The 288,358-nt window shown below is 41.2% G+C and overlaps 3 protein-coding genes and 1 non-coding gene across 11 annotated transcripts; 3 read left to right on the plus strand and 1 right to left on the minus strand.

Moving 5' to 3' along the window:
* The first annotated feature begins 8,913 nt into the window (after positions 1-8,913).
* On the plus strand, positions 8,914-209,938 carry cep295 (centrosomal protein 295). 8 transcript variants are annotated; one of them, XR_011961542.1, is made up of 31 exons: positions 8,914-9,044; positions 9,616-9,734; positions 10,193-10,393; positions 17,603-17,727; positions 24,531-24,624; positions 27,100-27,213; positions 31,630-31,770; positions 34,576-34,759; positions 42,239-42,415; positions 59,206-59,463; positions 60,207-60,313; positions 62,467-62,769; positions 66,567-66,667; positions 91,086-92,157; positions 94,321-94,408; positions 94,742-94,936; positions 105,024-105,251; positions 106,958-107,022; positions 112,150-112,279; positions 112,850-113,074; positions 117,192-117,343; positions 117,942-118,113; positions 140,212-140,870; positions 153,993-154,139; positions 157,785-157,902; positions 170,315-170,500; positions 170,591-170,699; positions 178,333-178,432; positions 183,812-183,953; positions 184,767-184,927; positions 209,858-209,938. XR_011961542.1 is itself a non-coding variant. In XM_072577814.1 (29 exons), the coding sequence occupies exons 2-29, from the start codon at positions 9,627-9,629 to the stop codon at positions 183,851-183,853; spliced, it is 5,349 nt and encodes a 1,782-aa protein (XP_072433915.1). In that variant the 5' UTR covers positions 8,914-9,044; positions 9,616-9,626; the 3' UTR covers positions 183,854-184,724. The 8 variants fall into 8 exon arrangements, 6 of the variants coding, with proteins under 6 accessions (XP_072433915.1, XP_072433913.1, XP_072433916.1 ...); XM_072577814.1 differs by lacking the exons at positions 184,767-184,927; positions 209,858-209,938 and having other exon boundaries at positions 140,212-140,618; positions 183,812-184,724; XM_072577812.1 differs by lacking the exons at positions 184,767-184,927; positions 209,858-209,938 and having other exon boundaries at positions 105,180-105,251; positions 183,812-184,724.
* LOC140481721 (small nucleolar RNA U2-19) lies at positions 107,469-107,542 on the plus strand. Its single transcript, XR_011961595.1, has one exon. It is a non-coding gene; the product is annotated as a small nucleolar RNA U2-19 (small nucleolar RNA).
* Positions 209,939-210,685: 747 nt separating the features above from the next.
* med17 (mediator complex subunit 17) lies at positions 210,686-229,507 on the plus strand. The gene is made up of 12 exons (XM_072577818.1): positions 210,686-211,054; positions 211,558-211,724; positions 212,687-212,897; positions 214,047-214,183; positions 215,740-215,824; positions 220,990-221,142; positions 222,621-222,751; positions 223,724-223,908; positions 226,464-226,601; positions 226,915-227,032; positions 227,616-227,775; positions 229,007-229,507. The coding sequence occupies exons 1-12, from the start codon at positions 210,820-210,822 to the stop codon at positions 229,213-229,215; spliced, it is 1,929 nt and encodes a 642-aa protein (XP_072433919.1). The 5' UTR covers positions 210,686-210,819; the 3' UTR covers positions 229,216-229,507.
* An 11,205-nt stretch (positions 229,508-240,712) lies between these two features.
* Positions 240,713-277,302, minus strand: vstm5 (V-set and transmembrane domain containing 5). Its single transcript, XM_072577819.1, has 4 exons — positions 277,178-277,302; positions 250,971-251,297; positions 246,529-246,672; positions 240,713-241,315 (listed from the first exon to the last, which is right to left on the minus strand). Exons 1-4 carry the CDS (start codon positions 277,251-277,253, stop codon positions 241,293-241,295), a joined length of 570 nt encoding a protein of 189 aa, XP_072433920.1. The 5' UTR covers positions 277,254-277,302; the 3' UTR covers positions 240,713-241,292.
* Positions 277,303-288,358: the final 11,056 nt, after the last annotated feature.

Genomic DNA, 288,358 nt, shown 5'->3' on the forward strand with positions numbered 1-288,358 from the left:
GCCTTACTCCAATTTAGAACTTTAACTTTTGGATCCAGTATATCCTTTTCCATCACTATTTTAAAACTAATTGAATTAGTCACTGACTCCAAAGTGGTCCTCACTGACATCTCAGTCACCTGCCCTGCCTTATTTACCTTGAGTAGGTAAAGTTTTGCACCTTCTGTAGTAAGTACATCCACATATTGAATCAGAAACTTTTCTTGTACATACTTCACAAATTCATCTCTGTCTCAGCCTTTGTCAGTACAGCAGTCCCAGTCTATGTTTGGAAATAAAATCCCCGACCATACCACCCTATTATTCTTACAGATAACTGAGATCTCCCTACAAATTTGTTTCTCAATTTCCCCATGGCTACTAGGGAGTCTATAGCACAATCACAAAATGGTGATTTTTTTTTTATTTCTCAGCTCCATCCAAATAGCTACCCTGGATGTATTCCCAGGAATATCCCCTTTAAGTACAGCTGTAATGTTATCCCTAATCAAAAACACCTTTCCCCCTCTTCTCATGATCCCCTTTTCTATCCTTTCCATAGCTTTGGTATCCTGGAACATTAAGCTGCCAGTCCTTTCCATCCCTGAACCATGTCTCTGTAATTGTTATGATATTCCAATCCCATGTTTCTAACCATGCCCTGAGTTCATTTGCCTTACCTGTTAGGTCTCTTGTATTGAAATAAATGCATTTTAATTAATCAGTTCTACCTCATTCTCTGCTTTGTTCCTGCCTGTCCTGACTGTTTGACTTGCTCCTTTTCCCAACTGTACCAGTCTTAGATTGATCTCTCTCCTCAGTATCACCCTTGGTCTCAGCCTCCCACTGTACTAGTTTAAATCCTCCTGGTCAACTTTAGCAAATTACGCTGCTACTGTATTAGCCCCTTACCAATTCAGGTGCAATCTGTCCTTCTTACACATGTCACTTCTACCGCAGAAGAGATTCTAATAATCCGAAAATGTGAACCCTTTGCCGCTGCACCAGCTCTTCAGCCATGCATTCATCTGCTCTATCCTTCTATTCCTACCCTCACTAGCTCATGGTACTGGGAATAATCCAAATATTATTACCCTTGAAGACTTCCTTCTTAAATTGCTGCCTAACTTTCTACATTCCCTCCTCAGAATCTCATCCTTTTCTCTTTCTCTGTCATTAGTTCCAATGCGTATGTCAACCTTCTGCTGGTCCCTCTCCCCTTTGAGAATACTCTGCACCGTCTCTGAGATATCCATCCTGACACCAGCGAGGCAACACACTATTCTGATTTCTTGCTGTTGGTCACAGAAACATCTGTCTGTGCCTCTGACTAGAGATTCTCCTATCATAATCGATTGGTTGGAACCTTATGCACAGTCTTGGTACCAAAACCCTGGCTGTCTATGCTACATTCCCCTGAGCATCCATAATCCACAAATTTTCCAAAACAACATACATGTTTCAGATATAGCCACTGGATATTCCTGCATGACCTACCTTCTTCTCCTATCTTTCCTGGATGTAACCCATCTACCTGACTGTATCTGCAATTTTTCTCCCTTCCTATAATTGCCATCTATCATACCCCTGAACTTCTGTAAATTCCTTGTTGCCTCTACCTGCTGCTCCAACTGATCTATGTGATCCGAAAGGACTTGCAACCAAACACACTTCTTGGTGACATAATCATCAGTAACATGGAAACTCTCCCATATCGAAACAAAAGAGCACATCACTCTATGAAAGGCCATTTTTGTACATTAACAATCTGCAGACCCAGAAAATAGCACACTTACTGCTCTAAAAAACACTCCTCCAGGCTAACTTAGTATCTATGTTTTATATTTTTAAAATTTAATGAAGAGACACGTCTAAAAAAAAATCAAGAAGAACCCACACTACTCACTATTGTAGATTTACGAAAAAAGAATGGTAAGATTACCATTAAAAACTATCTACTTAGATGCGCCCCAGGTCTGAACTCTCCCACACAGGTTTCTCCAAAGTCAGCTGTGAATTTCGCTGTCTTTTCCTTTTTCTGAGATAATGTCCAGAGAAACTTGAACTCAAACAACAGATTCACTGCTAAGTCAGCCAACAGTGTGGATTTCTTCCTTGTTTGAATCATTTCCCATGTGGTCTCTGGCTTTGTCTCTCTTCCTCCTTTTTAAAGTACCATTTCTTTTATCCTTTATTTTCCGAAGTTCCAAAACAATGCAACAGCTTATAAAACAGTAATTACTGCTCCCAGATTTTGAGGAAATCAGTTGCAATACTCGAAATACCTCACAATTGTGGCTCTTACTGCCACAATTTTTTCCCATCCTCCATCTTGGATTAAAAATGCTCTATGATTTGCCTGAAACATGCTGTAATTCCAGTGTAAAGAGGTGTCCTCAACGGAACATTGCAGAATGGCACATTCTTTCATTGATTCGTTGGGGAGAAAAGAAATTAGGTGTAGTGTAAATCGAATAAAGACTTTAATATTGTCTGTTGAGTTTTGAATTTAAGCAGTTTATTGAATGTGCATGGGCGAGTCAAGTCTTCATTCTGGATTAGTGGTGCTGGAAGAGCACAGCAGTTCAGGCACCATCCAAGGACAAGCATCCAAGGTAGGTAGGACAAGTCCGGACAAGTCATGGGGACACTGCTGAGCTGGAAGTTTGGAACTAGGATGAGGTGGGGGAAGGGGAAATGAGGAAACTGTTGAAGTCCACATTGATGCCCTGGGGTTGAAGTGTTCCGAGGTGGAAGATGAGGCGTTCTTCCTGCAGGCGTCTGGTGGTGAGAGAGCGGCGGTGAAGGAGGCCCAGGACCTCCATGTCCTCGGCAGAGTGGGAGGGGGAGTTGAAATGTTGGGCCATGGGGCAGAGTGGTTGATTGGTGCGGGTGTCATCTTCCACCTTGGAACACTTCAACCCCAGGGCATCAATGTGGACTTCAACAGTTTCCTCATTTCCCCTTCCCCCACCTCACCCTAGTTCCAAACTTCCAGCTCAGCACTGTCCCCGTGACTTGTCCTACCTGCCTATCTCCTTTTCCACCTATCCACTCCACCCTCTCCTCCCTGACCTATCACCTTCATCCCCTCCCCCACTCACCTATTGTACTCTATGCTACTTTCTCCCCACCCCCACCCTCCTCTAGCTTATCTCTCCATGCTTCAGGCGCTCTGCCTTTATTCCTGATGAAGGGCTTTTGCCCGAAACGTCGATTTTGCTGCTCCTTGGATGCTGCCTGAACTGCTGTGCTCTTCCAGCACCACTAATCCAGAATCTGGTTTCCAGCATCTGCAGTCATTGTTTTTACTGAGTCAAGTCTTCAGTCAGGCCCTACCAAGCTCTCAATACTTGGTCTCTTTGAACAGTTAGATACAAGGTTTATATACATTTACTGAATCCAGGTGGCTAATTAGTTGCTGCAACTCAGCCTGTCACAGCAAGATATGTAGAGTTCATGTGGACCTCAGATGTAACCAAACCCTGTTTCCTCAATTTTACTATACTGACACAGACAGTTCTAGACATCAAGTGATTTGTTTAATTTAACTGAAATGGTTTAATCTCAAAGTATTTATCAAAGAAAATATCAGAAACAGACCTTCAGTATTGACCAACTTTGTTTCATTGGGAAGCAGCCAGACCATAAAATTACAATTGGGATTTACATCGGATTTTCAGTTGATACTTTACTTTAACTGGACACAAGTACTACAAAGTAGCCACTAGATGGCCTACTTGCACTTGCATTGGATTAAGTGGAGGCCTTGCCAAAAATGTATATTAAAAGGTCCATTGTTTTAGGTTTGTGTCAATACTTTGTATTTACATTGCTGATTTAACGGCATTCCACAGATAAAGCATTTCATGAGTTATGCAGGAAGTATGGCTAGGGTTTTCAGGAGCGGAACTTTAAATCAAGAAAAGGCAGCACCATAAGTAAAGGAAAAACGAGGGGCTACTCAGGAATGGACCCAAATTCTCTTATCCTAGGAGCCACAGATTAACAGGTGTTTATGTGAGTTTTACTGAATGCAGGGTGACAATTAATTGCAGACAGTTAATTTGCTTGTTCACTGTTGCAGGAGCACAGAACAGAGATAATCACTGTTAATTTCTGATAATGTTTTCTTTCTTAGGGATAAACTTAATCTTGTCCATATGAGGTCAGGTCAGACTGTGACACAGAATCTTGTTACACAGTTTGTTACAAATTTCTCCTAGTAATGATTTTGAAGGTAGCTAAGTTAAGGCACAAAGAAAATGGCTTCCAGAGCCACAAAATCTCTTCCACAATATTGTTTTCCCATCATTGCACAAACTTCAGTGCAATGTGTGCATGACTTCATTCAGTTGCTTGTCATGAAATTAAAGCTTTGTGTAGGTGAATTGGTCCTGATAAGTTATTATCTCTGGTGGTGTTGCTGTATGTTTTTAGGCTCATATTGATCCTCTACTGCCCTGCTACTTGAATCTTTAGTGTGATCTATCTGTTCCACTTCACCAGGTATCCACAAAAACTCAAGCTCAAGTTTACAAAAATTATTACATATGAAACCACTGTGCCTCTAAAATAAAAAAGCTGGTGTGTGTAAAATGACCATGATTAGAATAAAAACCTAATTGGTTCTCTAATGCCCTTTATGTTCTTACCTGATTGAACTGTGTCCCACTCCCACTGTTGGAATATTGCGTGCAATTCTGGTCTCCTTCCTATCGGAAAGATGTTGTGAAACTTGAGAGGGTTCAGAAAAGATTTACAAGGATGTTGCCAGGGTTGGAGGATTTGAGCTATAGGGAGAGGCTGAACAGGCTAGGGCTGTTTTTCCTGGAGTGTCGGAGGTTGATGGGTGACCTTATAGAGGTTTACAAAATTCTGAGGGGCATGGATAGGGGAAATAGGCAAGGTCTTTTCTTAATTGTCAGAACTAGAGGACATAGGTTTAGGGTGAGAGGGGAAAGATATAAAAGAGACCTAAGATGCAACGTTTTCACACAGAGGGTAGTACGTGTATGGAATGATCTGCCAGAGGAAGTGGTGGAGGCTGGTACAATTGCAACATTTAAGGGGCATTTGAATGGATATATGAATAGGAAGGGTTTGGAGGGATATGGGCCGGGTGCTAGCAGGTGGGACTAGATTGGGTTGGGATATCTGGTCAGCATGGACGTGTTGGACTGAAGGGTCTGTTTCCATGCTGTACATCACCATGACTCTATGACTGATACCAGCTCTCTGAAGTAGCTCAGAATACAACATAAAGAAGTCAATGTCAAAATAGATTTATTGGCTGCAAATTAAGCAACAAATCAGTACATAACAATTGTATACTCAGTCTTTTGTAGTTTGTAAAGTCATTCATACTAACACTCGGAGATTAGTACTGAATTTAGGAAAGCTACTTCATAGGCTTGTGAAGCAACAAAAATAAAAGAAAGAATTTCAGATGCTGTAGATCTGAAATAAAGACAGAGAGTGATGGGCAGCCTCCATGGAGAAGAAAACAGAGTTAACGTTTCAAGTCCAATAACCCTTCATCAGAGCTGAAAGCAACTGGGAAATGCTGATATATTATACTGATGGTGGTGATGGAATTGGGAGGTGCAGGGGAGGCAGAATGTAAGTGGAACAACTAGATGGAGATAATCCTAAAGAGAGAGAGTGAGGGAGAGAGAAAGAGGGGAAGCAGACAAAGGGATTGCTGATAGCAGTAACTGCTGATTAAGTGACATTAGGAACTGTGAATAGTTGAAAATGGGCTGGCTGTGCTGGCAGCAACCCACACAGAACAGGACATGCGGTGTGGGGATGAGTAATGAACATGGAGGAAGGTGTTCACATTCTAAATTCTTAATGTTGAGTACTTATAGCTGTAAAGTACATAGGCAGAAGATGAGGTGTTGTCCCTCCAGCTTGCATTGAGCTTTGCTGGAGCACTGCAGTAGACCTGAGACAGAAATATTGGCATGGGAACACGGTGGCAGGCGTCTTGAAGCTCTGAGCCATTTTTACTGGTACAGCACATGTGTTCCACAAAGCAGTCATCCACTCTGCATTACTCTCCCCAATGAAAAGGAGACCATATTATGAGCAGTAAACACAGTAGTCTAGATTGAATGAAGTGATTACTGCTTCACCTGGAAGATATGTTTGGGCCTTGGATATTGAGGTAAATGGGAAGGTGCCGTGAGGGTGTTAGGAGTGGACAGGACCAAGGTGTCCTGGAAGGAATAGTCCTTTGGAATCACTGACAAGGGAAGGGAATATGGCAGCTTATGATCCTTTGGGTGCTGGGCTGTTGGGTAGAAACGGAGGACAAGTGGGACTCTATCGTGTTGTAGTATGAAAGGAAAGGATGAGAGTAGAAGTGTGTGAAGTACAAAGAACAAAGGAAATTACAACACAGCAACAGGACCTTTGGCTCTACAAGCCTGTGCCGATCTAGATCCTCTATCTAAATCTGTCACCTATTTTCTAAGGGTCTGTACCCGTCTGCTCCCTGTCCATTCATGTATCTGTTTAGATACATCTTAAGTTACGCTATTGTGCCTGCCTCTACCACTTCCACCATCCTCTGCATAAAGAACCTCCCATGTATATCTCCCCTAAACATTTCCCCTCTCACTTTGAACACATGCCCCGAATAATTGAATCCCCCACTCTGGGAAAAGATTCTTGGTATCCACCCTGTCTATACCTCTTATGATTTTGTAGATGATGATCAGGATCCCCCCATAACCTCCATCTTTCTAATGAAAATATTCCTAAGCTACTCATAGCTAGTGCCCCACATACCAGGCAACATCTTAGTGAACCTCTTCTGCACCCTCTCCAAAGCATCCACATCCTTTATGTAACCAGAATTGTGTGCAGTATTCCAAAAGTGGCCGAACAAAGTCTTATACAAACTGTTACATGACCTGCCAACTCTTATACTCAATATCCCGTCCAATGAAGGAAAGCATGCCTTATACCTTCTTGATCACTTTATTGACGTGCGTTGCCACCTTCAGGGTACAATGGACCTGAACACCTAGATCTCTCTGTACATCAACTTTTCCCAGGACTTTTCCATTTACTGTACAGTTCGCTCTTGAATGGGATCTTCCAAAGTGCATCACCTCGCATTTGCCTGGATTGAACTCCATCTGCCATTTCTCCACCCAACTCTTCAACCTATCTATATTTTGCTGCATGCTCTGACAGTCTCTTTCACTATCTGTTACTCCACCAATCTTAGTGTTATCTGCAAAATTGCTAATCAGATCTCCAGAGCATGAAGGTATATCACAAACAACAGTGGTCCCACCACTGGTCACAGTTCTTCATTTTGAGAAACTCCATTCTGCTACTACTCTCTGTCGCCTTTTGCCCAGCTTTATCCATCTAGCAAGTAAACCTGAACCCCCCGCGACTTCACTTACTCCATTCATAACCGCAACATCCATCTCCATGGGGAACCTTATCAAATACCTTACTGAAGTCCATGTATATGACATCTACAGCCCTTTCCTCATCAATCAACTTTATCACTTCCTCAAAGAATTCTATTAAGTTGGTAAGACATGACCTTCCCTGCACAAAACCATGTTGCCTGTCACTGATATGCCCATTTTCTTGCAAATGGGAATAGATCCCATCCTTCAGTATCTTCTCCAGCAAATTTCCTACCACTGATGTCAGGCTTACCTGATGTATAATTATGTGGATTATCCTTGTTTCTTAAACAAAGCGACAACATTAGCAATTCTCCAGTGCTCCGGGACCTCACCCATGTTCAAGGATGCTGCAAAGATATCTGTTAAAGCCCCAGGTATTTCCTCTCTCACTTCCTCAGATTTTGGGTGGCTTGGATTTGGCAGTGGAGGAGCCCCAGGTCTTGCATGTTCTTGGTGAAGTGGGAGGGGGAGTTGAAGTGGTCAGCCACAAGGCAGTGGGGTTGTTGAGTGTGTGTCTGGATTAGTGGTGCTGGAAGAGCACAGCAGTTCAGGCAGCATCCAAGTAGCTTCGAAATCGACGTTTCTGGGCTTTTGCCCGAAACGTCGATTTCGAAGCTACTTGGATGCTGCCTGATCTGCTGTGCTCTTCCAGCACCACTAATCCAGAATCTGGTTTCCAGCATCTGCAGTCATTGTTTTTACCTTGTTGAGTGTGTGTGTCTTGGAGATGTTCTCTGAACTTTCTGGAACTCAGCACCACCCTCTTGAACTGTCCTAATTGTTCTTCTTCCTTCCCACCTGTCCACTTCTCCCTCTGGTCTAACCTATCACCATCACCCTACACCTTCATTTACCACCTTCCAAGCTACCCTCCCCCAGCCCAACTCTCCACCTCCCCCCCCCCCCCCCCATTTATCTCTCAGCCCCCTTTGACACCTCCACCCCCCCCCCCCCCCCATCACCCCCATTCCTGCTCTCTCCGGTCCTTGGATGTTGCCTGACCTGCGGTGCTTTTCCAGCACCACACTTTTTGACTCTGTTTTTCTCTGTGGTTAATGATGTGGATGCTCCCTGTGAGCCATTTGTGTTCTCTCTGTCCCCATTTCTCTGTGTGTAGTCAGTGACCGGGGTCTTCCCTCTAGTTCTCGCGCTCTCTCGATGTAGTCAACGATCTGCGTCCTCCCTCTGACTCTTTCTCCTCTCTCTATTGTCGGTGAAGTCAGTCCTCCCTTTGACCCTCTCTTCTCCGTAGTCAATGATTTAGGTCCTGATCGCACTCTGAACCAGGTCCTCTGTGACCTTCTCTGCCATAGCCAGTGAGCTGAGCCCTCCCCCTGGCCCTCTATCGAGTCAATGACCTTCTATGACCCTGTCTCTCGACCGTTAGTGATCTGGGTCCCTCCCCCCGACGCTCTCTTGTTGTTTCGTTGCTCGCGCCGACTCCGGTTGGTTGACGCTCAGTTTGAATCGCGGAAGTGATGTCAGAGAATGTAGTTCGTTGTTAAATGTCCGTCTCAGGCGGTTGGTGGAACCGTTGCTTGGTCTGAGTAACGTGGCCTTTCGTGCTTTTGCCGCGCTACCTGAGTCGTGAAGGGCACGTTAGCAGCCCTGACCGAAGTTTAGGTAAATTGGAGGACTGGAAACACTTCGTTGCCGATTGCTTGTTTGTGAAATTGCTTGGTTCGGTTGTTTTTAAAGTACAGCGAGGAGAAGTGTCTCCCAAACAGCAATAGCATTTTGTTTTTATCCCGTTAACAAATATACTATTCCTTGAAATGTGTACGTGCGCAGTTCCTGGTTAACTCTGCCTTCGTTCCGTTTTGGATTTCTAACAAAACTTTGATATTATTGGTGAGGGTTCGGAAAACTTGATGAAATTGTGGGATGGGGGTGGGACAGAGGGTGGTGTGCAGGAGAGGAAATGCGGCCGGCGGTAGATTAGAGCAAAGGGCATTGCGATGGGAGGTGGGATAGAGGAGGATTCTGATGGGTGGCTGGAGTTTGGGCAGAGAGAGAGAGGGGGAGGGTTGGTGTCGAGGTGGGGTACAGACTCAGCAGAACTGTATTTTCTTGATCGAAGATGTTATTACATTTTTGTGGAATAGTTGGCGCTTGAACTTAAAATTCCTGGTTTGCTGTTATTGTGCAACTTGGGAGATATTTGATTTATTTTCGAAATCGGTCCTTCTTACAGATCCAGGAAGGATGAAACGAAAGGTGGTTAAATTGAGTGGTCTTCGTCTTAGTCCAAATGAAGAGGCATTTTTGATAAAAGAAGAGCATGAGAGAAGACGAAGGTTAAGAATAAAGCAGGTATGGTCAGACATGTACTTTTGTAACAACCCAATCAAAGTTTTTTTTTTAAAGATCCATGTCCATCACAGGCTTTACAGAATTGAAATGCAGTGTAAAAAATCTTGACAAAAAACTCAATAGGTTCTGTCTGCCCCTGGAAGGGTAACAGGCACACTGGGAGTGTGACCTGCAAGCTTCCCTCTAATTGAATAACCATGATTTGGAAATTGGACAGTGGTAACTCTGCTTCAAAAATATTTTGGTTAATTTTCAAAAAGTCAAAGGTGACAGGTAAGTTTATAACTTCCTATTGGTAGTCAGTATATTAAATTCAAATACTACCATTATTTTCTAATTTTCTGCAAACTAGAATAATGTGAAACAATAAGGGTGTTTAAAAACTGTACAAAAAGCACATACAGTAGCCAAGGTTGAGACTATTTCTGTTCTTTAGACATTTTCTTGTTACTTTGCAGGTCAGAGAGCAGGAGCGTTCTATTGCTGTGCAGATTCGAGAGGAGATAAAACATCGTCGTAATCAACAGCTTGAGCAACTAGCAAATGAGTTGAAGGCTGAATGGCAGATGGCACAAATGGAAAAAGCTCAGTCCCTAGAAAAGCTTTACCTCTCTGGTTTGAAGGCAGTGGGTGAAGGACACAGACAAGCTAAAGAAAATGTGAGTAAATACTTTCGTTCAGTTATTTCATTAATGAGTATGTGACCAAAATAGTTTAAACACTCTGTCCCTCAGTAGTATAGGGTCCTCCTTGTCTTCACTGTCCATGTGGTTGCAGGATCCCAATGTGGAAGATGAGGCATTCTTCCTCCAAGCGTTAGGTGGTAAGGGTTAGGTGATGGTGGAGGCCTGCATGTCCTTGGTGGAGTGGGAGGTGAAGTTAAAATGTTTAACCATGGGTTGGTTGGTGTGGATGTCCCAGAGATGTTCTCTGAAACGATCCTCAAGTTGGTGTCCTTTCTCCCTGATGTAGAGGAGGCCTCATCGGGTGCAACGGATGTGTGGAAGTAAAAGTAAATTTGTCAGCTGTGGAAAGATTCTTTGGGGCCTTGGATGGAGGTGAGTTGGGGAGGTGTGGGCATAGGCTTTACACTTCCTGTGGTGATAAGGGAAGGTGCTGGGATTGGGGGTGTGTGGACTTGGTTGTGGGTGTGGTTCTGACGCAGGAGTTGCAGAGGGAATGGTCTCTCTGGAACGCAGATGGGGTGGGGAAGGAAATATATCCTCAATGCTGGAGTCTGCTTGCATGTGGTAGAGGATGATGCAATGTATGCTGAGGTTAGTGGGGTGGGAGGTGAGGATTGGGGTGTTTGTTTGGGGGGGTGGTGGAGAGAGGGGGAGAGGATGGGGGTTCTGTCCCTGTTGTGACTGGAATTGAGGCTGACCTGCTGTCCTTTTCCAGCACCCCACACACTTTCAATCTCCAGTATCTGCAGTCCTGACTTTTGTCCCCTTGAGAGGTTATCAGCCATGATTGAATAGCAGAGCAGACTCTGAGCTGAATGGCCTAATTTCTGTTCCAGTGTCTTATGGTCTTTATGGAAATGATTCACCCCATAAATTTGTGTGTGTGCGCTTTTGAGAGAGTACACATGTGAGAAATTGTAGTGTTAGTGAGGATGAAATATTGTCCCCAGTTTTCACCGATTTGTGGCCTGTGGGTCAGGAAACTGAGAATCCAGTTGCAGAGAGTGGGGCTTAATCTGAAATCATGAAGTTTAGTAATCACTCTCAAGGGAATAATCGTGTTGAAGGCTGAACTGCAGTTAGAGTAGGATTCTTATGTAGCTGTTGTTGGTATCAAGATGTTCTAGGGAGGAGTGAAGGGCAAATAATATGGCACAACATCAGCCCACTTGTGGGTGGTTTTGGTCAGGGATTTTAACTTTCCGAACATAGACTTGGACTGCTGTAGTGTTAAGTGTGTACAAAAAAATTCTGTTTTCAGTATGTGGATGTACTTATTAGAGAAGATGCAAAACTTGAACAGCTCTTGGGAAATAAAGCAGGACAAGTGACTAAATTATCAGTGGGGGAGCACTTTGGGGCCAGTGACCATAATTCTCTTCTTTTTAAAATCGTGATGGCAAAGGATAGATAATATCTAAAAGTCCAAGTTCTAAATTAGAGGAAGGCTAATTTTGACAATATTAGGCAAAACCTTCAAAAGTTGTTTGGGGACGGATGTTCACAAATAAACAGACTAATTTGATTGTTACGTCTTCAAAAAAACTCAGAATTTATTTAGGGCAGCGCAGTTGATGTGGACTTCAGTAAGGCATTTGACATGGTAGACTCATGGTTAACAAAGTTGGATCACATGGAATACAGGAAGAATGAGCTTGTATTCAGAACTGGCTAGAAGGTGAGAGACAGGAGGGTGGTGGTGGAGGGATGCTTTTCAGACTGGAGACCTGTGTCCAGTGTGCCGCAAGGCTCCTTGCTTTATGACAAGGGTCCACTGCTTTTCATAATTTTAATAAATTATTTGGTGTGAATTTGGGTACAGTTGGTAAGTTTGCAGATGATGTCAAAATTGGAGGTGTAGTGGACAGTCAAGAAGGTTGCCTTTGGGTACAATGGGATTTGGATCAGATGAGACAATGGGCTGAGGAGTGGCAGATGGAGTTTAATTTAGATAAATATGAGGGCTGCATTTTGGAAAGGCAAATCAGAGGAGAGCCTATGCATTTAATGGTAATGTCCTGGGTAGTGTTGCTGAACCTTGGCGTGCAGGTTTATAGTTCCTTGAAAGTGCAGTCGCGTGTAGGTAGGATAGTTGGTTTGCTTTCCTTTTTATTGGTCAGTGCATTGAGTATAGGAGTGGTACGGTACTGTTGTGGCTGTACAGGATGTTGTGTCAGCCACTTTTGGAATACTGTGTGCAATTCTAGTCTCCCTCCTATCGGAAAAATGTTATGAAACTTTGAAGGGTTCAGAAAAGATTTACAAGAATGCTGTCTGAGTTTGATGGTTTGAGCAATAGGGAGATGGTTTTTAGGTTGGGGCTGTTTTCCCTAGAGCATTGGAGGCAGAGGGGTGACCTTTTATAAAGATTTATAAAATCATGAGAGGCATGGATAGGGACTTTTCCCTGTGATGTGGGTGTTTAAAACTAGAGGGCCTAGGTTTTGTGTGAGAGGGAGGATAATTTAAAAGTGACCCAAGGGTCATGTGTTTGTGAAATGAGCTGCCAGAGGAACTGGTGGAGGCTGGTACAACTGCAATATTTAAAAAGGCACCTCGATGGGTATATGAATAGGAAGGGTTTAGAGGCATATCGGCCAATTGTGGCAAATGGGATTAGATTTAATTTAGGATATGTGCTTGACATGGATGATTTGGACTGACGGGTCTGTTTCCATGTTGTACGTCCCTACAGCTGAATCAGATCCCTCTGATGCCCTAGGCTTGACATGTATGATTAAGTTGTCGAGAGATGTGTTGATGCCAGATTCATCAGCTGCACTCACAAGGTTTCGCAGAACATCATCCATGCACAATGCAGCACCATCCATGCTCTCAAGACTGATTACAACATTATAATCATGGCTCCTCCTTTAGATTAGATTACTCAGTGTGGAAACAGGCCCTTCGGCCCAACAAGTCCACACCGCCCTGCCGAAGTGCAACCCACCCATACCCTTACATCTACCCCTTACCTAATACTACGGGCAATTTAGTATGGCCAATTCACCTGACCTGCACATCTTTGGACTGTGGGAGGAAACTGGAGCACCCGGAGGAAATCCACACAGACATGGGGAGAATGTGCAAACTCCACACAGAGTCGCCCGAGGTGGGAATTGAACCCTGGTCTCTGGCGCTGTGAGGCAGCAGTGCTAACCACTGTGCCACCGTGCCGCTTGATGACACAAAATAGAACGGACTACAGCCAAGTAGTATACCAACAACTGATCAACCAGTAATGATACAACTACCTGCCGATCCAACCAAAGAATGCACCCATCAGCTAAAAAGGTTGATCAGGACATTTGATTCAGTCCTTCAGAGTATCTTTATGCACTCTCATCCACGTACTTTGCTTGTAGCAGACTTTGATAGCCTTCTGAAGAAACACTAAGCCAACACACCTGAACATCCTATGAGAACATCTCTGGCTATGTCTTGGGCATCTTGAAACCCATTGTACAAGGAACCCCCAGCTTCTGTCACAATATAACAGATTTCTTATAGAAACTTGGCTCCCATGGACCTGTCGAACCAGGAGCATTCCTCATCACAATGGACATTTTGGCACTCAATGATGACTACATTGCTGCAAAAACTTCAATACTCAATACCAACAGCTGCCAGTTTCCAGACACCATCCTCCAACTCCTGCTTCATACTCAACCACAATGTCTTCACCTTCGACCACCAGCTCTTCGTCTAGACACAAGAGCCATGGAGACCAAGTTTTCACCCCAGTATGCCAGCACTTGAATGGCACAAGTTCGGGCAAGACGTCTTTGCTCAGGCCCTCTCACCAATGCTATGCACTAGATATGTTGACTACAGTTTCTTCTTTTGGATCATAGTGATGAATCACTGAAATGATTACATAGCAATGTCAACCGGTTTCATCCCACCGTCAGACTTCGCTAGCATAATGCTTCAATCAAGGATGGGCACCTCCTTGATCTTGGGCTGTTGTGGTTGTGGTCATTGTCGTTGTCGCCCCACCTCACAGTTTAGCCTCTGTGAAAGTTTCCTTTCTTCCCTGTTTTTGACAGCATAATCTTACCCTGAATTGGTTCTCTCACCCCCCCCCCCCCCCCCCCCCCCCGCCCCGGCATGTGCGCTCTGTTGTATCCTTTGGTCTCTGCCTATAAACTCTGCGTCTATGATTTTTGAAAAGAATTGTAGCTCAGGTTGTAAGTTTGCTTGTTGAGTTGGTAGGTTTGGTCTCGGACATTTTGTCACCATGCTAGGTAACATCATCAGTGAGCCTCTAGTAAGCGCTGGTGTTCTGTCCCACTTGCTATTTTGTGTCTTGGTCTGTTTAGTGATATCATTTCCGGCTCTCTTTCTCAGAGGTTGGTAAATGGAGTTCAAAATTGATGTTTATTGAAGGAGTTCTGGTTTGAATGTCAGGCCTCTATGAATTCTGGTGCATGTCTCTGTTTAGTCTGTCCTAGGATGGATGTGCTGTCACAGTTGAAGTGGTGTCCTTCTTCATCCTAGTGTAAGGATACTAGTGATAGTTGGTCATTTTTCCTTTTGTGGTTCGTTGGTGCTAGTGTTTCCTGCCCATCTGTCCAATGTAGTGTTTGTTGCAGTCTTCACAGGGTATTTTGTATATGACATTTGTTCTGCTGGTTGTTGGTACAGGGTCCTTTAGGTTCATCAGTTGCTTTTACAGTGTTGGTAGACTTGTGGGCTACCATGATGCCAAGAGGGCAGAGGGGTCTAGTCATTATCTCCTTTGTCTTTTGTCTTTGTCTTTGTATGGTAGTGTGGCTAAAGTCTCTGGGGATGTTATGTCTTCTTGTTTGGGTTTGTTGCTTAAGAATTGGTGGGCTGTGCTTATTGGGTACCCGTTCTTAGATATGCTGCATAGATATTTTTCTTCTGCTTGTAGTTCCTGGGTGCTGCAGTGTGTTGTGGCCTGTTTTAAATGCCCTGATGCAGCTCAGTTTGTGGGTGTTTGGATGATTTGCTCCTGTAGTTGAGTATCTGGTCTGTATGTGTGTTGGTTTCCTGCAGATGTTGGTCTGCATGGTGATGAAACTTGAGAACATGCCTACTAGTTCAGTGAGCAAACCTTAAAACTCTGGGTCTGTGTGTGCTGCTCTGTTGCTGTCTCTGATGAAGGGCTTGCACTCCAAATCAACCTGTGTGACATCTTTCTTTTGTCCACCACCAACGCCAGCACCTCCATGGCAAAATTTGACTTTTTTTTTCTACGTATAAAGAATCTGAGATATTATCCGTGCCAAGTCTGTATCCATTGATTGACCTTCTCTATAATATTACTATTTGCATTTTGATTTAATGCTGTTAATATAGTTGCATCAGATCTACCACTCCTAAATTGGCACTATAAAGGTCCATGGATCTCTTCTCTCCCCATCACCATAATCTCTGTACCTTTTTGTTTGCTCCCTTGCAATCACACAACTTCCTGTTGTATGCATCCATGCTAATTGTCTCATCTACTTGTGATAAATAGTTTCACTTTCTAGCAACTGTGGACACAGAAGTTTCTTCTGAATTCCCCATTGAATTTAGCGGTAACTATCTGTATCTGATACTTGGTTATAGTCCAACAGGTTTAATTGGAAGTAAAATAGCTTTCAGAGCGACGCTCCTTCATCAGATGATTGTGGAGGGCTCGATCGTAACACAGAATTTATAGCAAAAATTTGCAGTGTGATGTAACTGAAATTATACATTGAAAAATTGATTGATTGTCTGTTAAGCCTTTCATCTGTTAGAATACAGTGATAGTTTTTGCTATAAATTCTGTTACGATTGAGCCCTCCAAAATCACCTGATGAAGGAGCGTCGCTCCGAAAGCTAGTGTACTTCCAATTAAACCTGTTGGACTATAACCTGGTGTTGTGATTTTTAACTTTACACCGGCCTCTCCAAATCATATCTGATACTTGTTTCCCTAGTTCCATTCTTCCCTCCAGCCTCTCCTTTTATAATTGTAAAGTTGTTTGTTAATTTGCTTCTCCAGACTTTTCCAGAACAGACAAGTCTAGCCTGTTAATATTCTTGAGTGAACTGTTATATTCTTGAATCCATCTCATGTTTTTAGCAACTATATTTTGTAATCTTTGTTACTATTTTAGGCATTGGTTCCAAAATGGTTCGTGATTCTTCTTGTAACTAAAAATTTGTCTACTTGCTCCATTTAGACCCCAGTTCCTATCTATTATAAGAATTCTGTCTGTCTGTCGTCTCTAATTATAATCTCATTTCTGGGCTGTTGCAATTCTGTCCACTCCTAGGATATTTTTATCACCTAATGTCCTTTCTTTCTCACCTACTGTACCTATGAAATTAAAAACCTTTGTGCATTTCTGCAATTTTTTTACCCACTTTTCCAATGTGACCAGAATTACAAGGTACTGTTAAGTCATCGTAACTAAATGTTTAGGAAGTAAACTTGTAGTACTATGTTTGTGTGCTAAAAATGAAATCTTAAACATGAAATTCAAAACTAGCTGTTTAATGTGAAGTTAACTATTATATATCCACAATAAAAGAGTGAAGTGATGATTGCAGATGCTGGAGATCCGGGTCGAAAAGTGATTCCTGATGAAGGGGTTTATGCCCGAAATGTTGACTTTCCTGCTCTCGGATGCTGCCTGACCTGTGGTGCTTTTCCAGCGCTAACACACTTCATAGTAAATGATCAGGATTACAGACTATGCTTTGCAAAATAAAAGTACATTACAGTTTATTGAATGCAACCCCACAGAAATATTTCTCCTTCATCTCATTATCTTAGATTACTAAAATCTTGTTCTTAAGCATCACATCCTTGATCTTCACTGTTTCGCTTTGGATGTTATTTGAACATAACAAGAACTCCAACATTCCATAGCATGGTTTTAGGCCATTGGCACAAACCACTCTTTCTTTTTTTTTAAATCATAAAAGCTTCTAATCTTCTCAGATACAGATTATCTGGCTACTTCAGGTGTGACTAGTTCTAACACCTTACAATTTTGTTGACTTTGCCTGTTAGCTGTATTTGCAGACTTATAAAAATTCTAGTTACAACTATAGGTCTAAAAATGCACTGTGATTCCTTAACATACAGTCAGTTTGAAAATGAGGAACCTATGTCCAACTAATGATAGCGAAATAATCTTTTCACTTTTTAATATGCATTTGTCCTTTTGATTTCAGGAACCAGATTTGAAAGCTCCCTCAAAACAGGCAGCTGTAAACAGAGAAAAAGCAGAGAAAAGGCACAGAGAAGCATTAAGGGAGTTGAAGCAGCAAAAGGATAAAGAGCATGAAGTCCAAAATAGGTTTGCTATTGTTCTCATATTTATTTGACTTGTGGATCTTGTATAATGAAGCTTATTTATTTAGTTACGAACCTCTTCAGTAATCGCAACTTTTATTTCTAGTTTCTAACTTGTAACAAATCTGTAAATATTCAACTACTTGTCCTTCCGCAAGCAACATGATGCAACTAGTGGGCCTTCAAGCATTCTAGATTTTGGGATTTTTGACTCATTCTTTAAATGTCCTGTTTAGAAGACAGCACAAAACAACAGCTGTAAATGTCTACAGGTAATCATATTGATATATAAATTTTCTACACAGTTCAATGGGTAAGCTTGGGTTTTCCATTGCACTGTATTTACAGTTAATTTGTCAGGCTTGAGAAGACAATCCGCCACCCGTGCCCTGAGATTGATCACCTGTTTTTTTTTAACATTCTAAATTTTGCTTATGTAAAACTAAATGGAAATTTGCCTCCTGAATCTGGCTGATTCTTCTATCGGTTGCAGTAGATTTATTTACTGCCTGCACATATGGTTAAAACTCTTGCATTTTTTTTGTAGTTTTCTAATTACCTATCATCTTCATAAAGAAAAGCTCAGAAGTGTGCACAGAAAGCCAAAGGGGCAACAAAGATGCTAAATGTATTAAATTATGTGTTGCTGCCATGGGGGGTATTAGGTTGAATGCAATTCATCAGCCTTTTTATTTTTAAAAGTGGGGACAGCAATAGATGTTCAAAGATTTAACTTACAGTTAACTTGCATTTTGAGTAGTGCATTTTTTCCAACAAGGTTGTGCTTTCTCTGTGAAATATTTTCCTTGAGGCACTTCAGGTCTCTACCACACATTCATGGGCAAGCTTGTTACATGTCCTACCTAGCAATTGGGTTAAGGGTATTTATTTGTACTGGTTGATTAAATTCCTAACTTATACCCAGTCTATATTGTAGAATAATGAAGCTAGATGCTACTTGGGAACGCGTTTGTCTTTGTGACCACTGCTGTTCCCTCATTGAAGCATGCTGGACAGTGGTTTTGATGGAAAAATTGCTTGCCAGTACAGTACTTTACAAAATTACCAAAAGACACCAAGGTCAAAGCTCTTTGTTGTACCCATCATGGCAAACATGTAAGAAAACAACATTGGAAAGGAAATAAAAACTGAAAGAACTGCAGATGCTGTAAATCAGAAGTTGCTGGAAAAGCTCAGCTGGTCTGGCAGCATCTGTTAAGAGAAATCAAAGTTGATATTTTGGGTCTGGTGATCCTTCCCCCTGAACTGATGGTAGCTAGGAAAATGTTGGTTTATATACAGATGATGGGGAGGAGGTAAGGAGTAAACTATAGGTAGGGATAGAGCCCAAAGAGAGGAGATTAGTTGAACAGACAAAGAAATCCATAACACATCTGGCTGGGAGGATGAATAGCTGTTGATGGGCGCTGATGGTGGTTAATAATAGGTATTTTGAAATGGCAGATTGATAACAAGGCCTGGTGGTTGGGTTGCGGGCGAAGAAATGGGCAAGGACATTTTGAGTTCAATGATGACTCCATATCAAGTACAAAAATTGAGTTTAGAGGGCTGCAGGGCTCCAAAGTGAAAAATGAGATGTTATTTTTCCAGCTTGCATTAAGCTTTGCTGGAGCACTGCAACAAATCTGAGACATATGTTGGCCTGGGAACAGCGTGCTATGATAAAGTGACAGGCAACTGTAAGCTCCATGTCATTTTTGTGGGTAGAACGTAGGTGTCAGTTTATACATAAGGTGCTGATTAGTTGGCATGGTAATGCAGCAGAATCTGTTAACTGTCAATCTTACCTGGTTTTTAAACTCTTCCACCAGGTAGGTGGACTGGCTAAGGTGTTGCTATGGAGAATGCAACATGGATCGGTAAACTCAACATTTTTCTTCCTTTTGTTTTTAAATAAAGGATGAAAAGAATTGAGAAGTTCCTTGTCTACAAAGGCTTCAGTATGAATCAATGTAATTTCCCGTTTGTACAAATTAACCTTCCCATGAACCTGACTGTCAGACAAGCAAATGCAAAGTATTTTAGATGGTGGAAATCTGCAATTAATAAAAGCACTAGGGAAACTGAGCAAGTCTGCCAGCATTGTTGTGGAGAAAATCACCCAGCCTCTGAGTCAGAGTCAGGGTTCAATGACAGTTGATTATGTACAAGGAAATACTGGAGTTCTGGTGAGAGAGAGACACACACCAACAGCACAGTGGTCAGCTACGAGTCTTCTCTTCACCTGGAGCACATGTCAAGATACATTGTGTTATATAATAGGTCAGTGATGGGGTTATTGCCTTTCTAATTTTTGTTTATTTTTGTTGTAAACCATTGCAGAATCGTTGATAGTTTTGGTGTGGTCATTGTCTGTGCTGAAAATGACATTGTCAATTTCAACGTCTGAGCTTCCTAAGAAGGAAGATTACTACAGCCGTGGCCAATAGCTCTTTGTATTGAGTCCATATCAGACAGTTAGCATTTCTATCAAAGGTGTTAGCTGCACCCAGACACTTCGGTGGGCAGTGTATGCTATTCCATGTGTATTCTGTCCTCCATCCACCTTAAACTAATCAACTAGGTTGTGAGTGCATTATGCTGGCATCTAGGTGGCCCCAGGCAGTATCTGTTTGCTTTGCCATCGCTCTCCGTATTGTGTTCTCGTGGCCATTTTGTGTGTCAAGTGGCCAACTTTATGTCCGTGTGCCTAGTGTCACCCTGCCCTGTGCCATCTCCCACTTCAATATCCACGGAGAAGGAAACTCTGTTCATGTTCTGAGTCTGATATATTTTCTTCTGAAGAGATGCTCCATGAAAAACAGCCCCAGTATTCAGCTCAAATCCTCCGACCCTGGTAACATCCTTGTAAATCTTTCTGAACCTTTTTCAAGTTTTACAACCTCCTTCCGACAGGAAGGGGACCAGAATTCATGCAATATTCCAAAAATGGCTTAATCCATGTCCTGTACAACCGCAACGTGACCTCCCAACTCCTATACTCTGATCAATAATGGAAAGCATACCAAACACTGTTTTTACCTAGTTAAGACAATGACTGCAGATGCTGGAAACCAGATTCTGGATTAGTGGTGCTGGAAGAGCACAGCAGTTCAGGCAGCATCCAGGTAGCTTCGAAATCAACGTTTCGGGCAAAAGCCCTTCATCAGGAATAAAGGCAGAGAGCCTGAAGCATGGAGAGATAAGCTAGAGGAGGGTGGGGGTGGGGAGAAAGTAGCATAGAGTACAATGTGTGAGTGGGGGAGGGGATGAAGGTGATAGGTCAAGGAGGAGAGGGTGGAGTGGATAGGTGGAAAAGGAGATAGGCAGGTAGGACAAGTCCAGACAAGTCATGGAGACAGTGCTGAGCTGGAAATTTGGAACTAGGGTGAGGTGGGGGAAGGGGAAATGAGGAAACGGTTGAAGTCCACATTGATGCCCTGGGGTTGAAGTGTTCCAAGGCGGAAGATGAGGCGTTCTTCCTCTAGGCGTCTGGTGGTGAGGGAGTGGCGGTGAAGGAGGCCCAGGACCTCCATATCCTCGGCAGAGTGGGAGGGGGAGTTGAAATGTTGTGCCATGGGACGGTGTGGTTGATTGGTGTGGGTGTCCCGGAGATGTTCCCTAAAGCGCTCTGCTAGGAGGCGCCCAGTCTCCCCAAGGTAGAGGAGAGCAACGGATACAATAAATGATATTAGTGGATGTGCAAGTAAAACTTTGGATGTGGAAGGCTCCTTTCGGGCCTTGGATAGAGGTGAGGGAGGAGGTGTGGGCGCAGATTTTACAGTTTCTGCAGTGGCATGGGAAAGTGCCTGGATTGGAGGGTGGGTTATAGGGGGGGCGTGGACCTGACCAGGTAGTCACGGAGGGAACGGTCTTTGCGGAAAGGAGTGGGGAGGGAACTATCCTATCTACGTGTAACTTTCTTTTCAAAGAATTATGAACCTGTTCTCCAAGGTCTCTGTTCAACAACACTCCCCAGGACCTTAACATTAAATGTATAAGTCTTGCTCTGATTTGCTTTTCCAAAATGCAGATCTTCGCATTTATCTAAATTAAACTCCATCTGCCACTCCTCAGCCCATTGGTCCATCTGATCAAAATTCCATTGTACTGAGGTAACCTTCTTCGCTGTCCACTACACCTCCAATTTTGGTGTAATCTGCAAACTTACTAAGTATACATACTATGTTCACATCCACAACATTTATATAAACAACAAAAAGTACTGTTGCTAAGTTTGTGGATGACACACAACTGGGTGTTAAGGTACATAGTGAGGGTGAGAATAAAGACTTTACAGAGGGCTATAGACAAGCTGGGTGAGTGGAGAAAAACTTGGAAGGTGGAATATACTGTGACACTTACTTTCATGTGATGTGGGCATCACTGGCTAGGCCAGCATTTGTTTCCAGGTAAGGGTCAACCACATTTACTGTGGGTCTGGTGTCACACATAATAAACCAGATTAAAAACAAGAGATTTCTTATCCAGTGATAATGCCACTACACCTCTGCCTTTGTGCATGTCAGAAGAAAGGATAGTGGAGCACAATATTATCTAAATAGGTGAACATTGCAGAAAGCTACACAAGAGGAATTTGGGCGTACATGTCCTTGAATCTCAACTAGAACCAAAATTCAATGGTTAATCTGGAATAAAGATAGGAAGTCTTGTTCGAACTATACAAGACACAAGGCAGGCCACAATCAAGAACCGAGTACTTTTGTCTGTTTCTCGAAGCTGGGTCGTTTAAGTATATTCGAGGGCTGAGAGAGACTACGCTCCTAATCAGTAAAGATATGTATGGTCATGGGGTTGAAGTTAGGGATCACTGGACAGTAGAAAATGAAATTGATCAGCTATGATCTCATTTGGCTAGACTTGATGAGGTGAAAGGTTGAGAATGAAGTCTTGTGGTCTTACCCCTATGCTGCCTCCTATCCCATATGCTTTAATTTTATTAACCAACCTTTTTTAGAGAGAGAATCTCCATAGAGTCATAGAGATGTACAGTATGGAATCAGGCCCTTCAGTCCAACCCGTCCATGCTGACCAGATATCCCAATGCAATCTAGTCTTACCTACCAGTACTCGGCCCATATCCCTCCAAACCCTTCCTATTCATATACCCATCCAAATGCCCCTTAAATGTTGCAGTTGTACCAGCCACCACCACTTCCTCTGGCAGATCATTCCATGCACGTACCACCCTCTGTGTGGAAAAACGTTGCCCTGTAACTTTTATATCTTTCCCCTCTTTCCCCCTAAACCTATGCCATCTAGTTCTGGACTCCCTGACCCCAAGGAAAAGACTCTGCCTATTTACCCTATCCATGCCCCTCAGAATTTTGTAAACCTCTAAGGTCACCGCTCCAGGGAAAACCGCCCCAGCCTGTTCAGCCTCTCCCTAATAGCTCAAATCCTCCAACCCTGGCGACATCCTTGTGAATCTTTTCTGAACCCTTTCAAGTTTCACAACATCTTTCCGATAGGAAGGAGACCAGAATTGCACGCAATATTCCAATGGTGGCCTAACCAGTGTCCTGTACAACTGCAACATGACCTCCCAACTCCTGTACTCAATACTCTGGCCAATAAAGGAAAGCATACTAAATGCCGCCTTCACTATCTTATCTACCTGCGACTCCACTTTCAAGAAGCTATGAACCCGCAGGTCTTTGTTCAGCAACACTCCCTAGGACCTTACCATTAAGTGTATAAGACCTGCTAAGGTTTGCTTTCCTAAAATGCATGAAAAGCTTCTGAAAATTCAAGAATACTGCAAGCACTAACACACTTATATTAGCAACATTTTAAATTCCAGCTTTGTTATATGCTATATTTGCCATTCTCCAGATCATTACCCAAATGCCAATTTCATCTCTACATTTTATTATCAATTCTAAATTCTGTTACTATGGTGGGGGAGGTGTCAGTTAAGTTTGCTGGAAGGCTGACTTGTAATGCAGAGTGTCTCCAGCAGTGTAGGTTGCATTCCTCTACTGGATTAGTGTGGCTGGAAGAGCACAGCAGTTCAGGCAGCATCCAATGAGCAGCGAAATCAACGTTTCGGGCAAAAGCCATTCATCAGGAATAAAGGCAGTGAGCCTGAAACATGGAGAGATAAGCTAGAGGAGGGTGGGTACTGGATTAGTGGTGCTAGAAGAGCACAGCAGTTCAGGCAGCATGATTTTCAGCATCTGCAGTCATTGTTTTTACCTTGTTGATTTTAACCCTACTGCGAATCCTCTTGCAAGGATGCCTGCCTTGAAGAAGTTTTCCTCCTCTCTCTACAAGAATCTCAGTGAGTCCCTACTCTATGCGACTCTCTCCCCACCCCCACCCTCCTCTAGCTTATCTCTCCATGCTTCAGGCTCACTGCCTTTATTCCTGATGAAGGGCTTTTGCCCGAAACGTTGATTTCGCTGCTCATTGGATGCTGCCTGAACTGCTGTGCTCTTCCAGCACCACTAATCCAGTATTTGGTTTTCAGCATCTGCAGTCATTGTTTTTACCTTGCATTCCTCTACTGGCTGAGGTCATTTTGAAGGTCCCACCTTCTTGACCTTGTTCTTGCCAAGACATGGTGACCCTCAGTTAAACCGCAATTAGTAATGTATTTCAGACAGCAGCTCAATAAGAATTTACCTTTCCCAGTGATAAATAATTTTTTTTAGGTCCATCTTTTTAGGTTTAAAAAAACTTATGACTTGGCAGCAAATTTTAAACATTAAGCATTATTTTGTTGCCATCACATCTTTCTAAATGCATATTTTGCAAGATTTAATATTTTTCCATACCATGCAGGTATATCAAAACACGCAAAAAGGCCCTACTCATTGAGAAGAAAAGAGCATTAAAAATTGCACAACTTCCACCACCTCCACCAAATCCACTTGCTGTAAGTACTTTGTTTTTTTTTAAAATGTCACCTTGTTTTAGTTTGGATTTGCATTCTTATTTGATGTTACTTCTCCTGTCCATTGGATGCACAAAATTCAGGGAATTATAATGATCAGAGGAATAAAAACTAATCTAACAGAGAGGCAATCTAGAATAAAAGATCGATTTTTAGGATAAGGAATAGCTGATCAGAGACGAAGACCGATTACTTCTCTCCAGAGGATCATGAATCTGTGGAATTTACTGCCCGGAGTCCAGTGGATGATGGGACATTAAGTAAATTTAAGGAGTTGCTAGATTGATTTTTAAGTTAGTAATGGGTTGAAAGGTTATGGGGAGCATGCAGGAAAGTTGAGTTTGCGACCTCAGTCAAGATTGTGTCAAATGGTGGTGGCAGCTCCTGCCATTGTCTGTTCCTGCTCCTTAAGTTCTTTTTGAAGAAAGCTCTCTAGGTACTTCCTGTATGCCAGGCCAATTATTTTCCCTTTGTATATACTTAGATGCTTTTGCAATCTACTTTTTATATTTAACACCAGTTTTATTTCATGATTTGGCCTTTTTAGTAAATTTTTGATCTTTTGAAAGTTTTCCCAATCTTCCAGTTTGTCACTGGCTGTTGCAATGTGGTATGCCTTAATTTCTGTATTTCTACTATCTTCGCTTAGCCAGGGACCTTTGTTCTCTCTCCCCACCCCGGGCAGCTAAGCCATCTGCAGTGTCATGGGCTTGGCTCTTGTTGCACTTAGTAATTAGAGTCATAAAGATGTATAACATGGGAACAGACCCTTTGTCCAACTCATCCATGCTGACCAGATTAGCCTAAATTAATTTAGTCCCATTTGCCAGCATTTGGCCCATATGTCTCTCAATCCTTCCTATTCATATACCCATCCAGATGTCTTTTAAATGTTGTAATTGTATTAATGTCTATCGCGTCCTCTCGTAACTCACTCCTTACATGCTCCTTGCTCTGTGTGGAAAATGTTGCCCTTTAGGACCCTTTTAAATGTTTCCCCTCTTACCTTTAAACCTATGTATGCTAGTTTTGGAGTCTGCTGTCATAGGGAAAAAATCATGTCTATTTACCCTATCCATGCCAAGTCATGAGGACTTTTTTAAACCTGTGTAAATTCACCCCTCAGTCTTTGATGCTCCTGGGAAAATAACCCCGGGAAAATAACCCCACTCTATTCAGCCTCTCCCTATAGCTCAAACTCTTCAACCCTGCTAACATCCTTTTAATCTTTACAACTTGAGCTCTGAGATTCAGCTGAGCTTGTCTATTTGCACGAAGTGTCCCTTACCCTCCATGGTGCAAAATGGGCATTCTGCTTAGTCAAGCCTCCCTGCTATACCTTTAGGTAATCTTTTGGACTATTTACTGCAAATTGGAAAATACAGCAGAGAAAGTAGAATTACTTCCTCTGACTCATTCATTATCTCCACCTACCAAAGGGTGAGTGTATGACTCTATTCTGAAAGTGGAAAAGTGTTTTTTTTTTAAGTAAAGCAAAGAGACACCTGTTTCTCTTGCCAAACTGCCAGCAGTCTTTGCTCAGTCATACTGCGATTTATATGATTTTAAAACTTGAGTTAGCCGATCTTCATTTATAGAAGAGTTAAAATCAGTTTCCTTCATGAACTAACATGCCTATTTTGTTTATGTTCCTCTGAAGATGGTCAAATAAATAACTAACTTCTTTAGATGCTGATGTCAACCTGTCATGCAATAATGTTTTAAGATTTAACTAATTCTTGACCCTCTTCCTTTTTACCCTCAATGTCACGTGATTATAGTTTTGCACTCTTTCCACTCAAATTACCCAAAATTCTGCCAGTTGCTGAAATGCTTTGATTGTTGCCCCAAAAGTTAGGGTAGGCATAGTTTGCTCTCTTTTGTAAAGCAAGGCAATAATTTATTCAACTAGGAAACTGAGGAGTTAGTTCATGTTAGAGTTGTTTATTTGTCCTTGGAATTCGCCCAAATGAAATGAGAATGAACTATGAAGTTGCATGGAACGCTGCTATCTTCATACAGACTTGATTTATGCATAACAACAGAATCAAATCATAAGTATTTAATTTTTAAAAATGTGAGGACTGAGTGGGAGAACTAGGAAGATTTGTGATAAGGAAGATGACCAACCAAAGCAGATAAGTTGTTCAGTTTGAGGATTAAGATTGCACTGTATTTTAAAAATATCTTTGGTTTTATTACTGTTGCATTTTGTCCCAAACTTTGGCTTGTTTGAACTGAACCTAAAAAAGTATTTGCACTCGAAATATGGATGTTTCTTTGAACTTGGTCAGAAGATTATTTGTTAATGGTATCTAATATTGCTGTTATTAAAAGTGGTGCAAAGCAACTTTTTTTATGTAAAATCAATTTTCATAATATGCATGTTTCTGAAGAAATCTAATTTCAATAATGTCATTAATTTTTCTGGAAACAACTTTTTCTTTTAAATGATAGGATCTTGAAGTCCAAAAATATCCAGCAGTGAAGATGTATGACATTGACAGCTTCTCTGAGACACGCTACCATCTGCCTGAACCTTTTGTGGACAGAGAAAGTGACACACCACAGGTATTTGAAAACAAATAGATAAATAAATAAGAGATCAACCCAAGCTGGTGTTTCTTTACTTGAGCATTCTCTCATCATTCCTCATTTAAATCTATAAATATATCTCTATATCCTCTTCTCTTTGAAATGCTTACTCCACCTCCTCTTAAAAGTTACTTATAGAATCTCCCAAACCACTCCATGGTAAGTTATCACTGCAGTTTCTTATTGGAGTTTCTTCTGGATTTCTTCTTTGATTCCTAGATAACAACTAGCTTAGATTTAATGATTTCCTTGTTTTGCTTTACCCATCTTGAAAACATTTCCTGTGTCCATGCTATCAAAATCTTGCCAGAATTTACAATTTGTGTTCGGTCATCCCTAAGTTTTCTTGTTGCATGAGAAGAAATATTGCATGCTGCTCCTTTCCAGATGAATGCAACTGCTCTATTTCTGATGTCATCCTTTTGAAACTTTTTTGTATCATTTTCAATGTTTTTATTCCTTATTAATACAGTAAACATTTATTAACTGGCATCCTATGGAAGTAAGTGTGTGTCAGTTAATCACACATTCTGGTTAATCAAGAGGTCAATGTAATCAGTGTAAAAATGCCCATAAAGTAATAGAAGTGTAATGCAGGAGGTATACACAACACTGGTTTACAGCAAACGTAACTTTAAAATAATAACTTAAAACCTACTGGCAGAGACCCTTCTCACTCCCACCCTCAATTGACTACTCAGAGGCTATGCCTAGTGGCATTTATTGTGAGGCTATTAATCCAGAGATTTGGGTATTGTTCCAAGGACCTGGATTCAAAATCTGCAAAAACAGGTGGTGGAAGTTAGATTCAGTGAAAATCATCTGGTATTAAAAAATTAATGATAACCTCCACCACTTCCTCTGGCAGCTCATTCCATACACTCTCTATCCTCTGCATGAAAACGTTGCCCCTTGGGTCCCTTCTAAATCTTTTCCCCTCTATCTTAAACCTATACCCTCTAGTTTTGGATTCTGCTATCATGGAGAGAATACTTGGGGTGAATAGACAATCATGATTTTATAAGCTCACCCCTCAGCCTCTAAAGCTCTAGGGAAACAGCTGCAGCACACTGTATTGCTCAAACCCTCCAACCCTGGTAATATCCTTTTAAATCTCATTTGAACCCTGTAGTTTGACGATATCCTTCCTATAGCAGGGAGACCAGAATTGTACGCAGTATTCCAGAAGTGGCCTAACCAATGTTCTGTGCAGCTGCAACATGACTTACCAACTCCTATACTGAATGCACTGACCAATGAAGGCAAGAATGCCAAACACTACTTTCAGTATCCTGTCTACCTGCGACTCTAAATTCAAGGAACCGTAAACCTGCACTCCGAGGTCTCTTTGTTCAGCAACACTTCCCAGGACCTTGCCATTAAGTGTATAGGTCCTGCTCTGATTTGCATTTCCAAAATGTTGTACTTCACATTTATCTAAATTAAACTCCATCTGCCACTCCTTGCCCATTGGCCCATCTGATCAAGATTCTGTTGTACTCTGAGGTAACCTTCATCATAGAATCCCTTCAGTGTGGAAACAGCCAATTGGCCCTACATTACAAACATTACATTACCGACATTATAAAGAGTATCTCACCCAGACCATTTTCCCTTATCCTATTACTCTACATTTCCCCTGACGAATGCACCTAACCTAAACATTCCTGAACACTATGGGCACTCTAGCATGGCTAATTCACCTAACCTGCACATCTTGGGATTGTGGGAGGAGACCAGAGCTCCCAGAGGAAACCCACGCATACAGAGGGAGAATGTGCAAACTTCACACAGACAGTCACCTGAGGCTGGAATTGAGCCCAGATCCCTTCTTTGCTATTTTTGTTTTGGTGTTTGGTCTTCTGTGTATTGAGCCACCAAGAATTACTGCTTATTGACAATGATCCCCAATGCACGACTGTCCTGAACAGCCTAAACTCTCTCAATGTGTGAAAAGCCCATGATCAATCTAAGATCACCCAGGTGTTGTGGATCGATGTTTTTAATTTTTTTTTTGTTTGTTTTTTAAAATTTTTTTTCTTTTAAAAATTCTTTGCCCGTATGACTTCCAACTATGTTTTGTTTGTTGCCTTGTCAATGCCATAAAAGCAACCACAACTGTGACTTCATTTTTTTTTTAATCATTCCTTGCTGAAAGTATTTAGTAAATAGATGCATTCAAATAAGTTGTATGTAAGCATATAACTTTAATTCCTCACATTGTGTTTTTCATGGAGTTGGACCCAATGCTACAATTTTGCATCCATGTCAAACATTGTTCATTTTGCTTCCCTGAATTTTATTCTTTTTTTTTCCCCACTCATTTGCTGAGTTTTCTTTTCCCTTGAATATAGACAACCCACCTTCCTCCTTTTCCTTTTTTATTTCTAAGTAGATGTTGTGTTCTACAATGTCTGTTTGATCTGATTGTCTGTCTATAGCCATACTTTAGTGAACCTTATTCTGAGCAGCTAGATCACATGTAGTAATACCTGCAGATTGCTTTTCATTTTGGACATTGTTTCTCCAGCCATGTTAACTCTTTTAATTGCAGTTTATCTCTACATTTAGTTCTATCATTTTTTTCCACTCGTTTTAGAAACGTTTATTCTTTGGATATTTGAGGCATCTTTTAGTTTTAATCTTGTTTAGACTTAAGTCACCTTGAAGATCCCTTCACCCTGGTTATCCCACCCAGTCTCTTTCTCCTCCTCTGCATCCCCATCCTAAAAAAAGGCATGAGTTGTAGTTAAGTCAGTAACTACCACTTCTTTATATAAATCTTTTTCTGCTGGTTGATAGGTCTGACAAAAACAATTGATTTGATTTGTTTTGGACTAGTGATAGTCGTCATTGACAAACCTACGCCTGCTCCTGTTTTCTATATTTCTATCTGGCCTTTTGACCCTGCTACGCTGGTATTACATCATGGCTGATCATCAAACTGAATAACCTGTTTCTGCTTTTCATATGTCCTTTTGATCCTTTTTAGCCCCAAATGATCTATCCAATTCCTTCCTGAAATCGTACAATGTAGTAGCCTTGACTGCTTTTTGTGGTGGTGAATTCCACAAGCTCACCACCCTCTGGAAAAATTTCTCTTCCTCTCAGTCCATGTGATTTACCCTGTTTCCCTAGGCTGTTACCCAGTGGTTCTGGACTTCCCTCATCATTGAGAACATCTTCCTGCATCTGCTCTGACTAGACCAATTAGAAATTATATGAAATCCACTGCATAAATGAACGCAATATTCCTCTGAAATCCAGCAAATATAATCCTAACTGATTCCATATCTCCTTGATGCCATCCTGACATCACAGCAATCTCTGTACTCCCTCTGCAGCAATACCATCCTTCCTCAGATAAAGGGACCAAAACTGCATACTGTATTTCAGATGTGGCCTTAAGGCCCTCTATCATTGCAGCAAGGCATTCCTACGCCTGTCATCAAAAATTCTCACAATGAAGGCCAACATACCATCAAAGACTTGTTGCTTTCAAGCTACTGTGGTTCTTGGATGACTGAGCAGTTTGGAGCTGGAAAATAAATTATCGGGGAAAAAGCCTGTGACATCCTCTTTCCAACCCAAGAAGCTGCCTGTTCTTGAAGTCAAAACTGTCTAAACCTGAAGAAAACCAATTTTTTTTTTTGTGCAGTGATGGCTGTGAGCTGTGACTTTTTTCAATTGGTAAATCGGTGACATTTTCCAAGTGAATCACTTTTTTTTTATAAACCAATGGAAGCATTCAGGAAAAGACCTCAGAACATCAAGGGGTCTGGTAGACAAAAAATATCACCCCGACGTTGGAATTGGGAAGCAGAGATGACTGAACTATTCTTCAGTTTTTCTAAATCTGACAGTAACCTTTTTTTGTGTACAGACTTGAGGGGGTTACATGTTTTGTTACATGCCAATCATTTATATGTTTACTTGTAGCTTTTGTCTCATTATTAGTAATATATAATAGTTCTTGGCTAGTACAGAAACCTGGTCCATTCTATCTCTTAACCTTGGATTGAAGACCAGGTAAATTAGCTAACTTTTTTTAAATAAAAACCTTGACATTTGGTATGACCGTGGGAATAGTTCTTGCTTTACTGCCTTCTACAACAGTTGGTTGTAGCAATTCTAAGTCTTCTGTAGAAGCTATTTTATTTGGCAGTAATCAAAGCAAACTTTTGGGATTTCTAAGTGTCTCTTTCTATTGAACTATAATGGGTGATATTTCTAAGTTTCTGACCCACCTGTTTAATATATACTGTATTAGACTATCTGAATAGGTTAGGTGAAGTAGCTTATTACTAGATATTCTGACATCTGGTTGGTCTTGGAATATATTCACAAGTTTACTTTGCACTTTTTACTTTTGTTTAAATTCCCTTTCAACAGATTAGTGCCCAACAGACTGCTCAAGAGGAAGCAAAGCGCTTGGAGGATTTGCAACAAGAAGCTGAGATGGAAAGGCTGGAGCAGTTGGAGAAAGCTAGATTGCGAGGCAGCTACGCTCTCCAGTTAGTTCATTTAATACAGGTACTCCAACCACTATCCATGAATTCAGTAAGTGTTCAAAGAATGGATAATACAACCCAGTACTGATCTTTAGAAAACTTTGAATCCGATTGGAATTGCTATTTCGGCATGGACGGGTTGGACCGAAGGGTCTGTTTCCATGCTGTACATCTCTATGACTCTCTCTGCTATCTAATCTGTGTTTGCTTGATTGAAAGAGGAGAAACAAATGGCAGGAAAGCAGGTGAAAGAGCATAGTAAGGTTTGTTAGTTTGGCCATATATTTTGCCGTTTAGCGTTGGTTAATGTGTGATCTGTTATTAGGGTAAACTTCATGATGGGTACAGTTCTGTTTGGGTGTTGATTTGTCTGATTATGGCACTAACACACACATCCATTAGAAATAAGTCATTCACAAGACTCTACAGTTGGGGACTAGTTGGAGGGGGTGTTACGCTTAATTGACTGTTGTGATGGTGTGTGAAGGAGGCTGTTTGGAGGCACATGTGTGGGGATCAAGTTGTGTCGTTCTTGGGAGGAAGTTGGGGTGACCACGGTGCAGATGATCATTGTATAATGGTCTGAGGGAATTTTGTTTGTGTTGACAGGTATGCAGGCTGAGTGTTGGTTAAGCATTTGAGAGATTGGTATCTGACCCCCTGTCATTGTAGGCTGGGATTTGCTGAGCAGAGTGGATTGAGTAGGTTGCTCAAGGTGGGAGAAGACCTTTTTTTAATACAGCTTTGGAGAGGGGGGTGGGGGTGGTGGTGGTGGGCAAGAGTCATGGAGGTTGGTTGAGATGTCTGGAGGAATCTTGAGGGTGGCAGTATAGTGGCATGCAAGTTGTTAGAGCAGCATATTGATGGGGTTTTGATTTGAGGGGAAACTAAGGGTGATAGGTGTGTGGAAGGAAACACAGGAGGGTGGCTGGCTCAAGGTGAGTGAAGCATGGGTTGGTTTTATTTTTACTGGGGCAGAGGTCATGAGTGCCAATTTGGTGAGGGCACTACAAGCAAGCGAAGAAGTCAATTGGGCAGAGGTTAGTAGTTGATGATGAGAATAATAGAAATATGTTTCAGTAAAGTTTGGTATGGCCAAGTTTGCTCATTGAATAATAAGGGGTAGGGTCAGGTGCTGTGTCTCTAAGTGGCGTGTGTTGTTGGAAGATCTTTAGTGAGTGGAGTATTTGAGGAGTCTGTCCTTTAGTTAGCCAAGAGCTGAATCTTATTTAATTCCATTTTCTTTCCTGGCAAGCTATAAGACTTGCTTCCCAATCACTTATCTTTTTAACTTGTGACTCAAAATCTGAGTTGGGGTTTGCAGATGCAGGGTAATTGCCTGGTGGAAGTTAAATGACTCTAAAACATCTGTAGAGACCCATTGGCATTTTCATTTTGTCCAGCACCTGTTTCATCAAGATGTACTGAAGTCTTCATTAAATAGCTTTTAGATTTGCAGTCAGCACACTTTTTTTTGTTTTGGTGTGGCCTGTTGAGATTTACAATCTGAGAGTTGTCCACCTCTTGTGAAATTGATATATATTCTGTACTAGTCATCCTGTCTGCTTATCAGATCTATACTATCAAAAATATAGTCCCACTTTTTCACAATATGCCCATGACATGAATGTTATGACACTTCAACTGCTTGTCCAAGTACTCTATTTTAGAAAGATTGTGGCTTCCTGCCTCCACTACAACACGACTGTTAATGAAAAGGTTTTTCCTCCAATCCCCTCTAAATCTCTTGTCTTTCACTTTAAAACTAAAATTATGCTCCCTTGTTATTGACCTCTCAACTAAGGGGAACGGCTGTTTTCCATGCCCCTCATAATCTTGCATCACTCTTCTAGGATCATCCTCTACCTTCTCCACTCCAAATAAAACCAAGCTTATCCAGCCTCTCTCTTCTTAGCTGAAATACTCCATTTCAGTGAATATCCTCTGCACCCCCTCCAGTTCAATCAGTGTTCCTGCTATGGCCTAGCCAAAGTCTTGTACAGCTCAAACGTGACCTCCCTGCTCTTATATCAGTGCTACATTTGTTGTTACTTGCTGTATAGTCTATTTCTGTCAAGAACTATATTTCACAACTTCTACATTTTTGTTTTTTTTTAAAGTGAGATCTCCAATTTGTAACCTCCCTTCCTCCTTTGACTTATCATTTGAATTTGTTGGAGTGAAACTTGACAAACGACCAAGTAACTGGGTACAAATAATGATGATGATTACTGTACTCTGGGAGAGCCAATCTTGAGTACTAAAGCAGCACTCTCAAAAGCCACAAATGTTCATCCTTTACACACTCCTTAAGCCAGATTCAAATACTGTTTAACCTAGTTCTATTCTTGACTGTTTAAAATTGCATGTCAAACTGATGTCCTGCATGAGCCAAGTAAACTAATACAGGACATGTAACAGACATTGTTCTTTAGCCATTGACCTCTTGCACCTTAATGATTTGTACAGTTTGGACTACCTCTTGCTCCCTTCAAACATTTCCCACATTTTTCTGGCCTTGTGCTGTTGAGGTTTTTGTTCCAATCCTTCTGTCTCTTTATATCTGCTGTTCTTTGGCTGTGCTTGCATTTTATTCTAGTTCAAAAAAATACATCTTGTGGAAATGATTTAATCCTTTCCAGTTCTTTTCACAAATGAAACAAAATAGTATGTTGATTTGTAGAAAAAGGCAACTGCATAGTTTGAGAAAGATTTCCCTCAATAGAAACAGAGATCCCTGTGCTATAAGTGAATTTCTGGTGTCAGTTTTCTTTGTGCTATAGAAGCCTTTGATACATGTTAGATATTTTACTACCTTCACCTCCAGGACAAAGAGAAACTGGTGAAAGAACTTGGAGAAATGCAACAAGCTGATCTGGCACGTCGAAGGCAGATTGTGCCCCGGATGCCACCCCAATTGTTTGAGCAACCATATAGACTCGTGCAAGTAAAAGAGGATCGGCAGAGGGAGATGGAATTTGCTTTTGAGGATATGTACGCTGGTGATCAAAGTAAGACCAAGATTATAATGTATATTCTTTTGGTTAAAAACTTCTTTAATGTGAAAATTTTCAGAAACACTCTTTGCTGGAATCTGACTTGCAAGATGTTGTGAAATATAGTTGTGTAGATGTTGAAATATTTCTCATTGCCCCATGTTTACAGCCAGATAGAGACCATTGGGCCCTTGGAGGTCAACAAAGATTGACTACGCTAATCCCATTTTCTAGCTCTTGGCTCAAAGTCTTTGGGTGTTATGACAATATAAACTAATATTTAAATATCGCCTAAATTTAAAAGTTTCTGACTCAACTACCTCTTTTTTTTTTTTCTCAGACAGTGATCTCCTGTCTTAACCCTCTCAACGGAAAAAATGCCTTCTCAGCTCTCTCTTCTTTGTCTTCTATCTCTTAGCTTAAATCTATAGCCCTGGGCATTAACTCCTCAACTAATGCAAAAAAAAATCCTCAACCATCATCATCTTTCTCTATCAGGTACAATCTCAATCATCATTGCTCTAAGGAAAACAATATCACCTATCCTATATTTAATCATTCTTTAGATCAACATTCCCACTATTTTTCCCTTCTGTTCAGAGGTCAGTGTGCAGCAGCAACCTATTGAACAAAAGTGTAATGTTGCAAATGGTGTCTGTGCACTGATAGTCTGGCACAGCTTATTGGGAAAATAAAATGAAGAATGGTGGAGATCTGAAAAACAAATTGCTGAAGGGCTTCCCTTAACCACTACGCTCTTCAGGCACCAATGGATATGCTTGCTAAAGTCACTCTGATCTTCAGTAATTTCCAGGGTCTGACCATAGCAAGGATACACTATGTTAGTCCTCTGCAGCTCATTACCTCATGTTTTTCAGAGTGGAATTTCATTTGCCACCGCTCTGCCCACCTGACCAGTCTGTTGTTATCTTCCTTGCAGCTTTATGGCTATCCTTTTCACTATTTACCATCCTACTGATTTTCATGTCATTCATGAGGATCTTGATTTTGGCCTCTTAACAATTCAGACTTAAATATAATGTGTACCACAAACGACAAAGGCCTGGACATTGGATCCTGCAGAACTCTAACTTTCAGTCACAAAAATATTGTTCTATCATCACACTCTACATTTTGTTTCTTATAACCAATTTTGGATCCAATGAGCCACTTTGCCTTGGATCCCATGGTCTCTTTATTTTCTTGACCAGTCTGCCACAACAGACCTTATCAAAATTCTTGCAAAGTCCATGTGGGTCGCATCAAATTCGTTCCTCATCAACACTGCTGGTTACCTTAGCAAATATCAAGACTTGTCAATCACTACCTTTCCTTAATAAATCTATGCTGATATAGATTGTGTCCCTTTAATTATTTCTGATAACTCTTCCACCACCAAGGTTAGACTGTGACTGGTGTGTAATTTCCTGGTATTATGACTGACCCCACTGGGGACAGGGTGCTAATTCTCAAGCCCCACAATTCCTGGAGTTGCCATGAGTGGATGAGTCAAATCAAAGCATGCAGAGTCCTCGGCAGATTAGATGTTTGTTTTGCTTCCAACGGTTTTTTTGTCCTCCAGTCATCTCCAAGTTCTTTCACTTCTTAGGAGGTATAGGTGATTGGTGCACTAATTTGTGAAGTCTTTTGTTACTGCTTAAAGGCAACAGCTTGTAAGCTGGTGGGAGAAAAAAGCTAATTTTTTTCAGACTTTAGTTATATTTACAGCAGAAATGGAATCTGTTTCTGCAGTGGTCTGGAGGCTTTGCACTCTCCATCATAAACATTCCAGCTTATCATCTGTCCAGGAGTCAGTTGTCGGCAGGCTGATGATTTCTGGCATCCATAACTGGTCTCCATTGTACAAATGAATGCTGATCTTTTGCTGACGGAATCTCATTCTGCACATGTACCCCATGTTGTCTTTTCTCTCTTGTTCCCAGCTGCCTACTCCAATAGTTCATTTTGAGTGCAGCAATTTCTTCAACCATTCTTGGTATTAAATCAAGTTTTCCCATTTCAATCCAAAATCAAAGAATGTAGTCAGTAGTTTGGTCTAACCTTTGTTAATTTTTAAAAAGGGAAAACATCAGTCCTCTGGCATCTCTTTTGAGGCTAGAAAAGATATGGCTGCCATGCACACAGTATCCCCTCTTTAGCTTCCCTTGACTGTGTGGGATGTAGCCCATCCTGATTAAGGACTTATGCCCAAAATGTTGACTCTCATGGTCCTCAGATGCTGTCTAACCTGCTGCGCTTTTACAGCGCCACACCTTTTCAATATTGATCTCCAGTGTCTGCAGTTTCTCCTTGTGGCTGTACCCACTTCTATTCTCTCATTTTCTTGTTAATTTCCTAATGTTTCACACACTCCCATCCTGATGTCAATATCTGCATTGCCCTTTGCCATTCTGAAGATTAATGTGAAGTATTCATTGGCATATTCCTCAATCTCTTTCAGGTCCATGTGCAGTTAATGGACCCTACTCTAACCCCTAGTAAGTCTCTTGCTCTTAATATACTTCAAAATAAATCCTTTTGGGTTTTCCTTTTTGTTCATGCATTCTTGGCTTTCGTAATTTCCTTTTCAGCTTCCCATTCCCTTATGTTCTCCTAGGGACTCTGCCATATTGAACGCCTATTATTGACCATTATCCTTTTTTTCTAAATTCTAACCAACTTGTCTGTTGAGAACCAGGGTTCTCTGGTCTGTGTCTCAACCTTTGCTTTATGGGAAGATATTTTGCCTTGTGCTGTTGCTATTTCCCACTTGAATGACTTCCTTTGCTCTAACATAATTTTATCTGCAAGAAGCAGCTTCAAGTACACATTGGTTAAAATGTATCTTAGCAAATTGTCATTGTCCCAGTTTAAATTATGGTGGCTATCTCATGTTCTCCCACTGTTTGCTTCCCCCAGACCTTGTACACCCAAAATATCTCCGTTAATATTTGGGTAGTTAAAATACGCTACTATTACTGCCTTTTTATCCTTGCACTTCTTTGAAATTTGACTGCACATCTCATCCTTTTATCTCTCCCTGACTGTTTTGTGTTTTTGTGGAACCTTGTACACACTTAACTGCATGTTTGCCCCTTTTGACTTTTTTTGCTTCTACCCACTTGGCCTCATTCAATATATCAATTGACCTCTTCCAAGATATCATCCCTCCTCACTGCCATAGATAATTTATGGTGTCATAGAGTTGCACAGCATGGAAACAAACCCTCTGGTTCAACTTGTCAATGCTGACCAGATATTCTAAATAAATCCTTTTAATATTGTAGAATCGCGATAGAGCCTGTTCCCACACTTCGGCCCAAAAGGTTCACACCTTCCCTCCGAAGAGCATCCTGCCCAAACCCATTTGCTACATTTACCCCCGAATAATGCACCTAACCAACACATCCCTGAAATGGGCAATTTAATGCAGACAGTTTTAGCATGGCTAATTCATCTTACCTGCACATATATGGACTTTCCTAAATCCTAATCCCATTTGCCCCATATCCATCTAAACGCTTCCTGGTCAAATACCCAGCCAAAAATCCTTTAATTTTACCAGCTTCTGCCACTTCCTCACAGCTCATTCCATACAGTCATTACCATCTACATGAAAAGGTTGCCCCTTGGGTCCCTTTGTTTTTAAAAAATCTTACACCCTCTCGCTTTAAACTTCTATCCTCTAGCGTCATAGAGATGTACAGCATGGAAACAGACTGCTGCCCAGATATCCCAACCCAATCTAGTCCCACCTGCCAGCACCTGGCCAATATTCCTCCAAACCCATCCAGATGCCTCTTAAATGTTGAATTGTACTCTCCTCCACTACTTCCTCTGGCAGCGATTCCACACATACACCACCCTCTGACTGAAAATGTTGCCACTTGGTTCTCTTATCTTTCTCTCCTTGCCCTGAACCTATGCCCTCTAGTTCTAGACTCTCCCACGCCAAGGGGACAGACCTTGCCTATTTACCCTATCCATGCCCCTCATGATTTTATAAACCTCTATAAGGTCACCCCCTCAGCCTCTGATGCTCCAGGGAAAACATCCCAGCCTATTCAACCTCTCCCTATAGCTCAAATCCTCCAAACCTGTAAATCCTTTCTGAATCCTTTTAAATTTCACAACATACTTCCGATTGGAAGGCAACCAGAATTGCACGCAATATATTCCAACAGTAGCCTAACCAATGTCCTGTCCAGCCACAACATGACCTCCCAACTCCTGCACTCCATACTCTGACCAATAAAGGAAAGCATACTATCCTATCTACCTACCCTATCCTATCCCATCCTATCACTATCCTATCTACCTGCAACTCCACTTTCAAGGAGCTATGAACCTGCACTCCAAGGTCTCTTTGTTCAGCAACACTTCTGAGGACTTTAGCATTAAGTGTATAAGTCCTGCTAAGATTTGCTTTCCATCTCTTAAGCTCACATCCAAATCATTTATATAAAACTATGAAAAGTAGTCGACCCAGCAGTGACCCTTGTGGCACTCCACTGGTCACAGGCCTCCAGTCTGAAAAACAACCCTCCATCACTACCCTCTGTCTTCTACCTTTTGAGACAGTTCTGTATCCAAATGGCTAGTTCTCCCTGTATTCCGCGGTCTAACCTGGCTAACCAGTCTCCCATCGGAAACCTTGTCGAACGCCTTACTGAAGTCCATGTAGATCACGTCCACTGCTTTGCCTTCATCAATCCACTTTGTTACTTCAAAAAACTCCAAGTTTGTGAGACATGATTTCCCACGCACAAGCCATGTTTACTATCCTTAATTAGTCATTGTTTTTCCAAATACGCGTACATCCTGTCCCACCGCATTGTCACAGCCTGCTCCTGCCCCACCGAACTCATCTCTGCATACCTCGACACGGTCCTGTCCCCCTTAGTCCAAGAACTCCCCACCTACGTTCAGGACACCACCCACGCCCTCCACCTCCTCCCATGATTTTCGCTTCCCCGGTCCCCGACGCCTTTTCTTCACTATGGACATCCAGTCTCTGTACACTTCCATCCCCCATCACGAAGGATTCAAAACCCTCCGCTGCTTTGTTTCCCGCCGTACCAACCAGTACCCTTCCACTGACACCCTTCTTTGACTGACTGAACTGGTCCTTACTCTGAACAACTTCTCCTCCTTCCAATCCTTCCACTTCCTCCAGACCAAAGGAGTAGCCATGGGCACCCGCATGGGCCCCAGCTATGCCTGCCTCTTAAGATATGTGGAACAGTCCATCTTCCACAGCTACACTGGCACCATCCCCCACCTTTTTCCTCCGCTACATCGATGACTGTATCGGCGCTGCCTTGTGCTCCCACGAGGAGATTGAACAGTTCATCCACTTTACCAACACCTTCCACCCCGACGGTCTCAGACTCCTCCCTCCCCATTTCTATCTCCGGGCGACCGAATCAACATGGACATTTACTATAAACTGACTGACTCCCACAGCTACCTAGACTCCACCTCCTCCCACCCTGCCCCTGTAAAAACGCCATCCCATATTCCCAATTCCTTCCTTTCCGCCGCATCTGCTTCCAGCAGGAACAGCTCCAATACCGAACAAAGCAGATGGCCTCCTTCTTCAAAGACCACAATTTCCCCCCAGACATGATCGACGATGCTCTCCACCATCCCTCCTCAACTTCCCGCTCCTCTGCCCTTGAGCCCCACCCCTCCAATCGCCACCAGGACAGAACCCCACTGGTCCTCACCTACCACCCTACCACCCCACCAACCTCCATATACATCATATCATTCGTCGTCATTTCCACCACCTCCAAACGGACCCCACCACCAGGGATATATTTCCCTCCCCTCCCCATCAGCATTCCGAAAAGACCACTCCCTCCGTGACTCCCTTGTCAGGTCCACACCCCCCCCCCACCAACCCAACCTCCACTCCCGGCACCTTCCCCTGCAACCGCAAGAAATGCAAAACTTGCGCCCTTACCTCCCTCCAAGGCCCCAAGGGATCTTTCCATATCCGCCAGAAATTCACCTGCACTTCCACTCACACCACTTACTGCATCCGCTGCACCCGATGTGGCCTCCTCTATATTGGGGAGACAGGCTGCCTACTTGCGGAAGGTTTCAGAGAACACCTCTGGGACACCCGGACCAACCAACCCAACCACCCCGTGGCTCAACACTTCAACTCCCCCTCCCAATCTACCAAGGACATGCAGGTCCTTGGACTCCTCCATCGTCAGACCATAGCAACACGACGGCTGGAGGAAGAGCGCCTCGTCTTCCGCATAGGAACCTTTCAATCACAAGGGATGAACTCAGATTTCTCCAGTTTCCTCATTTCCCCCCCCCGCCCCCCCACCTTTTCTCAGTCCCAACCGTCAAACTCAGCACCACCTTCCTAACCTGCAATCCTGACCTCTCCGCCCCCATCCCCATTCCGGCCTATCACCCTCACCTCAACCTCCTTCCACTTATCGCTTTTCCTACGTCCCTCCCCCAAGTCCCTCCTCCCTACCTTTTATCTTAGCCTGCTTGGCACACACTCCTCGTTCCTGAAGAAGGGCTCATGCCTGAAATGTCAATTCTCCTGCTCCTTGAATGCTGCCTGACCTGCTGCACTTTTCCAGCAAAACACTTTCAGCTCTGATCTCCAGCATCTGCCGTCCTCGCTTTCTCCTCCAACAACTTGCCCACCACTGATGTCAGGCTCACCTATCTATAGTTCCCTGGCTTGTCCTTACAATCTTTCTTAAAGAGTGGCACCATGTTAGCCAACCTCCAGTCTTCCGGCACCTCACTGTGACTATCAATGATACGAATATCTCAGCAAGAGGCCCAGGAATTACTTCCCAAGCTTCTCACAGAGTTCAAAGGTACATGTGATCAGGTCCTGGAGCAGAACGACCTCGGCTATTCACCCCTTCCATGCCTTTCATGATTTTAAACCTGAGGTGAGCCCTCAGCCTCTAATGCTGTCTACCCCAGACCAAAAACAAATAGTCCCAATACGCCAGCAATCTAATACTCTTACGTGTGCACCAGTCATCCAGCCATTTTGCAAGGCTGAGATGCTGGGATTCCCTCACTATTTCGACTCTACATTGCAATGGAAAGGGCAGAAATTTCATCTGAAATAGTTAACTCTGCTCCATGTATTAAATTGAGGGCAGTTCTTTGGATCATGCATGGGTACCTCTTCAATGTTTTAGTTAGGTGGCGCAGCAGAGACCATGCTTCCAGTGAGGTCCAGCCTTCTAACTGTCCCCATCTTTTGTTATGCTGTCTGCTGGTCAAAGGTTATGGGAAAAGGTTGGTGCTAACTGCACAACTGTTTTATTTTTACAGTTAAAATCCTTTGTTCCTTTTGAAACAGACAGCATGCCCATGTATCCGTTGAATGCTGACTGCAAGTTTTAAGTGCTGATTTTGGTGTCATGTTATTAATATTCTTTGTAATCCAGGCATGATTTCTTTTTATTAACTAACTATTATTGTCACTGTCACCAGAAGTCAGAGGTGACTTAATATTGCGACTCGAGCATGAACCTTTACCTGCCCCAGCTATTGGAGTACAAGATGAAGATTTGGACCTTTCTGTTGAGCCAGATGGATTTCAAAAGGAAGAGCAAGATGGAAGTACTACCCAGAATGATCTACCAACACTCCACTCTGGTAAAATCCGAGGTAACTGAAATGTGGGGGAAAAAAAGTTCCCTCGCCACTACCCCAGTAAAAACACAAATCTCTTCCGAACTAACCCTACCCACCCCCACTCCACCTGAGGTGACTTTGGATGGCGAGAACGCGGCACTCAAGCTCCAGCGGCAAGGCCAGGTCCTGGGGCCCAGTGAGGGGCACAGGCTTGACCTAGGGCTCAATCTGTCGTACCTGGTTGTGGGGCCCGGGAGCTCGGCTGGACACTGCTTCCAACCACATGGGATGAATGTAGATTTCTCCAACTTCCTCTTTCCCCCCACCTTATCTCCGTCCCAACCCCCGGATTTAGCACCGCCCTCTTGACCTGCAATCCCCTTCCCAACCCCTCCGCGCAACTCCCTCTCCTGCCTATCACCCTCACCTTCCACCTATCGTATTCCCAGCTCTCCTTCTTCCCCCCCCCCCACCCCCCCACCCCACTACCTCTTATTTCAGCCCGCCTGGCACACCAGCCTCATTCCTGAAGAAGGGCTTATGCCCGAAACGTAGATTCTTCTGCACCTCGGATGTTATATTTTTCCAGCACCACATTTTTCAACTCTGGTCTCCAGCATCTGCAGTCCTCACTCCCTCCCATACACTATACTCCATCCTCTGACCGATAAAGGAAAGCATACCAAACACCACCTTCATTATCCTATCTACCTGCGACTCCACTTTCAAGGAGTTATGAACCTGCACCTGCAGTTCAGCAACAGGACTGTACCATTAAGTGAGTATGTCCTGCTCTGGTTTGCCTTTCCAAAATGTGATCTGTCCAAATTAAAATCCATCTGTTACTGCTGAGCAATTGGTCCATCGGTCCATCTGATCACGATCCTGTTGTACTCTGAGACTACCTGCTTTGCTGTCGACTACACCTCCAATTTTGGTGCCATCAGCAAACTTGCCTAACATACGTCCTATGTTTGCATTCAAAGCCCTTGTATAAGTGACAAAAAGCAGTGGATTCAGTACCGATCCTTGTGGCACACGACTGGTCACGGGCCTCCAGCCTGAAAAGCAACCCTCCACCTCCTCCTCCTCCACCACTACCACTCTCTGCTGACCTTTTGAGCCAGTTCTGTTTCCAAATTGCAAGTTCTCCCTGTATTCCATGTGATCTAACCTTGCTAACTAGTCCATCTTGTCGAACGCCTTGCTGAAGACAATATAGATCACGGCCACCACTCTGCCCTCATCAGTCGTTGTCACTGCTACTTCAAAAAGATTTAATCTTAAATTCAAGAGATATGATTTCCCACACACAGCCATGCTGACTATCCCTAATCTGTTCTTGCCTTTCCAAATACATGCAAATTCTGTCCCTCAGGATTCCCTCCCACCAACTTGCCCACTACCGATGTCAGGCTCAATGGTTCTCTTGCTTTTCCTTACCAACTTTATTTAAATAGTGGCACTTCACCTTTGACTATCAATGATACAAATATCTCAGCAACAGGCCCAGCAGTCACTTCCCTAGCTTTCCAGAGTTCTAAGGTACATCTGATCAGGTAGAACGTAGAACAATACAGCGCAGAACAGACCTGTTGGCCTTCGATTTTGCACTGACCTTGAACTGTTCTCAGCTTGTTCCCCTACACTATCCCAAAATCATCCATGTGCTTATCTAAGGATTGTTTAAATCTCCCTAATGTGGCTGAGTTGACTACATTAGCAGACCTTCCCTCCAGACCAGGCAACATCCTGGTAAATCTACTGTGCACCTTTTCCAATCCTTCCACATTCTCCCTGAAATATGGGGACCAGAACTGTACACAATATTCCAAGTGTGGCCGCACTAGCGTTTTGTATGGTTGCAGCATGACATTGCGGTTCCGGAACTCAATCCCTCTACGAATGAAACCTAACATATTGTATGATTAAGATTAGATTACTTAGTATGGAAACAGGCCCTTCGGCCCAACAAGTTCACATCGACCCTCCGAAGAGCAACCCATCCAGACCTATTTCCCTACATTTACCCCTTCACCTAACACTACGGGCAATTTAGCATGGCCAATACACCTAACCTGCACGTTTTTGGACTGTGGGAGGAAACTGGAGAACCCGGAGGAAACCCACGCAGACACGGGGAGAATGTGCAAACTTCACACAGACAGTTGCCTGAGGCAGGAATTGAACCTGGGTCTCTGGCGCTGTGAGGCAGCAATGCTAACCACTGTCACTGTACCACCTTCACAGCACTATCCACCTGGGTGGCAACTTTCAGGGATCTATGTACATGGACTCCAAGATCCCTCTGCACATCTACACTACCAAGAATCTTTCCATCGACCCAGTACTCTGCCTTCCTGTTATTCTTCCCAAAGTGCATCACCTCACATCTTAGCTGCATTGAACTCCATTTGCCACCTCTCAGCCCAATTCTGCAGTTTATCCAAGTCCCCCTGTAACCTGTAACATTCTTTCACACTGTCCACTACTCCACCAACTTTAGTGTCATCTGCAAATTTACTAATCCATCCACTATACTTGCGTCTTTGTCATTTATGAAAATGACCAACAACACTGGTCCCAAAACAGATCCTTGTGGCACACCACTAGTAACTGTACTCCCGGCTGAAAATTTTCCATCGACCACCACTCGCTGCCTTCTTTAAGAAAGCCAGTCTCAAATCCAAACTGCTAAAACTCCCTCAATCCCATGCCACTGCATTTTCCTCCAACAGCCTATCATGTGGAACCTTAAAAGGCTTTACTGAAGTCCATGTATACCACATCAACTGCTCTACCCTCATTTACATGCTTGGTCAACTTCTCAAAAAACTGAGGTTTGTGAGACACGACCAGCCCTTGACGAAACCATGTTGACTATCTGAAATAAAATTTTTGCTTGCTAAATGATTTATAAATCTTATCTCTTATAATCCTTTCCTACAGCAGAAGTAAGGCTCACTGGTTTATAATTACATGGGTCACCTCTACTGTCCTTCTTGAACAAGGGCACAACATTTGCCATCCTCCAGTCCTCTGGTATCAAACCTGTAGACAATGATGACTCCAATATCAAAGCCAAAAGCTCTCCTATCTCCTCCCTAGCTTCCTAGAGAATCCTCTGATAAATCCCATCCAGTCCAGAGGACTTGTCTACTTTCACTCCTTCTCGAATTGATCACACCTGTTTGTAACTAACCCCGATCCTTTCTCGTCTAATATCTCTTACTTCATTCTTCTCAACAATAATCTCCTTTTCCTGAGTGAAAACCGATGAGAAATGTTTGTTTAGCACCTCTCCAATCTCCACAGGGTCCACACACAACTTCCCACTTCTGTCTTTGGCCCTATTCCGACCCTAATCATCCTTTTATTCCTCACATACCTATAGAAAGCATTAGGGTTCTCTTTTATTCTATTTGCTAAAGACTGCTCATGTCCTCTCTTTGCTCTTCTTAACTCTCTTTACATCCTTCCTAGCTGATCTGTAATTCTCCATTGCCTCATCTGAACCGTCTTGCCTCATCAACACAGAAGCTTCCTTCTTCTTCGTAACAAGAGATGCAATTTCTGTTGTAAACCATGGTTCCCTTATTATATCACTACCTCCCTGCCTGACAGGGACATACTTATCAAGGACACGCAATACTTGTTCCTTAAACCAGCTTCACATTTCCATTGTCTGCATCCCCTGCATTTTGCTACCCTATTCTTTGCATCCTAATTCATGCCTAATTGCATTATAATTGCCCTTGCCCCATCGATAACTCTTGTTATGCACCTCTCCCTTTCCACTGCCAAACTAAATGTAACTGATTAATGGTCACTCTCTCTCCAAAGTGCTCACCTACAACTAAATCAATCAACTGGCCTGGTTCATTACCAAGCGCCAGACCCAGTGTGGCCTCCCCGTTGTCGGCCCTTCAACCTCCTGTATACATTCGACAAAAACTGATCCATGCGACGTTCTAGAGTTTTAGCATTTCCAGTCAATGTTGGGGAAGTTAAAGTTCTCCATAATGACCACCCTGTTCCTTTCACTCCTACTCAGAATAATTTTGCTAATCCCCTCTCCCACCTCCCTGGAACTCTGCGGAGGCTTATTTTTAAACAAAACTCCAAGCAATGTGACCTCTCCTATTTCTAACCTCAGCCCACACTACCTCCGTAGATGAGTCCTCATCAAAAGTTGTCTCAGCCACCGTTATACTATCCTTGACTAATAAGGCCACACCCCTCTCTCTCTCTCTCTCTTACTGCCATGCCTGTTCTTAATGAAAGATCTAAACCCTAGAACCTGCAACATCCGTTCCTCATCCTGCTCTATCCATGTCTCCGAAATGGCCACAACATCGAAGTCCCAGGTACCTATCCATGCTGCAAGGTCACCTACCTTATTTTGGATTCTTCTGGCGTTGAAGTAAACACACTTCAAACCACTTTGTTGTCTGCCAGCACATTCCTGTGACCCTGAAATCCTGTCCCTCTCCTTCCTACTCCTCCTCCTGTGCACTGCAACTACACCTCTGGTTCCCATCCCCCTGCTGAGCTAGTTTAAACACCCCCAAAACCACCAGCAAATTTCCCACCCAGGATATTAGTGCCCTTCTAGTTCATGTGAAGACTGTCCTGTTTGTACAAGTCTCACCTTCCACAGAATGAGCCCCAATTATCCAAGAACCTGAAACTCTCCCTCCTGCACTATCCTTGCAGCCACGTGGTCAGCTGATATCTCTCCCTATTCCTTGTCTCGCTATCACGTGGCACTGGTAAGCAAACCAGAGATAACAACTCTGTTTGTTCTCGTTCTCTGCTTCCATCCTAGCTCCCTGAAATCCTGCCTTATATTCCTATCCCTCCTGTTACCTATGTCGTTGGTACCTACATGGACAACGACTTGAGGCTGGTCACCCTCTGCCTTCAGGACTCCAACAATACCATCCGAGATGTTATGGACCCTGGCACCTGGGAGGTAACACACCAACCGCGAGTCTTGTTCATTCCCAACAAACCTTCTATCTGAGCCTCTAACTATTGAGTCCCCAATGACTAACACTCTCCTCCTTTCCCTCCTTCCCTTCTGTGCAACAGTGACAGACTCTGTGCTGGAGACCTGCGCCCTACTGCATACCCTTGGTAAATCGTTCCCCTCAACAGTATCCAAAATGGTATACATGGTTTTTCAGGGGGACGACCACAGGGGATCCCTCCACTGACATTTTTTTCCACCCTTTGAACAGTCGCCCAGCTTTCTCCGTGTCTAGGAGTAACTACTTCCCTGTAACTCTTATCTATCACCGCCTCTGCCTTCCGAATGATTTGAAGTTCATTCAGCTCCCACTCCAGTTCCCTAACAAGATCTTGGGAGGAGCGAGAGGAGTTGTGTGTAATTCCTGCAGATGTACTTGGATGGGGCATGAATGGCATCCCTCCCCTCAAACATCACACAGGAGGAACATTGCTCTCCCTGCACTGCCATCCCAAGTAAAAAAGGAGAGATGCTTACCTGATACGTTCCTGGTCTTTAAGGTTAGAGGAGGTTGTTGGGTGGGAAGCCCTACAAAGGTAGTGTTTCAGGTTGTGAAAACACTGACTTGTATATCTGGACGGAAATAAAAATACGAAGTCCCTCCTTTCCCAGAAACTTCTGCTCTCTGACTTTAAATTTAAAAGCACAATTCCGTGACTCACCGCTCCCGGCAGGCCCTTGGTGCAAGCTCCCATCCTTTGAGTTGCTGCTGCTGCTGAAAAACAGAAATGGGTCCTGGGGATTTATCTGCCTTATGCATTTTAAGATATCCAGCACCACTACCTCTAATATTGACATTTTTCAAAATGTCACCATCTATTTCTCCACATTTTATATCTTCCAGTAAACACTGATGCAAAGTATCTTACCCCATCTCCAGCGGTTCCACACACGGGCTGCCTTGCTGATTTTTGAAGGGTTGTATTCTCTTTCTAGTTACCCTTTTGTCCTTAATGTATTCATAAATTCCGTTTGGATTCTTCTGAACCCTAATTTGCCATAGCTATCTCCTGTCCTGTTTGTGCCCTCCTGATTTCCCTCTAGAGTATGCTCTTCTGAGGAATCACTTCATCGCTGCTGTTTATGCACCTGACGCATGCTTCCTCCTTTTTCTTAACCATAACCTCAATCTCTCGTCATCTAGCATTCCCTATACATGCCAGCTTTGCCTTTCACCCGAACAGGAACATACTGTCTCTGGACTCACATTATCTCATTTTAGAAGGCTTCCCTTTTCCAGCTGCCCTTCAGTTGCAAACATCCGTCCCCAATCAATTGTGAATGTTCTTGCCTAATACTGTCAAAATTTGGCATTCTTCCAATTTAGAGCTTCAACTTTGAGATCTGGCCCATCCTTTTCCATCATGCTTTTAAAATTAAGAGAATTATGGTCGCTGGCCCCAAAGTGCTGACACCTCAGTCACTTGCTCTGACTTATTTCCCAAGAGTAGTCAAGTTTTGCACCTTCTCTGAGCCACATACTGGCTCAGAAAGTTTCTTGTAGACACTTAACAAATTCCCTTAGCACTATGGCAGTCCCAGTCTATGTGTGGAAAGTTAAATACCATAATCACCCTATTATTCTTACAGTAACTGAAATCTTTCTTACAAATTTGTTTCTCAATTTCCTGCTGACTATTGAGGGGATGACCACCTTATTGAGATTGTACTCTGTACTCTAGACCCCATTCTTATTTCGCAGTTCCACCCAAATAACTTCCCTGAATGTATTTCCACGAATATCCTCCCCGCGTACAGCCATAATGTTATCCCTAATCAAAAATGCCACTCCCCCTCTTCTCTTGCTCACCCTTCTTCTATCCTTCCTATAGTATTTGTACCCTGGAACATTAAGCTGTCACTCCTGTCCATCCCTGAGCCACATCGCTGTAGTTATGATGCTATCCCAATCCCATGCCCTGAGTTTGTCTTTTCCTGTTTGCCCTCTTGCATTGAAATAAATGCAGTTTAATTTATCACTCCTACCTCATTCTCTGCTTTTTTTTTCCCCTACCTACCCTGACTGTTTGTTTGGCTTGCTCCTTTTCCCACCTGTAGCAGTCTCAGACTAATCTCTTTCCTCACAATCTCCCTGGGTCCAATCCCCCCACCTTATAGTTTAAATCCTCCTGAGCAGCTCTAGTGAGTCTCCCCGCAAGTATGTTAGGTCACTTCCACCCCAGAAGAGATTCCAATGATCCGAAATGTGAACCAGTCTCCTTTGCACCAGCTCTTCAGTCACTCATTCATCCACTCTGTCCTCCTATTTCTACCCTCACTTGCTCGTGGCATTGGAAGTAATCTAGAAATAACTATCCTCCAAGAGCCTCCTTTCTGAAATTTATTCCTAACGTTTTATATTCTCCCTTCAGAATCCTATTCTTTTTCCTTTCTATGTCGTTAGTTCCATTGTCGTTAGAAGCCGAATGAGTGTCTTAGACGTTCAACATAACATTCTTGCTCTTGTATACCATGCTCCAACTTTCAACAGAATTATACTGTATGCTTTGTTACCTCTGCTTTGTTCTCTCTGATGTGGAGGTGCTGGTGTCTTTGGGGCGGACAAAATTAAAATTCACATGACACCAGGTCATAGTTCCAAATAAACATGTTGGACTACAAGTTTTCAGAGAACTTCCAAATAAACCTGTTAGACTATAACCTGGTGCCATTGGATTTTGAACTTTTATTCTCTCTGAACTGCTCTGTCCTTCCATATTTAATGATTGATGGGTGCATACACCCAAATCTCTCAGCACCTACACTGCTTTGAATGGTGCCATTTTTATTTTTGTTTGTTAGTGAGGGATTGCAGATTTCTCAAGGTCATCAAATAACCCAGAAAGGACTCACCTCCTTAGATTTCAGTACTTGTGGTATGAATACCTGGAGTTCAGGCATTGAATTTATGCATAATTTATGCTGTATTCTCTTGGCAACTCTTTACTTCTCCCTTATTTTTGAAGGGTACAAACATTGAATATTATTGAAGAATAGAGTCCCAACTTTATGGCTTTCCTAAAAAGAAGCCTGAAGTGTTTAATACTTCAGAAAAGGTTTTTTTTTTTTTTTGCAGTTTGTATGTATTAAAATCAAGATGTATTACAGTGCAGACTGGTGCCATTTGGCTAGCCGTAGTTGTGCTCAGTCTTTGAACAACTGTATACTTGATTCCCATGTTCCAGACTTTTCCCCATAACCCTGTAGTGTGCTAAACTTCAAGTGCATGTCCACTTGCCTTTTCAAAGTTCTAATGGAATTTATTTTCACCAGGTAGTATAGCCCAGATCATACCACCATCATGACGAAACTGTCATATCGACCTTGTTCTTTTATCTTTAATCTGACTCTTGGCTAACAATTTATTTACCAGATGAAAACATTTCTCTTTTTTTTTCTGTCAAAACTTCTTGTATATTGAACATCTGTAGAACATCAGTTAGCCTGTTAAGCCTGCTCCACCATTCAGTTAGATCATGGCTGATCATGTCACTGACAGCACTATCTCAAGCTTGCTGATGTAAATCTCCTGACATCTATTGACCACTGTCTGGAACAGGTTCAATGATTTAGAATCTACAGTCTTCTAGGGGTAATGAATTCAAGATTTGCCACATTAACTGAAGAAATATCTAATTTCTGTTCTAATTGGTGTACCACTTGATCTGAGCTTGAAAAGCAAAGAACTGCAGATGCTGGAAATTTGAAGCAAAAACACATTGCTGGAGAAACTCCGGTCTGTCAGCATCTGGAGAGAAAGCAGTGTCAACTGGTGTTTTGAAGAATGATCTCTGGAACTGTAATTTTGAATCTGCTTTCTCAGGATGCTGCCAGACCTACTAAGTGTCTCCAGCAATTTCTGTTTTAGTCTGAGAAACCCTCTCCGCCCCACTTCCCCCCCCCCCCCCCCCTTATTCTACACTCAGCAGCCAGGGGAGAGATCTTACCTACATCCACCCTGTCATGCTCCCTAAGAAGAATGGGAGAAAATTTCATTTAGGAGAAAGTGAGGACTGCAGATGCTGGAGATCAGAGCTGAAAGTGTGTTGCTGGAAAAGTGCAGTAGGTCAGGCAGCATCCAAGGAACAGAAGAATCGACGTTTCTGGCATGAGCCCTTCTTCAGGAATGAGGAGAGTGTGCCAAGCGGGCTAAGATAAAAGGTAGGGAGGAGGGACTTGGGGGAGGGGCGTTGGAAATGCGATAGGTGGAAGGAGGTTCAGGTGAGGGTGATAGGCCGGAGTGGGGGTGGGGGCGGAGAGGTCAGGAAGAAGATTGCAGGTTAGGAAGGCGGTGCTGAGTTTGAGGGTTGGGACTGAGAAAAGGTGGGGGGAGGGGAAATGAGGAATCTGGAGAAATCTGCGTTCATCCCTTGTGGTTGGAGGGTTCCTAGGCGGGAGATGAGGCGCACTTCCTCCAGCCGTCGTGTTGCTATGGTCTGGCCATGGAGGAGTCCAAGGACCTGCATGTCCTTGGTGGAGTGGGAGGGGGAGTTGAAGTGTTGAGCCACGGGGTGGTTGGGTTGGTTGGTCCAGGTGTCCCAGAGGTGTTTTCTGAAACATTCCGCAAGTAGGCGGCCTGTCTCCCCAATATAGAGGAGGCCACATCGGGTGCAGCGGATGCAGTAAATGATGTGTGTGGAGGTGCAGGTGAATTTGTGGCAGATATGCAAGAATCCCTTGGGGCCTTGGAGGGTAGTAAGGGGGGAGGTGTGGTCGCAAGTTTTGCATTTCTTGCGGTTGCAGGGGAAGGTGCCGGGAGTGGAGGTTGGGTTGGTGGGGGGTGTGGACCTGGCGACGGAGGTCATGGAGGGAGTGGTCTTTTCGGAATGCTGATAGGGGAGGGAAGGGAAATATATCCCTGGTGGTGGGGTCTGTTTGGAGGTGGCGGAAATGACGACTGATATGATATATATGGAGGTTGCTGGGGTAGTAGGTGAGGACCAGTAGGGTTCTGTCCTGGTGGCGATTGGAGGGGCGGAGCTCCAGGGCAGAGGAGCGGCAAGTGGAGGAGATGCAGTGGAGAGCATCGCCGGGTCCCAGCTATGCCTGTCTCTTTGGCTATGTAGGACAGTCTATCTTCCGTAATTACACCGGCACCATTCCCCACCTCTACCTCCGCTACATTGATGACTGCATTGGCGCCACCTCATGCTCCCACGAGGAGGTTGAGCAATTCATCAACTTCACCAACATATTCCACCCTGACCTTCTATTTACCTGGACCATCTCTGACACCTCCCTCCCCTTCCTGGGCCTCTCCATCTCCATTAATGATGACCGACTTGACACTGACATTTTTTACAAACTCACCGACTCCCACAGCTACCTGGATTACACCTCTTCCCACCCTACCTTCTGCAAAAATGCCATCCCGTGGGTGATGTCACGAACGTAGGTGGTAAGTTTCTGGGCTGAGCGTGACAGGCCATGTCGCGATAGGAAGAGTTGAGTTCGGTGGGAGAGGCACTGGATGAGACAATGGGTTGACCGGGGCGGTTAGGTTTGTGTATCTTCGGAGGGAGGTAGAGTCGGGCAGTGCGGGGTTCACGGACAAGGAGGATGGAAGATGTGATGAGTTGTGGATGGTCTGGGAGATGATGGTTTGGTGAAGGGAGGTGAGGTTGTGATCAAGGGGTAGTAGTAGGAAATGTTGACGAGTTGCCTGGCTTCAGTGGTACAGAGATCGGTGTGCCACACTACTACTGTGCCCCCGTTGTCTATGGATTTCATGGTAAGGTTGAGGTTGGAGTGGAGGGCTGCACGTTGAGGGTAAGAAGTTGGAGTGGGTGTAGGGGGTGGACAGGTTGAGGTGGCCAATGTCACGGCAGCAGTTTGAAATGAAGAGGCCAAGGGTGGGTAACAGGTCGGCACTGCGTGTCCAGGTTGATGGGGTGTATTGGAGGTGGGCCAAGGGGGCTTCGTTGGGTGGGGCTGTCTTGGTTGAAAACGTGGGCGCTGAGGCAGAGGCGGTGGAAGAAACCTTCAAGGTCGTAGCGTGTGTTAAACTGATTAACCTGGGGCCATCGAGGGATAAAGGTGAGGCCTTTACTGAGGACTAAATGTTCGTCCTCAGTTACGGGGAGGTCTGGAGCATGGCAGGGCTAGGAGCTGGAGGCGGGAGTGGAGTCAGTTGCTTGAGTGGTTGTAGTGTCAGTAGTGATATCACCAACGGAAGTGACCTTCTCAAAGGAGGCAGAAGTGGAGCTTATATCTCTGTTAACCGGGCGGAAGTGATGTCACGAGTGATGAGGCTGACGTTTTGACGCCTGGAGGAAGAACTCCTTTTCTGCATTGGGACATTGCAACCACACGACACAAATGTGGATTTCAACAGCTTTCTCATTTCCTCTCCTCCCACGTTATCCAAGTCCCAAGCCTTAAATCTGGTTACTGAGTATGTCTGGGGGAGTTTTGTATCTTCTCCATGAAGACAAACCAGTCAATGACCTTTTATCTTTCCCCCATTTGTGGGGGTGGTGGGGGGGGAGCGAGAGAAATATACAAAATTTATAAAGGGAATAGGTAAGCTAGAAGTAGATGGGATGTTTCTATTGGCAGGTGAAACTAGGACAAGAGGGCATAGCCTCACAATTAAGGGGAGCAGATTTAGGACTGAATTGGGAAGGAACTTCTTCACCCAGAGGGTTGTGAATCTGGAATTCCCTGCCCAGTGAAGTAGTTGAGGCTTCCTCAGCACATGTTTTTAAAGCGAAGACAGATTTTTTGAACAGTAAAGGAATTTAGGGTTATGATGAGAAGGCAGGTAAGTGGAGCTGAGGCCATGAAGAGATCAGCCATGATCTTATTGAATGGCGGAGTGGGCTCGAAGGATCAGGTGGTCAGCACCTCCTATTTCGTATGTTCTTACAGTCCAGCAGATTTATTTGAAGCCATAAGTTTACAGAGCGTAACGAAGGAGCAGCATTGAGAAAGCTTGTGATTTCATATAAACCTGTTAGACTGTAACCTGTTGACATGCAACTTCTTGATTTGTTACACACTCTGTAGTATTCGTTAAAATGTTGTCTCCTGGTTTGTTACCCGTGCCACGTGATAGAGAGTCGAGGAATAGGGAGAGAGAACAGTTAAATACGTGGCTACAGGGATGGAGGGAGGGATTTCGGTACTTGGATAACTGGGGTTCTTTCTGGGGAAGGTGCGACCTCTATAAACAGGATGGTCTGCACCTGAACCTGAGGGGCACCAGTATCCTTGGGGGGAGGTTTGCTAGTGCTCTTGGGGGGGGTTTAAACTAACTCTGCAGGGGCATGGGAACCCAGACTGTAGCTTTAGGGTGCAGGACCTGGAGTGTAGGGAGGTTAGGAATATGGCATCAATCTTAAAGGAGGGTGCCTGTAAACAGAAGAGTGGCTTGAAGTGTGTATACTTTAATGCCAGAAGTATACGAAATAAGGTAGGTAAACTTGCAGCGTGGGTTGGTACCTGGGACTTCGATGTTGTGGCCATTACAGCGACATGGGTAGAACAGGGACAGGAATGGCTGTTGCAGGTTCCAGGGTTTAAATGTTTTAGTAGGGTCAGAGGTGGGGGTAAAAGAGGGGGGGGTGTGGCTTTGCTTGTCAAAGATAGTATTACAGCGGTGGAAAGGAAGATGGACGAAGATTTGCCATCTGAGGTAGTTTGGGTTGAGGTTAGGAATAGGAGAGGTGAGGTCACCCTGTTAGGAGTCTTTTACAGGCCTCCTAATAGTCCTAGAATCGTTGAAGAAAGGATTGTGAAGATGATTCAGGAGAAGAGTGACAGTAATAGGGTGATTGTTATGGGAGACTTTAACTTTCCTGATATTGATTGGGAAAGCTATAGCTCAAGTTCGTTAGATGGGTCAGTGTTTGTGCAATGTGTGCAGGAGAGTTTCCTGACACAATATGTGGATAAGCCAACAAGAGGTGAGGCCATACTGGATTTGGTTCTGGGTAACGAACCAGGCCAGGTATTAGAACTAGAGGTAGGTGAGCACTTTGGGGACAGTGACCACAATTCGGTGATTTTTACTCTCGTGATGGAGAGGGATAAGTGTGTACTACAGGGCAAGAGTTATAGCTGGGGGCAGGGAAAGTATGATGCGTTGAGGCATGACTTAGGATGTGTGGATTGGAAAAGTAGATTCCAAGGCAAGAGCGTAATTGATATGTGGAACTTGTTCAAGGAGCAACTATTGAGTGTCCTTGATAAGTACGTACCTGTCAGGCAGGGAGGAAAGGGTCGTGTGAGGGAGCCGTGGTTTAATAAGGAATTGGAATCCCTTGTTAAATGGAAGAGGGCGGCCTTTGTAAAGATGAGGCGTGAAGGTTCAATAGGGGCGATTGAGAGTTGTAAGGTAGCCAGGAAGGACCTGAAGAGAGCTAAGAGCAGCAAGGAGGGGACATGAAAGGTCCTTAGTTGGTAGGATTAGGGAAAACCCTAAGGCTTTCTATAGGTATGTTAGGAATAAAAGAATGACTAGGGAAGGAATAGGTCCAATCAAGGATAGTAATGGGAAGTTGCGTGTGGAGGCTGAAGAGATTGGGGAGGCACTGAATGAATACTTTTCGTCAGTATTCACTCAGGAACAGGACATTGTTGTCGATATGAATACTGAGGCACGAATAAGTAGAATGGATGGCTTTGAGATATGTAGAGAAGAGGTGTTGGAAATTCTGGCAAGGGTGAAAATAGATAAGTCCCCTGGGCCTGATGGCATTTATCCTAGGATTCTCTGGGAAGCAAGGGAGGAGATTGCAGAGCCATTGGCCTTGATTTTTGTGTCCTCTTTGTCTACAGGAGTAGTGCCAGAGGACTGGAGGCTAGCAAACGTGGTTCCCTTGTTCAAGAAGGGGAGTAGGGATAATCCAAGTAACTATAGGCCAGTGAGTCTCACTTCTGTTGTGGGCAAAGTCTTAGAGAGAATTGTAAGGGATAGGATTTATGCACATCTGGATCGGAATAATGTGATCAAGGATAGTCAGCATGGTTTTGTGAAGGGCAGGTCGTGCCTCACAAACCTTACGGAATTCTTTGAGAAGGTGACTAAGGAGGTAGATGAGGGGAAAGCGGTAGATGTGGTGTATATGGATTTTAGTAAGGCGTTTGATAAGGTCCCCCATGGTAGGCTACTGCAGAAAATACAGAGATATGGCATTGAGGGTGAGTTGGAGGTTTGGATTAGGAATTGGCTGGCTGGAAGAAGACAGTGGGTAGTAGTTGATGGCAAAGGTTCATCTTGGAGTGCCGTCACTAGCGGTGTTCCGCAAGGATCTGTTTTGGGACCATTGCTGTTTGTCATTTTTATAAATGACCTGGAGGAAGGGTTAGAAGGTTGGGTGAGCAAGTTTGCGGATGATACGAAAGTCGGAGGAGTTGTAGACAGTGAGGAAGGACGTGGCAGGTTACAGCGGGATATAGAGAAGCTGCAGAGCTGGGCAGAAAGGTGGCAAATGGAGTTCAATGTAGCTAAGTGTGAGATGATTCACTTTGGTAAGAGTAATAAAAAGATGGGGTACTGGGCTAATGGTCGGATACTTGGTAGTGTGGAAGAGCAGAGGGATCTTGGTGTCCATGTACACAGATCTCTGAAAGTTGCCACCCAGGTAAATAGTGCAGTGAAGAAGGCATATGGCGTACTAGCTTTTATTGGTAGAGGAATTGAGTTCTGGAGTCCTGAGGTCATGCTGCAGTTGTATAAGACTCTGGTGCGGCCGCATCTGGAATATTGTGTGCAGTTTTGGTCGCCATACTATAGGAAGGATGTGGAGGCACTGGAACGGGTGCAGAGGAAGTTTACCAGGATGTTGCCTGGTATGGTAGGAAGATCGTATGAGGAAAGGCTGAGGCACTTGGGGTTGTTTTCATTGGAGAAAAGGTGGTTTAGGGGTGACTTGATAGAGGTGTACAAGATGATTAGGGGGTTAGATAGGGTTGACAGTGAGAACCTTTTTCCACGTATGGAGTCAGCTATTACAAGGGGGCATAGCTTTAAATTAAGGGGGGGTAGATATAGGACTGATGTTAGGGGTAGGTTCTTCACTCAGCGAGTCGTAAGTTCATGGAATGCCCTGCCAGTAGCAGTAGTGGACTCTCCCTCTTTATGGGTATTTAAGCGGGCATTGGATAGGTATATGGAGGATAGTGGGTTAGTGTAGGTTAGGTGGGCTTTGATCGGCGCAACATCGAGGGCTGAAGGGCCTATACTGCGCTGTAATGTTCTATGTTCTATGTTCTAAAATTAAACCTTTTTCTGTTGCCCACATAAATTCAAAGGAATAGGAACTGAAGCTAAGTAGCCAAGCTAAAGTATGATAGCTGGGACTGCCCTCTGGTAATCTCGGATTAAAAAGGAGATTACTGAAGGCTCAAATGTTTCCACTGTAACAAAATGAGACACATTCTTCAACTTCCAGCATTTTGAAAAAAAGACTGAAGGGACTTATCTGACTTCATGAGTCCAAAATGGAAAGCAAAAGCAAAAGGCAATGGATCAAATTTATAATTGGAATTATAGGAAACAGAGGTAAACGCTGCTAGGAGTGCAGAAGAAGGATGTAGGTTAGATGAGAGATACAAAGGCTCTTTTACCTGAAGGGACGATAAATCCCCTTTTTCTTCAAATGAGGCATATAAGCCCATGGAAAAGTGATACAGGAGTTACTCCGACTTACTTGTTGGAGAACGATTTTGTTGTCCCTGCAGAGTTCAGTGTAAGCCAAAGTGTTAGAAAATGTATAAAATTTTCCAGGAGATCATCAGTTTGAGTATAAAACAATTGAAGTCCACTCTCCATTATCTGTAGACACTGGGAATTTTGGAGAGCTACCAACAGACTTTCAAGGGACTCCATCAGGTTCAAGTTTAAGGCATGTTTTCCCAGATACCCACAAGATTTGGGACATAACTCCTGAAGTCCAGATTTGTTCTTTTAAACCTATGTTGTACTCCCTCCAGGGGCAATATATCCTTTGTAAGGTGTGGTGCTGCTGGTGCTCAGTACTTGCAAGTGGATTAAACCAGGTTTTGTGTATCCTCAGCGTTGTGATTACTCCAGTTCTTTAGATCTGAAGGTCTGCATTCCATTAGCTTTCTTGATTACTCTCTGCACCTGTTTGTGATGTTTAAAGATCTGTGCACCTGAACTCCAAGTCTGTTTGGCTATCCACTGTACTTAGTTTCATAACTAAACTTCATACTATCTTTCCTATGTAGATTACGACAGTGTATTGGATCTGAAGGCATTTCCTTAAGTCCAATTGTTACACTTTATGGATACAAACATGAACTGGGAGAAGGTGTCATAGAGTCCTACAGCATGGAGACAGGCCCTTTGGCTCAAACTGGTCCCTGCCAACAAAATGTAATTCTACGCTAACCCCATTTCCTTGCACTTGGCCATATCCATAAACATTTCCTATTGATGTATTTGTCCAAATGCCTTTTAAATGTTGTTAATGTATCAGCCTCAACCGCTTCCACTGGTACATGGAGTAGGCCATTTGAAACTTTGAATCTGCTCTGTTATTTAATCAGATAATGGCTGATCTCAATTGTAACTCGACTCTACTTTCCTGCCCTACTGCTGATAACCATTCACACTTTGCTTTCCAATAATCTGTGCACCTCTGCCTTTTAAACATTTTGAAAGGTTTTGCTTTTACTGAATTTTGTTTTTTTTTGTTATGTACACTAATATTCCATTATGTGCCATTTGTATTGATTTTCAGTCAGGCAGATGAAGCAATTCATAAAATAGTATAGGACTTTGTAACTAATCATTTCTTTCTGCTACTGTGCTACTGTTAAGATCTAGGTTTGGTAGCATCCAGTCAACCTCTGACATGCCAAAGTAATGCAGCCTTGAAGAAACTGTTTACCAAGATAAAGACACAGAGGGACCATTGTTCAAAACCTGAACCAAAGTGTGTGAGCAAAGATATGACCATTGAGTCTGGGTCAATTACCAGTGGACAAAATGATCAAAGAACTTTAATGAAATCCACAGCTAACAATTTAAGCGAAGAGCATCTAGAAATACCATCAGTGCTGATTCAAGCCAATAAACGTGAGTCCAATGGCCTTTATTAAGTTTTTTTTGATTTTCTTTAGAATATCTTCCTTTTTTTTGTCATATACTCAATTGCGGGAGTACAGTGAAAAGTTTACAGTGACACAAGGCGTCATCTTAGGTACAAATGTTTCTCTTGTTAGACACAAAATAGAGAAATAAAGGAGAGAAAGGGAAAGAAAAAGTTCCATTACTTTACAGTTATTCATTAGTATAAGTTAGAAAATAAGCATGACAGCATTTCTATAAAGGACGTCAAGTAGATCACCACAGGGAGATTCCACACGTGGCCTGACAGGGCTCCCAAGCCGCTGACTGCTGCATAGGTCTTCAAGCCAACAACCATTCCCACTCCTCTCGGGCCTCCAGCCCACTCTGCATCAGGGATAAACACCAAAAAGAGGGGGTGTTTTTAAAAAAATAAATAAATAAATAGAAGGAGCAGAGGAGCTCCGGCTGGAGGCTCATTTTGCCGTCATCTTGACCAGTAAATTACATTTTGTAAATTGCAGTTTTGTCCAAACATTTTTTGGTTCTTTAATTTTGTATCATTAGTGAACGTATCATTTGTACTTTTTTGTCAGAAATCTTATTTTAGCATCAATTGTTGGACAGAATTTTGACCAATCTCCATTTGATGTATTGTTCATCGGATTGAAATTAATTACCTTATGAAGTACACTGATATCATGTACAGCATATATTTATGATCCATAATCTATCCTGTTGTACTTTTCTAGAGCAAAATGAAGTTTGTGAAGATGCCATAAAGGCTGGAATTGCAACCTTGTGTCACCCAAAAGAGCAAGCAACTAGAACTAGATCTGAAATAGACAGAAGGAAACAAGTATGTTTACAGAAACTCAAAGGAAGAGTCTTCGCTAAGTAAAGGGTTATGTTTTCTTTGTGCTCCCTCCCATCCCTCAAGAAAAGCTCTTCTGGTCTGTTGCAAAGTAAAAGTTCTATTATAACATGGGTTGCTTTTTAGCTGGATCACCTATTCTCACCTACTCACAGGCCTATTATTGCATAATGGGTTGCATTCAGTATAGCTCACCCATTTTATCCTACTGTCTCAATTCTTATCATTTATTCAGCTTTTAGATTAGATTAGATTCCCTACATTATGGAAACAGGCCCTTTGGCTCAACAAGTCCACACCGACCCTCCAAAGAGCAAGCAACCCACCCATCCTAATTTCTCTACCTCGTATTTACCCCTGATTAATGCATCTAATACTATTAAAAATGTAGCATGGCCAATTCACTTGACCTGCACATCTTTTGGAGTGTGGCAGGAAACCGGAGCATCCGGATGAAACCCACGCAGAATGGGGAGAACGTGCAAACTCCACACAGGCCCAAGGCAGGAATCAAGCCCAGCTCCCTGGCACTGAGAGATAGCAGTGCTATAACCACTGAGCCAAAGTGCTGCCCATTCTTCTGTTCTGATGTGCTATTCCTAATCTCCCTGTTACCCATCCCCGATTCATCTTCAGAATAACTACCACTTTTTTTCTTTTGAAGAGTCGTTCAAAATGTTAATACTGCTGTCTACCCACTGATGTTGCCAAACCACCTGAGTTTTACTGGAAATTTCTGTTCTTGTTCTTGTTTCAGATCTCCAGCATTCACCGTTCTTTGAAATTGACTTGTGTCCTGTTGCTGGCAACATTTTCATTATGATGCAAAATTTGTTGTCTTGATGGGAGGAAAATATACAGTTTGGGTTCTTTAATACATATAAATGGGAAATTGTTGTGATTCACAGTCAAAATTCACACAATATCAGGTTATAGTCCCAATGGGTTTATTTGGAAGTACAAGCTTTCAGGGCGCTGCTCCTTCCACAGATTGGTACTGATTCACAAATACGGTCATTCTGTGAATTAATCATGTGAATGAATCGTTAGCTCTTAATTATGCTGGCAACCTAGCTGAAAATTTAACAAGAAAACCCCTAAAGTTCCTGAAGGGCTGTGTTTTCCTCTTCATGGGTTGCTAATAATTTTGGGCTAAGAGAGGAAGTCAGTGTGACTGCACTATTTATCTGATTTCATTTTGCTGGGTTAAATCACTTTTTTTTTTGCTTTAGTTTTGCACTGTCACCTTCTGAAACTCTTGTGGAAGTGTTAAAGATGCACTTATTTTTCTGTCCTTAATTAAGCTTTAATTATATCTGTCACATTCATGATGAGGCGTAGTATTTCTCTAGAAATATTTTGGCTGTTACAAAGCTCCTCTCATTTGCTAGTATAGGACCACCAGTACCATACCTTTCAATGGAATAATTTTGGAATGAGCACTCACATTAATATCTTGATGTTGTATTTATTTTTGAAATTGAAGCTTCCTTTGCATTTCAAGAATTCCATTCATAATTTCCATCCTGGTGTTCAAATTTCTCTGATTTTTAAAAAATATAAACTATAACCTGAGGGGCTAGATGGTCTACCCCTGTTCGCAGTTACTGTAATTTACTAGCAGTACTACAATCCTGTTCAGATTATCCTGGTAGTCATGCCTTTAGGCTACTAACCCCAACAATTTGCACTTTCTCCCCTTAATCTACCTACTTTTTTTAAAGCTGCTGCTTCAAAGTACCGACAATTGGATATTGATCATCACTTCCAATAGCTAGATTGTAAAGACTTGAATGTAAATATTTAAATGAAGAAAGGGGTTTTTGGTGCAATATGTGATAGAAATTTATGCTCATTGTGTGTGGTGAGGTGAATGTTTTCTTCAATAATTGCATTTCTAATGTCTAGGATATCCCAGTCCTGTTAAGGTACAATAAAACTTATTCCATATATCCAAACCTCAAAATTCTGAAAAGGTGATGAATTGAGTCAATGTTTCAACCTACTGTGCTATCTCGTCCTTATCAATAATTTTTCATGAAATGGGTATGAAAAGACAAATAGAATTTATTAATGAGTGTTTGATATCAATGTATCTTTGGTGCTTTACCTGCCTATACTCTTTTATTTTTCATTAGTTACATGAATTAGAATACAAAAAGCAACAACAGTTGCATTTGATCTGGCAATCAGGACAACAGAAGCTGAATCGAGAACCACAAGTGCAAGGCATTCAGTTACAGCAGCAACAAAATGAAGAAATTCGAATGCAGGAAAGAGTGAATAGCGACTTGGAAAAGCGGTCACAGCAGCAGGATGTGCAGACAAAAGAATGGTTAAGATGTCAGGAGCCAAGGAAAGAAAATACCTTGTACGAACAAAGTACTTGGAGATCCAAAGCTGCACAGGTGGTTAAAGGAAACCCACATGTGAATACTGAGGTAAGTGAATTGTTGCATACCTTAAATTGTGATGACAAAATAAAAATCATTATTTATTAATTTAAAAATTTGCAGCCCTAAACTTGATAGCAAACTTGATATTATTTACTTTCATAGTATTTGGATCCCTATCAATGAAATGAAAAGAAGAAAAAAATTGCTGATCAGGCTGGTTCAACATGCAGTAGTACTTCACTGCTTGTGAGATTGTATTGAATGCGTTACCATAAATGTTTGTTATAACTTTGAAAAGGATTTGAAGATGTGGCATTCTAATTAGCTTGCTTCTGTAGAATCCTTTTGGAATGCTTTCTGCTAGTTAGAGCAAAGAACAAAGGCATTGTGTTAAGAAAACAAAGTTTTCACACAGCTTAGCCCCCTCAGAAGTGACTGTAATTAGGCAAATGTACCTTAGGTACTTTGTATTCTTTCTGGTTAATGTCTTCAATGGCTCTCACTGATACACAAGCTTAATTTGTAGGCCTTTTTGTCACCATTATAGTAACAGCAAATTTTATTTTTCTGTATCTTTGTTTATGGACTGCATTTGAAAGAAAGATGGTTTAAAACCAAGGATTATGAACGGAATTAACCGATCTGTTTTAAAAAGCAAACTAGTGAAACTGATTATAAGTTAAGTATACACTGCTTTATTCAAACGGGAGGGAAGCAGTTTGTAGACTGCTCAATTTGGCTGGTACTCTTGTACTAGCCAAATTGAGATTCTGCCAGCAACAGATTGCTGATTGGCTTGTGGAGTTATGATCAGTTGTGGATCAAAGGATATTAGTTTTACAATCATCTGGTTGGCCTTTGGATAGTTGAATAGTTGATAGTCTTTTTCTCTCAAGTTTTTTAAAAAAAACCTAAAGCCAGTTTATTTTCTCCCAACAGTTGTAAGCTACTTCTGTTAGCCAAAAAAAAAAGACTCTCTCATTTTCAAACCGTTTCACAATATATCCTGTAAAAAAAAAAAGGTCAGAGCCAGAATGAAAAGGTCCAAGAACTGAAGGTATTGGGGAACTAAAACAACAGTTCCATCCAATCCTGTGAAATGTGTTTCCCGGTTATTTTTCCCGCTGCCCGTAACACTATATTTTCTTGATTTTAAAAACAAGAAGAACTGTAGATAAAATCAGTAAAAGCAATCATTCGACCCAAAACGTTAACTCTGATTTCTCTCCACAGATGCTACCAGACTTGCTGAGGTTTTCCAGCAATTTCTGTTTTTATTTTTTTTAATTCTGTCTGTGAGAGAGAGGTGGGATTTAGTAAGGATCTGGGGAAGTTGGCTACATTGTGTTGATGGTTCATAGTTGTTTACCTGTAGCTAGAATTTGAACTTGTAGTAAAATTTAGTTCTTATTAAATTAGACTAATTAATTAAACTGCATTTGATTGAATGCAAGGGGCCTCATAGGGAAGGCAGATGAACTCCAGGCATGGTTCAGAACATGGGGCTGGGATATGATAGCAATTACAGAAACGTGGCTCAGGGATGGGCAGGACTGGCAGCTTAATGTTTCAGGATCCAAATACAAATACAGGAAGGATAGAAAGGGAGGCAAGAGGAGGGGGAAGTGGCATTTTTGAGGGATAGTATTACAGCTGTGCTGAGGGAGGATATTATTGGAAATACATCCAGGGAAGTTATTTGTGTGGGACTGAGAAATAAGAAAGGGATGATCACGTTATTGGGATTGTATTATAGACCCCCTAATAGTCAGAGGGAAATTGAGAAACAAACTTGTAAGGTGATCTCAGCTATCTGTAAGAATAATAGGGTGGTTATGGTAGGAGATTTTAACTTTCCGAACAGACTGGGACTGCCATAGTGTTAAAGCTTTTAGATGGAGAGGAATTTGAGTGTGTACAAGACAATTTTCTGATTCAGTATGTGGATGTACCTACTAGAGAAGGTGCAAAACATGACCTACTCTTGGGAAATAAGGTGGGGCAGGTGACTGAGGTGTCAGTGGGGGAGAACTTGGGGACCAGCGACCATAATTCTATTAGTTTTTAAATAGTGATGGAAAAGGGTAGACCAGATCTAAAAGTTGAAGTTCTAAATTGGAGAAAGGCCAATTCTGACAGTATTAGGCAAGAACTGGGTTCAAGGAGTCCAGAACTAGAGGTCATAGGTTTAAGATGAGAGAGGAAAGATATAAAAGATACCTAAGGTGCAACCTTTTCATGCAGAGGGTGGTATGTGTATGGAATGAGCTGCCAGAGGAAGTGGTGGAGGTTGGTACAATTACAACATTTCAAAGACATCTGGATGGGTATATGAATAGGAAGGGTTTGGAGGGATTATGGGCCGGGTGTTGGCAGGTGGGACTAGATTCAGTTGGGATATCTGGTTGGACTGAAGGGTCTGTTTCCATGCTGCACATCTCTGACTCTAAGTACAGAGCTATTCATATTTTCTGTGAATCTGGTTCTATGTGACAGGTAAATTAGGAGCCCTACATAATTTTTTTTTATTGAAGAATCGGAAGTCTTTTGTGATGACTCTGGAAATAGTGGAGCTTGATTTCCAGCACAGTACCCCAGTAAGATGTCACACCATCTTATTAGTACCAACACCCTTCCGATGTCTCATTTCATCTGGCAGTTGCGTGACCTTAGACATATGAATCTCCTCGTGTTTATCATATATGCCACATGATCTCCCTCATCTTGCCTTTTGTCCCATCCTGCATGCTCTGCCCACTCGTCACCACATTCTGCCTTTTTCAACCCTGGCAAAGTACTGTTAACGTTGAATCAGTTCTTTAAATGAGTGGAAAAGCAAGTAATTACAGGCAAATTTGTCTAACCTTCTGGTGGGGGAAAGAGCTGAACAGTATCAATTGCAGCTTTCACTGATTAAAGGGGGAGTTATGGAGGTAGGCTGAAGAATACTCCCAAAACCTTTTTGTTTTCAGATTTTAACCATTGACACAGACCCACAACAAAATCCTTTTTAAGAAGAAAAACAAAGCATGACTAACAAAAGTTGAAAATATGGGAATTGCTTCACTACTGCACACTGAGTGAGTGTACAAGGAAGGAAAAAAAAGAGATACATTGTGTTTCTTAAATTCAAAGATGCTGGTGTGGGAATACCTGAGATTTTTGCAGACCATGTTAATGCTAGAAATTTGGAAAACCAATGGCTGCTGTAACACAAGTTTGAATGCTATACTGTAAATACTTGGAAAGTTTTTTAAAGTGACCCTAATTTTCAACATCAGCTCCCGACCTCCTAATAGTCATAGATCCATGTTTTGATCAAACAGTTTCTAGAGGTGAGGCAAGTGTGACGACCCTTGATGTAAAGACTGCATTTGACCAAGTGTGGGGTCAAAGTGAAAACTGGAGCCAGTGGGGATTAAGGAGGAAAACGTTATGCTGTTTGGAATTGTGCCTACCACAAAGGGTTCTAGTTGTTGGTGAGTCACTGCAGCTATAGAATACCTTGAGAGCTCCTCAAGGTAGTATCCCAATGCCTAGCCATCTTCAGCTGCTTCATCAGTGAGCTTTTGTCTATCATAAGGTCAGAGATGAGATATTTGCTGGTGACTGCACTTTGTTCAAGGTCATTTGCCAGTTACTGAAACTGGCTTGCACCATGATACCATGCTGAGTGGACATGTAAGGTAGAAACAAAATTGTAACTGTTTCAGTAAACAGGTGTCCAATATATTTGTTTAGTGCTTTAAATAATCTTGATGTTACAAGTTGCAAAGGAAATCAATTTTTTGAGTAGTTTTATCTTTGTAGGATAATTTTGTTTTTTTTTCTGTACTCCACAGTTGGACCATCACAAGCACTCTCTGACAAATGAGCCATCCCCAGATGATGAGCATATGTGTACAATTCATCAGTATCAGCAGCACCTTATTGAGCAAAACAGGTAAGGAGTTCAGTGACTCATTTTCTGATGTTTTATGATGCCCTTAACCATTTTTTTTTCTGCAAAGATATTTGTAAATTATTTTTGGCTCCTAATTATAGATTGCATTTGCTGATTTAAATTAGCTGATGCTTTTCAATGTACGTGTCTTTAAGTTGTCTGCTGATGTGGCAATCCATGCAATGTTGTCTCAATCAATGCTTTTGAACTATAGTTATTTTAAAACTGTAACATCTAATGATATTAACACACTCCATTATTGCAGGCAAAGAAATTTCTTAGATTCACCAATTGCCTCATACTTATGCCAAATGTCTGTCACCTCCCTTTTCTCTCTTTCTTTTTTTGGCTGCCTGTCTTCTTTGGCTACACTTACTACTGTTTTGGTAGTCTATCTATATTCTGTTGTAGTTGATTGATATCACCTTTGTTAGCCAAACCTCCCAGTTCAGTGTCATCAGCAAACTTTCATCCATGCTTCAATATCCAAGGTAGTTGTATAAATAAAAATAAATAGGAATTTTAGTACTGACTCTTGAAACAGTTCACTCTTGTCTGAAAAGCAAACATTTATTTTGATTCAGTGTTTTATCTTTCAACCCATAAGCTGACGTCCTCCATTCCTTAAGCCACAATTTTGTTAACTTGCCTTTTCAATTCCATATGGGCAGCATAGTGTTTTTCCTTCTTTAGCCTTCTCTGTAACTACCTTTTTAAAAATTCCATTAACCAAGTTAAACATGATCTGTGTGTGTTTTTTTAAAAATAAAATTACATTGGGTGTCCTTAGCAAAGTTAGACCTCTCCAAGTACCTATTGAATTTATTTTCCCAAATTGACAGTCAATTCACCAGCCTGTTAGGTATGTTATTGTGTTCTTCCTTGAATGAATGTGTTGAATTTTCCACTCTCCAATCACCTTTACCATCTATTGGATAATTAATTAGATTAGATTATATCCAGTCCTTCTACAGTCTCCACCTCTACTTCAATTTAGGATGCAAGCCATTCTGACTAGATGACTTAATCCCTTTCCACATAGCCAGCCTTCTTAATAGATGCTTTCAGTGCATTATCTGTATTCTCCAAATTGGAATACATTTTTGTTTGTGAATCACGAGGTGCAAATCCCGTATTGAAATAAGGGGGGAAAAGAAAAGCTAAGATTCCAGTGCAGTGCTGAAGAATTGGTGCCATTTTCATATGAAATGTTAAATCAAGGGACCATCTGCCTGTTGAGGTAGATGTTAAAGATGTGTATTCTGTAGAAGAGCTAGGGAGTTATCCCAGATATCCTAGTTTGATACTTATTCCACAATCAATATTATGAAAAGATTACTTGCTTTGCTGTTCATCAAATTATTAAAATGAAATGCTGTGTTTCCTACATTACAATCAATGACTACGCTTCAAAAAGCACTTGGGTGGTGTTGGTGACCTAAGATGTTTGGTGATTATGAAAAGTGCTATCTGTGTGCAAATCTATTCCTTTACTCTTGTCTCTTTTTCAGAAAAGATCTTGCTAATATTCTTATCATGATCACATCATACTGACTGACTAGTAATCCAAAATCCCAAGCCAATATTCTGGGACATGGTTTGAAACCCTCAATGATAGATGGTAAAATTTAATTTCACCAACATCTGGAATAGAAGACTCACTTAATTGTAACCATGTAGCCACTGCTAGTTGTTATAAAAACTAGTATGGAAAAAAGCCTTTTTCCAGTTCAACTTCAGAATTTTTTTTTTATTCTTGGTTTTGTCCACTGCAAAGCTGATCTTTTGACTCTTAAACATCTGTGGCCTTATACTTGGTTAATCTATTTGACCCACGTAAATCCTCAGCACCTGATCCAGCCATGGCTCTTTGCGAGATGGACCAAGAAGGAAGTTGTTGTGAACACATTGCAGAAATACAGCCCTTTTTGGCTGTCACTCTAACATTTATCCCAATAAAATATCCAAAATAATTTCACTCTATTGCTCTTGCTTACCTTTTGCTTATTCTAAATGTTTAAATATTTAGAACTGTCCAGTCTTTCCCTCTGCTCCGTTGTACTTTTCTGTTCCATGTTCTACTAGTGTTTTTACATATTTTCTTACCTATTCGTGACACATCTGTAATGTGTTTACCTGGGTCCCCATGTCTCATTGGGCTTCCACCATTTCTATCTTCATTCCATTGAATAATTACACTGCTTTATCACACTTTAGGGGCAATATGGAAGGCTCTCATTTGCCTGCAGTAAAGTCTATTTACCATAAATTTGCCTGTTGCTTTTAATTTATAACATATGTCATATTATAATTTGGTGTTTTCATCTATACTCGTTACAGTGCTGTTTGCTTTTGTCATTGTTTTTGGCCATATGCTTTCTATTTCCTCCATCTAAGTTGTTATTAAGACCAGTGAGCTGTTGAGTCCTCAATGCTGAAACTTGCAGAATGCCTCTAGTGAAACTCTTGCCAATTAGTGGGACGATACTGTGGCCTTTAAGAGGTGTATTTCGCCCTGGTTTCTTTTGGAGGAGAGATTGGGGACCGGTGCCAATGAGAAAATAAACAACTTGTGAAGCCTTGGCTGTATTGTTTTAAAAGTTGAAAACAGAAGCAGCCTTAAGAGTGGTCAAGCTCTCACCCACAGAAGCAAGAGTTTTAATTTTAGCATTCAGCAGTTGTTGCTGGGGTCTTAGCAGGGTTGGAAGCTACAGTAAATCTCCTGGCTGCCAAACTGAGTTTTCTCTTGATGATTTTCCCCTTTGTCTCACATGCAACTCCTGTAGCCTATCTATTTCTTGAAATTGTCTTTTGTTAAGTGTGTGTTTATGGGATGTTGCTATACTGGAACAGTTAATTAGTAATAGTTACTGTATCTATTATTCTGTTAAGTTTTCCAATTGAATTATATTGTTCCAATTCCTTCCTCCTTTTTGCATTTTAACTATAGTAGATGAATAAAGTATATTTTGTTTAAATTGGGTAGTTTTGACCAAAGCATTTGCATCTGGAATGCAGCATTTATATTTAAATTAAAGTAAAGTTAGGATTTGGACTATCTTCTAAATATTTTGAGGGGATTTGGTCTGGTCCATCATAATAGAATATCTGCCCATTATCTCCACTGTCTCCTGTCACAGTCAGTTTAACCAGGTCAAATAAGTTCTCTACATGCAATGATCCATGACTTTCACTAATGGCTCTCTAATGAGAGCCTTTGGTGCCTCTGGAAGTTCATTTAAGTAACATCCATTGACACCTTTCAATGTCTTGCCATTGATCTCCCCTTGCTCCTTCACTTACATTCGCTTGATCTCCTACACAGTTCATCCTCAATCTCCTGTTTTGTCTTCTCATTATCCCTTTCATTCCTCCTCAACATAAGGCATTCAACAATGTTGCACATTGTAGACTGGTTAGCAAGGTTAGATCACATGGAATTCAGGGAGAGCTAGCCATTTGGAGGTCAGGTACAAATCATGAATGGAATAAACCAAAAATCAGAATATTGTACCCAAATGCCTCAATTATCATCTGCCCACCTGTGGCAAGGAATGTGGATCCAGTATTAAACAATTCAGGTCATCTCAGGGGCCCACAGCTCCAGAATAGACAAAAAGTCATCTTTTGTCCTGAGGGATAGTCAGACAGCATAAAAATAGACCCTTCAGTCTAACTCATCCATGCTAACCTATCAATTAAACTGATTACAGTACATCCCATTTGCCAGCATTTGGCCCACATCCCTTTAAACTCTTCATGTTCATATATCTATCTAGATGTCTTTTAAAATGTTGTAACTGTGCCTGCCTCCACCACTACTTCTGGCAGCTCATTTGATATATGCACCACTCTATGTGAAAAAGTTGCCCATAAATCCATTTTAAATCTTGCCCTTCTCAACTTAAACCTATGTCCTCTTGTTTTGGACTCTTCCACCCCAGGGAAAAGACTCCTCTATTTACCCTATTCATACCCCTCATGATTTTACAAACCTCGACAAAGGTACCCCTTCGATGCTCCATGGAAAAAAGCTCCAGCCTACTCAGCCTCTCCCTCAGCTCAAGCTTTCCAATCCTGGCAAGGATTAGTCTTTTCAAGTTTAACAATATCTTTTCATTTAGCAGGGAAACCAGAACCAAATGTGGTATTTTAAAACATCAAAGTCCTGTACAGCTACACACGACGCCCCAACTCTTATGCTCAATGCACCAAACAATGAAGGCAACCACCACCATCATCCTACAACATCTGTGACACCACTTGCAAGGAATGATGCACCTCTAGGCTGCTGTTCGGCAACACTCCCCAGGACCCTAACATTGACTGTAGGAGTCCTGCCATGGTTTGCCTTAACAAAATGCAATTATCTAAATTCAGCTCCATGTGCCACTTCTTGGTCCATTGGCCCATCTGATCAAGGTCCCATCATGTTCTGAGGTAACCTTCTTCACTATCCAGTGCAACACTAATTTTGCTGTCATCTACAAAGTTATTAACCATACTTCTGATATTTATACCCAAATCATTTATATAAATGACTAAAAAAACAATGACCCAGCACTGATCCTTGTGGCATACTGATTAGATTAGATTTAGATTACATTATAGTGTGGAAACAGGCCCTTCGGCCCAACAAGTCCACACTGACCCGCCGAAGCGTAACCCACCCATACCCCTTACCTAACACTACGGGCAATTTAGCATAGCCAATTCACCTAGCCTGCACATCTTTGGACTGGGGACAAACTGGATGTTTAAGAAGGAAATCGAAGGGAAAGTTAGAACAAGGGAAGTCAAGAAAGACAACTATCAATGAGGCAGAAAACTCAGAAAGGGATCATGCTGTAAGGTTGAGTGAAATAGGAGTTGATGGGAAGGGTGAGGGCAATAACAAATTAAAAATATTATACATGATGCACGAAGCGTTAGAAATAAGATGGATGAGCTTGAGGCTCTTTTGGAAATTGGCAGATACGATATTGTGGGGATAACTGCGACGTGGCTTCAAGTGGACAGGGCCTGGGAAATGAATATTCAAGGCTACATGTACTATCGTAAGGACAGACTGACAGGCAGAGGGAATGGGGTGGCCATGTTGGTAAGTGATGATATTCAGTCCCTTGCGCGGGGGGACCTAGAATCAGGGGATGTAGAGTCAGTGTGCATAGAGCTGAGAAATACAAAGGGTAAAAAGACCCTCTTGGGGGTCATCTCCAGGCCCCCAAACAGTAGTCTGGATGTCGGATGTAAGTCGAATCAGGAGCTGAAATTGGCCTGTCGCACAGATGTTACTACAGTTGTTATGGGGGATTTCAACATGCAGGTAGACTGGGAGAATCAGGATGGTATTGGACCTCAAGAAAGACTTTGTGGAGTGCTTCAGAGATGGCTTCTTAGAACAGTTGGTGTTGGAGCCGACCAGGGAGAAGGCAATTCTGGATCTGGTATTGTGCAACAAACCAGAATTGGTCAGGGACCTCGAAGTGAAGGAGCCATTGGGAAGTAGTGACCATAATACAATAAGCTTCATTCTGCAATTTGAGAGAGAGAGGATACAATCCAAAGTGACAATATTTCTGTTGAATAAAGGGAAATATGGAGCTATGAGGGAGGAGCTGGCCAAAGTTCAATGGTGCAATACCTTAGCAAGGATGACAGTGGAGGAACAATGGCAGATATATCTGTGTATAATGCAGAAGTTGCAGGATCAGTTCATTCCAAAAAGGAAGAAAGAAATGCCTCCTAGGAGGAGGCATGGGTGGCCATGGCTGACGAGGGAAGTTAAGAAACATATAAAATTAAAAGAGAAAAAGTATAAGATAGCAAAGATAAGTGGGAAAACTGAGGACTGGGAAGCTTTTAAAGAACAACAGAGGATTACTAAGAAGGAAATATGCAGAGAAAAAATGAGGTACGAAGGTAAACTGGCTAATAATATAAAGGAGGATAGTAAAAGCTTTTTTAGTTATGTGAAAGGCAAACAAATGGTTAAGACTAAAATTGGGCCCTTGAAGACAGAAATGGAATATATTACAGGGAACAAAGAAATGGCAGCAGAATTGAATTGGTACTTCAGATCTGTGTTCACTGGGGAAGACACAAGCAATCTCCCTGAGGTAACAGTGGCTGAAGGACCCGCACTTAGGGGAATTTATATTTGCCAGGAATTGGTGTTGGAGAGGCTGTTGGGTCTGAAGGTTGATAAGTCCCCGGGGCCTGATGGTCTACATCCCAGGGTACTGAAGGAGGTGGCTCAAGAAATCGTGGATGCATTGGTGATTATTTTCCAGAGTTCGATAGATTTGGGATCCGTTCCTGCGGATTGGAGGGTGGCTAATGTTGTACCACTTTTTAAGAAAGGTGGGAGAGAAAGCAGGAAATTATAGACCAGTTAGTCTGACCTCCAGTGGTGGGAAAGATGCTGGAGTCTATTATAAAGGATGAAATTACGACACATCTGGATAGTAGTAACAGGATAGGTCAGAGTCAGCATGGATTTATGAAGGGGAAATCATGCTTGACTAATCTTCTGGAATTTTTTGAGGATGTAACTCTGAAGATGGACGAGGGAGATCCAGTAGATGTCGTGTACCTGGACTTTCGGAAAGCTTTTGATAAAGTCCCACATAGGAGGTTAGTGAGCAAAGTTAGGGTGCATGGTATTGGGGGCAAAGTACTAACTTGGATTGAAAGTTTGTTGGCTGATAGGAAACAAAGGGTAGTGATAAACAGCTCCATTTCGGAATGGCAGGCAGTGACCAGTGGGGTACCGCAGGGATCAGTACTGGGACCGCAGCTTTTTACAATATATGTTAATGATATAGAAGATGGTATTAGTAATAACATTAGCAAATTTGCTGATGATACTAAGCTGAGTGGCAGGGTGAAATGTGAGGAGGATGTTAGGAGATTACAGGGTGACCTGGACAAGTTAGGTGAGTGGGCAGATGCAGTTTAATGTGGATAAATGTATGGTTATCCACTTTGGTGGCAAGAACAGGAAGGCAGATTACTACCTAAATGGAATCAATTTAGGTAAAGGGGCAGTACAGAGAGATCTGGGTGTTCTTGTACACCAGTCAATGAAGGTAAGCATGCAGGTAGTGAAGAAGGCTAATAGCATGTTGGCCTTCATAACAAGAGGGATTGGGTATAGAAGCAAAGAGGTTCTTCTGCAGTTGTACAGGACCCTGGTGAGACGACACCTGGAGTACTGTGTGCAGTTCTCGTCTCCAAATTTGTGGAAAGACATTCTGGCTATTGAGGGAGTGCAGTGTAGGTTCATGAGGTTAATTCCTGGAATGGCGGGATTATCTTACACTGAAAGACTGGAGCGACTGGGCTTGTATACCCTTGAGTTTAGAAGACTGAGAGGGGATCTGATTGAGACATATAAGATTATGAACGGATTGGACACTCTGGAAGCAGGAAACATGTTTCCGCTGATGGGTGAGTGCCGAACCAGAAGACACAGCTTAAAAATATGGGGTAGACCATTTAGGACAGAGATGAGGAGAAACTTTACCTAGAGGGTGGTGGCTGTGTAGAATGCTCTGCCCCAGAGGGCAGTGGAGGCCCAGTCTCTGGATTCATTTTAAGAAAGAGTTGGATAGAGCACTCAAGGATAGTGGAATCAAGGGTTATGGAGATAAGGCAGGAACAGGATACTGATTAAGGATGATCAGCCATGATCATATTGAATAGTGGTACAGGCTCGAAGGGCAGAATGGCTTACTCCTGCACCTATTGTCTATTATCTTTCACAAGCCTCCAGTCTGAAAAACAACTCTCCACCACCAGCCCCCCTCACTTACCTTCAAGCCAGCATGGTCTGTCAGAGATGCATGAAATGGTTAACATCTTCTTGATCTTTCTCCAATTTGAGCAGTCTTTAGCAACAGGTTCCCCCAAGACAGTCGGGTGTTGTATTTATTTCAGGGAAACTTTGAGAATGTCCGCTGTACAGTGTCCTTGTATTTGTTTGCAGGAAGGCAGATAACATTAGCTCTGTAGATTGACCTTGGTGCTGTTTTGGGGATCTTTCACATCAAAAATTATTTTTCCTCAATTGCCAGGCTGCGCTAGCATATTGGTAAAAATGTTCAGTTTCATCATTGATGCCTTTCTTCCTGATTTGCCATGTATCTTGATAATTGGGCAAGAGTGTTTATTCAGTAAGAGCAGGCTGTAGAAGATCTTTTTGACTTCAGGATGTTTAACCTAAAGCCCATTCTTTTAATATACTCTTTGTGAGCGCATCTAGTTTTAAGTTTGACCTCTGAGTACGCATGCAAGTAAGCATTATCAGCATGCTGCTGCTCAATGACCGAGGTTGGTCTGATTTTGGTTCTGGAATGAAAATGACAAAAGTTGAAACAGTTGCCCATCCTGTTGAGGAGGTAGTTGAGGATTCTTGTAGTGACCATCTCTGGGACAGACAGGAGTGATAGAACACAATCACTTAGTCTCACTTTTCAAAGGTGGCCAAAATTATAGTGTCCCCGATTATTCTGACATGCTCATCTCCTTTTGGATGAGAGGGTTGAGATCTTGGATTCATGTCTAGATTGGTTCTCCTGTGTGTTTTTGTATTTTTGAGTATATTATGCTTGTTAGCCTTTTTGGTTCTCAGCTAGCAGATAATCTTTGCAAACTTGTTGGGCTGGGGTTGTTCTGAAATGGTGATGAGTAGCATGCTCTGGAATATGATTGAGGGCACATGTTGAGGGCTAGGTCTTTGTTGAGGGCATCCATGAAGTGCTTCCTTCCAGAGAGTACTGAACTGCCTCTCTGTTCTTGATAAGTGCCACTCCCTTCAGTGAGGCAGGTCCTTTGGATGCTTCCACTACCCAACGTTTTCAATCTAGTTCATCTGGTGTGACCCTCATTGTAAATTCATCATGGCAACAAACACATCGACCTGGATCCAATATACCGGCCACTGCAGCGGGCAGCTGGAACTGACAACCGGAAGCGGCAGAGACAAACCACTATAAATGCCGGAGGAAACATCACAGAAGTGCTTCACAGGAGGCTCCCAAGCACTGAGGATGTCACCTAGACAGGGGACGAAACGTTTGCAACACAAATTCCCAGCTCGGTGAACAGAACCACAACAACGAGCACCCGAGCTACAAATCTTCTCCCACACTTTGAATGTGAATAGAGGGGCATGAACTGCGTGGAGACAAAAGGTTTTTAGTTTAGAAAGATGTCATATGTCAGCGCAAGTTTGGTGGGCTGAAGGGCCTGTTCCTATGCTGTACTGTTCTCTATTTGTTCTTTATACTCCATTTCTTTAGCAGTAAATGCTAAAATTCCATTTGCCTTCCTTTATTGCCTGCTGTACCTGTATACTAGCCTTCTGCAACTCATGCACACAGGCATCTAGATCCCTACATGAAAGCATTTTAAAGTTTCTTGTGTTAGATAATTTGCCAATGTATTCTTCCAACGAAAATTAGTAACCTAATACATTTAAATGCCATCTGCCCCATTATAGCCAATTCACCTAATAAATTTCTTCCTCCTTCATTGGAATGTACTTTCCCACCTACTTTAGTATCACCTGCAAATTTAGCTGTGGTATATTTTATCTCTGCATTTAAGTCATTAATATAGATTGTAAATAGTTGGGGCCCAAGGACTGAAACTTTTGGCACCTCGCTAATAACATCTTGCCAACCAGAAAAAGATCGATTTATCCCAGCCTTCTAACATAATATGAAAGCCAAGAACTGGAATAGAATATTCAGGCCCTTGAATCTGCTATTGGTGATCTTGAGGATGAAATTTAAGTTCTCAACTAATCAGATCAGATATGATTTAGCCAGAGTGGACTGGGGGTAGATACTGGCCTATCAATGATTCAGTGTACAGATGCTATAGGAAGGATAGATGGTGAGGCAAGAGAGATTATTTCTGAAGGATCATCCAGTGAGGTCATATGGGTCAAACTGAGAAATAAGGGGGTGATCACTTTGATGGGATTGTACTATAGGATCCCCAATAGTCAGTACAAAATTGAAGAGTATAAATGAAGGCAGATGATAGACAGCTGTAAGAATAAAAGGATTGTAACAGGAAGGGATTTTAGCGTTCCAAACATAGACTGGGACTGCCATAATGTTAAAGGCTTGAAGGGGGAGGAATTTAATTGTGTTCAAGAAAATTTTTTTGAATCAATATGTAGATGGCCCTACTAGACAAGAGGTAAAACATGACCTTCTCTTGGAAAGTGAGGTAGGCCAAGTGACTCAGGTGTTTGCAGGGGAGCACTTTGGGACCAGTGACCATAATTCTATTAGGTTTAAAATAGTTATGGGAAAGGATAGGTCTGCTTCACAAGTTAAAAGTTCTAAACTGGGACATGGCCAATTTAGATGAGATTAGAGAGGAACTTTCAAAAGTTGATTTGTTTGCAAGTAAAGGGAGTCTGGCAAATGGGAGGCTTTGAAAAACAAGATAACTAGTCTTCAAGGCCAGCTTCTTCCTGTTACTATGAAAGGCAAGGCTGGTAGGAGTTGGGAACTCTGGATACTTGGAGATATTGAGGTTCTTGTCAAGAAAGGGAGGAGGCATATGTCAGGTATTGGTAGCTGGGATCAAGTGAGTCCCTTAAAGAGAATAGAGGGTGTTAGAGTATACTGAAGAGAAAATCAAGAAGGCAAAAGGGGTACTTAGCTTTGGCAGATAAGGTAAAGGAGAATCCAAAGAAATTCTAAAAGTATATTAAGGGCAACACAATAAATAGGGCTCTTAAAGATCATTGAGGCCAACTGACTGGAACCACAGGAGTTAGGTGAGATTCTAAATATTTCTCATCAATACTTAGGAGAAAGACGTGGAAGCTAGGGTACTTGGAAGTAGATAGTAATATGTTGAAAAGAATCTGCATTACAAGAGAAGAGTGGCTGGAGGTCTTAAAACACAGAAAAGTAAGTAAATATTTGAAGTGTATCGGAGGACGGTGTGGGAAAACTAGGAAAGAAATTGTGGGTCCCCAAATGGAGATATTTGTATCACCAACAGCCACAGGCAAGGTGCCAGAAGGCTCATGTGCCATTATTGAAGAAAGGCTGCAAGGAAAAGCCAGGGAATTGCAGACTGGTATGCCTGATGTCAGTACGTACATTGTTGGAGGGGATTCTGAAATACAGGATCTGCGGCCTGTGAAAAGGCAAGGACTTATTAGAGATGGTCAACGTGGTTTTGTGTGGAAAATTGTCTCTCTCAAACTAGATTGAGATTTTTGAAGAGGTGACCAAGAAGGTAGAAGGTAGCAAGGCTTTCGACATGGCACTGCATGGTAGACTGGTTAGTAAGGTGAGATCACATGGGATCTCGGGAGAGCTAGCCAAATGAATACAAAATTGGCTTGATAGGAAACAGAGGATGGTAGTAGAGGGTAGTTGTTCATACTGGAGGCCTGTGACCAGTGGTGTGCTGCAAAAATCGGTGCGAGGTCCACTGTTGTTCGTGATTCATATAATTGATTTGGATGAGAATATTGGAGATCTGGTTAGTAATTGTGCGGATGACACCAAAGTTGGTGGTATAATACACAACGAAGAGGTTTATCGAAGAGTACAAAGGGGATCTTGATCAATTAGGCTATTGGATCGAGAAATGGCAGAAGGAGTTTAAGTCACTTAAACCTGACATATTGCATTTTGATAAGACAAACCAGGGTAAGACATGCACCATTAGTGGTAGGGCTTTGGAGAGTGTTTGAGCAGTGAGGCTGAGGGATACAGGTACGTAGTTTCATAAGTGATGTCACGGGTAGACAGGTGGTGCAGAAGGCATTTGACACGCTTGCTTTCGTTGATCAGAGCATTGAGTACAAGAGGTGGAATGTCATATTACAGCTGTACAAGCGATTGATAAGGCCACATTTAGATTACTGTTTACAATTCTTCTGGTCAGGAGAAAGTGAGGACTGCAGATGCTGGACATCAGAGTTGTGTGTGGTGCTGGAAAAAGCACAGTGGGTCAGGCAGCATCTGAGGAGCAGGAGAATCGACATTTCCTGATGAAGGGCTTATGCCCAAAACGTTGCTTCTCCTGCTCCTTGAATGCTGTCTGACCTGCTGTGCTTTTTCCAGCACCACACTCTCCACTACAATTCTGGTTACCCAGCTAGAGGAACGATGTTATTAAACTGGGAAGAGTACAAAAAGATTTGCAAGGATGTTATAGCGACTGGAAGGTTTGAGTTCTAAGAAGAACCTGGATAGGCTGGGACCTTTTTTTTCTCTGGAGTGTAGAAGTCTATTATATCATGCAGGGCATAGATAAGGTGAATAGCCAGGCTCTCTTTCCCAAGGTAGGGGAGTCCAAAATTGAGGGAATAGGTGTAGGTTGAGAGGGGAAAGATTTGACCAGGACCTGAGGGGTAACTTTTTCACACAGATGGTGCATACATCGATCAAGCTGCCAGTGGAAGTGGTAGAGGTGGGTAAAATTACAACATATAAAAACATTTGGACAGGTATCTGAATAGGAAAAATCTAGAGGGATATGGGCCACATGCAGACAAGTGAAACTATTAAGTGTAAGAAACCTGGTTGGCATGGATGGGTTGGGTTAAAGGATCTGTTTCTGTGCTATATACCTCTGACTTTCAGACAAACCTGTCTTGGGACAGTACACATTCAAGAAGGAAATGTGGAGAGTTCAGAACCAAGATGTTCCAATAGGGGAAAAAAGGTGGGGCCACCAAATCCTAATAATCTTGCATATGAAAAGATATACAGCATTGGATTTAGAAAATAAGGGAGGCTTATGGCAGATATTGAGGGCTGAAAACCGTACAAACCCTAGAGTTTACAGAATGTTAAAGGGAGATTAGGCAAGCTAAAAGAGATTATGAAAGAATGGTAGATAAAGTAAAGGAAGCTCCTCAATTATTCAAGTACATCAAGGTTAAAAAGATAATGAAACAAAGAGTAGGACCTATTAAGGACCACAGTGGTAATTTGTGTGTCGACAGACAGAGGAGGTAGGTGGAATTCTAAATAATTTGTCTGAGCTCTCACTTATGAGAGGGATGATGTGGACAGAGGGATTGGGGAGGTGGTCTATGATACAATTAAAGAAGTGAGCGTAGACAAAAAGGAGGTTTTGAGTTGTCTGTCAGGACTAAGAAGGCTAACTTTCCAGGTCAGATAAAATGTATCCCAGGTTTTGAATGAATTAAAGAAGGTGTTGTGGGGAAAATCGCCAGTCTGAGTCAGAATCAGGGTTCAATGACAGAGTTTATTGCATACGGAAATGCTGGAGGTCTGGGAAGAGAGACACCAACAGCACAGCAGTCAGCTGCAAGTCTTCTGTTGCGACATGTTTATACATCTTGTGATACAATAGGTCAGTGATGAGATTATTGTCTTTGTACATGGTTTGTTTATAGTAATCATTACTGAATCATTGTTTAATTTGTTAATTTCTGTGCGGTCGATGTCCGTTCCGGTGTAAGCAATGTCAGTTTCAATGCCTGCATGGAAATCCATGGCTGTAGTAGTAGGCACTAATCTCCCTTCCTGAGAAGGGCAATTACTGCAGCCCTGGCCATTGACATTTCATACTGAGTCTGTATCAAGTCGTTAGCATTTCTGTAAGAGGTGCTGGCTGGACCCGGATGTTTTGGCAGGCAGTATTTGTTACGTTTGTATTCTCTTTCCTCCACCCGTCTTAAACTAATCAAGTGTATTGTGCTGGCATTCTGGTGGCTTCAGGCAGTGTCTGTATCTGCTCTGTTGTTTCTGTCCATGTTGTGATCTGGCCAGGTGCCAGGTTGGCCAACTGATGGCTCGGTGGCCATCTTGTGAGTCCATGTGCCTAGTGTCACCCTGCCCCGTGCCATCTCCCTCTTCACTCTCCCTTTTTGGTCAAGGAAGCGATTTCGGAGATCTCCCTCAGACCACCCAATTTACATGTAGAGGTAGGTCACCTGTAGGAGCTCCTCCTCCCGAGGGGGTATTATGGAGTGCCAGTTTCATTGGGGGCTCTTCCGTGGTGACACTTACTGCTGGCACAGTCCTTGTCAGTAGGGTCATGCAGCAGAGCTTTAAACATCTGAGGCCCACACAGCATACTAGCATGAGTGCAATGAGGAAAACTACCCCATGTGCCAAATAGGGTCCTCAAGATTTACCTAGCAATCAACTTAGCCAGTTGTCTGTAATTCTGGCTCCCAGTCGAAAACTGTCCAGCTGGTCTCAGATATGTTTGGCTTCTGTAATATTATAAAAGGCATCAATAATATGGGTAATACAATTGTCACCAATAATTGTGCAAACTCCCCCTTGCTGTGCTAACTGACAATCCACCGCGTAACGTGTCTGCTGTGTGTAGAGTCTGGGTTCAGCCAGTTCTGTGTTAATTGCTTCCAGAGCTTTCGAGGTTCTGTTGCGGAGGATAGTCAGGCCACATACAAGATAATTTTCTGTTTCTGATGCTGACGACCCCTATTTTTTCCTCCCCACCTCTTTCCTCCCCCACCCCCCAAATAGAGATCCCAGGAATCCCTGGTTTGGGTGCGGGGAATGGGGAGGGGAGTCTGCTAATCAGCGCAAATCTCTTGGTGCGGGCCGCTATCCTTCTCCGAATATGTCCCCTGCTGGGGCAAGGTACTGTAAAGGGCACATTTGTCCCTGCTGCGAACAGGTTTGGGGTGTCTGTCATGTAAGTCTCTCTAATTAGGAAAACAAATCCCATTGCCGCTCAGTAACAGACCATTGTTCTGCCTTTCTGTACACCCATGTCACCCCAATCCCTCTTGCTGGTAAGTATTGAATGAGTATGTCCATGTGGCAGAGCTGACATGGGTGCCATTGCACTGACCACATACGAACTGTCTGCTGGCGGTCACATTAAAGCATGCCTGCTCGCTGCAGGTACAGATAAACTGTCCCCTAGTGACCGTATGCTGCTGATAAGTGCACTGAGTCTGGATGCATGAGTCTTTTTTGGGAACCAGGCATAAACGCATCCCCAACTCTGCCTATGAAACTGAGTGGATAGTTACCGGGTTTTGAATGGGTCTTCCCTTCAACAGGCTGGGATCCCCAGCCCCACGGGCCAGTGGTCCTGTTCAGCTGCACACATCTCCCTTGGAATCCCTGCTTGTATTTGTCTTGTGGTTAAAGATAAAGATATCAGAAAAAGATATGTCTTTGTTGAAAGGTGCAGTCTTACTCCTGTGTGGCTTGTTCCATTGTGTTTTCAGTACTTTTCCTGGGATGATTGTCAGTCTTGTTCAACTTTGCTGTTTGCACCTGAGGATTGGTCAATTACGTTAGTTCGGTTGCAGGAGTCTTTAAACTGTTTTAGTTGGGTCCACTGCTTCCATGTTCCTTTCCCTTTAATATCCAGGCAGACACAGGTATCCCCACTTATCACCACATTGTATGGCCCATTCCATTTTGGGGCAAAGCCTGGTTTGTCAGGCAATGCTCTGACTAGGACGCGGCTTCCTGCTGCTGGGACCTCAGGAAAGATATTGAGTTCCCCTGTCTTGTTCCGTTTGTCAATTGCAGATTTCCGCATCCCTTTCAATTGGGTGCTTAATTCTATGACACATCGCCGAATGCTGTCTTTTAGTGACCCTCATCAGTACCACTTGTGGTTATTGTCTCTGGCAATTGCATTGTTCGCCCGGTCATTAATTCATATGGTGTTAGCCGGTTGCCTGATTTGTAGTGGCTGTTAATTTCTTCAGTATGGTTGGCAGCACCTCAGCCAATGTTCTGCCTGAGGCTTGCATAGCCTTTCCTAAAGCATTTTTCAGCATTCTATTCATTCTGTCTAGTATCCCTGAGCTCTGGGGATGACAGTGAATGTGACATTTCTGTCAAATGCCGAGCATCCAGTCTTCATGACTCTTCCTGTAAAGTGTGTTCCTTGATCGGAGTCTATCTGGAGGGCTACCTATCCTCCCCCACCTAGAGAATGCCTCCTCTTGTGGCGACAGTGGTTGCCATGCAGCTTTTGGTCAGGAATGCTTCTACCCACCAGGTGAATTGGTCTATGATGACCAGGTAGTACATTTTCCCATGGGAAGGTGGTAGTGGCCCCCTAAAATCTATCAGAAGGTGCTCCCAAGGTCCCCTGGGTCTGGGCTGGTGTCCCATCCTAATTTTTATGTGTCTCCCTGGGTTATGTTGTGTATAACCCTTGTGTTTGTGGGCGGCACAGTGGTTAGCACTGCTGCCTCACAGTGCCAGCGGTCCGGGTTCAATTGTCTGTGTGGAGTTTGCACATTCTCCCTGTGTCTGCGTGGGTTTCCTCCGGGTGCTCCGGTTTCTTCCCACAGTCCAAAAAATGTGCAGGTTAGGTAAATTGGCCATGCTAAATTGTCCATAGTGTTAGGTGAAGGGCTAAATGTAGGGGAATGGGTCTGGGTGGGTTGCGCTTTGGCGGATCAGTGTGGACTTGGGCCGAAGGGCCTGTTTCCACACTGTAAGTAATCTAATCGAAGTAATCTAATCTAATAAGGCATGCACCTGCGGCAGTACTTGGCCTCATCTGTTCCCATTCCCTTCCACCACTACTGTCTCTTGGCTTGCTACCATGGCCTCTCTACCTGTATGGAAGAGCCTATGGTGTAGTTCAAGCAATGTGCTTTGTATACATGCTGGTGCTATCACCTTGTCTGCTTGCCTCCAGACACCATCCTCTCCTTTGAATGCCCCCTTGTTCCCATTGTTCTTTCTCTTCCTGCAGTGTATCCTCCTGTAACTGCTGAATTTGGATAGCGTCCTTTTCTAATTCACTAGTGGCTATTGCAATCTCATTAATGTCTTGTTCTAGGGCTTTGAGCTGCTCTGTCTGCTGCTTGGTTTCCTTTGAATAAGAGCCAATTTGGGCTTTTTTGATGGGCCTTTATTTTTATTATTGCAGCCTCTTTTGGCTGTTCACTGGCACACAGTTGTGCCTGAATTCTTAATCGGTGTCTGATAGGGGTTCCCCTTGCAGTGACAAACCCTCTTCTACCCCATGCCACCATGTAGTCATGGACTACACTGAAGGCATATTAACTGTCCGTACATATATTCACGGTTTTTCCTTTCGCTAGTTCGTGTTTTAGTGAGTGCTACCAGTTTCGCTACCTGTGCGGACTGACTTTCATCAATCCTCCCAGACAGAACTGTTTCAAATTTATCATTTGCCACAGCCCATCCTGTTCGGGGCGACTCTGCTACGTATTTTCGTGACCCATTCACGAAGAGGGTCTCCTTGGCTGTGTCTAGGGGGTATCTTTTACTTGCCCCCTATCCTCATCCCCATCTATATCGCCGCAGTTGTGCAGTTCCCCTGTCTGGAATTCCCTCAGCTGGGTTTTCTCCCATGTCCCTGACTATTGGCACGGACTGACTTGGGGATAAAAGAGCCTTCTCATATTGGAAATGGCCCTCAGTTTTCCTGTGTTTAGCATCTCTACTAGGGTGTGTTTACTGTGGAGGATGACATTCCCTGTCATTACTATGGGCTCGCTAACCCTTACAGCCCAAGCAGCACAGTCTAAGGCTGCTATGCACCTGGGCAACTTGGTGACTACTGGCCCTTCTATTGTTGTGTCGTATCCTACAGGCCTTCTCATGCTACCGTGGTCTTGGGTGACCACTGTGGAGTAAAATCCTCCTTTGTTACTACAGTGGATGTGAAAATCCTTGCTGGGGTCTGGCAGCCCTAGTCCGGGGGCTGATTTGAGTTGAGTCTTAAGTTGATTGTATGCCTCCTCCTGTTCTGGCCCCCAGATTACAGGTTCTAAGGTGGGTTTGCCTGCTTTAATTCAGATCGGTTCAGCCAATTTTGCAAATTCTGGTATGACGTCCAACTGTAGCTGAATAGCCCCATGCCTTTCTTGACTCCCCTGACTGTGGAAGGTCGAGGCATCTGTTGGATTGCCTTCTTGTGGTCGCTGGGCATTTCTTTGAATCCCTGGGATATGAGGTGTCCCAGGTATAAGACTTGTGTTCTGCCAATTTGTGCCTTTTGTGGGATTGACTTTTAACCCTGCAGTTGCCAATTCCTGCAATACTAGTCCTAAAGCTTCCTGGTGTCCTGGCCCAGACTCTGAGGCAATTAGGATGTCATCTCCATAATGGAGGGCAGTGCTACTTTCTGGTAAATCTACTCTTTAAGTTGTTGCTCGTCACCCTGTGAAAAATAGTGGGGCTGTTGTGGAACCCTTGTGGCAGGTGAGTCCACATGTACTGCCTGTTCCTTTACTGTAAAAGCAAATTTGTTCTGGAACTTGGGGTATAATGGGATAGACCAGAACCTTTGGCTATGTCTAAAACCGTAAAAATCTTCTACTTGGGGGCCAAGTCATTTAAAATGGTGGGGGGTCTGCTGCAATGGGATATAATTTAGGGGTGAGCTTATTTAGTCCTGTATAATCAATGGTGAGCCTGTAGCTCCTGTCAGGCTTTATTACTGGCCAAGTTGGGGAATTAGTTGTACTTGCGGTTTCTTTCAAGATAACTTGTTTCACTAGTCCTTGCACTATCTTTACAACTGCTTGTTCGGGTTTTATTGGGTATTGTTGGTGGGGCTTATGCTCCTGCTGGACAGTTTCATAAGAGGGGAGACAGTATATTTCTGTCTCCTCTCGCATTTTCCCTAATGTGAATTCTGTCTTCCAGTTCTCAAACTTGGTCCTGGTCCTTTCCCCTCCTAATTGTGGGAGCAGTCACTTGTTCAATTCGGCTGGCTAATTGGTGCACTAACATTACTCCTATCTTTTTAGTTTTATTCTGTTTCTCTTATCTATCCACTCTCTCTGTGCAAATGTCTTGGATGGATCCCAACCATTCTTCTTCTTTTGCTCTCAGTCTGTCTGTCTGTGTCTGTCTGTCTGTCTTGTACCTCTGAATAAGGGAACCTGCAGTATCCCTTTTAAAGCTTTGATCTGCCATTTAGCAGATTGTGTACCCCTGAATACTGCCAACAGTAAGGTGTTCCTAATCCAGTGAGGACTTCTCTACTGTCCGGTCAATAATACTGTCCCAGCACTGTCCATACGGCCGTAGCAGCCTCTGAGCAAGGTGTGCTCTCTACTGGTGGGACTCCTCTGTCCTCCTGGCCATCACTACTAGTTGGTAACTACCAGTTGGCTGGGAATGCTGGCTCAATAGGTGTGCTCTCTACCAGTGGGACTCCCGGCCACCTCTACTGACCCAACGCCTCCCGATAGGCCCAGAAACCTACCTCTCGCCTGGTGTGCGTTTTCCAGTGGGACTCTTTACCATCCCTGCCACCACAACTATTCAAGCTCTGTTGTTCTACTACGGACTGACAGGGTATCATGGTTACTCAGTGTCCACGCTACCCACCCTGGTAACATGTGCTCCACTGAGGTTTGGCTCTTCGTCAAAGTGATCAGCTCTTCTTTCTCACCACGTTGGTAGTTACAAGTACAGACAGCATCCAACTTTTAATTTAAACTCTAATGGACTCTGCATTATTCGCCCCTATAGAATTCAGTGTAAGCTGACTTTGCCACTTGTGCTTCACAACCCCTAGTGCCCTTGGCCCATCAATTCCCACTTCAAATCACAACCTTTGTGTTTGGGGGGGTGTCACCCTACCCCACCCCGTGCCATCACCCTCTTCAGAGGAAATAGCAAGGGGACTTGCAAAAACTTTCAATTCCTGTCTGGTTACAGAAACTGTGCCAATGTGGTACTATTATTCAGGAAAGGAGTAAGGGATACACTAGGAAACTACAGGCCAACTAATCTAATCTAATCCTTGGAGGTGTGGAAAGTGTTCAAAGGAATTCGGAGGGACTGAATTAATATGCAATTGAAGTTTCAGGGATTAATAAGAGTCAGCATGGTTTTGTTAAGCAAGGTCATGTCTGACTAACTTGCATGAATCCTTCAAAGAGATGACCAGGTTTGTATATGATTGAACTTTGAACTTTGATAATGTGCTGCATGGGAGACTGATAGCAAAGTTGAGCGTCCATGGGATATGAGGGAATCGACCAATTGGATCCACAATTGGCTGAATGGCAGGAAGAAGAGGGTGATGCTTGAAAAGTGTTTTTCTGGTTGAAAGTGTGTCTAGGAGGATCCAATGGGGCCAATGTTGATGCCCTTGCTGTTTGTTTTAAACTAGAATGAGGAGTGTTTATCAAGTTTGTGGTTAATATGAAAATTGGTAGTGTGGTAAATAGTGAGGAAAATAGTCTTAAAAGGATTTGGATGGATTGGTTAGATGAGGCTGAACAAAAATACTGCTCTGAAGGAGGGTAACTGGATCTGAAATGTTACCTCTGCTTTCTATCCACAGACGCTGATGTACTGGCTGAGCTTTCCCAGCATTTTCTTTTTTGTTAGATGGGCTGATCAGTGGCAAATTAAATTAATACAGATTAATGTGACAAATGGCAGGACAAATGAGGCAAGGGAATAAATGATGAACAATCCCACCCTGGGAAGCACCAAGGATCAGACAGACCATGGTGTGCACGTATGCTGCTCCTTTAAGGTATCACACCTCCAGTACATGAAAAAGATAGATGGGTTACAGTCAGTGACGGAAAGGGAACTAGCAGGGATTGCAGAGACTCCCTGTGGCTGTTCCCCTCAATAACAAGTATACCATTTTGTATACTGTTGGGGTGGACGACTTACCATGGGTAAGCTGTGGGGTACAGGTCTCTGGCACAGAGTCTGCCATTGTTGCTCCAGAAGAGAAAGGGGGAGTGGAGTAGAGCATTAGTTATTGGGCACTCCGTAGTTAGGGGGAACAGATAGGAGATTCTGTGGGAACGAGAGACTCGTGGTTGATGTGTTGCCTCCCAGCTGCCAGAATCTGTGATGTCTCTGATCATATTCTCAGGATCCACATAGGCACCAATGACATAGGTAGGAAAAGGGATGGGGATGTTGGTAAAAAATTCAAGGAGTTACGGTGGAAGCTTGGAGCTAGAACAAAAGAGTTGTTATCTCTACTTTGTTATCTGTGCCACATACTAGCAAGGAATAGGGAGAGAGAGGTGTTGAACACTTATACAAAAATGTTGCAGGAAGAGAGATTCAGATACCTGGATAATTGGGGCTCATTCTGGAGTAGGTGGGATCTTGACAAACAGAATGGTCTACACCTGAACCAAAGGGGTACCAGTATCCTGGGGGGAAATTTGCTAATGCTGTTCAATAGGATTTAAACTAATCCAGTAGAGAGTTGGGAACCTAAATTGTAGCTCCGGTGTACAGGAAGTTGAGAACAGTGAGGTTATGAAAAAGGTTTCCAAGTCACAGGAGTGTACCAGCGGGCAGGAAGGTGGTTTAAAGTGTGGCTACTTCAATGCCAGAAGCGTCCAGAATAAGGTGGGTGAACTTGCAGCATGGGTTGGTACCTGAGACTTCAATGTTGTGGCCATTTCGGAGACATGGATAGAGCAGGACAGGAATCGTTGTTGCAAGTTCCGGGGTTTAGATGTTTCAGTAAGAACAGAGAAGGTGGTAAAAGAAGTGGAGGTGTGGCATTGTTAGTCAAGAACAGTATTACTGTGCCAGAAAGGACATTGATGAGGACACTTCTGCTGAGGTTAGAAACCAGGAAGGAGAGGTCACCCTATTGGGAGTTTTCTATAGGCCACCGAATAGTTCCAGAGATGTAGAGGAAGGGATAGTACAGACGATTCTGAACAGGATTGAAAGTAACAAGTTAGTTGTCATGGGGGCTTTAACTTTTCAAATATTAATTGGAAACATTATAGTTTGAGTTCTTTTAGATTGGTCAGTTTTTGTCCAATGTCAGGAGGGTTTCCTGACACAGTATGTAGATAGGCCAACAAGAGACAAGGCAACATTGGATTTGGGACTGGGTAATGATCCAGGCCAGATGTTAGATTTGGAGGTAGCTGAGCACTTGGTGATAGTGGCCACAATTCATTATGCTTACTTTAGTGATGAAAAGGGATAGGTATACAGTGCAGGGCAAGAGCTATAGCTGGGGGAAAGGCAAATATAATGCCATTAGATTAAATTTAGGATGCATTGGATGGGGAAAGAAACTACAGGGGATGGGAACAACTGAAATGTGGAGCTTGCTCAAGGAACAGCTACTGCTTGTCCTTGATAACTATGCACCTGTCAGGCAGGGAGGTTTTGGTCGAGCAACGGAACCATGGTTTACTAAAGATGTTGAATCTCTTGTCAAGGGGAGGAAAAAGGCTTATGTAAAGGCGTGACGTGAAGGTTCAATTGAGAAGGTGACGTGAAGGTGCTTGAGAGCTCCAGGTTAACTGGGCAGGACCTAAAGTGAGAGCTAAGAAGAGTCTGGAGGGGACATGAGAAGTCTTTGGCAGATAGGGTCAAGGAAAACCTTAAAGTTTTCTATAGGTGTCAGGAATAAAAGAATGACCAGAATAAGATTAGGGCCAGTCAAGGACAGTAGTGGGAAGTTGTGCGTGAAGTCCGAGGAGGTAGAAGAAGCGCTAAATTAATATTTTTTTTTGCTGGTGTTCACACAGGAAAAAGACAATGTTATCGAGGAGAATACAGGCTATTAGACTAGATGATTGACGTTCATAAGGAGGAAATGTTAGCAATTCTGGATGGGATTTATCCTAGGGTTCTCTGGGAGCCAGGAAGGAGATTACAGAGCCTTTCGCTTTGATCTTTATGCCGTCATTGTCTAAAGGAATAGTGCCAGAAGACTGGAAGATAGCAATGTTGTCCCCAAATAGGGGAGTAGGGACAACCCTGGTAATTATAGACCAGCGAGTCTTCCTTTGGTTGTGGTAAAGTGTTGGAAGTGATTAGAAGAGAGGTAATTTATAATCATCTGGAAAGGAATACTTTAATTAGGGGTAATTAATATAGTTTTGTGAAGGGTAGGTTGTGCCTCACAAACCTTATTCAGTTCTTTAAGAATGTGACCAAACAGGTGGATGAGGGTGAAGTGGTGTTTATGAATTTCAGTGAAGTATTTGATCAGGTTCCCCATGGTAGGCTGTTGCAGAAAATATGGAGGCATGGAATTGAGGGTGATTTAGTGGTTTGGATCAAAAATTGGCTAGCTTGAAGAAGACAGAGGTGGTGGTTGAAGGGAAATTTTGGAGTTCGGTTGCTAGTGGTGTACTGCAAGGATGTATTTTCAGGCCACTGCTGTTTGTCATTTTTATAAATGACCTGAATGAGCATGTAGCAGGATGGGTTATAAATTTGCAGATGACACTAGTATCAGTGGAGTTGTGGACAGTGCAGGAGGATGTTGCAGGTTACAGAGGAATCTAGGTAAGCTGCAGAGCTGGGCTGAGATGTGACAAATGGAATTCAATGCAGAGAAGTGTGAGGTGATTCACTTTGGAAGGAGTAATAGGAATGCAGAGTACTGGGCTAATGGTAAGATTCTTAATAGTGTGGATGAGCAGAGATATCTTGGTCTCCATGTGCACAGATCGCTGAAAGTTGCCACCTAGGTTGATAGGGTTGTTAAGAAGACATATGGTGTGTTAGCTTTTATTGGTAGAGGGTTTGAGTTTCAGAGCCATGAGATCATGTTGCAGCTGTACGAAACTCTGGTATGGCCGCATTTGGAGTATTGCATATACTTCTGGTCGCCGCATTAGAAAGGGTGCAGAGGAGATTTACCAAGATATGCGTGCATTGGAGGGAAGGTCTTATGAGGAAAGGCTGAGGGGCTTGAGACTGTTTTTGTTAAAGTGAAGCAGGTTGAGAGGTGACTTATTAGAGGCAGACAAGATGATCGGAGGATTAGATAGGATGAACGGTGAGAGCCCTTCTCTGGTGATGGCTAGCAGAAGGGGGCATACCTTTAAACTGAGGAGTGATAGATAGATAAGCCCTTTCCTGAAGAAGGGCTTATGCCTGAAACGTCGATTCTCCTGCACCTTGGATGCTGCCTGACCTGCTGCGCTTTTCCAGCAACACATTTTTCAGGGTGATAGATATAGGACAGATATCAGAGGTACGTTCTTTACTCAGTAGTAAGGGCATTGAATGTCCTCCCTGCAACTCAGTTCTACATTAAGATGTTTGGAGAGAAAGTTGGAATATGCTGTTGAGAAAGAGAATCAGTCATGTTCATGTTGATTTCTGGAGAAAAAAGGAGCAACAACCAATGGATAGAACAATGGAAAAGCAGAACACCATTTTATAATGTGGAATTTAACCCAGTGCCCTCAATTCGAGGTGAAAGGATAGTCGAACTCAAATTGGTTGGTTAGCTTGAGAAAATTTTAAAACATTGTTTTTGAGTTTTGCTAAGTGAGATCTTGAGTAAGTTAATACAGTTCATCTTTACATTTAGCTTTGAAAGTGGCTATTTCCTTCTTGAGAATAGTAACTTTGCATATTTATTAAGTACTTATGACTCTTTTGTTATTAAAGAAAATGTCGTAAATGTCTTTTTTAACTTTTTTTTTAAGGTTGCATAAAACATCACTGGAAGGAATCAGGAAGCAGCTGGATGAGTATCGATTGAAAAAAGGATGGTCTTTTGTTTCTACTACAGCAAGACACTTGTCTGAACAACAGTTGCCATCTTCTATCAACAATTATGATAAATCTATTGGATCTGAACTCAAAGTTGATGTGACCAGGAATAAGCCTGAAGTGACTTGTGCCCTTTCTGCTCAATATGCTAACTTTGAGAATCGATCTAGAACTCTGTGTCAGAGCCAACCTATAACTGTGCCATTTGTTCACTTGCAACAGACCAAATTGCCATACGAGTTTCCTTGTCAATCGCTACCGGTAAATCAAAGGTTACAAGTACGAGTTGGCACTGTTTGCTTGCCTGAGAGTTCAGAAAATGCTTCTGGTTTTTCACCGAAGGACCAACTTTTAGAAAATTCTACTTTATTCAATTCAGCATTGTTCAAAACTGCCCAGCAAAATACTGCAACTGCTGAATCCACAATTATACAACAACAAAGAGACAGAGTACTTAATGCTGGATCAAATAGTTCTGGAGGCCTTGACCATGTGAATCAGAACCAGTCTGTTGTGTATAATGTTAGCAATAGTGAATCTGATTTGTCAAAATCTAAAATATTTATCATGCCTCATGATGTACTTGAAGTGAATGGTATAGAAGTATCAGAACCTTGTGCTACAACGTCAGGCACAGTTGAGCCACAACAGGGGCTAACAAAAGTAGGATTAATGCAGATGTTGCAAAATCAGTTAAAACCCTTAGAAGGACAACAGGGAACACTAGAACTTTCAGTGAGAACATTGACACACTCTATTCCTTCCTCAACCTTGGCAAAATCAGGTAAAAATTTGAGGGATCAAGAGAGATCATGTGCTGCATCAACCAGTATTCAGGTTCCAAAGGAACATTTAAAAGACTTGCATCAGAGATCGTGTAGACAGAGGGAGAATCTTGTTGCCACGCAAATGTTACAAGAGCAATTCATGCACAGGCAACAACTTTTGAAAAAATCAATGCAAGATCAGCACAACACATCTGAAATTAATTTTGTTGAGAATCAGGTACATATATCTAAGTAATCTTTCCCTAACAGATGTTGTCATATTAGTGGAAAAAGGGTGATTTTGGTATAAAAGTTTCATTTTTATCGTTTCCAGAACCACTTCACTCTAGACTTTACTGCTATTGACATTAAAGTAGCATTTGACTGAGTTGACATATCAAGGAACCTCTAAGTAAAAGTTAAAATCAATGACAATTTAGTAGAAAATATTTTTAGTGACTGAAGTAATACCTTGCACAAAGAAAGGTAGTGAAAGTTTTGGAGGAAAATCTTCAGTCCCAAGATAGTGGTGCAACCTTGGCCCAGTCATCTTCAGCTGCTTCATCAATTACATTTTCTCCAACTAAGGTCAGAAGTGAAGATGTTTGCTTATTGGTCAGTATTCAGTACCATTCACAATTTTTCACATATTGAAGCAGTCCATGACTACAGGCAGCAAGACCTTGATAACATGCAGTTTGGACTGATAAATAGTAAGTAACATTTTGAGCCATGTATCAGTGAATGGCTATCTCCAAACATAGTTTCTGATGTCTTGTGCTGTCCAATGGCATTACCGTTGCTGAATCCCTGACAGTTATGATATGTTGAAAGATGTTACATGAGGTGATTTTCTTTTGGTTTAAGGGATGTACTTGTTGCTGGCAAAGCAAATATTTATTGCCTATCTTCTGATGAATCATCTTGAACCTCACATCCATTACAAGGGATGTAATCTCCATAGCTTGGCTGTTAGGCCAAGTTCCAAGTCTAGGATCGAACATTTTTTTTTGCCTAGCTCCCGTAATTCTGCTTACTGATCATTAGTTCTAATTTCTAGTACAGTAGAATAATCGTGTACTACAGACTACAGGAAATATTGATGGCAAGAGCAGGTCAGAGGCTTCTTGCTGACACTCCAAATCTTTTCCACTGCTGACAGGCATAAGTTGGGAGCATGGTCCTGTCCATATGTGGATGAGTAAAGCTCCAACATTACTGAAGAAGCTCATTATCGTCCAGAGCAAACAGTCCACTTGACTGATACTGAACCACCATCTTAATGTTCAGTGCTTAAACTGTTGGTGCCTTTTGACTGCTTTTGTGTACCATCAACAAGATGCACTGCAGTGACTCACCAAGGTTTCTTTGAGAACTTTTTCCAAACTTTTAGCATCCATCTGAGAAAATAAAACCAGAGGGTACATGCAAACATACCTGTTCCCCATGTCATATAATCTTGATCTGGAAATAATTAGTTATTCCTTCATTGTTACTGTGTCAAAGTCCTTCAGTTCACAACCTAACAATAATCAGAGTATATCTTGACTAGACAGACTGCACAACCATCATCTCAGTATATTTGATGATGACCACTAAATGCTTGTGAAAGTCACCTGTATCCATAACATTCTGTTAAGTTGGAATGGGATCAAATGATACTACTTAAAAACCTGATACTCAGTGAACCCACTCACTTCTATGTTTAATGGAGACGAGATGAGGGATGGGCTGTAACAGAAAGTGGATTGGCAATTTCAATATTTTATTAAAACTTGCAGCCAACAGATTAAACTATGGCTGACAAGATATCCCAGATTTTGGGAAACTCAACAGCTGAAGAAAGCTGAAGACTTCTCCTGCATTGAAATGAAGTGTTTTCCAATACAAATTGCAGGCCAGGCTAAATAGGACTTCTTTCCTGTCCTTGTCTGTGCACTGTATCCCAACTGAAGACCTGTCCGTTCTGGGTGTGAGTACTTGAACACAAAAGAGATGCTGTGGAAATTCTATTGCGCGCAAAAAGCCTGAAACCCCCTTCCAATCTAAAACCTGATCCCTATGCAACAATCTCTGTTAAAATCTAGAAAACAATATTTATACTGGAATCCAGCATTATAGATTTGAACACCTGCACCTACTGATACTGAATACATTCAGTGATTTTTCTACTAGTGTGGATATTACTGTTGATATATTTATACATTTTATTCATGTTTGCGTATTTTTAAAATATGCACCAGAATGAAAATATAAGATACTTTTACCGTCTGCATGTATGTTGGGTAAAATATTATTGAATGTTGTTCTACTGTGGACTCTTGTTGCATTGTGAAGTCACATCTGAAAGTGGAAATGTTGAGCATTTTCATCCAACATCATCATTTCTGCAAATTTCTAGGACTTGAACACTGGACCAACCAAGGACAATTTCCAACTAAAAAATGAAGATCAGCTGGAAGATCTGCAGCTAACAACTTCACTAAATGGTACATTAACTCCTCAGTGGTCCTATGATTCCAAATTGATACGAACTGGTCAATTTAACTAGAAATCTTGGGAATTCTACACAAAACTAACTTAATTAGTACTAAGTGAAATGATATTTAGAACAAAATATTCTTGTGCAATTAGTATGTAAGCCTTTTTGTAACTGCTGCGTTATTCAAGCTTTCTTTCCCTGAAAGATCCTCATATATCATTCTTTGACACTTTAAGCACACTGTTTTAGTGATTGTTTTCTTGTGTAGGAAATTATTAATTAAGTGATATTAATTAAGTGATATTAACCTATCTTATTTCAATGTTTTATTGTAATCTAGTTCCCACTTGCAAAGGAAGTTATTTCTCAGCATCTCAAAATGTTGAAGCGCTCTCAAGAGAGGATCAATATCGGCGACCTTCTAAGCCACCTGTAACCAAGATAAGACTGGGACTTTTTGGGCTGTTTGACCAGCATGAATTAAGTGCAATTCAGGAAGGAGAATCCCCTAAAAGTGACAGACTGTCTCTATTTGGTAACTACTATTTTATTTTTATTTTTGTTTCTTGAATTGCAATTATATTCATAGCTTTATGACAAATTAAAGTGAAGCTTTCTTCCAAAATATTTATTTTCTGCAGCTTTTTGTTCTATTTCCCCAACTACAGGGGTATTCCACAACCAAAAGGCAAGGTATAATCACCACGATCGGACTACAGATTAGGTAGTGTGGGATTGAATGTTCAACAGCATACCTGTTTTTTTTTTTAAACTTGGATTCTCAAATCTGTTTTTTGTGAGAAATATAACTAAACAAATCTAGCAAGCAGTCAAACTACAGACACATTCTTCAGCTGCAGGCCATCCTGCAGGCAAGTCACTTTTGGATGTTTGATATCATTCTGAAGTCTTCAGATGGTATGGTATAGTTGCTGTACTCTTGTGTTCTCATTAAAGAGAGACTGGATGTGCAATACCTTTTATACGACCATCCCCCACCAGGATGTTCTGGGCGCTCTCCGCTTCTTTCTGCAGCAAAGGTCTGACCTGTCCCCACTACCATCCCACTGGTGGCATCCACGTCCAGAAGATCATCAGCTGCCATTTCTTCCACGTCCAGCAAGAAGCCATCACCAGAAGCGCATTTCTCTCCCTTCCCTTATCCACCCTCCGGGACACCGTAGTCCACTCCCAATAATCCTCTCTGCTGCCCCACCCCATGGCACTTTCCCCTGCCCATGTATCTCCCCCTGTCCTCCGAATCCAAGGGCCCAAACGTACCTTCCAGGTGAAGCTGCATTTTTACCTGCGCCTGTCACAATCAAGTCTACTGCATTCGCTGTTCACAATGTGGTCTCCTTTACATTGGGGAAGTGAAGCATATACTGGGTAACCATTTCGCGGAAAATCTACATTCTGTCAGCAAGAAAGACCCTGAGCTTCCTGTTGCCTGCCACTTTAACACACCATCCTGTTCCCTGGCCAACATCTGTGTCTCCAGCGAAGCTCCGCGCAAGCCAGAAGTAGAAGATCTCATTTTCCACTTGGGGACCCTGCAGCCCTCTGGATTCAATATGAATTCAATAATTTTTAAGGTCTGAACTCTGTGTCCCTGCCCCTTACACCACACACACTAGGCCTTGTTATCATATAATCTGCCGTTACACACAATGTTTACACATTGTTAGCCACTAACTGTGTCTCCATTAACAGCTATTCACCCTCCCGGCCAAATTGTTTGGACTCTATCCCTACCTATCTATAACTCCTTTCCCCCCCCCCCCCCCCGCGATTCTTGCCTCTGCATATAAATCCATATTTTCTGAGCTACGATCAGTTCTGAGGAAGAGTAACTAGACCCAAAATATTAACTTTGATTTCTCTTCGCAGGTGCTGCCAGCACCGTTTGTTTTTGTTTCTGATTTACAGCATCTGTAGTTCTTTCAGTTTTTTTAAAGAGACTGGTGATGGTATAACCTGAGGGTCACCACAACTCGGGTGAGGGGAGAGGTTAAAAAGGGGGAACCTTTATGGTAACCTCAGGTGGAACAGCATTGAACCTGTGCTGTTGGCGTCACTCTGTATTGCAAGCCAGATGTCCAGCCAACTGATCTGAAATGGTGTACCTACCCGAAATGGTGTACCTACACAAAATGGTGTCTGTTTTTATGGCCATTTTGGGATCTTGCTCAATTTTATAGTTACTTTAGTCATTATAGTTTACTAATATAATTTTTTTCCCATTTTGTTTTATTTTCATTTAAAATAAAACAAAAAAAGTCTCTTTTTCAAACTGAGATCGTTTTAAAACAAGTTTAAGGGTTTACAGTGAATTCTTATGTTTTTTATTCTTAACTCAAAAATTTTAAAAAGTCCAGGTGTTTTAGAAGAGTTTTTTTGCATTGCAAAGGTTTTTTTTAAAAACTGAATAGTTTCATTTTAATTCAGGAGTTTTCATTCTGAAAAGCCCTATGTGGTCAGCTGTAAAGATTTTCTTCTTTTCCTCGAGCAATTTATTGAAGAGGAATCATTTTTATTTAATAATCAGCTAAATGGTTGGTTTTATTTAAGTTTTATACATGTATTTTAAATTTTTTTCCATTTTAACATTAACACTTACAAATAAAATATTGAAACTTTAGGCTTAATGTTATTAAGGCAATTAAGGTACAGAGTGAGCTGACTAGTAGAAAAGTTATTACCCAGCAGTATAAGTCAGATGGATGGGTGACTGTCAGGAAAGGTAAGAAGGTTGTTCAAAAGTCTCCAATGGCTATGCCTCCATCAATTAGATATTCAGTTTTTGGAACTTTGAAAGAGAGAGTCTCCTGAGGAAAATGGAAGGCCAGTCAGTTATTGGACATTTAAAACAATTGTTACATTGGGCAGAATTTAACAAGATTGAATGGAGTTACTTTTTATAGAGGACTCTCCTGTCAGAGGCATAGACAGGAGGTTCTGTGGCAGTGATTCTTTAGTATGGTTTGTTGCTTTCCTGGTGCTAGGATTAAGGGCATCTCTAAATGTTTCAAACATATTGTTAAAGATGAGGTTGAGAAGCCAGAAATTATTTTGCGTGATGGTAGGAATGACATTTTAAGGAAGAGTTTAAAGCAGTACAGAATGAATTTAAGAGATTAGGTAGAAGATTAAAAGATAAAACCTTAAAAGTAGTAATTTCTGGTTTACTCCCAGTGCTAAAATCAAACGAGAGAAAGAACAAAAGGTTAAATGAGATAAATCAATGGCTGAAGGACTGGTATATTCAGGGATTCAGGTTTTTGAACAGTTGGAATGTCTTTTGAGATCGGAAAGACCTGCTCAAAAAGGATGGATCTAACCTGAACTGGAAAGGGACCAATGTCTTAGCAGGGAGATTTGCTAATTCCATTAAGGGAAACTTTAGGCTGATATAGAAAGTGAATAGTGGAATTTTAAGTAGCAATGTAAATGGAAGGATTGAAGGGATTGGCTCTGAATGTGAGGACACCACATCAATTAGAAAAGATAGATAAGAGAGTCAGACAATGTAGTAACTCTGAAGAACTAGATTAGATTACATTCCCTACAGTGTGGAAACAGGCCTTTCGGCCCAACCAGTCCACACCGACCCTCAGAGTAACCCACCCAGACTCATTTCCCTCTGACTAATTACCCTCACACTCTAGCAGGGCCAATTCACCTGATCTGCACATCTTTGTACTGTGGGAGGAAACCGGAGCACCCGGAGGAAACCCATGCAGACATGGAGAATATGCAAACTCCACACAGACAATCACCTGAGGCTGGAATTGATCCTGGTGTTGGGAGGCAGCAGTGCTAACCACTGTGCTGCCCACGTTTATTTCAATACAAGGGGTCTTAGAGGTAAGGCTCATGAACTCGGCATGTTTAAGAACATGGGATTGGGACGGCATAGCTATTGCAGAAACTTGGCTGAGAGATGGACAAGACTGGCAGCTCAATGTTCTGGGTTTTAGATACTGTAGGAAGTATAGAAAAGGAGGCAAGAAAGGAAGGGGGGATTAAGGAATTTTGGTTAAAGAATACATTACTGCAGTAACTAGGGAAGATATTTCTGAAAAATTATCCAGTGAAAGTTTATGGGTAGAAATTACAAATAATAAAGGAAAGCTCACTTTGGGATTGTACTATAGCCCACCACCCAAACAGTAAGAAAGAAATTGAGAAACCAATATCAGAGATCTCGGATTTTTGTAATCATAATTAGATTGTAATAATGGGGGATTTTAACTTTCCAAACATTGACTGGGACTACCACAGTTAGAGGTTCGGATGGTGCAGAAATTATCACATGTTCAAGAAAAAAAATTCTTTATCAATATGTGGATACTCCTACAAGAGCAGAAGCAAAGCTAGAACTTGAGCAAGAAGGTAGGGCAGGTGACTGAAGTAAAGGTTGGGGAACACTTTGGGTCTTGCAATCATAATTCTATTGGTTTTAAAACGGTTGTGGAAAAGGACATGCCTTCCATAAAAGTTAACGATTTTAATTGGAATAAGGCAAATCTTAATGGTATGAGACAAGAATTTTCAAAAGTTGATTGGAGTAGACTTTTGCAGTTAAAAAGACATCTGACAAGTAGGCGTTGGATAGTGTGATGATGAGAGTTCAGAGGTATTTTGTTCCTGTTTAAGTGAAGGGGAAGGCTGCTAAAGTGAAGGAACAATGGATGAATAAAGATTTTGAGGTTCCAGCCAAGTCTGAAAGAGAATCTTACTTTAGGTATAGACAACTTGGTTCAATGCAATCTCTTAATCATAGAGCCATAGAGATGTACAGCATGGAAACAGACCCTTTGGTCCAACCCGTCTACGCTGACCAGATATCCCAACGGAATCTAGTCCCACCTGTCAGCACCTGGCCCATATCCCTCCAAACCCTTCCTATTCGTGTACCCATCCAAATGCCTTTTAAATGTTGCAATTGTACCAGCCACCACCACTTCCTCTGGCAGCTCATTCCATACATTTTCTGCGTGAAAATGTTGCCCTTCGGTCTCTTTTATATCTTTCCCCTCTTTCCCCCTAAACCTCTAGTTCTGGACTCCATGACCACAGAGAAAAGACTTTGCCTACTTACCCTATCCATGCCCCTCATAATTTTGTAAACCTCTAAGTTCACCCCCTCTGCCTCCGACGCTCCAGGGAAAATAGCCCCAGCCTGTTCAGCCTCTACCTTTCGCTCAAATCCTCCAACTGTGGCAACATCTTTGTAAATCTTTTCTGAATCCTTTCAAGTTTCACAACATCTTTCCAATAGGAAGGAGACCAGAACTGCATGCAAATTTCAACAGTGGCCTAACCAATGTCCTGTACAGCCGCAAATGACATCCCAACTCCTGTACTCAACACTCTGACCAATAAAGGAAAGCATACCAAACACCTTTGACAAAGGGTCAGTTAGATTCAATGTCAGCTGTTTTCTCTCCTTCCAGATGCTGCCAGACCTGTTGAGATTTTCCAGCATTTTCTCTTTTGATACCAAACACCTTCTACACTATCCTATCTACCTGCGACTCTACTTTCAAGGAGCTATGAACCTGCACTCCAAGGTCTCTTTGATCAGCAGCACTCCCTAGGACCTTACCTTTAAGTGTATAAGTCCTGCTAAGATTTGCTTTCCCAAAATGCAGCACCTTGCATTATCTGAATTAACCTCCATCTACCACTCCTCAGTTCATTGGCCCATCTGGTCAAGATCCTGTTGTAATCTGCGGTAACCTTGATTCGCTGTCCACTACATCTCCAATTTTGGTGTCATCTGCAAACTTACTAACTGTATCATTAATGCTCGCATCCAAATCATTTATGCTAATGATAAAAAGTAGAGGACTCCGCACTGATCCTTGTGGCACTCCACTGGTCACAGGCCTCCAGTCTGAAAAAACAACCCTCTACCACCACCCTCTGTCTTGTACCTTTTGAGCCAGTTCTGTATCCAAATGGCTAGTTGTTCCTGTATTCAGTGAGGTCTAACCTTGCTAATCAGTCTTCCGTGGGGGACCCTGTCAAATGCCTTACTGAAGTCCATATAGATCACATCTACCGCTCTGCCCTCATCAGTCCTCTTTGTTACTACTTCAAAAAACTCAATCAAGTTGGGCGGCACGGTGGCACAGTGGTTAGCACTGCTGCCTCACCGCGCCAGAGACCTGGGTTCAATTCCCGACTCAGGCGACTGACTGTGGAGTTTGCATGTTCTCCCAGTGTCTGTGTGGGTTTCCTCCGGATGCTCTGGTTTCCTCCCACAGTCCAAAGATGTGCAGGTCAGGTGAATTGGCCATGCTAAATTGCCCATGGTGTTAGGTAAAGGAGTAAATGTAGGGGAATCGGTGGGTTGCGCTTCGGCGGGTTGGTGTGGAGTTGTTGGGCTGAAGGGCCTGTTTCCACACTGTAAGTAATCTAATCTAATCATGATTTCCCAGGCACAAAGCCATGTTGACAATCCCTAATCAGTCCTTGCCTTTCCAAATACATGTACATCCTGTCCCTCAGGATTCCTTCCAACAGCTTGCCCACCATCGAGGTCAGGCTCACTGGCCAATAGTTCCCTGGCTTATCCTTACTACCCTTCTTAAAGAGTGGCATCGCATTTGCCAACCTGTGACTATCAATGATACAAATATCTCAGCAAGAGGCCCAGCAATCACTTCTCCAGCTTCCCACAGAGTTCTAGGGTACACCTGATCAAGTCTTGGGGATTTATCCACCTTTATGCATTTCAAGACATCCAGCATTTCCTCCTCTGTAATATGGACACTTTGCAAGGTGTCACCATCTATGTCGCTACTTTCTATATCTTCCTTATCCTTTTCCACAGTAAATACTGATGCAAAATACTTGTTTAGTATCTTTCCTCCTCCCCCCCCCCCCCCCCCCCCCCCCCCCCCCCCCCCCCCCCCCCCCCCATCTCCTGTGGCTCCACAGAAAGGCTGCCTTGCTGATCTTTTGAGGGGAGAAAGTGAGGACTGCAGATGCTGGAGATCAGAGCTGAAAATGTGTTGTTGGAAAAGCGCAGCAGGTCAGGCAGCATCCAAGGAACAGGAGAATCGATGTTTCGAGCATAAGCCTGAAGAATCTCCACGCCCCCCCCCGCCCCCCAGCGTTGTGAGGAAACCGTGCTAACCGCTGAGCCACTGTGCCACCACAGTTCTTGCCCAATGCCGTCACAATTGGCCTTTCTCCAATTTAGGACTTCAATTTTTAGATCTGGTCTATCCTTTTCCATTACTATTTTAAATTAAATAGAATTATGGTTGTTGGCCCCAAAGTGTTCTCCCACTGACCCCTTAGTCACCTGCCGTGCCTTATTTCCCAAGAATAGGTCAAGTTTTGCACCTTCTCTAGTAGGTCCATCCATAAACTGGATCAGAAAATTTTCTTGTACACACTTAACAAATTCTTCTCCATCTGAATCCTTAACACTATGGCAGTCCTAGTCTATGTTTGGAAAGAGAAAATCCCCTACCATAACCACCCTATTATTCTTACAGATAGCTGAGATCTCCTTACAAGTTTGTTTCTCAATTTCCCTCTGACTGTTAGGGGGTCTATAATACAATCCCAATAAGGCGATCATCCCTTTCTTATTTCTCAGTTCCACCCAAATAACTTTCCTGGATGTATTTCCAAAAATATCCTCCCTCAGCACGGCTGTAATGCTATCCCTTATCAAAAATGGCACTTCCCCTCCTCTCTTTGCCTCCCTTTCTATCCTTGCTGTAGCATTTATATCCTGGAACATTAAGCTGCCAGTCCTGCCCATCCCTGAGCCATGTTTCTGTAATTGCTATGATATCCCAGTCCCATGTTCCTAACTATGCCCTGAGTTCATTTGTCTTCCCTGTTAGGCCCCTTGAATTGAAATAAATGCAGTTTAATTTATCAGTCCTACCTTGTCCCTGCCTGCCCTGACTGACTCGTTTGTGTTCTCAGCTGCACAAGTCTCAGATTGATTTCTTTCCTCACTATCTCCCTGGGTTTCCCCCCAAACCTTACGAGTTTAAATCCTCCTGAGCAGCTCTAGCAAATCTCCCTGCCAGCATGTTAGTCCCCTTCCAATTTAGGTGCAAACCATCCTCCTTGTACAGGTCACTTCTACCCCAATGGTCCACACAAGTGAAGCTTTCACCCATACACCAGCCCTTCAGCCTTGCATTCATCAGCTCTATCCTCGTATTCCTGCCCTCACTAGCTCATAGCACCGGGAGTATTCCAGATATTACTACGCTTGAGGACCTCCTTTTTAAATTCCTGCCTAACTCTCTGTAATCACCCTTCAGAATCTCAACCTTTTTCCCTTCCTATGTTGTTGGTTCCAATATGGACAATGACCTCTTGCTGGCCCCTCTCCCCCTTGAGAACATTCTACACCCTCTCTGAGACATCCTTGGTCCTGGCACCAGGGAAGCAACACACCATTCTGACTTTTCACTGCTGGCCACAGAAACGTCTGTCTGTACTTCAGACTAGGGAGTCCCCTAACACAATTGATTTCTTGGAACCTGGCGTACCCCTTGATGCATTAGAGCCAGTCTCAATACCAGAAACTTGGCTGTTCATGCTACGTTCCCCTGAGAATCTATCACCCCTACATTTTCCAAAACAGCATACTTGTTTGAAATGGGTATAGCCATAGAAAGCTCCTGCACTAGCTGCCTATCTCTTACCTTTCCTGGAGTTAACCCATGTATGTGACTGTATCTGAGATTTCCCCCAACCCCTTCCTATAACTGCATCCATCACATACTGTTGCTGTTGCAAATTTCTCATTGCTTCTAACTGTCTCTCCAACCGATCCATTCAATCTGATAAGATTCACAACCAACAGCATTTATTGCAGATATAATCCACAGTAACCCTTAAACTCTCTTTAAACTCCCACATCTGACAAAAAGTGTGTATCACTCTACTAAAGACCATTTTTACTCCTTCACAATCTACAGACCCAGAAAATTACACCACTGTATTCCTCTACAAAACACTGCCCCAGGTTAAGTTAATAGTTCTGGCTTAAATTTTAAGTTTAATCAAGAGACATATGTCAAAAAACATATAATCAAGAAAGATCCCACTCTACTCACTGCTGCAGATTTTCTGTAGGTTACACATAAAAACAATACGCCTATCTGCTTCTGTGCTGTGAACTTCACCCAAACAGTTCCTTCAATATCAGTTGTGAATTTCACTGTTTGCTAATCATCCCAGACGCACTCTGCTGTTTGAATTCATGTATCGCTGGACATCGAAGGCAGTAACTGCAGGTTCACTGCTGTGCCAGTTTCTCTCTCTCTCCTGCACTGACCTCACCAAGTGCTTCCTTTGTTCTTCTCCCTTTTAAAACTGATGTTGTTTTGACTTTTTTCCCCAAAATTCCAAAACAATACAACAGCATATAAAACAGTAATTACTGCTCCTGGACTTTGAGGAAATCACCTCCAACACCTAAAATACTTCAATAAAGGAGCAGCTGTTATCTTTGGACTGTGGGAGGGTTCCAGAGCACCCGGAAGAAACCCACGCAGACACTGGGAGAATGTGCAAACTCCACACAGACAGTAGCCAGAGGCTGGAATCAAATCTGGGACCTGGTGCTGTGAGGCAACAGTGCTAACCACTGAGCCAACGTGCTGCCCCAGTACTGTGTTCAGTTCTGGTCACTCAGTTATATAAAAAATATAATCCAGCTGAAGAGGGTTCAGAAGAGATTTACCGGAATGTTTGAGTTATAAAGAGGCTGGATAGGCTGGCAGTTCTTTCACTGGAGATTTGACAGGTGATCTGAGAAGTTCATAAAATAATGAGGTATTTGTGGAGTTTATGGTAGTAGTCTTTTCCATAAGATGGGGGATTTCAAGACAAGGGGGCACATTAAGATGAGAGGAGAGGGATTTAAAAATGACATGAGGCAGATTATTTTTTTGAGGGTGGTTCATGTGTGGAATGAATTTCCTGAGGAAGCGATGAATGTGGGTAAAATTGCAGCATTTGAAAGACATTTGGATGGATACGTGAATACCAAAGGTTTGGAGGGACATCAGGCAGGTGGGATTAGTTTAGTTTAGGATTATGGTCATCAAGGTCTGGTTGGACCATGGTCTGTTTCCATGCTGCATGACTGTGACTCTAAATGAGTGGAGTGTCCCCTGTTTTGGCCAGCTGCTTGCTTGTGCTTAGTTGAACATTTAGCAACTTAAGTCCAAAAATAAGAACAGATGGTTTTGAACAAGTAACAAATGAGACTTTGAATGGAAATTCAAAAACTGACTCTTTAGGTATTTTTGAATTATTGAATTCGGAAGATTTTCCAACTCATTTACAAAAAAAACCAACTTTATGTTCGTTGCAGCAATGTGCACTTTAAGCAGATTGGAAATTTGAAGGGTCTTGTTGTTTGCCTGAACACAAAACTTGAAATTATTCTAATGGAACCTTTACCACAAAAAATGGCATAATGGAAAATCGGTATGGTCAACAACATTTGCAGTAGAAGCTAATTTTAACAAAACAGTTTTAAATAAAATATTTAATTCCTACCTAGATGATATTAGTGATTGGTATACAGTTGCCATCCTTAATTGTGTTCTGTTCTGCATCAGTCAACAGGAATACGCCTTTAGATAACTGCTGTTGCTCAGAAGCTGAAGAGTCAAGGCCAAAGCTGATAGATTCATCCTGTTCCTCTGAAATAGATTTGTCAAATGTATCAACAAGCAGCAGCCATCAAATGTCTAATATTTCAAATTGCACTGTAGACTCCCTTCGAATGAGCAGAATGACTTGGAGAGAGAAACTGAAATTGGAGATTAGCAGTCTCGCAGGACAAGGTAAAATAAAAAGTGCATTTGTATTTGTTAAATATTAAAAGTCTGTACTTCTAGGTTCCTTACCTTTTTAGACAATTCTGTTTAATTGATATTCAGTTCAATTTTTGAAACTTTCAGTAAACTGATGGTAAGGGTTTATCAACATTGCTCGGACTTGTTTCAAAATAACCTATTCGTTTTTGCCTAATTTGGTTTCTGTCAGAATCACTTAACTTATTAGGTTAACTTGTAACCTAAACAAATGAGTCGAATTCCAGAGGTGAGGTGAGAAACAGTGCTCTTTACATCAAGGCCACTTTTGGTCGAGTGTGTCATCAAAGTGCGCTTGTCAAACCTGGACACAGTGGGAATTAGGAGTAAGATTTGCTGGTTGGAGTCATACCTATCACGAAGGAAAATGGTTGTAGCTTTTGAAGGCTGATGTTCCAGTTCTCTGACATCTTTTCAGGTGTTCAAGGCAAAACCACCTTTAGCTGCTTCATTGCTGACTTCCTCTCAGTTATAAGGTAGAAGTGGTGATGTTAGTGGATGGTTGAGCGATTATTTAGCACCATTCATGATGATTTATACTACTTCAGTCTGTGTCCAATTTCAATACGGCCTGGACAACGTTCGGGTTTTGGCTAACTTGACAAATAACATTTGTGCCCCAGAAGTGCCAGGCAATGACCATCTTCAGCAAGAGAACTGAATTGTTGCATCCTGACAGTCAGTTGCAATAACTTTGCTAAATATCCTGGTGTCAACACTGTGGTGATTATCATTGATCAGAAACTCAACTAGACTTGCTATATAAATACTGGGCTGACAAAAACAGGAATTCTGCAGTGACCAACTCACCTTCTGACACTCCAAAGCTCCTTGGTCATCTACAAGGCAAAAAGCAAGAATCTGATGGAATAGTCCCCACTTTCTTGGACGAGTGCAACTCCAACATTACTCAAGAAGTTTGACATCCTCCAGAACAAGGCATGGTTGCAGTTACGTATACACTAACTGAACAAATATCAAACTAAATAAATTGCATATTAACCAGCTTTGAGTAAGCAGCTGACCACAACCTCCAGGGAAACTTGAAATGTGTATTAACTGTTGACTGACCTGCGAAACCAATTTGCTCTGAATGTATGACATTCTTTTTTTAAAAAAAAGATTAAGTATAATTTTGGGGGTCTCTTCAAATAATGTAAGAAATTGTAATTAATTTGTTGTAATACCCAAGTATTTGTTTTCTCTTTTTTTTTTAACATGTCTTGTCTACCCTAAGTTAATTTCTGAAGATGTGCAGTTTATTTGGTTTGATATTTATTCAGTTAGTGTCTATGTTACTGCAAACTTGCAGCAGTATAAAGAAAGTCTAATTTGATTACTTAGAAATTTCAGCCTTTAGTTATCCTAAAAGTATTTTTTAAAGCAAGTTTTGATGTTAGTTACAGACATACCCTGTTGGTACATCTTTGCTAGGCAAAAGAAAGATCAAAGCAAGAAGAATAAATAACTGAAAGTTGTAACATTTGAGGCTGAAAATAATTTTCATTTCCAAAAGTCTAATAACTCAGTTAATGCTGTTTTTAATAAGATTTTGACCGCTATATGGATGAGTTTATGATAGATGAAATGATGCACGAATCTACAGAAAGAATGAATTCCAGACTGACTAGGTTTAGTGTCAGTTGTGCTGATTCTTTCTATTTACTTTAAATTAGGTTCCTCTCATGTTGAAAGCAGTATGCTTGCATTTGCTGGTCCCACCGATCATACAGCTAGTAAGGCAAGTAATAATTTTATTATGAATATCAGTATTATTGTAAAGCATAAGTGTTCATTCTGATTGATATAGCAAGTAAGCAGTCCATCACACTTTTAATATTAATACATCTATGGTTACCGTCAAATATATTTTTCTGCTCATTTCGGTATTTATGAATCAATAAGTTGTTGAGACATAGTCTAGTAAACTCTTAATTTGTAATATTTCCTCAATTGCTGGCATCGGGATCTGATATTTTAAATACATTAGACTTTTTTTTGGTTTTGACTTCATTTTGAATCTGGTTTCTGTTAAGCTGAGCTAGAGGTACTTTATTGTGCCATAGAATTTAAAGTAGGGAAATGGTTACATTGCCAAGTCAAGGGAGAGGTAATTAAGTGGAAAGGGCACATGTGTTTGTTATAATCCATCTGAATCTCTTCTGAGATCTACTGGAGTATTCAGTGGGTCAATGATGAAAAATAGCCAAATCTGATCATTATTTAATCAAATAATGAATGATTAGTGATCAGACCAGAGAAGCTGTGTGTGTGTGTGTGTGTGTGTGTGTGTGTGTGTGTGTGTGTGTGTGTGTGTGTGTGTGTGTGTGTGTGTTGGTGGAGAGGGAGGTGTGTGTTGAAGTTATTGTGTGGATGAATAAATGGATATTTCTTCTGTGATTGTAAGTACTTTTTGTTCTGAGCAATGATGAAAATACTTAATTACTGATTTTAAAATATTTCCAGTGATGTTCACTACACTTGAACTGAGCTCAGTATTTTGCATACGATTCTATGCATGTTTGTTTGTTTGTTTGTTTCTGTGTGTGCATGTAGAAATGGTTATTACTTTTCTTATAACCTAACAGTTCTTTCTGTAGAGCAATGATGCATGAAGAAGAAGCAGAAGAAAGGAGCAAGAGTAGGTTCATTCAACATCTTGAGCCTGCTCTGCCATGCAGTATAATTGTGGCTGAGGTCAATTCCCTAATCCCACCTCCCCTTGATCCATTTAGCAACACCTATATCTACCTCCTCAAACCATGTTTTGGTCTGAATCACCTCTGTGATAGTGAATTTCACAGGTTTACCATTCTTTGAGTGAATAAATTCCTCCTCCTAGAAGTTTATCACTTCAACTATGACCCCTGGTTCTGGACTCACCCCACCTGGGACATCCTCTCTGCATCTAGCCTGTCTAGACCTCTTAGAATTTTATATGTATCAATGATATTCCTGCTCAGTGATTTTTATGTTGGGCAATGTTTGACAAAAGTTAATAGCATCATTGTTAGAGGGGATTCTCCTGTCAAAATCATGGACAGGAGATCCTGTGGCATTGAATGTAAATTTAGGATGGTATGTTGCTTTCCTGGTGCTAGGATTAAGGAAATCTCTAAACGTTTCAAGCATATTGTTAAAGGGGAAAGCTGGAAATAATTGTATGCATTGGTTAGATTGGTATTTTTAGGGCTGAAAAATGTGTTGGTGGAAAAGCGCAGCAGGTCAGGCAGCATCCAAGGAGCAGGAGAATCGACGTTTCGGGTATAAGCCCTTCTTCAGGAATTCTTCAGGACTTCTGCCCGAAACGTCGATTCTCCTGCTCCTTGGATGCTGCCTGACCTGCTGTGCTTTTCCAGCAACACATTTTTCAGCTCCTGATCTCCAGCATCTGCAGACCTCACTTTCTCCTAGTTGATATTTTTAGGGGAAAAGATTAAAGCAGTACACAGTGAATTTAAGAAGTTTGGTCAAAGGTTTAAAGTACCTTTTAAAAGTGGTAATTTCTGGTTGACTCCCAATGCCAAACTCAAATGAGGAAAGGAAAAAAAGGATAAAGGAGATAAATTGGATGTAAGTTTGCTCGCTGAGTAAATTGGATGGAAGGTTGGTCAGCATTGCTCTGAAAACTTGTACTTCCAAATAAGCCTGTTGGGCTATAACCTAATGTTGTGATTTTTAAGTCTGTCCACTTGAGTCCAACACCGGCACCTCCACGTCATAAAATATGTTTGTTTATGTACATGAATAGGAAAGGTTTAGAGGAGTATGTGCTGGTGGTAGGTAGGTGGGATGAGCTTAGTTTGGGATTATGTTCGACTTATTGGATCAAATGATCTGCTTCCATGCTGCATTACTCTATAAACTGTGCTTGCTGCTGCTGGTCAAGCAGTGTCTTCATTTTAAAAATTCTCCTGTAGTTTTAAAAACAAACATGTGCATGCCACCTCTATCTCTTTAATCTTCTGTAACCCAATAATATCAGAGCTATCTGTGATGCTCTAATTCTGGCCACTTGTGGATCCTTGATTTTAATTGCTTTATCATTAGAAGTAGCTATTCCCTTAGAGCTTAAAATCTACATAACTTAAATATCTTCACCAGCTCTCCTCCTCTGTATTTATTTCCTCCTTTTGAAACACTCCTCAAACCCTAAACATATGACCTAACCTTATGGTCAACTGACCTAATATTGTATATTTTTGGTGTCATACTTTGTTTTTTTGCTCTTGTGAAGCAGAATGGAATATTTCATTATCTTAAATGCACTATAATTTGTTCCTTTTTAGAAACAGTAAATTAAGAAAACACTATGTTGACTTGTAATGCTGAATAACACTTAACCTTAAAGTACAGAACACAGAATATAGAAAAGTACAGCACAGAACAGGCTCCTTAGCCCACAATGTTGTGCCGAGGATTGATCTCAATCTAAAATAAAACAACCTATGCAACCCTCAATTTACAGTTGTGCATGTCCAGTAGTCGTTTGAATGACCCTAATGACTGTGCTTCCACCATTACCGCTGGCAATGCATTCCATGTGTTCACAACTTTGTGCGTGAAGAACCTACCTCTGATGTCTCTTCTATACCTTCCTCCTAACGTCTTCAAACTATGACTCCTTATGGCAGTCAGTCCTGCCCTGGGGTAAAGTCTCTGGCTATTGACTCCATCCATGTCTCTCATTACCTTGTATACCTCTCTCCCTTCTTCTCTCCAGAGAGAAGAGTCCGAGCTTAGTCAACCTCTCTTCGTAAGACAAGCTGTCCAGTCCAGGCAGCATCCTGGTAGACCTTCTTTGCACCCTCTCCAAAGCCTCCGCATCTCCCCTAAAATAGGGCAACCTGAACGGGACATAGTATTCAAAGTGTGGGATTTGTAGAGCGGCAGCAAAACCTCCCAGCTCTTAAACTTGATCCCTTTGTTAATGAAAGCCAAAATACCACATGCTTTCTTAACAATCCTACTCACTTGGTGTCAACTTTGAGGGATGTAGGCACTTGAACACCAAGAACCCGCTGTTCCTCCACACTGCCAAGAATTCTGGTTTTAATCCTATATTCAGTATTCAAATTTGACCTTCCAAAATGCATCACTTCGCATTTATCCATATTGAACTCCATCTGTCATTTCTCTACCCAGCTCTGCATCCTATCAGTGTCACACTGCAGCCTGCAATGGCCCTCGATACTATCAACGGCACCTCAACCTTTGCGTCATCTGCAAATTTACTAGCCCACCCCTCAACCTCCTCATCCAAGTCATTTAGAAGAAATACAAGGTGACCCCACTCACCACTGACCTCCAGGCAGAATACTTTCCATCTACAACCACCCTCTGCCTTCTGTCAGCCAACTAATTCTGAATCCAGAGAGCCAAATCTCCCTGTATCCCATACCTCCTGACTTGATGACCGAGCTTATCAAATGTCTTGCTGAAGTTCATATACACCACGTCCATTGCCTGACCTTAGTCAACCTGTCTTGACACCACCTCGAAGAACTCAATAAGATTTGTGAGGCAAGACCTTCCCCTCACAAAGCCATGCTGACTGCTTGTAATCACACTATGCTTTTCCAAATAGTCATAAATCCCATGCCTCAGAATTCTTTCCAAAACCTTGCTGACCTCAGACGTAAGACTGACTGGTCTGTAATTGCCAGGGACTTTCCTATTCCCTTTCTTGAAAAGAGAAACAACATTCTCCTCCCTCCAATCCTTGTACTTGATTTAAAAACAAATTAGTGATTTAGTGTCTAGTATATTAAAAAGTATGCTTAAGTCATTAATACAAAAACAGTCAGCTTGATCTTCATGTTTAAACACCACTTTCTTGCAGCATTATTATTGTTGAGGCGTCTAAAATGCAACATTTTGACGACATTCAGTAACAGCTGCTTTTGTTGTTTGGATTTTAGAGATCACAATACTGTATGAAACAACATATTTGAGGGGTTAATTAATTGTAATAAAACCCAGATTAGCCAACAAATGCTTTTTTACCATGATTTTTTACCAAGGTGTAGCATTAACCTCAGTAAAGTATGTAAGTTTGCTGCCTACTGAATGCAGTTCAGAGTTAAATTAAGATGTTTATGGTATCATAGTTTTTAATCTAATCTTGACTATTAAATGGCCTTTTGAAATTTATCCATAAAAATGGGAAAGTATGAATAAATTGCTATGTGCAATTTTAACTGGGTCTGAGAATGTCTTGAAACTTGATATTAAATATACCTGAATAGTGAGATTTCACTGATTCCGTGGGGGATGGTGAAAGTTTATTTGGGAACTGTCAAAATGTTAATTCTCTTGCTAAATATATCATGGTTCGTGTCTCCTTTTTATGTAAACTTTTTTGAGATTCCTTTCCATATTAGTTTAGCTACAGCATTCAATTTGCTATGATGATCTCCCTGAATTCTGCTGATTTGATCTTTTTTCCTAAACTGCCCATTAACTGTAGGAAGAGCTGAATTGCACCTTAGTGCTATTCTACTCATTGTCGTTGGAGTTAGCCAAGAATCATCCAATGCATTAAGAAAATAAACTACCGTGTCTTCTGTAAGAAGTTTTCTGTTGAAGCACGATTCTCTGTTAGTCTCCCGACTCGTCCTATTGCAATTCTAAGATACACAATGATCATCTCTTTAATTTTTCTTTGAGAGGTGAAACAAATATATGGAATATGACTTCCCTCAGGCTGATTCAGTGTTTTTCATGCTGGTGTTGAGCATTTTATTTTAACTTTAAATTTATCTCCGAGGAGTAATTGGGAAAAAAAATCTATTATTTCCCTTTTATTGTTCTATGCTTTAGAATCTGTTGTATAAAAAGTGAAATCTAACATCATTATATGCTACAGGTGTTATTTCCTTGTTCTTGGTCTGGTAATATTCAAAAAGCTCCTGAGGAAAGTCAACTATTTTCCACAACACTATCCACTGGGAGTTTACCTTCAAGTGAACCAACAGATATTGGTCCTGTCAGTCCAGGTTTGTAATTTTCATTTCCACATATTCTACTGTCTGTGGAAACTTCTGTGATGCAGCATATTTTGACATCCCAGATGTTTTATAATTTCAATGTCGTGCAAATCAATTTTATATGTATGTTCGATTCTCAACTCTGCAGGATTCAACATAATTTTTTGCATTAACAAGGGATGAATGGGCATTATTTAACTGATGCGGTACTTTCTGGTCCTACTCTCTTAATGGGAACATCATTTCCATGTCCACTCTATTCAGGCCACTCAAAATTCTCTAGGTTTCGGACCGAACCCCATCATCCTTCCAAACTCCATTGAGTACAGTCCCAGAGACCTCAACTATTCCTCATGTGACAAACCTTTCATCTCTGGGATCAGTCTTGTAAACTTCTTTTGGACCTCCTCCAAAGGCAAATGTCCTTCCTTAGATCCAGGGCCCAAAACTTCACGATTCCAAATGCAGTCAAACCTGAGCTTCATAGCATCAGCAGTACATCTTTGCTCTTGTATGTTGTATCTTCAGTACTGTATGATTAGCATAGTTCTTAGAGGTTTTTTTTGGTTTCTCTAATAGGTGATCATTCCCCCACTGCTCATGACATCATTACTGGACAGTCAACTGCTCCCTCAACTTCAACTTCACTCTCTGTGAACAAGGACACAGTTGAAAATCAAGACATTGATCATTGTTGTCCCAGTTTAGAAGAATGTATTCCAACAGGAAGAAAGATTCAGCAGGTAGTGGAGAAGTATACTAGAAGCCTAAACCAATGGCTTAATTCGACTGGAAAGAATCAAGGTAAATAATTTTGTTTAATACTATTCATTAGGAAAACAAAATTTAAGAAAATGTAATTTAACCCAATGTTTATCTATAATTAACTTGTATTATTATGTTTTCTTTGTTAAATGACTGTTTCAATGTGTATATTATCCCATTTGGAAAATTGTTCTAAAGGTTTTCACTGATGAAAATATTCTAATTGGGCTGTTTTTAACCTTTATTTTTAAGAACTGATTCGTGTGTGCATGCTTATACATTTATTCAATCTTTCCTGCAGGTTTGTTTATTTTGTGCAAGCAATCAGTTTTGTTGCTCTATCCTGTGTCCTATCTAATGCTCATGATTCTTACTGTGATGTTGTAACTAGAATAGAGTGCTATGTTGCAAATAAAGTCTGGCCGTTCCATTGTTCATTGAGGATGAACTGCAAAGACTTTCTGATTATGACTTTAGATGTACAATTTAGCATTCTCATGTTTGTCACTGTGTAAATGCTTAAATTGTTAAGTCTTAACCCCCAGATCTAATGTATACATTCCTCTGTGGTACATTGTCATTTTGCCCACTGCAAGAGGTATCTTGATCATTCCGTTCACTTGTTTATTTCAATCCCATTTGCCCTCTCACTGGTATTGCACTATTGCCCTGCTCATTTCCAGCAAGTTGCAGAACAAAATTGCCCAGATGTTATGGGCAATAATCTTTTCAGTAGCATAGACTGGAGTTGCATGTTGGTACCATGTTGGGTTTCCAAAATGGCTGACTCTGAGGGAAATGCTGGGGATATTGAAAATTCTACTGGGCAATTCCCCTGCGTCTGAAACTGAGATTCTGAGACTGAGTCATTGCGCTTAATAGGTAACCCTTAAGGAATGGAGGTGGAGGTAGGGGAAGCTGCAGATAAAGCAGGGTGGGAGAATGTGGGTGAGGAGAGGGGCAAAATAGTGAGGTAACAGTAGATTAATACAGGTAATGGGTATGACCTGGTTAGATGATGGGAGTAATGAATCTGGTTGGAAGATGGATAGAAGGGAGGAAGGAGAGTTGGGAGATGGGTGGGAAGGTTATTTGAAATTGGAGAACTCAGTGTTGAGTACTCTGAGCTGTAGGCTGCCCGGGCAGAAGAAAAGATGTTATTCCTTCAATTTGTGGTCTGATTCACTGTGCCAATGGAGGATGCCAAGGATGCCATTGTCAGAGCCAGTGGGAAGGGGAATTGAAATGGGCAGTGACTGGGAGGTCAGGTTGGCCCTTATGGGCCGACTGAGATACTCTGCGTTCTTTTAATTTACGTTTGGATTCACCAATGTAGGGAAGACACATCGGGAACAACAGATGCAAAAAACTAGATTGGAGGAGAGGCAGGTGAACGTCTGTTTCACTTGGAAGGACTGTTTAATGCCCTGGATGGAGGTGAGGGAGGTGGTGTGTCGGCAGGTTTTGCATCCAAGGTTGCAGCAGAAGGTTGGGGAGAGTGGCCGAAACAAGGAGTGATGAAGGAGGAATGGCCCTTGTGGAAGGCAGAGAGGGGTGGGGAGGGGAAGATGGTCTTGATGGTGGGTCTAGTTCAGCTTAACAGAAGTGTTTGAGGATTATACGTTGGATGCGGGGACTATTGGGTTGGCACATGAGGATAAGGGGGAATCCCTGTCTTTATGTTTACGGGACAATGCTGTGGAACAGAGAATGGTGGAGTTGCAGTGATGGACTGTGTGGATGATGGGGGCAGGGACGCACATTGTTTAAAATAGGTGGGCATCTGGAATGCTTGGGAGTGGAATGTCTCCTTGTCAGAGCAGATGCAGAGGAATTTTGAAAACTGGATGGAGGTTTTGCAGGATATAGGGTGGAGGAGTTGTAGTCCAGGTAGTTATGGGAGTCTGAGAGTTTACAGTAAATGTCAGTCTATAAACTGTCGGCAGAGATGGAAGTAGTGAGGTCATGAAAGGGGAGGGAAGTGTCTGAGAGAGACCAAGTGAATTTAAAGACAGGACGGAAGTTGTTGGCAAAGTTGATGAACTGCTTGGGTGCAGAATGCAGCACTGATGCAGTCATCATTGTGACATGGAAGAGTTGGGGAACAGTACCTGTGTACGTGCTGAAGAGGGACTGTTCCATGTAGCCGACAAAGAGGCATACGTAGCTAGGGCCCATGTGAGTGTCCATGCTCATACCCTCTATTTGGAGGAAATGGGAAAAGTTAATGGAAAGGCTATTGACAGTGAGGACTAATTTGGCGAGGCAGAAGAGGCTATTGGTGGTGGGGGACTGGATGGGTCTCTTGGAGAGGTAGAAACTGAGGGCCTGCAGGCTGTTATTGTGGAGAATGGATGTGTATAAGGACTGCACATCCATGGTGAAGATGAAGCGCTAAGGTCTGGGGAGCTGGAAGTTTTTGAAGAGGTGAAGGGCATGATTAGTGTCCCAAATGTAGAAGGGAAGTGCCTGGACCCAAGGGGGAGAGAATGGAGTCGAGGTAGAAAGAAATGAGTTTGGTGGGTCAGGAGGTTGCGGAGACGATGGGTCGGCCAGGACAGTTGGGCTTATGGATCTCTGGCAGCATGGAGCCAGGGGACTATGAGGTGGCAGGCAGTAGAGGGGCAAATCATCGAAAGGTAATACCCGAAATGTTGTCGTCGCTATCTCCTGATGCTACCTGCAGAAATACCTGCAGATACATCTGCAGAAATATTTGATCAGGAACCAACTTGCAGTTAGCTTCCATGCCTGGCCTCACAAATGAACAAAATTTGGGTCTGTTTTGCCTTTAATTCAAGCTGTTACCTACAGTTCAGAGGTCATCTTTCACGGTCTGTTCCCAGTTCACAGCACCAAACCAAAAGGATGAAATGAGAGGGTTCTAACACTGGTTTTTCATCCTCTTAAAAACTTTTATATTTTTTTAGTAATCATTTAAACTGAACCCACCCCTGCTCAGCACTGACCTCTGCATCACCCAATCAGTGCAGCACCCACACCTGACCCAAAACTCAAATCTACCTTAAGCACTCTCCCAGCACAATTTTCCCATATTCTCCTATCTGTCCTGTTTCCTTCCTAGGCATTCCCACTTCAAAAAATACACAACCAATGTGGTAGTGTTACCTTTTGTGTGGCATTGCAAACCAAAATCTGTGTAGTTTTGAAAGTGTCTGTTGGGCAGTTAAACTTCAGAATAAGTTCTAACTGGTATAAAAGAAGGCCCAATTTTTACAACAATCTCCTCCATTGCTGGATTTGAGAATTCTTGGACTGCTTTACAATAAAATGCTACTGTACAGGAAAAAGGTGTATAGAAATCATCAAAAAAGCAGAGGATATGTTTTAAGTTCAAGTAGGGTTTTTCTGTCAAAAATTGTCAACACTGAAGTCTCAACAGCAGGCATCATTGATGCAAGTAGAGAGTACTTTTTGGTTTTGTTAGGATTGCTGCAACAGTATGATTGCACCAAATTGCATATGCACTAGCAAGATGGTCAGGCACTGAAAACGAGAAGGACAACAGCTAAAATAAATATGTTGGAGATCTGAACTGTACAGTCATTTACTGCCCAAGTACATTAGCAAGCAATTACTTTATTACCCCTCCCAAGAAATCTTTCCTCATCCTCCTCTGTCTGTTCCACCCCTCTTCCAGTATGATGTGACTTGATTTGATTTATTTATTGCCACATTATACAACACTTTCCACGATTTTTGTAATGTTGCCATTCTCCAGTGCCATCTTAACATGTAAAAATGAAGCAAAGCATTGAAAAAAGTAAAGAAAAATACCCACCTTTTACAGATCTGTTCTTTAAATGGATCATCATGATCCATGGGTCTGATGGTTTGGCATGAGTCTCCTTTGCATCTCTTCCACTGGAATGTAAATCGCCACTCTTTGGAGCCATCTTGTCTCCACTGATTCCCTTGCTACTGGGTCTTTGCTAGAACTTGCAAATGCAAACACCAATTGGGGAAACCTGATTATTTATCTTTAAATTATCTACTCACTGGATAATTTTGTGAACAAGGGAATCTTACTTTGTGCAAGATTTTTTGTTTATTTTCTTCAGTACTCTTATGGAATAAAAAGTTACTGAGTCATGTTCTGGTTCTGTAAGAGCTTAATTTTCCCTTTTTCTTCTAGATCCTCCAATTGGTCATAACACTTCGACCCAAGGAGTACCTAATTTCCATCTAGAACTGCAGTCACCAGATTCAGATCTAGAATTTCAGCCTTTGGAGACCATACCTGATTTTGGTTTTTCAAGTACTTCATTATCTTCTACTTCCAGCAAGGTGCTCAGATTTGATTGTAATGTTAAGTCACTGACTTTTTATGTTATGCTAGAACAACTTAGTTTTTGAATACAACAATGGTTGTAGTAGTACCACTTCTTTCCCTTATCCTGAACTAGAAAAATTGATCTATTCTTCTGCCACTTTTCACTTTTCTTAAACTTCTCTTGTTCCTTGCCTGGATCATCTCTTCCTTTCTTAATTTCCTTATATTTGTGACTATTATTCATAATTTTAAATTCATTTCATTTTAAAGTTCATGTTCTTTATAATCATGGGCCAGTAAGAATGCACAGTATTTCAACTTAGAATATTTGAAAACTCATCAGTTTCCTAAGATATGTAGAAGTGTTAAATCCAAATGATTACCTGTAGGTTAGTATGGTCTCTTAACTTTTATCTTCGTGGTTGTGGTTATGATTATTTGGAGAATTCTTGGTATGGTTTCTTTTCAAGGAGTTTAGAGGTCAGATGTTCTTTCTTTCAAAATTTGAAACAGCAATGTTTGACATGATGCTTGAGCATCTTGAAGGTCAGTTTAAAAAAAAACTCTCATTTTTGAGAGAACTGAGGTAACATTTCTTTTAAACTGTTACAGAATCGAAATGTCCTTGATACTGATCGCAACACACAAAATCAACATTCTAACTCAACCACAAACTCTGAGATCAAGTCCTTTACAGACAGTATTGAATTCACTCCTGACCATGGAAGCGCAGTTTGCAATGCAAATCAAGGGAGCAATTGCATTCAGCAGAATTATGATGTTGGTAAGTGTCTCTCTCAAAAAGAAAATTCACCAATTCTTCCCTCTGCAGTATTAATGTGCCTGTATGTACTCTTGGATGCTTAAGTGTTTTAGAAAATGTTATATAATTGAGAAAATGCTTTGTATAAACTTTTCTCCATAATTCTGGAGAATGTAAAAACAAAGGATGTATGCACAGATATAAAATATAAGTGAGTAGAAGCATGGAAGTTACGAAAAACAAGAGTCTGAAAACACTGGTAGTGCTAGGTCATAGGCCACCATAATGGTTATAATGTTGAACAGCTGATGACTAGGGAAAAAAATTATTGGAGCTTGTAAGAAAGGGTTGTAAAAAGCGTGATAATTTGAGGTTGTTTGATCTTCTCATAAACTGGGACAACCGAATTGAGACGAGAGCTCCAGAAGATTAATCTAAGGTGTGATTTTGTGACATTTCTTTGGAGCCCCAAGAACATAAGAACAAGCAGCAAGAGTAGGTTGTTAAACCCCTCTAGCCAGATATGGCAGTTGATGTGCTCATGGCTGATCAATGCCTAAAGCCCACTTTTCCAGTCTCCATAATCTTCACTGCTTTACTAATTAAAAGTCTGTCTACCCTCTTTAGATTTATTCACTGTCCCAGCATCTGTGATACTGTAGCGTACTGAATTCCATAGGTTTACAACTCTTTGAGAAAAGTAGTTTCTCCTCACCTCTCTTTTAATTCTGAGCCTTCTGGCTGCTTCTCATCAACTTCCTTTCCCCTGCATTTGACAACAAAGTGCCCATTAATCCCAACTGAACAGCAATTTTATGAATGTTCACGTATGGCTTCTGAACCCTGTTTTTCTTGTTGTTTTATTTAGAACATAGAACAATACAGTGCAGTACAGGCCCTTCGGCCCTCGATGCTGTGCCGATCAAAGCCCACCTAACCTACACTAACCCACTATCCTCCATATACCTATCCAATGCCCGCTTAAATACCCATAAAGAGGGAGAGTCCACTACTGCTACTGGCAGGGCATTCCATGAACTTACGACTCGCTGAGTGAAGAACCTACCCCTAACATCAGTCCTATATCTACCCCCCCTTAATTTAAAGCTATGCCCCCTTGTAATAGCTGACTCCATACGTGGAAAAAGGTTCTCACTGTCAACCCTATCTAACCCCCTAATCATCTTGTACACCTCTATCAAGTCACCCCTAAACCACCTTTTCTCCAATGAAAACAACCCCAAGTGCCTCAGCCTTTCCTCATAGGATCTTCCTACCATACCAGGCAACATCCTGGTAAACTTCCTCTGCACCCGTTCCAGTGCCTCCACATCCTTCCTATAGTATGGCGACCAAAACTGCACACAATATTCCAGATGCGGCCGCACCAGAGTCTTATACAACTGCAGCATGACCTCAGGACTCCGGAACGCAATTCCTCTACCAATAAAAGCCAGTACGCCATATGCCGCCTTCACAGCACTATTTACCTGGGTGGCAACTTTCAGAGATCTGTGTACATGGACACCAAGATCCCTCTGCTCTTCCACACTACCAAGTATCCGACCATTAGCCCAGTACCCCATCTTTTTATTACTCTTACCAAAGTGAATCACCTCACACCTAGCTACATTGAACTCCATTTGCCACCTTTCTGCTCAGCTCTGCAGCTTCTCTATATCCCGCTGTAACCTGCCACGTCCTTCCTCACTGTCTACAACTCCTCCGACTTTCGTATCATCCGCAAACTTGCTCACCCAACCTTCTAACCCTTCCTCCAGGTCATTTATAAAAATGACAAACAGCAATGGTCCCAAAACAGATCCTTGCGGAACACCGCTAGTGACGGCACTCCAAGATGAACCTTTGCCATCAACTACTACCCACTGTCTTCTTCCAGCCAGCCAATTCCTAATCCAAACCTCCAACTCACCCTCAATGCCATATCTCTGTATTTTCTGCAGTAGCCTACCATGGGGGACCTTATCAAACGCCTTACTAAAATCCATATACACCACATCTACCGCTTTCCCCTCATCTACCTCCTTAGTCACCTTCTCAAAGAATTCCGTAAGGTTTGTGAGGCACGACCTGCCCTTCACAAAACCATGCTGACTATCCTTGATCACATTATTCCGATCCAGATGTGCATAAATCCTATCCCTTACAATTCTCTCTAAGACTTTGCCCACAACAGAAGTGAGACTCACTGGCCTATAGTTACTTGGATTATCCCTACTCCCCTTCTTGAACAAGGGAACCACGTTTGCTAGCCTCCAGTCCTCTGGCACTACTCCTGTAGACAAAGAGGACACAAAAATCAAGGCCAATGGCTCTGCAATCTCCTCCCTTGCTTCCCAGAGAATCCTAGGATAAATGCCATCAGGCCCAGGGGACTTATCTATTTTCACCCTTGCCAGAATTTCCAACACCTCTTCTCTACATATCTCAAAGCCATCCATTCTACTTATTCGTGCCTCAGTATTCATATCGACAACAATGTCCTGTTCCTGAGTGAATACTGACGAAAAGTATTCATTCAGTGCCTCCCCAATCTCTTCAGCCTCCACACGCAACTTCCCATTACTATCCTTGATTGGACCTATTCTTTCCCTAGTCATTCTTTTATTCCTAACATACCTATAGAAAGCCTTAGGGTTTTCCCTAATCCTACCAACAAAGGACCTTTCATGTCCCCTCCTTGCTGCTCTTAGCTCTCTCTTCAGGTCCTTCCGGGCTACTTTATAACTCTCAATCGCCCCTATTGAACCTTCACGCCTCATCTTTACAAAGGCCACCCTCTTCCATTTAACAAGGGATTCCAATTCCTTATTAAACCACGGCTCCCTCACACGACCCTTTCCTCCCTGCCTGATAGGTACGTACTTATCAAGGACACTCAATAGTTGCTCCTTGAACAAGTTCCACATATCAATTACGCTCTTGCCTTGGAATCTACTTTTCCAATCCACACATCCTAAGTCATGCCTCAACGCATCATAATTTCCCTGCCCCCAGCTATAACTCTTGCCCTGTAGTACACACTTATCCCTCTCCATCTCTCTTTATCTTGCCCCTTGTTGAAGAGCGCGGACTTGTGCAGTCGGCATCTCTGCAGGATGGCAGTGGTGTAGGCTCATCTGCTCTTCTTTTCTCTTTTTTTTTTCTCCTTTTCTGATCTTTTTTTTCCTCACTTTTTTGTTTTTCATCTAACTTACCAGGCAGTGGGGCAGTATCCGGCTTATTGAATTTGGCAGTCGGCTAGATGTCTAGTGCAAGGTAGTGGCTAGGTGCTTGACCCAGGGCTCTTAGTGAGTTCTTGATGCCTGACGTGCCAACCAAAGGTGAGTCCAAGGTCTGGCATGAATGGCACCTGGATGAGGGCCTTGTTGGTCTGGGATCCAACATGGCAGTGGAGGTTCCCCCGACATCTGCAGCAATGACGAGCTGGGGTGATCAAGCCCTTGTCGGAGGTGTGGTCCCAGCATGACTAAGCGCGTAATGACTGTAATGATTGAACCTTTTAGCTTTTTTTTATGCTATACTAAGCGTGACTGACATGATTAGCTTTAAGGAGAAAGTGAGGACTGCAGATGCTGGAGATCAGAGCTGAAAATGTGTTGCTGGAAAAGCGCAGCAGGTCAGGCAGCATCCAAGGAGCAGGAGAATCGACGTTTCTGGCATGAGCCCTTCTTCAGGAATGAGGAGTGTGTGCCAAGCAGGCTAAGATAAAAGGTAGGGAGGAGGGACTTGGGGGAGGGGCGTTGGAAATGCAATAGGTTAAGGTGAGGGTGATAGGCCGGAGTGGGGGTGGGGGCAGAGAGGTCAGGAAGAAGATTGCAGGTTAGGAAGGTGGTGCTGAGTCTGAGGGTTGGAGCTGAGACAAGGTGGGGGGAGGGGAAATGAGGAAACTAGAGAAATCTGAATTCATCCCTTGTGGTTGGAGGGTTCCTAGGCGGGAGATGAGGCGCACTTCCTCCAGCCGTCGTGTTGCTATGGTTTGGCGATGGAGGAGTCCAAGGACCTGCATGTCCTTGGTGGAGTGGGAGGGGAAGTTGAAGTGTTGAGCCACGGGGTGGTTGGGTTGGTTGGTTGGTCCGGGTGTCCCAGAGGTGTTCTCTGAAACGTTCCGCAAGTAGGCGGCCTGTCTCCCCAATATAGAGGAGGCCACATCGGGTGCAGCGGATGCAGTAAATGATGTGTGTGGAGGTGCAGGTGAATTTGTGGTAGATATGGATGGATCCCTTGGGGCCTTGGAGGGATCTAAGGGGGGAGGTGTGGGCACAAGTTTTGCATTTCTTGCGGTTGCAGGGGAAGGTGCCAGGAGTGGAGTTTGGGTTGGTGGGGGATGTGGACCTGATGAGGGATTCCTGGAGGGAGTGGTCTTTTCAGAACGCTGATAGGGGAGGGGAGGGAAATGTATTCCTGGTGGTGGGGTCCGTTTGGAGGTGGCGGAAATGACGACGGATGATATGATGTATATGGAGATTGGTGGTGGTAGGTGAGGACCAGTAGGGTTCTGTCCTGGTGGCGATTGGAGGGGCGGGGCTCCAGGGCAGAGGAGCGGGAAGTGGAGGAGATGTGGTGGAGAGCATCGTTGATCACGTCTGGGGGGAAATTGCGGTCTTTGAAGAAGGAGGCCATCTGGGTTGTTCGGTATTTGAACTGATCCTCCTGGGAGCAGATGCGGCGGAGACGAAGGAATTGGGAATTCACAATTCACCTGCACCTCCACACACATCATTTACTGCATCCGCTGCACCCGATGTGGCCGCCTCTATATTGGGGAGACAGGCCGCCTACTTGCGGAACGTTTTAAAGAACACCTCTGGGACACCCGGACCAACCAACCCAACCACCCCGTGGCTCAACACTTCAACTCCCCCTCCCAAGGAAATGCAGGTCCTTGGACTCCTCCATCGCCAGACCATAGCAACATAACGGCTGGAGGAGTAGCGCCTCCTCTTCCGCCGAGGAACCCTCCAACCACAAGGGATGAACTCAGATTTCTCCAGTTTCCTCATTTCCCCTTCCTCCACCTTGTCTCAGTCCCAACCCTCGAACTCAGCACCACCTTCCTAACCTGCAATCATCTTCCTGACCTCTCCGTGCCCACCCCCACTCCAGCCTATCACCCTCACCTTAACCTCCTCCCACCTATCACATTTCCAACGCCCCTTCTCCCTACCTTTTATCTTAGCCTGCTTGGTACACTCTCTCCTCATTCCTACCTAGGCAACATTGCAAACTTTTCACTGTTCTCCTGTACTTTTATACTTGAGTACGTGATTAAAAAGTCTAAATCTAAATCCACCACCCTATCCTAAATCTATGACCTCTAATTCTAGATTTCCCAAGTGAGTAACCATCTGTTCTATGTTTATTTTGTCAGTCCTCTTTAGCATCTTGTGCAGCTCCATTCAATCTGTTTTCATTTTAAACACCAAAGAGTATAGGCCTAAAATGTTCAAGTGCTGTACGTAAGACTGACTCCATATGTCTGAAATGCATCGAGTGAACCCCCTCTGAAATACCTGCAATTCAACTACATCCTCCCTCAAGTAAGTGACCAAAATTGTCTGCAATAGTCCAGGTGCAATCTAACTAATGCCTTGGACACAAGGCAGCAACATTTCCCTATTTTTATACTCTTTTCCTTCAATCAAAGCCAAAATTTTGTTTTTGGCCCGCCCCCCCCCCCCCCCCCCAGTTATTATGTACTGTACCTGCATACTAGTTTTGTGTTCCATGCGCAAGAAAACTCAGATCTCTCTGCATTGAAGAACACGGAAGTTTCCACCTGCCACATTTTGGCCCATTCGCTTAACCTATCCATTTCCATTTCTTCATTTCAACTTATTTTCCCACCTATGTTAGTGTCATCTGCTAATTTGGCAATAGTACTTACTATGCTGAAAATGTGTTGCTGGAAAAGCGCAGCAGGTCAGGCAGCATCCAAGGAGCAGGAGAAACGTCGATTCTCCTGCTCCTTGGATGCTGCGCTTTTCTAGCAACACGTTTTCAGCTCTGATCTCCAGCATCTGCCGTCCTTACTTTCTCCTAATAGTATGTACTATTCCAACATCCAAGTCATTAAAATAGATTGTAAATAGTTGGAACCCCAAGAACTGAACAGTGTGACACCCCACTTGCCAACAAAAAAAAGACTCATTTACCCCATCTCTCTGCTTTCTATGGGTTAGCCAATTCTCTATCCAAGCTAACAAATTATTCTTAACCCCCTATGATCTTACATTGTGTATTGACCTTTTCATGCTGTGCCTCATCAAATTTCTTCTGGAAGTCCAAAAAATACTAAGTCTGTAGGATCCTCATTACTGATATTGCTTGATAGATCTTCAATGCCAACAAAGTAGTCAAACAAGATGTAGAATCATAGAATGGAATCATAGTGTGGAAACAGGCCATTTGGCCCAACAGCACCAACCCATTCCCCAATGCTATTACTCTACGTTTCTCCTAACTAATACCTAATCTACACACCTCTGAACACTGGGAAATTTAGCATGGCCAATTCACCTAAACTGCGAGCACCTGAAGGAAACCCACACAGATGTGGGAAGAATGTGCAAACTGCACACAGTCATCTGAGGCTGGAATTGAACCCAGATCCCTGGCATTGTGAGATGGCAGTGCTAGCCATTGAGCCACCTGTCATAAAACCATACTGACTCTGATGGATTGTACTTTGACTTTCTAGCTATCGTGGAATCAATTCTTTGGATTGTAGCAATTTCCAAAAAACACATTCATCTATCTGGTATTTAGTTTCCTACTTTGTCTTTTTCTACCCTGCCCGCCCATATCCACCCCATTTTTTTTTAATAAGGGTGTTATATTTAGCATTTTGCCAATCCACTGGAAGCTTTTCTGCATCCAGGGAATTTTCGTATATTAGAACCAATGGAATCTGTCTGCTGTCTATTCCACTAAGATACTCTGAAGTAGGCCATTTTTCCTGAGTGTTGATTGTTTTAAGTTCCTCCCCTTCTATAATCTTTGCATAATCTCCTTACTTTTGAGGTGATACTGGTGTCCTCCATCTTTAAATCTGAAGCAAAATATTATTTTAGTGACTCCAAATTTCTATGTGCCCAACTATTAACTTCCCAGTATCGTCCTCCAAGGAACCAACATATGCTTTAAATACTTCCTTACATATCGAAGCCTTTGCTATCCAGTTTTATAGTTTTTGTGCTAGTTTTCTTTCATAATTTACTTTTGCAATATGATATGCCTTAGTTTTTGTCTTAATATTATCTTTAACTTCCTTGCTTTTCCTTCTCTTAGCCTCTTCATTTCTGGAATAAATTTTAGTTGGAAGCAGTTGAGTATCTCCTTAAACATCCACTACAATTTAGCAACTATCCTCCCTTGTAGTCTTCCTGCCCAGGAGACTAGGGCCAAATCTGACCTCATGTTTTGTTTAACTCCAGAATACTAGTTACTTATGGAATGTGGGTGGAACTGTCTGGTAATAAAACTATCTTGGTTTTATAACATGGTAAAATTTAAGACAAGTGTAAAAGATCCTAGTGATCAAAATACGATTGACTGCCATACCAAGTTTGAAAGTAATTTACTCCAAAGGTGAACATCAGTCTTACACTTGAATTACATGTGCATGAGAGGTAAACTAAACTGAAGTTAATTGGGAATGCACACTGAAAGATGAATGAACAATGGGAAATATTTAAAGAAAGAAATCAGAATCTTCAATGAAATTTCAATCTACTGAAAAACAAAGTCAGCAAAGAATACCAGTCCATGGCTGTCATAAGAATTCATAGATTAATTTAGCACAGAAAAGGATCTTCGGTCCATGGAATCTAGACTGACATAACTAGCACTAAAGATGCGTGAATTCAAATTTCCTTCACTTGTCCCATATCCTTAAATTATGATATTTGAAGTTCACCAGGATGCTGCCTGAGATGCAGAAACTGAACTATAATGGAGATAAGATAGAATTATTTATAACCCCCACAGTGTGGGAACAGGCCATTCGGCCCAGCAGGTCCACACCGACCCTCCAAAGAGTAACCCAACCAGACCCTTATTTCTCCAAATTTCCCCCGACTAATGCACCACACACCATGGGCAACTTAGCACAGCCTATCCACCTAACGTGCACATCTTTGGATTGTGGGAGGAAACCGGAGCACCCGGAGGAAACCCATGCAGACACTGGGAGAATGTGCAAACTCCAAGCAGACAGTTGCCTGAGGCTGGAATCAAACCCGGGTCCCTGATGCTGTGAGGTTGCAGTGCTGCCCATAGGTTTGGATTGTTTTCTTTAGAAGTGCTGATCTTAATTTTTTTTTTAAAGGTTGTAAGGTTTCTGGTCTCCACTACCTTCCCAGGCAAACCATTCCAGATTCCCACCACCTGCTGAGTGAAAAGGTTTTTTTTCTCAGACCCTTCGAAATCTCTTGCTCCTTACCCTAAAACTATGTGCTCACATGATTTGACCCCTCAACAAAGGGGAACAGCTGTTCTGTATTCACCTCATCCATACCCCTCAATCATATGCCCCCTCCATCTTGTCTGCTCTAAAGAAAACAATCCAAACCTATGGGCGGAGGAAGAGCGCCTCATCTTCCGCCTAGGAACCCTCCAACCACAAGGGATGAACTCCGATTTCTCCAGTTTCCTCATTTCCCCTCCCCTCCCCTCCCCTCCCCACGCCCCCCACCATGTCTCAGTCCCAACCCTTGAACTCCGCACCACCTTCCTAACCTGCAATCTTCTTCCTGACATTTCCCCCACATTTTCATCCATATAATTAATGTGTATAACAATGACAAGGGTCCCAGTACTGATCCTTGTGGTACACTGCTGGACATAAGCCTCTAGTCACTCAAATAGCCTTTTACCACTACTGTTTGTATCTTGTTATTAAGACAGTTTCTGATCCATCTCACCATGTTTCCTTAAATTTCATGTGCTTTTAACCTTCTCAATCAGTATGTAAGTTCGCTCGCTGAGCTTGATGGTTTGCTTTCAGATGTTTTGTCATCATACTAGGTAACATTCTCAGTGAGAGCCTCTAAAGCACTGGTGGTATGTCCTGCCTCTCTATTTATAGGTCTTGGTTTCTTAAGGTGGGTGATGTCATTTCTGATTTTGGTTTCAAAGGAAGGTAGGCAGATAGGACCTGGGACAACACACTCATCTTAGGACAGGCGAAACAAAGACATGGGACTCCAGGATGGTATGTTGCCTCCCAGGTGCTCGGGTCAGGGATGTCACCGATCAGCTGCAGAGCATTCTGAAAGAAGAGGGTGAACAGCCAGTTGTCTTGGTGCATATAGGCTCCAACAATATAAGTAGAAAATGAGATGAGGTCCTGAAAGAAGAATTCAGGGAGCTAGGAGAGAAGTTAAAGAGGAGGACCTCAAAGATAGCGATCTCGGGATTACTACCAATGCCACGTGCTAGCCAGCGTAGAGATGAAAAAATAGGCAGGGTGAACACTTAGTTTGAGAGATGGTGTAGGAGGGAGGGGTTCAGATTTGTTGAACATTGGGACTGATTCTGGGGAAGGTGAGGCTATTACAAAATGGACAGTCTACATCTGAACCAGACCAGAACCAATGTCCTTGTGGGAGTCTTTGCTACTGCTACTGGGGAAGTTTTAAACTAGTGCGGCGGGGGCTGGGAACCAGAAGAGAAAACAATGAGTCAGTGAGGTGGAGACTCTAGACTGTAAGAATTATGAAGATAGCATTAATAAAAGAAAGAGTAGGCAGACAGCAGATGAGCACAAAAACCTGGTGGCCTGAAATGCATCTACTTTAATAAGAAGGACTACAGTGTGTAAAGTAGATGAACTTGGGGCTTGGATTGGTGGCTGGGAGTATGAGTGTGATTGCAATCACAGAGACTTGGTTGAAGGAAGGACATGATGATTGGCAATTAAATGTTCCAGGATATAGAAGCTTCAGACAGGACAGGGAGGAAAGTAAAAGGGAGTGGAGGTGCACTGCTGGCCAAGGACGATATCACAGCTGTGCTAAAGGAACACACTATGGAGGTTTGGGTAGTGAGGGATTATGGGTGGAGCTGAGAAATAAGGGTGCAGTCACACTGTTGGGGCTGTTACAGGCCTCCCAACAGTGAGCGTGAGGTAGAATAGGTAAACAGATTATGGAAAGATATAGAGGCAAAAGTGTAGTGGTGATGGGAGATTTTAATTTTCCCAACATTGACTGGGATACACTTAATGTAAAAGGTCTGGATAGGGTAGAATTTGGAAGAAGCGTCCAGGAGAGTTTTCTAGAGCAGTATGTCAATAGTCTGACGAGGGAAGGGGCCATATTGGACCTAGTTCTGGGGAACGAGCCAGGACAGGTGGTAGAAGTTGCGGTGGGGGATTTCTTTGGGAACAGTGACCACAATTCTGTAAGTTTTAGAATACTCTTAGGACCACTCTCTTCATCTAAGAGAAGAGTACTAAACTGGGCCAAGGCCAATTATATCAAAATTAGGGAGGAACTTGGAAATGTGGATTGGACATAGCTATTTGAAGGGAAGTCGACATTTGAGATGTGGGAGGCTTTCAAAGAGTGCAGGATAGGCATGTCCCGTTGAAGGCACAGGATAGGATAGGCAAGATTCGTGAACTGTGGATAACAGAAGAAATTGTACAACTAGCCAAGAGGAAAAGGGAAGCATAAGGTCTAGGCAGCTAAGAATCAAACGGGCCCTGGAAGAATATTGGAAGAGTAGGGCAAGTCTTAAATGAGGAATCATGAAGGGGTCATGAAATAGCTTTAGCAAACAGAATTAAAGAGAATACCAAAGCATTTTATTCTTGTTTAAGAAGCAAGCGGGTAACTAGAGAAAGGATTGGTCCACTAAAGGATAACGAAGGAAGGCTGTATGTCGAACCTGGGAGGTATGGGTGAGATTCTGAATGATTACATCTGTATCCTCTGAGGAGAGGAACATGATGAATGTGGAGATAAGAGATAGAAGTTTGATTAGTCTGAATCGCATTGACATAAGTAGGGAAGATGTATTGGGTAGGCTAGAGGTTACTAAGGTGGACAAATCTCCAAGACTGGATGGGATTTATCCCAGGTTGCTGAGGGAGGCGAGAGAGGGGCCCTGACAAATATCTTTGTGGCATCCTTAAATCCAAGTGAGGTGCCAGAGGATTGGAGGGTTGCTCATGTTGTACCCCTGTACAAGAAGGGTAGTAGGGATATTCCGGGTAACTACAGACCAGTGAGCCTAACGTCGGTGGTGAGAAAGTTGCTGGAGAAGGTATTGAGGGATAGGATGTATTTATATTTAGAAAAGAATGGGCTCATCATTGATAGGCAACATGGTTTTGTGCGGGGGAGATCGTGCCGTACCAACTTAATAGGAGGAAGTTGTTAGATGAAGGAAGGGCTATCGATGTCATATACATGGACTTTAGTAAGGCGTTTGATAAGGTTCCCCATGGTAGACTAATGGAGAAAGTGAAGTCGCATGGTATGCAGGGTGTTCTAGCTAGGTGGATAAAGAACTGGTTGAGCAACAGGAGACAGTAGTAGTTGAAGGGAGTTTCTCGAAATGGAGAAAGGTGACCAGTGGTGTTCCACAGGGGTCAGTGTTGGGGCCACTGTTGTTTGTAATAATACCTAAATGATCTGGAAGAGGGCACTGTTGGTATGATCAGCAAGTTTGCAGATGACAGGAAGATTGATGGAGTAGCAGAAAGCATAAGGGACTGTCAAAGAATATAGGAGGATATAGATAGACTGGAGAGTTGGGCGGAAAGGTGGCAGATGGTTTTTCAATCCAGACAAATGTGAGGTGATGCATTTAGGCAAGACTAATTCTAGAGTGAATTATACAATGAACAGAAGAGCCTTGGGAAAAGTTGATGGGCAGAGAGATCTGGGAGTGCAGGTCCATTGTACCCTGAAGGTTGCTGCACAGGTGGATAGCGTGGTCAAGAAGGCATATAGTATGCTTGCCTTTATTGGACGGGGTATTGAGTATAAGAGCTGGCAAGTCATGTTAAAATTGTACAAGACATTGGTTCAGCCGCATTTGAATACTGTGTGCAGTTCTGGTTGCCAGATTAACAAAAGGATGTGGATGCTTTGGACAGGGTGCAGAGAAGGTTTATGAGGATGTTGCCTGGTATGGAAGGTGCTAGCTATGAAGAAGGGTTGAGTAGGTTAGGTTTATTTTCATTAGAAAAAAGGAGATTGAGGGGGGGACCTGATTGAGGTTTACGAAATCATGAAGGGTAAAGACAGGGTGGATAGTGACAAGCTTTTTCCCAGGGTGAAGGATTCAATAACAAGAGGTCACGCTTTCAAGGTGAGAGGTGGAAAGTTTAAGGGGGATACATGTGGCAAGTACTTCACACCGGGGTGGTGGGCATTTGGAATGCGTTGCCAGCAGAGGTGGTAGAGGCAGGCACGGTAGATTTCTTTAAGATGCGTCTGGATAAATGCATGCGTAGGTGGGGAGTAGTGGGATACAGATTAGGAATTGGGCAACAGGTTTAGACAGTTGATTTGGATCGGCTCAGGCTTGGAGGGCCGAAGGGCATGTTCCTGGGCTGGAAGTGTTCTTTGTTCAATGCATGAGAGCTCCATCAATAAATGGAACAATTTACATTGCTACTTTTTTCAAAAGATAGATGGAACAGAAGGGAGTGCTCCAATGAATGGCAAGAAACTAGGAAGCTCAGGGGAATATTGGGATGCTTGTCCACAGATCCCTGAAGATGGCAGGACAGGCTAATAGGGTAGTTAAGGCATATGGGATACTTACTTCTGTCAGTCATGCCATAGATTATAAGAACAGGGAAGTTATGTTGGAGTTGGTCTGACCTACATATTACTCCAGACCCACAGCAATGTGGTTGACTCTCAGCTGCCCTCTCGGCAACTGGGGAGAGGCAATAATACTGGTCTGGCCAGCCGCATCCATGTCCCGTGAATAAACAAAGCACGGAACTTTGTTAGGTCACAGCTGGTGTGCTGTGTGCACCATAGCAAGGATGTGATTGCACTGGAGAAGGTGCAAAGAAGGTTCACCAGGATGTTGTCTGTGATGGAAGGAGTAATTTATCTATGAAGCGAGGCTAACTATGTCACGGTTGTTTTCTTTGAGCAGAAAAGGCTGAAGAAGTGTCCTGATTGAGGCCTATAAGATTATAAGTGGCATAGACAGAGTGAATAGAAAGCAGCTGTTTCCTCTCGTTGGGCAATAAGAAGGGGTTATAATTTTAAGGTGAAAGGCAAGAGATTTAAAGGGGATTGGAGGATTCTTTTCCACTCAGGGTGGGAATCTAAAATGCACTGCTCATGAAGGTGGTTGAACCTGAAAACCCCTCAAACTTTCTGAAGTACTCCGATATAGAAATGTCATGATGCTGAAGGCTAAGGGCCAAATACTGGGAAGTGGGCAAATATAGATTGTGGTTTTTGTCAGTGCAAACTTCATGGGCCAGAAGGCTTCCTTTTGTACTGTGTGATCTATTAATTTTTTAAAAATGTCATGACTAATTTTAAAACTCTGCACCCTTCTGGACTCCCCTCACATGTCATGTCCTCCTTGTGAAATTTGTTCAGAATCTTACTACAGTCACCACTTGTTCTTCTAAATTCCAGTGAGGCTAGTCTGTCCAACCTTTCTACGTAAGACAGCCCACACTCTGCTGTCCTGTGAAGCTTTTAACTGCCTCCAAACTATTTACATCGTTCTTTAAATAAGAAAACCAAAACTTAATGCAGTATTTGAGTTATCTCACTGTGCCCTGTATAATTGAAAAATAATATACTTTTATGTTCAATTTGCGCCATGATAAAAGGTTCTGTTTTATTAGCCTTAATTACTTGCTGCACATACTTGTTAACTTGTTGTGACTTGGGCAGTAGAACATCCATATCTGTCTGCACTTTGGCAGGAAATTTAAAAGATTATATAAATGGCAAGTGCAGAAATCCAAAGTGAAGAAATTTACAAATTTTCACACTATTTCATCAGTCAAGTTTTTGACAACTCAGTTAACCTATCCAACTCAGTCTTCCTCCTTGTTATCTTTGTCATCTGTAAATTTAGTCACTCCCATAAGTCGTTGTACAGTCATCAGTGAACATATCAATTTTCAGTACCATTCATGACTCTTTAGATATTGAAGCAGGCCATGTCCCAAGGTAGCAGACCTGAACAACGTTAAGGCTTCTGTTTGCACAACACTTACGGTGTGAATACTAATTGCAATGACCATCTCCAATAAGACAGATTCTAATAATTCCTCCTTGGCATTAAATGATAGTACCATTACTGAATGCCCACTGTCAATGGATGTAGGTTTGCTCGCTGAACTGGAAGGTTCATTTCCAGATGTTTCATCACTATACTAGGTAACATCTTCAGTGAGCCTCCGAATTAAACACTGGTGGTGACAAAATGTCTGAAAATGAACCTTCCAGCTCAGCAAGTAAACCTACATCCAGAACCTCCACCTGAGCTACAAATCTTCTCAAAACTCACCCAATGTCGATCTCCCGAGAATTACCAACAACCTAAAATTCAATTGAATAGTCCGTGTCAATGCTGTAACTCTTAAGAGCATGTCAAAGTCTAGGAATCCTACTGTGAATAACTCTCTGCTCCTGTCTCTGTAAAGCCAGTCCATCACTTATAAGTAGAAATGTGACGCAGTACTCTACTTGCCTGAATGAGCACAGCTCACACAACACTTTTAAATAAAACTTTCAACCCCATTTCAGACAAAATAGCCTGCTTGCTTAGCACTACATCGGCAAACATTTACTTCTCCCTGCCTCCATTAATGCATCGTGTGTTTGAATTCCTGGTGCACTGCAGAAATTCACAATGGTTCATTAGACATGGCCTTCCAATCCCACGACTGTTATCATCTAGAATAATGAGAAGAAAAAAATGTAGGGAAATACAATCGCCTCCAAATTCCTCTTCAAGCCGCACACCATACTGCCTTGTTAATGTATCACTCCTTCAAAGCTGTGCGCACTGTGGGTGTATGTGCACCAGGGATTAAAGATCCACTTCTCAAGGGCAAGTAAGAATGGATAATAAATGTTGGCTAAGCCAGCGAAGCCTACAATCCTGATTGAATTTAAAAATGTGCTGCAACATCCAGGCAGTATTTTTAGGTGAAGATTGCACCTGGGGAACTATAAGTAGTTATGTATTGCAGTCAGCTGGAGAATAGGTTACATCATTGAAGAAGAAATTAAAATCTTTGGAATTCTGTGAAGTTTTGAAGAACCTATATATATGCAGAGTATAGTTCAGAGCGAATTTGTAAGCTGTCCTCATTGTAATTGGAACCGTGATGTAATTCATAGTGTGTAATTAATGAAGCCTGTTAATTTGTTTTTTAGGTAATCTTGACCGTGACTCTATAATGAATGTTGGTCATTGGGTAAGGTGGTATTTTGCAAGAAATAGTCAGTTGGTACATGATGCAGAGCAATGCCAATAGTGTGGGTTTAATTCCCATACCAGCTGAAGTTTCTATGAAGGTCCCCCCCTTACCAACCCCTCTCCTTTTCTGGGGCGTGGTGACTTTTAGGTTAAGCTACCACCAATTCTTACTGTTTCGTGCATTCTAACTCATTCTTGTTTGCTAGCACATTCTTGTGTGCTCCAAGCGATCAGTGCTATGGTCTTCTGAGACAATGGCGACTGCTTTTACTATTTCTAAGACTTAGTGTTGACTCTGGTACAGTAAAAGGTATTGTTTCAGACTTTCTCTAATTTTATTGCTTCATCCTTTTCAGCAAGTAACTAGGATTTCAGCTTTTTGTACTGTTTAAACTTTTTCCTTTGTAGTTATTGTTTTAAAATAAAAGTTTCATAGCAACATAACTACTACTTTCTTGTGTTTTTGAGTTTGTGCTGTGGCATTTGTCCACCTTTCTGCTCATTAATTATATAATTGGCCTGTAATGCATCAAAATCAGAGCAGGAGAGATGAATGTGCTCACAGCTGCCAGGGCTTATCCACATTCATGCGCTATTGTCATATTAAAACACTGGTTCCACAGTGTGCTGCTGAACTGAAGTCACTGAGGGGGTAGCATGGAAAAGTGCTTTGCCAACAAGAACCTGGAGGTGTGGTGGAAAGGTGCCTCAGGATTGTTCTCAACATGCTGCCTATCACGAGAGATTAGATTGTACAGCATTCAGATATCATCATCAGAATTGGTTCTGACTAAGAGTCGTCAGATTCTAAATGTTGTCTGCTTTGTCTCTACAGAAACTGCTAAACCTACTGAGTTTTGCCATCCATTTCTGTCTTTGTTTCAGATCTCCAGCATCCACAGTTCTTTTTGCTTTATTTTACTCCGATATCGTACACTGTATGAAACCTAAAAATCTGACTAACCTTGGGCAATGCAATGTTTTTGCCATGTGTCACAGACTGCTGCTTTCTTCCTGATGGCAAGCAGGACCTGTAAAATGCAAATACTTTGAAGGTTAGATCACCCAAAGATACCAAGCATCCAATTATTTGGACGAGAGCATTTATTCCCCTGCAAAAAAGTTCAAACAGTGCAGAAACAACCAGATTTATGTGCATTGTGAACTGACCAAGGACTATTCATAACCTGTTATGGCACAGGGTAAGCTCTCCTGCTTAATTTAAAACCAGCAACACAAACTATTCATCCCATGCAGTATTCTGTAATAAATTTGAGTGGCCAAAAACTAATTAAAGTAAAAATTCGCAACTTTATTTCTTAAAGTGTATCAGAAAATAATTATCTAACAACTATGTACAAATCCTTACTCGAACCTATCTTTTACCTTCCCTTCTATAAGACTAGTCTGATAATGCTCCCAGTTATGACTTACAAAACAACACTTTTCTCATTTCAAAGGCTTTTGGTTCTTCTCTTTGGATTTTCCTGTTGTCTTTTCATCTTGAGTATTCTGCTTCATAGGTTATTGATCGAAAACGATACTTTGGAGAGAGCTATTTTTCAGTCAGTTGTTTACCTGCTGGGGCTTGACGGTTCTCCTTCCAAATTTTCCCTGGTCTTGTATCCCCAAAGCATCAGATTGTATCATTGGCTTTTGAGATTGTTAATATACTCAATTTAAACTTGATTGGAAATTGGTATTTTCCAGGGTATAAGTTAAACCGATTGGTCTAATTCAAATCTTTTCCTTTTGTTGTTCCCAAGCAATCAGCTACTCCAGTAGCTGGAGCACATGTTTCATTGTGTCTTATTGAGAACACTTGGTGTTAAAAGGTGTTCACTCACATCTTCATAACAACCAACAGAATGTTACACAATGAAAGGAAGTCCAAATGCAGCTAATTCCTCCTGGAAACATTTCAGTAAGGCTCTGTCCGGCCTCATGTGCTTGTTAGTGTGTAGCACTACCATGGCCTTCTGGATGGCCTGTTCCTCATCCTCAAAAGATTACTCTTGATCCTCCTTTCCTTCTGCATCCATAAACACCTTTTTTCAGTTTCTGTTGTGAAGGATACAACGTGCCATAATGATGCAGCACACCTAATGATGAGCTATACTGCACAGCCTGCAAGTTGTTGATGGGGTACTCTTAAAGCAGTATTGGTGCAGTCCATAGCATTCTGCAGCAGGGGGAAAGCTGCAAGTAGTGTAACATAGAAACATAGAAGATAGGAGCAGGAGGAGGCCATTTGGTCCTTCAAGCCTGCTCCGCCATTCATCATGATCGCATTTGATCGTCCAATTCAGTAGCCTAATCTGCTTTCTCCCCGTAATCTTGTGATCCCATTCACCACAAGTATTAAACCTAGCTGCATCTTGAATACATTTAATGTTTGGCATCCACTACTTCATGTGGTAATGAATTCCACAGGCCCACCACTCTTTGGGTGAAGAAATGTGTCCTAACTTCTGTCCGAAATGGTTCAGCCCGAATCCTCAGACTGTGACCCTTAGTCTGGACGCACCCTGCATTGGGAACACCCTCCCTGCATCTACCCTATGTAGTCCTGTTAAAATTTTGAGTCTCTGAGACTCCCCCCACACACGTCCCTCACTTGTCTGGACTCCACCAAAAACAATCCTAACCTCGTCAATCTCTCTTTATACATCAGTCCTGCCATCCCCAGAATCAGTCTGGTAAACATTTGCTGCACGTCTTTGAGAGCAAGAGCATCCTTCCTCATTAAAAGGAGATCAAAACTGCACACAATATTCTAGGTGTGGCCTCATCAAAGCCCTGAATAACTACAGCAATACATCTCTGCTTCTGTACTATAAACCTCTCGTGGTGAAGGCCAACCTACCAGTTGCCTCCTTTACCGCCTGCTGCACCTACATGTTTACCTTCAGTGACTGTTGCATAAGGACACACAGGTCCCGCTGCACACTCTCCTTTCCCAGTTTCCAGCTTTTCAGGTAGGAATATCCCTCCTTGTTTTTGTTTTCAAAGTGAATATTTATCCAAATTATACTGCATCTGCCTTTGATTTATCCATTTGTTGGCCATTTTCTGTCATATTCAGTTGAGTTTGAAATGATGATATCAAGGTTTTAAGATTATGACCTCATGAATGATGTGTAATCTTTCCCTGACAGAAGGTATAAATCTGTATCCTTCATGTTTCCTTTCTATTGCTGTCCTGTGTCCCTATAACCTTTCAGCCCCTCTCTAGTATTGTTAATGTTCCCAATTTACCTTGATGCCATGGCATTCCAAATTGCCACACTCCTTTTTGACTAAAACTTCTCTTTGTGCTTTTCACTATCCCAGGGTGATTCCAAATGGATGGTAATTAGCCCCACTAATGCCAAATTCCCAGCACTGATCATGGCCCACTTCTGCAAACTGTCTTGTGACAAAGATGTGCTCAGCACCTAGACTACTATTGCCACACACCCTGACTGATGTATAATCCCTGGACCCGTTGCGCTTGACCTGTAGGATTGATTGTGGCCTGATAGAACCAAGCACCTGACTGATTCTGGTCAACTTCCTGGACTGAGATTTGATCAGTTGCTTGATTTGAGTGGCACCCCGTGAGCGACCATAGTCCCACTTCATTCCACATGACCGTTTTATTCAAAGCCCACAAGTTGTTTGTGCTACACACTACTGGCACATTCTGTAGGTGTGACATTGACATAGCATGGTGCTGTACAGCAACATGTCTACCCTCCTATATGTTCAGAGCTCTGAATTGTGACAAACTATCTGCTCCTCCTTCCTGGCTAAAACGCAATGCAAGCCAGAGGCTAGCAGCTGCAAGTCAAGTGGCTACAAAGTATGAGCATGCTAAGAAAGTAAGCTAAAAGCATATGATATGTGTATATCACTGCGTGCACAGTGACCTGGCTGGACCATGCAGATTGTGTCCCTATGAGCTTCAAAATGAAATCCTGAAGGGCTGAAATGATGAGTGTTGGTGTAAAAGCAGCAATGATGATGTGTGGCTGGTTAAATGATGATGTCTAATTGAATAGAGTAGGATGATGTCCATGAAGTTTGGTTGGTTGAGTTGCCAGATGCCTGGAGAAACAAGTGACAAACGAATGCTAAGGCAACTGCTCTGATTATGTTTGGAATTTGTACTATGTAGCGTTTTGAGGAAGGAAATAAGAATTGGGAACTGTGTAGAAATGAGGCACGATTATCTAATAATGAAATGCAAATACTTCTGAATAAGGTTGTTGCTGTAAATTAACATGACAAGATTCAGACTAGGCCATTTTAAACCTAATGGGAAGCATCAGAAATTCCTTTCTCAATGTTAGGAACCTTTTTTTCCAATTTCATTCTATTTTCCTAATGTTGTTTTAGTTACTCATGCTGCTTCAGGCAATGACAAATTTCACCTATTATTGGATATTGACGAATTCGACAAAGTCTTCGTTAAAAATATGAATATTTTACAAAGTTTTAGTCTTAAAAGAACAATAAACACAGGAACAGGCCCTTTGGCCCATGTCACCTCTCTAAACTAAATTAAAACAACTTTTAGCCTCTACATGGTTCATATCCCTCTGTTCCCAGCCTGTGTGTATCTGTCAAAATGCCTCTTAAAAATTGCCGTTGTATCTCTGTCTACCACCTCGTCATCCTCTGTTTTAAAAAAAAATCTCAGCTCTCTCACATCTTGTTTAAACTTCGTCCCTTCTACCTTAAACCGATGTCCCATACTAATTTACAGTTCTACTCTGTGGAAGACAAAACTCCACCTATCCATTCTATCCATGTCTTTCCTAATTTTCTAAGTTTCTATCAGGCCGCTCCTCGTCATTCAATGTTCAACTGAAAATAAGCCAAGTTTGTCCAATCGCTCCTCACAACGAATACCCTCCAAATCTTGGAACAACCTGAAACTTTCTGTACCCTCTCCCAAAGCCTTCATATCCTTCTGATAGTCTGGTAATCTGAGCTATACACAATATTCCAAATGTGGCCTAACTAAAGTTGTATGCAGCTGCTGAATGACAAGCCAATTTTTATACTCTGAGCCTTGACCGATGAAAGCAAGCATGACGTACACCTTCTTGATTGCCTTATCCATTTGTGTTGCCATTCTCAAGGAACTGTGGACCTTTTTTAGGCCTAGATCCCCACCTATATTAATGTTTCTAAGGGTTCTGCCATTTATTCTATATCCCTCCTGTATTAGACCTTCAAAATGTATCACTTTGCATTTGTCTGGATTAATTTCAATCTGCCATTTCTCCACCCAAATCTCCCCACTCTCTAGCTCCTGGCGTGTCCTCTGGAAATTCTCCACACAATACACCATTCCCCCTATTTTTGAATCATCTGCAAACTTATTCATCACACTATTACATTCCCCTCCAAATCATTTTTATACATAAAGTATAAACAACAGGGGTCTCCGCACTGCTCCCTGTGGAACACCACTGATCACAGATTTCCAGTCACAGTTACTGTCTTCTCTGATCAAGCCAGTTCTGTCTCCATCTTGCCTGCTCACCATGGATCCCATGTGTCTTCACTTTCTGTATCAGCTTTCCGTGAGGAACATTGTCAAAGGTTTAGCTAAAGTCTATGTAGACAACATCCATTGTCCTGCCCTCATCATTCTTTTTTGTCACATTCTGAAGAACTCAAACAAGTTTGTTCAACATGACCTTTCCAATACAAAGCTATGCTGCCTCTTTTTCTATAAAATAAAAGTAAGTAAATTCTGTCCCTAAAATTCTTCTCCTGTACTTTCCTTACCACTGAAGTGAAGCCCACCCTTCTGTTATTTGGCAGATTATCTCTGTGACCCCTCTTAAACAAAACCAGTGGCTATGCTGCAGTCATCTGGGGCCTCTCCTGTGGCTATAGAGAATTCAAAGATTTTGTACAAGGCCCAACAATCTCTTCCCTCAGTATTCCGGGATAAATTCGAACAAGTGCTGGGGACTTGTCTACCTTAATGCTTTTCAAAACACTCCTTTTATATATCGCCATGCCCTAGACTGTCAATGTACCCCTCTCTGGACTCCTCAGCTGTAACTTCTTTCTTTGCAAATGCAAAGTATTCGTTAAGAACCTCATCGTTTCATCCAGCTCCACATATAAATCGTATGTTTTGTCTTTTGAATGGACCTGGCCGTTCCCTGGTTACTGTCTTGCACCTTAGTTAAGTATAAAATGCGTTGGGATTTTTCATGGCTCCTTTTTAACTCCTGGTTAAGTTCTTTCTTGTTTTCTTTTATGTTCTTGTCGGTCTTCATTTCGCTAAATATGCCTCCTTTTTCTCTTTAACTAAGATCACAGCTTCTCTTGTCATGCTGTTCACGAATTGTAATCAATTGGTGTGTCATTTTTCTCCTTGTGTAATTTGGTTCATATTGAAATCCAGTACACTCAAATCTGTTTGTATTCCTGTCTAGAAAAAAAAAGTCTAAATTGACTGGTTATAACTAACATTAAAGTGTTTAATTGAATCACTTCATAAATCCAATTAGCATAAATTATCATCTCTTTTCAGTAGACAAAATAAGTACTTAGAACAATAAGAAACTAATATGTACACTGATGTATAGTAAAGAATCCAGTCTCTTTTGTAAATGTGCCATGCATTAGGCGACTAAAGCTGATTCTTTTTTTTTGTAGAAAATGGTAGGTTGAACACTTTTCAACCACTTCAACTGAAAATTAGTTCAAGCAAATACAGTTTGGACACTGATGGTTCCAGTGAAAATGTAATGTGCAACAGATATTCAGAGCAAGGATTCAATAACTGTGCCTCTTCAATACACTCGCTATGTTTTCCTCCATTGGATCTTATAAGACAAGAAACTGTAGCTGCTGCTTCACAGACACTTGAATCCACAGACCAGCCAAGTTGTTCTGAAAATACTCAGGAGCACTTTGGCTCATTCTCCCAGCTAAATGTAACATTGAGTTCAGAAAATGATCACAACTGTGACATTCCTAATCAAAATGGAAAACATCTGGAGAATTGTGAAAGTATAACTTCACATGCCATCACTTTTACTGAGAATATAAAATCCAAAAAGGTAAATGAAGTGAGTACTTTGAATGGTCAAACTACTGAACTTTCTAGGCTAATATCATTAAGGAAAAGGAATTGCACTGGAAGTGAAGTGCTGTGTGTTTCAGAGCGGAATCACATGGTGCAATCTGGGCTGTTACCTTGCGGAAGAACTGAAACTGCTGCCAAACCTGAGTTTAAGACTGAACAGGATCAGCGTCTGTCATCAAACCTTGCATCAGAAGTTTGCACTTTGCACAGTATTATACCAGCGAGGGTATGTGTATTATGTATATATTTTGTTCAAAATAACAGAGATGTGCACAAACAAAGGGTTGATTTGAACTGATTCCGTTACATAAGCCATTTGTTTAGTTTATTATAGCAAGTTGGTGTTTTTGTGGTTAAAACTTCAAGGTTAATTGGTTATTTCTATGGGAGGAATTGGCAGGTTTATATTTCTCTTACCACGTTTATTTTAATTTTTCACATGGGCAAAGTATCAAATTACAGCAAAGATTCCACCCCATCCTTTTCTCTTGTGTTTCTCCATTCCTGTTTCACAGATTATTTTGTGTTTCCACGACCAGTTATCATTAGCCCACATCTCTGGATGTTTTGGTCATTGGATTGTTAGAGAAATGAAAATTTACCTTTAACTCCTGGCTAATAAAAGGAGCAGCTTTCTAAAATTAAGTGACCAATACTGTGCGTAGCACTCCAGATTTGGTCACACCAATGCCCTGTATAACCGGAAGCTTAAGCTCCCTACTTTTGAAAGAGAAACAAAGTGCTGGAGAAATGTAGTAGGTCTGGAAGCAGTTGTGAAGCAAAGGAGAGTTGATGTCTTGAATTTGATATGACGTCAGAACAGAAAGGGGAAGTGGTAGTTTTACACTGTTGTAAACAAAAGATGGAGGTGTGGAAGCAAGTGAAACACGTGGTAATGGTGATTAGGGCAAAAGGCATATAGAGATGCTAATCGTAGTAGAGGAGCAATATCGATGAAAAATTAGATTTCCTAATTGCTTGATGTATGTGCACACGAACCTTCATTGATTCAAGCACTACAACACCTACAGCTTTCTGCATATCCGTTCTGCCATTTTCACCGTTTAGATAATATGCTTCATAGAGTCATACAGCGCAGAAACAGACGGTTGGGCGCAGCCAGTCCTTGCCATACGTAATCTAAAACTAAACTAATCCCAACTGCTTGTACCTAGCCTAAGCCCCTTCAAATCTTTACTGTCCATATATCTATCCAAAAGACCTAGTCATAGAGATGTACAGCATGGAAACTGACCCTTTGGTCCAACCCGTCCATGCCGACCAGATATCCCAACCCAATCTAGTCCCACCTGCCAGCACCTGGCCCAAATCCCTCCAAACCTTTCCTATTCCTATACTCATCCAAATGCCTCTTAAATATTGCAATTGTACCAGCCTCTACCACTTCCTCTGGCAGCTCATTCCATACATGTACCACCCTCTGCGTGAAAAATTGCCCCTGTGGTCCCTTTTATATCTTTCCCCTCTCACCCTAAACCTCTAGTTCTGCAATCCCTGACCCCCGGGAAAAGGCTTTGCCTATTTATCCGATCCATGCGTCTCATGATTTTATAAACCTCTATAAGGTCACCCCTCAACCTCTGATGCTCCAGGGGAAACAGCCCCCAGCCTGTTCAGCCTCTCCCCATAGCTCCAATCCTCCAACCCTGGCAACATCCTTGTAAATCTTTTCTGAACCATTTCATGTTTCACAACATCTTTCCGATAGGAAGGAGACCAGAATTGCATGCAATATTCCAACAGTGGCCTAACCAATGTCCTGTACAGCCACAACATGACCTCCCAACTCTTGTACTCAATACTCTGACCAATAAAAGAAAGCATACCAAACTCCTTCTTCACAATCCTATCTACCTGTGACTCCACTTTCAAAGAGTTATGAGCCTGCACTCCAAGGTCTCTTTGTTCAGCAACACTCCATAGGATCTTACCATTAAGTGTATAATTCCTGTTAAGATTTGCTTTCCCAAAATGCAGCATCTCTCATTTATCTGAATTAAACTCCATCTGCCACTTCTCAGCCCATTGGCCCATCTGATCAAGATCCCATTATAATCTGAGGTAACCTCCTTCGCTGTCCACTATATCTCCAATTTTCGTGCAATCTGCAAATTTACTAACTATACCTCTTATGCTCGCATCCAAATCATTTGTGTAAATGACAAAACGTAGTGGACCCAGCACCCATCCTTGTGGCAGTCCACTGGTCACAGGCCTCCAGTCTGAAAAACAACCCTCTACCACTACCCTCTTTCTTCTACCTTTTTTGAGCCAGTTCTGTATCCAAATGGCTAGTTCTTGTAGTCCATGAGATATAACCTTGTTAACCAGTCTTCCATAGGGAACCTTGTCGAAAGCCTTACTGAAGTCCATATAGATCACATCTACCGCTCTGCCTCATCAATCATCTTTGTTACTTCAGAAAACTCAATCAAGTTTGTGAGACAGGATTTCTCACGCATAAAGCCATGTTGATTATCCCTAATCAGTCCTTGCCCTTCCAAATACATGTACATCCTGTCCCTTAGGATTCCCTCGAACAACTTGCCCACCACCGACGTCAGACTCACTGGTGTATAGTTCCCTAGCTTGTCTTTAAGAGTGGCACTACGGTAGCCAACCTCCTGTCTTCCGGCACCTCACCTGTAACTATCAATGATACAAATATCTCAGTAAAAGGCCCAGCAATCACTTCTTCAGTTTCCCACAGAGTTCTTGGGTACACCTGATCAGGTCCTGGGGATTTATCCACCTTTATCTTTCAAAACATCAGCACTTCCTCCTCTGTAATATGGACATTTTTTGCAAGGTGTCACCATCTATTTCCCTACATTCTATATCTTCCATATCCTTTTCCACAGTAAATACTGGTGTGAAATACTCGTTTAGTATCTCCCCCATTTTTTGCGGCTCCCCACAATGGCTGCCTTGCTGATCTGTGAGGGACTCTATTCTCTCCCTAGTTACCCTTTTGTCCTTAATGTATTTGTAAAAACCCATTAGATTTTCTTAATTCTATTTGCCAAAGCTATCTCATGTCCCCTTTTTGCCCTCTTGATTTCCCTCTCAAGTCTTTTAAACATTTGTAATTATACCCGCATCCTCCACTTCCTCAAGAAGTTCATTCCACACATGGACCACCTGCCTTTTATGTCTTTTTCAAATCTCGCTCGCTCTCGCGCTCTCTCTCTCTCTCTCTCTCTCTCGCGCTCTCTCTCTCGCGCGCGCTCTCTCTCTCTCTCTCTCGCTCTCTCTCTCTCTCTCTCTCTCTCTCGCTCTCTCTCGCTCTCTCTCGCGCTCTCTCTCGCTCTCTCTCTCGCGCGCTCTCTCTCTCTCGCGCGCTCTCTCTCTCTCTCTCTCTCTCTCTCTCGCGCGCTCTCTCTCTCGCGCTCTCTCTCGCGCTCTCTCTCTCTCCCCCCAAAAATGTGCCTGCTAGTCTTGAAATCATCTATCCTCGGGAAAAGACAACTACCATTAAATCTATCAATAAGCTTCTATCCGATCGCCCCTCAACCTCCTATGCTCCATTTTAAAAAAAAATCATCCCAGCCTTTCTTTATAACTCTAACCTTCCGTACCTGGCAACATCCTGGTAAATCTTTTCTGAACCCTCTCCAGCTTGATATTATAAAAAAGGATACTTGGGTGATTAGAACTGGATTCAGTATTTCAGAATAGGCCTCAGCAATGACCTGTAAAATTTCAACATGTCTTCCCAACTCCCTTACTCAAAGGACTGAGCAATGAAAGCAAGCGTGCCAAATGCCTTTTTACCCCACCCCCACCCCCAATCTATATGTGATGCAAACTTCAAATAATTATGTAAATGAACACCTATGTCTCTGTTCTACAATGCTACCCAAGGCCTTACCAGTAATGATATAATCCCTACGCTTGTTTGTTGTACCAAAATGCAATATCTCGTATTATCCAGGTTAAACTCCATCTGCCATTTTTCAGCCCATTGACCCATTTGATCAAGATCACTTCGTAATCTTAGAAAAAACTTCTTTATGTCTACTCTGCCACTAATTTTGGTGTCATCCGCAAATGTACTGTCAATATCTTCTATATTCTGATATTCAAATCTTTTATATAAGTGACAACCAAAAAAATTTATTTTCATCTTTATTGTTCCCGTCAATTGGAAAATTGCATATTTTTTCATATAATACTCAATTTGCCTAATCTTTGTTCACTCAATTAATCTTTCAGTATCAGATTCAACCTCCTTGTGTTCCCTTCACAACTTGTCAGCAAATTTGCAACTATACATTCCATCCCTCAGTCATTTTCATGTAAATTATAAATAATTAAGACCCCAGCAATGATCTCTGTAGTTTATCACCTGTTATATCTTGTTAACCTCAAAAACACATGTTATGCCTACACTCAGTTGCCTGTTGGTCAGCCAATCTTCTGTCTATGCCAACAAGTTAAATCATACACAATTTTGCAATAATGTTTGATTTGGCTCTTTATCAAATGCCTTCTGGAAAATTCCTCAAAGAATTCCAATAGATTAGTAATTACTAGTTTCCTTTCAAAAACCCATATTAACTCTGCCTGATTACCTTGAACTCATCCAAGTGCCCTGCTACAATTTCTTTAATAGCTTTAGCATTTTCCGGGAGACAAATATTAAGCTAACTGACCATTAGTTTCCTGCTTTCTTTCTGTCTCTTCCTTTTTTTGAATAACCTCTATCTGTTGTGGTTCTGTTCGCCGAGCTGGGAATTTGTCTTGCAAACATTTCGTCCCCTGTCTAGGTGACATCGTCAGTGCTTGGGAGCCTCCTGTGAAGCGCTTCTGTGCTGTTTCCTCCGGCATTTATAGTGGCCTGTCTCTGCCACTTCCGGTTGTCAGTTCGAGCTGTCCACTGTAGTGGCCGGTATATTGGGTCCAGGTCGATGTGTTTGTTGATATCAACAGGGGACGAAACGTTTGCAAGACAAATTCCCAGCTTGGCGAACAGAACCACAACAGCGAGCACCCGAGCTACAAATCTTCTACCAAACTTTGAACCTCTATCTTCCAATTAAATGGGACATTCTGCAAATCAAGGGAACGTGGAAAAAATAAAATTGCATTAGCTAATCACTTTCTTTTAAGTCTGTACAATGATATCCATCAGAACCCAAGCACTTGTCAGCCTCAGCTCCAACTCTGTACTGCTTCTCTGGTGATTTGTGATTTTCGTGTGTTAGCCCCTCTGTTCCATTCCCTAATTTATCATTTCATGTGGAATGTGACTTGTAACCTCTATAGTGAAGACCAATGAAATAAGCCTGTTTAATTCGACTGCTGTCATGTTTTCCATTATTATTTTTCGAGGCTTACTTAGGATAAACACTCATATTCTTAAGTCTGGTCTTTTGTCATTATTTATAGAAACTCTTATGCTTATTTCTGGCTTGCTTTCCCTTGTACTGTACTGTAATTTTTCCCTCTATTTTTACTGATCCTTCTTTGGTTTAGTGTGTCCAATCATTTAACTTACCACTTTGCACAATTATATGCTTTCAGCGTAAGATTATTACTATCTTTTTAGTTAAGGATAGTTGGTGAGGCTGACTCTTGGAATTTTTCTTACTCTTTAGAATGTACCTATTCCAAGTATTCTGAAATGACCTGTTCTTTTAACCTAACTTACTAAATCACTTCAGCCAGCTTTATTTTTATGCTGTCATAATTATCCTCGTTTATAAATAATTTTTTCACACTCTGATGCAAACTGAATGTAAGATTCAAACGTTTTATGGTCACAGCCTTTCCTGTAAAATCCTGAATTAATCCTATCTCATTCACAATACTAAGACAAGTACTGTATAGCCTACAGTTTGCTCACACCAGAAAATTCTTGCAAACATTCCTTGAACTCTGAGTAGGGGTATATTTGGGGAAATCCGAAGGGCAAAATGGGGACATGAGAGAGCTTTGGCAAATAAAGTTAATGATAAAGGTTTGTAAAATCATGACAGGCTTGATTTTCCTATTTATTTACCCTAACATGGATAGGGCAAATAGGCATACCCTATCATCCGATAACTCAAAACTAGAGGGTGAGAGAGGTTCAAGGTGAGAGAGGCAAGATTTAAAAGAAACCCAAGGGGCACAGTTTGCAGTCAGAGTGGTACATGTATAGAGTGAGCTGCCAGAAGAAGTGGTGGAGGCTGGTATGATTGCAACATTTAAAAAATATTTGGATGGGTATATGAATAGAAAGGGTTTAGAGGGATGTGGGCCAAGTACTGGCAGATGGGACTTGATTAATTTATGATGTCTGGTCAGCATGCATGAGTTGGACCAAAGGGTCTGTGTCCATGCTGTGCATCTCTGATTCTGAGAATCCTAAGAAATTCTACAAGTACTTTAGGGGCAAAGAGTAATTGTGGAGAGAATAGGGCCTCTTAAGAATCAACAAGGCTGCCTATAGTTGAACCGCAGGATATAGGTGAGATAGTAAATGAATATTTTGTTTCAGTATTTACTGGAGAAAGACATGGAAGCGAGGATATTCTGAAGTAAATAGTGATATCCTGAAAAGTGTCCACATTCAAGAGGAGGTGGTGCTGGAGGTCTTAACTGCATTAAGATTGGTATATCCCTGGGACCTGATCAAGTATAGCATCCCTATACTATAGAAGCAGGCCAGTCAGCCCAACAAGTCCAGACTGACTGACTGTCTGAAGAACATCTCGCCCAGACTCGCCTCCCTATCTTATCTTGCATTAACCATTGCTGCACCTACCCTGTACAGTTTTGGATGCTATGAGCAATTTGGCATAGCCAGTCCACCTAAGCTATACATCTTCGGCCTGTGAGAGGAAACCCATGCAGACATGGGGAGAAAGTGCAAACTCCACATTTTGCCCAAAGGTGAAATCCAACCTGTGTTCTTGGTGTGCTGAGGCAATAGACAACATGGTGCAGAAGTAGGCCATTTGGCCCTTCGAGCCAGCACCACCATTCATTATGATCATAGCTGATCATCCACAATCAGTATCCTGTTCCTGCCATATCCCCATAACTCTTGATTCCACTATCTTTAAGAGCTCTATCCATCTCTTTCTTGAAATTATCCAGCAACTTGGCCTCCACTGCCTTCTGGGGCAAAGGATTCCATATATCCACGACTATCTGGGTGAAGACGTTTCTCCTCAACTGTTCTAAATGGCCGACCTCCTATTTTTAAACTACGTCCTCTGATTCTAGACTCACCCATCAGCAGAACCATGCTTCCTGCCTCCAGAGTGTCTAATCCTTTAATAATCTTATGTCTCAATCAGATCCCCTCTCAACCTTCTAAACTGAAGTGTATACAAGCCCAGTCATGGCAATCTTTCAACATATGATAGTCCCGTTATTCTGGGAATTGACTTCATGCACTCCCTCAATAGCCAGAATGTCCTTCCTCAAATTTGGAATCCAAAACTGCACACCGTACTTCAGGTGCCGTGCACAGCTGCAGAAAGACCTCTTTGCTCCTATACTCAATTCCTCTTGTTATGAAGGCCAGCATGCCATTAGTTTTCTTCACTGCCTGCTGTATGCTTGCTTTCATTAACTGATGTGCAAGAACATCTAGATCTCGTTGTACGTCCCCTTTACTTGACTCCTTTTAGACAGTAATCTGCCTTGCGGTTCTTGCCACCAAAGTGTATAACCACACATTTATCCACATTAAATTGCATCTGCCATGCATCCATCCACTTACCAGCCTGTCCAAGTCACCCTATATTCTCATAACATCCTCCTCACATTTCACCCTGCCATCCAGCTTTGTGTCATCAGCAAATTTGCTAATGTTACTTTTAATACCTTCATCTATATCATTGGTGTACATTGTAAACAGCTGCAGTCCCAGCACTGAACCTTGTGGTATCCCACTGATCACCACCTATCATTCTTTGCTTCCTGTCAATCAGCCAATTTTCAATCCAAATCAGTGTTTTGCCCCCAATACCATGTGCGCTAATTTTGCTCACTCATCTCCTATGTCGGATTTTATCAAAGACTTTCTGAAAGTCCAGGTACATTACATCCACTGGCTCTCCCTTTGTCCATTTCATAGTTACATCCTCAAAGAAATTCCAGAAGATTAGTCAAGCATGATTTTCCCCTTCGTAAATTCATGCTGACTCTGACCTATCCTGTTACTGCTATCCAAATGAGTCGTAATTTTATCTTTTATAATTGACTCCAGCATCTTTCCCACCACTGACGTCAGGCTAACCGGTCTATAATTCCGTTTTCTCTCTCCCTCCCTTCTTGAAAAGTGGGACAATATTAGCCACCCTCCAATCCACAGGAACCGATCCTGAATTGATAGAACATTGGAAAATGATCACCAGTGCATCCATGATTTCTAGAGGCACTTCCTTAACAACCCTGGGATGCAGACCATCTGGTCCCGGGGACTTATCAGCCTTCAAACCTAATAGTATTTCCAACACCATTTCCTGCCCAATATAAATTCCCTTCAGTTCATCTATTACCCTAAGTCCTTCAGCCATTATTATATCTCGTAGATTGTTTGTGTCGTCCCCAGTGAAGACAGATCCAAAATACCTATTCAACTCTTCTGCCATTTTCTTGTTGCCCATAATAAATTCACCCGTTTCTGTCTTCCAGGGCTGAAGTCTTTTAGTCTTAACCATTTTTTTTCTTGTCACATACCTAAAAAGGCTTTTACTATCCTCTTCTTTTTTTTAATATATATTATATATATATATATATGTTTTTGGCCAGTTTGCCTTTTGTACTTCATTTTTTTTTTTCTCCGCGTATTGCCTTTTTAGTTATCTTCTGTTGATCTTTAAAAGTTTCCCAATCCTCAGCTTCCTGCTCATCTTTGCTATGTTATACTTTTTTATCTTTATACAGTCCTTAACTTCCCTCGTCAGCCACGGCTGCTCCTGCCTCCCCTTAGGATCTTTCTTTCTCTTTGGACTGAACTGATCCTGCACCTTCTGCATTATATCGAGAAATACCTGCCATTGTTGTTCCACTGCCATCCCTGCTAGGGTATTGAACCATTGAACTTTGGCCAGTTCCTCCTTCATCGCTCCATCGTTCCCTTTGGTTCAACTGCAATACTGACACTTCCAATTTTCCCTTCTCCCCCTCAAATTGCAGATTAAAACTTATCATATTGTGGTTACTATCTCCTAATGGCTCCTTTACTTTGAGTTCCTGGTCAAATCTGGTTCGTTGCACAACACCAGATCCAGAATTGCCTTCTCCCTGGTAGGTTCCAGTACAAGTTGGTCTAAGAATCCATCTCTGAGGCACTCCATAAACTCCCTTTCTTGGGGTCCAGTACCATCCTGATTCTCCCAGTCTACCTGCATGTTGAAATCCCCTATAACAATCGTAGTTATTCCAGTTTCAACTCCTTATTCAACTTACATTCTACATCCAGACTACTGTTTCGGGCCTTTAGATAACTCCCATTAGGGTCTTTCTACTCATAGAATTTCTCCGCTGTATCCATACTGACTCTACGTATCCTGATTCTATATCCACCCTCACAAGTGACTGAATATCCTTCCTCACCAACAGGGCCACCCTACCCCCTCTGCCCGTCAGTCTGTCCTTTTGATAGCACATATAGCCTTGAATATTCATTTCCAAGCCCTGCCCACTTGAGGCCACATTTCAGTTATCCCCACAACATCGTACCTGCCAATTTCCAACTGAGCCTCGAGCTCATCCATCTTATTTCTTATGCTTTGTGCATTCATATATAATATTCTTAATTTGTTACTCCCCTCAACCTTCCTATCAATCCCTGTTTCACTTGACCATACTGTATGATCCCTCCTTGAGTTTTCTGCTCCTTTGAATCTGTTGTCTGTCTTAACTTCTCTAATTCTCACTTACTTTTTAGCTTCCTTCTTAAATTTCCAGTTTGTTCCCACTGCTAACCACTGAACCACCATGCCACCCTATCCCAGAATATTGAGAGAAACTAGGGAAGAGATTGTGGGGTCCCTTGCAAAATATTTGTATCATCAACAGCCGTAGGTGAACTGATGGAAAAGTGGATGATGGCTAATATTGGGCCATTGTTTAAGAAACGCTGAAAGGAAAAGCCTAGGAACTAAAGACTAACAAGTCTGTTGTGAGTTGTGGGTGCGTTGTTGGAGGGCATGCTGAGAGATAGGATTTATGTGCATTTGGAAAGGCAAGGACTGTTTAGGAATAGTCAGCATGGCTTTGTGTATGGGAAGTTGAGTCTCACTAACTTTGAGTTTTTTGATGAGGTTACCATGTCGATGAAGGCAGAATGGTAGACATTGTCTACATGGAGCTTAGCAAGGCCTTTGACAAAGTCTTACATGATAGACTTGGTCAGGTTAGAACATGTGGGATCCAGGAAGAGATACAAAATTGGCTTGATGGTAAAAGACAGAGGGTGGTGATTGAGGGTTGTTATTTGGACTGGAGGCCACAAGGATTGGTTCTGAGTCCAGAGTCCATTGTTTTGTGATTTATATCAAGTGGTCAGTTTGTGGATAACACCAAAATTGGTTGCAGAGTGGACTGTGAAGAAGGTTATCTGAGAGAACAGTGGGATTTGATCAGATAGGCGAAGTGGCACATGACATTTACTTTTGATAAATGTGAGGTGTTGCCTTTTGGTAAGGCAAACCAGGGCAAGACTTGTAGCGTTAACTGTAGGGCACTGGGAAATGTTGTTGAACAGAGATTGAGGCCATTTCTCAATTCAGTTCCCTTTCCAATCTTCCTGTAGCCTTGTCCCTAAGTGTTTCCTGATCATACTTAGTTATTTTAAACATTTTACTTGCTGGAAAAGACCGCTATCGTCGTTAAAAGGAAGGTGTATTGGCCTCCAGTTCTGGTCATGCACTGTGTAGACTCCTACCCAATTTCTTACGATGAAGGCATCCAGGATAGATCTGACTATAAAAGTGGCCATTAGTAGAGAGTCTTTTATCTTGTGGTAACCAGAAGATCTGGGCCATTGTACATTCAATGTGTTTGCCAGTTTATCATATTCTGTGCTGTGGGCTTATGGCCATGAAGAACTGCATCAATGCTGCCAAACTTCGTCTCACCAGCGAAGAGATACCTTTAATATCATTGTACTAGGTAGGAGATGAAACCAGGTCACAAATATTTTTAAAACCCTGTAAACTCGCTGAATTACTCTATCAAATTTGAAAATCAGATTTTTCTCTCCAGTCTGAGATGATTGTTTCAGCTTTTATGTTAGCTGTGTTAATTTAAAGCAAATTGACTTGTAACATTAATGCTGATGTTTAGTATGCTGTCTGACCTGCTGTGCTTTTCCAGCGCCCCACGTTTTGACTCTGATCTCCACCATCTACAGTCCTCACTTTCTCCTAGTTCTTATTTGGTAAGACAGTTGAAAGGCAGCTGAAGTTGACAACAACTAGCCATTAACTCAGCTTGAGGGTTTGAATGGTTCTGTTTCTAGACCATAAATTCCTGCTGACCCAGATTCAAAATAAATCCTAAGTAGTCCACAAGAAAGTCCAGGCTGAGGCCTGCAAATAATTCAAGAAAGGTCCCTCCAATCCAGTGCTGGACAATTATAAAATTATAGGCTTGATAAACACTGCTGCTTGGCCTGCTAACTGCACTGCCTTTCGACACAAATGTTTCTTTGAATCCATACTGTATGGAAACAGGCCCTTCGGCCCAACGAGTCCACACTGACCCTCTGAAGAGTAACCCACCCAGGCCCATTCCCCTCCCCTATTATTCTATATTCACCATTGATCAATGCACCTAACCTACACATCCCTGAACACTATGGGCATCACCAGTTTACCAAACCTGCACTTTGGATTGAGAGAGGAAACCAGAGCATCTATAAGAAACTCAATTTGCAGATGTGTTGTTGAGGATGAGAAAAGAACGCAAAGTTATATTTAGAATAGCAGCAAATGTGGAAGACAGAGAATCTGACAGGAACTGTTCAAGTCTGATTAGAAGGAGCTGGGGCAACAGATTCAGTGCAGATGAAGTAACTCTGGCAGCACCTATAACAAAATGAGACAAAGAAAACAGTCCACATTGCTTACTGTAACACTTAGTTTGTGAATTATTTATGTGCATGATTTCCCAACATTTTTAATATCTTTAAAATTCTAATTTTTGTTTTATTGTAAGCTCTCTTGGACCTGCTGTTCATGATTACAATCTACTACTGGATTATTCAGAAGGAGAAAAATGCTGAATCATTTAGTGTTTATTTTCCTCTTTATAGTACTATTAAAGTCAAGTTTAATATTGTAGTCTGCATTAAAGGAGATAAATATTGTGGGGAAATCCTGTTGTTTTTTCTACTCTTTAGCATTTTTCTTTAAATGCTTCTGCTATATAAGTGTCATCTTTAGTTTTCTAAAAAGTTGTTGATGTGCAGAAAACAATTAGGAGCCCAATCAATCCAAATGTGTTTGATCTCTAGCCGTGAATTTTCTTTTTAATGTTACTTATTGGAGGAAGACAATGGCTTGTGCCTGTGTAATGTGAATTAGTTGTTGGAAGTTTTGGCTGTCTTTCCAGCACGGGGTCTTTTGTTACTGTACATTCTTTATTGGAGCTGTGGAGTGACTTTGAAAATTGCTGCTTCGAACACTGTTTTATTTCTAACTTAAAACTTGATATCGAAAGACCCACTCTAAAACAATATGTAGTCTCAAGTCCTCTGAAAGAAACCTTTTTCCTCTGTTTCTACCAACCCTATCACTGATTATCAGAACTGTTCACTTGGCTGCACCAATTTATATTAAAGATGAAATAAAATGTCCATCCTCGAAAGTAGTACTATGTCCAATTAGCACCATCTTCTTTATTATTTCTACCAATAGGATAATTTCTTGGCCTCATACATCTCTAACACTTCCTTCTTTTCTATCAGAAGTTGCTGAAACAAATAATGTTCCTCAGCCGGTGCTGAAAGTTTTATACTGAAGTAAATGGACTACAATTCCTGTCTCGCAAAATAGATTAAATGTAAAAGCTTTGAATGTTTGAACTGTTAAAAATTGCACAGTTTGGCAAAATAGGACTCATTGAGGATGTTTTTAATTGAAGAATTGTTAAATGTAAAGATTAAACACTCAACAATACTAATCTCCAGCAATGCTGTTGCATTTTGAGTACTTTTTAACTATAGAGAGGTTTTTGCAATGTTATTTTACTATAATATTAGGTAGCTAGAGCTTATGATGTTGAATGTAATTCAAGTTTATGAGCCATGTTCTTGAGCTTTCTCATCAATTTTTATGCTACTGGGAATTGTAATAATCCATTTTGTAAATACTCTTAGGAAATTGAATCAAATATTGGGATCATGGAAGAACCTGAACTCTCCCAACTATCGTTGAATGATTCAACTTTAGTAGATGAAGAACTAGAACTGACATCTCCAATAAAAAGCAATACAAGTCTAAATGAATTCCAAACATTTACTCAGGTAAGCTATCAAATAAGTATATTCCTTCAGTTTCTAATTTACAAATGGCCTTTTATTTCCTACCAGCCGGATAAGGCAACTTAAACTTAACATTAATTGTTGTAAACAACTTTCAGACACAGGTTTAATGTATCTTGGTTTTATTTTCATTCACACATTTGCAAGCGTGTTAGTGAATGTGTCACTATGGGTTGTTCCTATGTCTACTGTGCATCAATTCTATTAGAATTCATTTCACGGCAACTAAGCTACTGCACAAAACAAAATACGAAGCTATTTCGCCAGTCCTATCTGGATGCTTATAATGACGTCGAAAGGACTGTGGCTATGGCGGCAACAAGCATAGTCGGTGGTTTTATTAATATTCTCTTGAAAAATTGATCTTTAATGATTTGAATGAACATTTCTGATTTGGAATGAACACTGATTTTTGAAAAAATATTTCCCGTCCGCGGTCATCGGACAGTTATTTTATGTACATAGTCACTTGAACATACAGCATATTTTACAGACTAGTCATCAGTCATTAACTATCAGCTTAAGGAGCTTAGAAACGCTGATTTAAAATTCCCAAACTGTTTTTTAAAACAACTGATGTGACATTTTGAAGCTTTTATGATCCCACTTTTAGAGGTTTGTCCATTGGTTTTTCTTCTGCTTTGGAGCACAAGGGGTTGTAAGTAATAACATAATAGCAGTCTCTTCTGCTAGAATGAAGATGATTTGAGTAATTTCCCCTTTTATTGTTGGGAAATGTGTTTTCTCGGTATTGAATTGCTGCTGAGGGCAGAATTATTGTCACTGTTAGAATGTGAAAAATCATAAGTGAAAAGGAACATATTGGGAGGTGTAGTATCCCATTGAATTTTTGGGGAAATATGTTGCAAAACAACTTGAATAATAAGAAGCCCTATACGGTACACTCCCTTTATTAGATTTGAGAAATTTAAAATATGAACTGGTAATTAATGCTGGATTTGTTGTTTTTTAAGATTTGAATAGATACCCAGGCAATAACAGGAAGTTAGTTTCTTTTCAAAATTAAAAATGTAATTCCCTACATTTCTTTCCACTAGTGGACATCTGGCAGACCATGTTCTGTGTTGTTTCTTTTACAAAGCCTCTTTTATACAATTGTTGCATTTTTGATTATTTGTTATGAGACTATAAGTCATAAGGAGAAATAATTCAAGGTAATGGACACCCATGTGACAGTTTCATATGACATTTTACTGAACATAAATATTCAAATATGGAAAACTTAATGTTGCTAATGAGTTCTCCTAAAACCTTGACATTCATTGTGCTATAGTCATACACAAGCCATTAAAATTCAATTACAATATAAGCTATGATTCTGTAAAAGTATTTTTAAAGTGTGCATGCTTAATGCTGACCATTTTAATGTTGTTCTGTTGAGGCTCTTTTCACATTGATATATCCATTTAATGTTCTGAGTTTCTCTTTAACATAGTTTGTAGACTGCTGTTCAGTGGCTTGCCTGCTCACGTGACCTTTTCCTCACTATTTCTACTGCATGCTCAGACTTGAACTCCATCTTTCATCTGGCTCCCTTTTATCACCTTGTATTTTCGATTTTAATATCCGCTGGTGTCAACTACTATCATTGGGGCCTTAAGATATTGCTCTCAAGTTCTGGCATGTGCTGTGTCTGGGCCTTGTCCTTGCTCCTTTCCTGCTCCTCAGCCCATTTTGAAATCCATTTCCTATTGTAGGCAATCATTTGAGAAGGAGTAGAGATTGAGGGTTGGATGATGTCAATGGGTTGGTTGGACTGATGGAGAATGAGAAGACATATTGATGGTGGGGCTAGGAAGATCGAGTGAGGATTTTTGGACGGTCCTACAAAGACTCCATGGGTTAGGTGGACTTTAAGTGTGGATCCAATTGCTGAATGTTTTGATGGGCTTTCTTTATGGTGTGGATCAGCACACCTGCTTTTGGCTTTCAAGCAGTTCTAGAAAAGCACTGTCACTTACATTAATGCTGACCTTTTACATGCTGCATTTCCAAGGCATTGGAGACCTGGCCTGTCACCTTTTAACAGTGGGACATGGAATAAAAAACTAAGGCACTAAGCCTCCTTTCAATATATAAATGAATGAAAGATTGTGAAACTTTAGCAACTGCCATTATCTTGCCCCTACCATTAAAATGGGAAGTGAATGGATTGAATCCTGTTTATATTTTCCTTTTAATATCTCATTGCTGATCAATAAATCTGTGCACTAATTTCACTTCTTATACATCACCTCAGCTAATTCACTCCTGCATTTTCTAAAATTTACCCTGTCTCAATTCAATTGACTTGATTTTTTTTGTTTGGACCTATTCTTAAGTGTATAAATTTAAGGCTATAGTCAATGGATATTCACATGACATTTGAAATATTGGCGCTTTCAAGCAAATTGTTTGCTTTGTGTTGTTAATGGCATAAAGGTTATGGAGCAGAGGTAGCAAAAGGAACTGAAGGTGCGTATTAGCTATGATTCATTTATATGGTAGATCACATGTTATGTTCCTAACTCAGCTTCCTGATCTAATTGGTTGCTAATAAGTGAAAATGACAAGGTGTTCCTCTTTTAGAGGTAAGCATAGTGCTTGAGAAAAGAGTCCTGTAGGTGGTTTAAGATCTCAATTTTTTTTTTTTGTTTATTTATACCCTTTAGTAGAGATTCCATTTCTCCTCAGAGGAATCTCCTCTGTGAATTTTATTACTTTGATTGTCTGCAAATTCTTTCTTCTATTACCTTTTCATAATTATAAAGTCTGTACTGCAGCCTCTGATAGTGTGATATTCTTTTTTTATATGTTTGACCTCTAACCAACTTAATTACATTTGTCTGGTCTACAGCCATGAATCAATTGTACAACCTAAACATTACAATTTTACCATTGCTGATACTCTCTCTTTCTTAACCGTTTAGTTACTTTGGCAATTGAAAACTGAATCCTGATTTTTATTTACCACTCCTACCAAGTTAGGATGTTTCTTTTGGTGCTAATTTCCACATTTTGCACATAGACTTTGATTTTTATGCAACACTTGTCTCCCACTTTCTCTCCAACTGTATGTAAGAATGTTATAAAGGCTCAACAGAAAAATATATTCCATACTTCATATTCTATATCGCTGTTGATGTGTAAAACCAGAAATTCTCAATCTGTTTAAACTGTGGTGTTCAAAGTCATTTGGATAAAAAAATTAGAACAGATCCAAAACCCCTCAAATCTCTAGTTCGAAAGCTGCTTTAATCCAGATTTTGAAAACTTGAGTACCTCCACATGTCCATGAACATCTTGACAAATGTAATAACTATAATATGCCTCGTGAATTCCAGAGGATCACGTATTTTTATTTTTGAACGAGTACATAGAACTTTAGAATACATAAGTTTTCACAGCTCGATTGTTGTCTTGATGCAAATAAAAACATATCATGAGCTCAGTCTACTAATGTTGGTAACATTTCTACCGAATACTAATGGTGAATAATGATAGACTGTAAAGTTTACAAATTCAAATTTAGTTTCATATTACATGAAACAGAAAAAGTTAAATTATTTCTGAATATTTTTGTCTGAAAGTCATCTAGAATATTAAGTATTATATCTTTTTATGTAGGTAAATGAGCTGCAGCCTTCAAAGCTCAAGATCACTGATGCAATTACTAGCTTGCATAACTTAGAAGTTGCAGATTGCAAAATAAATCACATGGCATCTTCTCAAAACTCTCCAAAAGGTATGAAGAAGTAATTTAATTCCAGTATCTGCAGTCATTGTTTTTACCTAAGTAATATAATACCAGTGTTGAAAATGATGAGTTTAATATTAAGCTTATCCAATTGATTCATTGCATTGCTTCTTCTAAATAATAAGTTTCATGTCATACTTTTGTTTTCTTTTAGCTGATGGTGATTAACTTTAGGGAGTGTTTACTGTCTGCCTTAAACTATTCAATAGGATGAAGCGCGTGAAAAATTATGTTAGTTAGAAATTTAGGCTGGCACAGAAGAATGTGACCGTTTCATACCATCATCTCTGTGGCCATCAGGGGAAAAAAGCTGTTCAGGCCATTCTCACTTCCATAGACCTTTAGGTTATGAGAACTTAAAGTACCCACCTTGGTAATTTGTAAATGCTTTGAGATTTTCTCTTCTGCAACTCTTCTTCAGACAGAGTTCTAGAATACATAACCCGCTAAGGGAAAATGTTCCTTCTCAACTCTTCATAAATCCTTCTGACTATTACTTTAGACCTGTAGTCTATCATGGCTATCTGTGTTGCTGGCTGAGAAGAGAACAAATGAACCTTGACAGCATCTCTGTGATATCCTCCTTGATACAATAAACGTCAGGTGGGAAGAAATCCATAAGGCCGAACTGATTAAATTGATCATGTTCTGGAGCAAAAGCACACCATATTCCACATATTAGACAGAGTTGTTAAGAAGGCATTAAGCATACTTGCCTTCGTTGCTTAGACTATTTGAGGAAAGGAGTTGAGATGTCATGTTTAAACTTTAAAGGACGTTGGTGAAACCTGTTCTGGAGTACTGTGTGCAGTACTTGTCACTCTGTTATAGGAAGGACATGATTAAATCATAGAAGGTTCAGAACATATTTACGAAGATGTTGCCATGAATGGAGAGTTGAGGTAGGTAGGCTGGGACTTTGTTCACTGGAGCATCGGATGTTGAGGACTGATCTTATAGAGGTTTATAAAATCTTGGGCATAGATAAGGTGAATAGCAAGGATCTTTTCACTTGGATGGGGTGGTTTTAAAACTGGAGGCACATTTTAAGGTAAGAGGAGAAAGTTTTAAAAGGATGTGAGGGCTAACTTTTTTTTTAATGCAATGATTTGTGTGTGAAATGAACTGCCAGAGAAAGTGGTGGATGCAGGTACGGTTACAACATTTAAAAGACATTTTGATAAGTACATGAATAGGAAAGGTTTAGAGTGATATGGACCAAACGCACACAAGTGGAACTAGTTTAATTTTGGAACATGGTCGGTGTGGACTAGTTGGAAAAAAGGGTCTGTTTCCATGCTGTATGACTCTGACTCCTGTCACTCTATTACAGTTGTTTGTTTACCAGACTGTGGATAAAAAGAAACAAGAATAGGAGATTCTTTGAGCTTTGCTTGGCAACCCACCTGAGAGGGAAATTCTGAAACTGTATCCACAGCTTAGAGACTTCACAGACATTGTCTTAGTTCCTGTGGCTATGACCAATTTACTGCAGTCAATGGGCAACTCATAATGCTGTCAAACTACAATAGAGGCAAAAAGAACAATCTCGAGCTTGAAAAGGTGAGGAAAAAGAAAAATTCCAAAACCTGCCTGCTGGAATTTGAAACCGTTGTTTGAAATTAGTAACAGTCATCCCAAATAACACTCTCCTTTGGTGGCCCTGAACTTGCCAGACTAGACATCAATGTGGCAGTGAAATAGAACAAAGAATTGCAGGTGCTGGAAATTGGAAACAACAAAAAACAAGTTGCTGGAGAAACAATGTAGGTCTGGCAGCATTTGTGGAGAGAAAGCAGAGTTAACATTAAGTCCAGTGACCCTTCAGACCTGAGTTTTCTCCAGCAATTGCTGCTTTTGCATCAAGAGAGCGGTCATGTGTAAGGTCTGCAAGGTAGCAAACCAAAATACAACACTGACTACAACTTCTTTTAATCAGAGATTCCATGATGAACAACATCTCTTTTGATGTTAGCTTCATAGTTAGGAAAGCCATAGCAACTGGCTCGATCACTCAAAGCTGAACCTCCATTTCAAGCCCAAGAACAGATATAGAGACTCAATACATTCAAGTATTGAGTCAGCAACCTGCAAATGGGCACTTCTGCAAGCAATTTTGCGGATCAGACTGGAACACCCATTCTCATTGAAGGAATCAGCAATGTGGTCATGAGATCTGACATCCAAGAAGAACCGGGACTGGTTTAATGAAAATGATGAGGAATTAAGATTTGTGAACAATAAAGAAGTCAGTTCATCAGTCTTAGCTGACTATCCCAGAGAAGACAACCTGTTGCCAATCATTTCAGCACTTCATTGTAAAACTAAGACCATCTAAAATGATAGTAGATTGTGCTTGCAAGCACAAAGACTCAACTACATACTGACACTGCCAACATAAGCTTCTCAGAAAAGTGAAAATCTATACTTGACTAACGATATAGTACTAAGTAGGTAGGTATGTGGCTTGGAGGGGAACTTGCAAGTGATAGTGCTCCCATTCATTTGCTGCATGGTGGTTTTGGAATGTACTGCCAAAGGAGCTAAGGTACAACCTACAGTGTTGCTAGTATTGTGCAATGGTGCTGAAGGTTACCAATTAAGTGGGCTGCATTTCCTGGATGGTGTCAAATCTACTTCAGTGTTGTTGCTCAAGAAGAGAGAGCATTCTATCACACTCCTAACACAAGCCTCGCAGAAGATTAATGGTTAAAAAAAGTTTCTTTTTCAGGTGGGCAGAGTTCAAGTTTATAATTTTTAGACTGAAGTGTGTTTTGCATCAGTGTCTGCAGCTGCAATCTTTGTTCAATAGCATAGTGTGATTCTTCAATTTTCGAACAAATCAGTTTGACCTCATCCAAATGTATGTTATCTCAGTTGCTGTATAACCCAAGCTTGTAACTATCAAGGTCTCAATGCCTCTGTTGACCCGCTTCACTTAGTCACTTGCACCTTTACCGTTCCAAAATCCTCCCTACCATGAGACTGTGTTGCAATGTGATGTTGGTGAATGTACCTTTTAACATCGAAGCCCTGAGAAGGAAGTGGCAAAGTATGTCTCCTCAGGAACTTTTATGTCAGGGGTTGGTGCCCCATAGTTTCTTGACCGTTCCAGGGGAAGCTCCAAGCTGTATTTAAATTGAGTTGACTAATAACACTTTGTATAATTATGAACTCTGTTGAAATCTAAAAAGGAACATTGGCAATTTGACATGTCACCGTACAAGATAGGTGGCCACTCAGTTCAAATCCTCTGTGTGTGGTGACTCAATGGTTAATGCTGCTGCCTCACAGCATCAGGGACCAGGGTTCAATTTCACTTTGGGTAACTGTAGAGTTTGCACATTCTCCCCATGTCTGCATGAGTTTCCTCCCACAGTCCAAAGATGTGCAGGTTAGCTGGATTGGCCATGCTAAATTGCCCATAATGTCCAGGAATGCACATGCTAGCTGGGTTAGCCAGGGTAAATGCAAAATTACACGGATAGGAGTGAGGGATGCTCTCTGGAGGATGGGTGTGAACATGATGGGCCAAATGGCCTGCTTACACACTGGAGGGATTCTATGCTGGCTCTCCAAATGAGTATCTTCGTCTCCATCTTTCTCCTTGTCTCTCTGTGCATTCATCCTTCTCAAATAATTTGCTTTGCCTCAATTAAACCTGCCTCTACTGCAATTGAGGGTAATACTTGCCAGATATGAACCACTTAGTGCTTGGAACAGTTATTCCTCTGATTTTGCTTCATTTACTAATTACAAAAAAGTCAGCGCCCTCTCATTATCAATCCTTTCATGAATAGGAACATTTTCTCCATATTTACTTTGTCTTGAGCTCTCATGATCGTGAATACTTCGTCTGGAAATTGAACGTCCAAGAGTAGTCAAATTCTGTGAAGTACAGGCAAAACATAAATGGATGTGAGCTGATGTTATTAGTGAATATTATAAAATTAGATATGGAATAGGCATGGGTGTAGCTAAGAAGAAATAAGGGGTGGAAAACGTTAGTGGGTGTAGTCTAGAGGCCTCCACAAGGTAGTAATTAAATAGAGGATAGCATTGAACAGGAAATTAGAGATGCAAGCAACTAGGGTACTACAGTAATTTAATTTTTGATACGAATCTAGATGTTACTAGGGTAAGCCACATTAGTCATAATACTAATGTGGCAAATGAGTTCCCGAGGAGTATACAGGATGGAGTTTTTTTTAAGTCCAATACTTTGAGGAACCAACTTGGGAAAAGGTATCTTAAGACTTATTTTGTGCAATGATAAGGGTAATTAGCAATCTTGTTATGAAAGGTCTTTTAGGAAAAACTGACTATTACATGATAGAATTTTTAATTGGAATAGAATATGAAGTAGTCTAATCTGAAACTCTGATTCTAAATCTAAACAAAAGTTAGACTGGGTATCTTATCAAAAGGCATGATAATAGATAGGTAATGGTTAAAATTTAATGAGCAAATGTATGCATTACAGCAGTTTTATATTCCTTTTGTATAAATGAACAAATAATAAAAGTAAAGATAAAATAAAGTCTGAGGATAGGAAAGGATTGGAATTCATTGAATGAAGACCAAGAAATTAAGAGGAGATACTTAGAGTATGAAAGTCAATTTATGAAGAACATAAAAGTGAACTGTAAAGAACTTCTAAAAGTATGTTAAAAGAAAAAAAATTATGAAGACACATGTAATCCACTTAGTCTGAAACAGAAGTCACAAAAATCTTCCCAGAAGTGATAGAGAAGCAAGGATCTTTTGTGAAGAAGAAATGGAAGCAAATTAGTTTTTTCAAAAAGAAAGTGCTAGAGAAATTTAATGGGACTGTGTAGTGTTTGGGACCAGATGGACCTTGTTGACTGAGATTCTCGATTGTTGGTTGTTAACCTGGGCCAATCTGTAAAATCTTGGCTGACCAATATAACCAGGAGATTTGAATCTCCTCAGTTGAGGACGGACTCCGAGCTGGCTGGCGACAACCAATGTACTGTGCTCGAGTAATTAGAGGAAGACTTAGTGACGGGACCCAGCCACTGTGCAGTTATTTCAGTGGGAATGGAAGAAAACAGGATGTGACTGAAGAATATTCGCTTGCAACAGTCATCTTGGAGTTGGGGTAAGCATTTCTGGTACCATGCCTCTATTTGGGAAGTTTGACTCATTTGGTCCTGCTGTCGAAGACTGGGCCCAGTATGTGGAAAGAATACATAATTTTTTCTGGGTAAATGTCATTTGGGGCAGATGAAAAGCAACAAGTCATCCTTCTGACTGCACGTGGACCCGCAGCATTTTTAATGATCAGAGGTTCAACTTTGCCAGAGGCACCAGACACTAAAATCCTCCAAAAACTGACTGAGTTAAGCAGTATTATGACCTGAACCTTCTCTAATCCTAAGACGCTATCGGTTTTATTCGGCTAATAGAGAACTATTTGTGGGTTCAATTCCCGCCTCAGGCGACTCTGTGTGGAGTTTGCACATTCTCCCAGTGTCTGCGTGGGTTTCCTCCGGGTGCTCTGGTTTCCTCCCATAGTCCAAAAAATGTGCAGGTTAGGTGAATTGGCCATGCTAGATTGCCCATAGTGTTAGGTGCAGGGGTAAATGTAGGGGAAAGGGTCTGGGTGGGTGCGCTTCGGCGGGTCAGTGTGGACTAGTTGGGCCGAAGGGCCTGTTTCCGCACTGTAAGTAATCTAATCTAATCTAACGCAAGGAATCCATATCGGGATTTTGACACTTATGACAACCGGCAGAGGTGTGTGATTTTCGGTTAACTCTGAATGAAATGCTGACAGATGATTTGGTACGTGTTATTAAATGATGGAATCATGCAAAAGTATCTACCAACTAAAGTCCAACTGGACTTCAAACAGGCAGTGAAGCTGGCCTCGTCATTAGAAAATGCAGCAAGTGGAGCATGGGAACCCCAATGGAAGTGGACAACTGAACTTGGTAAACACCACCTAAGTGTAGGCAATTGCAGAGCCTCACGCAGGGCATGCCTGAGCAGAGGTACCCTAGGCCAACCCATGTCAAAGCCGAACCTCGGCCAAATGGCTAAACAGTTATTTGGGATCTGGACTGGTAAATTGTTGTAGTTGCTGTCGGTACACAGACTTGAGACTACAAAGGAGTCCTACCAGGACTCATAGGCTGGTACCTAGGAGAGCGCACACCTTGGAAAGTCCCCCTACATGTGCGTTGGAACAATTAAATTGCTTAGTGACACCCAAATCAGAGCCTATTAAAATTAAGGTTTGGTTAAGTGGTTATCTAGCTCACATGGAGGTTTGATGCCAGTGCACCTGTATCTGTGGTTGCAGAATATGTCTTTAACATTCGCTCGGGACTACAACCTTTAACTGGACAAGACCTCAGCCAGACTGAAAACATACACTGGGGAACCATTGCAAATTAAGAGTACGACTTTGGTTCCATTCTTCTTTGAGATGTAGTTGGTGCAGTTCCTACTGATGGTAGAAAAAGGCTCAGGTCCAAGTCTATTGGGGTGGAATTGGTTGAAAAAGATTCACTTGGATTGGTTCAACATTTTTTGATTGGAAAATGGCTGCCTCAGTGAAGCAGGCAAAAGTAGAGGTGGAAACCAGGAGGCTGTATGGGCAACCCTGGTTGTGTTGATTATGAAGCCTGATGGCTTAATTTGCTTTTATGGGGATTTTAGACAAATGGTAAACCACTTCTCACTGCTGGATAAAATCCCCAAACCCTCGCATAGAGGACTTGTATGCAATGTTGGTGGTGTGGCTGTCCTTTACAATGCTGAACATGGGCCACACCTACCTACAATTGTATAGAAGAATCTCTACAGTATGGAAACAAGGCATTCGGCCAAATGGGTCTACATTGACTTTTGGAAGAGCATCCTGCCCTAACTCATTCTCCTACCCGTGCATATGTCATAGCTAATTCACATAATCTATACATCACTGGACAATGGGCACGGTGGTTAGCACTGCTGCCTCACAGCGCCAGAGACCCAGGTTCAATTCCCGCCTCAGGTGACTCTGTGTGCAGTTTGCACATTCTCCCCGTGTCTGCATGGGTTTCCTCCCACAATCCAAAAATGTGCAGGTTAGGTGAATTAGCCATGCTAAATTGCCTGTAGTGTTAGGTGAAGGGGTAAATGTAGGGGAATGGGTCTGGGTGGGTTATGTTTTGGTGGGTCATGCTTCGGCAGGTCAGTGTGGACTTGTTGGGCTGAAGGTCCTGTTTCCACACAGTAAGTAATTAATTTAATCTTAACATAGTCAGTCCACCTAACCTGCACATCTGTTGAGGAATGTGGGAAGTAACTAGAGCACCCGGAGAAAATTCTTACAGATATTGGAAGATTGTGCAAACTCCACACAGACAGTGCTACAATTAATACCCGTAAGGGTTTATAACATTATACAAGACTGCCATTTGAGTTATCATCAGCCTGCATCCTCTTTTAGGACACCACAGAGTGCATTTTACAAGGGCTACCCCAGGTTGCTATTTATCTGGATGGTATAATAATAACAGGATGACCACTAAAGAGAACTGGACATAGTGCTTCAACATTGTTCGTAGGTGGGTGTATGCTTTAGATTGGGAAAACTGTGTTCCAGGCGGCCCAAGTGACCTACTTGGGTTACAGAGTCGACAAAACCGGATTACACCCGATGGAAGAGAAAGTGAGGGCAATCAAAGAAGCCTGGCTCACATGTCTGTACCGGAGCTTAGGTCTTTTCTTGGGTTAGTGAATTATTACGGAAAATTCATAAGTGACCTGACCTCCATCTTGGCTCCTTTACACGTGTTGAAAAACGATCAGCCTTGAAAACGGCCGCAAAGCCAAGAAGCAGTCTTCAGGGAAATGATTAAGCTGCTACGTAAGGAGTTAGGTCACTACAATCCGAGACGAGAGTGGTGCTGACATACAATGCCTCCCTGTGTGGTAATGAGATAGTGTTGACTCACCAGTGGCCGAACCGAGAGCATAAGCTTCCTGGACTTTGGCTGATGCCAAACTATAGTATGACCAGATAGAGAAGGAAGGTTTGGTGGGAGGAAGTTCCACCAGTACCTTTTGCAGACGGGAATCTTTCATAGTAACAGATCACAAACCCCTGCTAAGACTACTTGTCTTCAAGGTAGTGCAGCTTAAAGCTTCTAATTGAATTCAGTGTGAGCCCTTCTTCTCAGTGTGTACAAAAGCAAGATGGAACACCATCCAGGAAGCAGAGTGGCTAATGCAGATACTCGAGGGGTGATGCCTCCTCTGGAAGAGACCTTTTTGGTTTTAAACATTCTGGACACCCTTCCAGTTACTGCCAACAATATCCAACTGTGGACACAAAATAAACCTGTCCTAGCAAAACTGAAACAGCTGTGGTAATGGGGAGACAGAAGGGCCATTGCAACCAGGATTGAACACAGCGAGGTCAGATCACTATAGTTGAAGACATATTACTGTGGGGAGCAAGAATGATTGTCCCAGGTAAAGGTCACTGCACGATACTGGCCAATTCCAAGATGAAGATGCTAGCAAGAAGCTATGTCTGATGGCCAGAGCTGAGTACTGGCACAACTGTATTAGTGGGGCAACTCCCAGACTGCCAACAAGGGCAAAAATTGCCACCAGCAGTGCCCCCACATTTGTGGGAATAGCCAGGTAAAGCCTGGACTCAGTTGCTTGTCAACTAAACTGGTCCTTTCATGAACTCCGTATTCCTGGTCATTGTGGATGCCCATGTTATTGGGACTTTGGAAATCTCTAAAGTCTTAAAAAGATGTATGTTACTGACGCTGTCAGCAAACATTTGCTACTCCATGAGACATCCACAAAATATATATAAATATTCAATTTAATTACCAAGATAGTGAATTGCTTTACTATCAAGGAAAGCAAAGAGTAGATTGTCTAGCAATAGCCCCTGTGATCAGCAGCAAGAGCATCCAGCAGAGGGCGACTGAGGGGGAAAGGCATCACTTCCCCACCTAGTTTAGAGCCTGCAACCAGTCACCTGCATTGAAGAGGATTATCTGGTGCATTCTGGGGACAATGGATCTCCTGACATGTCAAAATGCTTGGCATTTTCACTGTCTGTATTTTCCCTTTTCCTTGCATCATTAACCTTTCAAAAGCAGTGTGAGGATTTAATGTATTGCTGTGTCACTATTGTAGAAGTCTTTGTTCTGCCTTGTTTCCTTGCTGTCCTTGTCCGGAAACCCATTTTTCTTTTCAGTTACCTCTTCTTTCCTTTGGCTTTCACATCACAAATATCATCTCCAAGCTAATCTTGATCTTGTCCATGAGGCAAGCCTTCAGCTCAGTCTCTAAAGTGTCCTAAATACTAGATAATTTTGGAATTAGTAAACTATTCTTGAACATATCTTGTTTCACAGTAATTCCATTCTCGACACCCATGTCCCTTACAATTTATGTACAATTTCCAAATTACATTTTGATTTCTTTCCCAGTCTAAGATAGAGTTGTCATCCCATCTTCCCCAAAAGCCTTGACTACATCTGCAGATTTCTGTTTGAATCTCTGCCATCAAAATTTCATCCCTTCTTTAGTACTAAAATAACCATAACTAAAATCCTCTGCAGTCTTTTAAACCATCTTTTAAAGCCTCCCCTTTATTTCTGTTTGCTCAGCTTCACGTGTGCCTACCTGGTCGTACTTAGGGAATTTCCCATGATGTGCTCTAATCTTAAGGGTATCCAAGGATGAATTCTTCGCCTTTTTTGTCTTCCTCATTTACTTGATACTCCTTGATTGTATCATCTGTAGACATGGTTAAGTCTCACACGTACACCAATGACTAATAACGATGATGATTCAACCTTTGTCATTCTCTAAACGTTAAATAGAAAACCCAGCAGCACAAACTGTGCAGAATGTACTGATTCCATTATCCTCTTTTGTCATGTTTCTATCTAGAAGAACTATTGAAAAATCACTATCTTACTTCACTCCAAGCTAAATATCTGCGCTCACATAAATTGTATTTTAAAAAAATAATTCCTTCTCCAACCTCTCACCTCAAGAGGACTTTTCTCTAGGTTGGGAAGTTCAAAACTAGGGTGCATAATTTTTAAGATGAGAGGAAAAAGATTTAAAAGGGACCCGAGAGGTAACTTTTTCACAAACAGGGTGATTCGAATGTAGAATAAACTGCCAGAGGAAATGGAAAATGCAGTTATAGTTACAACGTTTAGAACAGACAGTTACATGAGCAGGAAACATTTAGAGGGATATGGGCCAAATGCGGGCAGGTGGATCTGGTTTGCTTTGGGAAACTTGGTTAGCATGGATGAGTTGGACCGAAGGATTTGTTTCCATGTTATATGACTCTCTGTCTAATGTGAAAACCCTTACTGAGTCTTCTGCTTTGATTCAACAATTGCAGTGCTTTCCTAGCTAACCTTGTACAGCTGTATTCCTCATCTACAGTATTATCTCTCAGATTAATATTGTGACAGTGAGCACTCTTTTCCTAAATGTACAACCCTACAACTGCATAATTTTTGACTTGAGCCAAAACAATCTTCTCATGCAAATGTATAAAATCTTTGAAATTAATAATCAAACAAATGAACATCTGTTTAAATGTGTGAACATTTTCACAGAAAATTCCACTTTATGAAGTTGAAGGTGTGTACTGTATCTTAGAGAGAGTGAATGCTGTTTTGAACTGAGAGCTTGCACGCATCTGTCGTATGACTAGATAGTCTCAGCCTGAACTAGATAATTGAAAACCTGTAACATTTGGCTGTGAAATGAGTTGGTTACATTCAAATTGTTGTCAAACCAGCAATTAGTTTAAACTATGCCCAAGGATACGAAAACCCAGTCGAGTTTGAATTTATTGTTTTGCCAACATGGAACCAATAAGATGGAACCAATATTGGGGATATTAAAAAAAAACGCAGGCATTTTGAAAATCGGATAGAGCAACTGCTATCAATACAGATCCAAGAAATTAGGAAACACTATCTATCAAAGGTACCTTTTCATATGGAACATATTCACAGTAAGAAGAAAGACAGTGACCAAAAGAGATCTTCAGCCGGAAGAAGACAGACACCGAAGATGACAGCCGCTATGTGGTTTTGAAATTACGTTGATGTCATTTTAATAAGTGTTTTATAGAACAGTATATTGTTATTGTGTTGGGTAATAAGCAGTTAAGAGAAAAGCGGGCTGAGAGTTGTGAATAATTGTTTAATGTTCATTTTTAGAGTTTTAGAATAAATTGATTTTTTTTTAATAGTAGGATTTCGGGAGTCCTTTGTCACTCATTTCAACAGATTACAAGGCGAGGTGAGCTTTTCTAGGTGTTTTGTTTAATTAACAGAAGGATTCACCGCCGTGTCGTAGCAGAAGGCACATAGGACACTTGCCTTTATCAGTTAATGTGGAGATGCCAGCGTTGGACTTAGGTGGACAAAGTTAAAAATCACATAACACTGTGTTATAATCCGGCAGGTTTATTTGGAAGCGTGAGCTTTGAGTGCGCTGCTCCTTCATCAGGTAGTCACGCTACCATAACTATCTGATGAAGGAACAGCGGTCTGAAGGCTCGTGCTTCCAAATAAACCTGTTGGACTATAACCTGGTGTTGTGTGATTTTTAACTTTTATCAGTTGAAGCATGGATTATAAGAGCAGGTAGGTTATTGCTGGAGCTGTACAGGACTTTGGTTAGGCTTAAGCTAGAATATTGTGTGCAGTTCTGGCCACTACACTGTAGAAAGGATGTCATTGCACTGGAGGGGCTGCAGAGGAAATTCACCATGACGGGCTGCCTGTGTTGAGTTTTAGCTATAAAATGAGGCTGTGTAAGTTTTCTTTAGAGCAGAGAATGTTGAAGGGAAACCTGATAGAGCTCTATAAAATTGAAGGGTGTGGATGGAAAGTAGTTGTGTCCAATAGTTGGCCAATAACAATGATTCGAGACAAAAAATAGTATAGATGCTGGAATCCAAAGTCGACAAGCAGAGGGTTGGAAGGACACAGCAAGCCAGGCAGCATCAGGAGGTGGAAAGGTTGGTGTTTCAAGTGTAATAGCAAGGAGGCACGCTTTCAAGGTGGTTCTCGCTGCCTGGGAGAGTAATCGATACACATAACCTCTCTACCTTTTAATAAGTACTTGGATGAGCACTTGAAGTGTCATAATGATCAAGGTTATGGACCTGTTGTGGGAATAGAGTAGATTTAGTGTAGTAGCTGTACAAATTCAATTGGCCAAAGGGCTTCTTCTGTACCGTATGATTCTGAATTTTAATAGGCTTTTAAACCACTTTTTAAAAAGGTGAATCCCTCTACTAAATTGCTCACAAAAATTAGTTTTATATTTCAGGATATAGTGATGTGTTCATTTTAATACAAGTTTTTTTTTCAAGCGATGATATTTCAGTTGGACTCCCCTAAGATTTTGAATGAAGTGGTTCTGAAGAAAAAACATAAATTTCTTGCAAATTCTAAAAAACGAGTGGAGGATATGAAAAGAAAGGGAAGATCTGGAGAAATTAACTCTGAACTGCTCAATAGAAAAATGTCTTTGCAACAGGAACAATCCTCTGTGATATGTAAGAATTGTTCTGCACATTTTCCATGATTTTGCTGTTAATTGATTTACTATAGATCTAATCTCACATTAATTTCCCTCTACTAATCAGCATCATCATCATCAGTAGCAGCTCACTTGAAGATGGTGGGGGAAGTGAAAGTCTCTACTCCTGAAGATAGAAAAGCTGCTGAAGTAGAGATGCGCGAAAGAACATTCCGGTATGGTAGAAGTAGTTGCAGAATTTCTGGTTAAACTCCCTGATGTTGTAGTTTTCTAAAAAATAATTTTTAAACAACACAGTTGCTGTGCCATTTTTTTTTTAGATTACATGTTGAAGTTTACTCTGATCCAGAAACCTAAAACATAGGAATTAGGAGTAGGCCATTTGGCCATCGAGCCTGCTCTACCATGTGGCATGGTCATGGCTGTTCCTCAATCTCAGCGTCATACTCCATATTCTCCTTGTACACCTTTTTGACGTGTTTAGTTCCTATTCCTTAAATTTTCCCAGTGACTTCATTTCCACAGCCTTATTTGGTACTGAATTCCATAGGTTTGCCACCCTCTGAGTGAAGAAATCTGTTCACTTAACAGTCCTTAATAGCCTATCCTGTTTCTTGAGATAGTCTGTATTTGTTCAGAACGCCCAGCCAAGGGAAACGTTATCCTTGCATGCATTATGTCCAGACGACTTGTTGTTCACATTTCGCCCCTCATTTTTCTAAACTTCAGTGAATACAAGCTTAGTCAACCTTTTTTTTCTATTATGATGATCCTGCCATTCAAGGATCAGTCTAGTGAATCTTTGTCGCTGTCCTTCAATGGCGTAATATTTGTTTGCTGGCTCAATCTGTGTTTTGTCTGCAACTATCTTGTGTCCTTGCAACATACTTTCCTTCCTGTCTTTCTGTTTTGAATTAAGCTACCATTCCTTTGCTCTCCTCATGTAATTCATTGATGTAAACTGTACAAGGTTTAGGCACCAGCAAAGACCCTGCACAATTCCACTCAACACATCCTACCAATCAGACAAAGACCCATTTATACATACTGTTTTCTGCCAGCAAGCCACCTTCTATCTGTGCTAAAATATTACCACATACTTCAAGAGCCTATTTGTTTTACAATAACTTCTGGTATGGCTTCATACCAAGTGTCCTCTGGAAAACAAAGTATGAGACTGCCCTATATTCACAGCAAATGTTATTTCTTCAAAGAACCAAATAAATTTGTTAAACATAATTTCCCTTTGATGATACAATGTTTTTCTAAGTGACCGGTTATAATCTTTTTAATAATTTCTAACATCTTCCCCATAATGGACATTGAGCTCAGTCGCCAATAGTTTTCTGTTTCCTCCCCACTTGAATAGAGAGATTGTGTTTGCTACTTTCCAATGTGATGAAACCTTTCCTGAATCGAGCAAATTTTGGGAAATTAACATCAATGCATCATTAAAACGTCTTTTAAGACCTGTGGATAGTGTCCATCTAGGCCTGGAGATATTCAGCTGTTTTTACATTTCTGTGTAGCTGCTTCACATACTTATTTATTTGTTTTGGTTAATGTTTTAGTCAGTCCCTGCTGTTGTTTATATTCTGACCAATCATCTGACCTGTACCTCATCTTTGCCGAGTTATATGCTTTTCCCTTAATTTTGATACTTTCCGTAACTACTACAGTTCACCATAGATGATGCTCCTCCCTGTAGAATGTTTTTAGCAAACTTATTAAAAATTTATCTTGGTACCTAATACTATCCTTTTTTTTTTTGGATGTGGCTAGGCTACTTTTCCTGTTGAGTTTTTGCAATGCGCACATTTTATTCTGTAAATATTAGCCATTGCCTGTCCGCCATTATATCTTTTTAATGATGTTACCCAATCAGTCAGTGTCAACTCTCTCCTCATACCTCTGTAAATTTGACTGTGATAATGGTTGCTTTTCCCCGAAGGACACTGTACAATGGGATGACTAACTAATCTCTCATTGCAAAACAACCAACTCCATATTAGAATGTTTCCTAGCTGGTCGTTCAAAGCACTTTTTTTTTAAAAATCTTCATACGCACTTTAGAAAGTCATCTACCACAGTATTATTGCTAATGTAGTTTGTAAGATCTATATGTAACTCCATTCTTACTGTATCACTCTTGTTGCACACTTGCCTAACTGCCAGTTTAACACTGCCACAATCTTTACATTACTGTCTTAGAAAATGAGGCCTGTAGAAAATTCCCACCAATGTTTTCTTTGACTTGTTGTTTCATAGTTCCATCCAGACTGATTTTGAGTCAGTACCTTTTCTCTATTGCACTAATTTCAATGCAATGGGAATAGCCAGTGACAAAATCTGAAGTGTGACCAGATGTAATTTCAATGTTCATAGGGAAGTCAATAACAAATTGCATTCCCATAGCATCATGAATGTAGTAAAATATCTGAAGAATTTCTGAAGTGTATTATTGAACAAAATTTGATAAGTCTTGAGAGATCTTCAGTCAGGTGGCTAAAAGCTTGGTCAAAGATGAAGGTTTTATTAACCACTTTAACGAAGAAGGCAGACATAGAGGGTAAGCTATGATGTGGAGGTGCCAGTGTTGGACTGAGTGGACAAGGATCGGTGCTGGGTCCGTAACTTTTTGTCATTTATATAAATGATTTGGATGTGAGCATAAGAGGTACAGTTAGTAAGTTTGCAGATGACACCAAAATTGGAGGTGTAGTGGACAGTGAAGAAGTTTTCTCAGTTTACAACGGGATCTTGATCAGATGGGCCAAACGGCTGAGAAGTGGCAGATGGAGTTTAATTCCAGATAAATGCGAGGTGCTGCATTTTGGGAAAGCAAATCTTAGCAGGACTTATACACTTAATGGTAAGGTCCTAGGGAGTGTTGTTGAACAAAGAGACCTTGGAGTGCAGGTTCATGACTCCTTGAAAGTAGAGTCATACGTCGATAGCATAGTGAAAAGGCATATTGCTAGAAAAACACAGATCAGGTGTCATCCGAGGAGCAGGAGAATCGACGTTTTGGACCGGAACCCTTAATCAGGTATTCTCCAGCCTGAAATGTCAATTCTCCTGCCCCTCGGATGCTGCCTGACCTGCTGTACTTTACTTTTCCAGCAACACGCTTTCAACTCTAGTCTCCAGCATCTGCAGACCTCACTTTCTCCATAGGCGTTTGGTATGTTTTCCTTTTATTGGTCAGATATTGAGTACTGGAGTTGGGTGGTCATGTTGTAGCTGTATAGGACATTGGTTAGGCCACTTTTGGAATATTGCGTGCAGTTCTGGTCTCCTTTGTATCGGAAGGATGTTGTGAAACTTGAAAGGGTTCAGAAACTATGTTGCTAGGGTAGGAGGATTTGAGCTATTGGGGGAGGTTGAATAGGCTGTGATTATTTTCCATGGAGTGTCAGAGGCTGAGGGGTGACCTTTTATAGAAGTTTGTAGAATCATGAGGAGCATGGATAGGGTAAATAGACAAGATCTTTTCCCTGTGGTGGGGGAAGAGTCCAGAATTAGAGGGCATTGGTTTATGGTGAGAGGGAAAAGAGATAAAAGAGACCTAAGGGGCAACCTTTTCAGAGGGTGATGCGTGTATGGAATGGGCTGCCAGAAGAAATGGTGAAGGCTAGTACAGCATTGGATGGGTATATAAATTGGAAGGGTTTGGAGGGATATGGGACAGATGGGACTAGATTGTGTTGGGATATCTGGTCGGCATGGATGAGTTGAACCAAAAGGTCTGTTTCTGTGCTGTGCATCTCTATGACTCTGACTAGCTTTTGGAGTGCTGCTCCTTCATCAGGTAGCTGTGGAGCAGGATCATAAGACACAGAATTTATAGCAAAAGGTTACAGTGTCATACAATTAAAACAATAAATTCAACAAACCTAGATTGCTATTAAGTCTTTCATCTTTTAGAATGGGTTGCAGGTTTTGGTTCATTAATATATAAATCCTAGAACTACTTTTAAGTCACATTCTTGAGATAATTTAAGGCTTTATTTAAAAAAAATAGCGACACCTCAGCTCAGACAATGTATTAAAGGTGTGAGGTTAGAGTCTGTCTGTCTCCCAATTTTGAGTTAAGGACTTATGCCCGAAATGTCGATTCTTCTGCTCTTCAGATGCTGCCTGACTGGCTGTGCTTTTCTACCACCATACTCTCGACTCTGACCTTCAGTATCTGCAGTCCTCACTTTTTTTACTGCTTTTTAAAAAAGCATGTAATCTGCAGGTAGTTAATCCATGTAATATTTTATGAATTCCTACTTTGGAAATAGAACCAGTCTAATTCAAATTGGGATATAGACAGACTCTAACCTCACATCTTTAATGCATTGTCTGAGCTGAGATGTCACCATTTTTGATAAAACCTTAAGTTATCTCAAGAATGTGACTGAAAAGAAGTTCTGGAATTTACATATGAATGAAACGAAATCTTCAACGCATTGCAAAAGATGATAGACTTAACAGCAATCTGGTTTGTTCAATGTATCGTTTCTAAGTTTTGCTATAAATTCTGTAAATTATGATCTTGCTCCACAGCTACCTGATGAAGGAACAGCACTCCGAAAGCTATTGCTTCCAAATAAACTTGTTGGACTAGAACCTGGTGTTGTGATTTTTATTTAATATAGAGAGTGAGGTATGTAAGTTAGCTCATTGAGCTGGAAGGTTTGTTTTCAGACATTTCGTCACCACACGATCACATCATCAGTGAGTGTCTCCAGTGAAGCGCTGGTGGTATCTCCTGCCTCTCTCTTAATAGTTAATAGTTTGTTAAGGTGGGTGATGTAATTTCCTGGTGGCAAGTTTCCTGCTTGTTTGTCCAATATAGTGTTATTTTTTAAACAGTTCTTACATGGTATTTTGTAAATGACGTTAGTTTTGCTGCTAGTATCTAATGGATTCTTTTAGGTTCATTAGTCGCTGTTTAAGAGTGTTGGTAGGTTTGAGGGCTGCCATGATACCAAAGCATCCGAATCGTATGGAAGTAATTTCTAATATGCCTTTGATGTAAGGTAATGTGGCTATAAGTTTTTTAGTTGTCTGCTTGTTTGGGTTTATTTCTTGCCATCAAGATACTTGAACACCAACTAGCTACCAAAAGATATGACCCACTATCACTAGTTTCCATACATGCAAATAAAGAACGACACTACTTTAACTGGGACAACACACACATCCTATAACAGATGAAGCAAATACATGCATGAGAATTCTTAAAGGCATGGCATTCTAACCAGAACTCCATCAATACACAACGACTTAGATCCCATCTACCTTCCCTTGAACGAAAGATTCGGAAATGACATCACCCACCTTAAGAAACCAAGATCTATAAATAGAGAGGTGGGACATGCATACGTTAACCAGTCATTTTGTTATTACCTCGCTCTCTTGCAACTTATGATACAAGCCATCCAGACTAGATGTCTTATCTGTTTTCAACTTGACTGGCTTTTCCAGTACATCTTTCCTATTAATTTTCACCTCATCAATTCCTTTTTCTTTTTTAATATTTTTCAGCATCCTGTTCCTTTGTAAACACAAGAATAAGTATTTAAGTGTGCCAGCCTTGCCCTCTGGCTCTAAGCATGTATTATCCCCTTTTGATATATATTTGCCCCTATTAGATGCCACTATAAATTTTAACCCACTTACTATTTATATGCTTTGAAAGATGTTTGGATTCCTCATTTTATGTTAAAACTAGTATGTTCTCCTCTTCTCTGTTTGCCTATCGTATTTTCCTCTTCACCTCTCCTCCAAACTTAATTTATTTAGCTTGATTTTTCACTTGAAGAATTCATCTGATGCGCATCATGCACTTTAGTTTTTGGTTTCGTCAAATCCACTATCTCCCTCCACCAAAGCCAGACTTCTTTCATAACTTGCCTTTCCCTTTGGAATATACTTAGTCTGCCTTTTCCCTGTCAATTTGTTTCCCTGGTCAAATCTGCTTTCATCCCATTTGAAGTTAGCCTTTTCCAATTTATGATTGGGAGATGCTGGTGTTGGACTGAGGTGTACAAAGTTTAAAAATCACACAACACCAGTTTATAGTCCAACAGGTTTAATTGGATGAAGGAGCGTCACTCCGAAAGCTAGTGTGCTTTCAATTAAACCTGTTGGACTATAATCTGGTGTTGTGATTTTTAACTTTTTCCAATTTAGACATTCTTAACTACTTAGTTTTGCAGAAGGAATGTTGTTACCCACACGTTTCCCTACAGACGCTTCATTCACTTGGCCCAACCTAGTCCTCTACACTAGATCCGGCAATGTGCCTTTTCTATTTGGATCAAGAATGTGCACATGAAGATGCTGTCCTGAATATATTTCATTCTCCCAATTGATGCTTAAGTAATTAAAGTCCACTAGCAGCACCACTGCGTAATTGTTGCATGTCTGATTTTCCTGCAAGTTGGCAATATTTTTCACTCTATTTGGAGGCCTATAGAATATCCCTAATTAAAATACAATGGTGTCCTCTCAAATTCCTTCTGAAACTCCAATGGTATGAAGTCAGGATGTGTGCTCACCCTGACCTTATTCACTGTCATTAGTATGCTGTGGCCAGTGTCCTTATAGACCTTTTTAAGGAGAGGATTCACATATTTCTGGACTGATGGAGGTCTTTTCAGATAATGTTGTATAGGGAGCTCATCTCCTAGTATATAGCTTTCTCTGTATAGCAGATATTTCCAGGAAGACCTTATCCACTCGTCTTTTAGTTTTGTGAACTGCAAAAGCTGCAGGATACGGGAGTGAGCAATTCCAGAATATTGATGTCTGAGCTCTGTTAGTAATTACTGATTGAAATTTACCTACTTTTTAGACTTACTCGAGCTGTTGGAAGTCTAAATATAGAACCTTGATACCTTCTCTGTTTAGTACCTTCGTATACTAGTGTAGCAAGGATGTAACACACATTGAGGGTTCACAATTATAGCTACTGAAGCATTTGTTTGTTCATCTGACTTTAGAACATCTATAATGGTGGCATTACCCTTACCAAAGATATCATTTCACCCAGAGGTTTCCTTTACTCAGTACTGATTTGAGTAGTATAAACTTTGAAGAATCCGTCACTTCCTATTCTTCTAGATGGCTATCTACTGTCCTGAACACACACTCTTGCTCTGAGATGACCATTTCCTGAAATGTACATTTCCAGAAGTTCAGTACTTCCTGATGCTTCATTGTGATTGCATTTTCCTGTCAACCTTGGAGGTATTTTAAGTGACTTGTTCAGAGATGTTATGACATATCTCTGGAGCAGGTAGAACTTGAACCTGGATCTCCTGGCTCAGCAGTATGTACATTACCACTGCACCCCAAGAGTTCCTCTGTCAATTTTAGCTTTATTCAGACAAACTGCATCAGAGTAATAAATCGTCATTACGTGACTGAGAATTGAACCTGGGCCATAGCAGTGGGAACACACAATCCTCATCATTAGACCACCATGGGAAACCCCCCCCCCCCCAACCTTTTAATCTTGGAAATTCTGAACTTGAACGGAATCACCTGGAGACATTTGTACACTACCCCAAACTATATTGTACACATATGTTCATAATCCATGACCCATCTGATTTTGTTGCCATTTATAGATTCCATTCAACACCTTTGTTTGAACTACTGATTTTAAGTCAAGGCTCTGGGGCTACTCTATGCTCATCCTTTCATTAATTTCCTTGTCAAAATATCAAAAATAATTACCATGTTAAGACACACTTCTGGGACAGGTGGGACATGAACTAAGATGTTCTGGCTCAGAGGTAGGGACATCAGCACAGTACCATGTATAACCATAATGTTTGTTCTTTGCAGTCTCTACAGCCAACTTGATGAGGTTAAAACGAGGAAAAAAGAGATGACCAGACAAATAGAGTGCACAAGAAATCGTGAAAAAGCAAAAGAATTCCAAAAGGTAAATGCTTAATCTGTTTATCTCTGCATTTGTGGGTAATAACGTTGGAGGAAAGCTGATAAATTTGAGGAAGGATAATCCACCTGTTGCTTTCTTCTCCTTTCGAGTAGCTGTCATGCTAATGTACAGATTGTTATTGTTTTCACTAATCAAATAATTTCTAATCATCAAAAACAACAGGGCAGTAGCATGCAGTATCGGCACAGATGGTTTGCATTCAGCTTTAAGACAGAGATTCCTGATTAGTGAGGAGAACAAGGGTTACTGGGAATAGTATTAAAAAACCATCAGCTGTGATCATATGGTGGAACAGACTTGAGCTGAATGGCCTAATTCTTCTCCCATATTTTAGTTTTATGGAATGTTCAATTGCTAAATATACCAAATTAGTATTAGGACTAATGTCAGTGCTTAAGCTAGAGAATTGTCCACGATCGAACAGAGCAGGGTCTAAGCATTGAATGGCCTACTGCCCTTATTTCATTTATATTAATTTTGAGCTGTTGTGGCTGTAACGGAAACGTCGGTTTCTCAGAGGCAGGAATGATTGCTAGATGTTCCAGTGTTTAGAGCATTTTAAAAAGAACAGGGAGGATGGAAAAAGAGAAGGGGGTGTAAAATTGCTAATCAGAGAGTGCATCACAGCTACAGAAACTAAGGTTTTTGAGGAAGATTTGTCTACTGAGTCAGTTAGGAAGTTAGGAACAGCAAGGAAGCAGCCACTTCATTGGGGGTTTTCTACAGACCCTCTAATAGCAGTAGGGAGATTGAAGAATTCATAGGCCAGCAGCTTTTGGAAAAATGTAGATGTAGCAGGGTTGTTGTTATTGATTATTTCAACTTTGACAATATCGACTGGAACCTGCTTAGTGCAGATGGTTTGAATGGAGCCATTTTTGTCAGGTGTGTTCAGGAGGGTTTCCTTATTCAGTATGTAGACAGGCTGACGAGGGGAGAGGCCGTTTTGGATTTGGTCCTCGGCAATGAGCCAGGACAGGTGTCAGATCTCGCGGTTGGAGAACACTTTAGTGACAGTGATCACAACTGCCTCACATTTTCCATTGTCTTGGAGAGGGAAAGTAGCATTTACCAAGGGAAGATATTTAATTGGGGTAAAGGAAATTATGACACTATTAGACAGGAGTTGGGAAGTACAGACTGGGAGCAATTGTTCCACAGAGAGGGCACAGCAAACACGTGGAGACTGTTTAAGGAGCAATTGTTGCGAGTGATGCACAAATGTATTCCTTTCAGACAGGTAAGAAGGGGTAAAATTAAGGAACCTTGGATGACAAGAATAGAGGAGCTTCTCATCAAAAGGAAGAAGGCAACTCATGTAAGATGGAGGAAACCAGGATCTAGCACAGCTTTTGAGGATTACAGGCTTGCTAGAAAGTAGCTCAGAAATGGACTGAGGAGAGCCAGGAGGGGACACAAAAGTGTCTTGGCAAGAAAGATTAGGGAGAACCCAAAGGCATTTTACTTATAAGTGAGGAATAAGAGAATGATCAGGAAGAAGATAGGGCCGATCAGGGATAGCATAGGGAAGTTGTGCATGGAGTTTAATTGATAGGGGAAACCCGAAATGACTTTTTTGCTTTGGTTTTCACTAAGGAAAGGGACCTTGTCGTGAATGAGAAGCTGGGATACTGGCTTGAACAGATCAAGATTGATTAAGTTGATGTGCTGGAAATTTTGGCAGACATTAAGATTGCTAAGTCCCCAGGGCCAGACCAGATTTTTCCTAGGCTGCTTCGGGAATTGACAAAGGAGGTTGCTAAGCCGTTGGCGAAGATCTTTGCTTTTTGGAGGATTGGAGGAAGGTGAATGTTATTCCCCTTTTCAAGAAGGGGAATAGGGATATCCCTTGCAATTACAGACCAGTCAGTCTTACATCTGTGGTCAGCAAGGTTTTGGAAAGAATTCTGAGGGATAGGATTTATGACTCTTTGGAAAATTGTAGAGTGATTAAAGGCAGTCAGCATGGCTTTGTGAGGGGCAGGTCATGCATCACATATCTTATTGAGTTCTTTGAGGAGGTGACGAGACAGGTCGACGAAGGTCAGGTAGTGGATGTGGTATATGTGGACTTAAAGGCATTTGATGAGGTTGCCCATGGTAGGCTCATTCATAAAGTCTGGAGGTATGGGATACAGGGAGATTTGGCTATCTGAATTCAGAATTGGCTGGCTGGCAGAAGGCAGAGAGTGGTTGTAGATGGAAAGTATTCTGTCTGGAGGTCAGTGGTGTCTTGCAGGGCTCTGTTCTTGGGCCTCTGCTCTTTATAGTTTTTATAAAGGAGTTGGATGAAGTGGTTAAGAGGTGGTTTAGTAAATTTGCAGATAAACAAAGGTTGGAGGACTATTGCAGGCTGCAGCGTGACATAGACAGGATGCAGAGCTGGGCTGAGAAATGGCAAATGGAGTTCAACCTGGATAAATGCAAAGTGATGCGTTTTGGAAGGTCGAACTCAAATGCTGAATATAGATTAAAGACAGGATTCTTGGCAGTGTGGAGGAACAGAGGGATCTTGGTGTTCAAGTACATAGATCTCTCAAATTTGCCACCCAAGTGGATAGGGTTGTTAAGAAAGCATATGGTATTTTGGCTTTCATTAACGGGGGATACAGTTAAGAGCCACAAGGTTTTTCTACAGCTCTACAAGACCCTGGTGAGACCACACTTAGAACATTATGTCCAGTTCTGGTCACGCTTTTGTAGGAAAGATGCGGAGGCTTTTGGACAGGGTGCAAAGAAGGTGCAGCTTGGACTGGAGGGCTTGCCTTATGAAGAGAGGTTGACTAAGCTCTGACTTTTCTCTCTGGAGAGAAGGAGGAAGAGAGGTGACCTGATTGAGGTATACAAGGTAGTGAGAGTCAATAGCCAGAGACATTTCCCCCAGGGCAAGATTGACTGGCACGAGGGGTCATCGTTTTAAGATATTAGGAGAAATATATAGAGGGGATGTCAGGGGAAGGTTCTTTACGCAAAGAGTTGTGAATGCATTGAATGCGTTGCCAGCAGTGGTGGTGGAAGCAGACTCATTCGGGACATCTAAGCGACTGCTGGACATACATGGGCAGCAGTGAATTGAGGGGTGCGTAGGTTAAATTATTTTACATTAGGATTAATCCTTGGCCTGTTCTGTGCTGTACATTTCTATGTTCAATGTTCTATAATTCAGGAGCAAGCACCTGTTAAAGGAACCCTTGGTGGAATTAACCAGAGTACAAAAACAAATTTCTGGAGAAACTCATCAGCTCTCTTAGCATCTGTGGAGAGAAAGCAGAGTTAATGTTAAGACTTCAGTGACCCTTCAGAGTTCTAAAGGAGGGTCACAGGACCTGAACGTCAATAGTCTGGTGGTAGTCAATAAAAAACATTTCTTATTATTTGGGCTTCTTGTGAAGCCAGCAAGAGACAGAGTGTTCCAACATCTTCATGTGGACTACAGTTTACAGCCAATTCAATTCCATTCTCCCAAGGCCTACTGATCGTAGTTAACTGGAGATGGAAATGTGACCAATGACCAGAATGATCCCAGGAATGAAGGGTTTGTCATATGAATAGTGGTTAAGGACTCTGGGTCTGTAGTTTGATGGAGTTTAAGAATGAGGGGGGTGTCAACCTCCTTGGAGAGGTAGAGACCCATGCTTCCACGTGTTTGGGTGCTGTGTTCTAGGAAAGATTGGAGAGTGATAGAGCTTGGTACAGCAAGCTCATCCATTCCAACCAGATATCCTAAATTAATCTCGTCCCGTTTACCAGCATTTGGCCTATATTCCTCTTAAACCCTTTCTTTTCATACACCCATCCAGATGCTGTTTAAATGTTGCATTGTACCAGCCTCCACTGCTTCCTCTGGCAGCTTATTCCATACATATACTACCCTCTGGGTGAAAACTTTGCCCCTTTCAAGGTGATAGGGGAAAGATTTAAACCAATGATTTCTAGTTTTGGAGTGCGCTCCCCCCCATCGCCAAGAAAAACACCTCAGCTGTCATGATCTTTTAAACCTCTATAAGGAAACCCTTCAGCCTCTGACGCTCCAGAGAAAATAGCCCCAGGCTATTCAGTCTCACTCTATAGCCCCTCCAACCTGGTCACATCCTTGTAAATCTTGTCTGAACCCTTTCAAGTTTCACAACATCCTTCCTATAGCAGGGAGACCACAATTGCATGCAGTATTCCAAAAGTGGCCTCACCAATGTCCTGTACAGTTGCAACATGACCTTCCAACTCCTACACAATGCACTGACCAATAAAGGTAAGCAACCTTCATTATCATGTCTACGTGGGATTCCACTTTCAAGGAACTATGAACCTGCACTCCAAGGTCTCTTTTGTCCAGCAACACTCCCAAGTACTTACCCTGATTGGCCTTTCCAAAATGCAGTAACTCACATTTGTCTAAATGCTAAACACCTGCTCGTCGTCGATCCAGTAGTCCATCTGATCTAAGTCCCATTATATTCTGAGGTAACTTTTCTTTGCTGTTCACTACACCTCCAATTTTGGTGTCATTTGCAAACTTAGTAACCATTCCTTTTATGTTCACGTTCAAGTTATTTATATGAATGACAAAATGCAGTGGACCCAGCACCAATTATTGTGGCGCACCTCTAGTCACAGGCCTCCAGTCTGAAAAGCAACCCTCCACCACCACCCTCTTGTCTCCTACCTTTTAAGCAAGTTCCGTAAATAAATTGCTAGTTCTCCCTATATTTCATGTGATCTAACCTTACTAACCAGCATGAGAAATCTTGTCGAACACTTTGCTGAAGTTTGTATTGTTCATGTCCACGCCCTGCCCTCCTCAATCCTCTTTGTCACTTCTTCAAAAAAAAACTCAATAAAGTTAGTGTAATGTAGAAGAATTTTACAAAACTAGTTCTAGAGGTGGGAATCTTTGAAAATAGGAAGAAAGCTAAGATAAGATATGATCGAAGTTTTTAAAATTGAACAGTTTGGATAGCGTAGGTGAGGAGAAGCTGTTCCAGTAAAAGGAACTAGAACGGGGGGTATAGATTTGAAGTGATCCGCAAAAGAAGCAAGAAAAGATGTCCTGGGGCAGGGTCACCGGACCTGAAACGTTGACTCTAATTTCTCTCCACTGGTGCTGCCAGACTTGCTGAATTTTTCCAGCAATTTCTGTTTTGTGTGTTCTGTAAGACTTCTGTTTTTTATGACAGATGTATCTTTTGGTAAAAGTAAAGTGGAATGGAAAGGACACGTGTATGGTACAGATTCAGCGTATGGTACAGATTCAGCATATGGTAGAATACGCTTGCTAGCTATTCAATGTGCGTTCATTATGATTTCTCAAGTGTTTAAGCTTGTACATGAATCTACTGAAAATTATGTTTCTGTTTCCCTCAGAAAACTTTGGAAAAACTGAGAGCTATGAAAAGACATCGGTGATGCTCTACAGTCAGAATCAATCAAGAACAGCTACAACTTTGTTCATACCTGTGTTAATATATAAATCTCTTCAATCTGCTTTAATATTAGTAAATCATAGGTACCTTATTTGTAATTTTATCTTTTAAGATGAATCTTAAGAAATTGCATCTGAATGGTGACTAGAATTTTTCTTTTTGTAAACTTTATATTTGGGGTTTATATATAGGAAGAATTTACACACTACATTTCATACAGTTACTTTCTAGACTTTTTTGTATAAATTTTAAACATTGCTTTATATAAATTGGAAAATTGATTTATTCTGTTGAATTACTCATTCGTGATTCCTTTTTTTTGTTCATCTGTAGCACATCCACAACATTAGTTTTTTACGTGGAAGTTTCCCATTGTATCAAGTATTGCTTAGCATTGCTGTGACATGAACAGGAAACATTGTGCATAATATCAAATGCTACATTTTATGTAAATCTGTACAGTGTCCAGTGTACTAATTCTTGGATAAGTACCACAAATAAGAAGATTACAAAATCTGTTGGACTACCTGACTGTTGGAGATTAATTGATAGTTTACAGAATCGAATCAATGGGGTTCTAGTTTAAAGTCTTTTTGGTCGCACTTACTATCATTTGACAAAATACCTGATGGTAGACAAGCCCTCTCCTAGACTTAGAGTACTGATTGGGAGATCACGTGGGGAGTAAATTTCAGAAAAGTGGCCAAGTTGCATTTGTTTGGATATTATTGTTGGACTGATGAGCCACAGACCCAGCCTAATGCTCTGGGCCAAGAGGATGAATCCCACCACAACAAATGGTGACATTGAGTTTTACAAATTTAGAATTTTTTTTTCAAAATTCAAGTAAAACCAGATTTACTGCTCCAGTAATTGTTTTCTTTTCCCAAACAAAGACAATACAGTCATGATATGGCAGTGGACTGATAGATTACACTTTATCAACCCTTCGAAGTAAGGTACATCAAGTATTGGAGTCAAGTGTTTGTCAGGTGATCGTGCTTGCCAGGCTGCGGCAACCTTTGAGAAGATGGGCCAGAAGAGGAAGACTACCTAGGTAAGTGTTCGCTAACATTTAGCTTTAATCAGTGGTATAAGTGAATTATCTCAATTGTCACTGATGATATACACTTTTGTCTCAAATTTTACCACATCTAATCCGCTACTTAAGGAGTTTCAAGTTTGAATGGTCAACTGCCTATAATGAACCAGTGATTCTAAATCCCAAAGTCTTAATTTACCCAGCCAGCCACTTGCTGCTTACTTAATCCACCTTTTCTGACTTTGCTATGCCTTGCATTTATTTATACAGTTGCATCTTCAAACTCCATTGAAATTAACCCAAATCTTTGGCTTGTGATTTTAAAAGGAAGTACATGCACTTTTATTTGGGCAGAAGGTTGATCAAGGATATGAGGAAATACAGAATAAGTTTGCAAGCTACAGGTATAGAATGGGGCAATGGATCTGACAGGATTGCTCTAGAAAGAAATAGCATGGATTAAATGGGTTAAATAGCTTCCTCTGATGCAAAGAAATCTGCCTCTTTTCTCAATAGTTTCCTGAAGCTTCTGTAATTTTTAACTGCAGCATATCTTTCAAATTATTTTTCTGTAGTTTCCCACCCACATCCAGAATCCCACCTGGCTTGAACTCCTACAGCATAAAGCTGCACCTCAGCAGAAATGAGAGGAAGTACATCTAGGGGAGATGCAGATTGCTTGTGTGGGAATTGGAAGGGTCCTTCCCTGTTCTTCCACCTTCTCCCATTTCACTTGCTTTAAATCCTATTACATCTCTAACTTTTTTCATTCTAGTGAAAGGACATTGACCTGAAATGCTAATATCCCACTAATGCTGTCAAGTCTATTGAATATTTGTGATTTGTTTTATCAAATTTATGGTATTTTGTATTATTTATTTAACTACAACTTCTTTCCCACACATGCCCATCTTGATGAAGTTCTGATCTCTCTGATGGAATTTCTATTGATCATTTTTTTACTTGTTTTACCATTTGCTTTCTGTTGTTTGCTCAGTTATATAGCAAAACTTATGTTTCCAGCTACATCTGTCTTGGTAACCGTTTAGCTCCAACTTGCTCCACATGGATTCAAAATAACATTTTGCTCTTTAATTGTCTGTGGATCCCAAGTATAGGTATCTCCTAAATATTCAGCATTCCTTAACTGCTAATTATCACCACATTCCAAGGTCCACACTCAATACAGTACACCACCCTATGAATGCTTGACTGTTCTTCAGCACTGAGTCACTGTCAAACCCATGCTAACTTGCAGTTTTATTTTGTCCTTTAAATCATACAATCCTTTAACAATGAAGGGTAAAAGATCGCAAGATCCAAAAATTCATGGATATTAACACACTTCAGTCTTTCTGTATTCTCCCTCATAATTTCACTCCTCCTCTCTATGGATTCACTGTATACTCTGACCTCTTCATCATGACCCTGTTGATCTGTATTTAAGAAAAGTCCACGAGACCTAGGTCACTGCTTCGTCCTTTGCAACTAGATCCTCAACTTCCTGAACCATAGCCTCTCAAATTGCGGTCTAAGGAACAGCAGCACCATGACAATCCTCAACACTAGCACCCCGCATGCCTTTTTACTCAACCCCTTACTGTACTCCATGTACACTCAATTTTAGGGCCAAAGTTCATCCAAATTCCATCTATAAATTCGCTGATGATACCATCATTGTAGACCGAATATCAAACAATGATGAGACAGAACACAGGAAAGAGAATGCTTGGTAGTATGGTGTAAAGATAACTATCTCTCCCTCAACATTAGTAAAACAAAAGAGCTGATCAATGACTTCAGAAAGCAAGGAAGATGTCCCTATCTACATCAATGGTGCTGAGGTAGAGATGGTCAAGAGTGCCAAGGAATGACCAACTATCTGTCTTGGTCAACAGGCACAATACCTCTTCTCCCAAAGGAGGCTAATGAAATTTGGTTGCTGCACTTTTCCAGCAACACATTTTTCAGCATAAGGACTCTCACCAACTTTTACAGCTGCATCTGAATGCATCATATGGCAACCTCTCTGCCTAGGACCATAACAAACTACAGAGAGTTGTGAAAATAGCCCAGACCATTATGCAAGCTAACCTTCCATCTGTTGTCTCCATCTGCACTTCTCACTGCCTTGGAAAGGTCACCAATATCAAAGACCCCCTCCTGCCCTAATTATAATCTCTTTGATCTGCCTGTACTACATTTAAAAAAAACAAAATTTTTCACTGTACCAAAGGTACAAGTGACAATAATAAATCAAAAAAATATCTGGGCACCATCCATACATGCTCCCACCATAAAGAATTTTGAACTTGGCACAATGCTGACCACTTCTTCCAACACCATCACCTGCACACCCAGTTCTTCAAGCAGAAGTCCTCCCCACTCAGTAATTCAGTAATTAAACCTTTTACTAAGGCATCTTACCTGCTCTTGATCTTTGCAGTGACAACTACCAGCTGACACTCCCCATCTCAATTTCTCTACTTACTTCACTCTAAGTGCAACCCTAACATGAATATCAAATCTGCTGACAACTGTAACCTAGATCATGGTGAATCATTGGGTAGGTGATCAACTAGGGATATTTTCCTAATCAACCTATTCAGAGATGCTATTAAACACCTCTGGAGCAGGTGAGACTTGAACCCATACCTTCCAGCTTGAACAACTGAGACATTCAGCCTGTAGTTGTCTGAACTAGCCTGAAACAGAAAATTAATGAGGTAAAGAAGAATTTGCTGACAATGAGACTACAGATTTTGTTTGATTAGTGAATAACTGCCAGGAGGAGGTCTTGAAGAGAACCAGTGCTATCAGGACAGGGTGTCTACCAAACCTTGAGTGATAATGTGTAGCAGGTGTATTCTACCTGTTACTACTGAGTCACTGGCACTAGAGTCATGGGCTATGATAATGAAATCATGCTATTATAACTGTCAGAGGACAGTAAGGAGGTACATTGAACAATAACACTAATGGAAGAAGCAAACCTTTTTGAGACCAAACATTGTGAAAAGTGTAACCTGAGTACAGACTCAAAGACTGCAGCCTGATGGTGAACCTGGCCAGTTCATTGTGTTCAGGTAATGTTTAGGTTAAACCCTGGAAGCAGTTTCTTATAGTAGTGTAAAACAGAATTTGAGTTATTTGAGACAATAAAAGTATTGTGACATATAGTTAAAGTTAGATTAGATTAGATTACTTACAGTGTGGAAACAGGCCCTTTGGCCCAACAAGTCCACACCGCCCCGCCGAGGCGCAACCCACCCATACCCCTACATCTACCCCTTACCTAACACTACGGGCAATTTTAGCATGGCCAATTCACCTGACCTGCACATCTTTGGACTGTGGGAGGAAACCGGAGCACCCGGAGGAAACCCACGCAGACACTGGGAGAACGTGCAAACTCCACACAGTCAGTCGCCTGAGGCGGGAATTGAACCCGGGTCTCAGGCGCTGTGAGGTAGCAGTGCTAACCACTGTGCCACCGTGCAATTTATAAATTTGCCCAGTGATCAATGCAGTGGTGAAGCTCTTATTATGTAGTGATCTGACCTCTGACTTGCAGAGGTCCTATGGCAACCCTCCTGACACTTTCTCTCATTTCCATATGGGCTTTAATTATGTAACTGAATAATGAACTATTGTTTCCAGGATTGTCACTGACCTCCGCTCGAAGAACTTCCTTTCATGGCTTCTTAACCTCTTGGCCCATCAATCCTGAACAGCCCAATTATATTTTCTTCCAAAAATAGAAAAGTATATTTTATATATATTTTCTTTCCACCTGTTGCTACCCCCCCCCAAATACTTGATTTCTGCCTAACATCCGATTAGTAAAGAAAATTAATAAAACAAATAGATTGAGATGGAATGATATTATTGCAGTATTGATAGGAGTACTGGCGTGCATGTGCAATGTTAACCTTTGAAATGCCTGTAAACAAAGCCTCCACTGGATGGTTTTCACAATCCCTACTAGGATGGTCTCCATGCACCCCTACCCCCTTCAATCTGGATGAACTACCAGTCTCATTGAATAACTTCACCTTTAACTGCACTTACCTTTTTCAAATAAAAGCTTTTTTTTTCCTTGCATATGTCCGAGCTATGCTCACCTTTTTTGTGAGATATTTCAAACATTCTTTGTTCAAGCTCCATTCACGTCTCCCCTTTCACTTACACAATTATCAAGCTACTGGAACATGAAAGTGTTGAAGTGCAATGAACCATGTTGTGTACCAAAACAAGCCTGGCTCTATGCAAATAGAGAGGGTTATAAAATGCCACTCTCACAATGGAACTGACAAGTGCAGAAGTATTACATGCTCATTCACCACCCTCACCTTAACAAACGCCCTTATAATATGACACAGTGGCAATAGAACTAAAGATGACATACAGCTAGTGGTTAGGATCTGGAATGCACTGATCAGGTGGAGCAGGTACAAACCTGCCTTTTGAAACAAATTTGGATGACCCCTCAACAGAAAGCAGAAACTATTTCTATAGCAAAAAGATAGGAAAGTAAAAGTGAGTTGGTCCTGTAAAGTTCTGGCATTGACACAATGGACGAAATGGCCTCACTGTACCTTTTCTATGATTTTATTGACTTTGTTTGAAATCCACGTATTTTCAAAATTTTTATTATCATCATTTGGTCAAAAGCCTGCAGGCAATCAGCCTTTTTAAAACAGGACTCCCTGATTTAGAGTTGTTTAATTCACATTCACTGAGCTCCATTATGTAGGAATCAGATTAATTCTTATTCCTGGACTCACTGATGTAGAATTGCTTTGTTCAGAGTCAGTAGCTTCACATGATGTAGATTTGGTTTAATTTTCATTAGCTGTATTTTCTTCAGTGGAATGGGCTTGTTCACATTCACTGGGTTCCCTAGATACCGGATAGTTCCATGTGCACACTGGAAATCAAATTATCCATCCACATATGGGCTCAGTCCTTGCACCAATCTCTTCAACATATATACCAATGACTTCCTTCCTATGAAGTGTTATAACCCACTGTAGTGACTATAAGTTGTGCTATTCCAAAGTAGTGCCAAATGCTAATGTTTTTTAAAGCACATTACTCCAATTTGCCTAATTTTCAGCCCAAAGTTGACAAAGCACTTAACAGGTTTATGTACTGAACAATAGTTTTTATTTCTTACGTTACACTATCGCTACAGGTAAACGGATATAAACCATTGGCATTTAACAATTCTAAAAATCTCCCTATAAACTCCCCTTTTACACATACACAGACATTTATTGAATATAGATTATTGGTGGAGGTAGAAAAACTGTAAAGTCAATTCAGTGGTGTTTGCTTCCCAGTTCTGATCTTGAGATGATTCTTCAGGTCGTTGTTCAGATGTCTTTCACTGGTTTAAAAGAAATACAGAATTACCAATTAATTTGGAAAATGTCTCTATCAATTCAGCTTCTCGGCTGGGAAAAGATGTCCATCCTTCCTTTTCTTTTCTGCAATTTGTTTCTAGCTCCGAGATACCTGAGAACCAAGCACCCAGTTCTTGACAAGGAAAAGGTCTCTGCCACTGAAAAATGTTGTGGAGGTGCTGGTGTTGACTGGGATGGACAAGGTCAGAAGTCGCACAACACCAGGTTATAGTCAAACAGGTTTATTGGAAATCATAGAAATTAGCGAGTTTTGAGAATATTTGAAATGATAGAAATATAGAAGATAGGAGCAGAAGGAGGCCATTCGGCCCTTCAAGCCTGCTCTGCCATTCATCACAATCATGGCTGATCATCCAACTCAGCCTAATTCTGCTTTCTCCTAATAATCTTTGATCCCATCTGCCCCAAGTGCTATATCTAGCCACGTCTTGAATACATTCAGTGTTTTGGAATTAACTGTGATGAATTCCATAAGCTTACTATTTGGGTTAAGAAATGTCTCCTCACCTCCATCCTAAATGGTCTACTCTGAATCTTCAGACTGTGACCCCTGGTCCCGGACACACTCACCGTTGGGAACTTCCTCCCTGCATCTACCCTGTCTAGTCCTGTTAGAATTTTATAAGTCTCTATGCAACCACCCCTCTTTCATCTGAACTCCACTGAAAACAATCCTAACCCAGTCAATGTCTCCTCAGACGTCAGTCACACCATCCCTGGAATCAGCCTGGTAAACCTTCACTGCATTCCCTCAAGCAAGAGCATCCTTCCCCAGAAAAGGAGAGCATCTGAGGAGCAAGACAGTTGATGTTTCAGGCTTAACCCTTTATCAGGACAGGGGAGGAGGAAGGGAGCTGAGAAATAAATAAGGGGAGGGTGTGTTGGGCTAGGGGAAAGGTAGTTAGGATGGCAATAGGTGGGCGAAAGTAGGAGGTGATTGTGATAGGTCAGTGGGAAGTGTGGAGCAAATAGGTGGGAAGGAAGGTCAACAGGTCAGAGCCAAGTTGGAGATTTGGAGTTGAGATAGGTTTTTGGGGGGAGCAGAGATTTTAAAACTGGCGAATTCAATGTTGAGGCCATGAGGTTGTAGGCTCCTGTGGCAGAAAATGAGGTGTTCCTTCCCCAGTTTACAAGTGGCCTTGGTTAGGTGGTAGGGGAGGCCCAGAATAGACATGTCATGTTGGTGTGGGGGGGGTGGTGGAAAGAGAGTAGAAATGGCTGGCCATAGGAAGGTGGGGTTGATTGGCACTTACGGACCAGGAATATTTCCTGAACTGTTATGTGAGTTTGCACTCTGTCTCTCCAGTGCAGATGAGACTACATCAAGAGCAACAGATGAAGCAAATACGTTGAGCATATTCAAGCATGTGCCTTCAAACCCCACCTCAGTACTCAAATCCCACCCTCCCCAACCGCTACAAGGATAGAATTCCCCCCTACCCCCACTCCGGTCCTCAGATTCTACCCAACTAATCTCCAAATCCAGTTTATCATCCTCTGCCATTTTCACCACCAAAAATATTTTTCCCTTCCCAACCATTTCTGCATTCCGCAGGGATTGTTCCCTCCATGACTCCCTCATTGAGTCCACACTCCCTGCCAACCGCCTCTCCACACCTGACACCTTCCTCTGCAAAACCTGGTGCGAAACCTGCACCCACACCTCTCACCTCCATCCAAGGCCCCAAAAGGATCAGTCCAAATCCAGCAAAGAGTTATTTGCATATCCTCAAATGTCATTTACTGCATCTGTTGCTCTCGATGTGGTCTCCTCTAATTGAAGAGACCGAGCGCAAACTCACGTAATGGTTCAGTGAACATCCCTGATCTGTACAACCCAACCAACCCTACCTTTTATAGCCATCTATTTCAACTCCCCCGACCACTCCATCCATGATATGTTCATTCTGGGTCTCCTCCATTGCCTAAGCAAGTCCACTCGCAAACTGAAGGAAGACCACTTCATCTTCCACCTTGGCAGCTGACAATTACATGGTCTCAACACTGAATTCACCAATTTCCAAAATCTCCCCTCCTCCCCTCCTCTCCCCTCCTCTTCCCCCCACTCCCCCCCCAATTCATCCCAGATCCAACTCTTTGACTCAGCTCCACTGACTTGACCTACCTGTCCATCTTCCTTCCTGCTTATCTGCTCCACACTTCCCACCAACCTATTGCAATCAACTCCCACCTTCACTCACCTATATTCAACTACCTTTCCCCTAGCCCTACATCCCCATTTATTTCTCAGCCCCCTTCCCTTCCATTCTCCTGATGAAGGGTTAAGCCCAAAACATCAACGCTCTTGCTCCTCAGATGCTACCTGACCTGCTGTGCTTTTTCCAGCACCACTTTTTATTGACTGACTTCTCCAGCATCTGCAGTCCTCACACTCTCAGAAAAGGAGAACAAAACTGCACACAATATTCCATGTGTGGCCTTACCAACACATCTCTGCTCCTGTACTCAAAACCTCTCACAATGAAGGCCAACATATCATTTGCCGCCTTTATCACCCAGCTGTATCCGCAGTTTACCTTCAACAACTGGTGCACACAGCCATCCAGGTCCTACTGCACACTCTCCTCTCCCAGTTTACAGCCATTCGGGTAGTAATCTGCCGCCTTGTTTTTGCTTCCAAAGTGACCTTGCATTTATCCAAATTATACTGCATCTGCCATTGATTTGCCCACTCATCCAACCTGTCCAGACCATGCTGAAGAATCTCTGCATCCTTGTCACAGTTCACTCTCCCACCCAACTTGGAGATGTTTCATTTTTGTTCTCTCATCCAAATATTATTATATATTGTGAATAGCTCAGGTCTTAGCACCGATCCCTGTGGCACCCCACTATTTACTTCCTCCAATTTGAAAGGTACCATTAATTCCTACTCTGTTTCCTCTCTGCCAACCAGTTTTCTATCCATCTCAATACACTTTGCCCAGTCCCATGCACCTTAATCTTCACAATAATCTCTTATGCAGGACTTCAAATACTTTCTGAAAGACCAAATATACCAAATCAACTGGTTCCACCTTGTCAAATCTACTAATTACATTTTCATAGAACTTCAAAAAAATCTGTCAAGCATGATTTCCCCTTCATAAATCCATGCTGACTGTCTGATCCTGCCACTGCCAAATGCTCCACTATGAAGTCCTTGATAATGGATTTGAGAATTCTCCCTACTACCAATGTTAGGCTTACTGGGCTGTTTTCTCTCTACCTCCCTTTTTAAATTTTGGAGTGACATTAACTACCCTCCAATTTTCAGACACTGTTCAAAGTCTATAGAATCTTGATCTGGAGGTGCCGGTGTTGGACTGGGGTGTATAAAGTTTAAAAATCACAACACCAGGTTGTAGTCCAACAGGTTTATTTGGAAGCAGTAGCTTTTGGAGCCCTGCCCCTTCATCAAGTGGTTGTGGAGGATAAGATTGTAAGACAGAATTTGTTGCAAAAGTTTACAGTGTGATGCAACTCAAATTATATATTGAAAAAGACCTGGATTTTGCTATAAATTCTGTGCCTTATGATCTTATACTCCACAACCACCTGAAGGAGGTGCAGTGCTCCAAAAGCTAGTGCTTCCAAATAAACCTGGTGTTGAATGATTTTTAACTTTATACAATGCTGGAAGATGACCACCAATGCAGCCACTATTTCTAGACCACTTCTTTAAGTACTCTGGGATGTAGATTTATCAGGCCTTGGGGATTTATCCACCTTCAATTCCTATCAATTTTCCCAGTACCATTTTCTGCTAATATTGATCTCCCTTAGTTTTTCCCTCTCACTAAATCTTGCATTTGCAATCTTGTATTGTGTTCTCTTTTGTGAAGACAAAACCAAAGTATATATTCTGTTAGCCATTTCTTTGTCCACTATTATACATTCCCTCATTTCTGTCTATACGGTACCTAAATTTGTCTTCACTAACCTCTTTTCACGTACCCTATTGTAACTCTTGGTTTCAGTCTTTATGTTCTCTGCAAGCTTATTTCTGTACTGTATTTTCCCCTTCATAATCAATCCCTTAGGGTCCTTCTTTGCTGAATTCTAAACTACTTATTATTTTTCTTGGCCAAATCGTATACTACTTCCTTATTGGATATGATCTCTAATTTCCTTTGTAAGCCATGGATTGGCCCTATTATCTATTTTGCTTTTGTGCCAGATAGGAATAAGCAGTTGTTGAAATTCCCCCAAGCATTCCTTGAATGTTTGCCATTGCCATTACTATCATCCCTTTAAATAACTCTCCCCAATCTATCAAGACAAACTCATGCCTCATATCTTCATAGTTTTCTTTATTAAGATTCCGCACCCTAGTCTCCAAATTAAGTACCTCACTCTCCATCTTGATAAAAAAATTCCATCATGTTATGGTCACTCATCCCCAAGGGGTCTTGCACAGCTGGTTTGGCAATGATTCCCTTCTCATTACATGGTACCCTATCCAAGATGGCCTGCTCTCTAGTTGGTTTGTCCACATATTAGTTAAGAAAACCATCCTGTATTCACTCCAGGAATTCCCCTTCTACAGCACCGTGGATAATTTAATTTGCCCAATCAATATACAGATTACAATCATCCATGATCACTGATATTCACTTATCACATGCATTTCTAATTTCCTGTTTAATGCCATTCCCACCATTATCACTGTAGTTTGGGAGTCTATATATGACACCCACTAATGTTTTTTGCTCCTTTTGTATTTCTCAGCTCGACCCATATAAACTCCATATTATAGAGGTGCCGGTGTTGGATGGGGAGGGGTAGACAAAGTTAAATATCTCACAACACCAGATTATAGTCCAACAGGCTTATTTGGAAATACTAGCTTTCGGAGTGCTGCTCCTTCATCAGGTAACTATGGAGCAGGATCATAAGAAACAGAATTTATAGCAGAAGATTACACTGTCATGCAACTGAAACAATATAAAGAGGAACCTCAATTATCCAAAGACACGGGCAGGGAGTATATCACTCGGTTAATTGAATTCCAGATTATAGAATGTCGAATAACAGTCTAGCCAAGCATCGGGATCTTGCGAACTTGACGGATTATCCAATATTTGGACAATCAAATGCCAGATAATCAAGGTTCCTCTGTATTGAGCAAACCTAGACTGCTATCAAGTCATTCACCTTTTACAATGTGTTGTGGGTTTCAGTTCATTAATATGTAAATCCCAGAACTTCTTTCAAGTCACACTTTCAAGATAATTTAGGATTTTATTTTATAAAGTGACATATCAGCTCAGACAATGCATTAAAGGTGTGAAGTTAGAGTCTATCTGTATCCCAATTTTGAGTCAGACTGGGTCTAAGTAGGAATTTATAAAATGTTACATGGATTGACTGCCTGCAGATTGTGCTTTTTGAGCAAAATAGAATGTATCTGTGAATACAATCCTGCAAATACAAATTCACCCCATAGACTTCCATGTGGTTGTGCATCTATAAGAGAGAGTGTTATAGTGTCTGCATGTGAGTTTCAGTGCACGTGAGAGTGTGTGTCAGTGTGTGTGATGGAGTATAAGCCCATGAGAAAGTGAGGGATGTACGTGTGCATGTATACAGAGTGTGTGTATGAGAGAGGGTCTGCATGAGTGTGTGTGTGTGTATGTATGAGAAAGTGTATAGTGTAATGAGGTCACCTGTAGTGTGATATAAACCCAGGTCCCAGTTGAGGCCATCCTCCTGTGTACCGAACTTGGCTATCAGCCTCTGCTCAGCCACTCTGCATTGTTGCATATCCTGAAGTCCGCCTTGGAGGATGGTCACCTGAAAGTTCGAGGCCAAATGTGCCTGATTGCTGAAGTGTTACCCAACTGGCTATTGTGTCACAGTGTCCATTCATCATTGTTGTAGGAATTGTTTGATCTCACCAATGTACCATGCCTCGGGGCATCCTTGCCTGCAATGTATGAGATAGATAGACAATTTCGCCAAGTCACAAGAGTACCTGCCCCTATGAAAATAAAGAGCATGAAAGCATGGGAAGGGTTAAAGCATGAAAATCACTGGCAATCTGTAGAAGGCAGGATGGGATAAGAATAGTAGAATACTCTTACACCAATTAGGAGAGTAAGGTTAAGGCTGAAAGGTCGCTATGGAGAGATGAGATAACACAACAGAGAAACTTGCTTTATTACTTAAGTGTTATGACGACACTTAAATATTTGAAACATGAAATTAAAATATCTAATTAATAGTTAGTAGAGTCAACTTGAGACAGAAGACTATTGTAATAGATGCAATAGCTAAATATTTTTCACGACAGGTTATTCTGGAATGGAAGATCACTGTAGCAGAGTTAGCAATAAATATCTAACCGTGACATTAGAATAACATTAAGTAGAATGTACAACTAAAGAGATGATGGGAACTAATGTCACTGGTTTATTGTGTAGCTAGAGTGAGGTACTTAGCTTATCAGCATGTCCAACTATATTAATCAAACAGAAACATCATATAAAAAAATAAAAATCTACAGACCCAGAGGTTCGTGGGCATTCGAGAATCTGCTTTCTCAGTGTCACGGTTTTTTGTTTGCAAATAAAAGACCTACTTCTTGAAGAACCCTCTGCATTTCCTGGTGATTCTCTAATATTTTTTCCACAACACCGCATACATGGGGTAGATGGTGTCCCCATGTGGAATGGTAGTATCCACGTCAACACACTGTCACATCTTGTAGTGGTTGCCTTGACAGGGTTGTACAGTGTTATGATCAACTCGGTAAAAACAATGACTGCAGATGCTGGAGACCAGATTCTGGATTAGTGGTGCTGGAAGAGCACAGCAGTTCAGGCAGCATCCAACGAGCAGCGAAATCGACGTTTCGGGCAAAAGCCCTGCATCAGGAGTAAAGGCAGTGAGCCTGAAGCGTGCAGAGATAAGCTAGAGGAGGGTGGGGGTGGGGAGAAAGTAGCATAGAGTACAATGGGTGAGTGGGGGAGGGGATGAAGGTGATAAGTCAAGGAGGAGAGGATGGAGTGGATAGGTGGAAAAGAAGATAGGCAGGTAGGACAAGTCCAGACAGGTCATGGTGAGTATTACTGAGCTGGAAGTTTAGAACTAGGGTGAGGTGGGGGAAGGGGAAATGAGGAAACTGTTGAAGTCCACATTGATGGCTTGGGGTTGAAGTGTTCCGAGGCAGAAGATGAGGTGTTCTTCCTCTAGGTGTCTGGTGGTGAGGGAGCGGCGGTGAAGGAGGCCCAGGACCTCGGCAGAGTGGGAGGGGAGTTGAAATGTTGGACCACGGGGCGATGTGGTTGATTGGTGCGGGTGTTCCAGAGATGTTCCCTAAAGCGCTCTGCTAGGAGGCGCCCAGTCTCCCCAATGTAGAGGAGACCGCATCGGGAGCAATGGATACAATAAATGATATTAGTGGATGTACAGATAAAACTTTGATGGATGTGGAAGGCTCCTTTAGGGCCTTGGATAGAGGTGAGGGAGGTGGTGTGGGCGCAGGTTTTACAGTTCCTGCGGTGGCAGGGGAAAGTGCCAGGATTGGAGGGTGGGTTGTTTGGGGGCATGGACCTGACCAGGTAGTCGCGGAGGGAAAGGTCTTTGCAGAAGGCAGAAAGGGGTGGGGAGGGAAATATATCCCTGGTAGTGGGGTCTGTTTGGAGGTGGCGGAAATGTCGGCGGATGATTTGGTTTATGCGAAGGTTGGTAGGGTGGAAGGTGAGCACCAGGGGCATTCTGTCCTTGTTACAGTTGGAGGGGTGGGGTCTGAGACCGGAGGTGCGGGATGTAGACGAGATGCGTTGGAGGGCATCTTTAACCACGTGGGAAGGGAAATTGCGGTCTCTAAAGGAGGCCATCTGGTGTGTTCTGTGGTGGAACTGGTCCTCCTGGGAGCAGATCCAGCGGAGGCGGAGGAATTGGGAATACAGGATGGCATTTTTGCAAGAGGTAGGGTGGGAAGAGGTGTAATCCAGGTAGCTGTGGGAGTCGGTGGGTTTGTAAAAAATGTCAGTGTCAAGTCGGTCGTCATTAATGGAGATGGAGAGGTCCAGGAAGGGGAGGGAGGTGTGAGAGATGGTCCAGGTAAATTTAAGGTCAGGGTGGAATGTGTTGGTGAAGTTGATGAATTGCTTAACCTCCTCGCGGGAGCACGAGGTGGCGCCAATGCAATCATCAATGTAGCGGAGGAAGAGGTGGGGAGTGGTGCCGGTGTAATTACGGAAGATCAACTGCTCTACGTAGCCAACAAAGAGACAGGCATAGCTGGGGCCCATGCGTGTGCCCATGGCTACCCCTTTGGTCTGGAGGAAGTGGGAGGATTCAAAGGAGAAATTGTTACGGGTGAGGACCAGTTCGGCCAAATGAATGAGAGTGTCGGTGGAAGGGTGCAGTGTTATGGTCAATGCTGTCCTGAGGGCTGGGCAATTTGCTGCGAATAATGGTCTGTTTAAGGTTTGGTGGTTGTTTAAAGACGAGAAGTGGAGGTGTAGGGAAGGTCTTGGTAAGGTGCTCATCCTCATCAATAATACGTTGCAGGCTGCAAAGAAAGTGGTGTAGTTTCTCCACTCCTGAGAAGTACTGCACAATGAAGGGTACTCTACCAGTTGCATCCTGTGTCGGTCTCCTGAGGAGGTCAGTGTGGTTTCTTGCTGTGGCACGTCGGAAATAGCAATCGATGTGAAGGTGCTGAAGGACACCTTCACAAGAACAGGGTATGATGCTCAACTTATCGATTGCCAGCTCTGACATGTCACAGTGAGAAACTGTAATGATCTCAGGAGACAGACATGGGATGCAACCAATAGATTACCCTTCATTGTGTGGGAGATTAGAAATGTAGTTTCTGCAGGTGGGGGAGGGGAAGGGGAACATTACACGATCGGTCGCAGGATTCTTGCAGCATACTTAAGGCTAAGATTTTAACGAATATAGAGGTTTTTATTTAAGACATAGTTTTAAACTAAGAAATAACTTTAAAGTGTTGTAGTTGACTACAAAAGAAGCAGTAGGGGCATTTCACAATAAAGCTTATAGTATGATAAGAGAAACTGGATAAAAGAACAAGCTGTAACAAACAAGGAACAAAGAATGCAGACATACAAGGAGAGCAGGATGACCAGATAAGAAAATAACTAGAGAGAAGAAAAACAAGTGAGGTAATCGGCCTATGATAGGATGGGAATAAGAATGCTTACATGCTTTGTTTTCACGCGCATTTTTGCTTGATTGCAGAGGCGTCCCGTACGTGCAAGGCCGTAATAAATTGTTCTTGTTTCCAAGGCTTTGTCTCAGGCTGATTTGTGAGTTTGAGTTCTGTTTCTCACATTTGGGAGCCTCGTTCTGGGATCCAAAACTCCGACCGCTCGACATTCTCGGGGCGACGGGGGAGGTGCACCTCGCTGATTTCGGTGATCTCTGACTCCCTTGCTTGTCGTTCGCGGTTTGGGAGAGTACGATCCGGACTAGGAGACCCTGGAAACAAGGCGGGCAGACGCGGCAGGTTCGGTCGGGCAACTCTTGTGCACAAGACCCGGGTAGGGAAAGGTCTTAAAGGATATATCCGGCCGACCGGGGGCAGCAGTATTTGCTGCAGGAATTGCCGCAGGACGGAGCGCACCGAAATGACCAGGTAACTCTGTGCACAGACCAAGATAAGAAGAGACCTTTTAAGTATTGCCTTGGTGGTCAGGACGTACAAAAGTACGGGGAATTGGCGATATATAAAATAAACCATATGTCGGTAGAAAACAGCCCGTGTCAGAAGGGCTACTGAGGGTGCACTTCGTAACTAACTTATGGCCAGAAAAAGGGAAGCTCAACATGTCTGTGAGACACGGTATGTGAGAGAGAGAGAGAGAGCTGTACAGCTAGTAGAAAGTTTAACCCTTTGTGATTCGGGTTTGAATGCACATTTGTTTGGTGGTGATTGAATGTTAACAGTTGAAGTCTCAAAAAGCATATAATTGGCCAGATTAATTAAATTTGCAATAATGGGAGGCACGGAGAGTTGCCTGTGTAACGATCGATCTGCAAATAACATTAAAGAGGGATATATCCCGCCCGACAGTTCTTTGGGGAGAATGTTGGGTAATTGCGAACACAACTCCTGGACACGGGAGAAAGATAAGGCTACAATGATAAACTATTGTTGTTTTGTTTGGACTAGAGAAAGTATCAAGGCGCCTGGTATTTTTTGGCCCAAATATGGGTCCGACGAGGATTGGCTGTGTCAAGATCTTAATATATTATGTGAACCGAAAAGAACCGTACAGTCAAAAAGAGTCCGATTATGCGGTTTCTTGGATAGGGAGCACGGGAGTAAAATTATGTCCCATATACGGAGGAATCAGGGAAAGAACACAGAAAAAGAATGAACAAGGGAAGCCACAATAGGATCCTTTAACTTGTTTGCTGCCCCCATATACTACTCCCCGGAACGAGCCTACAGCTCCCAAAGTAGAACAGAGTCCAGACACAGAAAGGGGAACGGACTCTGAACTCAAAGATGCAGAACCTAGGGGGCTCAGAATCACTTGAGCCACCACACGCAGAGATAATGGAAAGTGTAAAATTATGTCCTTTATGAGAGGTTCAGATTGTACCTTCCCCAATCGGATATGTAAACGCTCCCTTAACTAGCAGTGAAGTTAGGGTCTTGAAAAAGGAAATGAAAAGTTTAAGAGGGGATCCGGTTGGACTAGCTGAACAATTAGATCAATTCCTAGGGCCTAATTTATATACCTGGGGAGAACTGATGGCAATTTTAGGAACGTTATTTTCAGGGGAAGAACGAGGTATGATTAGGAGAGTGGCTTTATAGGAATGGGAAAAGAAGCACCCAGTTGGGGAAGAAGGGGCTCCAGCAGAACAGAAATTCCCAAATGTTGACCTTCATTGGGAAAATAATGACAGAGAAAATAGGGAGTCAATGCGGTATCTACGAGAAATGGTAATATTAGGAATTAAAGAGGCGGCACCTAGATCATAAAACTTTGTTAAGGCCTTTGAAGTACGACAAGAGAAGGATGAAACCCCTTCCGCATTTCTTAAAAGGCTCAAGGAGGCCACAAGGAAGTATTCGGGAATAGAACCCGATAATCCGAAGGCAGAGGGACTCTTAAAGGTCCAGTTTGTAACTAAATCATGGCTGGACACACAAAAGAAATTACAGAAATTAGATGGATGAAGTGAAAGACAGATGGAAGAACTGTTACGTGAGGCACAGAAAGTGTATGTGAAAAGGGAAGACGAGAAGCAGAAACAGAAAGCCAAAATGTTGGTGGTGGCAGTAGAAGAAATAACAAAAAGGAGAATGGGATCAAGGGATAACAGGAAGGATAGGGGAGGACACGAAAGACAAGGGTCAGATACCTGGGAAAGGAGGCAACAAGCAGGGTGTTACCATTGCGGGAAAGTGGGACATTTTAAACGGGAATGCCCGGAATTAGCACGAGAAAGGGAAGCCGTTTCCCTAATGACCTTAGATTAAGATTAGCGGAGTCAGGGTTCCTTCCTCCCGAGACCCACCAGGAACCCTTGATAAATTTAAAGGTGGGACCTGAAGGGGAGGAGGCAGTATTTTTGGTGGACACAGGAGCGGTCATCCCTAAGTTTTAGACCTACCAGCGTTAAATTGACTAAGGAGTATCTTAAGGTTTCCGGAGTAAAAGGCGAAGAATTCTTGGTGCCTATTTTTGAACCAACCCTAATTGGAAGAAATGATGAGTAAGTGATAGGACAATTACTATATATTCCTGACATTGGAAGTAATCTATTAGGTAGGGATTTGATTATATTGCTGGGTTTAAAAATTGGGGTGGAGGATATTGCAGTAACTGTAACAATGGCTACGTTAACACCTCGTGAAGAAAAACAAATCAGCCCTGACATGTGGGCGAAAGCGGATAACACAGGGCATCTATATATTATTCCGTTGGTGATTACGATGACTCGAGAAGACAAGACTGTTCGGGTTGGACAATACCCTATATCATTGCAATGCCGTAGAGGTCTGCAACCAGTTATAGATTCTTTGGTAAAAACTGGACTGTTAGAACCATGTATGTCGCCCTTTAATAACCCAATACTGCCCGTCCGCAAACCATATGGAACCCATCGATTAGTGCAGGATCTTAGGGCATTGAACCAAGTGGTTCAAACACAACACCCGGTGGTACCTAATCCATATACTTTGCTAGGCAAAATACCATATAACCACCGCTGGTTTAGTGTAATAGATTTAAAAGATACATTCTGGGCTTGTCCTCTGGCCCCAGAAAGCCGCAATATGTTTGCTTTTGAATGGGAAAACCCATACACTGGTAAAAAACAACAGTTCTGATGGACGGTACTTCCCCAGGAATTCACAGAATCACCTAATCTATTCGGGCAAGTACTGGAACAGGTCCTGGAGCAACATAAAATGCCTCAGGGAACGTCATTGTTACAATATGTGAACGATTTACTTGTATCAGGACAAAAGAGAGATGACATGAGCTTAGCCACCTGACATGAAACTGTTAAATTTCCTAGGGCAACAGGGTTTAAGAGTATCTAGGAATAAACTGCAATATGTAGAGAAAGAGGTGAAATACTTAGGACACCTTATTAGTGAGGGCACTAAGCGCATTAACCCTGAGAGAATTAAAGGGATAGTAGAACTGCCCCTTCCGACCACCAAACGAGAATTATGAAAGTTCTTGGGGCTGGTGGGCTATTGTAGATTATGGATAGAAGCATACGCCCAAAAAACGAAGGGGTTATATTACAAATTGATAGAATCTGACCATGAAAGACTGCACTGGACAGAAGAGGAAAAGGAAGGGTTACATGAGTTGAAGCGTAGTCTAATATGAGCTCCGGTGTTGGCCCTTCCCTCCCGAGCGCCACAATATAGTTCTTTAAAAACTTATCATTGAACTCCACAGTTGGTAATTCCCCTTTTCCACCCAAGAAAGGTAATCCAAACATCATTTCATAAGGAGAGAGGCCAATATCACGCCTAGGCACATTCCTAATTTGTAGCAACACGATAGACAGACATTTTGTCCATGGTAATCGAGTCTCTAGGACTAGCTTAGACAATTGCTTCTTTAAGGTTTGATTCATTCGTTCCACCCGTCCAGAGGAAGGCAGGTGCCAAGGAGTGTGGAATTCCCAAGAGATTTCTAATCCCACCATTAGTTCTTGTAGGATCTTAGAGGTAAAATGGCTACCTTGGTCTGAATCTATACTTTCCACCACTCCATATCGAGGAATTATATGCTCTAAAAGAGCTTTCACTACTCCCTTAGAGGTAGCTGAGGACATTGGAAATGCCTCCACCCACCCAGTTAGGTGATCCATTGGGACTAATAAGTACTTTTGTTTCCCTGCTGGTGGTAATTCTGTGTAATCTACCTGTATTCTTTGAAAAGGTCTTACCTCAGGGTTTCTTCCACCTCTTGGCCCCCTTCTCGTTACTTTCTTATTAATCTTTTGGCAAGTCGGGCATACCTGCTTGGCTAATGTGTATATCCCTTTACATCCATACTTCCTTAACACTATGTCACGCATAGCCTTGGTGCAAGGTGGTTAAGATGTTTCTCATGACTGATTTACTTAATAACTCCCTTCTATCCGGGAGGATAGATCTTCCTTGGGTTGTCTTAGTGGCCCCCATTTCCTGGAATTCCTTTTCCTGTTCTGTGTACACAAGGTTCATGGAAGATGACTCCACTATGGGCATGAGAACCTGTATTTTTGTTACTGTATGGCTCATAGCTGCCTCTTTGGCTACCTCGTCTGCTAGCCTATTCCCTCTTGCTTCTAGGGTGTTCCCCTTCCATTGTAAGGTAGCTGGATTTAGACAGGTGTCTGTTGCTAACACAAGGTCATCTCTCTCCATCAAGATGGCTTCATATTTTAAGATTCGTAAATCTGTCAACCATCTCCCTGCCTTTTGGTTTAACACAGTTCTAACTTGCTGGGGGGGTACTAACAACTAGCGCCCCATCAAAAGTAAATTTACGGCTTTCCTCTACCAGTAGGCAGTGGCTGCTACTGCCTGTATACATTCAGGCCATCCTCTTGAGACACGGTCCAAGATCTTGGACAGGAAGGCTATGGGCTGTCTCTCTTTCCCCCTCCTTTCTGGGTTAACACTCCTAAGGCTGCTTCATCATTTACTGTGACAAAAAGGTGGAATAAAGCAATTGTCTAGGCTAGTCCTAGAGACTCGATTACCATGGACAAAATGTCTATCTATCGTGTTGCTACACATTAGGAATGTGCCTAGGCGTGATATTGGCCTCTCTCCTTATGAAATGATGTTTGGATTACCTTTCTTGGGTGGAAAAGGGGAATTACCAACTGTAGAGTTCAATGATAAGTTTTTAAAGAACTATATTGTGGCACTCGGCTCTTCTTTGTCTGTCCTTAGGAAGGGTCTGTTGACCCAGACATGTCCACTTGAGTTTGCAGTACATCGGATATGACCAGGTGATTGGGTCCTGATCAAAACCTGGAAAGATATCAAACTGCACCCAAGCTGGGAGGGACCGTTCCTAACCCTCCTGACCACTGAAACAACCATCCGAACTGCTGAAAAAGGGTGGAGTCATCACACTCGTGTTAAGGGCCCCGTGGACGCTCCTTCCCCTTTGGTAGAGTGGCAAGCTCATCCTACAGACAACCCTCTGAAAGTCAAGCTGTGCAAGAAGAATGGACCGAGATAAGAGACTATTAAGTATTGGTTAACAAAACTGTATCCCAAAACAATTGTAAGTGTTGCATGGACTCATTTCTCCCTGGTATTCAAAGGGTTAGGGAATAGACAGATGGGGTTGTGAACTGAAATAAGTGGTCAGCTTTACATTGTCACGATAATATTGGCGCTAGCTGCTAAGGGGGGGGTGGGAAAAATTATTTTACCACTAAGTCAGAATTATGCTAAACTAAAGGGGCATACCGACTGTTGGGTATGTGCGGAGCTCCCACACCATGGGGAATCCGGAATTCCTCTTTGGTAAGTGGTATTACCGTGAGAAGTGTACAATGTACAACTTGACTTGGGCTCAAATGATACAACTTGGAGATTTGAAAGGGGTAATTATAACTTTGCGGGATGGTGCTATAGATGGCCTTAAAGGTTCCCCACCGAAAGGAGCAGTAAATACTACTTGTTTCTGTTATCAGAATGATACCGCACCCTTCCGATTAGGAAAATCATCTTGTGTCTACACCAGCCAAGCCACTGCCACGACCATTCCCCGAATATTAAACGGAACATATTGGGTTTGCGGCCTGAAGGCCTATCCATTTATTCCCGGGGAAAAATACATTTGTGCGACCGAATGTATAGGAATGCATGCATGTTATGATGTTGATCAAATACTGCCTCAAAGCCAGAAAGGCTGGAGTGGCTGCTGCTACCTTGCCTATATAATTCCCCACTTGAGGCTTTTAAAGAGAGCCCCATAAATACCTCGGAATAAACAGGGAGGAAGGTGAGTAACCTAAGGAGATCGCCTCCTCTGGACTTTGATACCTATGTACGGGACTGCTCGAGCAGGAGTAGAAATGCAAAAGTTAGCGGCTTCCCTGGAAGAGTTGGCCAACAATACTGCCGATGCGTTGGTCGAAACCCAATCCCAAGTAGCAGCCATAACAACCAAAATGATTGCCACTAGGCTAACGACCCTTCAGAACAGGATGGCTCTGGATTATATTCTAGCAGAGAAGGGTGGTACCTGTGCACTAATTGGAGAGGAATGTTGTACGTACATACCTGAGGTCTCCTCTAACATTACTGATATCTCCAAACATGTGCGAGACAAAATCGCCAAGGGAGGCCGGTAATCGGTACCGGAACGAAAAAAGGATGGGAATGGGGGAATTGGGATTGACTAACCACCTTCCCCAACCAGTCAATCTGGCTATCTATGGATTATTGATATTTGTGGGTCTGGTGGTAGGGTTCAATGTCCTAAAATGGGTAATGAGCCGACTGATGACATCCCTTGGGGAAGGAACCCAAATAAATCATCAGATACTTTTACAATCAGCAGGTGATATGCAACAAACAAAGTCAAAGAATGCTTCTAGAGTTCGAGGGAGGCACAGCACAAATGTAAAATGTAAGATTGTGAACCTCATCGCCAAAAGGCGTAAGAGAGCAGAACATAAGAAAATGGATTAAAGGAGACTTAATAAGTGCGGAAACAACAGTTTTAAAATAAAAGGGGAAATTGTAGGAAATTAGAAATGTAGTTTCTGCAGGTGGTGGAGGGGGTGTTGTGGGGGGAGGGGAAAGGGAACATTACACAAACGGTCGTGGGATTTTTGCAGCATACTTAAGGCTAAGATTTTAACGAATATAGAGATTTTTGTTTAAGACATAGTTTTAAACTAAGAAATAACTTTAAAGTGTTGTAGCTGAGTACAAAAGAAGCAGTAGGGGTATTTCACAATAAAGCTTATAGTATGATAAGAGAAACTGGATAAAAGAACAAGTTGTAAGAAACAAGGAACAAAGAATGCAGACATACAAGGACAGCAGGATGACCAGATAAGAAAATAACTAGAGAGAAAAAAAAAGTGAGATAATCGGCTTACGGTAGGATGGCAAAAGGGAGGCGTGATTCCGCAACTTGCAAACTGAGTAAGAATGCTTACATGCTTTGTTTTCGCGCGCATTTTTGCTTGATTGCAGAGGCGTCCGGTACTTGCAAGGCCGTAATAAATTGTTCTGGTTTCCAAGGCTTTGTCTTAGGTTGATTTGAGAGCGAGTTTTGTTTTTCACAATTGTCCAGTACTTCCTGGGAGTGGAGAAACTACACCATGTTCTTCGCAAGGATGCCCCAAGGCATGGTAAATTGGTGAGACCAAGCAGATGCCATGACAACAGACGCGTGGTCACCATGCAACAATCGGCAGACAGGGATGTTCCCTCCCAGTCGGGGAATACTTCAGCAGCCAGGGACATTCGACCTTGGAACTTTGGCTGACCATCTTCCAAGGCAGACTTCAGGATATGCAACAACGCAGAGTGGCCGAGCAGAGGCTGATAGCCAAGTTCGGTACCCAGGAGGATGGCCTCAATCAGGACCTTGAATTTATGTCACACTATAGGTGACCCCACTACACTATACACTTTCTCTCACATACATAGTCACACACTCACACAGACCCTTTCTCATACACACACACATATATATACACACACGTACACCTCCACACTCACCCACATACACACACACTCATGGGCTTACACTCCATCACACACTCTACCAAGAATGTGCACATAAACACACTCTCTCCGGGCACTCAGACTCATACACACACGCACTAACACACGTACGTCTATGGAGTGAATTTCCATTTGCAGATACATTCTATTCTGCTCAAAATCACAATCTGAAGGCAGTGAATCCATGTAACATTTTATAGATTTCTACTTTGGAAATAGAACCAGTCTGACTCAAAATTGGGATGCAGACACTACCATCATACCTTTAATGCATTGCCTGAGCTGAGATGTCACTTTTTTTGTATAAATCCTTAAGTTATCTTGAGAATGTGACTTTGAAGGAGGTTCTGGAATTTACATATTAATGAACCAAAACCTGCAACCCATTGTAAAAGATGAAAGACTTAACACTAATCTAGGCTTGTTTAATATATCAGCTGCATGACACTGTAAACTTTTGCTATAAATTCTGTGTCTTATGATCCTGCTCCACAGCTACCTGAAGAAGAAGCAGTGCTCCGAAAGCTTGTACTTCCAAACAAACCTGTTGGACTATAACCTAGTATTGTGTAACGGACTCCATACTGTCAGAGTCAATATCCTTTCTCATGATGGTGTTAATTTTCTTCTTAACCAGCAATGCCACTCCACCATTGTTTCCCTTTTGCCTGTCCTTCCTAAACACTGAATACGCTGGGACATTCAGTTCCTATCACTGGTCACCCTGCAGTAATTCTCTGTAATCCCAATTATTTTGCATCGGTTTATATCCATCTGCACAATTAGTCCACTTTATTGCAAGGCGCTGCACATTAAGACACAAACCCTTTAAGCTTGTCTTTTTAACATTGTTTGTCTTGCTCCCAATATTTGTCTCAAAAGCCTGTTTAAATTTTGTCTTTGCTTTCTCTGCATATCACTTATCTGATTCTCTTTTCTACCTTTTGTTTTTGTCCTTGCTCCCTCCTTCTCGGAGTCTTTACAAAGCTTTCTATCCCCCCGGCATATTAGTTTAAACCCTCCCCAACTGCTCGAGCAAACAATCTCCCAGGACATCAGTCCCAGTCCTGATCAGGTGTAACCTGTCCAATTTGTAGAGGTCCCACCTCCCCCAGAACTGGTCCCAATGCCTCAGGAATCTGAAACTCTCCCCCAACACCATTTTGTCAGCCAAGTATTAATCCCATATATCCTATCACTTCTACTCTGACTAGCACATGGCACTGGTAGTAATCCTGAGATCACTACCCTTGAAGTCTGAGTTCTTAGCTTTTTCCTAACTCCCTGTATTCTGCTTTAAGGACCTCATCTCTTTCTTTTTACCTATATCATTTGTACCAATATGTACCACGACCACTGGCTGTTCATCCTCCCGATATGGAATGTTCTGTACCTGGTCCAAGACATCCTTCACCCCAGCACCAGGGAGGCAACATACCATCCTGGAATCTCATTTACAGCCACAGAAACGCCTGTCTATTCCACTTACAACTGAGTCCCCGATAACTATTGCCCTGACACACTCTTTACCCTTCCCCTCTGCAGCAGAACCAGCCATGGTGCAATGAGTTTGGCTGATGCTGCTTTCCCCTCAGAGGTAATTCCCCTCAACAGTTTCCAAAACGGTATCTCTCTTTTGCAGGGGGATGGCCACAAGAGATTCCTGCACAAACAGTCTATCTCTCTTGCTCCGGATGAAGTGGCAACGCTTCAAATGTTTGCGATTTCAAATAAACCGGTTGGACTGTAATCTAGTGTTGTGAGACTTCTGACGCTGACAAATATCCATAGTCCACAGACCAATCAATGCCTTGTCGTAAACAAGAGGCGCATCAGTGTACACCCTCGGCTTTAAATCACCTGCAATTAGAACTTCAATTACTGCTTGTTCAAAACATTGTTTACAATGCTAGCCACAAATATCAGGTTTCTCACTTTCAAAACTACCATCACGTTTTCAAACGCTTTTTGTTTTATAAAACCAGACTAAGAATTCCAGTAAAATCAATTGCTAACAAAAATGATAAGGAAAATTATTGTGGCATTTAGACTATGTGCATTATTCTTTACATATATATTTGATGTGTACCTATTATTCAATCTGAGTTTTTAAAACACAAAAAGTTTGTATTAGGGTAAATGATACTCAATTACTATTTTCAATAATATTCAAGATAATCACATGCAAATAGACAAGTTATTTTCTGAGGCTTTGTTGCAATAAAATACATGTTTTCTAGTTCATCTTTTGAACATGAACCTTCTCCTCACCCCACCAACACCTCTTCCTTGTCTCCCCAGAATTTTAAGAAACAATGATACATTTAACAGAGAAAAAATAAGATTCATGAAGTTCAAGTAGGATTGTTTTGAAACCAATCTCCATTCCAAACAAAAAGGTAAAACAAATGAATATTCTACAGTTAAAAAGGACATGTTCAAATATAAACCTACTTGAGGGCAGCACAGTGGCTGTGATTTGCATTGCTGCCTCACAGGAACTGTGTGCAGTTTGCATATTTCTCCCTGTGTCTGCGTAGGTTTCCTCCCACAATCCAAAGATGTGCAGGTCAGGTGAACTGGCTATGCTAAATCGCCCAAGGTGTTCAGGGATATGTAGGTCAGGTGCACTAGTTAAGAGTCATAGGGTAGGGGAGTGGGTCGGTGTGGACTTAGCATCTGTTTCCACACTATTGGTATCTATGAAAGCTCTTTTTCATTTAGATCCAGTTTTTAGGACAACGTCCTTACAAACGTAGGAACTCTTTGCATACGTTATTAACTTGGCCCTGCCTTGCTATACGAAAGAACATCAGTACATTTAGTAAATACTCATCGAAGATCTAGCTATCGGGATTTCTAGTTAAGAAAATTGAGGCTTTGATTAAACAAAGACTGCCGAAAGTATCCGATCACACTCCCACGTGAATGACTCGAAGGCCAGAAAATAGTTTATACCCAGTTCTGCGGCCCACCACTCACTCACATAAATACAAAAGCCTTTGTATTATTCTTCTTTGTACATTGACCTAACCACAACACTTCCAAAACAACTTCACCAAAGTCAAGATGAGAGTGAATCTCATACATCAACTGGTAGTTATCACCGAAGACAATAAAGCTCCAGTACATTAGAGAGAAAGAGGTCCTGGGGCGGGAGAGGGCACTGCACATGCGCAGTGCCTGAGGTGACTGGGCCCAGTGCCTGAGGCCGAGCTCGAGCTGTGTTTTGTTTGTGTGTCGCGCCTCACCGCACCGCGGACATGGCGGCTGGGCCACCTGTTACCATCAGCATCGAGGCGGCCTGTGAAAATCAGGTTCAGGAGGTTGCTCTAGACGGGACCGAGGCCTATGTTCAGCCGCTCTCCATGTCCGAGAATCTGGCCAAATTGGCGCAAAAAATCGACTTTAACCGAAGCGACTCGGAGGGAGAGGAGCAGGATGCCGGGGCCGGGGAGGAGTGGGCTCAGCGGCAGCAGGACAGCGACGACGAGGAGGGTGAGTACGGACTGCGAGAACGGAGGTTCTCCGTCCAGTGTCCTCCACGTATTCGATTCTTTGGTGACATTTGGTGTTAGTTTTCGCTCACTCACTGTCTCTGAGACGTGACATATTTTTGTGACTTTCTGTTCAGTTCAGTATAACCGGACAGCAGTACCCTCTCACAGGTACCGTGTTTGGATGTGACATGAAACAAATAACATCCAAGCTCAACCCTATCAGGTAGATATAAAATAACGATAATATTTGAAGAGAGCAGAGGAATTTATTGTTTCCAGGCCAATATTCAATCCCTGATCAAAAGCAGTTTAATGTTATAGTTTTGGTAGAATGTGTATAAAAAATTGCCTGCAGTTTTCCCTATATGACAGCAATTTAGCCATTTACTTAGTAAGTGCTTCCTTTGTAAGCACTACATTTGGGACATCCTAAGGTTGTGAAATGTATGATATAACTACAAGTTTTTTTTCCATTAATATTTGTATTCTTGTGGCATCTAGCAATACTGAAGTTTCAACCTTCCTTGTGGCCTTGGGATACTGTTAGGAATAACCTAAGAAGCACACTGACAGAAATGTGTGTACTTTATGATGTACTTAATGTCCTCAAGGAAAAGAAGTACATGGCCTTGGACCCTGTCTCTCAGGACCCACCCCCTTCAAAACAGGTAGGCTCATTGAAAAGATTATTATTTCTTTCTTCTGTGTTGTCTGTGTCTTGAAATTCTTTACTGGTTTTCAGTTCTGAAAAAAAGTTATTCTACCATAAGACTTAGGAACAGATTCAACCCATTGAGTCTGCTTAACCATTCAGTGAGATTATGGCTGATGTGATCATCCTCAACTCCACTTTCCTGCCTTTTCCCTTGACCCTTGATTCCTTTACTGATTTAAAAAAGCCATATCAGCCTTTACCCAGCCTCAACAGCCCTCTGCAGTAAAGAATTCCACAGAGTCATTATTCTCTGAAGGAGGAAAGTCCTTCTTTCCACCTTAAATTTGCAACCACTTATTCAGTGATTTATGTATTGTGATCCTTGGCTGCCCCACAAAGGAAAGAAACCTTTTTGCATCTGCCCTCTTAAGCTAATTAAGAATCTTGTATGTTTTAATAAGGTCACCTCTAATTCTTCTATATGCCAAAGAGTACAGGCCCAATCTACTACTTATAAGACAGTCACTGCATATCTTGTATCATCTTAGTGAACCTTCTCTGGACTGTCTCAAATGCTAGTATAATGTTTGTTAGATAAACATCCTAAAACTGTTCATCATATTCCAGTTGACTAGTGCCTTGTTTAGCACAATCTCCCTACTTTTAAACTCCATTCCAGTTGTCATGGTGCCAAAACATTAATTATTTCTCTCTCCACAGATGTTGCCAAACTTACTGAATGACTCTCTAGCACTTTCTTTTCAATTTATTTTTGTATTCCTTCACTCTAAAATCACTCCAGGTTCCCAGTACTTCTCAATCCGTTTGCTTACAGCTGTACATGTAAAATGTCACAAAGTCTGGTCATAAGGGGTGTTTGTCTCTTAATGGGAAGTTCTAGTATGAGTTATTTCTACTTAATGCCTAAATGCCTCATCCTTGCCTATGTCCTATTTTGCTGTTTTTTTTTCCCAGGGTTTGCAACTGTGTGGGAAAAAGAAATCCCTAGCAGGAGCTGCTCAAATCCTATTGAAAGGAGCAGAAAGATTAAATAAATCTGTAGCTGAAAATCAAGAGCAAAAACGTCAAAGAGACTTCAATTCAGAGCTGCTCAGAGTACGACAGCACTGGAAACTAAGGAAAGTGGGCGACAAGATCCTTGGGGACTTGAGTTATAGAAGTGCAGGTAGGTAGAATATCAGTGAATGAGTGATTTTTAGGTATTTTTATCTATTCTGTACAGAGAATACTTCAAATTCTCTCCTGTAAAATATGTGATAATTCTGAGAACAAGTAAACCTAGAGTGTCATCTTCCCTCAGGTGAGGGCATGAGCTTGAGAAGGTGAGAGATTCATGGTAATATTCAACTAATGCAGGAATTGAACCCATGCTGTTAGCATCACTCTACATCACAAAACAGCCATCCAGCGAGCTCTGCTAATTGTCCCTGATGGTACATTCACATGTTCCAACTATATGTCAGAAATTACTTGCTCATTAAGTCAATGAAGTTAATTTCATACAGAGGTGCATGATCACCTGTAGAGCGATCTCCTAATTTGCAGTGTGAAATTTCTGAAAAGCTACCCAATAACATGTTATGAGATTAAGTGGCCAAAGGGCAATAACAAAACTAAAGTCATTCTTAGGTGATGGGAAACAGTTGTACAGATAACGTTGCAAAACATTAAATCCAGCCCCTGTATGAGAAAATACAAAGTTTCTTTATATTTTGAAATTGATCACTTCTTTGATCAGTGCTCTCCTTTCACCTCTTAACATGTCTCTTCCACTTCCCGTGCAGCTTCTCAATCTTGCTCCAGCCTTTCTGCTAATCCCAGGCAAAAAGGAGAGCCCAGGCTGAGGGTTCTGCATACATACCCACCCACCACACATACTGACCACCTACTCGCTGCTCCCAGTTCAGATGTTTACCCCAGCCTTCACCTTCCCTCTCCAGACAACTTGTCAGTATGGCATTTGCTGATTGTAATATCACTGCACAGAATTAGGCAGAAGCTTCCTGTGGCTGTATCTGTGCATGTGCGGCAACCGTTTTCCATTGTGAATAATCACTCTATTTTGCATTCTAACAAATATGCAAAAATTGTAAATTAATTCCCCCTCCAACCAGGTAATATTAAATATATAATGCAAAAAAACTTTGCAGAGTGCATCTTAAAGATAAATCGTAAATTATTTCAGATATAAAGCAAGTATAATGTTCCTGTAAACCATATAAAAAAATTCTTAATTTTCAAAATATGTTGAATTAGTACACCTATGAATGATAATGAAGAATTTTTCATAAGTCTGAGTTTTTTTTTTGAAAAGGGTCCCTCTTTCCTCACCATGGCACATTTGAAGTAATAAAGAATACCGATCTGGATCCAGATAAGAAAATTCCAGATGATTATTGTCCTCTTGATATATTGATCCCTAGTGATCTGGAGGGATCGGCATATATTAAGGTAAATACAAACTGTTAATGCAAAGTCTAGTTCTAGTTGAACTACAGTTATCTCATATTAAACATTCAGAAGACTAGCCATTTAGGCTGGTACCATGTATGGAGGGAACTGTATTCAGGAGAGATTAAGTAAATTGGGCATGTACTCCTTTTAGAATGAGAGACAACCTTATTGCAACATACAAGACTCTTCTAGGATTTGACAGGATAAAGGCATAATCTTGGAGTACAGTGTAACACATTTAAGACAGGGGTGAAATGTAATTTCTTAAGGTTGTGATGCTGTAGAATTCTTTACCACAGAACTGTTGAGGCTGGGTCATTAAGTTATTTTCAAGGCTGAAGTGGACAGATTTTTAACCTGTAGGGAATTGATGGTTATAGGGGAAGGGCAGCAACATGCGATTGAGGAATATCAACCAGCCATGATTTCATGTAATGGCAGATGCAAGCTGAATGGACTACTTCTGGTCCGATCTTCTCGCATTTGGGCACAAGTGGTATATTGGGGCCATGTGCCATTTTGTTGAGGGTTGTTTCATTGCTAGAGACTTCCTGCGTGGCCTATGAGGTGTGCCTCTTTGAGAACCCTAGCTCACATTGAAGTCTACGACAGAGTCTTTTGTTTCCATAATCCAGCTGGCTGATATACTTAATTTGCACTGGGTAGGTTCAGACAAAAATTGTGCTGTCAAATGTCCTACTTGTACTCTTAATCCAATGTTTTTATGTCCTGTGTTTCTATACTGAACTGAGCTCATTACTCCCTAACATTGCTCACCTCACCCTACTTTCGCTTATTTCCTTATGAAAGACCTAATTCTGCTTTTGTGACCTCCAACCTAGGTTACTCCATTTCTCTCCTGGAAAACAACTCTTATTCTACACCAATTTGAGCTCATCAAACTTTCTGATAGCCATATGATAACTTATTCTCTCAGCTCTGTTTTTGATATCCAGTATTGGTACCTGATGCAGCAGAGCATTGTTTTAAAATTCTCACCCCTTTTTCAAATCCTTTCACATCAATTCAAAATCTATTTCCTCTCGCCATCAATAATCTCCAGCCTACCTAGAGTTACGCAACAGCTCTAACCTTGTTCTTGTACCTATTCTCTATCATTGACCTAACCTGTAATCATCAGAGATTTGAGCTCCAGAACTCATTTTGTCTATCCCAGCAAATTTAATTGTACTCGTTACAGTGTCAATTTATTATCATTTGTGGTCTTGTGAAATACCATAGATATGTTCTTAGGGTAAAGATGAAATGCTTATTGTAAATTATAGTCCCTGTTTAGATTTTTTTTTACTCCCTTGGCTAACTTGTACAGTGAATGTCCATTAATAATGGGTGATATTCACTGAATTAAGAAAATCTTCAATACTTTCTGTAATATAGTTTCTAATTTTCAGGTATGAACATTGCATTAAATGTTGCAATTATGCTAATAGCATTTTTCATAGCCTGTTTATAGTAATTTGTATAACATTTCTTATAGTCTACTATACATGAGTTTTATTGAAGGTTTCTATTTTTAAACTTTTTTTTTAAAGGTTTCTATTCAGAAGCAGGCTCATGACATTGGAGATCTTGGCACAGTCAACCTCTTTAGACGACCTATTCAAAAACCCAATTCAGGTACATGTAATTTCAGAGTCAAAAATTGTTTAATATTTCAAATGATTAGAATTGATTTTGTTCGTTGAACAGGTTTTCTTTCTGCAGACATTTCATCACCTCATTAGGTGACATTGTCTGTGCACCTGGTGAAGTGCTGGTGGTCTGTTCGACTGGTATTTGTGTCTTGATTTTCTTCATTTAAAGTTGTTCCTTCTTCCTATGTGTTGTTTACTGGTATATTTCATGCTGTTTATAATGAATATTAGGAAATTATGCTGCACAGTGTCTATGATCTGTGATTAGTAGAGCTCCAGAATGTTAATAGAAATTTATTAATGGAGATTTCAGGAGGCCATGCCAGGAGTAGTATCAGGCACAGTTAAAAATGAGCTGTCAACCTGGTGAAGCTACCAAACTGGACTACATTTATGCCAAAAAATGTGTTGCAGGAAAAGCTCAGCAGGTGAGGCAGCATCCAAGGAGCAGGAGAATCATGCCCAAAACGTCGATTCTCCTGCTCCTTGGATGCTGCCTGACCTGCGCTTTTCCAGCAACACATTTTTTCAGCTCTGATCTGCAGTCCTCACTTTCTCCTCTGACTGACTACATTTATGCCAAACAAAAGCAGCAAGTGATAGAGCTCTGCGTTTCAAGAACCATTGGATCAGATCTAAGCTCTGCAGTCCAGCCAGATGAGTGGTAGTGGACAATTCGCCAACTCACTGATGGAGGAGGCTTCACAAATATCCCTATCTTTGATGATGGAAGAGCCCAACACTTCAGTGCAAAAGTCAAGGCTAAAGCATTTGCCAGACTTCGGCCAGAATTGTGAAGTGGATCATCCATATTGACCACCTCAAGTGGTTCCCAAAGTTACAGACACCAGTCTTAATCCAATTTAATTCACTCCAACATGATAAGAAGAAACAGTTGGAGGCACTGGATACTGCAAAGGCTATGGGCCCTCCAACATTCTGGCAATGGTACTGAAGACTTGAGCTCCAGAATTTGCTGCTCCCCTAGCTAAGCTGTTCCAGTACAATACAATCTACCCAACATTGTAGAAAATTGCCTCTGTTGTCCTGTATGTACAAAGCAGGAAAAGTCCAAACCAGCCAATAACTGCCCATCAATTTATTCTGTCATCAATAACGTGTTGGTATATGTCCTCAGTAGTGCTGTTAAGCAGCATCTGTTCACTAATCCCTAGTCTGGGTTCTGCAAAGATCATTCATCTTCTGACCTCGTTTTACAGCCTTTGTTCAAATGTGGACAAAAGAGCTAAATTCCAGAGGTGAGTTGAGTGACAGATCTTGACATCAGGCTGCATTTGACTGAGTGTGGCATCAAGGAGATTCTAGTGCAACTGGAATCAGTAGGTGTCAGAGGACAAACTATCCTCTGATTGGAGTCATATATGGCGCATAGGAAAAAAGCTGTAGTTGTTGGAGGTCAGTCATCTTGGCTTTGGGACATCTCTGCAGGGTAATGTCCTACACAGTCATCTTCAGCTGCTTCATCAATAACACTCCCTCTATCATAAATCAGAAGTGGGAATGTTCACTGTGCAATGTTCTGCACCATTCATAACTTATGATACCAAAGCAATCAATGTTCAAATGTAACAAGTTCTGGACAGTATCCAAGCTTGGGTTGACAAGTTGTAAGTAACATTCATGCCACACAAATGACAGACAATGACCGTATTCAATAAGTGGCGATCTATTCACTGGTGTCGCTGCAGCTGAATCCCCCATTATCAGCATCCTGGGAGTTACTATTGACCAACTCAATTGGACAACCCCGCCCCCTGCCTGTCATGTAAACAGAGTGGCTACAAGAGCAGGTCCGGGTAGGAATACTGCTGCAAGTGACTAGCATAGTGTTTCCCCAAAGCCTGTCCACTATCTACAAGGCAGGAGTGTGTTGGAATACTCCCCACTTGTCTGGTTGAGTGTGGCTCCAAAAACTCAAGCTTGATGCCATCCAGGACAAAAGTCTGTTTGGCACCACATCCACAGGCATCCACTGCCTCCACCACTGATGCTCAGAAGCAGCAGTATGTAGTATATCTTCAATTTGCACTGCAGAACTTCACCACAGATCCTTAGACAATACCTTCCAAACCCGCAATGACTTCCGTGTTGAAGTAGATGTCCAGCAAAGTTCTTATGCCTCACTTTTTTTATTTTAGCTTCAGAACAAGCTTTTCCTGTACTTATGCTTATAATGTAAGCTAGGACCTTAATGACAAGTTCTAATTAGTCTGTTTTTAAATGTACTTTTAAAGTAATTCCAAGAAATAACTAACTATATTAACTTAAGTGTTAATTGGTAATCTTTTAAAGTAGTTACCATATGTCCAAGCTTAAAGTTTCAGTTTTTCACAAACAAAAGCTATTTGAGAGATATTTCTGAGACTTTTGAGTTTCTAATCCTGTTTCTTCATTCCCCATTCCTAAATCAAAACTAAAGGCAATTCTGGCATACTCTGAGCTATTGTTCAATATCCACTACCACTTGTCTGACACTTATGCAGTGTTGCAGATTAATTCTAATGGAAAGCTCGGACTATTTAACTTGCAATTGCTGATCCCTTTTTAAAAAAAAAACTGAGTTTGTAATTTGTAAATCTACAGCATTTTGCCAGCTAGCTTCTTTAAGAAGTAGAGGCTAAAAGAAAAGGAAAGGAAAAGCAGATGTTGACAGAGTAATCCTGCTATCTATTTGATTACTATGAAACATAGGTGATATTAAACTCATGGTGCAGAGGAGGGCACATGTCATTATATATAGACCAACATGCCTACAAGGAGGGAGAATCAAATCTCCGGCCACAGGTAACTAGTGTGTTGGCCCTGTGCGGTAGTTGCAGGCACCTTTGCAACAGATAATCAAATAGAGGTGTACTATCTGTTGGCTTGATACTTGACAATTTAGTACCCTTTAATTATGGACTGCTGTGCTCACCAACCAGCCTTATGTTAGTTATTATTTATCCTAGTATGCTTGGTTTTATCTATTTGCAAAAGCATGATAGAGTCATAGAATCACAGAATCATAGAGATGTACAGCACGGAAACAGACCCTTCGATTCAACTTGTCCATGCTAACCAGATATCCCAAACCAATCTAGTCCCACCTGCCAGCACGTGGCTCATATCCCTCCAAACCGTCCTTATTCATATACCCATTCAGATGCCTTTTAAATATTGGAATTGTACTAACTTCTACCACTTCCTCTGACAGCTCATTCCATGCACGTACCATCCTCTGTGTGAAAATGTTTCCTCTCCGGTCTCTTTTATATCTTCCCCTCTCACCCTAAACCTATGCCCTCTAGTTCTGGACTCACCCCACCCCAGGGAAAAGACTTTGTCTATTTATCCTATCCATGCCTCCCATGATTTTATAAACCTCTATAAGGTCACCCCTCAGCCTCCGCTGCAAGAAAACTAGCCCCAGCCTATTTAACTTATCCCTACAGCTCAAATCCTCCAACCCTGGCAACATCCTTGTAAATCTTTTCTGAACCCTTTCAAGTTTCACAACATCTTTCCGATCAGAAGGAGACCAGAATTGCACGCAATATTCCAACAGTGGCCTCACCAATGTCCTGTACAGCTGCAACATGACCTCCCAACTCCTGTACTCAATACTCTGACCAATAAAAGAAAGCATACCAAACGCCTCCTTCACTATCCTATCTACCTACAACTCTACTTTCAAGGAGCTATGAACCTGCACATGTTCAGCAACACAACCTTACTATTAAGTGTATAAATCCGACTAAGATTTGCTTTCCCAAAATGCAGCACCTCACATTTATCTAAATCAAACTCCACCTACCACTTCTTAGTCCATTGGCCCATCTGATCAATATCCCGTTGTAATCTGAGGTAACCTTCACTGTCCAGGACTACACCTCCAATTTTGGTGTCATCTGCAAATTTACTAGCCATACCTCTTATGATATGCTAGTCAGTTATTTCATGGAACGTGGTCAGATATTGACAGATGTCTGTGATGCCAAACATATTGTCTGAAATTCTGTTCAATGTAGAAGGGGCTACATGCAGTAATTATCTGGCAGTACAAGATTAGAGTCATTGTTAGAAGCTTACATGGATATGCACTTGCGTGTGAATGGGGACAGAACATGTTTTATGTGTGCTTCAGGAATAGTCCTCCTTTTCAAATGTTTCTGGTAGATTTTCACTGAAGTCCATTGCAGCAAGTAATAATATTCTCTCCCTCTTTCTTTAAATTAGCCATGATTATTCAGTTGTTATTAGACATTAGAACATAGAACATTACAGCGCAGTACAGGCCCTTCTGCCTTCGATGTTGCGCCAACCTGTCATACCAACCTGAAGCCCATCTAACCTTCACTATTCCATGTACGTCCATATGCTTGTCCAATGACGACTTAAATTTACTTAAAGTTGGCGAATCTACTACCATTGCAGGTAAAGCATTCCATACCCTGACTACCTCTGACATCTGTCCTATATCTGTCACCCCTCGATTTAAAGCTATGCCCCCTCGTGCTCACTGTCACCATACTTGGAAAAAGGCTTACCCTGTCCACCCTATCTAACCCTCTGATTATCTTATATGTCTCTATTAAGTCACCTCTCAGCCTTCTTCTCTCTAACGAAAACAGCTTCAAGTCCCTCAGCTTTTCCTTGTAAGATCTTCCCTTCACACCAGGCCACATCCTAGTAAATCTCCTCTGCGCCCTTTCTGAACCTTCCACATCCTTCTTATAATGCGGTGACCAGAACTGTACACAATACTCCAAGTACGGCTGCACCAAAGTTTTGTACAGCTGCAGCATAACCTCATGGTTCCGGAACTTGATCCCTCTGTTAATAAAAGCTAAAACACTGTCTTCTTAACAACCCTATCAACCTGGGTGGCAACTTTCAAGGATCTGTGTACCTGGACACTGAGATCTCTCTGCTCGTCTTCACTACCAAGAATCTTACCATTAGCCCAGTACTTTGCATTCCGGTTACTCCGATCAAAGTCAAGGAGGGAAAACTATTTTTCGCATCTATAATACAGTGAAGGACCAAGTTGAACTTGTATAATTGTGACGTTATGTCAACATTTTGACAGTGATTAATCTTAAAATAAATATTTTGACAAGCTGTTCTTAAACTATGGGTCTTTTTCAGGTACAGCACACTGGCAGACAAAGCTAGAAGCTGCACAGAATGTTCTTTTGTGTAAAGAAATCTTTGCACAGTTGTCACGTGAAGCAGTACAGATTAAATCACAGATACCTCACATTGTGGTGAAAAATCAGATCATCTCTCAACCATTTCCAGGTAAGGAATAAAAATCGAAATTGCTTAAAGCTCAGCAGTTCTGTCAGCATCTTTGGAGAGAAATCAGTTAATGCTTCGAGTCTAGTGACCTTTCCTCAGAACTGATTTCAAGTAAAGAATGTTGCTTTTGTTTTGTTGTTCTTGTTTTCAGTGCCACGTACTATGTATTAGATTAGATTACCTACAGTGTTGAAACAGGCCCTTCGGCTCAACAAGTCCACACCGACTCTCCGAGGAGCTACCCACCCAGACCCATTCCTCTACATTCACCCCTGACTAATGCACCTAACATTATGGGCAATTTTAGCATGGCCAGTTCACCTAACCTGCACATCTTTGGACTGTGGGAGGAAACCGGAGCACCCGGAGGAAACCCACGTAGACACTGGGAGAATGTGCACACAGACAGTTGCCCATGATGGGAATTAAACCTGGGTATTATTTGTATGGTTTTATTTGCAACAAAAGTGCAAGACCTTGGACCATTATAACATTTATTGTTAGTTAATTTGTCTTCAGATATTTTTATACTTCAGTATTACTCAGTCTGATTGAAGGTTTTCATTTTCTGCTAATGTTTTTTTCCAAATGAGTGACAAATAATTTATTGTACTTAGTTTTCTGGAATTGCAATAATTTCTGCATTGTTAACTTGAGTTGGTCAGCCTGTCCATTCACACAATTGATTTTCTAATGTGTTGTCACATAGAAAGCTTTAAGTGAAAACAAGCCAGATTGCAAAAGCTGACAGCAGTTGTTGAACTTTATATATGGTAGAGTAAAGAGAACATATGCAAAACATTGTACACAGAGCTCTCCTTTAAATTATTTTCTTCTGACATTAAAATGATTGGTGCTGTATAAACCATCTTGGTTTTTGAAGATTGTTTAAGGAATTATGCAGAATTCTTCCTGTTTTCATAAATCATTATTTAATGCTCAAAATAACAAAATCAATTTGTTGAAATTTGTATTCCTTTTTAATTTCTTCAGATATCTATTTTTTCATGGATGTATAAAGCAAGATATTCTCAGAATGATCTGAATATCCACAATTTGTAGTGCAGCAGTGTTCTGAAGGTTCTTCTAAATTTGCCAGGCTTTCCTGCTTAGATCTCATTGACAGAGAAATCCCAATGGGCCAAATGGCCTGTTCCTGAATCTTGTAGTCTTATGGTCTATTATTGAACAAGATATCTCTTCTGCATGGATGTTGGACAAATTGTAGAAACTGTACTCTTCTGCAGTCCTTGCATTTCTAAATATTTGTTATTAATTTTCTTCATAGCATGATCGTTTAGTAAAATATGATCAAAGCAATAATAGTCTTTCTCTGGTCTGAAGTGCTTTTGAGGAATGTTATTTACTTTGTACTCTAACTACTAAAAGATGACATGGTAATAAGTGTAACAGATTTTACAGTAAAAGCCTCATTTTGGGTACTGTATACATTATCATCAATTCATGTCATGTTTCAGGTTTGCAGTTATCCATTTCTTTGTGCCACTTTGTGAATGATAAAAAAGCACAGAAAATGCCTTCTGAGAAGCATAGGTCTGACGACCATCTGTATGTACTGGAACACAATCTTCATCAATTAATTAGAGAGGTATTGAACTTTGAAAACCTTTAACTGTTGCTTTTACAACACAGCAATAATGTGACCAACAGCTGCAGTGCATTCACCTTTAAAGTAGATATACATCTCAGGGTGCTTAGCAAAAGTAGAATCGGGCAAAAATTAATATTTGAACTGAAGTATTGGTCATATCTGGGATTATACAGTGCTTTGTGAAGTGATTTGAATAAGATCTTAAAGGTGGACAGGGTTGAGAACTTTCTGGTTGAAGGAGGTTTGTTCCCACAAAGTATATGGTTCTGCTGGAGTATTGAGTACCAGAAATGCCTTTGAGAGGTGTGAATGCCAACAGTAGGAATAGGTTTGATCCATCAGCTTGTAGGCTGTGAATCCAGGATGCTACTATGCTGGATTCTGAAGATTGCAGCTATGTTTTCCCTTCAAGCAGTGTTTGTATATTAGGTTGAAATGGTGCTGTCCAAATGGTATTTTTGCAATCAAGTGAATGTAGAGATCAGAATCTGCTGTCTTATTGGTAATTCAATTTCAGGCCCCAAAATGCATTTTTGATCAAAGTTAAGGATCTTATGCTTATTTCTTCCCCAGCTTTCAACGCACATGATTTTGATCCTCAACTTTTTAATTTTAAGATGAGTGAAATTTAATCTTTCAGTCTACCCCTAACTGTAGTTGCATCATGTAGGTTATATAAAGCTACATAAATATCCCTGTTGTAATAACTGTCAATTTTACTTCCCATCCAAGGCACTATCCACAATTGGATGTACTTCTCCCTACCTACATATATCCAACATTGATCTGAGTTTTGTCTCCTTACTTCTTGGTCCCTCTGCACTCTTCACCTCTCCTATTCCTCTCCTTAGCCCTTTTCAGTTTTTTTTTGTCAAACAATATTTGATCTGAAAGAGTCTCAGTGCTCTTGAAAATGCATGTGCAATGCCAGCATTTACCACTGAATTTTTTTTATTGCTTATCTTTCAGTTCCATAAACAAACTTTGAATTCTTCAGTGATGCCTCACCCAGCAACTGCACCTTTTGGGCTGAAAAGAATGAGATTAGCAGGATCTCAGGCATACGACAAAGGAGAGATCAATGCTTTGCAGCAGAATGAAGGGTTGCTGGAGAAGATAATCAAACAGGCTAAGCATATCTTTTTGAGACGTAGGTAAGCAATGCTGGAGTGAATTGCACAGGTAGGAAACCAATATTATCAGTAAATGTCAGGAACAGGAAATTTTGCAATTACGTACAATTGTGGAGTCAAACAGTATGGAAACCTTTGGTCCAACCAGTCCACACCAACTACATTCCCAAACTAATCTAGTCCTTGCACTTGGCCTATATCTTTCAAACCTTTCCTCTTCATGAACTTATCCAAATGTCTTTTACATGTTGTAACTATACCTGCGTCCACCACTTTGTCTGGCAGTTCATTCTACACTTGAGCTCTTTTTTTAAAAGAAAAGGTTGCCCCTCATGTCTTTTTAAAAAAAATTTCTCCTCTTGCATTTAAAAATATGCCCCCTAAATTTGAACTCAACCACCCTAGGAAAAAGACCCTTGTCGTTCACCTTATCTGTGCCACTCATGGTTTTCTAAGTCTCAATAAAGTTTCCTTCTAAGTACCTACATTCCAGTGAAAAAGGCTCCAGCCTTTTATATCTCAAACTGTCCATTCCTGGCAACATCCTGGTATTTTTTTTTTTCTGAACCCTCTCCAGTTTAATACTATGCTTCCTACAACAGAGTGACCAGTACTGCACACGGTACATCATCATCCTGTACAACCACAATATGATTTCCCAACTCCAATGCTCAAACAACTGAACAATGAAGGCAAGCCTGTCAAACATGTTCTTAACAGTCCTGTCTACCTGTGATGCAAATTTCAAAGAATTATGTACCTGTACCTGAACCCCGAGCTCTACCATTAATAGAATAAGTCCTGTACTTGTTTGTAAAACCAAAGTGCAATACCTCACATTTATCCAAATTTAATTTTATCTGCCACTCCTCAGCCCATTGACTCAATTGATCAATATCTCTGTAATCTTAGATAACCTTCTTCACTGTCCACTATACCACCAATTTTGGTGTCATCCATAAATTTGCTAACCATATATTCTTATCCAAATAATTTATATAAATCACTAATAAAAGTGGGCCTAGTACCGAACCCTGTTGCACTCCACTGGTCACCAGCATCCAGTCCAAAAAACAACCCTCCACCACCACCCTTTGTCTCCTACCATAAAGCCAATTTTGTATCACCCTGAATCCCAATCCATGTGATCTAACTTTACTAATTACTGTACCATCTGGAATCTTGTCAAAGCTTTACTGAATTCTAAGTAAAGAGAGTTTTTGCTCTGCTCTCATCAGTATTTTTGGTTTATTCATTGAAAAACTCAGTCAAGCTGAAGAGGTACCATTTTCCTTGCTCAAAAAATGCTCACTGTCCCTAATCAATCCTTGCCTCTCCAAATGCATGTAAATGCTTTCAGAATCACCTTCAACAACTTACTCACCATGAATGTCAGATTCACAGGTCTGTAGTTTCTAGGCTCGTATCTAGAGCCTTTCTTTAAAATAAAGCACAACATGAGCCACCCACCAGTACCCATATTTATAGATGATACAGATATTTCTGCTAGGGTCTCCATAATTTCCTCCCTAACTTCCTGAAATACATTTCATCATGTCCTGGAGATTTATCTACCTTCATGTTTTCTCGGACCTCCAGCACTTCCTCTTCTATAATGTGAATTGTTCTCAAAGCATCAATATTTATTTCTTTGAGTTCTGTAGCCTCCATTTCTTCCTCAACAGCAAAAGCTTATGCAGAATATTCATCTACTATCTCCCATTTTCTGAGGTGCCAAACAAAGACCGCCTCAATGATCAACTCTCTCCCTGGTTGCTCTCTTGCTCTTAATGCAATTTTAGAATTTTTTTCTCGAGTATCTTTTAACCTTATTTGCCAAGACTATATCATTCCCTCTCTGCCTTCCTTATTTCCTCAAGAATGCTTCACTCTTTTTATACTCTTCAAGGAATTCATTTGATCCCAATTGTTTATCTAATGACTTTTTTTTTTATTCTTGACTAGAACCACAATATCTTTAATCCTCCAATGTTGTCTAATATTACCAACCTTACCTTTACCTCTAACAGGAGCATAATACCTCTTAACTATCTTTATCACATCTTTAAAAGCCTCCCATTTGTCAGTCATCCCTTTACCTGCAAACCCTTTACTTCAGTCAACTTTTGAAAGTTCTTGGTTTCATACCCTTAAAATTTGTTTTACTCCATTTAAGACTTTAACTTTTAAGAAAGACATATCCTTTTCCATAACTCTTTTAAAAGTAATATATCATGATCATTCATCTGTGTTCCCCCAGTAACTCTTTAGTCACTAGCACTGCCTTATTTCCCTTCTCTCATAGGAACATTTACATATTAATTTAACAAATTCTTCACCATCCACACCTTTAAAACAATGGCAGTTCAAGTCAATGTTTGGATAATTAAAGTCCCCTACTATTGCATTGAGAGTCGAAGGACTTGTACTGCGTTGTAACATTCTATGTTCTGTATAAGAGCAGGATTAGGCCAAATGACCTGTTGAGTCTTCTCTGCCATTTGATCATGGCTGATATTCGTTGTTAGATTTATGTAGCGATCTAACAAAGAAAATGTGTATGTTTTTAATTTTAGAACTGCCTGGACAATTGACAGCTTGGCCAGTCGTATTGAGGACCCACAGATACAAGCTCATTGGTCAAACATTAATGATGTATATGAATCTAGTGTCAAAGTCTTAATAACCTCTCAAGGCTATGAGCAGATTTGCAAGTGAGTACTGATGACGTAGATGGAATATTAAAAGTTACTCTGCATTTTTCAAACCACCGTTCCCAACTTTTGTGTTTTTGTAAAGTTTCCTTTTCACACTTTCTGTATAAGGGTCTATACACCAGGATTGATGTATGTGCTATTTGATGGAAACCAATTCATTGTTAATTCCCTTTCACTGTTCTTTTGGTTTTAATATGTAGCTTTTGGCAAGAAATATTTTGATTAGGTTATTTAATGAAACTCTATAGCCTCCATTAAGTATAACACTTTCATTTTGCTGTTTTTCTTTTATGCTCCTTCATCCCTTTAGATCAATTCAGCTACAGTTGAACATTGGTGTTGAACAGATTAAGGTGGTGCACAGAGATGGGCGAGTAATTACACTTTCCCACCAGGAACAAGAATTGCAAGACTTCCTGCTATCTCAGGTATCTAGATAAAGGAAACCATATGATGGGAATCAGTTAAATACTAGCAGAGTCATAAATAAACCAGTCCTGGTAAATGGAATAAATTACTCCTTTAAATGGTTGTTTTAAAACATTGTGCAATGTTAAAGATATTTAATGCTAGTTTGTTTGGCAGTGTTCTATGCTGATCAAGATGCCTTTCAGATTTTTGTCGAAGATGGGAAAATATTTTCTATGCCATATAGTTGCTTATCTGCATAGTCCTTAATTCCACAACACTTAAAGTACTTCACCCAAAATTGAAAATTTATATGGTAAATCCCTCTTCCATCATTTTGAGAACTAAGTGTATGATGTACCAACAGTATCAAATTCTCTCATCTTTGGTGAAATGCCTTGAGTTCACTCCTCTAATGTCAATTTTACTGCATTTATTGCAGTTTCTAAATTTTAAAGCACTGACTTGCTGCCTTTTTTAAATAGGGGTTTCATAGAGCACAGTACTTGTATGTTTTGTTTCACATAGTGTACTTGTATTTACAAATATAATGTCTGGGTAATCAATTGCTTTAAAGTATGATTCTCTTTTGGTGTCTAACAGATGTCGCAGCATCAGGTACATGCAGTTCAGCAGTTGGCCAAAGTAATGGGTTGGCATCTATTGAGCTTCAGCAACCATGTGGGCCTGGGTCGAGTGGAGAGTATTGGAAATGCTTCAGCAGTAACTGTGGCTTCACCCAATGGCGAGTATTCAATATCAGGTAAGCTTTTCCTAATAATTTCTTACACAGTGAATGGTGAATTAACTTCAGTGCCAGTCTCAATACCTTTGCCACTTGTATATTTTGTGTAAAGCTCAATATATTCTTGTCTTAATTTTACTTTCATATACACAGTGGTAGGGAGCAAATGAGGACTGCAGATGCTGGAGATCAGAGTTGAGAGTGTGATGCTGGAAAGACAGAGGGTCAGGCAACGTCCGAGAAGCAGGAGAATAGACTTGTTGGGCATAAGCCCTTCATCAGGAATGAGGCTTGTGGGCTGGAGGGCTGAGAGATAAATGGGAGGTGGGTAGGGGGGAAGGTAGCTGAGAATGTGATTGGTAGATGAAGGTGATAGGTTGGAGAGGCAGGTGGAGGGGATAGATGGGAAAGGCGATGGACAGGTCAAGAGGGCAGTTAGAGGCTTGGGACTGGATAATGTGGGGGGAGGAGAAATGAGGAAACTGGTGTAAACAACACGAATCCTGAGTGGTAGCAGGATCCCAAGGCAGAAAATGAGGTTTTTTTCCCTCCACGTGTCGGATGGTAAGGGTTTGGCAATGGAGGAGGCCCAGGACCTGCATGTCCTTGGCAGAGTGGAAGGGGCAGTTGAAGTGTTCAGCCATGGGGCTGTGGGGTTGGTTAGTGCACGTGTCCCAGAGATGTTCTCTGAAACGATCCACAAGCTGGTATCCTGTCTCCCCGATGTTAGAGGAGATCCAGTGTGGATTCTCCTGCTTCTTGGATGCGGGCTGACCTGAGTCTTTCCAGCACCACACTTTTGACTATACATAATGGCAGTTAGAAGATGATGAGCATTGCCATGGCTGATGGTCAGTAACTGATTGCTGGGCAAGTAATAATAGATTAGACACACTTGCTTCAATGATGCAAATTCATATTTCTTATTACATGTTTTAAAATTACATCAAATAAATAATTTTTACTGAAAATCGTTATCTTCATGTGAGTGCAAAACTAATAGCTTTGATTTTTTTAAAAATTGCTGATACTCCAGTTCTACTTTGACTAAGTTCTGTAATCCCAAATGACAAGTTATTAGTAATTGCATTTCACAACTGTAATAACATACCAGCTAAAGGTTTGTTCTCTGTTGGAAGATAGTTCAGCTGTTGATGAATAAGTAACATTTTTAAAATGGCCCTAATTCTGTTGTATTTACAATCATGGGGAGTTTTACAAATAATCCTTGCCTTTCTTTTCATTATAGTACGAAATGGACCTGAGAGTGGCTGTAAGGTGGTGGTCCAGTTTCCAAGAAGTCAATGCAAAGACCTTCCCAAGAGTGATGTGCTACAAGACAACAAATGGAATCATCTTCGAGGGCCATATAAGGAAGTATTGTGGAATAAAATGGAAGGGCGCAATTTTGTGTATAAAATGGAACTCTTAATGGCAGCTCTTGCTCCATGCCCATAATTGGCTTTTGTATGGTTTCGTACCCTTCTGCATATATTTAGAACTTTCTCCAGACAATCTCGCTGAATATTGAGTGATTTAGATATAAATTAAAACTTAGACATTTGGTACAGTAAACAAAGTATTGTTTTTATCAAGAAATGCTAGTGAACTATTTGACAGCTTCCTGACATTGTCCATATTGGTAATTAAATGTTGACTTGCTGTGATGTTACATATAAGTTTTCACTTTTGTATAAAAGTTTCTTATCATCTGTAAATAAAATGTCTCCATTATAATTTCTCACCTTAACCCAAAGATGTCCTGAATCTTAGTGCCCTCAGTATCTTTAATCATGACAACAGTATTCAATTTGAATACCAATTATCAGAGAAAGTTTACCTTCAATTGTTTTCTACTTTTTTTTCTTTAGGGCAATTCCTTAAATTCCATGTTGTCACTGAGGTTATGCTGATATTGTGAATAGGTACTAAACACGTCTGATGGCTAAATTCAGATTCTCTGATGGGATGCCACTGCCAAGAAAATTGAAAAGCTAGAGTCATGTGCTCTGATGGAATAAACTGGTTCCTTACCGACTACTTGTCCTCTCACTCTGGGTCTGTGCTGATAATATTCAGCCATTGATTTCTTCACTGACAGTGTACCTCTATCAGACAAAATATTTTCTACATGGAATGCAGCAGTATGAGTACATAGTTTTGTGAGGTCTCGATTGTATTTGAGCAGCTGCATTGAGTAAAATAAGGCTACTGGGGGAAAAATGCCTACCTTTTGCATTCTATCACTAGAAACTAGAAAAGCTCATCATTTACATACAAGAACAGGAGTGGATCATTCATCCTCTTGAGCCATTCTAAATCATGGCTGATTTCTTCTACTTCAATGTTCCATAGCCTGTGAACGCTTCCTCACATTTATCCACATTATATTCCACTTGCTATGCTCTTTCCCATATACTCAGTCTGGCTAAATTCCTCAAAACTATGATTTCTACAATCTTTTGTATCATCTGCAGACTTGGAAATATTACAACTGGTCAAAACATCCAAATTATTGATTTTTTTTTATTGTCATATGTATCAAGAAACAATGAACAGTTTTGTGTGATCAGGTGAGGAATATAAAGCTAAGGTTGCAAAGAAGGTGCACAAATAGCAAGATTAACATTAAATTTAAACTTTGAGCGATCAATTCAGAGGTCTAATAATAATGATAATAGATTATAAGCAGCGGGGATCCAAGTATTGATTTTATGGTACTTTGGTCACAGCCTATCAGCCTGAAAGTGACCCAGTTATTTCTACTCTCTGCGTTCTGTCTGTTAACCAATTTCCCAATGCATGTTAGAATAATAGTGTAATTTTGTTCATTCCTGTGTGGAAGTTAGTGAACAAAATTACAGCACTATTAATGTTAGTTTAAGAAAATTCTAAATCCTCCCCATCCACTGGTTTTTCCTTTCTTGGCTCTGCTAGTAATATCCTCAAACCATTAGGTTTGTCAAGCATGATTTCCCCTTCGAAAATCCATGTTGACCCTATCCAATCAGACAGTTATTTTTGAAGTATTGGTAATCAGATTCTTAGTAAAATATTCTACTTTCTCTGCATTGACAATCTGTAGTTCCCATTTTCCCTCCCTCATTTCTTAAAGGAGATACATTTACAACCTTCCAATTTTTATGATGATCATCAATGCATCCATTATCTCTGCTGCCATCTTTTTCAATGCTGTAAGGTGAAGGTCATCCAGATCTGAAATGCTAACTTGCAGTCCCATTAATTTCTCCCAATAACTTTTAATATTTTCTGTTTTCTACACACTTACTTTATCCGATCATTTGAGGGAGACTTGTGTCTTCCCCTGTGAAGATAATCTCAGCAATGCATTTAAGTAAGTACTTTGTGAATATTCGTTTTTCTTCCGTGCAGGTCATATGTGGATTTCTTAAGGCCATTAAATCTGTAAGTACTACAGTGCTTTCTAGTAATAAAGTATTAGGGAAATAATAGCTAAAATCCTCCATTTTGTAATAATAACTTGCCTTTTAAAATAGCTAAGCACAGTGACCATGAGAATGAATTGAGGAATGCCCAAATCTTGGCATATCTTAGTGTCTGTCTTTTTTCCCAGACCGTTTCTATAACGTAATGACTAGAGTACTGATAGGAGCTTAGCTATTATCTGCATTGATGCAAAAAAGCACCGCATTAATAGCTTTTGTTTTAATCTATGTGAACAACACTTTCCACACTGTAAGTAATCTAATCTAATCTAAATGTATTATTAATTATCTAGTGAGAACATAATTAAAGCTAGAAACATTATGTTGTGGGACATGAAACATATAAAATTGTAACACCCATAAGGAGTACAAAATATGCTGCCCTTTGCTAAAAGTCAGAGCTATCGTTAGTATATTCAGGGATATCTTTGTTTGATACTCTGATTAAAGACTATTGATCTCTCGCTGGCGTAATTACAGTAAAGAGTTTGTTTTTGTAACTTGCATGTGGTCCAAGAATTTGAGTCAACAGCAGGATGGAAGATTGGGAAACTTTCAATCGTAAACAAAAAGATGCTTTTAAAAAAAAGTAAGAGCGAAGGTAAATTACAAAAGTAAACTAGCACAAAATATTTGGAATGTCAAGATGCTATATTTCAGATTCAACATACTTTTATGAAGGACAAATCATGTTTGACTAATTTGCTAGAGTTCTTCGAAGATGCAACAAGCAAAGTGGATAATGGGAATGCTGTAGATGTAATTTATCTGGACATCTAGAAAGTGCTTAATGAGGTGCCACACAAAAGGTTAATTCACAAGGTTGGATCATATGGCATTAGGGGTAATTTATTAGCCTGGATTCATGACTGGCTGATGGACGGAAGAAAGAGAGTTGGGATAAATGCTTTTTTTTCTGGATGGCACGATGTAACTAGTGGGGTGCCACAGGATTCGGTTCTTGGACCCCAGCTATTTACAATCTATGTTAATGACTTGGGTACAGGGGTAGAAGGCTCTACCGCCATATTTGCAGATGACACAAAAATAGGTGGGTTGGTAAACTAGATTGATGAAACAAGAACCTTACAAATGAATATAGATAAGTTTGGAGAGGTGTGCCAAATGTGGCAGATGAAGTTTAACGTGGATAAGTGTGAGGTAGCATTTGGGTCAAAAAAATGGGAAGGCAACCTATTAATGCAGAGACCCCTTTGGGTGCTCTGGTGCAGCGGGATCTAGGTATACTTGTTCATGAGTCACAAAAAGCTAGTATGCAGATACAGCAGATAATAAAGCAAATGGAATGTTAGCCTTTATAGCTAAAGGAGTAGAAATATAAAGGTAAGAAAATATTGTTGCAACTATATAAAATATTGGTGAGATCACACCTGGAGTATTGTGCTCAGTTTTGGTTGCCTTATTTGAGGAACGATGTGATGTTGGAAGCAGTTCAGAGGAGGTTTGCTAGATTGATCCCAGATATGAGGGATTTGTCATATGAAGACTGAACAGTTTAGGCTTATACACTCTGGAAGTTAGAATGAGGGGAGATCAAATTGAGATACTTGAGATGATAAAAGGTGTGGATAAAATACATGTGGAGCAGATGCTACCTCTGTGGGGCATTCTAGGATGAGAAGTCATAGCCTTTGGATAAGGAAGAACAAGTTTAAAACAGCGTTGAAGAAAAACTGCTCCCAAAGGATTCTGAATCTGTGGAATTCGTTACTCCAAAGTGCGATGGATGCTGGGACAGAGTAAATCTTTGAGGTGGAGCTAGATTTTTAATTGGTAATGGGTTGAAGGGATATGGAGAGAAGGGAGGAAAATTGAGGTGAGGAGCATATCAACTATCATCAAATTGGAGTAGAATTGGTGGGCCAAATAGCGTAATTGTGTTCCTACATCGAAAGAACTTGAGTGAACACCAACCCTTCAAAGATACCCCACTATCCTATTCTGTAATCCTGCATTTACCATAGGTAATCTATCTAACCTGCATATCCCTGGTTACTATGGGGCAATTTAGTATGGGTAATCCACCTAATCTGTGCATCTTTGGACTGTAGTAGGAAACCCACACAAACACTGGGAGAACGTGCAAACTCCACACAGTCACCTGAGGCTGAAATCGAACCCAGGTCATCCTTTTATCATCTATTCTTCACGGTCTTCTACCTGTCATAATTAACGTTAGAGAGTTTTGGTGAATTTTGTGTTTTTAAACCCAAAGTTTGGTAGTAGATCTGAACAAAATTGGAACATTAAAGTATACTAATTAATACCAAACAAAGAAGTGTTCCAGGCGTGTTGCATTAGGGAAGCAGAGTATTTGGAGTGATGCAGATTTTGTTTTGCTTTATTATTGTCCATATACCTAAGTATAATGAAAAAAAAATGTTTTATATGCAGTTCAGGCAGATTATAACACAGTGACATTCAGATCATAGGGTGATTGAACAGAGCGAGGCATACAAAGTTACAGCTGCACAGAAAACTGTGCAGAACATAGAGTATAGAAAAGTACAGCACAGAACAGGACCTTCCACCAACTACGTTGTGCCGAGGATTATTCCTAATCTAAAATAAAATAATCTAACCTCTGCACCGCTCAATTCACTGCTGTCCATGTGCATGTCCAGCAGTTGCTTAAATGTCCCTAATGACTACTTCCTCCACCATCACTGTTGGCAATCCATTCAATGCATTCACAACTCTGCGTAAAGAACCTACGTCTGACGTCTCTTCTATTCCTTCCTCCTAATATCTTAAAACAATGACCCCTTGTGCGAGTCAGTCCTGCCCTGGGGAAAGGTCTCTGGCTATTGACACCATTCAAGCCTCTTATTACCTTGTATACCTCAATCAGGTCATCTTTCTTCCTCGTCTCCAGAGAGAAAAGTCTGAGCTTAGTCAACCTCTCTTCGAAAGTCATGATTTGGAGATGCCGGTGTTGGCCTGGGGTGCACAAAGTTAAAAGTCACACAATAGTCCAATAAGTTTAATTGGAAGCACTAGCTTTCGGAGCTCTGTGTCTTACAATTATGTACTCTACAACCACCTAATGAAGGAGCAGTACTCCGAAAGCTAGTGCTTCCAATTAAATCTGTTGGACTATAATCTGGTGTTGTGATTTTGAACTCTCTTCATAAAACAAGCCCTCCAGTCCAGGCAGCATCCTAGTAAACCTTCTTTCCACCATCTACAAAGCCTCCGTATCTTTCCTATAAGAGGGTGACCAGAACTGGCCGCAATATTCTAAATATGGTCTCACCAGGGTCTTGTAGAGTGCGTGTAAATCCTCGTGGCTCTTAAACTCTGTTCCCGTGTTAATGAAAGCCAAAACACCATATGCTTTCTGAATGACCCTATCCAGTTGGGTGTCAACTTTGAGGGATCTATGCATTTGAACACCAAGATCGATCTGTACCTCCACACTGCCAAGAATCCTGTCTTTAATCCTATATTCAGCATTCAAGTTCGACCTTCCAAAATGCATCACTTCGGATTTATCCAGGTTGAACTCCATCTGCCATTTCTCAGCCCAGCTCTGCATCCTGTCAATGTCACGCTGCGGTCTGCAATAGACCTCGATACTATCGACGGCACCTCCAACCTTTGTGTCAAATGCAAATTTACTAACCCACCCCTTAACCTCCTCATCCATGTCATTTATATACACAACAAAGAGTGGAGGCCCAAGAACAGAGCCCTGCGGGACACCACTCACCACTGACCTTCAGGCAGAATACTTTCCATCTACAACCACTGTCTGCCTTTTGTCAGCCAACCAATTCTGAATCCAGACAGCTAAATCTCCCTGTATGTCATACCTCCTGACTTTATGAATGAGCCTACCATGGAGAACCTTATCAAATGCCTTGTTGAAGTCCACATACACCACATCCACTGCTCAACTTTCGTCGACCTGTCTCGTCACTCCTCAAAGAACTCAATAAGATTTGTGAGGCACGATCTGCCCTGTACAAAACCAAGCTGCCTTTAATCACTCTATGCTTTTCCAAATAGTTATAAATCCCATCCCTCAGAATTCAAAACCAAAACAGACGTAAGACTGACTGGTCTGTAATTGTCAGGGATTTCCCAATTCCCTTTCTTGAAAAGAGAAACAACATTTGCCTTCCTCCAATCCTCTGGTACGACTCCCAGGGAGAGTGAGGAAGCAAAGATCTTCGCCAGTGACTTAGCAACTTCCTTTCTCGCTTCCCAGAGCAACCTAGGATAAATCTGGTCTGGCCCTGGGGACTTAATGTTTGCCAAAATTTCCAGCACATCAACTTCATCAATCTTGATCTGTTCAATCCTGTTTCCTAGCTCCTCAAAGTTCTCATTCACAACATAGTCCCTTTCCTTCGTGAAAACAGAAGCAAAATACTCATTTAGGATTTCCCCTATCTGCTCAGACTCCACGCATAAGTTCCCTATGCTATCCCTGATTGGCCCTACCTTCTCCCTAATCATTCTCTTATTCCTCACGTGCGATTAAAATGCCTTTGGGTTCTCCCTAATCCTTCCTGCCAAGCCTTTCTCATCCCCCACCTGGCTCTCTTCAGTCAATTTCTGAGTTCCTTTCTAGTAAGCCTGTAATCCTCTAAAGCTGTGCTAGATCCTTGTTTCCTCCACCTTATGTAAACTGCCTTCTTCCTTTTGTAAAGAAGCTCCTTTGTTCTTGTCATCCAAGGCTCTTTAAATTGGCTTCTTGCCTGTCTCAGAGGAACAAATTTGTGCATCACTTGCAATAATTGCTCCTTAAACATGTCTGCTGTGCCCATTCTGTGGAACAATTGCTCCCAGTCTGCACTTCCCAACTCCTGTCTGATAGTGTCATAATTTTCTTTTCCCCAATTAAATATCTTCCCTTGGTAAATGCTTCTTTCTCTCTCCAAGGCTATCGTAAATGTGAGGCAGTTTGTGATCACTGTCACCAAAGTGTTCTTCCACCGTGAGATCTGACACCTGTCCTGGCTCACTGCTGAGCACCAAATCCAAAATGGCCTCTCCCCTTGTCAGCCTGTCTACATACTGAATAAGGAAACCCTCCTGAACGCACCTGGCAAAAACGGCTCCACCCAAACCATCTGCACTAAGGAGGTTCTAGTCAACATTGGGAAAGTTGAACTCACCCATAACAACAAGCCTGCCACATCTGCATATTTCCAAAATTTGCCGGCCTATGAATTATTCAATCTCCCTACTGCTATTAGGGGTTCTGTAGAAAACCCCCAATAAAGTGACTGCTACCTTGCTGTTCCTAACTTCCACCCATACTGACTCAGTAGATAAACCTTCCTCAACAACCTTTGTTTCTGTGGCTGTGATGCTCTCTCTGATTAGCAATTAGATTAGATTACTTACAGTGTGGAAACAGGCCCTTCGGCCCAACAAGTCCACACCACCCCGCCGAAGCGCAACCCACCCATACCCCTACATCTGACCCTTACCTAACACTAGGGGCAATTTAGCATGGCCAATTCACCTGACCTGCACATCTTTGGACTGTGGGAGGAAACCCACGCAGACACGGGGAGAATGTGCAAACTCCACACAGTCAGTCGCCTGAGGCGAGAATTGAACCTGGGTCTCTGGCGCTGTGAGGCAGCAGTGCTAACCACTGTGCCACCGTGCCGCCCAATGTTACACCACATCTTTTTCCACCCTCCCTGTACTTTTTAAATGTTCTAAACCCTTGTTCTATCAACCATTCCTGCCCCTGTGAAACCCACATCTTCATTATGGCCACAACATCATAGTCTCAAGTACTGATCCATGCTCTAAGCTCATCACTCTTATTTCTGACACTCCTTGCATTAAAGCAAACATACTTTAACCGATCCCTTTGTTCCATTACATGAAGTGAAGAATAATATTAGTTTTGAAATTTGAGAGGTCTATTCAGCAGTGAGGAAGAAGCTGTTCTTGAACCTGTTGATATGTAACTGTAAGCTTTTGTATCTTCTGCCCGATGGAAGAGATTGTAAGAGATTAAACTGGGGTGGGAGGGATCTTTGATAATGTTGGCTGCTTTTCCGCAGTAATGAGAAGTATAGATAGGATCAATGGATGAGACGTTGGTTTGTATGAAGGTTTGGGTTGTGTTCACAACTTTCCGTAGTTTCTTATGGTCCTGGCCAGAACAATTGCCCTACCAAGCTGTGATACATCCAGATAGAATGCTCTCTATGGTGAATCTCTAAACGTTGGTTAGGGTCCTTATAGACTTGCTAAATTTCCTTAGGTTCCTGAGGAAGAAGAGGCATTGTTGTGCCTTCGTGGCTGTCACATTAATGTGGATGGTCCAGGACAGATTGTTGTTTATTATCAGTCCTAGGAACTTGACGCTCTCAACAATCTCCAGCTCAGCTCCGTTGATGTGGATAGGTGTGTCTCCTTCTCCTTGCTTCCTGAACTCAATAATCAGTTCTTTAGTTCTGCCAGCATTGAAGAAGAAATTGTTATCTTTGCATCAATCAGCAAGTATTTGGTCTCCTTCCTGTATTCTGTCTCGTTTGTTGTTCTTCCTACAATGGTGGTGTTGTCAACGAACTTCGGGATGGAGTTAGGATGAAATTTGGTCACACAGTCATGAGTGTACATGGAGTACTGTAGGGGACTGAGTACGTATCCTTGCAAGGTACCGGTGTTGAGGATTGTCATAGAGGAAGTGCTGTTATCTATCTTCACTGATTGCAGTCTATGATCTGAAAATCAAGGTTCCAGTTGAAGAGGGCAGAGCAGAGGCCTGGATTTACCAGATTGTAAATCAATGGAAGATGATAAACTACAATTCATTGTGGAGTTTAAGCAGCTAGTCAGGATACTTAGGTAAAAATAGTTACCACTGATCATTGAATCTGAGTTTAATAATAGGTACTGTATTGTTTTCAAATAAATCAGATCCAATAGGTAAGGTATTGATTTCACATAAACCAGAGGGGTGGCAAAGTGGCTCAGTGGTTAGCACTGCTGCCGCTGAGCACCAGGGACTCAGGTTCAATCCCAGCCTTGGGTGACTGAAGATTTTAGGGGTAGCATGGTGGCTTAGTGGTTAGCATTACTGCCTCACAACACCAGGGTCCTAGGTTTGATTCCAGCCTCAGGCAACTGTCTGTGTCTGATTGGGTTTTCTCCGGGTGCACTGGTTTTCTCCCACAGTCCAAAGATGTGCAGGTTAAATGAATTGGCTGTGCTAAATTGCCCCAAGTTTTACGTGCATTAGTCAGAGGGAAATGGGTCTGGGTTGGTTAATCTTTGGAGGGCCGGTGTGGACTTGTTGGGCTGAAGGGCCTGTTTCCACACTGTAGGGAATCTAATCTAATCACTTGTATCAGCTTGGCACCTATCAGCTAAATCACAGTAATCAGGAAATTAATTAAATGAATAACCACTAGAAAATGCTGTCAAGAAAACAGCACCTAAGATTTCAAGGTTAAGATGCAATTGGATCATGGCCAAAGGAAAACTATGAGACATTAATTAAAAGGTGTCAGCTGTGGTCTACTGATTGTACTCGTACTTCTCAGTCAAATGTTTGTGGGTCAAACATAATCCTGGCTAGCACCGCAGTGCAACACTGAGGAAGTGCTGCACTGCTGCATGCGTTATTTTTTGGGATGAGATGGACCAAAGCTCTTTCTGCTCTTTTGGAAAAGATCCTTTGTCATAATTTGAACAAGAGCAACATTTAACCGTCAACCTAAATTACTAAAATAGATTAAATGATTAGAAATCTCTTGAATGTTTTGTGGGACTATGGTGTTTGAAATTGGTTGCCTTGTTTCCTACACCAAACAATGACCTCACTTCATTAAAGTATCTGCAGTGAAGTGCTTTTACCTGAGGTTGTGAAATGTGCAATTAGAATCTTATGATGAAAACCCTACCAGATTTGTGTTGCACCAGTGACAACTTAAAATTCAATATGGACCATTGCATAGTACAGACCATGGCAATTAAAATTAGGAGTCACCTGTCCTCCATGGACTGGAGAGAATTCAAGAGGATAGTTGCAATAGAGTGTTGGGTCAGTGGATACATTACAATGTGCAAATACCGACAGTGAGGCAACAGTAAAGAAAGTAAAATGAGTTATTTATATTTTTGATAAATTTGTGGTGTAGTTTTTTCTGTATTACATGCTATCTGTAACATGCAACAAATTGTACAATGCAATCTTCAGCTGCAAACTGAAGTTAATGCATATATTGTTTGCCCAAGTTATTTGAATGTAAATGCTCAGAATCTGTGCTGGAACTGTGCAGTACTCTCATTGATCCACTTTTGAAATGCTGCATACAGAGTTAGCATAAGTTAACCGAAAGACTTGAAAGATAGTACAGGGTAGAGAAATGAGGTTGATTCCAAAGTTGAATGGATGACAAGACAAGAAGACATAAGGATAAAGAAAATAAACTCCCTAACAATACTTCCGGATTTACAATTGTAGCAAGACTAAAATTCAGGATAATGAAGCTAAGTTTATAGTAGATGTCAAAGTATGCTTTTATATTGAGAGTGATCAGCATTTAAAACTGAATGGCACAAAGTTTATAGAGTCACTAGAGTGTGGAACAGGCCTTTTAGCCAAGCAAGTCCACACCAACCCTCAAAGAGTAACCCACACAGACCTATTCCCCTACCCTATATTTGCCCCAGATTAATGCACCTAACATCCCTGAACACTATGGGCAATTTAGCACAGCAAATTTACCTAACCTGCACATTTTTTTTGGATTGTGGGAGGAAACCCACGCAGACACGGGGGGAGAATGTGCAAACTCCACACAGACAATCACCTGAGGCTGGAATTGAACCCGGTCCCTAGCGCTGTGAGCCACCATGCCACCCCTGAATTATACTGGTTCTTTTAGAATGTTGTAATGTGGAAATGGTAATTCATAAATATCACCTACAATTTATAACTAAAGCTTAATGCATGCATAAAACAAAAAAAGGTTGAATAAATTTAAAATTCTCCATTTCAGTTCTGCAAGATAATAATTTGTTTACAGCTTTTTGGCATCTTGCACAATATCTGTTTTGGAGGGTATTCTTGGATAGAAAGCGTTGAGGAGAATATCAATCTGTAAAGACCATTGCATAGATTTGTAACAGTGAGAATGATTGAATAGTGAAAGTAGACAACAATGTTTATTCTTTAAATGTGGGAGACGATTACAGTCACTCACTTCATCGAAGCAATTGAGCACAGATTCAGAATTTAACCAAGCACTTTCCTGAGCAGCTTTGCTTAATACCATATCATAGATATTCATATACACACTGAATTGTACTTTAAAACTTTTCAATATATGACAGGAGAAAGCAAGACTATCTTTGACTTTTAGTAATAGATGTTTAGAAATATAGAAATATTGACATTTTATATGGTATTTTCATTGTTTAATAGAGCCTATTTAAAATAGATTTATTGAAAATATTACTTTAATTAGCATACACTCCCCAAATACAATAATTTGTAAAAGCTTTATAGTGCATATTAATAATGGCCCACAGTCTGCTAAGATAATGTTTATTACAACATCCACTGTTTCAGTGTGGCTTTCTCAGTAAACTCTTTTGCCATTCTGGTACTTTAAGCAGATTTGATTCTTTACATTAATTGTTTCAGTATCTGAGTTCATCAAATAGATTCAAAAATCAACAGTTTAAGGATTTCCATGAACTGAATTTAAATAAATACGAGATGAGAGTTAAACATTTATTGCTTCAATTTTCCAAATTTAATCTGTACTTAATATAAAATCCACAGTTCAAAATAAGCATTGTATGTGAGAACTGTTGTTCAGAGTACATCCAAAGTATAGATAAGTTTGTTGCAATAATGAATATATGACAGAATTGAGATCATTTAGTGATTTTGCAAAAATCTCATCATATTAGCTATTATTTTTCATGATATAATCATACAAAATATGTCCATTCATCCATTCAAGTTTCTTAGTGTTAGTTTTCCTTCAAGTTCCTTCTATTTTCAGATTTTCTCAGTCTTGGTCAAACAAACAAACTGGAACATGTTACGCAATATTAAAGTGCTGACAGTTCCATATCTGTAGAATTTAATTATGAGAAAAAAAATACACATTAAAAATTATTAAAGGAAAACTGTTAGATTTGAACGCGCATCCATATGAAAAATAAACAGATGCCTCTTTTAATGTGATAAGTGAGCATTATCTAGAAACTTCAAAGTTATGTTTTTCTGAATGTTTTAAGAGTTAAGCAACATTGCTGTCAGATGTGACTTCTGCTTGTATTGGAATGCTGGTTTTCACTGTGACATAAAAGACCACATTTCATCCACAAAGCATCCCTCATTCATTGGTTCTGTTCTTTTAGCACCTTCCAATTCAAGAGACAGTAGGGTAGAAATTTGTTTTGCATGGTACTACAAAATGAACAGCTAAATCATAGAATCTCTACAGTGTGGAAGCAGGCCATTTGACCCATCAAGTCCACACCAACCCTCCAAAGGGTATCTCACCCAGACCCATCCCGTATAATTTCCATAGCTAATGCAGTAACCTGCACATCTTTGGACTGTGGGAGGAAACAGGGGGATGATATGCATACTCCACCCAGTCCAAGGCAGAGATCAAACTCAAATTGCTGGCACTGTGAGATAGCAATGCTAACCATTGAGCCACTGTGCTGCCCCAAATAAAGCACTCTAAGGATCACCACAGCTCAGGCAAGGTGAGAGGTTGGGAATGAAAGTACTTCATGGTAACACTATGCATTGCAAATGAGCCACCTTGTCAATTGAGCTAACTGATCAGCTGAAATATTTTTTCCTCAGACTTTCCTAGGTCTGCTGAGTATTTCCAGCAATTTATTTAATTTCAGATACTCAGTATTCATAGTATTTTGCTTTTTCATTTCTAACTCATGGTATTCACTAAATGAAAATGTAATTTGAAATATTATGATTTTGTATTCTATGTGTCTTAGCATTTATTGCAGTTGTGATTTTGTTATGAAGATGTAGAAGTGAACTATACCTTTAAGAGAGTGAAGGACTTAGAGAGGCACACAGAGTGCTGGAGAATTTGCAATGTAACATGTGGTCCAGCAGTTAGAGTTTACTGAATACAAAAACAAACTCGAACGTGGCCAATCAGTTTAAATTATACCCAAAAAAAACCAAACTCCAATCAAGTTTGAATTTAGTATTTTGATAATATTAAAAGCTCATTACACAATCTGATGCTTTGGGGGAAAAAAACTGGGGAAAATTGAACAGTTGAGGGCGAACTGCCAAAAGACCAACAGATGTAGCCTGCTGGTCAGAAATCTCTGAGAGATACCTGTCTAGAGAAGGAGTTTGCACAGAGAAAAACATCGACACTGACCTGGAGACCAAACCTACAGAGGAAGATATAAAGAGAAGATTCGACAGCTGGCTAATTTTGAAATTTGAATTTTTCAGTAAATCTTTATCGGGGGTTTTATCGGAATAGTATTGTCGAGGAAAAGGTAAAAGATAGGTTACAGAAAGGAGTTGTAAATAGTTTTAATTAATTATTCTCTGCTAGACTTTTAAAAAGTTGTTAATTTTTACTTTAAATAGTGACTTGTGGGATCGTTCTTGGCCTCTTGAATTTTAACAGCACGGGGTAAATCTTTTAAATTTTAAATTACCGGGGGGAGGGGGGGGTTGGGTGGGGGTTACCCCGTGTTGGAACACTTTGCACATAATTGTTTATACAAGGCAGTCAGACAACATTTAGTGCAGGGCTTAGCCTGGTGACACCATTTGACTGGTTATCTATATTTTTAATGCCACCAAAGGTATACTGAGTGAATGATTGTTGGAATAATTGATCTAAAAACAAAAAAAAATTGAAAATACTTAATAGGCCAGACAGCAGTGTGGCTTGTGAATATTCCTATGTTCTGCAACTTTTTATTGTTTGAGATGAACTGACCTATTGAAGACAATACAACCCATATAAAATGGGGGAAGGTGTGCTTGGATGGTCAAAGCACAATTCCTGATGTATGTACTGCAGCAACTAAGTTATCTATAAGCGATTTGGATGAGGATATAAGAGGCATGGTTAGTAAATTTGTGGATGACAGAAAACTTGGTGCTTTAGTGAAGAGTGAAGAAGGTCATCTAAGAGTGCAACAGGAATTTGATCAATTGGGCCAAAGAATGGTTGATGGAATCTAGTTCAAATAAATATGAGGTGTTTTGGTAAGACAAACCAGGGCAGGATTACACAGACAGACCCTGGGGCATGTTGTCAAACAGAGACATCTTGGGGTACAGGTACGTAATTCCTTAAAAGTGACATCACAGGTAGACAGGGTGGTGAAGAAGGCATTGGCACATTTGGTTTTCATCAGTCAGAGAACATCAAGTTATGGCAGTATATATCATTGTTAAGGCCACATTTGGTGTGCTGTGTACAATTCTGGCTACCCTGCAGTAGGAATGATATTATTAAGCTGGAAAGGGTGCGAAAAAGATTGACAAGTAACTGTTACTGAGACTGGAGGGTTGGAGTTATAAGGAGAAGCTAGATAGGCTGTGACATTTTTCATGAAGTGTATGGGGCTGAGGGGTGACCTTTCAGAGTTTAATAAAATCATGAGGGGCATAGGGTAAATAGCCAAGGTAAGGGAGTCCAAAACTGGAGGGCGTCATAAGTTTAAGGTGAGAGCAGAAAGATTTAAAAGGAACTTGAGGGGTGACATTTTCACAGAAGTAAGGACAAATACAGCATTTAAAAGACATTTGGAAAGGTACATGGATAGGAGAGATTTAGAGGGATATGGGCCAATTTCAGTCAAATGAGACTAGTTCAGTTTAGGAAACCTGGTCAGCATGGACAGGTTGGGCTGAAGGATCTGTTTCTGTGCTATATGACTCTATAAACTTCAAGACTTAACGGTATGTTAAATGGATTGTTTATGAACTATTACTATCAAAAAAAATTTGCAAGCAGTTTCAAGAGATAAAACCAAATAAGAGTAACTAGACATTGTGGGAAGCATACAAATGTCTCACATTTATAAATAATGAACAATTAGGTAGTGGCTACTTTTAGGCACAGAATTTGAAAAGTAACAATGCTGATGAAAGCTTTTTTTGGTATTTGGTAATATGCTTACATTGCTGGGTCCTATTTGGCAGGTCTTAATGGACACGTGAAAAATGTCAAATACCTCAATTTGATCAAAGCTAAAAAGAAATGAATGGGAATCCTGCAAGGTAGAGTTGTACTTTTAAAAAGAAGTTATTTTCTTCAGAAAAGAAAGAAATAGAGTCATGTATACACTGGTTGTAAGGTTGCTCACTGAGCTGGTAGGTTTGTTCTCAGACATTTTGTCACCATGCTAGGTAACATCATCAGTGAGCCTCTGGTGAAGCGTTAGTGTTCTATCCTGCTTGATTTTTATGTATTTTGGTCTGTTAAGGTGGGTGATATCATTTCTGGTTCTTTTTCTCAGAGGTTGGTAAATGGGGTTGAAATCGATGTGTTTGTTGATGAAGTTCTAGTTTGAATGCCAAGCCTCTACAAATTCCCATGCATGTCTCTGTTTAGCCTGTCATTGGATGGATGTGTTGTCCCAGTCGAAGTGATGTTCTTCTTCGTCTGTGTAAGGATACTAGTTATAGCTGGTCATGTCTTTTGGTGATTAGTTGGTGCTTGTGTATCCTGGCAGCTAGCTTACAGCCAATCTGTTTGATGCAGTGTTTGTTGCAGTCTTTGCAGGGTATTTTGTATATAACATTTGTTTTGATGGATGTTGGCACAGGATCCTTTAGGTTTATCAGTAGCATTTTCAATGTGTTGGTAGGTTTGTAGGCTACCATGATGCCAAGGAGTCAGAGTAGTCTGGTAGTCATCTCTGAGATGTCTGATGTATGGTAGTGTGCAGAGCATCTCTGGGCGTGCTGTGTCTTCTTGTTTGGGTTTGTTGTTTAAGAATTGGCAGACTGTGCTTATTGGGTACCTGTTGTTCTTGAATACATCGTATAGGTATTTTTCTTCTGCTCGTAATTCCTGGGTGCTGCAGTGTTTTGTGGTCCATTTAAATAATGCCCTGCCTGCACCCAGTTTGTGGGTTTCGGGATGATTGCTCCTATAGTTGAGTATCTGGTCTGTGCGTGTTGCTTTCCTGTAGACGCTGTTCTGCAGTTCTCCATTGACTGTTCGTGACACTGTGAGATCTAGGAACGAGAGTCTGTTGTTGTTTTCTTCCTCTTTGTTAAAATTTATGCCATTAAGGATGTTGGTATTGATATTATAGGTTTCCTCTAATTTGTTCTGTTTCGTGATGACAAAGGTGTCATCCACATATTGAGGATCTAAAATCTGGAATTAGACCATTGTCAGGAGTAACCATTTTTATGCATGCTTTTATTAACCACACGATGGCTTCTTATTACAAAGTAACATAACAAAATGGCTTCAGGCTGCAAATTAACTCTGTGTTTGAAATGGCTTCTTACCCTGCTAAAAATTGCATTCCTGCCATGCTGAGCTAACTGAATTAAAGGTAAAGCAGAACAATGGACCCTTCACAGCATTGAATTAACTAAGCTAGATAGGATATCACTATTTCAGTTAACCTTGAAATGCAGGTGGAAAGAGATAAATGTATAGTAAATAACTTTGTTTTCCAGAAAATATCATTGGGTTAACCTGCTGTCCATTATGTCATTTTATTACATTTTATTGGATTTATTCTGTAATTAAGGCTGTACTATTTCTTAAGAAACATATAAGAATTGCCTTTGTTCTAAATGGAATTGCGCAGTTTGATGTCCTGCTCTTCCATCCTTGTCCTTGGCCTTTCTCTGCTGTTCTTTCAGCCAGTTTCAATACAGTAAGAGCCATGACATTGTTCTGTACTTTAAAACAACTGAGTGGTAATTTGCTATCTTTCTTTCTTTGTTCCATACTAGAATCCTACCAATTTTTATATTATTTAATATCATGCCGATTGGTAGCATCACTAATATGATCTTGGTTGAAAGGGAAGCATGACCAATTTGATTCATTTTGTGTTAATTGATAATAATCCACAATTGTTTTAAACTGGTTCAGCCCCAGGAGTAATTTTAGGAACATGGTCAGAAATGCACAATGTAAACATTACAAATTAATTCAAATTTAGGAGGTATGGTATTTATACAAAAAAATTGAATTATTGTTCTGTGCAGATATTTTGCATTGCACAAAATAACTTATGTGCTTCACTACTTGAATACTTATTCTATTAGGCTATTTTACCACAATGTGATTACCTGTTACACTTTGTGTTCTCTTCTTCGTTTTATACAGTTCCACACTTTGATTGCAGATCCATAGAAAGAACATTAGGAGAATAGATATTGCAAAAAGAACTGTAGTGACAACAACAAGGAAATACAAGTCCTTATAAACTGGTTCTGTGGAAATACAAATATTAGAAGAAATGTATTTTTATCTAGAATAAATAGTTAAATGATGAATGTTATATATTTTTATGATTTTCTGTGCTCTTCGTACTTCCCTTGTGGGATCCCATTATAGCCCTTCTCTCAGTCAAAAAACAACAATAACAGTTAAACAGCAGATTACTACTGATGCTGGAAATCTGAATAAAAATAGAAACTTCTTGGAAAGGTTAGCGGGTTAGATAGTGTCTGTGGGGAGGAGAACAGTTAACATCTCCGATCAATGACTTTTATCACTATAGAAAAGTCATAGATGTAGCATATGGGTGGCATAAGAACAAAGGAAGATCTGTGATACGATGGAAATTAAGCAACATTGAATGACAGCAGAGCTTGACTTGTAGGACCAAAGGTGCTGGGGCAAGAAAAGAAGCAAAGAAACAAAAGATGTGTCCAAGGCAGGTGTGCTCAGACTGAAAACAAAAATAAGAAAAACAGAAACATGCAAAGAAAGAGAAACAAAATGGGGAAACGTAGTTTACAATTTTGAAATTATTGAATTTAACATTGGATCCAGAAAGCTGTATTGTACCTAAATGAAAAGTGAGATACTGTTTGCAACCCTTGATCAGTTTCATTAGTTGAGTACAACAGGCCAAGTGGTGTCAGCGTGAGAACAAGATGAAGAATTAAAATGATAGGCAAACAGAATTTGCACTTGCTGATTTATATTTGCAAATACATTCTATTTTGTTCAAAAAACACACAATCTGTACGTAGTCAGTCCATGTAACATTTTATTAATTCCTATTTTGGAAATAGGACCAGTCCGACTCAAGGTTGGGATACAGATAGACTCTCCTCACACCTTCAATGCATTGTCTGAGCCGAGATGTTACCTTTTTTTCAAATAAAATCTTAAATTATCTCAGTAATGTGACTTGAAAGAAATTCTTGGATTTACATAATAATGAATTGAAACCTGCAACCCATTCTAAGTGATTAAGACTTAACAGCAATCTAGGTTTGTTCAATACATCTCATCAGCTGTGTGATATTTTGATCTTTTTCTATAAATTCTGTGTCCTATGATTCTGCCCCACTAGCTACCTGATGAAGGAGCAGTGCTCCGAAAGCTTGTACTTTCAAATAAACCTGGTGGACTATAACCTGGTGTTGTGTGAGTTTTAACTTTGTCCACTCCAGTCCAACACTGGCACCTCCACATCCTATCACAGACATGCCTTTGTTTTGATGGAAATGACCCCATGTTCAAAACCCACTGGATCTTGACATGAAACAATAACTTTGTTTCTCTTTTCAAAGCTGTTGCCTGACCTGCTGAGTATTTCCAACATTTTCTGTTCCTATTTAACATTAACAACTTCTCTGTTTCACTTGGCAGTTTCTCTTTTATTTTGGGGATTGCAACTTTTCTGACAAACCTATTTTGTGACACTTTTGGAAGTACAAATGCAGTCATTTTCATCATTAACAATCTAATCAGAAACCTCATACAAGTTAATTCAAAACTATTTGGCTTTAACTTACTGACCTTCCTTAATTAATCCACACTTGTCCAATGAACTGTTAATTTTGACTGTGATCAACTACCGGTGAAGTCCCCAAGAGCTGTGTCGTAACACGCATGAACAAGTTAACTAACTAAGCTTGACTCGAAACGTCAGCTCTTTTCTCTCCTTACGGATGCTGCCAGATATGCTGAGATTTTCCAGCAATTTCTCTTTTGGTTTCAGATTCCAGCATTCACAGTAATTTGCTTTTAACTCATTGAGTTTTGGACATGTGTGTAATACAGGCAGGTCTGCTATAACCCCCGTTTCGTCAATGTGAGTTTACTATAACACAAGTGGCGAACTGGGGATACGTTTCTAAAACGCAAACTTTTAAAGTGTGTATTGGTTTTAATGTGATTCCAGCCCCATTGGTTTACATGGTACCGCTGTTTCATGATTTTCTTATAACATGGGGTAGCACAAGAATAGAACTACCGTGGTAATGACTGTGTTAAGAATTCTCAATAAATCTTTGCAGCATTAGAAGGGTAAGGCCAGTAATTCTGCAATTTCCACCCTTGTTTCCTGCAGCATCCACAGATGCAACCTATCCACTCCTGGTGACCCATCACCTTTAAGTACATTGTTTCTTTTCAGATCTCATTTTTATCAATGTTTTGTCCATCCAATACTTTAACTACTGTTTCCTTTGCTGTGACATTGGAGGCAAAATCATCCCCTCTTTCCCTTTTCTATTTCCTTTTTCACTTTGTCTCTGAACATTCAATATTCATCCTGATCTCAGTTGTATTATTAATCTGACATTTATTATCCATCCTTATTTTAAGCTGCAGTTTACATTCTGGCTCTTTCATCATTCAGAGTGCTCCTTTGATTATAAATTAGAAGTAAAAATCCTTTAAAGCTACTCTGCTATTCAACAAAATCATAGCTGATCTGATTACCCCACATTCCAGCCAACACCACAGCCTTTACCTTCTTGTTACTGAAGAATCTATCGAGCACTGCCTTAAAAATATTCAAAGACTTTGCTTCCACTGCCTTTTGAGATGTAGGGTTCCAGAGACTTGTGAACACTCTGAGGGAAGGAAATTGTCCTCAACTCTTATTTTTAAACAGTGACTCTTATTTTAAACAGTTCCAGATATTCCCACAAGAGAAGACATGTTTTCCAGATTCACCTTGCCAATGCCCCTCAGGATTATATGTTTTAACCACATAACCTCTCGCCCTTTTATAATCCATCAGAATCCAAATCTCATAAATCCAAATTGCCCTCATCACCAAACTGTTTATTCCAGGGATTAGTCTAGTAAACCTTTTCTGAACTGTTTCCAATGTACTTACATCCTTTCTTAAATGAAGAAACAAAATTGTATACAAAATGCCATATGTGGTATCACCAGTGCCCTATGTAACCTCCCTGTTTTTATATTCAATTCCCTTGCTGTACCTGTACACTAAATCTTTTGCAATTCACACACAAAGGCACCTACATTCCTCTGCACCCAAGTTTCTGCAATCTCTCATCATTTATACAATATACTTATTTTTTAATGTTTCTGTCAAAATGGACAATTTCATGTTTTCACATGTTATACTCAATTTGCCACTCACTTAAACTTTCTATATCATTTCATCGAAGTCATTTCATAAATTATAAATGGCTGAGGTCCCAGAACTGATTCTCATGGTACACCCCTCATTATATCTTGTAACCAGAAATAGACCCATTCTCTAGATCCTGTCAGCGAGCCAATCTTCTGTCCATGCCCTATGTTATCCCCTACCCAATGTGCTATGATTTTCCTCCCTTTACCCCTAATGGGAATGGTACCTTGGCTGTTCTCAAATGGAGAAAGTGTGGACGGCAGATGCTGGAGATCAGAGTTGAAAAGTGTGGGACTAGAAAAGCACAGCAGGTAAGACAGCATCCAAGGAGCGAGAGAGTTGACGATTCAGGCATAAGCCCTTCATCAGAAATTCCCAAATGATCTATTCTTTAGACATTGTCCAAGGTTCAGTTACAGTTTTGTCTGCCAATCTTTAATTCTAATTTACCCAGGACTGATCCATTCTCAATCTACCGCTTCAGAGCATCTAGAACTCTTCTTCATCTTTTTCCTGCTAACTTAAACTCATGATACTTTGAGCACTGTCCCCATCCGATGTCGAAACTTGATTTATCTGACGCTCATTATTTTTCAGAACTCTATCCAACAATACCTTCTTCCTCATTAAGCTAGAAATATACTGATGAAGAAAATTATGCCAAAAACATTCTAGAAACTTTAGCACCCTTTACAGTCTGCTCCTGGTCCATACAGAAAGTTGAAAATGAAATTAAAACCAGATGTTTAGTTCTCTTGTGCATATTGGGAGCAAGGGAGTGCTTTTACTGTCCCCACACACAGTTTAGTCCTTGTGGTTAAGGCAGCTAATTTGGTCTGATTGATATGATTAATTGATATAATCAATATCAGGTAATATTAATTGATTTGCTTACTGAAGACAGAACACTATTTCCTCCCTGTGGGGTGGTCTTTCTCTGGTTGAACGACTGGGTTCATATGGATCATGGGGAGGAAGGGAGCGAAATCGGTCCAGGACAACAACTCCCACTATATTTACTATCTCCCTCTGCCTGTTTTCCACCAGATGGAGCAGTTAAGCTTGGGCTATGGTTTCTATTTGAGACAAGAGGAAATCTTAAAATTAAGCCAGACATGCAGAAAGAAAAGGACAAGAAGTGAATTATTAATAACAACTTACCATTTATATTCAATATAATAACACCATCCTTGCTTCCTCCTACTTTATCTGTCACTGTCACAACATAGCAACCAGCATCATATATCTGAACATTAGAAAGCTGGATGGACCCATTTCTGTATTCCTGAATCCGGTCTTGATAGCTCTCTGAAATGTTTTGATAACTGCCTGGTTCCCAGGTGATGATACTTGTCATTCCTCGTGATGATAGCTGCCTCCATCTAATTGTAGGCACTCCTGTGCATCTATATTCCACTGATAGAATAGCATTTTCATCCACTGAAGCACTGACAAAATGATGAGGTATTAGTACCGTAATTCCATTTGCTGCAAAATAACAGATTCAGATATGTTGATTATGATTATAAAAGTAATTCTACTTCCTAAGTTACAGGTATTTTTAATCAATCTCTTCCATCACAACTTGAGCACTTAGGATTTGAAAACAGATTTCCTGGCTGAAAAGTAAGGACATGTACCCTGCATCACAAGTGCCTCTATTCCTTAAGTTATTTAATGAGGCAGAAAACATTGAGATCAATTGTAGAAGAGCTTGTTGGTGCCATACCATCAACATTAGGAAAAGGGAAGACCCTAAGTGTCCAATCTGAGCAACATTGGTGGTCAGGTATTAAGTACAGGCTGTGACATCTCTCACAGGAGACAGAAAATTGAACAATTAGGTCATGCCTCGATTAAAACAGCTTTTGAGATAAAAATACCAATCTGTCAATTGTACTTTTAGGGATGTAGCATTTCATAGAATATAGAATAGTACAATACAGTACAGGCCATTCAGCCCTCGATGTTGTGATGACCTTTTTTCCTACTCTAAGATCAAACTACCCTACATACCCTTCATTTTACGATCATCCATGTGACTATCCAAGAATCACTTAAATGCCTCTACTGTATCTAACTCTACTACCACAGCTGGCAGTGCATTCCATGCGCCCACCACTTTCTACCTCTGACATCGCCCTTCCTCCAATCACCTTTAAAATTATGCTCCCTCCTGATAGCCATTTACTGCCTGGGAAAAATTCTCTGGCTATCCACTCTACCTATGCCTCTGATCATCATGTACACTTTTATTAAGTCACTTCTCATCCTTCTTCACTCTAATGAGAAAAGCTTTAGCTCCCTCAACTTTTCTTCATAAGACATGGCCTCCAGTCCAGGCAGCATCTTGATAAATCTCCTCAACACCCTCTCTTAAGCTTCAAAATTCTTCTTATAATGAGGCGACCAGAACTGAATATAATATTCCAAGTGCGGTCTAACTAGGGTTTTAAAGAACCTTGTGGCTCTTAAACTCAATGCCCCTGCTAATGAAAGCCAACACACTATATGCCTTCTTAACAACCTTATCAAATTGGGTGGCAAACTTTGAAGGATCTATGGATGTGGAAGTGGACCCTCCATACTGCCAAGAATCCTGCCTTTAACCCTGTATCCTGCATTCAAATTCAACCTTCCAAAATGAATCACTTCACACTTTTCAGGTTGAACTCCATCTGCCATGTATCAGCCTAGTTTTCCATCCTGTCAATGTCCCAATGCAACCTTCAATAGCCCCCCACCCTAACCACAACTCCACCACAACTTTCATGTCATCGGCAAACTTACTAACTCATCTTTCCATTTCCTTATCCAAGTCACTTACAAAAATAACAAAGAGCAGAGGTCCCAGAACAGATTGCAGCGATACACTACTTGCCACCAACCTCCAGGCTAAATGCTTTCCAACTACTATCACCTTCTGTCTTATATGGAGCAGCCAATTCTGTATTCAGACAGCCAAATTTCCCTGTATCCCATGCTTCCTTCCTTTCTGAATAAGCATACCATGGAGAACATTATCAAATGCCTTACTAAATCCATATGCAACACATCCACTGCTCTACCTTCATCGATGTGTTTTGCCACATCCTTAAAGAATTCAATAAGGTTTGTGAGTCAATAGCCTTTCCCTCACAAAGCCATGCTGACTATCTTTAATCAAATTATGCTTTTCCAAATAATCAAAAATCGTGTCTCTCTCAGAATCCTCTCCAGTAATTTGCCTACTTCCCACTCTTCTAAGTCCATTCTTCAGTTCCTTCCTGGCCACTTTGTAACCCTCTAGAGCCCTTACTGATCCTTGCTTCCTCAAAGTAAGCTTCCTTCTTCCTCTTAACTAGATGTTCTACATCTCTTGTTATCCAAGGTTCTTTCACCATACCATCCCTTCCTTGCTTCAGAGGTGCAAACCTGTCCAGCACTCATAGCAAGTGCTCTCTAAACAATCTCCACATTTCTGTCATGCTTTTCCCTGAGAATATCTGTTCCCAATTTATGCCCCACAGTACCTGCCTAATAGCATTGTAATTCCCCATTTCGCCAATCAAATACTTTTCCATACCATCTGCTTTTATCCTTCATGATTATACTAAAGATCAGGGAGTTGTGATCACTAACATTCAAATGCTCTTCCACCAAGAGATCTGACATCTGCTCTGATTCATTGCAAAGCACCAAATCCAATATGGCCTCCCATCTACTCAGCCTATTTACCCATTGATTCTGCAATACTTCTTGGACACACATGGCATTTCCTTTCATAAATCTGGAGCTTAGAGCCAAATAATACCTAAGCCCCTTTTTTGCCTACTTATACTGACCTGAGTTCATTAAAATGTAATCAAATAAACAATAAAGATAAAGTTACATTTCTGACAATGAGGTTCAAATTAGAATCAGATAAAATTGAATCAGAAATAGTGGGGTTGCAGGATTCTATAGTGGTATGTTGTGTCAACTGGTGCAGCCTGAAAGCAGCCCATGATCCAAAGGTTAAAGGGGCTCGGTTGTACTGATAGCCACAGTCAGTTCTGTCAATACCTGATTTGGAGCTTGAATTATACCTGCACCTCATAAAGTTGTGTTCCTATAGCCTCCTTGCTAAAACAATGACATGCCATGATAGTATTTCTGAAAAGTTCCTGTTGGAAAAATGCAAACTGAATACGCATTGAGTGCATGCTTTCCTGCCAAGTGCCCACCTCATTCAGCGTATCATTAGCAAAATCTACTCAGAATCAGAAGTCATGTTCAAGTTAAATAAAAGGCCAAAAGAAAAAACATCCAGATGTTAACCAGTAGCCTGAGAAAACAAACCAGTAATTACCATGTATGTATTGTGTGCTTCTTCAACTGTGCTACTTGCAAGACAGCAAGGATGCTGACTGGATGACTTTAATAAGTGCCAAAATAGGTTCTTCCAACAAGTACAGGACTCTAACTCAAATACGTTTTTCAGTGTTACATATTTGTGTGGTGAGCCATTGACACACTGAATGTTAGTGAAGCCTCATTAAACCATGGTACGTAAAACATTGCCATCTGATAAAATAAGGTTAGAGACAAAAAAACCCTGTAAATCCTAGAATCCAAAGTAGACAGGCAGGAGCCTGGAAGAACATGACAAGCCAGGCAGCATCAGAAGGTGGAGAAGTCAACATTTTGTGTGCAAACCTTCTTCAGGGCTACATCTGAAATGTCGACTTCTCCACCTCCTAATGTGACCTGGCTTGCCATGTTCTTCCAGGCTCCTGCCTGTCTACTATTTTAAAAAAAACACACTTGATGGATGACTATTTGCATGCTTACATTTTTTTTAGAGATTGAAAGAATAGATGTGCATAATCATATTTCTAGGCCAAGGCACCTATACATTGATCAAATTCAATTAATTTTCTCAAGAATTTAAGTGAACTTTATCTATGTTTGTCTTAAACAATCATGTTTGCTTAGTAAACTTTCATGGTAATGTGTTGACGTATTCTTTATTTTAGATAGGCAATTTAAATCTATCCATTACATTAGCAGAAAACTACAATGCAAGTAAAATTCTAAAGCATTTGGCTAAGGTCTTATGTTAAATATTGGATAGTATGAAAGGGTTTATTATTTGTAGTGGGGTGCAATGTTAGAGTAGCAAGTCAGCAAAGTAAGTCATAGATATCACCATAGATATGGTGCAAAATCAACTGTTTGCATCCCAGCAAATATTAAAAAAATGCCGTGGATGAATGTTAAATGGTAGTATTATCTTTTTCAAGCAAGTTTATGAACATAAGGAACAAGAACATAATTTTCCTTATGTTTTGCCCTATGTTAATTACATATTTATAAATTTAGCTTAAAGTGGATAAGTTTTTTTAATATATTGACTTTATCTTACAGTGGTGGTGGTATCTGATGTTTTAATAGCTGGTTGAAATGAGTTATATACTCCTAAGGAAAAAATAAATTTGAAATCCCAGTTATTTATTGAAAAAATGAAGCCATAGATTCCATAGTTTAAAACAAATTAATTTTTACTACATAAAAATTGACCAGAGCAAATGTTTGTGTTATCTTAGGTAACTCCCAATAGTCTAATATCAAGAATCAACATAGGTTTAACATAAGACCATAAGACATAGGAGCAGAAATTCGCCCATTTGGCCCATCCAGCGTGCTCCACCATTCAACCCCATTTTCCTGCTTTCTCCCCATAACCTTTGATCTCCTTGGCATCAAGAACTTATCAATCTCTGTTTTAAATGTACTCAGTGACAGAAGGCCGCCCAGCTTTCTGTAACAATGAATTCCACAGATTCATCACTCTCTGACTAAACAAGTTTCTGCTTATCTCCATTCAAAAAGGTCTTCTCTTTAGTCTAAGACTGTGTCTTTGGGTTCTCATCTCTCCTACCAATAGAAGCATCTTCCCAACGTCCCAACAGGATTCAGTATTCTGAAAGTTTCAATCATATCCCCCCCTCATGCTTCTAAGTTCCATTGAGTATAGTCCCAGGGTCCTCAAATGTACCTCATATGTTAAGCTTTTCTTTCTTAGGATCATTCTTGTAAGCCTCCTGTGGACCTGGTCTCAGGCTTTCCTGAGATGTGGGGCCTAAAATTGCTCACAATACATTAAATGTGGTCTGACCAGAGCCTTCTAGAGCCACAGAAGTACTTCACTGCTATTATATTCTAGTCTGCTCAAGATGAATGACAACATTGTATTTGCCTTCCATCTGCTGATTCAACCTGCAAGTTTACCTCAAGGGAATCCTGCACTAAGACTCCCAAGTTCCTTTGCATTTCAGATTTCTGAATTTTCTCCTCATTTAGAAAATAGTCCATGTTTCTATTCTTCCTACCAAAGTGCATTAGCACACATTTTCCAATATTATATTTAATCTGCCACTTCTTTGCCCACTCTCCTAACCTGTCTAAGCCTTTCTGCAGCCTCTCTGTCTCCTCAATACTACCTGCCCCTCCACCTATTTTTGTCATCTGCAAACTTAGCCAGAATGCCCTCAGTTCCCTCATCCAGATCGTTAATGTATAAAGTGAAAAGTTGTGGTTCCAACGTTGACCCTTGTGGACCACCACTAGCCACCTGTTTCCATCCTGAGAAAGACCTTTGTGTCACTACCCTCTGCCTTCTGCCAGACAGACAATCTTTTCTCCATGGAAGGACCTGGCCTTTAACACCATCTTACTCAGCAGCCTCCTGTGCGCCATCTTAGCAAAGGATTTCTGGAAGTTTAGATAGCTAACATCATTGGCTGTCCTTAGTCTAACTTGTTTATTACCACCTCAAAGAATTTGAACAGATTCCCTTGATGAAACCATGCTGACTTTGCTCTATTTTACTATTTTACTATGCACTCCCAAGTGTTCAGAAATCTCATCCTTCACAATGGACTCCAAAATCTTACCAATGACTAAGGTCAGTCTTTTGTCTTGCTTCCTTTTTAATTGTGGGGTTACGTTTGCAATTTTCTAGTCCTCTGGGACCCTCCCTAACTCCAGTGATATCTGAAAGATCACTACTAAAGCCTTCACTATCTCTTCAGCTATCTCTTTCAGAACTCTAGGGTGTGGCCCATCTAATCCAGTCAATTTATCCACTTTCAGACTTTCAGTTTTTCTAGTATGTTCTCCTTGCTGATAGCCACCATACTCATCTCTGCCCCCGATTCTCTTGATTCTTTGACAAATAACTGGCAGTACGATGGTGCAGTGATTAGCACTGCTGCCTCACAGCACCAGGGACCCAGGTTCGATTCTAGCCTTGGGTGACTGTCTGTGTGGAGTTTGCATATTCTACCCGTATCTGCATGGGTCCCCTCTGGATGCTCCGGTTTCCTCACACAATCCAAAGATGGGCAGGTTAGGTGAATTGGCTGAGTTAAATTGCCCATAGTGTTCAGAGATGTGGAGGTTAAATGCATGTGTCAGGGGTAAATGTAGGGGAAGGGATCTGTGTGGGTCACTTTTCAGAGGGTCGGTGTGGACTTGTTGGGCCTTTTTCCATACCGTAAGTATTCTAAATAGATTATAGTCAAATTGTGATTGATTATAAACAACTTATTAGACATTGAATGGCATTTGCAACTAAGAGAAATCTTCTGAATTAGCTCACTAGTTCACTTCGCTGATATGTCATCAGTCATTGTTCAGACTTCTTCATGAAGAATTTCAGCTTCACATTTTCAAGAATTCAGCCTGATCCTCAGACAACAGCAGATACAAACAACTCAAGTTCCATAGGCACAATATTAACTACAGATAGTTTGTGCCTGCAATCACTTCTTAATTCTATGTATGATGGTCCAGATTGTGTATCTTAGCTAGTTCTCAGCTTCTGGTTCTATCCTTTATATTCTTCAACCTGTCATACTATACCATTGGGCTCCTCATCTACTGAGCACTGGTTAACTATTATATGCTTTCAACCAGTTCAACACTGCTCCAAAGCTTTACATTTGCAGTCATTAGCAGGGGTGTTTTCAGTGGCAGGACCAGAAGGGAGCAACACTTAAGATCAGGGCCAGATAGTCAACCAAATTGGTCTATGCATGAGGAGCATGATGAATCATGTGGCAGAGGCTGGCAGGAAATTGACAGCCCTCTTGCCACCTCAAGTAGTCACATGCCTGTACATTCTATATGAAGGGCACACAGATTGACATTCACTTCCTGAAAGCCAAGAACATCATTTTGGTTGTCTGAGTGGACACCAAGAACTGACATTCCAAGAAGGAAGAACATACTCATGGATTTTACTTCCCCCCCCCCCACCTCCTCAATCCCCTCCCATGTTTCAACAACATCTAGATGCAGGTTTATTTACAGAAAAGTGAAAAGTCCAGTTTCCCAAGAATGAAAATAGGGGGCCCATGTCAGACATGGCAGCCTCGCTGGAGGTCAAAATACAGGTCAGCACCAATGGGGGCAACAGAAAAACCAGGGTCCAATGCCAAAAGAGAATAAAAGACTTGTTGTGCTCAGCAAGGGTATTTGGAGGGAATCATGGCATAGTAGCATTGTCACTAGACTAGTATCCAGATACCATAGTGTTCTGAGGAGATGGATTTGAATTCCATCTTGGTGGATGGTGAAAGTTGAAATTCAATAAAAAAACTTTAATAAAAATTATGCCTGATAGCAACTGTGTAATCATGTTAATTGTCCATAAAAACCCATCTGGTTGACTGATGTCCTTTAGGAAATGAAATCTGCCACCTTTACCTGTATTTCTGACATAAATGTGATGGCAGATGCAAAGCAATGTGGTTGACTGTTAACTGTCCTCTGAAATAGCTTAGCCAACCACTTAAAATGAGGACAATAAGAGGTGTACAATTGGATGCCCCCATCACATGAACATTTTTTAAAAAAAATTTGGGACTGTGTCATCTGTGTTATAAAATAACACTCAAATGGATATCAAGTAGTGTAACTTTGAGAGTGCAGCATGTTATTGGATAGGACAGTTGGTTGCAGGCCTTAACATCAGGTGGAATATGCAGACAATGTCCAGAGGCTGATAATGGGGAGTTAATAGTAGCTTATGTACAAATGGCAGATGCAATGAACAAATATTTTACTTCTATCTTCACTATCGAAGATTCATAAACATTCTGATACTCACTATAAATTAAAAGGTGGAAGAGAGATGATCTTAGTGAAATTAAAATCATGACTGAAGTGTTACTAAGGAAATTCTTGGAACTGTGGCGATATGTTCCCAGCTGTGGTTCTGTTCGCCGAGCTGGGAATTTGTCTTGCAAACGTTTCGTCCCCTGTCTAGGTGACATCCTCAGTGCTTGGGAGCCTCCTGTGAAGCGCTTCTGTGCTGTTTTCTCCGGCATTTATAGTGGCCTGTCTCTGCCGCTTCCGGTTGTCAGTTTGAGCTGTCCGCTGTAGTGGCTTGCCAAACAGAGAACAGCCAGGGAATTCCTAGAGGCATGGCACTCATCCACAGACTCTATCAACAAACACATCGACCTGGACCCAATATACCGGCCACTACAGCGGACAGTTCGAACTGACAACCGGAAGCGGCAGAGACAGGCCACTATAAATGCCGGAGAAAACAGCACAGAAGCGCTTCACAGGAGGCTCCCAAGCACTGAGGATGTCACTTAGACAGGGGACGAAACGTTTGCAAGACAAATTCCCAGCTCGGCGAACAGAACCACAACAACGAGCACCCGAGCTACAAATCTTCTCCCAAACTTTGAATATGTTCCCAGCACTTATTAACTTCATCTGAGGGTCTTAGCAGGGGTGACTAATGAGCAAATAGATGTGTTAGAGACAAAAAACCCACAGATGCTGTACTCCAAGATTAACAAGCAAGTGGCTGGAAGAGGACTTCAAGCCAGGCAGCATCAGGAGGTAGAGAAGTTAACGTTTCAATTGTAACCCCACTTCAGGATGTATTGGTGTTAATTCTCTAAAGTCTCCCTAGATCTAGAAAATGTTGCATTAAACTGGAGAGAAACAATTATAATCCTCTATTTACGAAGGGACAAAGAAGGAAAACAGGAACCTATAAGCCAGTTAACTTATCATCTGTCATAGGGAACATGTTAGAATCAGTCATTAAGGGGATTATAGCTGATCCTTTAGAAAAACTGTAATTGGACAGAGTAAGTATAGTTTTGGAAAAGGCAAATCATATTTAATATGGCTTAGAGTTCTTTGAAGGAGTTATATATACTGTGAATAGGGTGAAAGCTGTAGACAAACGCATTTAGATTTGCAGAAATCATATGATAAGATGCCACATTAAAGGGTATTGTAGAAACCAAAAAGTCATGGTGTAAGTGGTAATATATTAGCATAGGTAGATGATTGGTTGGTGGCAGAAAACAGAGTTATGCATAAAAGAGTTCTGTGCTGGACCTCAATTTCTTCTAATATACAACAATGAATTAGATAGCGGAAGTGAACATATGATGACTAAATTCACAGGCAGGAAAGAATCTTATGAAGAAGAGATATGGAGTTTACAGATAAATAGAGATTTGTTGACTGAGTGGACAGGAATCTGTCAGATGGAGTATAACCGTAAAGTTTAAACAGAAAGTGTAAAATTGTTCAATTTGATGGAAAAATAGGAAAGCAGGGAATTACTTAAACTTTTTGCAGAATTTTGAGTTGCAGAAGGATCTACATTTTCTGGTGCATCTGTCTTACAAAAAGTTGGTATCTAGGCACAGCAAGTAATCATGAGAGTTAATGAGATGCTTTCCTTTATAACAAGAGGAATTGAACAGAAAAGTAAGAATGTTCTGCTTCAATTATACAGGTTATTGGTGCGTCTACATCTCGAATAATGTGTACAGTTTAGGTTTCTTTGTTTAACGAAGGGCATAAAGGCATTGGAGTGATTTCAAGGTTTATTAGAGTGATAACCGGAGTGAATCGATTGTCTTATGGAAAATGTTGGACTGGCTGAGTTGGTTTGAGTTTGGAAGAATGAGGGGTGCCTTGACTATAATGTGTAAGATTCTCTAATGTACAATATGTATAATAGTCTTGGCAAAGTGAGTGCAGAAAGATAATTCCTCTTTTGGGTGACGCAAGATCTTGAGGCAGTGTTTCAAAATCAGGGGTCTCTCTAATCGGTCAGAGAGGAGGAGGAGGACCTTTTTCTCTCAAGTTGTATGACCTTAGAACTTTGTCTTCGTAAATAGAGGAGGCAAGGTTGTTGAATATTTGTAAGGCAGAGAGAGAGATGAATTTGTATTAGGCAGGAAAATCAAATATCATTGTGAGTAGCCAGAGATGTGGAATTTGAAGCACTAACAGATCAACCATGGTCTTACTGAATGGCAGAAAAGGCTTGAAGGGCTGAGTGTCCTACTTCTGCAACTAATTAAATGTTTATATGATGGAGAGCCATACCACATAAGAACTCTTCCTTTGCCGACAAGGAGGGCTCTGAACTTGCCAGGATGGATGAGGACTTTGCCTGTGCCAATGGAAAGACTGGGGTTTAGCAGAAACTCGGAGAGGATGTCTCCAGATTGCTATTCACAACTCCATTGGTTCTCCACTTCAGGTCCTTGTAGTAAGCTACATAAAAAGAGGTAGAGAGAACCTATCGCTAGATTTCACACCCACCTCCACCTCAAGCACCACCTCTGAGGGTAATGCTGCCAAATCCTCAGATGATAAACCATCATGGCTTTCACCCAAACTCCACCAGATGCAGGCACATTCATTTCAGTGGGTGGATGTTCTGGATTTGGCACAGTGCCAAAATCCTGATCATATCACAGAGATGTGCCAGCAGCTGATGGAGAATGTGACAGCCAAGGTCTCCAAATTAGAGAAATCTGGATGATGATGAGCCTCTGGATTGAGCCATATGAGATCCTGTGGTGTTGCAAATACAATTAGAGAACATTTGGCTGAGGCGGTGTGTTGCATTGAGCAATATGTGGGGGGATCCATCCAATTTTCAGCTGCTGTTATGGCTCCAGCGTGTAACCTCTTGACTGCCTCCGTGGAAAGAATGATGACCACCTTCAAGAGCAATGCACAGTAGAAAATACGGTGGCTTCCAGGTATGTGCTCAGAACTGCACTTTGTCAAGGATCAGGAGTTGCCATTGAATGATGATGGGGAGGAGCAGTGGAAGAAATTCACCCCAATAACTTCATCCTAGTGTGCTTTAAAGTTGCCCTGTCACTCCACCACATCCCCCCCCCCCTCCCCCCCCCCACACCCCTCCCTGCCAGTGGTTTCATCGCTTCCTGAAAATCAGGATCAGAGGGTAGACCAGCATCTGTATATGAGATTCTGAGCTGGCCAGAAGCCTCCAGGCCTCTAGCCCTTTGAAGATGCATGCCAAAGACACCACAGTCAACTAGGTATAACAGTCAGGAGGCTGCCTTACTTCAGCGGCATATGTCAGGCATAGATGTAGTAGCAGAAAAAGAAAGATTAAAAAGTTAAGCCAGAAACATATAGAAACATATAGAACAATCACTATAGAAGAAGCACAATTTTAGATGTGTGCTCAATTCACTTTAAGCATGTTTGTTGTTATTTGCTTTTTGTTGTTGTTTGCTTCAATAGTTGCATGCATTCAAACTTGCTTCACCTCTTTCTTAATCAATTCTGGATGATTTGGTTCTATGGGGTACAACATTTATGGGTGTCACATGAACAATAGTGGAATCTGACTATCCTGACATATATAGGGGTAAACCTTGGGCAGCATTTGTGCAGTCAGGCTCACGAACTTATCTGGCAACCCAGTAGGTGGCTGTTCTCTTGATTATCATGCTTCTGAGGCTACTGTCTGAGCAGCATCCACAACTGGGTCATTGCATATCTTGTCAATATGTGCATGATGTAGTCCTTTGCAAGATTTTGCCCGCATTTGGAGAATGCATACATCAGACAAGAGCATGGCACTGTGCAATTACAAGTGGACGTGGTATCCAACAATCATGTACATGGACTAACTTGTGCTGAAAACTATAAGACCATAAGATATACGAACAAAATTAGGCCCTTCAGCCCATTGTGTTACTCCACCATTTGATCATGGCTCATACATTTCTCAATTTCATTTTTCTGCCTTCTCATCTAATCCTTCATCTCCTTTCTACTCAAGAGAATTTATATTTTTATCTTAAATACATTCAATTACTTGGCCTTCACAGGCTTCTGTGACAATGAGGTCCACAGATTCACCACTTTTTGGCTGAAGAAATTCTTCCTTAATTCTCTTCCCTTCACTCTGAGGCAGTACCAGGTTTTCCATGCCCACTCAATCTGGGTCTTTCAATATTCTGTAAGTTTCAGTAAGGTCTCCCTCATTCTTCTAAACTCCTGAGTACAGACCAAAGTCGTCAACCACTTCTTATATGACGAGTCATAAAGCCATAGAGCCATAGAGACATACAGCATGGAAACAGGCCCTTCGGTCCAACTCATCCATGTCGACCAGAAATCCCAAATTAATCTAGTCCCATTTGCCAACATTTGACCCATATCCCTCTAAGCCCTTCCTATTCTTATGCTCATCAAGGTACCTTTTAAATGTTGTAATTGTATCAACTTCCAACATGAAAAAGGTGCCCCTTGGGTGCCTTTTAAATCTTTCTCCTCTCATCTTAAATCTATGCCCTCTAGGGGAAAAGGCCTTGGCATAAACTTTTATAGGGTTAACCCTCAGCCTCCAATGCTCCATGGATTATAGCTCAAATTCTCCAATACTGGCAACATTCTTGTAAATCTTTTCTGAACCTTTTCAAGTTTCACAACATCCTTCGTACAGCAGGGAGACCAGAATTGAAAACAGCATTCCAAAAGTGGCATAACCAATATTCTCTATAGTCACAGCATGACCTCCCAAATCCTATACTCAATGCACTGACCAATAAAGGTAAGCATACCAAATACCTTCTTCACTACCTGTGACTTTACTTTCAAGGAACTATGAACCTGCACTCTAAGGTCTCTTCGTTCAGCAATAATCTCCAGGACCCAACAATTAAGTGTTTAAGTTCTGCCCTGATTTGCCTTTGCAAAATACAGCACCTCACATTTAACTAAATTAAACTCCATCTGTCACTTTGAGTATTTTGAGGTAATATTCTTGACTGTCCACTACACCGCCAATTTCAGTGCTATTTGCAAACTTACTAACCATACCTTCCATGTTCACATCCAAATCATTTATATAAGTGACTAAAAGCAGTGGAACCAGCACCAATTCTTGTGGCACACTGCTGGTCACTGGCCTCCAATCTGAAAACATCTTCCACCACCACCCTCTGTCTCCTACCTTCAAGCCAGTTCTGTATCCAAATGACCGGTTCTCCGTGTATTCCATGTGATCTTGCCTTGCTAACCAGTCTACCAAGCAGAACCTTGTTAAGCTCCTTACTGAAGTCCATATAGATCATGTCCACCACTCTGCCTTCATCTAATCTCTTCATTATATCTTCAAAAAACTCAACCAAGTTAGTGAGACATGATTTCCCACGCACAAAGCCATGTTGACTATCCCTAATCAGTCTTTGCCTTTCCAAATACATATAAATCCTGTCCCTCAGGATACCCTCCAGCAAATTGCTCACCACTTATATCAGGCTCACTGGTTTATAGTTCCCTGGCTTTTCTTTATCACCTTCCTTAAATAGTGGCACCACGTTAGCCAACCTCCAGTCTTCTAGCTATGGCTATCAATGCAAAGATATATCAGCAACTGGTCCAGCAATCACTTCCCCGGCTTCCCACAGAGTTCTAGGGTACACTTAGAGTCATAGAGTCCTAGAGATGTGCAGCATGGAAACAGACCCTTCGGTCCAACCTGTCCATGCCGGCCAGATACCCCACCCAATCTAGTCCCACCTGCCAGCATCCACCCCATATCCCTCCAAACCCTTCCTATTCATATACCCATTCAAATGCCTCTTAAATGGTGCAATTGTACCAGCCTCCACCACTTCCTCTGGCAGCTCATTCCATACACATACCACCCTCTGTGTGAAAAAGTTGCCCCTTAGGTCTCTTTTATATCTTTCCCTCTCACCCTAAACCTATGCCCTCTGGTTCTGGACTCCCCGACCCCAGGGAAAAGATTTTGTTTATTCATCCTATCCATGCCCCTCATAATTTTGTAAACCTCTATAAGGTCACCCCTCAGCCTCCAAGGCTCCAGGGAAAACAGCCCCAGCCTGTTCAGCCTCTCCCTGTAGCTCAAATCCTCCAACCCTGGCAACATCCTTGTAAATCTTTTCTGAACCCTTTCAAATTTTGCAACATCTTTCCGATAGGAAGGAGATCAGAATTGCATGCAATATTCCAACAGTGGCCTAACCAATGTCCTGTATAGCCGCAACATGACCTCCCAACTCCTGTATTCAATACTCTGACCAATAAAGGAAAGCATACCAAACGCCTTCTTCACTATCCTATCTAGCTACGACTCCACTTTCAAGGAGCTATGAACCTGCACTTCAAGGTCTCTTTGTTCAGCAACACTCCCTAGGACCTTACCATTAAGTGTATAAGTCCTGCTAAGATTTGCTTTCCCAAAATGCAGCAGCTTGCATTTATCTCAATTAAACTCCATCTGTCACTTCTCAGCCCATTGGCCCATCTGGTCCAGATCCTGTTGTAATCTGAGATAACCCCCTTTGTTGTCCACTACACTACCAATTTTGGTGTCATCTGCAAACTTACTAACTGTATCTCTTATGCTCGCATCAAAACCATTTATGTAAATGACAAAAAGTAGAGGGCCCAGCACCGATTCTTGTGGCACTCCACTGGTCACAGGCCTCCAGTCTGAAAAACAACCCTTCACCACCACCCTCTGCCTTCTACCTTTGAGCCAGTTCTGTATCCAAATGGCTATTTCTCCCTGTATTCCATGAGATCTAATCTTGCTAATCAGTCTCCCATGGGGAATATTGTCGAACGCCTTACTGAAGTCCATATAGATCATATCTACTGCTCTGCCCTCATCAACCTTCTTTGTTACTTCTTCAAAAACCTCAATCAAGTTTGTGAGACATGATTTCCCACACACAAAGCCATGTTGACTATCCCGAATCAGTCCTTGCTTTTCCAAACACATGTACATCCTGTGCCTCAGGATTCCCTCCAACAACTTGCCCACCACCAAGGTCAGGCTCACTGGTCTATAGTTCCCTGGCTTGTCTTTACCGCCCTTCTTAAAGAGTGGCACCACGTTTGCCAACCTCCAGTCTTCCGGCACCTCACCTGTGACTATCGATGATACAAATATCTCAGCAAGAGGCCCAGCAATCACTTCTCTAGCTTCCCACAGAGTTCTCAGGTACACCTGATCAGGTCCTGGGGATTTATCCACTTTTAACCATTTCAAGATATCCAGCACTTCCTCCTCTGTAATCTGGACATTTTGCAAGATGCCACCATCTATTTCCCTACAGTCTATATCTTCCATATCCTTTTCCATAGTAAATACTGATGCAAAATATTCATTTAGTATCTCCCCCCACCTTGATTAGGTCCTGGGGATTTATCCACCTTTATGCCTTTTAAGACGTCCAACACCTCCTCCTCTGTAATATGGACATTTTTCAAGATGTTGCTACTTATTTCCCCAAGCTCTCCACAGTAAACACTGATGCAAAATGCTTGTTTAGTATCTCCCCCATCTTCTGCGGTTCCACACGTAAGTGGCCTTGCTAATCTTTAAGGGACCCTATTCTCTCCCCAGTTACCTTTTTGTCCTTGATGTATTTGTGGAATCCCTTTGGATTCTCCTTAACCTTATTTGCCAAAACAATCTCATGTCTCCTTTTTGCCCTCCTGACTTTCCTCTTAAATGTACTTTTACTGTCTTTATACACTTCGCAGGATTCACTCAGTCCTTGCTGTCTGTATCTGACATGTGCTCCCTTCTTTTTCTTGAGCAAATCTCAACTTCTTTAGTCATCCAGTATTCCCTACAACTACCAGCATTGCCCTTTACCCTGATAGAAACTCACTGTCTCTGGACTGTTGTTATCTAATTTTTGAAGGCCTCCCACTTCCCAGCTATCACTATACCTGTGAATATCCACGCCCAATCAATATTTTGAAGTTCTTCCTAACAGTGTCAAAATTGGTCTTCCTCCAATTTAGAACTTTAACTTTTAGATCTGGTCTATCGTTTTTCACTATTTTAAAACTAATAGAATTATGATCATTGGCCCCAAAGTGTTCCTTCAGTGATACCTCAATCACCTGATATGTCTTATTTCCCAAGAGTAAGTCAGGTTTTACACTTTCTCTATTAGGTACTTTCACATACTGAATTAGAAAATTTCCTTGGACACACTTCACAAATTCCTCTCCATCCAAACTCTTAATACTATGGCAGTCCCAGTCTATTTTTGGAAAGTTACAATCCCCTACTATTACCATGCTATTACTCTTATAGATAACTGAGCTATCCTTACAAATTTGTTTCTCAATTTCCAGCTGACTACTGACTACAATCCCAAGAAGGTGATCATCTCTTTCTTATGTCTCAGTTCCACCGAAATGGTGTCCCCGAATACATTCCCAGGAATATCCTCCCTATGCACAACTGTAATGTTATTCCTAAGCAAAAATGCCACTCCTCCTCCTCTGTTGCCCCTGTTTTCTATTCTAGCTATAGCACCTATACTCTGGAACACTGGGCTGCCAGTCCTGTCCATCCCTGAGCCATGTTTCTGTAATCGCTATGATTTTGCAGTCCCATGTTTCCAACCATGTCCTGAGTTCATCTGCTTCTCACATTGAAATAAATGCAGTTTAATTTATCAGTCCTACCTTGTTCCCTGCTTTGTTCCTGCCTTATCTGACTGTTTGACTCACCCATTTTCCCAACTGCACCATTCTCAGACTGATCTCTTTTCTCACTATCTCCCTGAGTAGCCCCCTCCCCTCACTAATTTAAATCCTCCCGAGCATCTCTAATAAATCTCCTCACCGGTATACTAGTCCTCTTTCAATTCTACCCCAGAAGATATCCCAACAATCCAAAAACATGAATCCTTCTCCCCTACACTAGCTCCCGTCTTTCAACCCTGGGATCATTCTCGTAAACCTCTTCTGGATCCCCTCAGTTGCAAACACATTCTTACTTAGATATAGGGCTGAAAACTGCTGACTATGTTCCAAATGTGGTCTGACCAGAGCCTGATACAGTCTCAGCACCATATCTCTGCTCTTATATTCTAATCCCCTTGAAATGCCTTCCTAACTACCATTGAACCTGCTTATTAACCTTAAAAGACTAGGGCTGGACTAGGGCTCCCAATATCCTTTGTGCTTCAGATTTCTGAAGGTTTTACCCACTTAGACAATAGTCTATGGTTCTTTTCTTCCTACCAAATGCCTAATCTCATACTTTCCCACATTGAATCCCTTCTGCCACTTCTTTGCCCACTCTCCTGGTCCAAATCCTTCTATAGCCTCCCCACTTCTTCATCACTACCTGTCCCTCCACCTATCTTTGTGTCATCTGCAAACTTAGCAACAACGCCTTCAGTTCCTTTATCAAGATCATTAAAAAAGATATGAATATTTACGGTCCCAACACTAACGCCTGTGAAACTCCACTAGTCACCAAATGCCTTCTTGAAAAATACCCCTTTATCCCTGCTCTCTGCCTTCTGCTAGTCAGCCAATTCTCTATCCTTGAACCTAACACCATGGAGTCTTATTTAATTTAGCAGCCTCCTGTACAAAACCTTGTCAAATGCCTTCTGGGATTCCACATAGATCGTGTCTACTTGTTTGTTAACTCCTCAATGAATTCTATCAGATTTGTAAAATATGACCTCCCCTTGATGAAGCTGTGCTGACTCAGCTCTATTTTCCGAATCACTTCCAAGTAAATCACAACCTTATACATAATAATGGACTGTAAAATTTTGCCATGAACCAAGGCCAGGCTGATTGGCCTATAATTTCCTAAGTTCTCATCTCTGCTTTCTTACACACGTTTATAATAACAATTTGCCACTTCTCTTGGATCCTCCCTAACTTCAGTGATTACTGAAAGCATTACCACCAATGCTTCTATACTTTCCTCAGCTGTGCCTTTCAGAACTCTGGGATGTAGCCTGCAGCAATTTTTCTTCCAGGTATCCAAGATATGGGAATATGAAGTATTATGGAAATAGATTTGCATCCTTGCAGCACAGATATCATAATGTTAACATATGCATTATTTCACATTGATTCATGCACAGGATAATTTACCAACACTGTTAAGGTTGGATTGTAAAGTATAATGCAGTCATGAGAACAAGAGAACAATGCAATGAACCAAAAATCTCAATGTTCATGAGGGAAACCAAAAGGATGAAAACTCTTAATGGCTTTGAGATATTGTAGGACTTCACTCATCCTCAAATTTGATGGTGATAATGTCACGAGCCTGTTTGTCACATTAAACTGTGGCCTGACATTTGTTGCTGCATCCAAAGGATTCACTCCTTTATTAGCAGCATTTTCTTCCCCTTCCAGCTTGTCAAAGAAGATATTTGGCTCTTCCATCTCCCTTTCTGCAGAATTCTCACCTCATTACTAAACAATGTTATGCACGACACAGCTGATCACAATGATCCTGGACATTATTATTGGTGAGTTCTGAAATGCTTCATTTGAGAGTTCCAGGCACAGAACCACATCTTTAGCAGTTCACTAGTCTACTGTATTACAAATAACAAAGAAAAAGAGAATTACAGCACAGTAACAGGCCCTTTAGCCTTCTAAGCCTACAATCCAGATCCTCTATCTAAGCCTATTTTCCAAGGATCTGTATCCCTCTACTCCCTGCCCATTCATTTATCTGTCTAGATGTATCTTAAATGAGGCTATAATGCTCACCTCTGCTGGCAACATACTCCACTGGCACTCACTACCCTCTGTGTAAAGAACTTTCCATTCATATCTCCCTTAAACTTTTCCCCTCTCACCTTAAACTCGTAACCCCTAGTAATTGAATCCACAACTTTGGGAAAAAGCTTCTTGTTATCCACCCAATCTATAACTCTCATGATTTTGTAGACCTTAATCAGGTTTCTCCTCAACCTCCGTCTTTCTAATGAAAATAATCCTAATCTACTAGTAATTGAATCCACAGCTTTGGGAAAAAGCTTCTTGTTATCCACCCAATCTATAACTCTCATGATTTTGTAGACCTTAATCAGGTTTCTCCTCAACCTCCGTCTTTCTAATGAAAATAATCCTAATCTACTCAACGGCATGGTGGCACAGTGGTTAGTACTGCTGCCTCACAGCACCAGAGACCTGGGTTCAATTCCTGCTTCAGGCAACTGTCTGTGTGGAGTTTGCACATTCTCCTATGTCTGCGTGGGTTTGCTCCGGTTTCCTCCCACAACACAAAGATGTGCAGGTTAGGTGAATTGGCTATGCTAAATTGCCCTTAGTGTTAGGTGAAGGGGTAAATGTAGGGGAATGCATCTGGATGGGTTGCTCTTCGGAGGGTTGGTGTGGACTTGTTGGGCCAAAGGGCCTGTTTCCACACTGTAAGTAACCAAACTAATAAACCCCGCTTCATAGCTAGCACCCTCCATACTAGGCAACATCCTGGTGAGCCTCTGCTGTATCATCTCCAAAGCATCCACATCCTTTTGGTAATGTGGTGACCAGAACTATACACAGTATTCTAAATGTGGCCGAACCAAAGTCTGACACAACTGTAACATGACTTGCCAACTCTTGTACTCAATACCTCATCCGATGAAGGAAAACATGTGCTGTGTGCTTTCGTGACCATCTATTGACCTGTATTGCCTCTTCAGGGTACAATTGACCTGAACACCCAGATCTCTCTCTACATCAAATTTTCCCTGGGCTTTTCCATTTACCATATAGTTCGCTCTCAAATTGGATCTTCCAAAATGTATCACCTCGCGTTTGCCTGGATTGAACTCCATCTGCCATTTCTCTGCCCAACTCTCTAAACTATCTATATTTTGCTGCATTCTCTGACAGTTCCCTTTCACTATCTGCTACTCCACCAATCTTAGTGCAATCTGCAAACTTGTTAATCAAACCACCTATACCTTCCTCTAGATAATTTACATATATCACAAACAACAAAGTCTCAACATGGATCCCTGTGGAACACCACTGGTAACAGTTCTCCATTTTTAGAAACTCCCTTCCACTACTACTTTCTGTCTCCTGTTTTCCAGCCAATTCTCTATCCATCTAGCTAGAACACCCCGAACCCATGCAACTTCACTTTCTCCATCAGCCTACCAAGGGGAACCTTATCAAATCTCTTACTGAAGTTCATGTATATGACATCTACAGCTTTTCCCTCATCAATCAACTTTGTTAATCATTTTTGTCCACTGATATTCTAAAACTTATGGAATTATGGTCACTATTCCCAAAGTAATCCCCTACTGAAACTTCAACCACCTGGCCGGTCTCATTCCCCAACACCAGATCCAGTATGGCCTCTTCCCGAGTTGGACTATGTGCATACTGCTCCACAAAACCCTCCTGGTTGCTCCTTACAAACTGCTCCATCTAAACCTCTGACACTAAGTGAATCCCAGTCAATGTTGGGAAAATTAAAATTTCCTATCACCACTAGCCTGTTGCTCTTGTAACCTTCCATAATCTGTTTGCATATTTGTACCTCTATCTCACGCTCACTGTTGGGAGGCCTGTAGTACAGTCCCAACATTGTTACCTCACTCTTCCTATTTCTGAGCTCTGCCCATATTGCCTCACTACTCGAGTCCTCTATAGTGCCATCTTTCAGCACAATTGTGATATCCTCGCTAACCAGTAATGGAACTCCTCTACCCCTTTTACCTCTCTCTCCACCCTGCCTGAAGCATCTATATCTTGGGATATTTAGTTGCCAATCATGCCCTTCCCTCAACCAAGTCTCAGTAATAGCAATAATATCATACTCACAGGTATCAATCCAAGCCGTAAGTTCATCTGCCTACACTTCTTGCTAAAACAAATGCATCTCAGACCACCAGTCCCTTTGCATTCATCACCTGCTTGTATTGTCGTTCTTGTTAAGGATGGGCAGCGCTACCTACTGTCCTCATCTGCACCTTGCACACTGTGAACTGTGTCATTAGTTGGGTCTCAGTACATATCTCCTGTCACCTAGGAACCAGCTTTGTAGCTGATGAGGTGGAGCAAATACTTGTGGCATCTATGATTTGGTAAGGATGTATGCATTGTGAAAACTCTCTGCAACTGTACCTGTCCCTCGCCAGTTAGCTTCTGCCATTCCAGGTTGTATGTCAATTTGCCCTGCAATTTGTGTGATCGTGAGCATGGTGTGATATGCTTATGTGATGTGGTGGTTTTTGTTCAAAAGCTGCCAGTGTGTGCAAGCTGTTTGAGGCTTATACAAGTGTTAAGTGGATGAGGTGATGTAAAGCTATATTAGATAAGAATTGTGATTGATGGAGATTGTCAGTTGGTAAGTGATGGGAATGTGCTTTGGGTAGTGTGTGAGACTGTGTCATGCAGTTGGCAGAATATGACGTTTAAAGCTATAGTAACTGGTCTTGACTATCATACAAAATCATTGAACATTTTGCAACATTGCATCTAGGTCCTCAGGGTTAGACTACTAGCATTGACCATCATAGCTGTCTGGTCAAATTAATTTTGCAAAGCTTGGCTGGAGGGTCTAGTGACCATCTATGGATATGTTTACATATTTCCTTCTCTGCATCCAGTGCACTGTAGAAAATCTTGGCACCTGCTCATTGCCACAATGTGACTTACATTTGCCATTCCCAGGTCAAAATCAGTTGATGAATAACATTCAGAACCTGCTCCAGTGATACAATGTGCCTCCCTTTTAAGGGATACAGATTGGCTTTAAGTAGTGCAGACTGGCTTAAATTGGTATCCTCTCATGATTTCCATACGTTGAACCCTAGATGCACCTACTATTCTTTAAATTAGCAAGCAGTAGGAGGTTTGTGTGTTGTGTACATTAAAAGCAATAAGGCTTGGTCACATTGTACTCTGTTCCTATATTCTAGCTTGAGCAATTTCATGACAATATGCAAGACAACAGAGAATAAAACCAACAGAGATGTGGTTTCCATGACGTGAGAATTAAAAAGGCAGCTAAGAAAAGACTAGACACACCAGAAAAACCAAACAGCTATCAATAAAAAATTCCTTGAATGTGTACTTAGGAGACGAAAAACTAGAACATGAGGATAGCAAAACATTCGGGAGGGAAAAAAAAGGAAATATACCAATAGCTAAAGAAACAGAACAGATAAAGATTTGAGAACAACGCTGAGATATTGACTATTATCAAAGGCTGTAAAAGCTGGCGGGCTATGATCACTGACATTCCAAAACATTGTTAAAAATCGCACAACACCAGGTTATAGTCCAACAGGTTTATTGGGAAGCACTAGCTTTTTGGGGCGCTGCTCCTTCATCAGGTGGTTGTCCTGATGAAGGAGCAGCACTCCGAAAGCTAGTGCTTCCCAATAAACCTGTTGGACTATAACCTGGTGTTGTGTGATTTTTTACTATGCACACCCCAGTCCACCACCGGCACTTCCAATCTTAAAACGTGACACCTGGAGAAAAAACAGCTGTGTACAGAAGTTTTGCCCTCAAATTTTGTGGAACTGATTTATAATTTGAAGGATTATGAAGATGTCATTTTTAAACACAGGGGAGATGCTGATTTTAAATGAACACCAAGAGTTTCTTTTGAATGCTATTTGGAAAGTAATCCGACATTCGAATTAACAATTTCACAATGTTTTCAGGTAAATTTATACTGGCTGAATAATCGTTGCTGAAAAGTAATGTGTTTTTAATAAAGGTTTAAATGATTACATTAGATGAAGTAATGTTAATTGGAGAACCATTATGATCTTTATATGGTGATTTAATGGTCTAATGTGTTGCAGTGAAGAGATCAGAGTTTTACTGCCAAGTAATATTTCACCTTTGATGCACAGGCTTTAGAGAATGCAGTGACAAGCTACTCACTTCAGGATTACTCGTATCTAACCTGCACTTGCAGCTACACTATTGGAAAAAGTTTAAATTGTTAAATATTGCGTTGGTTTCTTTATGTTCATGCTTTTTGCTCCAATTGGCTTAGCTGCAGCATCAAAAGGCCCTATAATCAGTTTCTAAAGGTACAGTACATTCAAAAACAGAGTGCAAGCTATTTAACATGATTATTCAAGGATAAAATTTATAATGTGCATTTGCTAAGGCTTGTTCCCAAGTATCCGCTGCTGGAACAGGTCAGTAATTTTGAAAAAACAACTGGGGAGCAAGTCCCACTGTTTGGTACATGCATTGGGAAATGGTGAATATTTCAGTTCTTTCTTTTTGCCACCATGTGAAGTATGTGCAAGTTTATGACAACAGTTTGTTTTAGATTGATAGTTGTTCTTTAATTTCCTAGGAGCCATGCATGTTTCCTGCCATGGTTTAAACTCACATTTTAATTAAGCTAAGGAATTAACTATATTTTGACTCTTTCAAAAAGACATTTCTGCACTGCTGTAGATACTAGTTGTATAAAGATGGAATATCCTACAGTACACATTGGGCATGAGCATATTGGACATGAAATTTTGGCTGAGACATTTTCAGCCATAGAGACTGGCTGGTGAAATGGCATTGGATGATGTTAGGTGGGAAGCTTGCTTGCGATGTTGCTATCCCATTACTACTGAATACTCCCAAGAAGGCGGTGATCATTTTCCAAGTGACAGAATGCACCACAATCCCCATCATGGGAGACTGCTAGGTATGTTGAGGCAGCCTCCTGGTGACATCTCGAGTATGGCAGGCTTCCAATTGCTCCATGGTTCATAGAGACCCGTCCACCAGTAATGTTCTCTTTTATGCTACTAATGCTGACCTGGAGAATTGACCATTTTAATTGCTGGGCCTGCCTACCTAACTTGGTATATTTTAACAACTTCTTTGTCAGTCATCACAGGCTGCTCAACATGGAGGTGGCTTCTGTTTCCCTCTACAGCCTCAGCAGCATCCTCCTATATCAGTGTTAATCCTGAGGTTTGTAGGTCACCTCTGCCTCTGTTTGGACAGACAGCTCTGGGAGGAGGACTGTTATTCCCAGTTGAATAGTGGTTCCTGAGTCACCTCTTTGTTACTTAGTAGAGGTAAAATACCCTCACCACAATCACACTGTTCACATTTGTGGGCTAAGGACCAAACTGGGTCCCAGCAGTAGACCCATGGCATATCAGGAAAGTTCCAACCATTAGGACTACTTCTTTTCCAACAGGTGGTCCCACAGGTGGTTCCCCACCTGCTGAGGATTTCCAGTATTTTCCGTTGTTATTTCAGATTACCAGCATTTGCAATATTTTGCTTCAGTTTAGTTATCACCCATTTAGTCTATCTGCATCACATTAAACTCAACCTAGCTTTAATTTCCTCTGGCAGATCTGCTTCCTAACAGGGATAAACAAGTTAAATGGGACCAATATACTCCTCCCACTACTCTTGTCGATCAAACATGGGAAACTCAAATTCCTACATTCACAAGATAGAGAAATTCAATCAGATACGACTTCTCCCCGTGTTTCAAAGAACAAACAAAATTACAGCATAGGAACAGGCCCTTCAGCCCTCCAAGCTTGTGCCAATCCAGATCCTCTATCTAAACCTGTCACCTATTTTCGAAGGATCTGTATCCCTCTGCTCCCTGTCCATTCATGTATCTGTCTCAATACATTCTAAATGACCTATCATGCCAGGCTCTACCATCCCACTGGCAACACATTCCAGGCACCCATCACCCTCTGCATGAAGAACTTTACACGTATATCTCCCTTAAACTTTTCCCTTCTCACCTTAAACTCATGACCACGAGTAATTGAGACCCCACTCTGAGGAAAAAGCTTCTTGTTATCCGCCCTGTCTATACCTCTCATGGTTTTGTAGACCTCAATCAGGTCCTCCCTCAACCTCCATCTTTCTAATGAAAATAATCCTAATGTCTGTTCATAGCTAGCACCCTGCATACTAGGCAACATCCTGGTGAACCTCCCCACACCCTCTCCAAATCATCCACATCCGTTTGGTAATGTGACGACCAGAATTGTACGCAGTATTCCAAATGCAGCCAAACCAAAGTCCGATACAACTGTAACATGACCTGCCAAATCTTGTACTCAATATCCTGCCTGATGAAGGAACGCATGCTGTATGCTTTCTTGACCACTCTATCAAAATACATTGCCACCTTCAGGGTACAACGGTCCTGAACATCCAGATCTCTCTGTACATCAATTTTCCCTTAGGCTTTTCCCTTTACTGTATAGCTAACTCTTGAATTGGATCTTCCAAAATGAAACACCTCGCATTTGCCCGGATTGAACTCCATCTGCCGTTTCTCTGCCCAACTCTATCTATCTATATTCTGCTGCATACTCTGACAGTTCGCTTCACCATCTGCTACTCCACAAATCTTAGTGTCAGCTGCATACTTGCTAATCAGACCACCTATAATTTCCTCCAGATCATTTATATATATATATATATCACAAACAACAGTGGTCCCAGCATAAATCCCTGTGGAAGATCACTAGTCACAATTCTCCATTTTGAGGAACTCCCTTCCACTACTACTCTCTTGTCTCATGCTGCCCAGTTCTCTATCTATCCATCTAGAACACCCTAGACCCCATGCAACTTCACTTTCTCCATCAGCCTACCATGGTGAACATTATCAAATGCTTTACTGAAGTTCATGTATATGACATCTACAGCCCTTCCCTCATCAATCAACTTTGTCACTTCCTCGAAGAATTCTATTAAGTTTGTAAGACATGACCTTCCCTGCACAAAACCATGCTGCCTATCACTGATAAGCCCATTTTCTTCCAAATGTAAATAGATCCAATTTCTTTTATGCAAACATTCAAATCTTCCCATCTCTCTCACATCTCTCTTTGATTTTATCCTTTCTCAACTGGAAATCAGCACAATTAATTGCCTTCTGTATTGGCGAACATTGTAAGAGGTCTATGAAAGTAAAATACTGCAGATGCTGGAGATCTGAAAGTAAAGTAGTGCTGGAGAAACTCAGCAGGCCTGGCATTAACTGTGGAGAGAGAAACTAAAGGATTCCTTTTTGAAACTTTTCATTCTGAAGAAGTCATATCAGACTTGAATCTTTAACACTGTTTCTGAATCCACGGATGCTGCTAGACTTGCTGAGTTTCTCAAATGCTTAGTTTTTATTGCGCATAGTTCCCTATCCTCAGGCTCTGTGGCTGTCCTTTTAAATGAAAAACCTTGCTCAAAACTATAAGAAAAATTAATAAAATCTAGTTACTTACTGTGTAAATACAATCCTGTTAAACACAAGATTAAAAGACTGTTGTTATTCCAGCTTCTAGTCCTCATTAGAAACATTCAATCATCATTTAGAAGATGGATTATTCCAGCACATGTGTTCTTTCAGCCTCCGTTTAAGCCTGTTTTAATGAACTTTGCACTTCAAATGGTCTGGACAAACTGGTTTGCTTTTCATTTACATGCAAGTTGGCATCGAGCCCGATACAAAAGTTGTATCGAGAAAGTGTTTTGCAGATCATTCTCCAATGTGTACATATTGAGAAACGCAATGTCTATTGTTCAGTAGAAACCTGTGTATCTGTATGACTCTGCAGTTTGTTATTTGGTAAGGTAAATTCAATTGTAGTAGTTATGCTGCAATTGTTTTTCATTACTTTAGTATTCAAACTTCACTATCACTTTTATTTCAAAGTTTCATGTATGTTTAAGATTCAATTTCCAAATAGGTCATGATATTATATTCAATAAATGACAGTAAACATTAGCTGAGAAAATGTTGCACAATATACAGAACAAAGGGCTCAGTTAGCTGAGTTGGCTGGATGGCTGGTGCAGAATGATCCCAACAATGCAGATTCAATTCCTCTATAGGCTGAGATTGCCTATGATAGTCCCACTTTCTGAACCTTACCTCTCGCCTGAGGTGTGATGACCCGAAAGTTAAACCACGACTAGACTTAATTCCAAAGAGGGGAACAATCCAGCCTCAGGGAATATTGCAACTTTACTTTACATGAAAAATTTTGGTAAATTTGCCTACATTGAGAGGTATTACTAAAAGAATATTGTCTTCATAAAGACAACTTTGCTAAATCATCTTTAAATTTTGAAATAGGTGAAAAATCATCCTAACTTTGTGCTCAAAAGCAGAATCACTTGTACAAAACAGAATGTCAAAGTATTTTCCTTAAAGATGATATCCCTTTAAAAGAATCCAGTGTTGCAACATATTTTCACAAATGTATGCGCTTAATTCTTATCACTTACCTTAAATATTCTAGATTAGTGGTGCTGGAAAAGCACAGCAGTTCAGGCAGCATCCGCGGAGCAGTAAAATCGACGTTTCGGGAAAAAGCCCTTCATCAGGAATAATATTCTAGTCAAAGTAATATATTCAGATGGTTTGCATTCCTTCACTTGTGTTCTGACATTAAATGTGTTACGTTTAAATACTTTCTACAGGTATCTTGCTATTCTCTTCATTTCTTCCAGTTCACTGAAAGCTGTGCTAAATCTTCTTGTTTTTGATAATCCGTAAAACGTAGTAGTTGAACTTTCAATACCTTAAGCCAATGATGGTTACAATAAAGATATGCACATTTATTTGACTTGCACTAAGTATTTTTTGCATTAGAAAGCATATAGTAGTTCATTCTCTGTCATGAACTACACTGGGTAATCTTTCTTTTGTTGCTACTCTGCCTAAGCTCTGGAACAATTAGTGACAAATGGAAAATAAATGGACTATATCAGCCATTTATTGCTGCTTTTATATGTCACTCTAGTTCCAGTGGGTATAATTCTTAGTGTCCAGGCCCTTGGGTGAGAATGGGAGCAATGTGAGGGAGCGTGTGGAAGCTTTTGCAATTTTTAAAATAAGGGTACATTTAGCAGCATCATTTTCTGTTCTCAATGCCTATTTGTTGCTTACCAATTAAGCATGGTATAAAATAAGATACTGCCATGCTAAGCTACTCTCAGACAGAGCTTTTGGAGTTGGTTTTCTTGTAGTAGTCTTTTTTCTTATTTGTTCACAAAGAATGTGAGAATGATTGTCTCTACCTAAGAAATGCACTTCTCCAGTTTTGCTTTTCAACACCTCCCACAAGAGAATGCAATTCCTCTTGAGCAATTGTTGCATGCAGTTACATCCAATTCATAAGTAGGAAGTAGGTACATTGACTGACTTTAGTACATTGTGATACACAATATGGCAGACGTAAGCACCACTAAATGCACCAAGGAGACAGCACTCCTCTAATTATGGCGTCTGCATGGCTCAGGAGTTGATGCAAGAGGGAAGGTTTTAGATTCCTAGGTCCCTGGGACCATTTTTAGATTCATGGAGTTATACAGCATAGCAACAGACCCTTCGGTCCAACCAGTCCATGCCAATCACAATCCTAAACTAGTCCCACCTGCCTGCATTTGGCTCATTTCCTTTAAAACATTTCTACTTATGCACTTATCCAAATGCCTTTTAAAGCTTGTAACTGCATCCATCACTTCCTTCATTTGAAAAATAAATGTACCATGTGATTGTGTCAGTGAAGGTTAATGTTTTTGACTTACAGCTGCAATGCAGAAAGACATCTGTTTAATTTTAGATCCAGATTTCCAAGCTTGAATAAGATACTCCCAAACTTGTTAGATCTTATCAAGGAATCGTGACCAGAGCTATGCCTTTTTATTGATGTGTTAAGAAAAAGCATATCAATCAATTAAATGCAAACTTCAAATTAGAGTTAACTTTGTAATGATGTCCAAGATTATAATTTTATAATCCTTAGATTTTAACATAAACTGAATGACAGTTTGTAGAAATCAGTACATTTTCTGATCTTCTGTGTTAAGGTAACAAAGGAATGTAAACTCATTCCAAATATTTCACATGGCAGAATCAGACTAGGGGAAAAGCAGAGAGTGATATGTCAGTGCCTGATTTAATAGGAACTTCACCCAGTTAAGTGAGGATTGAAATAAGACTTCATAGATATCAATCTTTGAGTCCATTATTGCACATGCCTCCCTTTTCCTTTTATCAGAGAAGCAACAAGTAACTCTATCTTAGCAAAATAGTAATAACAAACTTAATGATGAGGATGGGCCCATGGATTATTGACAATTTACAGAACTAGTCAAGACATAGTGAGTGGTGATATTGATCAATGTCCATCGCCCTCAAAAGCTAATGTGAGATTGGTCCTATGTCCCCTAAACCAACTACTAAAGTAAGTGATCATGCTGCAGGTTATGGCCTGGAAAGAGTTACTAAGCAGTAACTTTCTACTGTTAAGGTGCATAAATGAGAATGTTTAAAGTTATCTTGTGTGAGTGTATAGAGAGAGAGACAGGTGGAAGGAGAAAGAGAGACAGATAGAGAGAGAGAAAGAGATAGAAAGAGAGAGAAAGCCTGGATATCGACCTAAGCTGTACCAAAAAAGCAAAAGCTATCGTCCACCCATAAAGTAGCTGCCCTGCTTCAATAGATATTAAGTTCAACAGAGTTTCTTGAGTTACTGCATTAGATTGTGTCCTATTGCCTTCTTGATTAAAGTCTCAGATGAACAAATTCTTGTGGGATTTGAGTATTAGAACTCCACAACTTACAGGATACATAAAGGTAAGAGGTTTCCCCAGCTGGGCAGTCTAAAACCAGGACACACTGTTAAAAAGGGGAAGATGTCATTTAACACTGAGATGAGGAGAAATTATTTTACTCAGTTGGTTGTGTATCTTTAATTCTCTATTGCAGTGGGCTGTGAAAGCTCAGGCTTTGAATATGTTTCAAGTAGAGGTTGATTTTTGGGAAAAAAATCATCAATGGTGTCAAGAGTTAAAGGGATAGTGTGGGTAAAAGGCAGTGAAGTGCTCAATCAGCCATGATTGTAATATACGATTGAACACGTTCAACAGGCTGAATGGCTAATGTCTGCACAATATTCCCTAGTAAATGGGAGAACCCTTGTTTTAGTACTGTTTTACTTATGCAATTTTGTTATTAAATTATTTTGAATTTGCTTCCAACACCCCTTTTTGGTGGATGCTTCACACAAAATCTCCTCATCTCCCCTTTTGGCTCTCTTTTTTTAAAATCTTGGATTCCTGTCCAACGGTTACTGATTGTCTTGCCACTGCAGATATTTCTCTGTCTCCTTTCTGAAAACTTCTGAGAGTTATTAACAAATCTGTTAAATTCCCCGTTAACCTTCCCTGCTCAAATGGGACAATCATGGCACTTCTGTATCACTGAAGGCTCTTAACTCTGGAACCAATCTGGTAAATCTTCTCTGCCTTTCTATTCAGGCAAAACATTTCACTACATTTAATTTTGCTTAGACAGTGCTATCAGATGTGCTGTCTTTTGGATGAGAGATCTACCCAGGCATGGTCCATCCTCTGTGATGCATAGAAAATATATCATTCAAATGTTTGTGCAAAATTAGATCACTTTTTCTCAGGTATTCGGGCCAACACAACCTTCAAAAATCACCACTAAAAGTATCTGCTTATTGCTGTGTGATGGGGTCCCCTGCTGCATTTCCAACTTTTCGATGTATGTCCTAGGTCCAACTATCTTCAGCTGCTCCGTCAATGACAGTCCCTTTGTCATAAGGTCAAAGGTTAAAATGTTTGCTGATGATTGCATAATCTTCAGCACCATTCCCAACTCCTCAGATACTGAAGTAGCCCCTGTCCAAATGCAGCAAGATCTGGACAATATCCAAGCCACACAAATTCCAGATAATGACTATTTCCAGTTAGAGACAGTCCAACAGTTGTTCCTTAATGTTCAGTGGTATCATCATTGCTGAATCCCTCACTACCAGCATTCTGGAGTTTACCATTGACCAGAAACTCAACTCAATTCACCACATAAATACAGTGACCCCAAGACCAAGACAGAGACTAGGAATACTGCAGGATGACTCCCACTATCTAGAAGGCACAAGTCAGGAGTGCAGTGAATACTTCCCACTTGCTTGGATCAATGGAGCTCTAACACTCAAGAAGCTTGACACCATCCAGGACAAAGCAGCCCACTGATTGTCACTGCATCCACATTCACTCCATGAACCACATATAGATGAATATCCTTGCAGGTAGGTTTGCTCATACTGTGGGAGGAATTTAAACCAGTCTGGTTGGGGTGGGGGGGGGTCACAGAATATTAACAAAACAGAGATACAAAACATTATTACAGCAAAGGAAGAAAGTCAGAGTGAGTTCAGCTCTGTTGAGTATCAAGTCAGAAAGGCAAGGCTAGATGGTCTTTCTTTTAACGCAAGGAGTGACTGTTAAGTCAGTGGTGTGGATTGATACATGGAAGTATGATGTTGTTGCCTTCATAGTAACGTGGCTGAGGGAAGGACTGGATTGGCAACACTGCATTCTAAGGTATAGCATCTGTAGACAAGACAGAGAGGTGTGAAAAGGTGGTGGTGTAGCACTATTAATAAAGGAGTCAATTGCTGCAAAAAAAGAGAGATGATATTGAGTCTTAGAGATGTACAGTACGGAAACATATCCATGTTGACCAGATATCCCAACCTAATCTAGTCCCAGTTGCCAGCATCCGGATCATATCTCTTCAAATCCTTTCTATTCATATACCCATCCAGATGTCTTTTAAATGTTGCAATTGTACCAGCCTCCACCACTTCCTCTGGCAGCTCATTCCATACATGTACCACCCTCTGCATGAAACAGTTGTCCCCTAGGTCTCTTTTATATCTTTCCCCTCTCACCCTTAACCTATGGCCTTTAGTTCTGGACACCCCAACCCCAGGGAAATATCTTGTCTATTTATTCTATCAATGCTCCTCATCATTTTATAAACTTCCAATCCTCCAGGGAAAACAGCCCCAGCCTACTCAACCTCCCCCTATAGCTCAAATCCTCCAACCCTGGCAGCATCCTTTTAAATCTTTTCTGAAACATTTCAAGTTTCACAACATCCTTCCAATAAGAAGGAGACCAGAATTGCATACAATATTCTGAAAGTGGCCTAACCAATGACCCGTACAGCCGCAAAGTGACTACCCAACTCCTATACTCAATACTCTGACCAACAAAGGAAAGTATGCCAAATGTCTTCTTCACTATCCCATCTACCTGTGACTCTACTTTCAAGGAGCTTTGAACCTGCACTCCAAGGTCTCTTTGTTCAGCAACACTCCCTGGGACCTTACCATTAAGTATATAAGTCCTGCTAAGATTTGCTTTCTCAAAGTACCACACATTTATCTAAATTAAACTCCATCTGCCACTTCTCAGTCTATTGCCCCATCTAATCAAGACCCTGTTGTAATTTGAAGTACATGCAGGTCCTTCGACTCCTCCATCACCAGACCATAGCAACACGATGGCTGGAGGAAGAGCACCTCATCTTCCGCCTAGGAACCCTCCAACCACAAGGGATGAACTCAGATTTCTCCAGTTTCCTCATTTCCCCTCCCCCCACCTTGTCTCAGTCCCAATCCTCAAACTCAGCACCACCTTCCTAACCTGCAATCTTCTTCCTGACCTCTCCGCCCCCACCCCCACTCCGGCCTATCACCCTCACCTGAACCTCCTTCCACCTAGTGCATTTCCAACGTCCCTCCCCCAAGTCCCTCCTCCCTACCTTTTATCTTAGCCCGCTTGGCACACTCTCCTCATTCCTGGAGAAGGGCTCATGCCCGAAACATCAATTCTCCTGCTCCTTGGATGCTGCCTGACCTGCTGCGCTTTTCCAGCAACATTTTCAGCTCTGATCTCCAGCATCTGCAGTAACCTTCTTCGCTATCCACAACACCTCCAATTGTGGTGTCATCTTAAAACTTACTAACTATATCTCTTACGCTCACATCCAAACCATTTATATAAATGACTAAAAGTAGTGGACACAGCACCGATCCTTGTGGGACTCCACTGGTCACAGTCTTCCATTCTGAAAAACAGCCTCCACCACCAACCTTTGTCTTCTACCTTCGAGCCAATTCTGTATCTAAGTGACTAGTTCTCCCTGTGTTCCATGAGATCTAACCTTGCTAACTAGTCTCCCATAGGGAACTTTGTCAAACGCTTTACTGAAGCCCATATAGATCATGTCCACCAGTCTGCCCTCATCAATCCTCTTTGTTACTTCTTCAAAAAACCCAATCAAGTTCATGAGACAAGATTTCCCACACAAAAAGCCTCTTGAAAGGGTCCTCAAATGAAGCTTTGTGGGTAGAACTTAGAAATGTTAAGGGGCAGCTACTTTAATGGGAGTGTATTATAGACCTCCAAAGTGCCAGTGGGATAGATGATTCACAGAGGTATGCAATATTCTGTTAATTATACGAGCTGATTTCAACTTTCCCAAAATTAACTGAGATAATCAACATTTTAAGAGTTTAGAAGGGGTGGAATTCTTGCAATGTATTCAGGGCAGTCAATACGTAGAAGACCTAACAAAGGATAGCACAGTGCTAGATGTCATTCTGAGGAAAGAAGCCAGACAACTGTTCGATGTGGCAGTGGAGGATCATTTAGATGATAGTGACCACATTTTAATTTATAACGTCATAAAGTCATACACCATGGAAGCAGACCCTCCTGTCCAATCAGTCCATAATCTCAAATTAAACTAATCCCATCTGACTGTGCTTGACCCATGTTCCTCCAAATGTTTCTTATTCATGTACTTATCTAAATATATTTTAAATGTTATAATTGTAACCCCATCCACCACTTCCCCATATGAAACATTTTCTCTGCTAGCAAAATGTTGCCCCTCATATCTTTTTTAAATTGTTCTGGACAAGAAAATAGATGGCCTATACAGATATAGGTGGCTTTGGATTGAGGGAAGGTAGAGTTTATTAAATAAAGCAGGATCTGGCCACAATAGATTGGGTACAGCTCCTTGTGGGTAAGTCCACAATAGAACAATAGGGGCCATTTAAGAAAAGGTGTACAGGTCCAACCTTTTCAAGGGATGTGTAGAACAATAAGTTCAGATAGCGCTAGATATCTAGGACAGTTCAGGACTAGTAGGGATTTTAGCAAGTCTAAAGGGAGCAATCCAGTTTTGGCCCTAGAGGAATATATGAAGTACAGAAGGGAATTTAAGAAAGCAATTAGAAGAGCAAAAGGGGAACATGAAAAAGGAGTTGTAAACAGGATTAGGGAAAATCCTAAAATATTTTATAAATACATTAAAGTGAACAGGCTAATCAGGGAAAGTGTAGGGCCCAATAGGAACCAAGCAGGCAAGCTGTGTTCAGAATATTGGAAGGGTGTTGAGTGAATACTCTGTTCAGTCCTTAGTCTGGAAAAGAAGAACATAGGTATGGAATTCAAGAAAAGAGCCTGTGAGGAGCTTGCATATTTGATATAGGAAATGGGGAGGTATTGGAGGCTCTGCTGGGCTTAAAAATAAATTGCCTCACCTGGGTGAATTGCATCCAACGATGCTATCAGAGGCAAGGCAGGAAATTGCAGGGGCACTGACACAGATTTTTAATTCCTCTCTGGCTGCAGGGGAAGTGCCAGAGAATGAGAGGATGGCTAATGTAGTTTCACTTTTTAAGAGGGATGGTAGAGATGAACAAGGAAATTATAGACTGGTGAATTTCAGTGATAAGGAAACTATTGGAGAAAATTCTGAATGAGTGAATTAATACCCACTTGTCAAGGCATGGGTTAATTAAGGAGAGTCAGGTGGCTTTCTCAGAGGGAGGTCATACCTAACAAAATTGGTAGAATTTTTTAAAAATGTGATCAAATGTGTGGATGAGGGATGTTCGGTTGATGGAGTTTATATGGATTTTAGCAAAATGTCTGACAAGGTGCCACATGGGAATCTGATTGAGAATATTAAAGCAAATGGAATTCAGGGAAAGTTGGCAAGATGGATCAGAGCGGGTTTAATAATACGACATAAAAGATTAGTGGTTGAAGGTTGTTTCAGCGACAAGACACTGGTGTCCAGTAGCATACCACAAGGATCAGTACTGGGACCCTTATTGTTTGTTATACATAAACGATATAGATAAGAATATGATGGGAATGTTAAGAAAATTTGCAGATGACACCAAAATTGGTAGAGTGGTTAATAGTGAAGAAGGTGGTTGGAGGCCACAGGAAGATATGGATGGGTTGGTCAGATGGGCAGACCAGTGGCAGATGGTATTTAATCTTGATAAATGTGAGGTGATGCATTTTGGAAGAAGAAACAAGATGATGGAGTATGCAATGAATGGCTTAGAGGAACAGAATTACTTTTGGGAAATTATTCACAGATCCCTAAATTTGAAGAGCACATGAATAGGATAGTTAAAAAGGAAAATAGGACAATAGCTGTCATTCTTCATGGCATAATGTAGAAGAGTAGGAGGTAATGCTGGATTGGTCAGGCCACAACTAGAATATGTATACAGTTCTGGTCACCTCAATACAGGAAGGATAGACCTAGCGAGGGTATTCGAGAAGGTTCATTAGGATGTTGTCTGAAGAAATTGGGCTATAAGGAGATACTGGAAAAGGCTTGGGTTGTTTTCTTTTCTTGTTTTCTTACACCAGTGATATGGAAATTGAGCATATATAAATTTTCCTGCTTTTTTGTAAACATACTTGGGCACATTTTTACATCAGGTGGATGCTGATGTTTTAGCTGTCCTAGAATAGCTTGGCAAGGGGAATGGCCAGTTCAGGGGCCATTTTACTGAAACCCATGAGATCCAGAGGGAAAGCTGTTGGGCAATGATAGTGTCCCTACTTCTGAACCAGGAGGTCTGGGTTCAACTCCCACTTGCTCCAGAAGTGTGTCATAGCATTTGGTTAATCTAATTCATGGAAATAAAAGGCTCTTGTGTCCATAACTCTGAATCAGATGGCCTGACCCAGACATGCCATGGCACATCTGAACAGGTTGACTCAAAAATTTCCATAAGTTCCTGGCAGGTTAGATATGCAGAAGATATTTCCTGTTATGGGAGAATCACAACCTAGGGATAACGCATTTTTAAATATGAGGTGAATTTTTTTCTCAGAGGGATGTGAGTCTTTGGAAACCTGTTCCTGTAAATTTGATGGATGCAGAGTTCTTAAACATATTTAAGAAGAGGTAGATTCTTGTTAAGCAAAGGGGTAAAAGGTTATCATGAGTGGGCAGGAATGTGGATTTGAGGTTACAATCAGATCAGCCATTATTTTGTTTTTGGCAAAACAGGCTCAAGAGGTAAATGGCTGTGACGGTAGTGAGATCTCCCCAAGTACCCACTCAAAGAGAAAGGTAATTTTTTTAGATTTTAAAGGCATTGAAGGGTTTAGGAAGAAAGTAGGTTTATGGAATTGAGATGGAGGATTAGTCATGAGCATATTGAATGGTGGAACAGGCTTGAAGGGCCATATGGTCTACTCCTGCTCCTAGTTTCTATGTTTGCTTGATTTGAAATGTTCCCTTTTCTCCAGCCCATGTGTGAAGTTATTAAATTCCTCATTGTTTTGTATAATTCAGTTATTAGATTGTATCAGTTGACTAAGTGAATGTATCTAAACTCTTTAATTAAGAGCCATTAAATGAATTAACTCAATGAGTTTAATATCAGCATGTACTTTCCTGACCCATCTAATAGAGATTAAAGCATGCATGAGAAAACCTTGAACAGCCCAACCAGATCACAAGGGGCAGCTTTTGTTATATTCCTCAGTTCACAATTGTAGAATCAATATAAGATGATAAGTCAACTCCCAAGAAAAAGGTTCCAACCACTCCCAGGAATGACCACTATTATTGACCTTTGGAGGGTGTCTTGAGAGTACCTGAATTTTCAACACCATCTTTGTCTGTCTTCTTGCTTTAAGTAGAAGTAGGACTCTTGACTCCTCCAAAATATCTATTACTGGCACACGCTGTAATAGTCTTGTTTATTTTTTCCTGGTGATCACGTACAATGATTTTCTGTTAATAAAAGTTGGGGAATTATGTACTGATACATTAATGATCAACTTTCATCTGTGGGTAAGCAACTAAACAATAATGAATCACAGAGTTGTTATGGTGCAGGTGGAGACCATTCAACCCATCATACTAGCTCTTCAAATGAGCAATATTACCTTAATACCAATCTTGTGCTTTTCCCTCATACACTTGCATGCTGTAGTTCTATCCCAGTAATCACACAACACCATCTTCAAGGCCTCAATTGCCCTTCAGAATTAGTTTTTCATTTTAGTCCAGGCCCTCATTTCATTCCTGTTGATCTTGATGGATTGCCACATGTTTAGTGGGAAATTGGAGAAATGGCATGAATTATTGAAATCATCAGTGCATCATTTGTTCAAGGACTCTGTTGACTTTATTCTCAAACATTAAAGCAGGAATTGGAAAATCCTCAGGAATCTTTCCCCCTGAGTCTGCACAATGCTTGAATTTTACTCCACTATTAGCTGTTATAATTGTAAAAGAACGT

The sequence above is a fragment of the Chiloscyllium punctatum genome, chromosome 9 (genome assembly GCF_047496795.1).
Source record: "Chiloscyllium punctatum isolate Juve2018m chromosome 9, sChiPun1.3, whole genome shotgun sequence".
NCBI classification, from domain to species: domain Eukaryota; kingdom Metazoa; phylum Chordata; class Chondrichthyes; order Orectolobiformes; family Hemiscylliidae; genus Chiloscyllium; species Chiloscyllium punctatum.

Bases quoted from the DNA above. Each gene is read 5' to 3' on its own strand.
- cep295 (XM_072577816.1), top strand. From the start codon at position 9,627: ATGAAACGAAAGGTGGTTAAATTGAGTGGTCTTCGTCTTAGTCCAAAT. The intron at 42,416-59,205 runs GTAACTGAAATG...GCTACTGTTAAG, and splicing joins CCACTCTGGTAAAATCCGAG to ATCTAGGTTTGGTAGCATCC. The intron at 94,937-105,023 runs GTAACTACTATT...GTTCTGCATCAG, and splicing joins TGACAGACTGTCTCTATTTG to TCAACAGGAATACGCCTTTA.
- vstm5 (XM_072577819.1), bottom strand. From the start codon at position 277,253: ATGTTTCTAATGAGGACTAGAAGCTGGAATAACAACAGTCTTTTAATC. The intron at 251,298-277,177 runs GTAAGTAACTAG...GTTATTTTGCAG, and splicing joins AACAGGATTGTATTTACACA to CAAATGGAATTACGGTACTA. The intron at 241,316-246,528 runs GTAATCACATTG...TAAATTCTACAG, and splicing joins GAGAACACAAAGTGTAACAG to ATATGGAACTGTCAGCACTT.
- med17 (XM_072577818.1), top strand. From the start codon at position 210,820: ATGGCGGCTGGGCCACCTGTTACCATCAGCATCGAGGCGGCCTGTGAA. The intron at 211,725-212,686 runs GTAGGCTCATTG...TTTTTTTCCCAG, and splicing joins ACCCACCCCCTTCAAAACAG to GGTTTGCAACTGTGTGGGAA. The intron at 227,776-229,006 runs GTAAGCTTTTCC...TTTTCATTATAG, and splicing joins TGGCGAGTATTCAATATCAG to TACGAAATGGACCTGAGAGT.